We start from the raw sequence: 209,448 nt of genomic DNA, 5'->3' as shown, positions 1-209,448 counted from the left end.
AATTTATTTATATAGCGTCTATTACAACAGAAGTTGTCTCTAGGATCTTTCCAGAGACCCAAAACATGACCCCCAAGCAATTATTACATAAACATAACATCAACATAAAAAATGGCAAACAATGGCTTACAGCTTTTTTTTAGGACCACAAATTAATAACCTTTTCATGCTGATATAATTACAGTTTCTTCAAGACGTTACTATAAACACAAGGAATAACTACTGTAGTATACTATGGTTAAGTTCAAATCTTCAGCTATGAAAACTTTATAAAAACCCAAGTCACATAAGTAACAAAAAGTGATGATATATATATATATATATATATATATATATATATATATATATATATATATATATATATATATATATATATATATATATATATATATATATATGGCATCACTTTTTGTTACTTATGTGACTTGGGTTTCAATCCCAAATACTCACACATATGATCAAAATATATTATTATTATTATTATTATTATTATTATTATTATTATTATTATTATTATTATTATTATAATATCAAAAGAGCTTTTCTTATAAAAAAGAAAACTCATATTACAGATATCTCTAATCACATTTTTCCTGGGAAAAGTTTTTAATTTTAAACCTCAACTAGATGATAAACATGATCTACAAATAAAACTTTAAACAAAGCACAAAAATGAACTATAGGGAAGTAAAATAATGACCTTCAAATGACACTGTCATGTATGAATGTCTTGAGTAAACAAGGTAAACAGGAGGAGGTGCAGTGTGTTGCTTTACATGTTAATTTACATCTACTTTGTAGAGACAGCAGACACATTCAGTTCAATTCATTTCATGCAAATGATTTATGTTTTTCTTCTTTCTTTCTTCTTCTTCATCAATTAAAGCCAATATGGAGGAGGAAGATATTGAAGATGACTTGGAGTATCTCCGGCGATGGGCAAACAAATCCTAGTAAACTTTGGGTTGAGCACACAGGAGTTTAAAAGAGAGGAAGAAAGCAGAGCCTGTAATAAATAAACAGTTACATGGTACATGTCGTTCACGAGTGTTTTATGATTGTTCACTTGATCATCTTCTGTTTTAGTCACAGCAGATATGTAAAGTAATGTAGAGAATACCTCTTAGTTTTTATTGTGCAAAATTATTTAAACTCTGCAATACATTTTATCACTATAAAAATTGAAAATAGATTGTTACGTTTTATAAAACATTTGTCGTTTTTTTCTTTTTTCAATTTAGTATTCTTTCATTGCTGTGAAGATTCATTAAGGTTCCAGGTTCAGTTTTAAGACCGTCTCGTTAGCTGTTGGGTTTTCCTTCTCTTATTGTTGCAAATTGTAATAAAAGCCTTTACATTTGTACGATCTCACTTATGTTTTCACTCATGATTTAACATCTGAATATTTGAACTTTCAGCCTTTAATTGGTGAAATTTCCAAACAATTGAGCTGCTGTGTAAAATATAAAGAAAGCCACAAGTGATTAGCAAACCATTACAACCTCGTGTTTAACTGGGATTTGCGCAACAATAACATAGGCAATGTTTGAACTGATTAAAGTAAATTACATTTTTTGGGGGGGGGTTTCCCAGAAAAATACATGATTGAGTCTTGAGTCTAGCAGCGTTCTAGCTGGAAACTGTTGCATCCCAACATATTAGCACTAGAAACTGAGGCTTCAGTCTGCTGGTTTACCAGAGTGTTGTTGGCTTTGTATTGTTGAAATAAGCAAAGCATTCTCTGAGAACAGAAACACCATGGTGGCAGCAAGATGTTGCTCCAAAATGTTTATGCACCATTCATTCACAAGTCCGGGCTGTGATTTCTTCACAGAATTATGTTGGTTTTAAATTCAGTGCTGCTTGAAGGACTGGAGATTACAGCCTTTCTTTGCACATTCACTGTCTTGTTATCAACCTTGACTGATGATAATGATAAGTTCTTCTTAAATTGCTAAAGTATCTGCCAATGTAGACTCCAATGTAGACTTTTATATTTACTTCTGAAACAGCCTCTCCTTTTATTCCCAGTCATGTTCCCAGCCTTTTTCCAATTAACCTAATTAGATATGGCTTGTTCCACTTCCCCAGTCTCATTTTGCTTCTGCCCCAACATTTTTAAACCTGTTAACTGGCTTCAAACGCAAACATTCAATATTTAATCTCTTTTTACAATATCCTATTTAATATAGGATTTTAATTATTTAAGAGTCATTGATAAAAAAAAAAATCCTAAAGCATTATACCTTTCCTAAGAAAGTTTCCTAAGTTTCTACTTAAACAAGTCCTGCAAATCCAGGATCTCCTACCACTGCTGTAAGCCGCTGTGCAGGATTAGTGTCTCTCCCACACAGAGTGACAGAGATGGGAAGACGACTGGCATGTGTGCAGACTCCAAATGTGTCGTAGAATAAGACCCATCGACATGTGAGGATCATATATGTGGACATGTTTGAAATGTGCAACAGCTGACTGAAGCCCGATGGGTTCTGGAGCAAGCCAGAGGGAAGATTCAGGTAAGCACGGACTACGCTAAACCTGACATGAAGCATAATCAGCAACTATTTGAGTGTTTAAATATTCATAATAAAGTTAGAAAATGTGAGTAAAAGTCAGCAATAATTGTAATTCAGCACAAATACTGATATCAATCCTACATATCAAAGGGCAGTTTTCAGATCTTTCAGGTGTCAGACTGAGCTGCAGTTGACCTTTTTCTATTACCGCTGAACTACTGTAAAATTAAGCTTTTGAGATTATTTGTCAGTGAAGAGGTTGCTCAGAATTAAGGTAGAAGGTGGGTGATTAAAAAGAAAAAAAACTACAAGTAATTACTGTTGGAAAACAGCAGCTATTGGCTGTCCAATTGTGATTGGGGAATTAATATACTGAGAAAAACTTCACGACCCAAGTAGTCAGACAACAGCCCGGGTAAATTCAAGTTCATGCATAACACAAGTCATTCACGATGCTCGGCTTCTCCTGAGAACGCTATGATTATATTAAACTACATAAGTGGGGAGCAACTGTTTTAAGGCAAATAATTTGAGCTGATCATCATTAAGTTTACTCAATGCTCCTCCATGTAGTGTTGTATGATGTGGACGCAGCCCTAACGCCATTAAGAAACTAGACCAATCCTCTTTGACAGGGGCTGTTGTTGTTCGTGGAAACACAGTCTGTGACCACATGTCTTAGCACACACAAGCACACACACACTGCTGGGTCTTCCCTAGTCAGCAGGTACGGTATAGATCACCTTATGTATGCTTTAGGATCGGGAACAATCCAACATTTAGCTGCAGGAGGTAAAAAGGAAAATCCTTTGTTTCTTAAATTAATTCAAACAAATCTTTTAATTTAAGTAATTATAATATTTCCACAAATGACAAGTTTTCAATTACAAAAAGACCGAGTGAAATAAAAAATAAATAAGTAGATGCTGACATTAGAACAATAAACAAATAAGACTAACATGAATTTACTTGATTACTTGATAAAACTGTGACGATGCTCCCAAAGGGCGGCACCGAGACACAACTGGATGAGGAAAGTCTCTGAGATCTGTGTTGACGAGCATAACGCCCTGCAAAACAAGGAGTTCAGGTTAACGTGAAGCAATGTGCAGTGAGGCTGTTTTAAACCATGCCCTTCACATCAGACTGAACCATGAGGATTGACGTGACTGCTGGAACAGAGACACCTAATGAATACCAAGAGGAATGACTTATTTGAAAATCAGTGAACTGAGCCCTGCTTTTGCTCTCATTTCCATCCATCTATTTATTTTCCATACCTGATTTTAATCCTGTTCAGGGTCATGGGGGTCTGCTGGAGCATATTCCAGCTCATTACAGGCGAGAGGCAGGAGTCCACCCTGGACAGATCGCCAGTCCATCGCAGGGCTTTGCTCTTATTTGAATAAGCAAAAATATTGTTACGACAGCCAAATGTGGCAAAACATAAAATTGTTCATAATTTCTAAAACTGCCTTGTTTGAATATGAGACAACGGCATCAATAGGTAGTCGATGAGCCCCAGAAAGTCAGTTGTAGTTTTCCACAGCAAAAATGACTGAATATCAGTGTTTTGTCTTTCTATTTTCATTATCGTTTTGTTTTTCCCTTCAATTTTTCTGTAAACCTAAAACATTTTACTAAAATGTGTAGATTAAGGGAAATGTTGGTCATACTATTATGAAGATGCTTTTAAATATAGTATTCAGCTTGACCTTTAAAACCATTTGAAACATTTCCTGGAGAAGATGTTTATCGGCAATGACTATGATTGTTGTATTATACTATATATGGTCTGATGGAGTTAAAAAATATCGAAATACCCAAAGTATCTAGTACATAAGAAAGAACATATTTATTATGGTACTGCTTCTTGATTTTGTCCCTTTTCAGTTTCAGAGAACTTGCTCTCACCGCAGCCCAACCCTGAGATAGCCAACTCTTCTGACCGTCACCCGGTCATCATCATCACAGCTCCATCACGAGAAGACATCTATGCCACGCCATCCAACATCACCATAGCTGATGCGATGAAGGAGCGGCGGCCTGGTTCTACACCGTTTGTGGTGGGGAAGAAACAAGTAGCCAGACAGTAACTCAACATGCCACATTAAGGTGACGTAAAAGGAGATAAGAAGGATCCTTTTGGAGCAAAAAAAAGTACCATGTTGAAAAAATAACCACAATCATCACATTTTTAACATTTTCAAAATGATCATTTAGGAGTTCCTGACTTTGGAACAGTCCCGGCCTCACGTACGATTTCAGCTCTCGCTCTGTCGTCACAATTTGATCTGCTGACAGTGTCATCAATGCGTCAAATCTGAAAATTCCTCTACTTTTGACTGAAGCAATGTGGCATGACTGGCTCCTGTGTGGGTTACCATAGCAACCACATAGCTTAGGGAAAGTCACCAAGGACACACAGACACAGACTGAATCTGATCACTTGCAACGTCACCCACTTAAAATATCGCATGAGTCATATTTTCCTCAAGTTTCTGAAAAAGCAAAAACAACTGAACCAAATATTGGGTTTCATTTTTCTGTTTTTGGAAAAACTTGTGAAAAATATGACTTATAATATATAAATACAATATATAAAGGAAACAGACAGTCAGGAAAATCAGATACCGATCAGAAAATGCTAAAAGTGAGATAGATTTGGTAGTGCAGATGTAGCCAAACAGCTCTGGATGACCTTCATGTGAAGTCTGTACTGCAAATGGGTTTAGCAACTCATGTGTCTGTGTTGTAAACAGGTAAAAACAAGAAACAACATTTTAAGGTGTTTCGTAGATAAGGTGAGAAGCTGCGGTGTAACCATGTATCATTTTGGAATAACGTGCTCTGGAAAGAAAAATCTAAGTTGTTCCAATGAACATGTTTGCTGCATAGTAAGGGACATGTTTTTAAGAAAGGAACCTCTTAGGTTTAAAGCCTGGTGTTGGAAGTTGATAAGTCCATAATGTGGATAGCTTACTGTCACTGATTTTAGTATGAATTCTGCAAGTTTAAGCCATCTGTTTGAAATGGAACCAGAAAAGCGGCATCAGCAGACAATTAAATCATTTTATTTCAAGTTTCAATATATGTAAACATAAATACAATATTTATATTTCAATTCTAGAGTGATGCCTTGAGTGGCAACCTGTTGCAGTTGAACTGTTCAACTGTGTCTTTCTTTGTTTCATTTAGAGATTTGCTTCTGAACATTTTTGTTTTATTGTTTATTATTATGATGATTATTGAACTATTGGCTCTTTGGTACATCGCTGATACATCGCTGGTAGGCTACAAAGCGATGTTTGAAATAGACTATGAAATTAAGAGTGAGCTGACAGCAATCTTTTCAACTAACAGCAAAATTGTTAGTTTTAAATAGGAAACCTAGATATTACCTTTTACATCTAATAACCGTTATTAACTGCATACGTTAACTTGAGAATGAGGTACAGCAAAGCCTGTGACCTTCACTGGTTTTGCTTTTAGCCTCTTAGCCCTCAACAGTGACAATGCTCAGCAGAGTGATGCTGTTTGAAGTGTTGGATCAACATGGTCAACTCTATTGTTTTGGATATTCAATGAGTTAGTTTTTGACAAAAAAAAAAAAAAAACCTCACCAGGGACTGTCATTACGTGGTTAATGATATGCAGGATTTCTCAGTATTCTAAGCTGATAAATGTGTCGTGCCACCAGTGAGTCCTGTCCATGCTGTCAACTGAGAGAGCTCACCAGTGTTACCTACCGATGGTACATGAGATGCTATTGTTGAAATCCTGAAATTTTGGTAGTTTTGAGCAGAGCTGAAGTGGTTTAAAATGTATGCAGAAAAAAGTGGATATGTGACTATTTAATAGTAGTTCTTATTTTTTTTTCGTGCATATTTTTGGCTCAAAGGGGTGCAGTCAGTGTCAATATTGAATAATTACGACGGAGTATTAGGGCCAAACTAAGACAAAAAAAAAAAGAAGGAAATTACGAGAATAAAGTCGTAAAATTACGAGAATAAAGTCGTAATATTTTGAGAATAAAGTTGTAATATTACGAGAATAAAGTCATAATATTATATATATTATTTATAAATATAACTTCACAAAATGCTCAATATTCCTCATTTTTACACAGGGAGAAGAGTTCTCATAAATTATATTCTCATAATATTACGACTTTATTCTCATAATGTTACGACTTTATTCTCGCAATGTTACGACTTTATTCTCGTAATATTACGACTTTATTCTCGCAATGTTACGACTTTATTCTCGTAATATTACGACTTTATTCTCGTAATGTTACGACTTCTCGTAATATTAAGACTTCATTCTCGTAATATTACGACTTTAATCTCATAATATAACGACTTTATTCTCATAATACGACTTTATTCTATTACGACTTTATTCTCGTAATTTTACGACTTTATTCTCATTATATTATGACTTTATTCTCGTAATTTCCACTTAGTTTGGCCCTAATACTCCGTCGTATATAATAGACCCCTTTCCAGCCTACGTCATCACAGGATGCGCGCGCATTGTTGCGGCGGAAGTGCGGAAGAAGTTGCATGAGTTTGAATGGAGCGAGGGAAGATTTGTTTCTTAAGTTGCGTTTTTGGAGTTTCAGTAACGTTATAGAAGAACAACATGCCCACCAGCTGTTGTGTGTACGGGTGTACAAATCGAAATCCCGAGGAACATAATTTTTTTGCAATTCCCAGAGGAAACAGGCCATTTCAAAAGCACCGTAGGAGCTGTGGCTGCAAGCATCAGAAGAACCGACTGGACCGAGGATCATCAAGAATGCTCATTTCATATCTGGTGAGTTATCGTGGTTATCTGGTTTAGCTTTACTTGAATGCCTTTAATTGAGTAACTGTAGGTAGAGTAAGTGTATTGTAAGTGTTTGCTTCCATAGACTGTAAGTTTACTACTAACTAGTACTAACTCATACAGCTGAGAGCTTCAGTGTGGTGTACATAATAATAATTAATATTATTAATATTATAGATCCATGGGTGTACAGCAGCTCCAGTAACTTAACAGCTGTAACGCTCTAGCATCATTGTTGTTTAGGATGTGTGGTTGTCTTTTCTCTGATTTGAGCATCTCAGAACACTTAAGAAACTTGAAAAGTGGTTATCTGGTGTTATTTGGCTAATGTGTATCTTTATTTTTACAGTGAGATGTCACTGGACCACGAGAGTCTTGATTTTGTGCCCTCTATTTTTTCATACACTAAACAAAACCAAAACCCCGATGCAAAGATCAAAAGGTAAAATACAATAAATGAGACCTAGCTGTTTGTGTTTTCAGCTTAACCTAATGACATGATTAACTCATGAATATTAAGGGTTTACTTATTTTGGTATTAAGCAAACCATAACCGATAATTAAGATGGGAATGTATTGTATTACAGCTTGAGATCAGTATTTTTGTTTATTCTAGTTTTTTTATGTGAAGGTACCAAAGAAAAAAGAAATGGAGTGAAAGACTTCTGGTTGCTCCACCAAATCAACCTGCTCCTGCTCCTGGAACTCCAGAGGACGTCACCAGCATGGATCACAGTCCTAGTAAGTGTAGCCACTGTTGTGTCATTTCATGTCTCATTGCATTGTATAATGGTTCAACCATGTTGAGTATTCTCCCCCTATGCTGATCTCAACATCCATTCTTTTCTTTACAACCCATATTTATGCACAGTGTAGACCAGTGCTTCTCAATCCTGGTCCTCGAGTACCACTGTCCTGCATGTTTTAGATGTTTCCCTGCACCAACACACCTGATTCTAATTAAAGGTCCTAATTAGCTTGTCACCAAGGTCTGCACAGTTCTGTTGATGACACAGGTACTTTTATCACGGTGTGCTGAAGCAGGGTAGCATCTAAAACATGCAGGATAGTGGTACTCGAGGACCAGGATTGAGAAACACTGGTGTAGACTAACACAGTTGCAATTAATCTTAGGTCTATGTATGTGACAAATAAAATCTCCTTGTCCCTGTCCTTTTCTCCTCTGCTATTCACAACTGTCCTCTACTGATTCCAATGCCCCTCTTATGTTCTCTATACACCTCTCCATCCATCCATCCATCCATCTCGTCTTCAATTCTCAGCTGTTCTCTTTTCTGCTAAAGCTGAAGAGGACATCCCAGTCACGAGGACAGAATACAATGACCTGAACCTGAGGTACACCGAGCTGAAGAGTGACTACGTCAACCTGCAGGAAAAGTATCAACAGCTGCGAGATGAAAATGAGAGACTTAAAGAGGAGCTGAAGAAGTCTACATTTTCATACTCAAATATTAAGTGCAACATGGTACAACTGTTGTTTATCACTGGAATAACATCTGTGCTCTTTGACTTTGTGCACCAAAATTGCAGGAAGTGTAAAAATATTCAGCAAGAAGCTCTCTCTACAGGATCATCTTTTGATAGTGTTAATGAAATTAAGGTTGCAGCTCATGGTGCCACCCTTCGCATTCCAGCTTTCACCAAAGGCAAACGGCAACTTTCTGCACAGGAGGTCGACACATCAAGACAACTGTCACGTGTCAGGATACATGTTGAACGTGTTATAGGGAGATGGAAGAACTTCAGAATTTTGCAGACAAGAATTCCACTGTCACAGGCTGACCTTCTGGATGATATTGTTATTGTGTGTGCTAGTCTCACAAACCTTAGTAAAAGTGTTGTTCTGAAAAAATCTAAGAAATAAGGGTTCTGAATAATAACATCAAGTCTTGACATTTTTTTATTTTCTCATCAGTGATTTGGAGCTGTGACTATGAATTGAATATCAGCCATTAATGATTTACTTGACTATTAAAGTTTTGCTAATAAACTACCAGAGTTATTTGTTTTTTCTCACTGATTGTGTAAATGTATTGATTATTTTCTCTTTTTAAAGCTACAAACATCCAACTTCCACAGCTGTAAATATGCTGCACAAATATACATATATTCAGGTATATATTCAGATATACCTGAGTTTGTATATCAAACTCAGGTATATTATAGATATATTAATCCCCACAAACCCTCAAATAAAAATAATGAATTTACCTAAAAATAATTAACTAAGTTTTAAAAAACAGTATTTTGCATTATATGCCTTTTAATGTTTTTCTTTTTATCATATTAGTGGGAATAGGTTTCTGTAAATTAATGGTGATAATGTGAGATGCAGGATGGACAATAAAGCTCATGTAATTTTTATTTTTTTATTTTTTTTTAAAATAACTATCAACTTCATTCAGCCAGCACAGACAAAGGTACACATGACATGGCTTTCATTCAAAGGCAATGCTTAATGAAACTCATTAAGAAACAAAGGGGACACAGTAAATTAACAAAAATAAGATAAATTAAATAAATATGAAATAACTTAAAATGTCTAGTGTATAAAATACATTCAGTTGTCATAATTCTTTACAAACTTCAGCTGTGACAGCTGCTGACAGTGTCGCAGCTTCTCCTGAGTGTAAACACTAGGTTTCTCAACCAAATACAGATGAATATCCGGCCATTGGACATCGGGCCCCTTTGTGATATCTTCCTCCGGGAAGGAAGTTGCTTTCCATCCGCCAAAGTTAGTTTAGTAACGTAATTTCCACGATCTTTTTCCGTCAATCGGCAGTGTAAACTGTCATGAACTCCGTCTTTCTGCCGCAACAATGCGCGCGCAGCTTGCCTACGTCATACTTGTTTACAAACACGGAAAGGGGTCTATAGACCTGCAAGAGCAACTGGCATTAAAAAAAGGTCAAAAGGGGAAATAATTCATGCCATAAAGCACAGCCAAAATGTCACAATCACCAAAGAAAGAAAGAAAAAGGCAAAAACATTTTTTTTTAAAGTACAACAATTGTTCTTAAGAGTTAAAATATGATCAGTTCCTTGAAAAGTACATTTATTTTATTTCTTTTGCCAACAGATTGACTCAACACTGACAAACTCCGGGATAGTTTTTATGTGTCCACTTGGTGGCGGAAGCCAAACAAACTACTATGGCGGCCGCTGCGTGCTACTGTTTACATCCTCCTCCCTCTGAGCTGTAATCACAAACTCAACAATGGACGCCCCTGCAGAAGACGAATCTGACACTATAAGGCTTAAATCCATCAAGGACAATAAAACCTTCACGGTGCCTCAAAACGAGAGAGTAAGTAAATAAGCGGGGAGAGAACCAAACCAACCAAACTCCGTTGTTGATTCTGCTAATTTGATGATTTCGTTCACCTGTGACGATACTCTTGAGTGCAGGGAGAGAGTTAATGATATAATCCCAATCTACGTGGTTCAGTTAAAAATTCGGCAAAAGTTTAAAATTGTTTAAAATAATATATCTGCTGAACTGGTCATTTTAAATCGATCCAATTGTGGTTCATGCAACTATTTGGTTTTATATTCATAAGTCCCTTCGAGTAATATCTTATTGATTATCCTGACACGGCTGTGATTATAGTTTATTGATGATCTTTTCATTCAACATTTGAGTGTAACGTTGCTTCACCGAATTTTTAACGTATTTGAAAGAAAAACAAACATGTCACACCACTGATTTTGGTCAAACCACTTGTGATGTGTTCATGGTCATCTAGACTATATATCACAAAACAGTAATTATTAAAAAATCATTTATATGGGCATATATATGGGCTGGTTTAATGAAAACAATCGATGTTATGTATCACAAGTTTTATGGGTGTTGAATTCATTAAACCTCATTAAATCAGCCCATAATATGATTTTTATAATAATTACTCTCTTGTGATATATAGTCTAGATGACCATGAACACATCACAAGCAATATGACCAAAATCAGTGGTATGTATCACAAGTTTTATGGGTGTTGAATTCATTAAACCACATTAAATCAGCCCATATATATGATTTTTAAATCAGCCCATATATATGCCCATATATATGATTTTTTAATAATTACTGTTTTGTGATATATAGTCTAGATTACCATGAACACATCACAAGTGGTTTGACCAAAATCAGTGGTATGTATCACAAGTTTTATGGGTGTTGAATTCATAATATCCAATATCCAATATCAAACCAATTCAACCGCGGTAAATTCCTTAAACCAAACCACAGGAAATACCAGGTTTATTCCTTCAGCTGCAGAGTCACTGATGTGGTCCTACTGGTGGATGGATGGATGGAGGATGGATGGATGGATGGATCTATCTATAGCACTGCAACCTCAGCTCTTTACTTTAGACCAGAAAAAAAATAAAATGCAAGATAAATCTCTTCTTTCCTATTTCAGTTTGGAAGCTGCAGAAGCGTCAGAGAGTTTGAGAAACTGAACCGAATAGGAGAAGGAACATACGGCATCGTGTGTAAGTTCAGTTAACTGTATCACTAACACTAATTAACACATCAAGGCCGTTACCAAGCATGTACAAGAAATAAACAGTTTGTTTTCTTCCTTCAGACCGAGCCCGTGACACCAGGTCAGATGAGATTGTAGCACTGAAGAAAGTCAGAATGGACAAAGAGAAAGATGGTGAGATGCTTACTTTGACATGGTTCTTTCTAATTATTCTTTTTCTCTAATTTTCTCAAGTGTGATTGTTGTAAGATTGACCAGATTCATAAGAACAATATTTGTATGTCTTTTCCTGTGCAAAATCTGCTATGTATAAATAAAAAACGTGCTACAAGAGTCTAAATCTTTACACCCATGGTTTTGATTTATTTATTTTTTTTTCAAATGCATATTGGGTTCAAATATAGATTATTAGTTTTCTGTCTTTTTTTTATGGTCAGCATCGGCCTTGAACATTTAATATTGGTCAATCTTGCATCTAAAATCCACAGCATTTAACAACATGCTGTGATGCTTTTCTATTATTTCTGTTGCTCAGTGTCAAAGTAAACTGTAAGATCTTCTCTCTGTCTATCAGGGATCCCCATCAGCAGCCTCCGAGAGATCACACTACTGCTGAGGCTGCGGCACCCCAACATAGTGGAGCTTAAACAGGTGGTGGTAGGCAGCCACCTGGAGAGGTAACACACACACGACACTCTATGCAGTACAATAGTGACGGTTCAGTAGTTTGCAGGTACATATGCTACCAAGAATCTGTATTTTTTTATTTAACCCTTAAATAAAATCCCAGGCAAGCAATTTAAGAACAAATTCTTATTTACAAATGCAGCCTGAACAAACAGCATAAGAACTTTGAGGGGAGAGGGGAAGTGGAGTGCTAGAAATAAAAAACGTTATATTAAAAAGTAGTATGTAAAAGTAGTTTGCATAGAAAATGATGCAGGTCTCCATTTAAACAGTAGTTTTGGAAAAATATACACTCCACTACTGTATCAAGGTTCATAATATCCCATATTAAACTTGTAGTAGCTTGACCTACTGATCAAAGACGTGGTATTACCATCCTTACTAAAGACACTAGTCATTCCCTCTTGCATGTAAATTAATAATTAATTTGCTGATTTCATAAGAACTTATTTCTTAAGTGATTGAATCATTTGTGGTAATGTCCAATGAAAGTATGAATGAACCAACTGGATGTGCACATGTGCACCTGGGAAGGTTCAGTGCGTACCAGGGTCCCAGTTCATGGCAACAGCCCATGATTTACTGAAACAAGCTAAAGTAAATACCTCAGGAGTCTGAAGAATGGAGTATATCCTTTGCACTTTCTTCTGGTAACGATTGCCTTTAAAACATCTTAAATTGAATCTGTCAAACCTGCAGATATCCTGCTATGAGTGCATGTTGGTGGATGTGAGTTGGAGAGGGAAGACACCACGGGTCATGGAGTTCTGCTTCTCATGACGATGGAGAGCTCTCTGCCAGTTGTTTTTTCAGTTTTCATTTTAGGGGTTTTTTGGCGGGGGGGCACCAAGGAGATATTCACAGTCATAATGTTTACAGCAGGAGCCTGTCAGGTGTCTCATCTTCTGTTAACTACATGTGTTCATTCAATCCAATCCAATCCACTTTATTTATATAGCACATTTTAAAAAACATACACACATAAAAGCACAAAATAAAAACACACCAAACAGACAACAACCAGTGATTCAGAAACATAAAAGACAAGACGGAGACCACACAACTCTCATGCTGGATTAAAAGCCAAAGAATAAAAATACGTTTTAAGACGATATTTAAAAATTTCGAGGGTGGGGGCCATTTTTATGTGGGGAGGTAGCTCATTCCATAATTTAGGGGCTATTGCTGAAAAAGCACGGTTGCCCCTGGATTTTTGCCTGGTTTTGGGAACGACAAGACGTGACTGAGCAGAGGACCTCAAAGACCTCGAGGGAGTGTAAACGTGTAGGAGGTCTGAGATATATTTAATGACTTAAAAACAAACAATAATATTTTAAAATTAATTCTAAAAGAGACAGGGAGCCAGTGAAGGGAGGCCAGAACGGGGGTGATGTGGTCATGCTTGTGGGTTCCTGTTAAAAGACGAGCAGCCGCGTTTTTGGACTAACTGTAAGCGTGCAAGGGAGGTCTGGTTGAAGCCCGTACAGAGGGCATTACAGTAGTCCATTGGACATTATCATTCATTAATTGGAGATTGGAGATGTGCATTCATCATAAACTAATTCTATATATATGGGCCTCCAAGCTATTTAGAAACGCATGAAACTTCATTGTCCATAAAAGAACCGAGAACATTTATTTATTTGCACAGTGATAACACAATAATTTTTTTTTTTATCATACAAGGACAAATAATTTGTGCAGGAGAGGAAAAGAAGCCCGAAGGGCTTATAAAAAATCCTCCCCTCAATACAAAATCACCAAAACAAATCAGTCAATAGCAAAAGAATAGAAAGGAAAAAGAAAAGGTAAAGGAAACAAAGAAAAATACAATAAGTACACAAACAAAAATATCCATGAAATGGCAATTTCATTTCAGTAAGAATACTGAACATGTATACCTATTTACTGTTATTATTGATGATAATCTTGGTTTCCTGTTTTTCTGCTCAGTTTGTTTCTGGTGATGAGTTACTGTGAACAAGACCTGGCCAGTCTTCTGGATAACATGCAGACGCCGTTCTCTGAGGCTCAGGTAGGACGACTGAAGCTCCTACATCTGTCTGACATTTTCAAACAATTAGGTTCCTCTTGGTGTTTACTTAAAATTCAAGTCAATCTTATTCGCCAGTGCTTAGTGTTTCCTCTGTTTTTCCTCTCTTTAATTTAGCTATTTATGTAAATTATAGGGTATTTAAAGGAGCTTGAGGCAGGATTTATGAAAAAAATTTGTAAACGTTTTAAGTTTTCTAGTAATAAGGTCAGATGAAGCGTTCCAAACCAAAACGAATGAGCCCTCTAGTGTATCTCTCCGTTGCCTTGAACAGGCTGTGTGCTGCAAAATGTGCTGCAATTGTGGGGCTGAGTTTCCCGCGCTGTCCTGCGGATGTGACGTCACATGACGCTGCATGCGCGTTCTCCCCGTTCTCCCGTGCCGGCTTCGCTGTTGGCTGCAGTACCCCCGACGGCCGTCTTGGTGAAGGGTGGCGCTACAAAGTCTCATTTCTTAAAAGCTCCACGCATGTGTAACATATTTATCGTAAAGGGAAAAAAGAGTCAAGTCAGGGTTTATAAGCATGTAGAGGAGAAGTCACAGGTGATCCCAGACTTGGAGCACACAGGACAGTGTGACAGAGCAGGATGAGTTGTTGATCCGGTTAGAGAGGCAACTCCAACCTGGAGATTAAGACTCTGGTCTAGCTGATTGTGACCTACTTTTAGCACAGAAATTGTTGTGTTATGGGAAGTTTCATGGTTAATCTTTTCTTGTAGAAAATTTCAGCTGAGATTCTCAAACTGGCTGAAAGTCGCCACAACCCTTTACATTGGATTAGATAGTCCTTTATTCATCCCTCAGTGGGGAAATTCTCTTTGTGCAGCAGCAGTACACACAACACACACATGCAGCGAAGGGATAAAAAAAAGTAAAAAATGTATAATTACAAAATATAAACAGTATATACATTGGAATGAAAATAAAAGTAGTGCAGTACGGGAAGAAAAGAAACAGTGCAAAAAAAGCAGGTAGGATGTGTATGAGGTAGAAAGATATTGCACATCATGTTGTTATTGTCCTTTAATGAATCCCTCACACGTCTGCAGCGTCAACAGCATTGCTGTCCTTTTTCTTAGAGTAGCGGGGGGCATCGAACGTTGCTTCTGTCAGCAGATGAGGAAGGTTTAGGTTTTTCAAAGATTTTCTTTTAGGAAAATAGAGGCCTTTATTTTGACAGTCGATTATATGTCTTTATTGTTGCCGAACAAGTTGAGTAAAATTGACATTGCAGCAATTGTGTGCAAAGAAAAATAAAAGAACAACAGCAACAATACAATAAAATACCTTTTGAAAGTGGGAAGACGTGCAGCAAAGGATCCCTGGCCGGGACTCGAACGTGGGTCAGCTGCAACCGGGCCAAAGCCTCTCTACACGTGTCACCTGCTCAACCGGAGCTACACAGCAGGAAAGTTAAATGAGTGAAGTGAAATCATACATTGGCTGGGATGGGTTTCGAAGCACATGGCTTGATTGTGTACCAGGCAAGAGGAAATATAACAAAGGCGTGTTAGAAACACTCGCTGTCGAGTGTTGCCATGGCGCTGCTGTGTGAGTGGGGTGAAAGAGTGAGAGCTTAAGGCAGTACATGTGGCCGTGAGGTACACAGATGCCATCGATGGGCAACAAAACCTCCCAACTTTGGACTTTGATTTTGAATGCGGTCTCTTGTGTCTTTTCCCAGGTCAAGTGTATCGTCCTTCAGCTGCTCAGAGGCTTGGAATATCTCCACCACAACTTCATCATACACAGGTCAGTCCCACGCCGTCACAGACGACATCCAGCAGGCAGATGAATCATTACTACACCATTCTCAGTCTTGTCGGATCTTTGTACTGTGCACACTACACAACAGACTTTGTTTTGTGATCTGGAGTTGTTTTGAGTCTCATGAATCAAGTCTTTGAAGAGTTTCAACATAAAGATGGCATGAACGTTTGATTCGGACCTGCAGCATCTGTCAGCCGCTTCCCAAACATACCTGCAGCATGAATGCAAATGGGGCTTAAATGTTGTAGATTATGCAAATGCCTCAAAGTTTATGATGTTCAGAGAAGGGAATAAAAACAAAACTGTGAGGAAAGAATTGAGTTTAATGGTGCTACCTGATTTAATTTGTATAAATATGAATATAGTTGCCAAACTACTAACAATAAACATCTATGGACAGATTTTTTTTTTTTTTATGTCAACAAGAAGACAGACTTTGCATGCGCAGTTAAGTGCCTCTTTTTAAGTAGTGTATATACTATATTTTTTTAAGATATTTTAGAAAGTACCATGTACAAACCCAATTCCAAAAAAGTTGGGACACTGTACAAATTGTGAATAAAAATAGAATGCAATTACGTGGAAGTTTCAAATTTCAATATTTTATTCAGAATACAACATAGACGACATATCAAATGTTCAAACTGAAGAAATGTATAATTTTAAGGGAAAAATATGTTGTTTTTCAATTTCATGGCATCGACACATCTCAAAAAAGTTGGGACAAGCCCATGTTTACCGCTGTGTGGCATCCCCTCTTCTTTTTATAACAGTCTGCAAACGCCTGGGGACTTAGGAGACAAGTTGCTCAAGTTTAGAAACAGGAATGTTGTCCCATTCTTGTCTAATACAGGCTTCTAGTTGCTCAACTGTCTTATGCCACCTTTGTTGCATCTTCCTCTTTATGATGCGCCAAATGTTCTCTATGGGTGAAAGATCTGGACTGCAGGCTGGACATTTCAGTACCCGGATCCTTCTTCTACGCAGCCATGATGTTGTAATTGATGCAGTATGGGGTCCGGCATTGTCCTGTTGGAAAATGCAAGGTCTTCCCTGAAAGAGACAACGTCTGGATGGGAGCATAAGTTGTTGTAGAACTTGGATATACCTTTCAGCATTGATGGTGTCTTTCCAGATGTGTAAGCTGCCCATGCCACACGCACTCATGCAACCCCACACCATCAGAGATGCTTCTGAACTGAGCGCTGATAACAACTTGGGTTGTTCTTGTCCTCTTTAGTCTGGATGACATGGCGTCCCAGTTTTCCAAAAAGAACTCCAAATCTTGATTCGTCTGACCACAGAACAGTTTTCCACTTTGCCACAGTCCATTTTAAATCAGCCTTGGCCCAGAGAAAACGCCTGCGCTTCTGGATCTTGTTAGAAATGGCTTCATTTTTGACCTATAGAGCTTTAGTCGGCAACGGCGAATGGCACGGTGGATTGTGTTCACCGACAATGCTTTCTGGAAGTATTCCTGCGCCCATTTTGTGATTTCCACTACAGTAGCATACCTGTATGTGATGCAGTGCCGTCTAAGGGCCCGAAGATCACGGGCATCCAATATTGTTTTGCGGCCTTGACCCTTACGCACAGAGATTGTTCCAGATTCTCTGAATCTTTGGATGATATTATGCACTGTAGATGATGGTAACTTCAAACTCTTTGCGATTTTTCTTTGAGAAATTCCTTTCTGATATTGCTCCACTATTTTTTGCCGTAGCATTTGGGGAATTGGTGATCCTCTGCCTTCTTGACTTCTGAGAGACACTGCCACTCTGAGAGGCTTTTTTTATACCCAATCATGTTGCCAATTGACCTAATGAGTTGCAAATTGGTCCTCCAGCTGTTCCCTATATGTACATTTAACTTTCCCGGCCTCTTATTGCTACCTGGCCCAACTTTTTTGAGATGTGTTGATGCCATGAAATTGAAAAACAACGTATTTTAAACTTAAAATTATACATTTCCTCAGTTTGAACATTTGATATGTCATCTATGTTGTATTCTGAATACAATATTGAAATTTGAAACTTTCACATAATTGCATTCTATTTTTATTCACAATTTGTACAGTGTCCCAACTTTTTTGGAATTGGGTTTGTATGTAAAGGTAACTCACTGAGTAATAGAAGAATGAATAGTTTTGTTGAGTGGTTGTTGAGTGGTTTTCACTTAACAATTTCTACATTTGTTCTTCATGGACATTTGAGCTCATCACAAACCCTGAAAGTTCACGTCCCACTGAATCTAAAAATATGTAATACATGGAGCGATTGACATAATCCAGAGCTGAACAACTTCCTGTAGGTGAAGTGTCGGCTTTGACAGAAGAGGAAATAAACAACGTTTTCAGGATTTAGTTAACTTAGCTTTACGTTTTTGTGCGGCCAAATTTTAATTCTTATTTTTTTTCTAAAAAGAACTTTTTGTGCCTTTTCAATGTTTGTGATTGCCCAGTTATATGTTAGGAGCCTCGGCGTCAGTCGATTCAGGGATGAGTCTGTTCTGAGTTTACTGCGTTTAGAGTGGCTGAGCTCAGGGGAACGACGGGAAGCCGTTTACCAACACTGAGCTTTAACACACCTGCTGGGACTGAAGAAGTGCTGTAGATGCAGGCAGAGCGGGAGCTGCTGGCTCATTATCCTCCTCGATCTTGTTATCAGGGACCTGAAGGTGTCTAATCTGCTGATGACGGACAAAGGCTGCGTTAAGATCGGTGAGTCTTCTCCGTAAACTTAACCACCTCCACAGCTTTCCCTGTAATCACATTACACCTCCTGACCCCGCCACTGCCGATCTTTGACCTCTCTGCTGTGTTTATTCCTGCAGAGTTTCTGCTGAACCGATAAATACATTCACTCAGCTCTAAGTGTTTTATCACTTACTTTAGGTTTAGCAGCTCCTGTTCCAACTGTTTTTGGGATGTGTGGCTGCCATTGAATTCAAAGTGAGCCAATATTTTCCATGAAATGGCAAAATGTCTTTTTCAACTTCATCTGATGTTGTTTATGTTCTACTGGGAATTAAAAAATAGGTTAATGAGGTTAATAAGTTAATGAAGTTAATCACTATATGAGGTTAATTCTGTTACTTACACTTTACACAACATCTAAAGCTCATTAAGCAAAGCAATCTGCTGCCAAACCTGTATAAAATTAAAGGAAAACCAGTTTACTTATAGTCGTGATGGCAGTAATGTTGTTAAATTTCATTGGATTTGAATTGTTTTTTTCCTCCTTGGTGTCAAAACATAAGTTCATCAGTGAAGACATGAATGGCATTGTGGTTTTTACTTTGTTTATTTTGTCCTCTTTCCACTTTATTCCAGTCTTTGTCATTCATGTCCTTCTCAGACGTATGAATGACGACTAAATACAGAACCACGATAAAGGTTTGGGTGCAAATGACCTCAGTTCTTGTTTGGAGGTAACAAATAAAAAATAGAAATAAAAAATGACTGGACTGAATTTTTTCAAGTTCATGTGAATCTTTAAGTTGGTAAAACAAGTGGTCGTCGTCATTCATCAGTAAAAAAAAAAAGCTGTTTGTTGGAGACAACAGTTGTTTTTCTTTCTGAGTAGCAGGATATGTTTTGTTTAACTAACCAATATTTATGAAGGAACATGTCAGCTACTGTAAAAATGTGGCTTTACAAAGAGGAAATGTATCCTAAATAAACATCTTACCTCAACTTTAGTAGTAGCTGCTTGTATGGATCACCTGGTCTTCATCAGAGGGCAGATTTAGCTCAAATGAACAAAAATATAGTAAATTAAAGATGCTACTTTGAGGGTGAGAAAGTAGATCATCTCACATATCACGTTTCCTTTGATTCGGTTGACTGATGTGATTAAAATCAGGAGGAGCAGTTGAAATCTTTGCATCAGGATGGCATAAACAGCATTTTTTCTGCTACTACTATCACGGTCTAAAACGAGCACTGATACTCCAGTTTCTTCACTGTTTTCCCTGTTTTATGTCAACAAATGTTTATTATTTTCCTTATAATTACTGAGAAACTGTCCAGACTACTTCTGAAAATGGATCTGGTTTTTGTTGTCCTTCGTGCAGCTGATTTCGGTTTGGCCAGGATGTACGGGATCCCGCAGCCCCCCATGACGCCCCGAGTGGTCACCCTGTGGTGAGTCTCGTGGGCCTCTCAGCCATGTTTAATCCACAACTATTCTACCTCAAACTGCTGCACCTTAAATGTTTATACTGTTTATTCTGTATCATAGAAATTCCACATTTGTTTTTATTGTTTATTCTATTTTATCACCAAAGAGCGAAATTACCGGAGTCAAATTCCTTGTTGGACAATGTTCGAACCTGGCCAATAAAGATGATTCTGATTCTGATTCACACTACATGTTTGAGACCTTTCTCAACGACCTGTCAGTCATCCTTTGATTCTTTGGCTGCCGTTCTGTTCACGCTGATGTTAATTAGAGCGGATACACTCGTCAAAGGGGATGTCAGATAATAATCCAGGTCACACTCCAGCCTCAGCTTTAAGCGTTCTCTGTGGAGCCAGTTGTGTTTTGCAGATAACCCGTGTGCTGCTGTGCTGGTGCCACCTCAGTGGAAACTCTTCATCGTAATCCCTCACAGTAATCCTCCATCATCTCATTACCACGCCACTCTGTAATGAACGTTTGTCCCTCACACAGGTACAGAGCTCCAGAGCTCCTCCTGGGGACAAAGACGCAGACCACAGCTCTGGACATGTGGTGAGATAAACGTACCGGTACCAGGTGCTACCTGTGTGCTTTGAGTGCATTTTAAACTCACATCTGATCATTTAATTTAGCCACTTTACATTTTTATCATGGTATAGATTGATATGTGCTTTTTTTTTCTGGAAGCTGTAACACTTTGTGTTCACTCTCAGGTGCTGCTGTTGTTGAGCCTGTCCGCAATATAACCGTACATTTAGTGCAAATATGAGGACGTTTGAGGTGCTAAGACCTCGGCTACGGTGTAAACGGTGCACATGATGTCTGTGTCTCAGGGCAGTCGGCTGCATCCTCGCTGAGCTGCTGGCCCACAAACCTCTGCTCCCTGGGACCTCAGAGATCCAGCAGGTGGACCTGATCGTGCAGCTGCTGGGCACGCCCAATGAGAACATCTGGCCGGTGAGACTCCAACTCTGATGTCAGGCGTCGGGACACGACGCCCGTGAGAAAACTGGTCGATAAAGTGGCCTTTTAGTCCTAAAACAGGGCGCAGTGACCACCTGCCTAATGTGCTGTTGGTTGTTATAAAACTGGAAGACTCTGCAGCAGATCTGTGATGTTTGGTTCAACGCATGTCATTTTGTTGAATTTGAGGTAGTTATAAAGTCCAATTAGACTTTAATCTGCTGTTATTGCACTTAATAAACAAAGAAAGCTTCTCCTGAAGTGTACTTCTCTACACAACCAATTGTTTTGTGGAGACGTGGGCTTTCTGTCTCCACTGTGGCTGTAAAAACATTAGATCAGACTCATTAAATCTCTGTCTGGATGCTTTATCATCGACAATTGTCCTCATCAACTTTAATAATACTTTACTATTTCATAAATCTCAGTTCTTCTTTATGTACATCTTTATTAACACTTTAGTGTGTGTGTGCTGCAGGGTTTCTCTCAGCTCCCTCTCATCGGTCAGTACAGCCTGAGGAAGCAGCCGTACAACAACCTGAAGAATAAGTTCACCTGGCTGTCTGATGCCGGACACAGACTGCTCAACCTGCTCTTCATGTACAACCCGCAGCGCAGGTACAAGTCTCCCCCTGGAGTAATGTGGTGATTACAGATAACGGCAGTGAACTGACTAAAGAGATAAAAGCTATTCCACCAAAGCTTTGTTCACTTTTTGTACATTTTAAGAGCTTTCTCTGACTGTTTTATTTTCCCGCTCCAGAGCGACTGCCAAAGACTCTTTGGAGAGCTCCTACTTCAAAGAGAAACCTCTGCGTGAGTGTAAAGTTTAAGCACATGTATGATCTGCTTTATTTCTGGCTTCTCCTGTGTTGCATTCATGAACCCCTGCTGCTTCTCTGCTCCTCTTTCCAGCATGTGAACCAGACTTGATGCCAACTTTTCCTCACCACCGCAACAAGCGAGCTGCTCCTCCAGCAGAGAGCCACTCCAAGCGGAGTAAAGTATGAAGATGATGATGATGATGATGAGACATGGGACTCAAATTGGACGGAGAAGACTTCACTGTGGAATTTAGGGCAAATAAAGCCAGTGAAAACCATCGGTGCAGCTAAAGTCAACACCTCGGATCTACCTGTTGTTGGAGTCTTAACTGTAACGTACAATGTGATCAATGAATTACTCCAAAAAAAAAAAGACAAACTTTGTCATGTTTACTAAGATGCACGCAGCATCAATCAAGCAAAACAAAAAGTATTGGATTTCACCTTTGACTACAAATAAGAAATTGTTACTGCCTGCTCAAAGCTGATCAATAATCCCAAGGGAGGTATGATCCTATCAAGCTGTGATACAACTCTGAGCCCGTCAGCTATCAGAAGCCCAGTTAATTCATGTAAATTCGGCGTGGGAGTGGATGTCGACAATAATCCGTGTAACGTTCTCACTCGGGTGTAGATGACCCAAAGCTAAACGTTCAGCTAAACCTTTGTCCAGTTTCAATAAAAAATGATGACAGAGGCGTGGAGTGGCGTTTCATCAATTATATTGAAGGTTGAACATGTAAATGAGTGGTAAAAACTGCAACAGAAACATACAGAATTAAATTATAAGATGAACCAATGCTAATGGCTAGCTAAAAGATCGTTTTTTTATGCTAACAATGCTCAAATCAAATACACAAAGAAGCAACATTAGCAACAAAGATACAAAAATAATTATCTGATATATCGAACTTAACTTACAGCATTGCTTGTACACAACTGAAATGGTGAGAAGAAGATGGAGCAGGAAAATAACGGCTGGTCTGACCGGAACCAAACCGGAAGTAACATCGCGGTTCTTAAATCATCTCAAAACAACTAAATATTCAATTATACTGTACATATTTTGTTTCTTAACTTATTATTTACCCGTTTACCATATATATCCATACAAAATGTCATTTAACATATTAAAATAATTGAAAAGTTAATATAATACAAGAACACAGAGCAACACAATTACAGGGCAACACAATCCGTAATGGTCACAAACCTGTTTAGATTCACGTAAAAGAAAATCTAATTTTTGTTTAATCGCCAGGTTTTCTTTGATGTCAGTCATTTACTGATGGTAACAAAAATGATGTAATAGCTCATTTAAATGTGGTTTATGTCCCCAAATTCAAAGAAAAGTGTATTTTTAATGAATAGAATGTTATGGTTTCTTAGAAGCAGTGAAGTTGATATTTAAGCAAGTGACATAGAAAAACCATTGAACTGCGATATGAGTGCTGATAACACAATCTACTTTGCTAATTAATATCTCTCACTGCCTGAAAGTTTGGCGAAGGTAAATTATCTTTCCTCTGAAATCATGAGATTTACAAACAACGACCTCATTTTCTCCTTTGAATGCAGAGTCTGGATTTTACTCTATACATTTTTGCAGCTATTGTATCACTGGCAGACCCCCCAGTTAAAATGCATGAGATGGGGTTTGATGTCTTCTGAGATGTTTGTCGCACATCAGAAGATGCTCCGGTTCTCCATCTGGATCAATGTAAAGCATCTTTGGGTTCAATCCAAGTGCTGGGTACTAAATAAACTTCCAGGTTAGATCCTCAACTAACCATGAATACTGATGTATTTACCCTTGTGGCAAATTACTTTACCCCTGGATTCCTTTGCTTTTATTTTTAATTGACTAATGAAAATCAAGACATTGCTTTTGAATTTGTTCAAACAATGAATAAATAAAACTGGCCCAGATAAATGAGGTGGTATCCTAAGAAAATAGTTTTACAGTCAGTCTGCCTATTTAAAAAGTAGTCACTCTACTGTTTGGTACGATGATGTTCAGGGGATTCAGATGAGACAAAAACAGACCTTTGAGTCACATGAGCTCTATGTTCAGACGCAAAAATGAAGCATTCAAAGAAAGGAAGGCTCGGTTATGTTCCGACGCCGGGTGTTTTTGAATGTGTGCAGGTATAATAAACTCTAGAGACTATCAGAACAGTCATGAGATGAATGTGCTGCCCAATGTTAGAAAGCTTGGTCTCAATTACAGGTTATAGGTCGTCCAACAGGATAAATGACCCAAAACTGGGTTAAAGGTTAAAAAAAACATAATGACTTAAGAACAAAACATTGGACTATTCTGAAGTGTCCTGATCTAAATACTCCTGAACGTCTGTGAAAAGAGCTGAGACAAAGCCAAAGCTGAGACATCCGGAGCAGTTTGATCCGGAGGAGTGATGACTAAATATTACAGTTCCCATCATTTTTGTCCAGGCAGCCAATTTATTCTCATGATTCTGTTGAACCACGATTAAAAAGCAATGTCTGGTCTTCATAAGTCACTGTAGAGTAAATTATTAATTGCTTTCATTTTGCCAGTTTCAAGTTATTTCAGTGACTGTTGATGGTTTTTCTTTCTTTAATGGAAGTGTACCACGTGTACTCCATCACAACAGCAAAAAACTGCTCTTCACACAAACCACTGTCACTCTGGAGGAAATGCTCACAGACGATCCTCAAAAACAGTGTTGGGGTTACGCTGCGCTGACACCCTAAACATTTAAACAGTTTATTTTTCACCTAAACCATCAGAATGAAAAATACATAAAACCAGCATCGGTGCAGTGCTTTCATTTGAAATGTCAGTTTTTATTAATTTAGGGTTAAATTAGTAGTAATGGTTACACGGTCAGTGGTAAGTTAAGTTCCCACACGGGGGTCGTTAATAGCGGAGCTTCCACTGGACCAACAGTACCTTCACGAACGCACATTTGTACAAGAGTAAACTGAGTCTCAGTCAGCCAGACCAGCCTGTAGTCGTGAGCGGCGCCAGATTTGGTACCGAGGATACATCCGACAGCTCTCCACCAACCCTGTCAGCTGAAATCTGGACTACAGCGCTGAACATTGGTGTCAGTCTCAGAGGGGATGTTAGTGTACATTGACCTTCCAAAATCACAAACATCAGGCCTTTCACTGCAGCTCCATCCTCGAAAGAGAGGTAATATTTCCAGTGTTAACATGTATCTGTTACGTGTAAAGTGTGATTATTGAGTAATAATGTTCTGTTACATGTGCAGGAGGAACAAGAGATGTGCTTGAGTGATTCTCCGTTTCGGATTACTTCAATAAACCGACTCCAGATCCAGCGACAAAAGCTGGGACCATTAAAAACATTGCAGAAGATGATGCTATAACATGATGTAAAAGCTAAAATTTTAAACAATTTTCAATTTCTAAGAAAAAAGTAAAGAAACATTCCATTTCATCTGCTGAGAATTAACGTGAACTTCAACTTGCGCCAATTCCACTACACATTTTTGCAAAAGCTATTTTTCTTTACTTTCTCTGGAAATACTGATGAACTCCCACATTTTAGGATTTTAAATAAAAAGAATTTCTGATTGGGTTAACAGTCAAGCACATCTCTGGTACTGTAAATGCTGTAGTTCACACGGATGGAGATACAAGCCTGATCCAAACACACTTAAATCAACTCTTCGTTAAATAACAAAATAACAGGTTCTTAACATTTAGACATGAACATTAAAACACAAATTTAATTAAAAACACTTTGATGCATTCACACACTTGCATGCCTGGCAGGAACTTGTTTCTTGTTTTTCTTCTTCAAAAGTCCGTCTCCTTCATTGGGATCCAAAGCAAAAGTGCACAACGGCAAAATAAAAAAAAAATAAATTAACGTACAGTCTTTCAGTCAGAGACAGACAGGATCGGCTCAGCGAGGGGTAAACTTAAGCTTTTCCACATGTAAAACGCAGCGAGGAGTTCATGTAGTGAAGATTTTCTTGAGGAACATCGTCTGAAATGGGGGGGGGGGACTTGGGACCTGCTGTCCAGCTACCAAATCACACGGCTCTTCTAATGTGGCATTCGGCCGAAGTCCTTCAGGGATTCTAAAATACTGGCTTTGGTGAGTAGAAAGTCCAAAACAGATGTCAGACCAGTCATTTATCTTACATCGATGAGGCAGAAAAAACCAAGAGCTTAGCTGGGAAGCGCGGGGGGGGGGGGGTGTTGTTAACGGGAGCAGTTTGACCCTTCTGGTGGACGAGGCAAAACGCTGCCTCCCGTCCTTCAACCCTCCATCCCGAAGTCTTCTGTGAACTTCTTGACCTTAAGCAGGTCTTCAGTGTTGACAGTGGGACGGGTGGTGGACAGAGAGCGCAGCATGTCCGACTGCAAAGGAGGGAAAGATAGACAACACTAATTATTATCCACACTCCGTTTACTTCAGTCCTTCCCTTTACTGAGAAACTTGCAGTTGTGGGTGAATCCAGCCAGCTGTTGCACTTTTAACTAGATACCGGTAATTATTACTGGCTCATCTTCCATAAACTCCTTCTCTGGCCATTTTTAAAGGGGTTGTACCCAATAAATTAAAAAAATGATTATTCCTGGCGCGTAAGATCTGTTTTCGTTTGTCCCTAGATCTCCGTTAGGATGACCCAAAGAGCCCGTAAATAAATCCGCCAGGTTAAAAAACAATGATTCTTTTTCCAATTGTTGGCATGTTTACTACATATCCACGTTTACGTGTGTTCCCTTAATCCCGTAACGCTGGATGGATCATATAACAGTATTTGTACGTTGCAACTGAGAGTTGCTGCTGCTCTCTTTTGCAAATCTCATCTCTACCATCCAATTTTGTCCGAGTATGAAAGTGAAAACTAGACAGTGTGAATGTAGGAGAAACATCGATAAAGTTTGCATTATGAAGCGTGCGTCTCACCATGCAGACTATAGGCTCCAATAGCTTATCGCTAGGCACGTCAATCCAGGTCATCTCTACGGCTGCAGGGTCGCCGGGGGAACATGGGGTCAAGAGGTCATCTACCATCATCTGATTGTTGCTTCGAGATGGACCACAAACCTGCAAGGGAGATGTGCTCCTTCAGCATATTTGTCCCAAACTGTTTAAGATTTTTATTGTTTTCAATCTCACAAGCTGTAAAAGATTCACGCAGGACAATAACAGCTGCTGACATCATCATTGTGTCCGTCTACAACTGTACCGGCTCGTGTGTGTGTGTGTGTGTGTGTGTGTGTGTGTGTGTGTGTGTGTGTGTGTGTGTGTTCTTCCCTCTTACCTTTTTGAAGTGTGTGGCGGACTGGACCTTCCTGACGGGCTGCATGAGAGCGTCTCGAACGATGATGCTGATGTCGGCGCCCGAGTAGCCGTCTGTTTTGCGCGCGAGCTGCCGCAGGTCGGGCTCCGTCAGGCTGTGTGGCGTGTTGCCCAGATGCAGTCGAAACATCTGAGCTCGAGCAGGCTCTTCCGGCAGAGGGATGTAGATGCGCTTCTCAAACCTGACAGACGGAGAACGAGCCATGTTTAGCTGGGAAGTCGACAGATGCTAAACACACGCGACACAAACAGTCAGGCTGCATGTTCGGACACGTTTAGGGCATAAACGCTGAGAAAATTACACATTTTCTAAAATAATGATACAGTGACTAACTCAGTGTAGAAGTGAAACCAGAGAGGGAAGAAAAATAATACACATGACTAAGAATCTAGATATACATATTTTCTTGTTGCCTATGACACTTCATCTTCATAATTTACAACACAGTTAATATAACAAGTAATTAATTATTCTGATTATCACTGTGGTACTGATCCATCTTTAAACTGACTGACAGACCAAAGACGCAGCTGAATCAGGGTTTACAACATGATTCATAAAAGTCTCTTTAAAGAAGCAAACCATGGATTTATAAATAGTTCTGTATTCACACTTAGACTGCATCACAGATGTGCCTGGTTTTTTGATCCTGCAATACACTTAAACTATGACACAAACAAAAAATCACCTACAACAAACAGGACAAACATTTATGTCTGGAGTGGCCAGGTAACCCCTCACCTTCTGCGAATGGCAGCGTCGAGCACCCAGGGGATGTTGGTGGCACCGAGCACCAAAATACCATCATTGTTGTTACCCACACCTACAAGACCACAGAACCTCATTAACATGTAAACGCTGTTCATTTCAGATCAGACAAAAGGGGAAGCTGACATCACTTTGGACAAATACACTTACTCAAATTTGTTTTTACAAGATACAGTACAATGTTGCTGAGAAACCAGGCATTATTTGTTAACTACACCAAGCTTTCTTCGTTTTCCTACATTAGTTCTCCTGGTTTATTCACAAACACGAGCCATGCTAGAAGTTACTTTATTCGTTTCATACGCGTAAAAGTTGTTCTTTTTAGTATTAAACCATGATGGTCTACCCTACAGCCTCTGTGGTGAGTATCAGGCAGAGGCTGCAGCAGACCACTACTTAGCATCAGTCCTTCTACTCACCCTGCATCTGGACCAGAAACTCAGTCTTGATGCGGCGGGCGGCCTCACTCTCGTTCTCATTCCTGGAGCCACACAGCGAGTCCACCTCGTCGATGAAGATGATCGAGGGTTTGTGCTGGCGAGCGAGGTCAAACAGGTTTTTCACCAGCCTGGATGAGACAGGTAAGGACAAAGAGAATGAAACAATGAGAAAACAAAAACAAACAACAACAGGACATCACTCGGACCACAGACACCCCATGATGAAAATGTGGTAAGCAGCAGAACTGGCACATTATTTAAATGAGGCGACAGGTACAGTAGTACAAATGCCCTGCTTGAAACCAGCAGTGGGGTACATGCCCCTCTCGGCCACACAGCTGACAGAAACACAGCAAGGTTGTTCTAATCTGAAGCAATTATCTGGACTTGAAAGCAAGAATAAAGTCAGTGATTCTGATATACAGTATATATGTTGGACAATATAGTTACATTAACCAGCAAATGATTGCTGGTATTTTTTCCCTTTGACTGATACTGATCTTGCAAACAGCTAGTACCGTATTGGCCCGAATATAAGACGGTGTTTTTTGCATTGAAATAAGACTGAAAAAGTGTGGGTCGTCTTACATTCGGGGTCTAGACGTTATACCCATTCACAACGCTAGATGGCGCCAGATATCTTTAAAGCAAATGCCGAACTTAACTCCCCAGGCCAAAGCGAACCCCTGTCACGAAGAATAAAAAATAAAAATAGCAGTAGCATGAAGAAGAAAAATAAAAAATAGCGGTAAGAAAGAAAAGAGAAGAAAATAACAGAAGAGATAACAGAAAATGGAGAAACGTAGCGACAATCTGGAGAAAAGTGGGTGGAAGATCGGCAGGTGAACCGGCAGCTGAGGAGAAGTTATGATGCAAACTTCAAGATGATGATTTGAATGAGGCAAAATAACATGCTTTTTCTCTCGAATATATTGTTATAATCATTTGTTTCAGATGTACTGTAATTATTTTCTGTATAAAAATTTAATTTAAAAAGTATTTTTTCAAACTTGAGTCTTGAAAAAGAGGGGGTCGTCTTATAATCAGGGTCGTCTTATATTCGGGCCAATACGGTAATACCAAAAGCCTTCATCACCCAGAGAAATCCTGGCTGTTTGAAGGTGACATTCCTCCCATCTGCAAAGGGTTTTAGCAGAAATACTCCCCCCTTATCACACCACATTACCTCTACTTGGTTCATGTGCAGAGAGAAGAGGAGATCCATTGCTAAGACTGAGACTAACCACACATTTGTAACAGAGCATATTTAATTTAGGATTGTATTTATTTAGACTTGTGGGAATCTTATAGGTTCACTGTATTTGAACAATTTATAAAAAAAAACAAAAAAAAAAACAACACAACAATTTACCAACGCATGTTAGATAAAATTAACTACATTTTTGCACAATAATAAAAAAATTCAGTGTTGGACAGTAGCCATCCACGAATAGGAAACTTACTTCTCGCTCTCGCCCAGCCACTTGGACATGAGATCTGAGGAGGATACAGAGAAGAAGGTGGAGTTGTTGGCCTCGGTGGCCACAGCCTTGGCCAGGTACGACTTCCCCGTCCCTGGAGGACCAAACAGCAGGATACCTCTCCACGGAGTCCTCTTGCCTGAGAATAAAGAGGATGGAAGTGAATCAATCACACACTTTTTGTAACTGCCTGCAGGTACTGGAAGCAGATGTTACTCTCAAAAATCCTGCTACAAGTATATTAGTCTGTTAATTACCTGTAAAACCCCTTAAACATCACTGGATTCACATAAACACAGTTTTATTGATTGCACTGTATGATTTTTGTATGTAAACAGAATAGCAGGGAATACGCCACAGTACCTGTGAACAGGTGAGGGAACTTAATGGGCAGGATGACGGCTTCTTTCAAAGCTTCCTTAGCTCCTTCTAGTCCAGCAACATCATTCCACCTAACGTTGGGTTTTTCCATTACGATAGCACCTACAAACACAAGACATGGAGGTTTGTGACAGATGTGCCACTAATCATGCCTCACTCATTTAAAGGATCCAATTATGGGAGTTTAGTAGAAAAGTATTTATGATTAAATGCAAAAATTAAGTCCCAGATGCCAACAAATCATCACTCGTTCAAAGCCAAAAAGTAGTAAATAGAAATCATGGCGATCACAGCAGGAACAAACTAGTAATTACCTCGATTAATAAGCAAATATGTTCAATTAGAAAGGATTATTTTTAATTCAATCTAAATCACTAAATTAATTAAATCAAATTGACAAGTTACATTAAAATAAACACGAGGTAACAAACAGGAAAGTGTCTCAACAAGACTGTTGAAACTGAAATCTCCAGAGATGAGGGCTTTGGTGTGTTGTGCCAGTAGCCTGGCAACCACCAGCTCAATGACGGTGACAGAAACTCAGACCTACAATATTTCAGTATCTGTAGCACAGATTTGCCTCTTTACAGCAGCATGTCCAGGACCACACCTTCAACAAGTCCTCCTCCCCAACTTCTGCAAGTGTGTCAGATGGTTTTTATCTGGCTTTACTTTCAAAAAATCCATGCAAGGAAGCACTGGAGTCTGGGAATAACTTCTCCAACCACATCACAGCGGAAAAAAACAATACGAGATCCCAATCCTCATCACCACAAGGTCATCCATTTTACTTCCCGTTGACTTTCCATGATAATCAAAGGAAAAACCTTTCTCTTCTGTTTTTCTCTGCTTTAACGTTACTCTTCAGCTCACCTGCTTTTGTGGCTCTTAATCGGGGCATTAGCTGGTCAATCAGCCGCTCGTCAGTATAACAACAACTTTCCTGTTGTCATGGTTACTCATCCTAACAGATAATTCAAAAAAGTGCCAGGCTACCAGCAGAAACCATTTAAGCCCAACATCATCCAAACCAGCATTTGAAACAGAAATAAGCCTAGTGAAAATTCTTAAGAACATAGAAAAGTGCTAAACCTTTTTCGATTTCTTTTTAAAGACTTTGTTATGATACTTTACTAACAGAGCTTTCTCTCTGCAGCAACCATAGCTGAAGGCTCTTCCCTGAAAATTATTTACTTCTTTATAAAAACTGGGTCCATGCACGTGAGGGAATTACAGGTATAAATTAAGACTTCTCCTTAGGATATTTACAAATAGTACGTTTGCCTTATGTCAGTTACATATTCTGGTTCTGCTTACGGTTGTCCGAGTCACACGAACGATAAAATAACTAATCAGGAGTGACCTTTGGGGAAATTACTCATCTATAGAGCTGTTCTTATCAAAACCCTGAATAACAAAGAAAATACTGTTCAATATTAAATGTGACACTCGGGTGTTGCAAAAAAATTTTAACAAAATCAAACCCATCCATTTTCTATCCTATCCACACACTGTATCCAACTCTTCAGGTTTGTGGGGGTGGCGGAGCCTATGTCGGCTATCAAAGGTGAGAAGCAGAGAACATCCTAGACAGATTACCAGCATGTAACAAAGCCACACAGAGACAAACAACCACCCACATCACAGGTCCTGGCTGAGGATCAAACAGGTAACATTTTGCTGTGAATAAGTCACCACTATCTTCCCACGTCAATAGACCAAACACACTTCTGCTTATTACATCTGTTAGGTATTCAAAATATAATAACACTAGTTCCATGACATCGCACTGGAAATTGGGACAGTAGCAGGGTTATAATAGTTTCGAATTTTTCATTTTAGTTTTATTTCGTTTTGACTTTTTCTCCTTCAATTCAGTTAGTTTTAATTCGTTTTTAGTGATGGTTTGCTAGTTTTTATTTTTTATATTTTCAAAAATGCTTAGTTTTAGTTTAGTTTTTATTAGTTTTAGTTTTAGTTTTGACGTCACGGACCGTGAGGCGTTCAGGTGCCGTAGCTGCCAGTTGGAGATAAACGGCCAGAGCAGAATAAATTGATCATACCAAGAGGCTTATATTGATAGGGACGAAAACGGAGGAAATTATATCTATAATTTCAGTTTATTTTAGTTAGTTTTCTAAACACGCAATATAGTTTCAGTTAGTTATCGTTTTTGTCTTTTAATTTTAATTTAGTTCAGTTAACTAAATTGTTTTTTCAATTTTAGTTTTCGTTATTTCGTTCGTTTTCGTGAACGATAATAACTCTGGACAGTAGTCTTATCTTCTTTTTATTAAAAAAAAAAAAAAAACAACAACCCTATGGTAATTTCTGATATTTGCAGACAACTTGACATACTTGCAGCAAAGAGCTGAATTAGTGCTAACCCACTCACCCATAAGTTGCTCCTGCAGCTTCTTCTTCTCTGGGTTTTCACCCTCACTATCACTGTCACTCCTTCAATGCAGAGAAAACACCATGAAAATCGAAATACAATAAAGCCAAACTCTTATTAACACATGAACAGCTTGCAAAGAGTGTCGACTTACTTGTCATTGCTTTGTGCCTCCTTGACGGGCTTCTTGCCTTGTTTGTCTTTATTCTTCAGATAGTCTTTAAGTTTCTCAGCCCTGTCCAAGTACTGCATGCACTTTGCTCGTATGCTCTCCTTCGCTTTGTCGCTGTGGGCCTCATCTGGAAAGCAAGATGGAATTTCAATCACCAATGTGAAAGACGTAACAGATTCAGATACCCGGCAGGATGCAATACTTACATTTGATGGCATGTAGGAAATATTCCACGGCATGCTGGTACAGACGCAAAGCCTCTTCATAATTTTTTGCCTTGTCCTCCTCTGTGGCTTTGGTGACAAGATCAATCGCTTTCTGCAGCAGAAGCACACATATAATCAGAAAGATACAAAGAACAAATAATATTAAAAGAAAAAATGTGCAACATGCTGGTTTTAAAGTGCTGGAGTAATGAGTCTGTACAAAGGTGAACCAGGATGTCCAAGAACAAGAGTCAGATGGACTGGGGTGAAGACATAAATAAAGGCAGGCCTCATATCAGACTGCAAATGTCAACAATACGGCTTCTATCAAAACAAAAGGAGAACTGATTCAGATAAGTATTTAGCTCATCAACAAAAACTATTGCTATTTCTTAACAAAATGCCCCAACTAATTCGTATTATCATCATTATTGTGTGGTTTAGTATTGTAATTTAGACCTAGGTAATCCATAAATGAGTAAATAATTCCCACAACGATAGCTTGCAGCCGTACATGGACTTAACCCGTGAAACATTACAGTCCATGGGCCAGAGCCCAAAGTTTCACTTGTCAGCACCGACTCAAGGTGACCAAACTTACTTATGATTTTTGAAAAGATCCATGTCTATAGATGATATTTTGGTATGATAACCCGTCCTGAGTGGCAGCTGTTTCATAGTTATCAGCTCATGAAGTTACCCACCCCCTTCAGAAAATTACATTTTAGATGCTGGTGCATCTCCTGGTTTAGACTCATGTACAGGATATCTGTCAATGTGTCACAATATTGTCTTAGGTGTCATTTTAAAAGTAGACCTTTTAAGCATTCATTCAAGCTAAGATGTGAATCTTTCTGACCAACATAGAGGTCACTGCAGCTCTTTATACTATAAACAACACACATTTTTACACACTTTTCGCCTAAATGATATAATATCTTTTAGCCCTGTGTCAACTAGGAACAACAGAGACACAAAATACAAAAACTGGAATACTCACAGGACAATAAGGATTGAGGAAATGTATAATATACCCCTACTATATTGTTGTTACCGGTCATTGTGAGCCTAAAACTAGAAGAGCATCATTAGGCTCCTATGAAACTATAACAGGCTAAAGTCACAAACTGGTCTTTATCATGCAAATACACGACATAAAAGACACAACAATGAGATAAGGAACCAGCTTAGTTTTATAAACAACATTAGAACCCAAAATACAAAAAAAAAAAAAAAAGAAAAAAATACAAAAACGTGAATACTCACAGGACCATAAGAATTCAGGAAATGTACAATACACCCAATTTAGAATCATCAATTAACCTGAAGGGGGTGGTAACTTCATGAGCTGATAACTATGATACAGCTGCCACTCAGGAAGGGTTATTATACCAAAATATCATCTATAGACGTGGATCTTTTAAAAAATCATAAGTAAGTTGTGTCACCTTGAGTGGTATTGATATCTGGTCTGGCCCATGGACTAATGAACATTAAAGCAGTTTCTGAGGTAAACAGTGACCCCAGTCCCCCCCATGCTAACGAGGCTACAGCAGCAGCTGCTGATGTGTTTACGTCCAGAGATGACTGATATTCTCTCCACAAGTAGCAACTAGGGTTACTTGGTAAAAACAGGTTTCCCTATGTGTGATTTAGTACAAAAATCCCATGCACTATACGAGTTAAACATCCTTTTCTCAGGGGGCTGAAACATATTTCCACCCAGGTGCTAAAATAATCAGCCTTTGTGGATTATTCTTCAGGTGCAACAAAGCTGCTTGTTCTCTTGCTGTTTCTAACGACACAGGTGCATCCAGCTGCTTGCCAGTGATGAGCGACTATAGTGAGGTGATAAAGGGAGTGTGGAGTTAAAGCCAAGCCGGGTTAGAGTAAACCAGGCTCCCGTTAGCTCGCTAGTTAGCCATAGCTCACCTGTAATGTTGACGTTGTCATTTCATCTCACTCTTCTGCTCTCCGCCGGATTTAGATGCTCTGAATCTCCCCAAAGACGGACGACTGGAGGAAACAGGACCAGCTGGCGGTGCTATGCTGCAGCGGGGCGGGTTTGTGGGGACATGACACGGCTGGAGCTGAGCTGGTGCGGCGGCGCTGACAGCTCTGACTCCCGGCAGCTTTACTTTGAAAGTCAACCGGAAGGCGGCGCTAACGAGCTGCTGCAGCTCGTTAGCGCCGCCTTCCGGTTGACTTTCAAAGTAAGGCAAAACGTTTAGACGTTTACTGCAGAAATGTGCCTTCCTGCGGCGCCTCCAAAAATGTTTCCTAGGGGTTATATAATACATCCATGGGGTGGCCAGATGGGGCCACTTGGGGTGGACACCAAAACTAAAAGCCATTACAGGACTTTATTATACTGTTGTAGTATACAGGCTCAGAAATACTTTTTTTTTTTTACTTTCTAACTTGTCTGCATATATATTAATGGTTAATACTATGTTGGTAAAAACCTAAGATATATATATATATATATATATATATATATATATATATATATATATATATATATAATATTTATGTATTACATATATATATATATATATATATATATATATATATATATGAACAATAATACAATATATTATTGTATATCAGTATTCTTTTTTCCTATATTTTTTTAGCTGTTGTAAAAAGTTATACTTTGCAATTACGTTTAACTTGAAAATTAAAAATGGATAAAATCGTGTTACATGGACGTCAGTACCGTTTATTCAATCTAGTGCAGCTACCGCCATCTAGTGGCTGAGCCGAAGAAAGCGGCTTCTTCATTCCCAGAATATTAAGGCCAATTAAAACAAAAAACAAAAAATGGACAGCAGGGTTAAGGACAATGATAAATAAAAATCTTAGGAAATGTAATAATTTAGCATAAGAGAAAATTGACATAACATTTAAATCATAATGTAAAAATCAAGTGGTAATTTCTTATGACATTTTTTTTGGTATTTTGCAAGAGAAATTGTTTTATTTTCTCACAGCATGAACACATCACGGTCTGTACTAGTGGCTTTATGGATAAACTTTTATTTTTTATTTTAATTACTTTACTTTTAGTGAAAAAAGCAAAAAACCCATAAAAGCTCATGCACATTAGTTGAAAATGCTAAATTTAGTACATTAATGATTAAGATTTTCTGCTTCTACAAAAGTGACCATTATAAAAAAAGAATTGCTGAAAAAAATAATATAAAAAACTCAATAAACAAACTTCTAATAAAACCATTCATTCAACTGGCTTCCAATCTTGCAGTCCTTTATCCAATCATACCCTTTGATACACTCAGTAGCAGTAACATAGTGATAAAACTCAGTAAAAGTCGCCAAGGATTTGAGATACATGAGATTACAAAAATTGAGATCCCAAATCACAAGAAAACAAGACACCAGTATGTGTTATTAATTACAGGTTTATTGGTAGATATTTACATTTGAAATAACTACATTGCTATTATACATTGTATACTTTATGTTGGAAGAAGGCCTAAAATACTTTGCATATGACAAGCTGTTGCAGCAGCACTTCATTCTCCTGTGACTTTTCAGTTTCATGATTGTGTCGGACGCAAGCTGCCACAGATAATACCTTTGGTTCCATCAACCCCTTCTTTGAAGCATTACTTTGCATAGACAGGAGAGCCACAATTTCAGCAGAAAAAGAGGAGGAAAGTTTAAAAAGTTTTGACAGGTTAGTGCATTGAGTTCAACATACGGGACGGTCTGCAACTTGTTTAAGGTTGACCACCTTGACAAAATCAGATCAGGTGGCAGACACATGACTGATGTGAAATCTAAAGCTTTGTGAAAAATGTCACTATTGCTTCAACTGTGGCAGGAACTAACTCCAAAAGAAACTGAAGACAGATGGTATTTAAAGGGAAGCATTATCTACTTCTGCTTTGACACAGGCACCATTACTCATTTCCAAAAAAAGGGCTTAAACCACTAAAAAGGAACTACAATGCTGTATTTTCACTTTCATAGAAAAGCACAAAAACACTGTGTCCTAAACAGAAGAGAGATCGTTAAGGCGGGTAACTGTGTTCCTTCGTTGCATGGTCAGTGGAACAATGGGACTTTGACAAAAAGAGCCTGAGGAGCGACTTCAGCAACATGAGCCAGCTGCAAATGATAACAATGTGTTTTACACACAATCAACTCAGTCGAGATTTAAGACAAACTGATTTTTTTAGTGTCAGGGTAACTAAAAAAAAAAAAAAAAAAATTCTGAGGGGACTGTTCAGAGCTTTTAACTTCATCTTACTGACTTAAGTTACTGAAATATTTCTAAAAGTGAAACATTTTTCTGCAGATATTTTTGAATGGAATTTGCATATATATATACATGTATGTATACAGTACAGACCAAAAGTTTGGACACACCTTCTTATTCAAACAAATGGGGAAGTGTGTCCAAACCTTTGGTCTGTACTGTGTATGTATGTATGTATGTATGTATGTATGTATGTATGTATGTATGTATGTATGTATGTATGTATGTATGTATGTATGTATAAATATAGATAGATAGAGTATATAGATTAAAAACATAAAACTGCAGAATTACATGGAGAATCATATTATTGATAATGTTTTGAGTCTTAAACATTTTATCTCATCGTTATAACATTATAACGCTGAAGCTAGAGCATTGTAATGACAAAAATAATTAAGGCTCGCCATTAAGTGCAACTAATTTGGCCACTACTTTCAGTTAAAAGAAAACTTTCCTCTAACTTTTATTTTATTTTAGATGCTAGAAGCAAACTAGCCTGGGTTAGCAGATGAGCTGTTGCTTCAACGACCTTTTAGTTTATCCAAATTGCACTCTGAAGTCTGAAATTCTGAGTTCTGGTTACAAATGAAAAGTGGAAATTCAAAGTTACTGAAGTTTCTACTTGAATTATCCCTAAAGAAGAAGAGAAGAACCTCAGAGAGCCACTGACGTCAGAAAACAACATGATAAGTAAACCCTCGTCTAATGTTACTGTTTTTTTTTCTGTCTAATTTTATTTACGTTAAATTAGACATAAACACAGTACAGCTAGCATGTTAATCAGTAGGCTGTTGTTATTCAGTGTTTGTTCGTTCGCGTCCAGCGTTGGGATGAATGGGTATTTCTGACATTAGCCAGACCAATGATTGGAAAGGATTCAAATTGATGGAGCTGTCATTGTGAGTTCGTGAATGGAAGGACACCTTTTGACAAAATTAAATTCTTAATATTATTGCTTAGGATCCTTTAAATCAAATAAAATCAGTTAATTTTGATAATTATGAATCTGTTTATATATATATATATATATATATATATATATATATATATATATATATATATGTATTCTAATGCAGGACTTGCAACAGGGATAAAAAGTGAAAAATCACGCTCATGTGTTGGAACCTTTAAAATAAAAGCAACTTTTATCTCCATGATGACTTAAAGGAAGAAAGATGAAGTTAAAATCTTTAAAAGGGGACCTTTTTCCAACATTTCTTTGGTTTTCTGAGATTATAACTTTTAAACTGGGCTGGATAATTTAGTTATGACCATTTACATTCCTAAGCTTTTTGTTTGAAATTAGCAAACGTCCACGATAGCTTGTTTTTATTTGTGGGCTGAAAGTGACTCGTTAATTTGGTGCTACTGAGACTATTGCAAAATTCAAATCGAGATGCAACTTGTTTAAACTCATTTGTTGTGGTGATGGAAATAAAAAGGCTGAAATGGGTTTACAGACATTGCGTCTAAAGTCACTGCTGTGTTTCCAGGAGGTGGAACGTTACCGAGATACTTTGGTGTGCCATGTAAAGGCCCACATTTTGAACAATTTAAACCGTCCTCGGCCACAAAGAGGCCGTTGTTGGGGTAGAAAGGAGAGACGGGTTATCTCAAGCAATGCGGATAAATACACAGAGACGTTAAAGGTATGGAAGTGTCAGAGAGCCGGAGGTAACAGAATATCCTGACATTTATCATCGTCTGATACAGAGTTCAGTGTCAGGAAGTCATGCTATGGGGAGATACACACTTACAAAACACAGTAACATTGTTTACAGTATGAGAGTAATACTATTGCTTGTGCATATCCAAAGCTTAAATCCTCTCATTGTGTAAAATAAAAAAAAAAAAAAAGAAACATCACAAAGAGTGTCTGTCACTACGTGGAAAAAGGCACAGTTGGCGATCCTGATTACGACAGAGGTTTGGGATAATGTGCAGACACACTATCAAGCCAACGAAGCGTGTAGTCTGGAGACACACATCCATTCACACCCATCACGCCTCAATCACACCATCTGCTCAGGTAGAACTGCATTTAGACTCTAAAACAGCATCACTTTCACACACAGACACCCACACACACACACACACACACACACACACACCATAAAAAGAGCCCAAAGTACGTAGAAAGGCTGTTATGGAATGATAGGCAGAGTAAATCAGGGAGCATTTGCCAATTTGTCCTCCGCTGTGTTAACTACGTGAAAAAGCCTTCCTTTCTTTGACTCATCTCAATAATACTCTTTAACCACATTACTGCATTTCATTGCTTTTTGTCACATTACATGAAGTAAATTGGATTAAAAACATTACCACCAGGAATGTTATGAGAATTTCCACAGCTATTTTTTGCTTTTTGAAACAGTCTTTTTAACCCGCACAAAGCTAAATGCCCCTTCCTTTGACCTCACCTCACGGTGTAGATGATTGCAGGATGGCGAGGGGAAGCTGGAAGGCACATTTTTGAGACAATCAACAAAGTGACTGATGGGTTAAAATTCCTGGCAGTGCCACCTAAGGCCTAAATTCAGCTATGAATCGAGATGGCGAGCAGGGGGGGGGTAAAACTGACAAAAAAGAATAAGAAATCCTTTGTACATGCTGCCGTCTGCTCACGTCAGAAGCCCCATGCGAGTGAGCTTGGCCGACAGGAAGGAGTGGAGGACAAATACCACAGGCTTTGGACCGGAGTGGAGGTCGAAGACCTGGAGGTGAAGGACAGAAGAAAGTTAGAAAAAACTGCATCAAGTTGAAAGGAAAAACAATTACAAGCTAAAATACTGTCACACCACATGACAAACGTAAAAGGACAATCTCTAGACATACCAGTGCACTTAAACTAAACATCATTATCAGACAACTGGGTCACCCTATCGATCAAAACCTATCGATCAAAAGACCGGGAAACTGAGCAGCAGCACTGTTTACGAGGTCCAGTGCAGGAAAGTGTGAAGAAACTAAACAGCACAGGTCAACACTGGAGAACCAGCTGCTCAGGTAAAAAGATCAAGTGGTTCATCAACATCTCAAGAATAAGAGATGCTGTTTTGAGGAAAGTAATGTACACTTTCTGGACCGATAAGACAAATGGACAGAGAGAGGGAGAACATCTGTGCTGCGTCATGTTAAACATGAAACGGCAAAGTTAAACAGACGAAGTGGCCTCAGATTTCCTCTGCTCAGCAGCATCAGTGACGCTGATCGCCAAACACTTTCACAGGTTTTCACGCTTCCATTTATGCGACATCTCACAAATTTGATCACTCAGTACGAAAGATAAAATCGTTTAGTGTCAGCTACCACACCAACTCAGTTGCAGGGATTAAAAAAAAAAAAGTTGAGACGACACTGCACATCACATTATTATTTGCTCACCATCTCTCCCTCTGGACCACCAAAGTCAAGGTAAAGGTTGCGTATTCCATCGTCAGCAGACACTTTGAGCTTCTCGTAGGGGTATCTAAAGAGCACGGCGCCCCCAGTTGGATCGGCCGGTTCTCTCGTCACAGTGAAGCCCTTTTCGTAGTGCAGCGTCAGCCGTACATCCTGTCTGTTCAACGTGCAACCTGGCAGAGTGGGCGACAGGGAAGAGAGGATCAGAATAAATGGTGTACAAATGAATCGGGGGAGGGTAACAACAGGCATGGATGCAAGTAACTACCATTTTTAATGTGATTAAAATAAAGTTACAATTCAATTTGCTGATACTTTTTGTCGGACAACAATATTTAGGTTTTTTAAATACCTAACATATTCCGGCGATTACTTTCGCCTTCATCAGAGTCAAAATCATGGAGAAAAAAACCCCCAGATTTTTAATGTGTTATTTTTCCATTACTTTTTTTCTTTACATTTTTTACTTGTATTTTGGGTAAAGTTGCACATAAGTCAATTAGGCAACAGGTAAGTGCTAAAAAAAAAGAGACTATAATTCACAGATTAGTCATTCAAATGTTACACATCTGCCTTTAATCTTGACTAAACTGACATAAATATTGAGAGTTCAGTTGAATATTCATTTTTATACACATAAGCAACGCTAGGTTGCAGCTCAAATACAAGTGTATCGTTCACATCAAACCCAGCCAGCCTGGTGAAGCGTTTCTGGGAGGCCATTTGGTCCACGAGCATTGCCATGTGTTGTGTATCACGGTAACTTGAATGGCCTGAATGTTCCTGCACAACTGTGTGTTTGTGTATGCAGCTAAACAGGGAAGGACATGAAAAAAAAAAATGAAAAAAAAGGCAGAGGCTTTCCAGAACCGTTCCTGCAGCCAACCATTGTTCTGCACCGACTGGAAACATTTCCCTCTGTTGGCTCCTGCTTCTTCTTTTCCAACACAGTGCTGCTCTTTCTAAGCTGCAGCAGACTGCTGCCATGCAGCTGCTGTCAGGAGCTTCCTGTCACAGTCAGAGCACTCTGGCTTCTCAAACCCTTCAACTAAAATTATTTGATGTGTGCTCACAAAAATAAGCAGTATATCATTTGTATGCAGGTTTGGTTTATGACAAAAATTTTGTTTTTGCTTTCTAGAGAGACAAAATTCCACCTAACACTCATTTGTAAACATGATGATGTCAAGTGGAGAGATGAACCCACATCCTCTGAGTGACGGTCTGCTTACACCATACTGTTACCAACACACACGCACACAGCTGCTGTTTTCACCACACAGCGCTGTTTCCAGGTCTAAAACACTAAGAAGGACTTTAAATTGACTTCAACACTGATCAGAAACAATAACTGTTACATAAAATATTTTTCTATACACCACTAATTTATTTATTTTTGCGTTTTAATGAGGTTTACATCTGAAACAGTTTCCCAATGACTGAGCAATGATTAAGCACCTTTAGCATTTAAAAGGCACAATTATTTTGTCATGATCTTGATCAATGTGTTCACTCATAATGTTTGTCTAAGTGCCCGTCCCTGCAGGCAGGATTTGCATATTCTGTAAGAAAACAACATGCAGCAAAGGTTGGTTTATGTACAGTATTTCACCTTTCCACTGTTGTCCTGCTTCTATCCACCTGCATCCATTATGTTTATTTATCTGAATACAGCAGGAAACCACAGTTCACTACATGAAGAAATTGTAGTGTAGAGTTGTCCTCACCACAGGATGTAGTCACGCTCCCTCTTCTTAATCACAGTCCGAACTACTGTGCTCGTTTGTGTACGCCACTTTCAATTTAGACATTACATCCACTCTGAGTAAAGTACCTTCATTTTCAAGGACTCAGAAGTATTTGGAAGACTGATTTAAAACAAGTTTATTCTTCATTTCCTTTTTTATTTAAAGAAAACAAAGCAGATATAAGATCTGAAGTTAATGTCAGGCATTTATTTGGGAATATTTTACTTGAGCTACTGATATGAAGTCAAAATGACCTCTCGGTGCAAATGTGGGAGGGCGTCATTACACTGAAAGTACAAGTTTTTTTTTTTTGTTTTGTTTTTTTTAAAGCCCTGCTGAGTTCAACATCAAAAGGCCTGGATATCCGTGGAAGAAAGCTAAAGTGGATGATTGCAGAATCCTCGCCCTTATGAAGACAAAACCCTTCATAACATGAACAGAAGTCAAGAATATTCTGGACAAGTTGGGGACGTCGTCGTCAAAATTCAAAATAGAGACGAGTAAAGTGTGGGGAAGGAAGGGATCAGTTTGGGATTTGAAGAATACCACATCATGTGTCAATCATGGTGGTGGCAGTGTAATAGTATGGGCCGCCAATGAAACAGGCTTGACCAGAATTTCATTATTTGGAGAGCTGTGGCCTGGCCGCACCGTGCCCAATGACTCCAAAGATCCACCATCTTAACCATCACTCAACTTAGTGATGAAGTGAAACTGTGTAAATCTCTGTTGAATTTTAAAAAAATATTGAAAAGTAAAATAATTAAGGATTACAATGCTAAATGATTGGAGTATAATTTGGTTAAGCAGAACAATTTAAAAAGGGAAATTTCTCTTTTGTTTCTTTTCATATTGCAGATAATCTGGGTTTTCTGTTGGAAAGTACAGGGTAGGCAAATATAAGCTTTGGCTTCAGCCTATTCCTTTTTCGGTTACAGAGTTTATTATTATTTTTTGTGTGAAACTGATGAGTGTAAACTTGTATGAAAGTGTTTTGTCATTTACACACACACAGTTTGAATTGCAAATAATGTAATGTAACCGAAATAAACAATTCATTCATTCATTCATTCATTCATTCACCATATTGTCGCGTTTACGAGCAGCAGTTAATAGACTTATCATGGTCAAAACTGGAAGGCAAGTGCTCAGTCGTTGGCTGTACAGGCCGGCACAACAACCTGCATTTCCTGCCATGAACAGATGACCAAAGAGCCCTGTGGATTAACTTTTTTCATTGGTATGCTCGCAGCACATTGAACCTGGGGCAATACAAAGCTGGATTGGCAACTAAACTCATTAACAGAGGGATCAGAACCAACTGTTCGAGACAAATCCACTGATGATGAAAGTATTAGCATTTTTTGGGGAATATTTAACTTAATGCAGTATATTTCTTTGGTTCCTTAGCACAGGCTAACAGCAGATGTGGTGTCCTTGTAAAATTAACGGCGTAGTTTTGCTCGTGTCAGATTAACGGTGTTAGTTGAATATCTTATCAGCAGACCTTAATGAGCAGAGACTAAGGGACGTCACATCTGCTGTCCATCTGCATGTTTCCATCTGCATACGTTTTCATCTGGAGCAGGGAGGGATGTGTCGTTCCCACATCAGCTCTATCTCTTGTCGAGGACAAGCTCGTTGGCATTTAAAGCCACAGGGCCACAAATACTGCTGATATTTACACAAGGTGGAACAGAAGCTGTAAATAATAACCCTTGGGGTGTTTTGACCAACACAGACACCTTATTACTAATGCCACATTTAGGGAAAAAAGGTGAAATAGTTCACCTTTAAAAGTTACATTTATGTTTACGTAGGCCTGGGCTATAAACCCGAAAATGTACCGTTATGATGACCGACGTCAATTTTCCCCTGTCGGTAAATTCTGTGTTTTGATTAAAAACATTTTTTGTCTGTTTTGACCGTGTGCTGATAGGCTAGTTTCATTCCCCTTTAAGATCAGAAAATAGATTTCTTTTGTTGCCGGGTAAGGTCTGAGTTTCAGCTTCAAGCGTTCCATGAATGCTTAGCGGAGGTAACCTAAGTTACAACACACATCACTCTTAAACACACACAAACGGGGACACACAAACACCACTGTTCAGGGGGCCATTTTGGGGCTAAATGTGTCTTTCTTTATTTAATTTTTTTGTTTGTTTGTTTAAAGCAGAATGAGACCACTGCTGTCAATAATAATAATAATAATAATAATAATAATAAATACAGCACAAAGACAAATTATTTAATATATCATGAATATTGTGAATAGACAATGGCCACTACAGGGTTTTTTTTTGTTATAGAATAAATAAAATGGTCTATTGTTCCTTCTGAAGAAAAGTCGATGGGACACTGTAAGGGAGACATTCCCACACAGGGTTTAAATGCCACATGAAAGTAACAACAAAAGGTACATCATACCATCACGTCCATCGTGCATTCATCTATATCGAGGTAAAACTGCCCAATTTATTATGATATTGATTTGACGATTTGATCGCCCAGCCCTATGTTTACATCACTTTGTCCAAAAGCGTTGAGCCCCTGGAAATGGAAGTAGTTTTAATGAAATGGCTGGAATATTTAAATGGTAAATTTGGTATCTCTGAGAAATGTATTAAATTAAAGTTGAGGGTCTAGACTTTGATCACATCTTGAACCTTTTACTGTAAATCCATTTAAATGGTTTACCGTATATATGCAACAATCATAAAAACTGTACTCACCATACAAACACTTAAACTTAAGTTTAGAGCCTTCCAGAGAGAGAGTTGTGCTAATCAAAGATGATTTGACTCTGGTTTCCTTAAGACAGAGATCTATGAGCAGCTTAAAAGGCTTAGTTAAAAATTACCTTAGTAATGACATGTTTGGTCTAGTCTGAGATTCTGCCATTCTCAACATTATCACTTGGATTCTACATACTTGACTTTTCCAGGGAGTCGCAAACTTAAAAGAAAAATGCCTGATGTCGCCAGAGTTATCCCGTAGGACTACTAAAGGAAAAGTGGCTCCTGCACCATCACTCACCAATGGAGACTTCTTTGATGAGCTCGGCGGCAGCGTGTGCCCCCTGCACAAGTGCTCGCGTCCACGAAGACAGATCCCAGTGAGTCTCCACTCGGAAAACGTGCGATTCAATGCCCCGACCTGTTCCGGTCCGAGTTGCAAACACGAGATCGGAACCCTGGGAAGGAGAGCTGCGGGCGCTTCCTGAGTGAACGAGTCTGGAGAGAAACGCAGGAGAATACGGTCTCAGTTAAGATGATGGAGGATCGTGCAGAACCAGGGGAAGTTAAAGGAGTGTTAGTTCCTCATCGGGAAGGTTGTGGGCATTTTATTTGATGCTTTCGGTTTTAAACGGACCTGAAATTAGTCAGAGCCACTGTTTTATGTTTCAGTCTGTAGTTTTATGTAAGCAATGTGCAACTTCCAGGTACTTTTCACACATCACATGTTGCTGACAACAAATGAAAGTACTGAATTTATAAAGTTCTTTTGGTGACTTAGCTAATCTGCTGTTAAACACTAACGCTCGATGTTTAAAAATACCCATCCAAATACTCTTCAAACAAAGGTAGAAGTAGCTATACCATAAAAAAAAAAAATAATAATAATTTTTCTTTGCGTTGAGAAAAGTGGAATGGAAATGGAACATCACCTTATGAAAAACCTCTGACACCAATTTGTACATTGTGACCTAGTTTATTTCTTCCACTCTTATAGTTGTTAGCTGTAAATTATTATTCTTTTTTTTTTTTTTAACACTTCCTGCTGCCTTTTTATGGGAATTAAAATCATTCCTAATTGTTTAAACTCAGAGAACTGATCCTGGAGAAGTCAGGAAAGGTCTAAACCTGTGGTGGGCCCAGCTGTCTGTACCTGGTGGCGAGCAGCGGGTGTGTGAGCAGGGGCATGGACCAGGATTCTCTGCTCCATGGCACCGATTCAAACAACAGGATGTCCTTCTCCGTCAGCGCTATGACCACTGGCCTGTACTGCTGTCGCCCGCCTTCCAGCTGAACCTACAGAGGAAAGTCAGGAGAGGATGTCACTGCTCATCTGCACCTAGAAAGTGTAAAACCTCCAAAGAAAGCCCATCTCTAATTCTGTGCAAACTTGTGATGTCGTGTACATTTTCACAAACAGAGTAATCATTTATTGATGCAGTCTGACGGATGAAAGTAATACAGGATGTGGGATTAGTCAAAGTGATGTCAGGGCGCAGGGTTTGTGTTGGGTCTTTACACTGATAATTATGGCTTTCTTATATTTACCCTAAATCTTCTGCAAGGTGGATGAATAGGAAACATTTTCTCACCTGTAGTGTTTATCAGTCCAAAAACATATTTCACCATGTATCTCACTCACTTCAACTGGAAATAATATCCGTCTGAAGAAGCTCTAAGTCTGGTCTACTTTAGACTTTTACAGCATCTATACATGTTTAGAAGTTGCAGCATGTTGGATGGATGGATGGATGGATGGATGGATGGATGGATGGATGGATGGATGGATGCACTCGCAGAAAATGAGAGTCAATATTTGATAAAACTGTAAATAGGTTATTTTATTTTACTTTACTCAGAGCTGTCCTTTTTACTTTCCTCTCCCTACCTCAAACTGCTGCACCTTAGATGTCTATCTGTACATATGTTAAAAATACCACATTTGTTTATTGTTTATCTACTGCGAAAGAGCGAAATTACCGGAGTCAAATTCCTTGTTGGACAACGTTCGAACCTGGCCAATAAAACTGATTCTGATTCTGATTTGACCTGATGCTGAGTTTGTAAGACCTTTCCTCAAAACCTTGGTATTTTCAGAGCAGGAGTGAGACATCCAACAGAGACTAAATAAGATTCTTTCTGAGACTGGATTCATGAATTCTTACTATGAGCAACCTTGGTTACTTCCTCATCTGCAAATCTACCAAAATATTAAAATCTGCAGTTTCTAAGAAAAATGCTCTTTTGCAGCCGACCGGGCACCCGGGTGCTACACAACCATGCTATCACCACAGTCAGACACACAAACACATTCACTGCCTAAGCCTTAGGGCCTAAGCAATCTGGTGCAGTATTTGAGACCCCAGGATTGTGAGCTAACTCCACAGGCAGTACAGTCCCCGTCAGAAATCACCCAGTGAATGCATTTAAAGAAGATTTTTCATGTTAAAATATCAGATCATTGGTAGAATTATTTAATTACTTCAAGAAGTGTTATTTAGTTCTCACAGTCACTTGTTCCTACTGTTGGAAGAAAAAATGCAAAGGCATTGTGATAAAAGTATGTGGTGTTCTTCTGAGTCATTTGTGGAGTGTTACAGTGAAACTTAATGGAAATGAAGCAGAGTGTGTTTGTGATTGTGATGCAGTGAGTAGGTGGGCTCAGCAGGAAATAATGCAGCGCAACAGAAACTTCCATTTGTGTTTCCTGTTTGAGCCTGGCCAAGAGATACAGAGCCACTAGCAAACTTACAACATTACCCTGAATAAGCCCTTCCTCAAAGCGAAAGGTTATTACCCAGTCTCCATACTGCCAGTGAATTCAGACTAGCCCAAATGTAGGACTGGGGGTAACCCGAGTAAACATGCTCTTCCTGTGTGTGGCTGTGCATATCAAGCAGAGTAGAGAGACCGAGCTATAAGTCATTGCTTAGGGCGTGAGCAGTCAAGTGTGGGTGGTGAAAAAACGGTCTGTTTTCCCCCTGCAGGGAACAAGTGGTTTAACTAAACATTCATCATAACACAGCTGAAACTGAAAGTTGACCGTATTTCTATCCCTCTACGTAAGCCTGCACTCTGCTTTGTAGATTTCATTAACAGCAATTAGGTTTTCGGTTGTAACTTCTTATCTAAAAGCCTTTTCAGGATCTAAAGACGCCTGACTATGCAGGTTTGGGAATCAGATTGAACAATCAAAATCAAAAAGACTGGTTTAAGACCTTGATAGAAGTAGGTTTAGGGTTAGATGTTCAAAAACAAATAGATTATTGATATGATTAATGCAAAGGTCCTGCTGACTTCATCAGGACTGAGTACAACTGGCAATGTATTCACCAAGTATTTGTCAAAGGATGTTTAGGAACTGGGGTCTATTGGAGCTGGAGGTGTTTCGTGGCGTCATATCTGAAGCACAGCGGCTAGGCTAAGTTAATCTCTAATATGCTGAAGACGCACTGAACTTGATCGCATGCAAAATATAATCTGCTGTATAATCTTGTCTTGATCCTACTCTGTGATGGTGCAGAAAAACATACACTCGAATATAAGCAAAAGCTGCAAAAGGATTTCCTGCGTGTACGCTACAGCACGCAGCAAAAAATACCTGTTCAGCCAACCAGCCGATGTGCTTGAGGTGGGGGTGTGTAGAGCCTGCAGAGGAGGCCCCCAGGTAGGCGTTGATGTGTGCCAGGGCCTGCGGCAGGAGGGCGGCGATGTTGGTGTGGATGGCAGTGAACCAGGAGTTGGCGGTGGGCCCGTCTTTGCAGCGCAGCACCACCGTGTGCTGGCCGTCTGGGGAATGGAGCTCCAACAGCCTATTGGGAACAAAGGATATTATAAACCATAGAGGAAAACAGGGGCGCAATAAAGGCTAGCTTTTATTTATTTTGGCAGGTATCGTATAACACAGCAAGTTTCCTGTAAATTGTCCTCAAACCAATTTCTTTTGCATGTTCCCTCCAGGCCTGGACTCTATATCTGCAGTGAATCAGGAAAACTGATCTAATGATTCACAAAAAATATAACCTCAACACGGAGCTTACGCAAATGCACTACATTTGACAACAACCATACAAAACATATCAGCACAAATACATCAAATTCTGGGTTGTTAAATAAATAATGGCAAAGGTTCATTTACTGTGTTGTTGTTCTCCTGAGCTCGTATTGCATTTTAAGAGACTTTGTAGGGACCAGATTAATCTTTTTTATTAAGTTCAGGTATTCAAAATCCAAGAAGTGAAAGAGGATTTACTCCTTTCTTTGTCATATAACTGAGCCTCTGTATTTCCTGCAAATCTGCTTTCTCCTGCGAGTGCACTTCGTGAATTGAGAGATCCTTGAAGATGTTGCAGCAAGATTGATTTTCGAATCACAAAAGGTGGGAAATAGGACACAAGGCAGCCCAAAGTAGAAAGCCGAGAAGAGCCTCTTCAATCAAAACCGGGTTTTCACTTTTAAAAGGTGAAAGTTTAGATTCACAGATTTAAACAACATGATACTAACTTTGGTTTTAGACATTAAGCAACTTTTTCAAACGTAAACAAATGGCGTTCATGCAGCAGAGCACACTGTACGTAGGGGTTGATCTTAAGATCCAAACACAAAAGATGGTTTTTATTCAGCTCTTAATCTATGACAGAACAAACATTCCAATCTAATGAACAGAACTTAGATGTGGGAAATAATCACACACCCAACCACACCTAACCTCCCACATACTCAGGTATTTCCCTTCAGCACACATGCACACTCTTCAGACCTGTTCTCTAGATCTGGCATGGTTAGGTTCCTGCTGATGAAGCACATCTTTAGGCTGATGACCTTCCTGTCTTTGGAAGTGGAGGGGGAGCCGCTGTGTTTGGGTGACCCCGAGTCCTCGCTGCCACTGAAGCTGGGTGACTGTGGGCGCACGCCGTCCCACGGCAGGTCCGCCACCAGGGATGGCTTCTTGAAGAGTGGCGACACCTCGCGGATGTACTTTACTGTGGAGGAGGAGATAAGAATATTAGTGCTGTCAAGCGATTATAAAAATTGACGATTCATTAATTAAGATCAGTAATTAATTAATCTAATCAATCGCTTTTTTAATCTCACCTAAAAATTGCAGAGAAAAGCCCTCAACTTGAGGTGTTTTCCTCTAAATTCATTAGATTATTGTGGCAGATCAAAACAATGACATATAACAACAAATAAGTGTCTTTACAAAGTAGTTTATTTATTTTCTAATAGACTTGAACAGATGCAGTCCTAGCCATTTACATCCACTTGGCAAAAACATTCACCAGCCTCTCGGTCGCAGACGTGCGCATGCGCGGGCTGCTCTCCTCCAGTCTAGTTTGGGGCGTTGCTGTGGCAACATCGTTGCTGTGGCAACATCGTTGCTGCTAACGTTAGCTGTGGCTGCGCTCTCGACCGGGTGCTTTGCATTTATGTGGCTAAACTTAAGCTGCTTCGGTGGGAAGCAAAGTCCTTTCCTCAAAGACACATATCTACCTTTATCAATGGTGCCGTCGGGGCATTTTAGAAATGTAAATTCCCCATTCACCGGACCGACAACTTCCACATGCTCCTCCATTTTCACCTCTCTTCTCCGCTACTCCCCCCCACCTGTCCAGCTACAACGGGAGTCTACCAGCGTAGCTAACCACGCCCACACACAGGGACAGCCAATCAACGTCCACTTCAAGGTGGGACTCACCGTTGTTTTCCAGCCCACCACAAGCCCACCGCACAAACACAGATTTCAAAAAAAGTAAAATTAGAGATTAAAAAATAGATTAAGTGATTCAAAAACATAAAGCGCTAAATATGCCTGTAATTAATTAATCGCATTTAACGCGCTAATTTGACACCCCTAAAGAATATAGATTTGTAGTTAAGGGGATTAAAGTGACATCGGAGAGGGGGCATCTTTTTAATAATCTTCATCCTCTGATGCGTGATAATATCTGACTGATCAACAGGGCCCATCTGAGTCCTGTGATGTTAAACACGGGTAACTGTCCTTTGCCCCGCCTGCAGACCCAAATGTCTTTGCAGTAACTCTTGAGAAAAGGGAGAAAAACTTCCTCAGGGAACATAGATGATACGATCTTGCTGGATTGATCCCTCGCCCCGTCATGTGTCGAAGTGTCATTGAACAAGACACCAAACCCCAATATAATTATAGGGAATAAAAGAAGGACATTTTCTTTTATTTCTGTGTGGTGTTGTTATATTTTCAGGGCTGAATGAGATGCTCTACTGAAAAACCATGTATTTAAGCGTGCTTGCATCTTCAGGCATTTCTGCCTGAAGATTCAAGGAAGTTATCAGCATAAAAATGTAAAACACCAAGGTGCCACATCGTTAAATGAGGAAAATAACTTTGTGCTTTGTTCTTTTTTTAATTATTACATTTTGTTAGTTTTACTGGAGTCAAAATAAGAGGTGCGATTGCCATTTTACAGTACCTTTGATAAACTTGACTGATTAAATGACAAAACAATTAGTTATAGATCTAACTTCTTCATGTGTATCTGATGTTTCATATTCCAAGTATTTACCAATGAGATTTTGCACTGAACTGGCCAAATGTAGTTCATTTTTTACAACTACGAGAAATCGTCAGACCATCATGCTTGTTGTGATAGAATGAAAACTCGGGTCTGTGAAGTTATTGTTACTTATTTTGAGCCAAGGTAAAGCAACTGCAGAAAACCTTCAGATCAGACCAGCTGATAGTTTGAGCAGCTGTGGGAACCCAACCTCCAACAGCTATTGAGGATATTTGCACTTTGGGGGATAGTTATGGCTGAATTTGTTTTAACAAGCACGGAGAAAAACTGGTTTGAATCTCAGATGTTTGTACATCTTGAAGTTTAAGCAGACCTACCGGCCTACCAGCTCCTATACTGACCGAGTGTATAACGCCTAAATGGCTTTTGCTATCGTCCACGTTTGTCTTGAAAGCACAAAGTGGTCTCCTGTGTAAAATTATCTAAGAAAAATAAGAGCCGACTCCGTTGTGCAGATGGGAATCGGCTGCTTGTTTAAAAAAATAAAAAAGCCTTTTGCTGTGATGTGATGGATTCGCTTTCCAAATTTGGTCCTGCAGCCTCCGTTCCCCACTGAGGCCCCTCTGTGTTTTCTCCTCTTTATCCTCCCAAGCATGAACATTTTATCTCCTCATTGTTGCCTCCTGTGCATGCTCTCATATTCAACTTATAAGGGAAAACAAGCGGGTGAAAATAAAAAATAAAAAGGAGTTTCCAGCTCTGTGTGAGTTGGACAGTGGGGCCGTCTGCTCTGCATGAAACCTGAAACGACACTCTTGGGAGATGAGGTCATTCTTCGGTGTAGACCCAGATATTAGTTTTGTGAAGGTATGCATGCACAAGAGCCCTAGAGAAGTATGAAAGGCTCTACAGCTTTGATTTTTAACCATGGATTGGATTTGAAAAATAGCCAAAATAGGAATCATCTGGTGCCCAGATAGAGTTTTAATTGTTCCAAGTAAACATCAAGTGAACAGTGCTGCTCATTATTTAATAGACTGAGAAGATAAGTAGATCACATGCCATAAGAAACCCTGATACTGCACATGTCTGTCTTTTAAAGCGACTGCAGCAGATGTATGTTAAATTAAAGAATTTAACATACTCATCCATCCTTATACGCCTTTCTATTCCTATTTAGGGTCACAAGGATCTGCTCAGGCCCATTGCAACCTGGATAGGTCATATCAAAGGGATATTCTGGTGTTAAATAAACCCTTGGTCAATTATTTGGTCTATTTCTATCTGAAGGAAACTGTTGTTGATCTGGCTCTACCTCAACTTTCCTCCTCATTTGCATCTACTGGAGTTCATCTTTCTGACTTTCAGTAGAGGGCTGGTATGGATTTAAGCGGCCATGTCTGCAACCGCAAGTATAAATAATCCTTTCTTTGTACACCGACAAAGTTAAAATGACCTTGGTTCGTCTGTAGGGATGCTATTTACACTATTAGTTAGGTGGAATGACATTTTTACGTCTTGTCAAAGGCTTGAAATAACAGTTTACTCTGAAATTGGCTACCTGCCCTCTGGGCTAACTTTAATGGTCTTAAAGCTGCATACACATGTGCCATTTTAATGCAAAACTGCTTCGATTCATGTTGTTTTGCTCAATAACAAACGTTTCGGCTCATTACCATCTAGTAATAGACCCACCGTGGATTTAACTCTAACTTACGCCACTTGACTAAAACACCAGAGCTCACATTCAGACATGACAGTGACGTGATCAGTTGCTGTCAAAACGTCAACAGTACATGTCTGAAAGGAGGATCAAGTTGCAGATAAGCCATTGAAATGAGCCACTTCTTTCAGATTGCTGCGCACATTGTTTCTGATTGTTGCAGCCGTGCCACAGATGTGATTGAACTGTTAGTTGCAGGGAAAAGACACTGGACCCAACATGTTCCTCATTTATGAGTAGATTTGGATAAAAGCATCTACTACTACTACGTGCATGAACTTGAACAAATCCGAGCTAATTAAAAGGAACCTACAACTGACAACATGCAAATTGTGTATTAAATAACTTGTATCCAGTTTACAAAACTTAATTGAACGCATCTTTTTGTGTGAGTCAGTGTGAATTTTGGGTAAGCTGGCAGGGCTGTGAGGTACCGGAAACCAAAAACATTGAAAACCACAACAGAAATGTTTATGTCTATGACTTTGAAACCAACAGAAGATCTTTGATCGATCTGTAGATGCAGAGCTGGCTGCGCAGTGCATGAGCCCCGGCATGCTCCTGTGTACATTACTATATGCATGACTCAGACGAGAGCCGGGTGGAGAGTTATTCCCAGGAAACAAGCCAAGGCCATCCTTCGTAACCAGAGCGCCCGCACTAGCGAGGTCTGGGGCCATTTCTGCAAACGCAAGTGGTTCTGAGTTAAGTGAGGGAGCTGTGAGAGCATTTTTGAACGCTTGAGTTCATGTGTCAGGGTCACAGGGAAGAAGACGTCTCCCTAGATCTGGTGCAGAGATATTTAGCGGATCCAAAATATCATGAGAAAATAACCACATACATGTCAGCAGAGTCCAAATCTGTCTACTACCATGCGCGGTATTCACTCGAACTGAAAATGATTATATTTTTAACCAAAAGATCCCAGTTTCATGTCACTCAAGTTAAGATGAAGCAATCATCTTGTCAGTGGAAAGAGTCAAAAAAAAGATCTGATTTCTCTTTAACGCTAATTTATCAATGCACATTGGACTTTCCACAAGTCAAGGAACTATTTTCTAAATATTTAGAAAAGCCACCTCTCAAACCAGAGAAAAGTGTAAGACCGCACAGTAAGCCGGAGCTGCAGAAGTACCGGTATGCAGCGGAGGTCTGGGGGGCCTTACATGGGAGATAAAAGACAGCTGCCGATGCGCACGGGTCCGACATTTCAGGCAGTAACCAGCTACATATGTTAAATAAAATATCAAAGATAATGAGCAGCAATCTGGAAGAAGTTGCTCATTTCAGCGGTTTACGTTTCTTTATTCCTTTTTAGCCTCATTGGATTCATTAGTACGTGTCTGTTTGCTTCTGATTCAGTGCTTTGAAAGAAATATCCACGTAGTTGCAATGAAACTGAAACGGCTAAATAAAAGCAGTGGTTTATCTGTAGGTTATCATCATTACGAGTGTGCATGGACATGATTCATCTGGCTGCTCTGTAATCTGTTCACTGTGTTGGAAGAATTTGCTGGTTGGTTGATGATAATGAACTTGGATAATGTTGGCAAACTTTTTCCAACAGTCCAACAATGAAAAAGGGTTATTCGGATTCTGTACCAAGTGTTGATTTGAGTAAGCTGTAGCAGTTTAAGAAACACTGTAACTCTTAAATCTTACAAAAAAAAAAGAAAAGGAACTGGGTCACATTAATTAGTTGCTTGTCTGTAACTTGAGTTTTTCGTTTTTCGATGCGTTACATAAAATACAAAGCCCCTCCGATTGATCTCTGCTACTGCGTTTTCACGTTTTAAAGAAAGGCATCCACTGATTCTGTGCAAACTCTAAATATCTTAATTATGTGACCGCTCACTTGTTGTGTAATGTGTTTAGCCAGGTAAAGGAACACAAAAACCAGCTGCACCAAACATCTTGGGAGGATTGTGCACTGCACAAATCAACAGCAGTGTGGATTTTAACTTTCTGCTTACTAATGTTCCCAGAGTAGTCTTCATGCACCTCTCTTATTAAAAAAGATGTGGAGAGTGAAGACAATGAGAAGGCCGGATGGCAGTCGACGCGACTTGAAATCCTATTCGCCATCACCCTTGTGTATGCTGTAATTATGTTCTTGCATTGCTCCGGGGGAGTTTGTGAATGCTCTGTTGTGCAATGTGTTGGCAGTACGCTGACCATTTACATCTGCTTCTATTCAGTCTCCTTTCTTTTCTTTTGGTATAAATGAAAGGGCTTTCAGTAGTTGCAGTCTTTGATGAAGAAACAGAAATCAAGTTGCCTTGTTTCAGAAAGGGTGAGATGCTACAAACCCTACTGCCACCTTTAAGCATTGTGCCGTTTCCGCCCGCTGCACTGTTTTCCTCTTGTCAACAATGTTGCAAAAATACACACTGTACAACAAGCCCCTAACCAAAAAAAGCTAAGGCCCAATCCCTTCTCTAGAGATTGAGTTCAGGCTGTGTCTGTGTACCACTTACATGTGATCTCTGCTTTCATTTCTGCAGATAAAGTTGTACATGTTGGCTTTGGACGGCTCTACTAGGGGTCTGCTGCAAACTGATACCGAGAATTACGGCCTGGGGATTTTTTTATCCTGTGTTTTAAATTTCCCCTGTTTTTCCTGCCAGAACTAAAAACTCTTTTTACAGTCTGTCATTAAATGGTTCATGCCCTTTCCATCATTACAGGCAGATTTGCTGTTTTTTTGCACGAATCAGATATGTCTGTCTCTAGAAGAAGAACTCGTTAGTTCTCTCAGCACCGTTTTTGCTTCTAATTAGGCCTGTCCACAGAGGACTAGCTGCTCTCTGTGTCTGTGTGTTACTATATTAATGTGTATAGAGGTAAAATCCCTGAGGATGCCGAGCAACATCCTATAGCACCATCTCATCTGCTTCCCTTCATACCCTGCTGACTGAAGGGTTGGAGGATGGACAGAAGAAGGGGAAGACAGCATGTAAGGTATACTAGGGGATGGAGGAGAATCTGACTCGACACATATTTGGTTGTGGCAATAGTTGTGGTTCAAAGCTGCCCGTAAAACTACTCTTCTTCCCAATACACCGAAGTAACCATCTAATGTTATGGCTGAAATAATCGCTTACAGAGCAGCGAGTCCCCTCAGTCGGACCCCAGCCTCCGTGTTTTCCCCCCAAAACTGCCCAGAAATTCCACTGTGGTTTGGCCAGCCGCTCTCTCCCCATTCACTTTTCTCTCATTCCTTTCTCATTATCCTCTGCTCTTCTTGATCGTTTGTCTTTTCGGCTCCTCTCTTTCTCAGTCTTATACTTTGTCCTATTCGATTATTTTTCCGTCACAGCTCTTACAGAATTACACCTTTATCTTCCTCTTTCATGCTCTTTATCGCTGCCTTCTTCAAAGTTCTCTGCCAGAAACATAATGAGAACAATGTGTCAGAATGCTGCTTGAATAGCGAGTGCGTGTGTGTGTGTGTGTGTGTGTGTGTGTCTGCTCCAGAAAGTGCATATGCAGCTATATCACAATATTTCTGTAATGGGCCACTTTGTCCTGTCCATTTTTACAGAAAAGAGTCAAGACCGAGTTCCATGTTTAGATTTGCAAACCACAAAGTCCCATAACACCCCTTTCAGACGGAGAGCAGATCCCACATATTTGGTGCTACGGTGGACTATCTAAACGTGTTTAAAACACGAAAGCCTGCAGGCGTTACAACACGTTTTAGCTGAGCAGAACTCCTGAGGCACGACAGTTTAGTCAGTATTACAACACTGTTCAGTGTTTTTGTTCGTGTAGTATCTTCCTTGGTCATTTCCCAAGTTTCTCTGCTGTGAATAATTTCTCGAATGTCTCTAAGATGCATTCACACCAGCAAAGCTTGGTCTGCTTTAAGTGGACCAGAGTTTGTTTGCTTGGATCGTTTGAGGAGATGTGAACGTGCAATTGACGTCTGATGTAGGTCAAAGAAGCAAACTCTGGTTCGGCTAAAAACACACCATAGGCCTCGGTCCCTTTTAAGAAGACCAAATGCAGGAAGTGGGCAGGAATATGGACAAGCTTGGATAGATTTGGTTTGTTTCAAAAAGGGTGATGTCGAAGGAAACTCGTACCTGCTAAATGTCACTATCCCAACCAAGTATCTAATAGTATCGACAAAAGCAAATTGTAAATAATTAATCAAATAATGTCATCAAAAATTTGTGGCATCAATGATCATTATCGAAGAGCTGATGACATGCAAGACGGCCATCGTGGAAGTGGGTCTGTCTGTCACGCTGCTGGCTGACTCTTACCGGCAGATCCATGGATTGTCCTACTGAGGAACACACCAGGTGGATTCTGTCTCTCTGGATTCAGAGGGGCAGCGGATGGGAGAGCTGGACATGCTTTATAATACGCATATCAAGCCAGCTGCAAGACTTCCAGACGTGCAGCCAACAATCTGGAACACAAGTTTCAGTCCTGACCAGGAAGTATGTAGATTCAGGAATGAAGACAGGTGAGAAACCCAGGCAGCCAGATTCAGAGTGATGAGGAGCTTTGAGGTTGTGAAGACTTCCCTTTGCTACAACTGAATCTCAATATTGGATTGTGTTATTTGAATAGCCTGCGTTGCAAACTGTTGAATAAATGCTTTTTTGTTCTTATAAGAACACTTCAAGAATCCTAAGTGAAGAACAGAAAATCAAATCAAGAGAGTTTTAAGTCAAGACCACAAAACCCAGTCCAACTCCCACAGCAGGTCAGGACCAGTTAGTCCTGATTCATGTCCTCATTTCACACCACAAAGGGTCCAAGACAACAATGACCCAGTTTCAAGGAGAGTTCAACCCATTCAAAATCTAAAAACAAAAAAAAAAACCTTAGACCAAGAGCATCAATTTTTTTTTTTTTAATAGCAGAAAAAAAAAGAAAGTCATGCCCCAAATCAGGAGCAGCAAGTTCTAAATCAGGAGCAGCGAGTCCCCGGACAGGACCTTCACATCCTGATAGGGTTGTCACATTTATGAAATGTTACTTGACAATTAACCGTCTCACACTTAAGGCTATGATTTAACGATGTAATCAATTATCTGAGTTTATAATGTAACTAATCATTTAAGACTTTTTATTCTAAATAAAAACAGGATCACATATTTTCTTTAAAAATGTGTTTTTCTTGTAGACCTTCAGAACAAAAACAACAAATGATATCCTCACAGTGGAAGACAAAGTTAATGATGCTGGATTATGTGCTTGATTACTGGCCTGATGAGCTCATAAAATCTTAGAAAAAGTTTAAACACACTGCAAATGCTTTTACTTTAAGGCAATTAACAAACTTCTGTCACAAATTACCAGTTATACTAAAAAAGAGACAAAAAAATGGATATAAGAGTTAAAATAAAGTAAAAGTGATATAAAAATGACCAAACAAGCGGGTCCAGATATTTGTGAGCAGATCACAAATATGTTTCTAGCAGACACACAGAGATGCAGAATAACTGCAAAGACACATAAAAGAACCAGTGAAATGCAGTAGCAGGACCACAAAAAGATGCAACATAATGGGAAACACAATGATGATGAGAACAGAGATGGAACACCTGGAAAATAAGCATGAAATGCTACAAAGTGATGCAAAAGCACTCGTGAAATAGAATAGAAAAATAGCATACAATATGACAAAGTGAGTCTTTCAAAACTGATGATGCAAAATGATGGCAAAAAGACAGAATAAGAAGAAGGGCCACAAAAAGATGTCAAATTGAGACGAAAAAGTTCATGGAATCCAAAAAGTGTTGTAAAAAAATAAATAAAATAACTGAATGAATAAAAAAGCATGTGGATCCCCATGCTAGTGTAAGGTGTAATTCTGTTTTTATCGTGAGATCATTTAATTCTCCCGACAGAAGGACGTGTCTGTGGATGTATATCAAAGGCAGCAGAGCTCATACAGAGACACAGCTGATAAAATGATGTGCCCTATTTGGCTGCGTGCAGACTCATGGTTCACTGCAGCTCCTGCCCCATGAGGACGGTAACCAACACACTGAACAGACGGTCGGCTCAAAAGACAAGAACTGCTCCTCGTCAGGGCTGTCCCCATTTCATCAATGCCCTTTGTGTCGGGTATGTGCTTTTTTTTTTTTATTCCTCTAATTACTCTCACAAAACGGCTTAGACTGCTTCTTCCCATCAACCATTGAGCCAACATGATGCTGCAGCAGGCTTCAACTTATCTGATGGACATGAGGGATGATGCCTCAGTCACATAGTAGGAGGGGGGGGTTAATCAGCATGTCTGGGATACATACATCTTCTAGTCATTGGTAAAAAAAAAATCATTTAAGCAAGAACCCTCCACCTGTACCCAAGTGACACATTGCCGTATCCCATTTATACACTTAAAATGTATTAAAGAGTTGAACATAAGACATTTAAAACACTGATGTTTGTCGTCTACCATGCTTTTATTTATTTTTAAACCAAAATTAAAAACACAAACCAAACATGTATAGCCCGAACAGTGATCCAATTAATAAGAAATTTCAGCAGGAGCAACAAGTGCTGCACTTATTTAAAGGACAAAGTAAAGGACTAACAGATGCAGCAGTGCAAAGTATAGGTGGGATGTTAGAGGAAGAGCTGTTTGAAGAAAGGTTTGGGTTCCTCAAGAGATTTCAAGGTTGAGGAAGACTTCAAGAGTCAGCCCTGCTCCGATAGCATTCAGTAGTTCCTATACAATCCAAAGTTTCATTTTACTACCTGGTACAATATTTAGACTGGCTTTATGTCCATTTCTCTCAAAAAAAGTTAAAGTTGAAGAGATGAAAATAGATAACTGAAAAAAATGAAATGCACAGGCTTCAGAGTCTTTAAAAAAAGTTTAGATGTGTGTAGGAGGAAGTGTTTAATCCAGGTATTTGGTAAATGCTCATAATTTAGTCATTTTTAGCTGTTATAATTACAGATCTGCAGATGCCTTATTGTTTCTTTATTTCTTTATTTTAGTAAGTTCTGCTTCTTGCTTAAACGAGGTCCTACAATATATCAGTTGATGACAGAAGTATACAACTGAACAGTTATTTAATGTCTTATATTTACCAAAAATGTACGACGGAGGTCAAAAGAGGCGTCTTTAATCTTCGGACATTTATACTCAAGACTCAAGTTTCACTTGTGGCTTTAACTCCGTGCCCCTTTTGTATTCAAGCACTTAACAAGATCATTGACCTATGATTAAATCTGAGACTTAATTGTTCTAAATAGGATAACATGATCTTGTTGGATTGCAATCAAAGTAGACATGATGAAGGGGTTGTTTTTTAGTACAACAAGAACAAATAAACCCAGGGAACAGTTGCAGTTGATGTCAGATAAGGTGCAGTGAGGGAGGGGACAGGTTATTCCTGGGTTTTGTTTTCAATTACTATTATCATTTTTGTTTTATACTTCAGAGAAAGCTCTGCGGCTTATTTGAATAGCAGAATACTGAATTTGGGTGTCTTAACTGTTAGATAATCTTTACACAGAAATAAGTGAGGGATTTTTTGGTTTTTATGTTTTTTAAGCCAGTGCAGCGGTGAATACACACCAATCGCCTGTGCCATTTCAGTCACAGCATATTACCAATGATGAAAAGACCTTTCAACTTTCTGAACGTACGTGTGCTGCTGTCGGTTTCAGAGTCTCCGTGTGAGATGCTACGGTCAGTCATAGTTTGTTAATAAAATAAAGAGTAAGCTCAGCCCCCATTGCAGCAGGCTCAGTCTAAATGACCACGTAAACCCAGGTATCCTGTTGGATCTAAAGCTGAAATACAAGCTTTGCAGATTAATTTGACTGGGGAATGAATGTCAACTAAACCTTCTGTCCCAGTAAAGACTTTTTAACTGTATTTTAGATATTAAGTCATGGATGGCAGATAATTTCCTACAGCTCAACCAGGACAAAACAGAGGTTTTAGTTATTGGTCCTGAAGGCCGGAGAGAGAAACTTTTACCAAAACTACAAGATTTTAAACCTTCGCAACGTGTAAAGAACCTGGGTGTTATTTTTGACTCTGAGCTCACTTTTATTCCACACATAAAGAATATCACGAAAATAGGTTTTTACCATCTTAAGAACATAGCCAGAGTCCGCCCGTTTCTCTCTCAGGCCAGCACGGAGGTGCTGATGCATGCTTTTATCTCTAGTCGTTTAGATTATTGTAATGCCCTGCTCTCTGGTCTTCCTAAAAAGAGTATTAAGAACTTACAGCTATTACAGAACTCAGCCGCTCGCGTGCTGACGAGGACCAGAGGGCGGGAGCACATTACACCTGTTTTAAAATCGCTGCATTGGCTCCCCGTCCGTTTCAGGATTGATTTTAAGGTTCTTTTACTGGTTTTTAAGTGTCTTAACGGTCTTGGGCCATCTTATTTATCTGATCTGCTTTTACTGTATCAACCCTCACGGACCCTGAGGTCCTCTGGTACCGGCCTTTTAACCATTCCCCGAACCGCGACCAAAACCCACGGTGAGGCTGCATTCAGCCATTATGGCCCCTCTTTATGGAACAGCCTGCCAGAGAACCTCAGGGCCGCAGAGAATGTTGATATTTTTAAAAGGAGGCTCAAGACACACCTTTTTAGTTTGGCTTTTATGTGATCTCATTTACCTAGTGTTTTTAGCTATGTATTGTGTGTACTTCTTTAGCTCTTTTATCATCTCTAAAACTTTAATCCATTTTAGTGACTTTTTACTTTATGTTATTTATTATTCATCTTAAGTTTTATATATATATTTCTCTAAAATTTTACACTTTTAGGCATTTTTTACTTTCTTTTAATCTTTTAGTTTTTAGCTCCAGTGTTTCCTCAGGGGGGTCGTTCACACTGGGAGGTGTGCCTGCTCCGCCCATGGGGGTGTCGTCATGGGGATCCCTCAGGCCTGGGTAGCTGGGGGGGGGCTCCACCTTCTGTGTGGGGTCTGCCCCGGTCTGTCCGGGTTGGGGGGGTCTCTGTGGGGATGCTTCTGGTGGTCGTGGTCGGTGATGCCTCTCGGTGTGGACGGCCACCCATAGGTAGTGTTTTCCTCACCTGGATCGTTAGTGCTAAGCCATGTCACCAGTCCACTTATTGTGTGTGTGTGTGTGTGGGTGTGGGCGTGTGAGTGTGTGCACAGGTATATGAGTGTGAGTGAGTGTGTGTGTACGCGTGGGGGGTGGGGTCGTATGGAATGTTTTAAATTGTGTTTTTTATTGTTATTTTATTCTGCATGTAAAGCACCATGTGTTGCATTTTATATTGTATGATTTGGCGCTATACAAATAAATAAAGTTTAAGTTTAAGTTTAAAGGTCAGATGTTAGTGGTTGTTCATACATTTTTTTTTACCTGTGTAAATTACTTTGCTGGAATAATCAAAAACTCAATGAGCTATCGCTATCTTTCTCTCTCTCATTCATATATATATATATATATATATATATATATATATATATATATATATATATATATATATATATATATATATATATATATATATATACATACATACTGTATAAAAATTATTATATTTTCTGCCACCTCTTATATTTGGGTTTTTGTGCTGACAGGGACAGAAACGATTTGCCTCCCAACAGCTTCCTTCAGGGTTTATTAATTTTATTTAAGGAAACCTATTTTTCCAACTAAGGGAATGTGCTTCTTATAATGACAAAACTCTTTTGGCGGTCCGTTAAAAGTTCTCTTGCATCCATCATCTCAGGACTGCAACTACCAATCACATTTGATATGGATTCATCTGTTAATCTTTTCACTCAAGGGCAAAAGTGAGACATTGCTGGTATAACTTCCATCATTCAAAACTGCCCTGCTGTAAAACATCTTGTTCTGTCTGTAAGTAAAGGCTCAGGATCCTAAAACATTCCTTTCACAGTCATCTGGGACAAATAAAAACATCAGATATTCGCAGTTACAGAGCCAGAACAGAACAATACTTGCCATTTAATAATAATTAAATTATCAAAATAAGGGCTGGCTTTCTTTCTGCTAAGTGTGTGCATGTTGCAACTTTACAGCATCCCCTGCATCACAAACAATAAAAATGGCTGACAGTGTACTGCGACTGCAGAGCAACATGAATCATACAGGTCCGAGCCACCAGCGATGACCTTTGCCCTAAATGAGCACTTGTGAGTGGAGGTCAGGAATGTGGGGCTCCTCAGCTAATTGTGAGGATATCTGGGAGTTTATGTATTGTGTACTCGCACAGCGGTCTGGAACCTCAAGCTTCGTTCAGAGTGACCGCTCTTCCCTTCTCAGAGCCGTGGGAGAACCACAAACAACACAGTGACAGACAGATGACACATTCTTGCAAGCAGAGGTCTGAACTCTGGTAGCAAGCAGCTCATTCTCCTGACTGTACCTGCAGGGGGGTCACTGGAGATGCATTTTATGCGGACGCCAAATGCAACAGATTCAAACTGACACTTGCCTCAGTCAGAAACATTTTGTAGTTTTGCATCTGTAAGATATTCTGAATAATTTCTGATTGGGGCAAAAGTTAAACCATTTCACACAGATTCCATCGTCTTTATTTATTTATTTATTTTTAGCAAAGTGGAACGTTCAAAGTCGATCACATTCAAGTCCGTTTATTTTGGGGAAGAACAAAATAACCCTGATTTTCTGTGGAAATGCGTGGCACATTGATTAGTTCCTACAATTCATGCTCGTCAGCATTCGCCCAGCACTCATTCCAACCCATTAAACACTGCATTTAGCTGTTCCTGGCCCTAAAGTTTCCAAACCCCGAGGGCTTTGTGGCCTCTCTGCGTGTAATCAGCTCTTTTTCAACTTTTTGAGAGATTGAATAGAAACCACTACAAATTGGGATCTGAATGCAACTCCATGTGTGCCCTGCGCTGCTCCATTATCACCCCGAGAAATAGCATGACATCCACATTTTACAGTGTTTAGTTCTGAGATCTGGGGTTATTGTCTATGTATTTAGTCTGTGTGTGTACGTGTGTACATGACCTTTAGTCTTACTCCTCTTCTCTTTGGATATCTATGCAACAGAATACGAATAAACCTGGTAATATGCCATTTGAATCCTAAAAAAATTTTTCAATTGGATAACTGCTGAATAAATTATGTTTGCACATTTAACCTGCAGCAGAAATTAAATACATTTTGTGGAACTGCCTATCCAATAGCATTCTTGGAGACAAGCGTATCGGTGATCCACCTTCCTTAAATGACACCAATTAGTGGCTGTGTTTCACTGTAGCCCAGAAGAGAATATGGAACAAGCTGTCGAAAAAACTGCTAAAAATAGAGCGTAATTTAAGCATGTTGGAGCAAATAAGATAGACTAACTAGTGTCGTCAAAGGGAGGAGATGACGACTCAAGTCGGACATTAATAAGCCGAGTACAAAGTGTAGTGATCACCGACTGTGAATAAAACCTTGGGAGAATAAAATTAAATCATTTAACTTCAACAACCCAAAGAGAAAAATTAAGATGGTTGTTCATTTTTTACTTTTATTTTCTTCCCAATTTGATGATATAGGAATCACTCGTTCATGTAAGACAGTACTGATCCCTCCGCCTCTTTAAATGCAAAAAGATACATTAATAAATAACCCGAAGAGCCACATGGTTTCTTTCACAGATCTATATGATGAGACCTTTATTCTATCACAGCTATAACCTGCCCATAGCTACCACTACTGCACGCCGTCTGGCCTGAACTTTTGCATTTTGTCCACAAACGGATGGCTTGGAGCCTGGAAAGAGTCTCAACTCTGAATAAGATGTTCAACCTCACAAGAAAATGCTTTGTAATCAGCCGTGTTAAATAAATGCTTGCCGGAATTTACACAATTTCCAATGCATACAGCACCTATTGGCCTTTCCAAAATTGTCAAAAACTAGCTAAAAGAACTTTTTGGCAAAACTAAAAAAAGGTTGTCTCCTTTGCTATCAAATCCCAATCCTTCTTCACCAGTCGGTAAGAAACTTCCTTTGTCAGACAGCTTAGAGAGTCGTGATAGGCTTACACTTGTTTTTGATAGAGAACTTTCTCTGAGCCTTCGACAACTTTAAAATTTCTGTAAAATTCCCAATCCCCAAAAACAAATGCATTAACTTCTTACAAGTTCGTTTCATTTAATAAAAAAAAAATTCAGCTAATTCAGCTAAATTCAGCTCCAGTTTCTGACAAATTTCATTGCAAATCTAAAAAAGGAGACACTTTCTGTGTGAAGACAAAACCAGTGCATCTACAGGGACAAACCTTGTCTGCTCATGTTTACAGTGACCTCTTATCAATCATTCAAATGCAGACAATAACATTTAACTCTTTGTGACCACAAATGTGGTTATATTCCTGTTTACGCAAACCAAAGGCTTTGTGCTCAGTTGATTTAATTCAAGTCTCACTTCTCCTCCTAGTCATAGATCAACTCTGGACTGTGCCTATATGAGTATGTTTATTATAACTTGTTAAGCAAACAACTGCCTGTCTTCAAAATTGCAAACATAGTGAACATGTGTGGAGAAATCTGGAAATGTGACAGTCCTGAAATAGGCATTAAAAAAAATGTTAAATAGAAGTCTCAGTTGATATGTAAAAAGAAAATCTTAAATGTATAACTAGTAAGTCACTAGTTTTTAGACAATTTTTGTAAATTGCTTTCCCTTCAAGTAATAGCTCACGTCACTCCACAAGTACAGTTTAAAAGTGCAAGATCCTTCTCCCTCTAAATACATCACTGGTATCTTTGCACATGTATTATTTGAGCATTTTTGTCTTTATTCTTTATTATTTATATATTGCATTATTAGTTTGCCATCACTTTTGTGTAGTTTTACTTTCTGTTTTTTTGTATGTTAATCTTGACATGAAATTTGAATATCTTCGGTGGAGGCTTCAAATAAGCCCATTGGGTTTTTTGCCTCTTCCTGCACCTATAGTGTTTATCATTGATATGTCCTGTATATATTTTAAAAACTGTGCAAAACAATAAACTAAACTAAACTAATTATCGTTTTTCGGGTTTAGTATTTCTTTTGGACATTGCTCATTTTTTATATTGCTCTTTTTAATTACTTAGCTATTTTTTTTTTTTTTTTTAGGATATACTTTTTTATACCTTTTCATACTTTTGTGTATATTTTGTAAAAAATTGTTGAGCGTGTGTATGTTTGCTGCTGCACAAGTGAATTTCCCCTCTGGGGGATCATTAAAGTTTATTCTATTCTACACATTTAAGTTTCTTTTTTACTTGCTGAGTTTGCTTCCTACTTGCATGCTCCAACATGTGGTTTTACATATTTTTATATGGTTTTGCATGGACATTCGCCTGTAGGTGTTGCACTAGAAACTACATCTATAAGAAACAACTTGCAGAAGTGGGTGAGACTCCCAGCTCGGGAGTCTGACCTCGGCCTTTTCCAAATCCCCGGCCTCGCGTGGCCCCACTCACCCTCCAACGTCACCTCCTTCCCGGCCTTCTTGAGCGCCTGCACCGCCATGTCGTGGGTCGCCTCCCGGAGGTCGTTCCCGTTCACGGACAGGATGGCGTCCCCGACCCGCAGAGCGCGGCTCTGGTCGGCCGCCAGCCCCGGGAAGATCTTGGAGATGAGGATGGGCATGCGGTTCTCCCGCCCCCCCTTGATGCTGATGCCCAGCCCGCCGGACTCCTGCTTGACGACCCGCACCTTCCGCAGCGCCTCGGAGCCCCCGCCCGGGCTGCCGGGGGGGCCGGGGGGGTCGCAGCCCCCGGGACCCCCGAGCTCCGGCCCGGGGCTGCCGTAGCCGTAGCGGCTCCCCGGCCCGGGTCCCGGGTCCGTCCCGTTGGCCAGGCCGTTCCTCAGGCCGGCCGGGGCGGGCGGGGAGCAGGAGTCCCAGCGGCCGCCCCCGGTCCCCGGCCCCGGCCCCCCCGGCCCCGCAGCCTCCGCCTCGGCCGTCAGCGCCAGCGTCTCCCGGCTCAGCTCGGCCGCCACGCGGATCCAGCGGTCCCGCAGCAGCAGGTCCAGCTGGCCGTGTTTGTCCGCCCGGGTCCACACCGCCATCCCTGCTTCACTCTGAACTCATCACCAACTTTACTTTCCCCCGTCAGAGCAGCAGCAGCCCCGGCCGCGCTGGCCCGCATCGACACACCCACTCCCGCGGAGGGAGAGGGGAGAGGGGGCGGAGGGTGGAGGGTGGAGGTGGAGGGGTCCCAGAAAGGAGGGAGAGCTACACAACAAGTGGCTCTGGGTCAAACTCGGAGAGATTGTTGTGGAGTTGCAGCGTAAGCTGGGCAACTTCCACCGGGGAGTTCACTGTCACACAATGAGGGGAATCCGCCCCAGACTTTCACAATAAAAGGATAATGATCGTTATGGTCAGTACTCGAGTTGTAAAATAAAATCAGGGGGGATGGTGGAATTTATCATATGGGGACAGATAATTTGTGCTGAATACAAATAATATAATAATAGCACTGACCAAAATCCTGCAGAAATACTGCAGGAATGACAATAGCAACAGTTAAATGCAGCCTTCTGTAAGCTTTAAATATCCACAGGGCTTACATCAAATACATCAAAACCAGAGGTGGAAAAATTACTGAAAAATTGTAATTGAGTAAAAGTATCTTTACTTTGCTTAAATCCTACTCAAAGTAAAAGTAAAAGTACTCATCTAAAAATGTACTCGAGTAAAAGTACAAAGTACTTAATTTAAAATGTAATTTGAGTAAAAGTTACTTTCAGTTATTTAATGCAAAAAAAGGATGAGTCACGAATCAAATCCAGCACAAGTTGTTTTAATTAACTTTGAGGCATATTAAAGTACACATCCACACTTGTAAAAGCTCAGCTGAGGTCAGTAACATGATCCTTTTACTTCCGCAGAACAGGAAAAAAAAGGACAGTCACAACCTATCATATGGGGACAGATAATTTGTGCTGAATACAAATAATATAATAATAGCGCTGACCAAAATCCTGCAGAAATACTGCAGGAATTACATAGCAGCAGTTAAATGCAGCCTTCTGTAAGCTTTAAATATCCACTGGGCTTACATCAAATACATCAAAACACAACAATAAAAAACAGTTTTCTGAACTTATCAATATGACTCTGTCCTTCACAGGATAAGTAAAATGGATCACTGCAAAAACTCAAAATCTTAACAAGAATATTTGTCTTATTTCTAGTTAAAATGTCTCATTTTAGTAAAAAATAAACCTCATTACACTTAAAACAAGACTCATCACTGGAAAAAACAACAATTCTCAACTGTTTCAAGTAGATTTTCACTTGAAATAAGTAGAAAAATCTGCCAGTGGAACAAGATTTTTTTGTTTGTATAAGAAGGTAAATCTTGTCCCACTGGCAGAATTTCCTACATTTCAAGTGAAAATTTACTTGAAACAGGTGAAAATTGTCAAATAAGTAATTTTTCTGGTGTTATTTTTCTGGTGATGACTCTAAATGTTGAAATAGCAGTAAAACCACATTCATTGATGAAATGACATAGGGGATGGAAAGGGGGGATGGCAGTTTTACAGGGGGGATGATTTGGACTGTTTTTATTTCAGGGGGGATGCCATCCCCCCTCATCCCCCCTCATCCCCCCTCAACTCGAGTACTGGTTATGGTTCCCCGTTACATCGACGGCGTAGCCTACGGCATAGGGTGTGCGTCGCCGCGTAACCCTACGCCGTAGGCTTTGCGTTGGTGTAACGCGGAACCAAAAAATCAGCCTTAAACCGAGACCTTAAAGGAGCTTGAGGCAGGATTTATGAAAAAAATGCGTATACGTTTTAAGTTTTCTAGTAATAATGTCAGATGAAGCGTTCCAAACCAAAAAGATGAGCCCTCTAGTGTATCTCTCCGTTGCCTTGAACAGGCTGTGTGCTGCAAAATGTGCTGCAATTCTGGGCCCGAATTTCCCGCACTGTCCTGCGGATGTGACGTCAAATGACGCTGCATGCGCGTTCTCCCGTGCCGGCTTCGCTGTTGGCTGCAGTAACCCCCGACGGTCGTCGTGGCGCTAATGAGTCTCATTTCTTATTCTTGCCTCAAGCTCCTTTAAAGGGCTGCGTCCGAAATTGCATACTTCCACCCTAATGAGTATGCAAAATGAGTATGCAAGATTTTTTTAATGCGTCCGAAACATTAGAACGTACTTAATAGTATGCACTATCCATACTCATTCCGGAGAAATTTATTAGTGTGGATTGATGCGGTGCGTCCGAAATGCCATACTAAGTATACCGTACTTAAGTTCGGCACACTTTTGAGTAAACATCAGTAGTGTGCATTAATTTGGACGTACTATTAAGAGCGCACACGTCACTTTCTGCCGTTGTATATACTCTTAATAGGTTTATTTTCTATGCATGATTTTATAAACACTTTAATAATTAAAAGTTATGATATTAAAACTGCCTTTTAAAAAGTGTTAAGAAACTTGAGCAAGTTAGAATTGTGTGACTAGTTCGTCTTCACTGCCACCTTCTGACTTGTTTAAAATCATAAAAAATTTAAATAAAATGAATTTAAAAAAGCTAAGGTACAAACTGCAAACAATATTACAAAATAAAAACAAGTCTCACTCTCATGGCTTATGCAATTTTAATTTACAACACAAAAGTCAACATATTTAATTAGTTGGTAATCAAAGCATTCTGTTTGATATTTAAAAAAATCTGATTTATATCAAAGTGAAATAGCATTAACAGCAATGACAGTAAGAAAATTACAATACTTGTTTTTTCAATAACTGACTTTTTGGCTCATCATTTTTATTGGTCTTGAGTTTACCAGGGATGTTTATAAGTATTATTACAGTATCTTGACTCTGTTGAATGCCACTTAAAAAGCTTTGTGGACACGTATCATTTAATAAAAGAGATCAGATAAAGTTGAATTGTGATTGGTGTGACTTCAGCAGAGGAGAAATGTACTTTATTAAGAGAGTTCATTTAAAGTGTTAGGGTAATGATTATATTTATCAAGTTATAATTCTAAAATAGAAAGTTTATTAAAAATTGGGCCTTATGTTACACACCAAGACTTGACGGTAATTCACGTTACCTTAGTGTGCTTTTATTGTGAAAGTATAATCACAGTTTTTCCTGATATGGTTTACAGAAAGCAGCTTGAAGTCAGGCAGGTGTCTGTAGAGTGAACTCTGGATGACAGCAGGAGACAGCCAATAGACACCAGACCTATACGTGATTTATTCATGACCCGAAGGGACAGAGCTTCCATACAGGAATTATCGATCCGCCGATGGGGACAAAGCCGTCTTACTCCTCCTACCTACAGTACCTACTGTAAACTCCCACTTCCTCATCAGTAGTGTAGGGCCTTGCAGTCACACAGCAGACACAAACACAAAAGGAGCACATGGCATGGGGACATCTTTGTCAATTCAACTAACTTAATATTTCCCCACCACAGATTTTCATTTTCTCTTCAAGTGAAGGTGAGTCTGTAGTGTTCTCTGTAAGACTACACTATAAGCAAAATCATAACTTCCCATGCTTTTTGTCAGTTTTTGAGATTTTAAATATACATTCATAATATGTTCTCTTTCAGAATTGAACAATCTGTATGCACATGTGTATTGTTATGCATGTGCATGTATATAGGTATGTGTGTGTGCACATTGGGTATAGATTTATTTATTATAGATTTATTTATTTTGTGTACATTCAGATAAAATAGATCCGCCATATATATATATATATATATATATATATATATACATTTTCTAATGATCAAAATGTGTGTGTATGCACGTGTATATATGTGTATGTATATTTGTATATAGGTACATAGATTCTTGGAGTGTAACGATGCACTCATGTCACGATACAGTACGATACACGATATTGAGGTCACGATAATGATACGATACGATATTATAGCAGTATTTTTTTAACAACCTTGAATGAGGAACGTATGACTGAAAAAAATTTTCTTTTATTTGAAAGACACAAAATACAAAACAATGCTGTGCGTTTGCCCTATTGTTACAGTTTGTAATGCTTTATAACTGTTTACGTTTTAAAGAGCAGGCCAGGCCGACCATTTTCCACAAACTGAACTAAAAGTAAATGTCAGGTTTGCATTATGCATCTTTAGTTTCATACAAGTCAAAATATTTTGCCACAAACTGAATAGTTTCTGTCATGTATGACTTGACTTTTTTCTTCTCCAGAAATTTAGAAATGTCGAGAAAAAAGTAAAAATGTTGAGATTAATGTTGAAATACAACTTCGAGAAAAAAGTTGAAATGTCGAGAAAAAAGTTGAAATGTCGAGATTAATGTTGAAGTACAATATCGAGAAAAAAGTCGAAAAGTCGACAAAAAAACTCGAAATGTTGAGAAAAATGTTGAAATGTTGAGAAAAATGTTGAAATGTTGAGAAAAAAGTCAAAATGTCATGAATAAAGTTGAAATGTCGAGAAAAAAATCGAAATGTCGAGAAAAAAGTTTAAATGTTGAGAAAAAAGTTTAAATGTTGAGAAAAAAGTCAAAATTTCATGAATAAAGTTGAAATGTCGAGAAAAAAGTCGAAATGCTGAGAAAAAAATTGAAATGTCGAGAAAAAAGTCGAAATGTCGAGAAAAAGGCAAAATTTCGAATTTTCTCAAAATTGTATTTCAACATTAATCTCGACAACTAAAATTAAATAAATAAATAAATGTAAATATGGTACATAAGCTATAAAAAGTCCCAAACTCCAAATGCAACATGCCTGAGGCCATAAGGCGAACCCCGTTATCGTTTCAACCCGCTCCCACCTTTGGGGACGACACAATCTTTACTTCATAAAAAAGATTGATTCATGCTCACCTTATAAGTAAAAGTTCGGAGCTCAAAACCCTCCAAGAGTCCCGTGATCGGGGCCGCAAAACGGTACTAGTTTCTTCTGAGCGTAGTAAGATTTTGGTCCGCGGGTCGAGGCGCGGTCGTCATGTGATCCCGCTGCACCAATAGGATGTTACTAGTAAACACAATATATTCATATAAATAACCCAATATCGCACTACAGTTTGTCTCCTCCACGACACGTATCGTGACGTTTTTGTTCCGCAAAATTTTGTGGCACGATATATTGTTACACCCCTAATAGATTCATACTGGTGTTAACGTTGTTATGCTCTATACAAGGGTTTTGACATGTCTGGAATGAATCAATAAATGAAATGAAAATCTCTTGGCCAATTTACCAATCTAAACACAAAATTTCCAAGCATTGCAAGGGTTTCTGTCCTTGACAAGATTGAGAGCTTGTGAGGATATATTTTGGATGTGTCAAGTGACTACCAACTAAACTACTAAATCAGAGTTTGTAACGTTGCAGAATCAGCTCTGGGTAGAATTATTCATCTCGAAAAGCTGTTTCACACCCAAATTCAGCATACAGACTTAACAAAACAATATACAGCATGAACCAGATACTGGCCCAATGGTCTTTAGTATGTAGCATCCTGAAACACATAACCAGGAGCCAGTCCCATGACTGCCGTGATTGATTTAAATGTAGTGGTGCAGTGCATTATGGGATAAAGTGTGTGTGATACACTGCCAGAATATATATATATATATATATATATATATATATATATGTATATATATATATATATATATATATATATATATATATATATATATATATATATATACCGTATTTTCTGGACTATAAGCCGCTACTTTTTTCATAGGTTTTGAACCATGCGGCTTATACAAAGGTGCAGCTATTCTGTGGATTTTTCTTCCACCGCTCGGGCGCTCTAACCGGAATTAGAATAAAAACTAAGACAAAATAAATGCAAAGAAGAATACGCTACTTCTTCTTTAGCAGATAGAAGTAGGTAGAAGCAGATTTGAAACAGATAAATAGATAAATAAATACTGGTTATTTTCTCTCGGTTCTGTCCAGTTTTAATCAGCAAAGTTGCTGCCGTGTTAAAAGACACTGTTAGGAAAGGATCTATTTAGGTACATACATGTACATCATTTACAGTTCAAAATGGTTCTGTACATGTAGTAAATGTCTAATCTAACAACATAAATATTTGCGGCTTGCATATCTTTTTTTTTAAATAGAGCGGATGCGGCTTATATACAGGTGCAGCTTATAGTCCAGAAAATACGGTATATGAAAATTTTAGAACTTTTTCATGATGTAATGGACGAAAACTACATATATAAAATAACCCCTAGAAGTGTCCAAAAGTTAATTCTGCTGATAAGCACACTTCACAGTGCCCTACATAAACCTCCTTTACATAAGTGACCAAGGGGCAGTGTGTTTATATAGAGGGGCTGATGTTGGACACTGGCAGGAGACTTTCCAGATGTACCATACCATCCTGGGTATGTCTCCCATACAGATTGTGAAGTTGCTTTGATCCTGCCCACAGTGTAGACTTTGGCAAACACTAGTGTCACATTTAATTGCAAAAACAGAATTTGCCTCCACTTAGGATTTCTGTCCACAACCTCAAATACTGCTGCATTCATTGTATCTCTGGATGAATCACTGAAACACTTTTGCTCTCTCTCTCTTTCTTTTGCTTCGCTATTAAGTACCTATTCTTGTTCATAGTTGGTCCACTAAATTAAAGAAAGAAATTGGCTAATAGTGCTTTTTGAGGTGTGTTTTTTTTATTAATTGTTTATATCCCAGCTATGAAATCCAACTCTTAATTGGTGCTTTCCTTTATTCATTCATTCAGAAGTTGGAAATATATCTTTAGGACAGTTCTTAAAGGAGCCATTACAGAAACAAACTTGTTAACACTTGCCTGTAAAAAACTGAAGCACGGAGGAATGAACTGACATTGGTTTATCAAGCTTATATGTGACAGGAATATCGACACCATTTTGAACCACTTGCTTGCTCCACCTCAGCTTTACTATCTTCAGTTTATATGTCGACAAGCTGGGCCACTTGTAACAAGATCAGTTCCCACTGTGTGAAGTCAATACGCAGACTAAGAACATGTAAGCTTGTAGACTTAAATAGCCAGTCTAGTATTGTTTCTATCAGTCTAGTCTGTGATGGTGTGAGCTTGATTTGCAGTGTGTGCATGTGACCCCTTTCACAGGAGCTGTGTGATCCTTCATAAGGTGTAATAGGCTTTAGAGCTGATTTGTATCCACATTTACATTCGCATGGTGACAGAGCAGGGCACCTATATCAAAAGAAACAAAAAAAAAGTAAGGGGTGGTGGAGTCGAACAACTCACTAAACCCTGTGAAACTGACAGCTATGAACAGTAAAGATATGTTTACATATATAGGGAGCAGTATTTCATGATCCCTGTGATACTCTGAACCAAGCATGTCCCAATTTTTTTATTTAGTCTTCACTGTAAGTTGTCATCACATGAAAAAGATGTTGTTTGACGGATAAAGTCAAAAGGGGAAATATTTTTTTCTGAAGTTAATAGTTTATTTTAATCAGGTGTCACTCAGCAGTGAGATTCTCATACCTCCGTCCAACGGAGACACGTAAGTATTTGCTTGATGGGCCTTTGTTTGACCCCACCAGGAGTGTCATGTTGGGACTATTTTCCCAAGTGATCAATTCCCCTTAACTTTCTACAAATGAGCAGATGTGCAAATGTCAGTCACGCAGTTGAGTCCAACTCAAAGACTAATCTATAACGTTTAGTTTAACTGCTTCTTGCTTGTTTCTGTTATCAGCTACAAATGTTTGACACATGGATTTTCATTTTTAAATTTGACTGAAATACTCTTGTATGAAGCTTTGACATGCTTGTGCGTGATTACAGATGAGATTTATGTTTGAAAAAAGAGAAACAACGACTCAGTTACATAGAGCAGCTGAACACAGAGAAACATACAAACTCGCAGATGCAGCACCGCTTGTGTTCGTCAGAAGATTTTATTCCAGCTGAAGTTTGCGTCGTGTCTACAAAACCAGAGCAGATTGCAAGCGTCCACGGGGAGTGAGGGAGGCGGGAGTTTGGTCTGCTCGCTTCAACGCCGGCGTTGCCATGCTGCTCCGGTAGAAGGTGCGCCCTGCAGCTTCAACCTGTTACATTCACAGTGTCTTCACCGTCGTACTGGACCTGCTCCAGCTGGAGCTTTTACAAGCGTTGCAGAGGAGCTTTTATTATGTAGCAGCAGCCATTTGTTACAAATCCCTTCTTGGGTGATTAAAAATAAACGTTATCTAGCAGTGTACAAGCCTTTCATTTTACAATTCTCTAAGTTACATTCATGACAAAAAAAAACAAGGCTAAAATGCTAATGCTACGCCGCAGAACTTCACCAGCAACCGAACCCAAGTGCTGTTTTTGTACCCACCCCCCCTCAGCCTTCAGAGCTCTTCTCATCGCCCTTCTCCTCCGTTTGATGCCCCCCTCCCTGTATTAGGGAGTGAAAGCATGGTGCAGTAAATAAGGCAGATAGAGCGAGAGCTTCTTACTGAAACCTTATTAAGGGAATAGCTTTGTGCATCCGCGCGTGCGTGCATGTGTGTGTGTGTGTGTGTGTGTGAAGGGTGAGGTGGTGAGAAATGGAAGCTAATGCAGTTATGTGAAGCAGATGTGGATTAGAGTCGCTGGATTCTTGCTCTAAAGGGTTTTACACAGCTCCAGAAAACGCTGCTCAGATTTTAACATATAGCGAAACCATTCAGAGAAGCATTTACTGCTCCGGTCCCGCAATATTTGTAGAACTTTAAAGCCCCCCCCCCCTCCACTGGCTTATACATTTCATTTATATTCATTTGAACGATTCAGACAGTCCTGTGAGTTGTTGCAGCTGCGCATTAACCATTGAGAAGTCTTAAAGAAGCCTCCTCCTCCTGTGAGTGTGTGCACAGTGTGGTCGGAGCGGGACACGACGTGCATCAGTCAGCTCACTGGTTCACGTTGTCGATTGTCTTGTTGCGCTGGAGATGCAGCAGAGGGGAGGGCATGGACGTGGGAGGCTGCTGCAGTTTATGGTAGGATGGGGGAAGTGTCTGCGGGTGGCTCGGTGTTAGTGGGTGGGGTGCCGGGTAATACTGAGGGTGAGGGTTTGGTTGAGAAAAAGCCTCGAGGTGGGACTGGCGCTGCAGCTGCGGTCTCTGAGGGGCAGTGGCGGCTCTGGCCTCCTTCTTGGGGGTGTTGTTGAGGATGTCTAGACTCCGGCGGCTGGAGGAAATGACATCCGCCACGAACTTGGTGCATTCAGCGCAGATGTCCCGCAGAGTGCAGCCGTGAGCGTACAGGTGGGGGAACTCCTCCTCCACCGAGCAGCGGGATAAACTGCGCAGGGACCTGCAGGTGGACACAGAGGATGAGAAGGGCTTTAGATACATTTATGAAGCTGTCACTGTAAAGATCGCTTCATTTTTTTTGCACCAACTATGCAGATGACTCATGACTGTATCGCCATTGCAGTCTAATGAATTTCAGAGATGAAGATGCCTCAAAGAGAACAAAAGTTTCAAATGATGAAAAACAATGTTTTTAAAAGCTGTAGGAAGACCTCCCCCTCCAAAGTCTCTATGGCAGACATGAAGCATGTCAATTAGAACAACCCACTGAGACGCAACAGACTCACAAAGGGAACGTAAACCAGGTTGCTATCAGGCTGAATTAACTTTTAATATTTACAAAATAATGTATTTAGACTGTCACCAACCTACTAGCAATGTTTGCACTCTCCTTAACAATTAATCCCATTTCTCGTGGGTGACTTTCTAAAAATCCAGGAAAATGTGTTGAACTTTTTCATGATGTAATGGACGAAAACTATATATATAAAAAGTTGTCATTGTGGGCTCTGGGGACCTGGAATGGACATAACTGTCTTTAAGGAAGACAAAAACAACCTTCACTTTGTCACAAGTTGGTCTAAATCTGGTTTACTTTTATACTAAATAAAAAAAAGAATGATAAAAAAACAATATGATTCATTTTGGGGTGTTTGGTGTTCTCACTGCCACAAGCTCCCGTCCTGTAACAAGAGAGTCCTGTCAGCCTACCAGCGCTGAAAAATATCTTTAAAAAGTAGTTTATGGTATCTATTCTTGTGGATAACTGTCTTCTACAACAATATGTTGAGTGTTTAGATAAAATCATCCACATGTTAGCTATTACGGCTTTGTGGGCGCTTGATGCTTGATGAGAAAGCTGTTCCTACAATAATCTCATAGTAACAGCGGAGTGTAACTTGCTGGAGTGAGTCATGCACTGAGTCACATACAAGTGTCCTCAAATATAGTAAATTTACATCAACCTCATGGAGGCTTTTAAAGAGCTACTGATATCTGGGAATCTGATTAAAAAAGGCTAAACTGGGAGTTTGACACTGACCAAACACGTACGTATATTACATTGTTGCAGCACTGCTACACTACTTCTATTGCCATGCTATGTTGTACACAGATACAGATGTTAGTTGTTTTTTCAATTCATTCATATTCTTCCCTTTTTGCTGTGTTTAAATCAGCAGCCACTTGTCCAAAAGCAGCGTGTTACCAGGCCGAGAGAAGATAGCTGATAAGCTTTGCAGATGACCCAGTTGGCCAGAGATGGTGGTTCTGTAGTGCTGTGAAACGTTTTCCACCACGCACACATCAATCCCATCAGGCAGCATTTCAAATCAAGTCACGATGCAGTAGTTATTACAAAAACACATTTTGGAGAAAAAATCCTTTGCAGAAAAAAAAAAGTTGTGTAACAGTATTAAAATATCCTATTTTGATTTTATGTTGAAGAAGGGCCAAAAGCAGAGTTGCAGCCAGTGGAGACAGAAGTAATGACATTACAGTCTCCTTTTGAAGAAAAAAAAAAAGACCTTGTAAATAAAAAACCTCCAAACAAACAAAAGATGTAATGTGAAAAAAGAAAGACTCTGCCGGGCCAGGGAGTCGAACCGGGAACCTTCTCGCTGTGAGGCAACAGTGCTAACCAGTAACCCTATGGCAAAACATTTCATCTTCAAAATTAGCTGTCAGGAGTTGGACTATTCTGGTTCGGATCTGCAGATTTGTAGATAAAGGCCCAGTCCCAATACACCCACTACCCCTACTTTTCAGCCCTACCCCTAAATTTTGCGCGTTCCCGTGAGGGTAGTGGTGTTCCAATTCCTCTTTTCACCTAGGGGGAGTGTGCTTATTTAGGGGTAGTGGATATGAATCTGGCCCTACAGAGCGAGGGTTTTCAGATGCACCCTAGCTGACCTTGGGCCAGAAAAATTTCCCAGAATGCTTTTCGTCGTCATTTGCGGTCTGAATAATAAAAAACACATGGCGGACATTTCTTATTTTTAAGTGAATAAAATCAATATTTTGAGTTAGATTCTGCATAAAAATGCGTTTTGATTACATTTCTAGCGAGAAATATATATTTTACTTTCATAATATTCACTCAGTGAATGTATATAATCACTCGCTTCCCCGTTGTTGCGAAGTCTTTTTCAAACCTCGCCAGAATAAAGGCTGATTTATGGTTCTGCGTTACACCAACGCAGAGCCTGCGGCGTAGGTTACGCGGCGATGCGCGCCGTACCCTACGCCGTAGGCTCTGCGCGGAACCATAAATCAGCTCCCGAGCCGGCAGGCATCATCATCCCGAAATTTCTTAACAGGCGTAGCTACAACTGTTAGATTTCATCTATTAAACCAACATTTATTTTCCTAAATGATTTATTTCAGCCAGTGGTAATTCTCTACAGAGCTGCAGGTTTCTCCCCGGGACGACGGCAGGTTGATCCGGCCGTGAGCTGCTGCTCCGAGCCAGCGGCTCTTCTCCGAAAACATCGGATCAAATTTCTTAACAGGCGTTATTTGGATAAACTGAGCCCAGGTTGGGGATCTTAACCGTTACTTTTACGCCTGAAAAAATATTAAAACTTAATAAAGTGGCATATTAACAGCGCTACAGCTGAAATTAAAACAGCTTTTGGCTCTCGGCTTCCTGATATGGTGTGACGTATATGCAAACGTAACTACGCAGTCGCTTACGTATCCGAACGTAAACCACGCAGTGAAGTAGCAAGCAAAATTTAGGGGTGGTGCTGAAAAGTAGGGGTAGTATTGGGACAGGGCCCTGGGAAGATTTCAAGTGCCCTAAAATCTGTGGCTTCTTTTTTAGGGGTAGTGGTAGTGAGGGAAGGCTAGTGGTAGAAAGTAGGGGGTGTATTGGGATTGGCCCAAAGTCTCAGACGAGTTAAGTCAGTTCACGACGGGAGGCTCTGGAGTCCTGGGTTCAGGGTCTCGCCCAGGGACACTACTGTGGCAGGGATCAATCTTGCAATCTTCTGCACAGAGAGTAATCAACTCTAGCCTCTACTCCATGTTTCGCTGATGTTTTGTTTATAATTTAAATAGATGTGATATCTTTCAGAAATGGCTTACCCTGCCTTTAAGCCATGAGGGGAGTAGATGCAGTTTACTTGGAGACTCTGCAGGTTCTCATTAAAAAGATTGCAAGTCCCTGCTGTCTTGACATTGGAGGAATACACATGAGTTTTTGGGGAGGTTAATAACTGTAGGAGCTGGTCTGTAAAATAACCAAAAGAGGGTGCACAGAAGGATAGTCAAAGCAAAGTCCACAGGGTAATCCAAATAGTGGCAGTACAAAGTGGCTGAAGAGGACTGATGCAAAAGTAGAAGTGACACGAAGACAATCTTGCAGAAAGCAGAGAACTGAGGAGCATTCGTATGGGGGTTATCTACCGGTGAAACACAAGTGCAGACCTATTAGGCAACTCAATACCGGTGTAATGTGAAGGTGGGAGGTAAAAGTAAATGGAGTGCATGGGGAGACCGGTTCCAAAGAAGCAGAACATCTCAACATGAGTCCAGACAGATGAAACAAAAAACCCAAAAATGGGTTGGTTAATGGTTTCATGGTGCATAGCTTTAATCTATCATGGTGGGCACCAAACAGCAAGACTGAGACCCCTAAGAAAGGAGTGTCTTAGTCTCCTCCCAAATGAGCCAAACCAAAGAAATTAATCCGTCTAATCAAGTTGGAACCTTTTTCTACGTTTCCTCTGTTTTGTCTTTTAGTTCGTCGAATGTTGGTCGAATATTGAAAGTCCGACGTATCAACCAATCAAACCAGGGCCTTTAACTCGCATACCCAACTAAATGCATCCTTTTTTTGGTTTGGTTTGGTTTGGTTTGGTCTGAACCGAAAGTACAGGACCACAAGAGTGAACACACCTTTAAGGCCCGACCTGTTGTCATTAAGACGTTCATGTGAGATTGAAAGAAAATAAGTAGTTATGAGTTTTCCAACCCCAACTACACATTTTTGCACTTGCATCAAACTGAAAAAAGGGAAACGATTGAAAAGGCAACAATCTTCCTGATGTTCAATATTTTACGTGTTTTAATGATACTATTTCAGTTAAAAGTCAGGGTCTAAGTGGTATGCAAATTAAAGCATTCTGTTTATCCTACAATGTCCCAACTTCCTTTAAAAAAAAGGTTACAAATAACCAAAAAAAGTTGTTGCTTTTGTTTTTGTTTATTTAAGAAAGAGTCTCTTGTAAAAATGTCCTCAACAACAAAACTCACTTGTTCTGTTCAGAGAAGACCCGCTTATGCTGTGTATCCTGTAATAAAACAGCCAAACATCTGGAAACAGAGGCTACACTTTAGCTTTAGAAGCTTATTTGAAGACGCTGAAATGTAAACACGGCGTGATGCAGCAGCAGTGAGGCGGTCCGTCACAGTCGCTAATGAGAAGATTAAGGTCAGCTGTTCTGTCCAAATAACAACATTTGTCATTATAAAACCTACTACTTCCGTCATCCTCGCTTCTCTGTCAGGTTTTTATGACAGGTGTTAGCAGATTAACACACACACACGCACACGCGCACACGCACACGCACACGCACACACACACACACACACACACACACACACACACACAGTATTGACAGCTGGGTAATTATTACATAACGGCTGCTTAGAGAGACTTGGAAGACGCGCTACACTGATTACATAACAAAAGAGGAAGTGGGGGCAGGTGGGTAGATAGTGATGATTGGATTGAGGAGGCTATCTTCCCCAGCCCAGGCAGAAACAGCTCTTGTTTCTGCTTAGGCTGGAGAAGGTTAGCAATCACCGACTTAAGGGAGGGGCACACTTAAATAGGTTTAATTCAAATCCTTAACTCCTAGTTACACATTTGTCCTTGTGAACCGGTTGGTTCACCAGCTGGGAGCACTATAGAGAAACTGGGGTTGGTTAAAACTCTGCAACATCTGGATCACCACAAGTAAAAGAAAATTAATCTTTCTTATCCAGATGCTGAACCAAAAACAATCAGCATAGATAATTATTTTTATTATCTAGTTTCAGTTTTAGAAACAATCATTATTCCTCTTTATTAAGAACTCAGGCTCTGCCAGGAATTCAAACTCTTATTTTACTGAAAACAACTCCTGATAACTTGGAATCAGACTGAACGCAGAAAAACGATTAAAAAAAGAAACACAAAGATGCATGATGGATCGGGCATTAAAAGGTTAATTCTTTCTCATTTTAAAAATAAGATATTTTCAAAGCTTAAACACTTAAGGGCAGATGAAAATCTTCAGTGGACATAACTCATGAAGTTTTATAGAAAAAAAAAGAAAGCATGATACATTTTTCCCAGCACCTGTTTCCACTTTTTCACCCTCATGTAAAAAAAGTAAAAGGAAGCTGTCACACATGACTTTTGTACGGGTTTGGAGAATCCAGTGACTTCCTCTGATCAAAATGAAAATAAACAAAGCCAGGTCTGTGCTCCTCACACTTCCTACTCCGCCCGTTGGCCCTACTTTTGGTGGCCTTGCTGTGTAAGCACAATTCTGAGATTGTTAGAAAAAGAGTTATTACAATCATCTCCTTTTATTCACATTTTCTCACATTGTTTCTGAAAATAAAAAATAAAAAATCAGATAGTCAATGATTTATCAGGCAAAATTCCCAAACAAATAAATGGTGGATTTTCTGTGTGCCAGACTGTAACACCAGAGTACAGGAAGCTTTAAGTAAATATTTTCACTTGACAGGCCTCATTTTTTCCAACAGAGGAAAACTGTCCCCTCTTACACTCTCTGTACACTTGTTTGTTGTTGTTTTTTTTGCTAGAAGCCTCCAAACGAGAGAAGGGTTGCTCAGCTGTCCAACAGAATCTAAAACAAAATCAAATTTCAAGAGAAATACAAAATTTACTCTTTTTCTTAACCTACCTAATTGATTGGCTAAATATTTCCCCAATCTGTTAGCGTGCGCAAAATTTTCCAGGCAAAGCCTTTGTACTAGAAACTGCGTTTTTGCGTCAATTATTTTATTTAATTCTATTTTAGTTTTCCTTATTCTATTCAGGATATGTTTGTCTGCAGAGGTCCGGAAGGCCTCCTCTAGCATTTTAATTTTGTATTCTAATTTTTTTGTTTTTAAGTTATCTTTCCTTTTCTTATTTGAGGAAAAGGAAATGATTTTACCTCACATATGTTCTTTCAACTAAGAGGTTTGTTAAGAGACTGAAGAAGCTGCTAGCGTGGCACTAGACCTTAGTCTCCTTAGAGATTTATCAGCAGCCAAGCTAAAAATACAAGGTCGTATGAGGTCTGTCATGTTGGTGGTTCTCGAGGGAAGGTCACAGTGATCAGTCACCACTCTAACACATGCAATGACTAACCAGCGCTCTCCATTGTGAAGACATTTATGCCTTCTCAAGAGATACTCACATGCAGATTTCTCCCTTTCAAATTCAAAATATTCTTAACTGCAAAAGTAGAATAAATAAACAAATGAATGAATAAAAAAGAAAGACTTACTTATAGACTTGGCTTTTGTGTCCATGTCTTTTTGGAGCGCTGTGGAAGCCTACAGTGTACACAGGAATATGGGCCGGCTTCTTGGAGGGAATCTTCATCTGGAGGGGAAGAAGAGACACAGCAAGAGGAAATCAATCAGCCGGAGAAAATGGAAAAGAAAGAAATATTGACTTGGAGTGACGCAGGGAGATAATTCACAACAAGATATTTTCACAAAAATTCATACACTGTCTGCAGACAAGTAATGCAGTCGTGCAAAAGTTGGTACCCTCTCTTTCGATCACTGTTTTGTGTAAAAGCAGAACAAAGATCATCATGTGTCGGAGCATTAGGATAGTACAACCTCAAGCAAACCTTTTAGACTGTACTGTTTTTTATTTATCGCAAATTAAGCCTAAAAACAAGAAATAAGTGGGTAATACTCATGTATCCCTGTACTGCTCCCATACAACTCAAGAGTTGCAGCCAGATCATCATCAATCCTTGATAAATTAATTTGTCAGTTGGTGTGGACCATTCAGGTGTGAATTAACACAATTCTGAAAGGGGAAAGACATAACCAGTGGCCAAAGAGAAGCAATTGTTGCTGCATGTCAGTCTGGAAAGGTGTATAAAACTAGGGCTGGGTGAGATATTGCTTTTATTAATTAACCCCTAAAAACTCCCACTCAACACTAGCAGCATCATTTTCCTGCAGTATCTCGCATGATACATAAGTTGGTGTTTCACATTGCTAAAAATGTAGTGGCCATTTACAATCAAAAAACCTGGATTCATCTACACGCTGAATAAAATCAACCACGTGACTTCTTATTATTAGACTTAATTGTTTCTTTACATTTGTTTTGTTGCTTGTTATTTATTTTAGAATAAATCAATCCTTTAAGTTAGGATTGCAGTTTAGTTATTACAATATTTAAAACCATCTTCATTTTTGAGCTGCTATTTTATAGCTCAAATAAAAAAAATTAAAAAAAACCTGCCTTTGCCTAATGAGCTGGCATAGGCTCCAGCAGACCCCCTGACCCTGAACAAGATTAAGTGGGTATAGAAAATGGATGGATGGATGGATGGATGGATGGATGGATGGATGGATGGATGGATGGATGGATGGATGGATGGATGGATGGATGGATGGATGGATGGATGGATGGATGGATGGATGGATGGATGGATGGATGGTTGGAAAAAAACACACACATAAACTAAAATTTGGATGTGGTTATCAGAAAATTCTAGTAGTTTTTTTTTTTTTTTTTTTTTTTTAAACCACATTGGATGATGTGGTAAAAAAAAAAAAACAACCACTACAATTTTAAAAAGACATTTCCACACAATCTGGAATTTTAAATTTTTTTAGAAACAAATATTATTCACAAGTGGAAAGAGACAGTTGGAAATCTTCCAAGGAATAGAGGTCCCAGCAGATCTACCCCATAATCACAGCATGCACAACTCAAGATATGCAAAAAACCAAAGCAATAACAAAAAAGTCTTAGAAAAAGGCCAGACAAGTATGGTTTGTTTAGGAGAGTTGAAGTAAAAACGTCTCTTTTGTCTGAAAATAATAAGGAAGCACAACTGAGGATCACAAAAGTGCATCTGAAGAAACCACAAGAACTTTCAACAGATGATACCAACGTGGAACAGTTTGGCCATAAAGGAAACAACTATTTCAAGTTATTGCTGCTAATAACAGGGATGCTTAGTATTGAAGATTATTCAATTTTCTTATTAGTTTCAGTTTTGATACAGAAATAATGGCATGTAATGTTGAAAAAATAAATGAAGGGAAAAAAACTGTTAATTGCTAGTTTGTCTGGAGCTCTATTTGCCTAATACTTAGACCTATTACGATCAAATTATTTTTATCATGTTTTTGGCATATAAAACAAACAAACAAACAAACAAACAAACAAAACAGGATTAAATAAGAGGGTGCAAACTTTGATACATGACTGCAGAATCAAACATACAAACACAGAGAACGTCACACGACTCACACAAAGAAACACGAAAAAGATTTCACAAATTTTAACAAGTTTGAAAACACAAATTAGCCACTGCACTGCACTGCACACAAAGCAAGCGAAATCCAAACCTACAGAGCACAGAACCACACATCCAACACGGGCCAGGACTGAGGCAAAAAAACAAAACCAGCGAAAGGAAGAAAAAAAAAAGAAGTAATGTCAACAGAGAAACCAATAGGCCTGTAAAATGGTGTTGAATCGTTCTGTTGAAACATTCCTCGGTGGATTAAACCAAAAACATCTGTGCCATTATATTTTTAAGTGTAGACCATGTAATTAACAAATGTTTTGAAAATAACCAGTTTGCATGTAATGTAATATTTGGGTTGATTTACAGCATTCTCTTACCAGCTTTCTGAGGTTGTATTCAGTGAGTGCACCACATTACAGATGCACACATGGTCATTCAATTGAAGTCAAATTAAAAAAAAAGGTAAACCATTAAAAAACCATTAGTCTTTCAAACTGCTGTGAAAGGCCTCCTTTACAGACACGTCACACTTTAACTGTGGTGTTGAAGTAACCGTGGAAACAGGGCCTCGCTTTTATCTAGCAAGGTTGGGATTTGCAGGGGAACAAAGGTCAAGGTGACGCTGCAAACTGCCACACTTGCAAAGTCTGTGGAGGGGAGACACCAGCGACCCAGAGAAGAGAATATAGACCAGCTGGCTCAAACACTCTCCTCCATGAAAATGCAAGTCTGCTGGAGTGTGAAACTGGAGGAGTCAAACAGACCATGCAGTGCAGTGCTTGTATAGCTGTGTCACACTGCGTGGCAAATCTGAGGAACATCCACGTCCGCTGACCGATGAAAGACCCTGCACATGTGAGGTGCAGAGTTTCTTCAAATCACTGGAGTTGCAGCGTGACCAACCAACCAACGCACTAAAAACCTAAATTTCTATTCCGACTTCAAACGACTGACCATGCGTGCAGTTTGGTGGACTTCATAACAAGTTTATTTATTGTTAATTAGTTCACAACAGAGAACTCAATAATATTTCATACGCTCTAGAAACTTACAGATTCACATATTTGCAGAATACACCTTTAAAATATGCCTGATACTTTATATTCGTAAACTGCAAACAACAGTTTGAGAGCATTGAGAGCCTTATTTCATTTATTTATTAAATTAAGCAGATGTAAACTATAGTCAGGAAATTAGAAATGTATCTTGTTTGATTTTTTTTTATCTCTAATTTGGGTTGTACTTTTGTTTGCAGTTAGAACCAAACATCCCATTAAAAAAAAAAAACAAAAAAAAAACATTTACACTCCATTACCAAACATAAGATCATCATATTTAAGTTACCTTTGCACTGCAGGAGCCACAAACTGACCTGTAAGAGGAACATAAACAAATAAATACTTTTGCTGTTGTTTAATCTTAAATAGAAAATAATTACGATTTAAAAAAAAAACTGAAATACAAATAAATGAATAGATGTAAAAAAAAAAAACAAAAACAAAAAAAAAAAAATTTTTGCTTTGAAATTGTAGAGAGTTGTTGAGGACTAGTCTGAAAATAAAACTCAAGCAAAAGCTGGCTGGAGGATGAAACCGTCTTTAAATCCGTGAGAAGGGCAGGTTAAGGCTTTCTTTGATACCTTTTACACAGTAAGCATGTCGTTGGCCAGGAGAAGAGAGGAAACTTGACCCTGCAGCAGCAGCAAACCTGAAGAAACAGGAACCCGGTAACTGAGTGTGTTGGCAGGAAAAATCACAGAGAAAGAAAAGGGAGGGAATTCTGTGGTGGTACCTTTCCTCTCTTCAGGTTGTTGTAGAGCTCTTTGTTCTGAAGAAACTTCTCCATCTCTGCTTTGACCAGAACCCTCCGTACGTTGATGACCTCCTCCACCGTTAAGGCGAGACTCTCCACCGGGTGGCTGAACTCCTCCTGAAAGCAGCCGGCCCATCAGTCTGCCTGCCCAGACTTTGGGGGGGGGACTTACTCCGAATTATTACAGTATTAGTGGTCAATCTGATCTATAACTGAATAAATTAAACAAAACTATCCCAGACAAAAGTGGAGGGTTTAATGACGGAAAATCTTTTCAAAATTAAGATTAAAAGTTACCCAATTAAGACTGGTATAAAAAGAAAAAAAGAAAGTGTTCATTTTATGACAAAACTAAATGTGAAGGTTTGTGTTTGTCCAGGGGAGAATTGTGACATGAGGTAACAGGTGGATTCACAGCAGGAACATAACGGTTCTGGGCTCTTTCAAAATAAGATAACATATGGAGTTCAGTGTTAAAGGTACATTCTGCAGTTAAAACCATCTTTAGTATTATTTATTATCTTAATTGTTATTGTTATTATTATTATTATTAGTAGTAGTAGTAGTAAAACAATGACAATTAGAGCAGTTTTGAATGAGAACAGAATAATAATATTAATGACGCGTGTTTGCAGAAACATAATAATTGCTGTTGGGGCAGTCGACCTTTGTCACACTAAATTTCTATTTTAAGCCACTCAAAACCATAATTTTACGTGATAGTGTGGCCTCTGCTTCCATAGACCTGGGTCAGTACTTAGATATTAATGCCAAAGTTAAAAGAAGACGGCTTGAACTCTCCTCCTATTTGCATCAACTGACAATAGTTTTTGCAATATGCAATTTGCAATTGTTCAAACTTATAATAATGTGGCATTGACTGGAGGGAAAAGCCTGCAAAAACAGTTGTCTTTAAATATGTTCCGTACATTTACAAAGTTTAAATTACTTTGCATAGTTTGTAGGGTCCTTGTCCACACTACCACTTGTGGAATTACATTTGTCCAGAGGCCCAAAATAGTGATTTATTTTGACAACAGTTCATTGCTAAAGGTGCTAACTTCAATTGCCATTTCGCTGCAAACACATATTCTGTTTAACTCAACACTGGTCTCCATCAAAATATACACTCTAAATGTTGTCAACTGATAAAAGACCTTGGGGTATTTTAACTGTACATTTATAAAAATCTCACAAGTTTCATTCAGGATCCAGAGGTTTGAACATTAAATGATTTTATTCAACTGATAAAATAGGGCCCGTTGTTTTGGACTTGTAGATTCCATTTTATTAGTCTCATTAAGCTTCTTTTTAACTTTAATTTCAACCTCGTTATTTACTTGTTTCAATAAAAGTTTCTTTTGTTTCAAGAAAAGTTCATTTTTAATACATTAATTTGTTAATGTCAAGTGTAGAGACACTGATTCTGGTTGACATATTTGAAAAGGCTTTCTAACAAATAAAAGGTCAAATAGTCTTGTGACACTTATTTAGGAAAATTAGATTTCAAAGACATAATAACTGAAGTAAATGGGTTGACTGGATAAAAGGGTTTGAAGTATTGTGTGACCAAAGAACCGCCGCTGATTCTGCAGGGATTTTATCTCACCATCCACTGGTGCTTGTCTTCAGCCCTGGACCTGGACAGCGTCTCGGGTCCCTCTGTGGCCTCGTCAACCGAACTCAGAGACAGGCGGGCCGGAGAGGGCGGCGCCCAGCCGTGTACTGGGAACGAGGCTGAGGTATGGAGAAAGATTAAAAGTCAGAGAAACTACACAAGAAGGGACTGATTGAGAGAGGCCACAAATCCCAAGCTAACAAGTTCATGAATTACACATCAGGCTCTCTCATTCGGGTCCGTCTCGGATCTCAGCCCCTCAGAGCGTTTGTCGATCAACTCTAACGCCGTCATTTATTATTAATCTGATTTCTGTGGAGAGATTCAGGGCATGTAGCTTCATCTGTAACTTAGAACTCAGTGAGAGGTCTGCTCGGTGGTTGGTCTGAAATTGCAGACCGCACACTGCTGAAACTGGGTGCCTCTTCGATCCTGCAAATGGAGGGTGTCAATTTGGCTCTAATGGAAAGTAAACAGGCCAAGAGGAAGGCTGGAACAGGCCAGTAAACATCATCTGTAAATATAATTTGGATCAGCTGCCGCTGACAGCAGGAGCTTACAGGCTTACACCCTCTCACAAACAAGTTTAATGCATGAGAGCCCCCTGTTGGCCCGATTGTGTATTACACAATACACCTCTTTTTCTGCCATTGGTCAGCCTCATCTAAAGCTTGTGGTATGCACCGCCATGGACTGCAATACAGCCATCTAGAGGCTGAGAAGACTGATGTCATGATCATTTCACAGACAGTTACTTATGATAACAATCGTGACTTCAGAAGTTCATCACCACCAACAGATGCAGCCAGAAAATCAATAATTTGCAAAGATTTAAAACAGCACACAATTGAAACCCATTATTCCCTATCCTCTCTAACCCATCCAGACTTTATCAGCACATCTTTTAATATAATTAGAATTCATCACGTCTCCAAACAGCTTCACGACTGATGCCTGTCCCTGTACAACCCCGTGTCCATGAGTGCTGTACCTCAGAGGACTGACGCCGCTCTTATTTCAGTAAGAGAAGACTAATTTAATAACGTTTGTGCTTGAGGCTGAGATTGAAAGTCATGGTGACATAATGTCTCCACGACCACTAAATCACTATATTTTGGATGATACTTTTTGAATATCATCCAATGAATGAACATTAACTGAATGTTGTAAGGCCTTGTCCAGGTGTCAAACTGTGGTTAATGTAGACTGAGGGAAAACAAAAAGATATGCATCCGTCTTGGAGACAGAGGAGACTCCGAACTGCTTAAACAAGTTTGAAAATGATTTGATTCATTTTAAACATTCTGTCCTGACATATCCTGATACAATCGTTCACTGGATGGACAAGGCGCATAAAGTCCATAAACCATGTCCAGTACAACTCGCTTGAATCACCGCACTTCTTCCTGCATCGCAAAACAGTCTGCCATTATTTCTATGAGCAGCCTTGACCTTAAAATTACATTTAATTATTCTCACAGGGCTACATGCATCCTCAACACACTGCATACCCCCTAGGGCTGCACGATTCTGGACAAAATGAGAATCACGATTTTTTTGCTTAGAATTGAGATCCCGATTCTCTCACGATTTTTTTCCAATATAAAATTTATTGCACTTATTACTTTAACTTTGCAACAGCTGAACAAAAATATAATAACAATAAACATCTATTGTCTTCTTTACACAAACCTTTGAATAATTTAAACAATAATAACAATTTTGAACAATATTTGTTCCTCCCTGAGTTGAACACCCTTTCAGAAAGGGGACTTGTAACAGATCCTGTAGTTCTGAGGCAACAAATTATTCCTCTGGCTGCTTTTTGCTGTAACAGCTGACATTGAACATAAAAACAATAAACATCTCTCTTGTCTTTAAATAATTTTAACAATAACAATTTTAACAATATTTATGTGCAATATGTGTCAGGTGATGAGAAAGGTAGATGTTTCTCCAAATGTAATCCACAATCATTAACAAAATATAACAAACATGACACATGATAGTTGACCATGACAGGACTACAACAACCTAGAACATAGGCCTAGTCCTTTTTTCATGCAGCCATCTTTAAAAAGAAAAAGAAAAAAAAAAAAAAAAAATTTAAATCGTCGTCATTTGGAAATGAGATTGCGTTCAAGCATGAATCGAGATCGCGATTTTTTAACGATTAATCGTGCAGCCCTAATACCCCCCCTCTTCTATTTTTTTCTATCCTTTTCTGATTATAAATACCTGGATGTCTTATATCTCTTTTCTTTTCAGCACAACGCATTATACATTTATTCACACACACGCATCACACACTCCAATCTGTACTCATCACTGTCTTGTCTCCCCTTTCCTACTTTTTCACGTTGTACTTTTGGTGATCTTAGTCCTCTTTGGCAGAATTGTTTCTCTCTTTTTTTTCTCTCTTCTCTCTAATTTCTTTTCTTGAGGTACTAACAAAATATGGTAGACTGCCAAGAGGGCTGGTGAAGGAGACACACTCATGCACACAAAAAAAAAATCCCTTTGTTTGAAGATTAAAATGCTTATATATGCTTTAGGTTTTTCCAAAACTTGGTATTTACCATTAATATAGATGCAGACAAGGGAAATAAACAAAAAACACAATAAAAAGTACAAATGAGTCTAACCTCTGTGATGGAGAGGCGGCCCGGTGCCCGTCAGCGTCCTGGATCGAGGCCTCACGTCCCTCAACCGGACCATCCCGTCCAGCTGGGCCGACTCCGACAGTGAAGGGAGCATGTCCCCACGCAGAAAGGCCAGGTCGTGCTCGGAGAAGGACCTGTCCCTTTTCAGAGGGGTTGGGGAGCTTTCCGTTCTCCTCATCTCCCCGTTATCAGGGGACTCCTCCTCCTGACATGGTTTAAGCCAGGGTTGAGGTCAAAGAAGGGAAAGTGAAGGAAAGGAGGAATCAAACAGTACGGACAGTTCAGCTGATTTAGTTGTGCAGCTTATAAGATGCTGAGATATGGTGGCTGCAGGATTAGTGACTAGTCCACTAACTGAAGAAAATAAGCCAGGTTAACCCCTAACTTAACTTACATTTAGATCAATCAAAGTGTAACTTCGAGTGCTTTTGTAGTGATGTTATTACTACTTAATGTAGATCATTAAAAAGATCATCACTGGAGGAGACTACAAAACCTTTACATGAAAGGTTGGGTAGTAGTTCTTCTGAAGCATTTTTCTTACATTACCTGAATTTCTCTTTACACGTCGATGACAGACATTTAATTAAATACTTGCATGGCAAAATATTTATCCTCTGTGGAACTAGCATGCTGTAAAAGCCCCATCCAATCATCGTGTGTGACCCGAGCAGTCATGTGACCGCTTGCTTGTCTGTCAAACTCGGAGAGAGGTCTGAGATAAGGGGTTGTACTTTTGTATGTTTTTTTTTTTAAATCTTACTGATGATTTAGCCGTTTTTATACCTAACGTTAAATTTTGTAAATATGACTTTGAACTCCAGCTGCAAAAATAAATAATAGAATACCAGCTTCTTTTATTTGTGCAGATTTTGTATTTTGATGCCACAAACAGTGGTGTTAGTAAGCAGCACCTAGCAGCTCCTGGTGTTAAGTGTGTTGGGGAATGGATAGATGGCTGGTGCTGCGATATCCTTGATACAGATGAACACAGAAGTGTAACTTTTGTGATGAAGTCACCTCATGTGACAACTTTTGAATTGTCTTTACTCAATAACTTATAGGCAATTTATATTCTTTTTTTCGCATTTATCAATGTTTATTTCCTCTGTGATTAAATGTAATTTAAAATACCTTGTTTGGATCAATGACTTAGACTACCAAGGAACACAAAGAGTATTTAATGCCCGACATCTCTCTAGAATGTTATTCTCATCTGAGTTGATTTATTTTCCTCATCAGCTGACAAAGAATGACACAGATTTTCTCATTTACAACATCTGCCAAACTTAAACTTGAATCTGAAAACTTGAAACCTTTCACGGTTCAGGGTAGAATAATTACAAAATATCATGAGCTTTTCCATATTTGCAGATGCTTAAACTCTTGTAACGAATAAGACTTCCATAGAATATTTACAAAAGATAAAATGATATCAATATGGAAGAAAGGCAAAAAAAGAGGGAGAGAGAAAAGAGAGGTAAGGAAATGAAACAGTAAATGCATAATACCCCATGTGGATACAGTAAGAGTTAGTTTAACCTGCAACTCTTCCCTGAAGCTTGTGGGAGCTGTGATATTAATGTATCAGGACAAAAGTGAACTAAATAAACCATATTTCCAAAGTTGTGTACTTTTCATGTATAACAGAGAAGATTATTTCTCTTCTACACAGAGGAAACCTAACCAACCGGAGAGCAGCATGTGCTGTGGTGAAAAAGCACCAGTCAGTCCAAAGGAGAGACAACAGTCATCCCCACTTAGCTGTTAATTCTTTTATTTTTGCCCTCTCTTTAAAGATCTCTGCATCGGAGCTCACCTCAGATATGTTCATCTCTTCCATCTCAGCCAGCGTCGGTGCTTTGAGCAAGATCCGAGGGCGGACCAGCGGCCGAGACCCAGGGTCAGTCACAGACAGGTCGATGCACGAAGTAGATTTGACATTGCAAGGACACGTCTGAGCCAAACAAGGCAGAGAGCCAAATGCTGATGGAAGAGACACCAAAATAACACAGTCAGGGGAGGAACGAGTAAGGCAGCATCACTGAAATCAGAGGACACTGATACTCAAATGTTTCTTGTGTAGCATTTTAGCATCAGTAACACATTACCACACTGATTTTTAGATTTTAAAACAATTAGAGGAGACCATAAATGTTGTTCTTATGGTGTCTTACTGCATTTATTGATATTTTAGTAATTGGTCTATTTTGGGAGAACAATAAGCGGTATTTGTTTTGATGAGTGCTCCATCCCAAATACATGATGAAAGCACATTTCACATAAAACAGGAATCTCAATAAAGCCGATGGTAACTTTGCTCCAAAGACATGTTTTCAAACTGATATCTTGGATGGATGTGGCTATGTCAAGTGATCCTCACAAATGTTCATGAGTAATATCAAATCATTTGCAGGTTGTTGGACAAATTCTGACTGTTATACTGTACTAGTGTGTAATAACTAGAGGTAAACAAGTTCAACTGGCCAGAACAGAAAATAAAATACAGAAAGACAAAGGCTTTCTTTCAACAGGGTTCCCACTTTTTCCCTGAAATTATTTTCCCGGACCTATCCAAGACATTTTAAGCCAACATTTTAATTAAGGGTGCTCCTCTTCCCTGTGATATCAATCTGGCATGTGCTTCTGGTGACCATGTTGTGTTGGTTTTGCATGACCTAATTGCTCCCTTTCATACGGTGGATCACAAGATTTTAATATCGCGCCTAAATCCCTTAGTGGGTATTTGTGACACTGCACTTGATTGGTTTAATTTGAATGTGGCTGATTCTGTGTCAGGATTTCAGGCTCAGAATCATCCTGCGTCCCCATCATGTAGGGTCCCACAGGGCTCAGTTCTAGCACCACTGCTTCTTCCCCTGTACCTGTTGCCCCTGGGCTCTATCCAGTGTTGTGAATGAACGCGTTCATTGAACACGTTCATTTCTGTGAGAACGTTGAACTGAACGCAACATATTTACAAATAAAGAACATTTAAAACACTGGACGAGACAACGACTTCACACTACATTACCCACAATGCACCACACACACCAGCATAACAACGGGCACCAGCTCCATGGCAACGGGGGCCCGAGGACGGTGCAGTCTTTACATGACCAGTGAAAAGAGAGACGTTGCGGACGCAGCGTCAGCGAGCCATCAGATGATGCCTCCGCTTATGATTATTTGCGGGAATTTTACCCATCGTCTCCCAAAGTCCGATGGTAAAAATCTAACCTTTCTGTGCAAATTATGTCCACCTGCACTGAGAAAACAAGTCAGAGTGTCTGCCTCGTCAACTTCACATTTGAAGTTGGAGTTAAAGCATCCGTCCAGTGTGAGAAAATATCTGCAAGTCCTTGATAATCAAAAAAAGTCATCAGGAAAGACCAAGAAGACCCTTAACAGCCCCAAACGACCCCAGTCCCACTGCTGCAGCCTTCAGGGGTTCGATTTCCCAGCAACAGGTGGACAAACTGATAATGGACTACAAGTTGAAAAGCCACTAGGACAATACATGATTGTCTACAGCAGCGGTCTTCAACCCTGGTCCTCTGGCCCCCTGTCCTGCATGTTTTAGATGTTCCTTGCATCATCACACCTTCTTCTAATTGATGGTCGTCATCAGCTTGTCATCCATTTTTATCAGGGTGCTGAAGCAGGGAAACAATAAAACATGCAGGACAGGGGGTCCTGAGGACCAGGGTTGAAGACCACTGGTATACAGTGAACAGTTTTAGGATAGGGTGGCGTTTCATTCGTACTTCTCACCTAAAAATATTGAAATGAACTGAATTTGAACTAGTTCAAAATTAAAATGGTGAACTATGAACGTGAACTGTTCATTTTTAAACTATGTGAACTGAACTTTGAACTAGTTGATGAGAAGTGTGAACTTGCACAACACTGGCTCTATCCTTAGCAGGCATTATATTGCATTCCACTGCTGTGCTGATGATTGTCGGATTTACTTGCCCTTAAAGCAGAAGGATGGCTTCTTCTGCAGCTGGTTCAAAGTGCTGCTGCAGAACTTTTAACCAATACTCCTAAGACAGAGCACATCACCCCGGTCCTGGCTTCACTCCACTGGCTGCACGTGTTTTATAGAGTTAATCTTAAAATTCTTATATTTGTTTCAACTTTTTTAAATGATCTTGTATCCTTTTAACTCTCTGAGGTTCTTCACGCCTACTTACCTTGTCGGTAAGCTGACATGCTGCTGCTGCAGGTACCGAAGTCTAGGAGGAAGCTCAGAGGGGACTGGGCTTTCTCAATTGCTGGAATGACTTAACTGTGCCCTTCCACATTCGGGAGGCCCCTTCACTGTCCACTTCTAAAACCCATTTTTATTCTTTGGCTTTCAAATTCAGCGAGTTTAGTTTCTTTATTTTGTTCTTAGGCATTTTAATTTGTCTTATTGTGTTAAATTTGAATTGTTTTCAGGTAATGTTTCTTTTACATGCCTTGTTTTTTTATAGTCTCTTAAAGTTCCTAATATTCACCCATGTGCAGCACTTTGTTTCAGCTGTGGCTGTTTTAAGTGCTTTATAAATAAAGTAAAGTAAAGGGGATTGTGACCTAAGTTTCAGGCGGACAACTTTTGCCCAAAATACCCTATCTTATAAAGGGTGTGCACTTTGGAATAGCATCCCACCCTCGGTAAGGGAGTGCTCTAATTTCACCACATTTAAGAAACACTTGAAGATGTGGTTAAGAGGCAACCAAACCTGTGATCATGCATAATTCAGATTGGGCTTGTCTGGGGTATGTAGACATGGGTATGGATATGTGTGTGTAGGTGTATGTATATATATGTGTGTATATATATGTGTATATATACATATGTATATATTAAATACAATTAGTGGAGATACGGTAGAGCAATGTGCAATTTGATTATGCACTTTATATTAACGACGGGTTTTGTGCAATATGTATACTCCATTTTGGTTCCCGTGCAATATAATTTATCTCCTCGCACTAAGCACTTTAAAATATAAACACAACATATATCCACTATAACTGTACTCTACTGTTTAGACTCGTTTACACACTGGTCGTTGGTCTCCTGTTTTTATTCTTTGTACTAAGTTTCGTGTTGTGTTGTGGTATTATGTGTTTCTGTCTTTGTTTTTTCTTATTCCTTGTACTGATTTTCGTGTTGTGTTGTGGTATTATGTGTTTCTGTCTTTGTTTTTTCTGATTCGTTTATGTTCATGTTACCATCAACCTGCCAGGGGACTACAGATGGAAATTAGCCTTAGGCTATAATCTGGCATATTTACATGTGAATGTTCATTAATATGCACTGTCCCATTTTAAATAAATAAATCAAATCAAATCAAAGTAAATCTAAATTTTCACTTGTATTGAACTCGTCTGGCTGCCATTCATTTTCTATGAAAGCTCGCTGCTAGAGGCATCGGAGGCGTCGGGAGTGGCGCGATGGAGGCGTCCAGAGCGTCAATTTGAAGTTGAGAGAATCTCAACTTTATGCAAATGAGCAGCGGCAACGCCGAGGCAGCGTCCAATCACAGACCGGGATTCCCAAAGCAAGAAGTCTCAATGTACATTGTACTTTCATGTACACACAAACGTACACTTATTCACATGCACACATGAGCATAGCTGTCCACACAAACTTATTTTATCAGGAATTAATCTATTTCATCTGGCAAACTGACATTTATGCTTATTTGACTGCCGTTTTTACCTGAACTCTGCTCAGCTGAAACGCATAACTGATGGTTGAGGAGCTGGATGGTCTGAACAATTTTATTTTGCTACATCGATTCCACCCGGTGTGTCAGTGCTGCTCACTGCAGACAGGCTGCCAGCGTTCACCGAATTTTAGGTTTTTTCAAGTTTCTGGCAAGATCCTTTTTAGCAGAGCAAGGCGGTTCTAACAGAGCATTCCTGAACATACAATTTGTCATTATATGGGCCAAAACATTTATATTTGTGCACCAAAACATTATTATGTAAGAAAAAGCTAAAATGACCAGGGACATTATTATTAGCCCCCTTTAAGAAATTACCATTTATTAAGTCATCACACAAGCCACTTTTATGCAGTGATGTGCTTAACCTTCACAGGTGATGTGCATAAAGGTAATCAGGTCAAACAGGTGATTGCACTCAATTCAGTTAAGTTAATTAACTCAAGCCAAAACATGGTATAAAAGCCTCATTATGGAGCTGGCAGTTCCAGTTGAGGAAGCAACATGCCAAAAACAAAGGAGATCAGTGTGGACCTCAGAATAAGAATTATAGATGCCCACAAAGCAGGGGAGGGATATACGAAGATATCCAACCGTTTCCAGGTGTCAAGGACTGGAGTGAGAGGCATCATTCAACGCTCCAAAGACAGCAACACAGTGCAGAACAAGCCTGGCAGAGGTAGAAAGAGAAAGATTTCAGAGAGACTGGAGAGGAAACTGGTGAGAGACGTGTCTAGAGACCCCAGATTAACTTCCAAGGCGCTGGCAAATGACTTGGCCACATCAGGAATCATTGTCTCGAAGAAGACCATAACTAGAGCTCTGCACAGGAATGACCTACGAGGGTGCAGACCAAGAAAAACCCCACTTTTGAGGAAGAGGCACCTTCAAGCCAGACTTCAGTATGCTCGAGACAACCTGGAGAAAGATTATTCATACTGGAAGCGTGTCTTATGGTCTGACGAGACTAAACTAGAGCTCTTTGGCCACAGGGACACTGCTTACGTTTGGAGAAAAAAAGGACAGGCATTCAACCCAAAGAACACCATCCCCACAGTGAAGCATGGTGGTAGGAGTATTATGCTGTGGGGATGCTTCAGTGCATCTGGAACAGGAAATCTTGTCAAGGTGGATGGAATCATGAATAAAGAAAAATATTTGGCTATTTTGAAAGAGAACCTTAGGCAGTCAGCTGTGAAACTGGGTCTGAGACGTCACTTCATGTTCCAACATGATAAGGATCCTAAACACACCTCCCTCTTGGTGAAGAACTATCTCCAGACGACCAAGGTGAATGTCATTGAATGGCCTGCACAAAGCCCTGACTTAAATCCAATAGAAAATCTGTGGGGTGATCTAAAGAAACATGTTCCATGCCAGGCACCCATCAAATCTAGAGGAACTGGAGAGATTTGGCAAAGAAGAATGGGCCAGGATTCCTCAAATGAAGTGTGAGAGACTTGTTGTAAACTACAACAAACGTCTGCACGCAGTAATACAGCAAAAAGGATACACAATTGACTATTAGGGTGTGGGGGGCTAATAATTTTGACCCTGGTAGTTTTTGTGTTTTGTACAATATCTTCATTTCTGAGTGGAATATATAATAGTGTAAGCATCCAAAATAAAACTATGAAGTCTACAAAAAGCTGTGTTCAGTTTATTTTGCTCTGGTTAATATCACTTGGAAAACACTTAGAAAACAAGCACTATTTTGTAAGGGGGATAATAAAATCGTCCTCAACTGTACATATATATATATATATATATATATATATATATATATATATAGGCTACATACACTTTTCCCTCCAGTTCTGCAGCGCAGCTTGAAATCCCTGCCTACTGCAGGCGTCGGCAAGCAGCGCAATGCAGGCGTCCTAAGTGACCACGGGCGATTTTAGACGCTTTCGGTGTGAATGCACAGTAATAGTCAGAACAGAAATTCAAATTGTTGCCTTAATCCAACAGATATCAAAGTTTTAAAAGCCATGTTTACACCTTAGCCGGGCTGTAGTCGAACCTAACTGAAGCTCTTGAAATCGAGCTTTTAGTCCCAGATAATGCGTCCTAATCCCAGTTATTCCAGCATGCAACCCCGCTTAACCGAGCTACTGACTGCCCCGGGACCCCGCCTTCTGGAAGTGACGACGCCGCGAAAGCCAGAATATCAACACACTGGGAGAAGAAGAAGATGAACAACAAAGAACTAACCGGAAGAATGCCAACGCGAAAGTGCGTGTGGCGAACGCACCTCACTCAATAATGGCCTTTTTCCACTAGTACCTACTCAGCGCGCTTCTACCCGCCACGCCCCCGTCTTGCGCTTTTCCACTACGGGCCGAGGCGGCTGTAGCCGTGCCAAGCAGATACTTTTTCTGTACCGAGGTTGCCGAGGTTCTAAGCGTGCTGAGCCGATTGGTCGGGGGGCGGGGCCGTCAGACATTTGAATCAGCAAGCGGAAGTCAGCGCGAGAACGACTCACGGCTCGCAGCGATTTTATTATACAGCGCAAGCGTCTGTTTGGTGATCCAACTCTGAGGTGCAGATGTTCATAAACCTGGTGGCTGACGAGAGAATTAAAAAAGGGATGTAGACGGGCAATAAGAACCGATCAGATCCACAGGCGCTCTGTTTTACTCTCAGCCGCTCGCGGCTCCAGCTGATTTCTGATCAGCGCCGACACAAACAAAGGGGTTGCGCAAACGAGTACGTCATTGCAGCTTCACCCCAACCCGCCTACTTCTCACCTGGCTGTGGAAAAACAAACGAGGACAAAGCGGGTGGAGCCGGGACGATGCGTGACGAGCCGTACCGAGGCGAGTTGGGCTGAGTAGGTACTAGTGGAAAAGCGCCATAATTGATTGTCTTCTCACGCATGTATACTAGATTTCTCTGAACCTCCAGTTTAATCCTTACCTAGATTGTTGCCAATAGCTTGATTTAGTGTTTTGTTGACATTTTCTTCAATTACCAACAGAGTTGATGTCTTTCAGAAATTACTTACCCTACCTTTAACTGGGTAAAAGTCACAATTTTTAGCGTAATTTAACGCTTTACAAGGCAAGTTACCACATTTGTAACTTCAGTATTATACATACTATAACCATTACAAAAAAAGCTGCAATGTTAATAGACGTTCTTTAATATTCTACAATAACCCTCTAGAGTTGAAATGTTAAAATTGAAAGTATTTTATTGACTGCCCTATACAGGGTCAAGACACCAATCTGATTCCGCTGACTACAGGTACAGTCATCAACTGGTTCAGCTGCCCATTATAAAGATAATAATGATGACCAATTAATAATAAGTAATTAATAAAGAAATTAGTATCTACAAAGCTGATGTATTTGTTTTACCTCACAAAGTGGAGGGTTATGCAGACCAAAATGGATGGAAAAGATTTCAAACACTGGACTTTACCGTCTTGGTTCAGTGGTACATACTATACCTTCCAATGCTAGTAGAAAATATTCCGAAATTAAAAATACTGATAAATTATAATCCTTTTTTGGATGAAAAATAGATGAATTAGTGACGTTACTAAAAACGTACTAAAACCTAAGGGCTGACCACAAACCACTTTATCTACAGGTCAAAATAATTGATTCCCTGTTTTCATGTAGGACTCGGCGGCAATCAACTGGATCAGCACCAGTTTTTGACTTGTTTCTTTTCCAACTGCACACATGCTGAATTCGCTGACTCTTATCTGTAAATACCTGGTCAATATTTATGAAATGTGAAACCATCTCCACATGTTATTGTAAATGGAAAATTACTCTCGTGCCTCTGAAAGGACGTAGGGAAGAGTGCAGGGGTCGCGATACAGACGGACATTAATGGCCACCCTAATGTAATCATTTTCTCAGTTCAGCTATAATTCCAGTCAGTGCAGCTTCAGACACTCCCCTCAAATATAGACACCATTGATCTCAGTGTTTATGCTCTGAGCCATAGAAACAGTTAAATGTGCTATTCTTTAAAATCAAATGTAAATATTAAAACTTTTCAACCTTGCTTTGGTAACAGTGTTATAACCATTCACGATTTTATTTGTATTTCTGTATTATCAGATTATTTTAGAAAAATGCATAAAAAGATCAATATACCTCAACACCTAAAAAAGAAGCCAATAACAATGCAAAGAATTTTGTGGCTCCAATGGCCTTTATTTTGAAAGTCAGTGGACAGGAAGCTTGGGTAGAGTCGGGAGGGAAAGACCAGCGGTGTGTCCGAAATGCCATACTAAAAAGTATATACTAAAAAGTATACTTAAATTCGGCACACTTTTTAGTAAATATCAGTAGTGTGCATTAATTCGGACGTACTATTAAGAGCGCACACGGCACTTCCTGCCGTTGGGAGGGGGGGGGGTTGTTACCGTGGTAACCTGTCACAGCAGCGGTAGCAGCGCTCCGCTCCGCTCTTTTCCGTTTATTCTGGCCGAAACAAGATGACATTATATAATATTATTAAATACGAATATTATAATATTAATATTATATAATAATATTATTATACTTAATATTATACTTATGACATATACGTATCACTTAGCAACCAAACGCCGCTGCATTGCATTGTGGGAAGTTTCTGCTCGGCTAGTGTCCATCAATCCACACTAAAAAAAATTATCCGGAATGAGTATGGATAGAGCATTCTATTGAGTACGTTTTAATGTTTCGGACGCACTAAAAAATCTTGCATACTCATTTTGCATACTCATTAGGGTGGAAGTATGAAATTTCGGACGCAGCCCACGAATCGAGCCTGTGCCGCCTGCACAAGGGCCACAGCCTCTGTATATGATGCCCCCTCAAGCCACTGAGCTATCTGGGGCCCCATTTATGATGCAAAAGTGCATTGTGTCCAACAGCCAGTGGGGGGAAACTCCTGGATGCAAGAAACCTTGTTTACGTGTAGTCTGAAGGTGGAAATGACCACCTCTCACTTAATTTGTGATCCAAGTAAACACTTTCTTGATAACTTCAGTAAACATTCAGTAAATCGGGCTGCTCGGTGGCGCAGTGGGATAAGCAGCGGCTCATATACTGAGGCTACAGTCCTCCTGCAGCGGTCGCAGGTTCGAATCCCGGCCTGCGCACCTTTGCTGCATGTCGTCCCCATTCTCTCTCTCTACCCCCTTCCTATCTGCAACTTGAATAAAGGGCCACTAGAGCCCAAAAAAATCTTAAAAAAAAAAAAAAAACATTCAGTAAATCAATCACTCAATATCCATGTTGTGATTTATGGTTAGGGATGTCCCGATCAGGTTTTTTTGCCCCCGAGTCCGAGTCGAGTCCTTTGATTTTGAGGACTTGCCGATACCGAGTCCCGATCCGATACTTTTATAAAACAATAAAAAATGAAGAAGAGAAAAGAAAATTATGCAGGATGACCCTTTTATTATATTTTAACATGTGTACTGTAAACTGAGCACATAGGAGGTAGGCAGCTTGAACATTCTTAAGTCAGTATAAAAATATTTTCTTTTCTTTTTCTTTTTTTTTTTTTTTTAGCATAGGGCTGCTTCAGCTTCAAAACAAACAGGCGTGCTCTGCGCGCATGCGGTGTATGGCTGCCGCTCTGAGCCCACTACTCCACGTGTGCGTTGATTTATGGTCCCGCGTCACACCAACGCAGAGCCTTCCGCGACGCGGAACCATAATGTCGGCGCCGCAGCTCCGCTTCAGTCCTGGGGCCTCATCTATAAAGCTTGCTTGCGCAGAAAAAGCGCCTGAAAGTTGCGGAAGCCACCATCTACGCAAAGCCTCGGATCTAAAAAGAAAAAACTAACCGATGGCTGCCGCTCCAAGGGTCCAGGGCCAAGGGTCCAGGGTCTGGCGTAGGGTGCGCGTCGCTGCGAACCCTACGCTGTAGACTCTGCGTCGGTGCGACGCGGAACCATAAATCAACGCACACGTGGATGTCGGCGCCAGTGAGTATTTTCACCGGACATTTTGACCGGAGAGATTATAAAATACCGGACTTCGGCATATTTTACCGGACAAAGTCCGGCAATTACCGGACAACGGAAACCCTGATATATATATATCCGATTCCTGATCGGCTCATAACGTCCGAGTCCGGATCGAGTCTGCAATCACGTGATCGGCCCCGATTTCCGATCACGTGATCGGATCGGGACAACTCTATTTATGGTCATTAGGACGTGAATGCTTTAGGACGGGGCTAAAACGAGATTGATGGGCCACTATCAGACCGGAATGAGTAGCATCTGCAATGCCTAATTAGATCAATCGCTCACCTGTCACTTATGCTTATGCAAAAGACAAATACAACCAAAATCCTCCGGAAGGAATTCAAACCAAAGTCAAAGTGATGCCAACACAGCAAAGCACATCTATTCCGCACCATCTATGCCCAACACCAGGTTTTACTTACTTACTTACTTCACATGATCTTTGACAATTATTTGTTATCATTGTCTTATGTTGTTTTCAATGTTGATGCTAAAATTAGGGGATTTATGTATACCGTATTAAAGAAATTGTAATTTGACGGTTTGTGAAGCCCTATAGTAACTGTTTATACTTACATCTGGTGCTGTCTGCAATCACAGGTCTGAGCTTCCTCTCCTGCTTGATCCCTGCCAAGACCCGGTCATGGAGGCACTGCTCCTTTGGGGGAGGAGGGGGGAGGCTGCGCTCTGAAACCTAGAGAGGAGACGTAATGACACTAAACCTAGAGATATGTACATTTCAGAAATAAATAAAAGGCATCTCCTGGTTCTGCAAGGCCAAACTGTTATGGATGCATTCTTGTGCAAATAGAAAGGATTTGTAAAAATGTCACATCCAGCCACTTAAACATGTCCCATTTCTTTGTCACACTTTGAGTCAGGATGTAAACCGACAGCACAGGACAGCACAAGAAAACAAAAGAGTCAAAATATTTGACTGTTATTCAACTTTTTAAGTATTCAGTTGCTTTTGAATACTTGTAGTTTTTTTCATTACAGGTCTTACAACATTTCAAGTTTAACTCACAACTGTGCTCAAACATGAATGTGGTTGCAGGGTCACAACAAGCGTCACAATTAAACTGTCTAAAACCTGGAAGTGTGCTACAATGTCAAGATTTACCATGCAGAGTCAGTATAGCCTCCTTTAAATTAATAATATTGTCATACAACATTGATTTCCTATCCACCAAAAATAATATTTATTTACTTTATTTATCAAAGGACATCTTCATCTCTTGAATCCCGTTATTGTGTGAGTCTTTGAAACAGAGCTGATGTGGGTTTTTTTATCTTGAATGTGTCACACTCCCCCCTGTTGTGGTGAGAGAGTTCACTCACCTCCCTGCCACACCACCTCATCAGCTTCATGTCCCACACCTGTTTGGTCCCAGCTGCAGCTCCTCCGTGCTCATCAGCCAGCCAGCATTTAAGATGCACTGAGGCCTCAATCAGTCCCAGATTGTCTTTGCAGCATGCTCCACTTTCCAGCACTCATTCTCAGATTGACGTCTTAGTTTCGACTCGGGCTTGCCTCTGATCCCGTCTTCAGGTCTCTTCCCCTAACTCTGCCTGTCCACGACAAGCCTTTTGTCTGCTCTCTCTAGATGGCGTTCCCCCCGCTGCTTGCCTGCCAGGTTCTGATACTGCTTCTGCCACGATTCCAGCTAGCCCCTCCCCGGTGTTGTCGCTTTAATTAAACACTCAGGAATTGTGTGCCTGTTCCAGGGCGCTTACCAGCCTGCCAGTCAGCACTGTTTTCTCTTGGTTCCTGGAACCTTCCAAAGACTGTTACTGTTGAAATGCCTCCCTGTTGAGAATTCAGTCAATAAAGTACAGTACAATCTGGCGATAATGTTCCTAAGCAGACAACCCCTCACCCATTGACCAAAATAGCGGGCGTCCTGCAGCAGCATGAGGCTCTTATGTCTGCTACTGTCTCGAAGGTTAGGCAGACTGCCCAGGCTCTCTCTCCCTCTCTCTCTGCATTACCAATGTAAATGCAGCAAATAATGACCTTCATCACATTTTCTGCTGCCACCCAATCCTTGTTGGTTGTTCCAGCTGTTCCTCAGCCCAGCTACCCTCCTGAGCTCCATGTGGGAGTCCAGGAATGTTATGATGGAGACTGGTGGCCCGTTCATGACAAACTGTTTATTGCTGTTCTCACTTAAGCCCTGTACTTTTGCCTCAGAACAGGCAAAAGTTGCCTTTACCACCTCATGTGCAGGGCTCGTTTTTGGGGAGCTGCAGAATGGGATGGACAATCTGAATCCCGCTTCTCCTTCCATTTTTGTTTCTCAGGAGCTACGCAAAGTTTTGGGCCTGGGTTTCTCCAGCTCGGAAACTACTCAAGGATTAATGGGGCTCCAGCAGGGAGAACTTACTGTCACAGACTACTCGACTTTCTTACAAGAGCCAGCCGCTGCAGCTGGATCCTGCTGCCCTGGTGGAGGCTTTACTCCATGGACTAGCTTATTTCATCAAGGATGAGCTGGTTTCCCATGATATCCCTCCAACTCTGGATAAAGTGATTGGGCTGGCTGTCTGGATTGATCTTCGTTTTCAGGCTTGCCAACGAGAGAAATGCCAGGGATCATCTCGTCGCAAGCCAACCATCCAGCCCAGAGGGCATGTCAGTAACCCGTAGCATCTTCATGTTAGCTATTGGAGGAATTAGAACCCATGCAGCTGGGTTGTGCTTCCCTTACACCACAGGAACGACAACGTTGGCAATCACACCTATGCATGTACTCTGGCCAGGCCGGTTACTTCAAGTTCACCTGTCCAGTAGAAGCTAAGGGCTCACCAGTAGTCGAGGAGATACTGGTGAGCCCAACTGCTGTGCCCTCTGCTCAACCACAGAGGCCTCAGCTTCAAGCTCGGTTACTCCTGCCTTGTGGATCTCAGTCCCTGTCCACACTCAGACTCTGCTGTTGATGCCTGTATCATGGATGAGGGCTTGGTTCAGCGGTTGGGGCTCAAGCAGGTTCCTTTGCCTCATCCAATTCCTGCTCAGGCCCTCGACGGACATGTTCTTGTGACTGTCACTCATCAGACTGTCCATGTCCACGTGCTACTTTCTGGTAACCATCATGAGGAAATCCAGTTTCACATCCTGAAAAGCCCTCATCAGCTTCTCATTCTGGGTTAGCCATGGCTTCGTTAGCACAATCCCAACATCAACTGGGAGACTGGGGCTGTCCGTGAGTGGGGCCCTTCCTGTCATCCCTGGTGTTTGAAGCAAGCCACCTCTCCTCTCCACTCACGTCCCTCCATCTCTCCACCTGACATCTTCAGGGTGCCCTCTGAATACCATGACATCAGTTGAGTCCACAGTAAAGCCAAAGCCACATCTCTGCCTCCTCATCTGCCTTATGATTGCACCATTGACTTCCTGTCTGGCACAATTTCACCCGAAGGACCTGTTACCATCTTTCCACCTTCCTGTGTTATTGCCTCTCTGACCTGGGACATTGAAGAGAGGGTGAGACCTGCCACTGACAGGCAGCCAGGTCCCAGCGCATGTGCCCCAACTGCCTTTCTGTTCCTGAGGCACAGAGATCTGACATTTTGCAGTGGGCCCAATCCTCCAAGCTTACCCGTCACCCTGGTTCCCAATGTACTCTCTATGTTCTGCTCCAACACTTCAGGTGGACCACCTTGGCAGCTGACACCAGTCAACTCATAAGGGCGTGTCCCACATGTAATCAACAAAAGAGCTCCCACAGTGTGCCTTCAGTCTCTCCCGATACCACATCAACCCTGGTCCCACATCTCGCTGGACTTTATCACAGGTGTCCCTCTTTCTGATGGCAACACGGTCATCCTCACTGTTTTTGACTGCTTCAGTAATATGTCTCACTTCGTGCCCATCCCTAAGCCACCGTCTGCTAAGGAGACTGCCAAGCTAGTCCTGGAAAGAGTTCTGCTACCGCCAGTCTTTCTTTGGGGTTCTGCCCTCCCGAGCTCCATGGGTCATTATGCTGCCTCTGTCAACCAGCGCCGTTCTCCAGCACCTGACGACCAGGTGGGCCAGCAGGCGTGGCTCTATGCTAAGGACCTGCCTCTGTGGGTGGACTCCTTAAAAAAAAGAAAAAAGTATTGGTTCCTTCCCTATTCAACGGATCATCAGTCCCACAGCGGTGAGACTGCAGCTTCCAAGCACGATGCGAGTACAACCGACCTTCCAAGTCTCCCGGATCAAACTGGTCCATGAAAACTGGTCCCCATTTGCTGGTGGTTCAATCGCCTCCTTGCTTTATTGATGTGCCCTGCTTTTTCCATTCGGCGCCTTATCCCCTCCCGTCGTCAGGGGAGGGGTCTCCACAACCTGGTGGACTGGGAGAGCCAGAAGATAGGCCCTGGTTCTTTCTCACCATATCCTTGATGCAGACCCTATTGCATCCTTTGCAGCCTTCCACTTCGGGGCATCCAAGGGCTCCTCATCCCACGGCCAGTACATCCGTTCCACCGGCCTCTTCACTGCTCATCAGCCAGCCAGCATTTAAGCTGCACTGAGGCCTCGCTAAGTGCCAGACTGTCCAAACAAATGTTGTTCAAGGTTCAGTGGAAATTTGAAATAGCATTTCAAAAGTTTGAAGCATAGGAACCACATCTTGCGGAGAATTGCCAAATAAAAAAAAAATGAATCTAGGCTAGGGGACACGTCGATTGTTTTCAGCATTACCAGGTCAACTGAGAATTTAAATGAAGTTTAAGTTAATCTTCTTTAAGGTTTGTGCTGGATAAAGTGGAAATAGGAAGTAATGAATTAAGACTCCACCTATAGGACTACCTCTCCTCTCTACTCCCTCCCACATCTTTTGGGGAAAAAAAAAAATCATTAATTTTGTCTCATTTCAGTAAAGACATTTGTTTTTTTCTTTTTGATCTTGTAGGAGCCTTTTTTCCATAAGTTAATAACATAGTGATGAAAATACAGGTTTTTTTCTCCAAAGTTTGACGGAAACGCTAGGTGAGACTCTAAATGTTAAATTGATAAGACATTTTACACAAAATTTACATTACGTAAACATGAAGCTTTATGAAAAAAGCTTCATAAGAATATATACACACACATATATATATATATATATATATATATATATATATATATATATATATATATATATATATATATATATATATACACACACAACTTACAAAAACAAAGGAGATTGTGTACAAGGATTTTGGACAAATACTTAAAATACTTAAAATACTCTAAAGTTAACATCAAAACTTCTACTTATTTGTTTCCTCACTCACCCTGGCTTTGAGCTGCTGTGTTCGGGACTACAGTCCTTTATGTCAATTCACATAGTGCTTACTCACGGGTTTGAGTGGAGGTCTTGATCTGATGAAATCCAGGATCAGTTCATGGGCATTTCTCTTCACTCTGGTAGGAATGTCCCCGTCCACCTGAACATGGCAGAAACACACCACCAACTATAGCACAGCGCATAAAAATCAATCAGCGTTTTTTTTGGCCCACTTCTGTACAATGTAATAACTTATAAATGTAACACTGGCGTGTATTAGCATTTCAAATACTCACATGGCAGACTTATATGGCTGTTTAACAAACCCACAAACAGTATTAGTACTCCTTTACAGTCCTTTTTTCCCTTGTCACTGAAAACACCGCATTAAAGACGATACTATGTGTGTGTGTATGTCCTTATTTGATATAGAAACACCTAGTAAAAATAGCACTACCCAATCAGTGTATTCATTAATATTTGGGTTGTGAGGCTGAATAATGTATCTGGCTCTGGAGATTCCCTTTAGGGGGGTTTTGCAACTCGTATGCCTGCTACAGTCCACAATATTTTCTTCATACGGCAAAATCTTGCTGCACAGGAACCATATTTTGCGGTTAACTGTTAGGAAAAAAAAGGCTTCTGAATTTGAAGTGCATTAACAGGACAACTGACAATTTAAATGAAGTTTAAGTTAATCTTCTATAAACTGTCTGTTCTCTCTTATTCTGTCTCTATTCTAATTTTGTCACTTCCACTTCACACACTGTTCAAATTATGCCGTCCTCAATTTCCAGGTCACTGCTCCCAGCCACTGATCTTCTTGCCTGAAGTTTGGCTGAGTCATTTCACCCGTGGTCCTGGCTCAATAAATATCATTATGATTCTGACACTTTAACTCAAATGATGATGTTCTCATCAGCGCCCAAACTTCCTCAGTATATGTTTGTTTGGATGTCTCCTCAGGGAGCTGTTTTCAGAATCTACATTTCTGCATACTTTCGGCATCAAGATCCACTGACAGTTCACAACTGTTTTTATGGCTGAACTACTAACAGTAGCCCTTGAACTACTGCACTCTTTCATAACCCAAATCAACTCATGACATTTGATCATTCTACTTCAACATTTCCATTTCTTATAATTTGTTCCTCAAAAGAGAATTCAGCTGCGTTTAGCTCTCTGTCTTCAGTTATTCAAATGCTTTCATATTTTCTTCCTCATAAATCAAATCAAATCAAGCTTTATTCATATAGCACTTTTCATACAATTGTAACGCAAAGTGCTTTACATAATAAAATCAACATTTAACATAGAAAATTATATTATATATAATATACTTGCTGTTCAGAACGCGTACGCGTACACATCATGGCCGCCACGCGTATCCTGCGTTCATTTGACGCGTCAACATGCACGTTCTCCAAAAGACGCTGAACGCGTATGCGACCTGCAGTTCCCACTCTGGTCCCGCGCTGGTCCCGGTCAGAGCACCAGCTGACCAGAAGTGACTTGATGCGGAGGTCGGAAACTTGCGGACTGTTTTAAAGAGAGGCTGAGCAGCTGTTATCCTCACATGTATGATGTGACATCGCCACCACACAGTGACAAACATGCGGGTCAAAACAGCGGCGGCAGATCAACACAGTCCTGGTGCAGATAGAGTCGTGCTCGTTATGTCTGTGCTTGTGGGAAGATGCAGCGGTGATGATGCTGGTGGGCTGTTTTGTCCACCGATCAAACGTGTGAGCTGGATTCAGAGGTTCTTCAGTCATCGGTAAAAACATCGACTTTACTCCAGATATTTCGGTAAATTAATATCCTGACGACTTGCGCATGCACGCTCCAAGCTCGTCCCCGTCAGGTAGCGCAGGATGACAGCCAGCTCTCTGCTGCGGTCTCGGACTCGCCGTCTCTGGTTTTGAGCTGAATCAGCGGGACAATCCCATGTAACAAGTCGTCAAACGAAACGGAGGAAATGCAGAAATATCGCCGCTGTTTCTCATCATCAGTTGCGGCATCGGCGAGACGAACGAGCTCTCGTCTCCCGACGGCTCGGGTTGAACGGCCTGACAAACCATCTCCGATCGCACGTTTTCTTTACCGAGATCACAAGCAAAGCAATGCAGTGATCTCCCCTTTATCCCGTGTTGCTGTCTTGTTTATTTATCTTTATTCCAACAGCTGATTATTATACTACTACCAAATATTTTATTACTTTTCTAACTCTGACTCTGCATACTGCCCCCAACCGGTTACCGCCGGTAGGATGCGCTCTCCTCGCGTACTACACGAGCGAGGCTGCAGCTGGTTGTGAACGCGAACGGACGCGAACGCAGACTCAAACAGCAAGTATATCGGCTCCTTACTACCCACAAAGCACACATATACCACACATAGACATTAAAACATAATCATAATAAATACCTAAATAAATACCTGGCCTGACGCTGAGGTGAGGACCGATATCTTGGGGATCTATCCACACCAGGAGCCCCCCCACCAGTGACCAATGAGGGCATCACCACGGGGTAACCGCCCAGATCAGGGCCGGCCGGCCGGCGTCCACACCACAGCCAAGGCTGCAGTGCAGAACTCCCCCGTCACCCCGAACAGGGGGACCCCCACAGCAACGACCCCACAGGGCAAGTAGGCAGAGTCCCCGGTGTGGAAGATCCCCATGAGGAAAAAGCACCAATGCTTGCGGTATTAATTGATTACTTCACCTCATTTCACATGGCTGGTGTTGACATTCCACTTGCTTTCATATCTTTATTTAAGTCATTTCTGGACTCTCACCATGACTTTTCGGAGCTGGAATTTGCGAGCTCGGATGTCCTGCATCAGCATCTCGAACGGTGTGAGACTGAACTCGGTGGGCAGCGTGTTGAAAGGCTGCTCCTGCACCTTTTTCAGCTTCACTCCCTGCCTGAGCTCCTTCATCAGCTGCACCCACAGACGGGCCTTGGATGGAAACAACAGCAATACATCTGCATTTGTCCGTGTGGGGATTCTGCCTTACCCAAATACAGGATTACATTGTCCTCTCTGTCACAAAGTGACCTCTGTTGTGTTGTCTCACCCAGTCTCTGTGTTTCAGAGCATCCAGCTCGGCTGTTGATCTGTCCTCAAGAGTTTCCTCACTTGAAATCTTCTTCAGCATCTGTGCGACAAGAAAACAAGACACGTATTTCTACTAATTGCAAGTTGTATGTTTCACAGGGTTTTCGTGGGCTTGACGATTATTTCAAAGTGCCATCTTGACAAAAGTGAGAATTTATGGCTGCAGAATCTGCAGCTCAATTTACAATTCAAATGCTTTACAGACTCCAAACATATCTGCTGTTAGCTTTTCTAAGGACCTTCAGATGTGTTCAGCAACTACATGTTGAAAGACCATTTTACAGACTTTGAGTAGTATTGAAATATCGGCCTTATTTTTTATTTGATCATTATGAATTTTCCTGGAACATTACCAAACATTTTAGACCAACAATAAAAATTTGCTGGAATAAAACAAAACTGTTCCACTACAAAAGCTTTCATCGTGTTTTCCTGATTTTTCTTAGACAGAAATCCTCTTTATAAATAATGTTTTATGACCATATAGAATCTTTAGTGATATATTTCTCTACAGAGACAGAACCCTCTGTTGACATTTCCTTTGTTTCTTTTAGGGACAGAGCCTGAGGACAATGGACCATGACAGCGTGCAGATGCACAAACTAAAAGAAAAATACTGTAGCTAAATTAGGGCTTAAAATGTTATTTATATGCAGTGATTAGCATTAAATTCTTGCTGGAAAGGCCACAAGTGTGTCCACTGCTATAAAAGCCTGTCTAATTGTATCTACAACAAATTAAGCATTTCACGTCATTTTGTCAAATCAGGTGCAAAAATTTCCAATTTTGCTGAAGACTGTCTCCTTACATGACATATTCGAATGTTTGAGAGGTTCCTCTGCTAAAGTGTTTACCATCTAATGTGTACATGTACATAACAGTGCTGCACAAGTGCTGCTTCAACAAGTGTAAACCCTGAAGTGACAACAGAAGTGAGATATGAGGTTGAGCACTTGAAAGAAGTTAGACGTAATATCTACTCCTTTATTAGTATTTCCTTGGGAGTGAAACAGGAATATTCATAGAGTAGAGTTAAAAGCAGTCTAAATATGTAGACAGCACAACAAACAACAAGGGAAACCCCACTGGAAATAAGAGCGGAGACTGTTGTATGAGGTAAATATTAAAATTAAAAGCCAGTCTTGCATATTACAATGCCAAATCCGTAGAGGTTGTGATGTAGGAATGGATCTATGTTAACATAGTTTGATAAGCCAATCATAACACACTTTCAGGTTCATGCAGTCAGCAAAGGAAAAATGTTCGTAAACGAATCCCTGAGTTTTGTGTTTTATGTCCCCGTATTATTTCCTGGACTGTCTCTGGTGTCTTTCAGGTCTTTTCCATCATGTGTGAAGGTGAAACAACCTTTTTTTTTGTCACATATTATTTATGTATTTATCTTTGTTATGCAAAAGAGTTCAAAACAAGCCATTCTCTGTATATAAAACAATTTAATACCAAACTAATTTTAACACCTCAAGACTAAAAAAACAAAACAACTAATTACTTGTAACTGATTCAATCTTTAAAGTAGGTTAATTTTGGTGTTACAATTTTGTCAAAAGTGTACATTTGTCTTTGATATTTATTTTTCTGGGGTGAAAAGTTTGTTTCTCCTGTCACCTCCGCCATTAATTTTGCCTTCTCTATTTGACATCGCCTGTGCTTAACAAACCAAAATGGAAAATATATTTCAGACACGTTGCCATGGCAACTGAACATACCTGCTTTGCATCTTTTATCTTGATGAGGAAGGTCTGCAGCTCCAGAGTCTCTACAAACAGAGCCCGACAGACGGCCTGGTAGTGCTCTGGAGCCAGGCTTGGGTTGGCCAGGCGAGATGCACACAGTACCATTACCTGGCGGAACGTGAACACCGGTCTTATCACTACCTCCTGGCAGTCATCCTCCTCCTCCTCATCCTCCTCTTCCTGCCCACTGTACCCCTCATCTGTGGTACCATTCCTGGCGGGGCCGTTGCCCTCTCTGCTCTGCTCTCCACCGACCATTCGCTCGATGAGCCGCTCCAGCTGTGGACTGAGCTCCCTCTCCTCGCTGTCGTCCAGCCCCCAGTCCAGAGCTCGGTAGATGGCCACGCCGAGCGACTGAACCAGCTGCATGGAGGAATAAGAAAAAGAAAGTGGAAATAAATGTGAACTCGGTTCCCTTCAACAATACAACAATAATCGTCAAGGGAACACTTAATATTAGTACAATTCTCCAAATCTGCAGCATTTGAAAGCATTTTTGTGGTATGTTGAATAGTTTTCCCGGGTTTTTTAATTTTTTATATTAACATCATGTTATAAAGAGTCATGAAAACCTGATCTTAAAAGTCTAACGATGGCATCAGTCAGTTTTATGCCAAAATAACTCGTGCCTCACCTGATGCTCTGCAGTTGGTGGAAGAGGAGTGTCATCTGAAGAGATAAAACAAAAACACAACAGGATCTGAGACAATATTCTGGTGTCAGATTCTCCCTTCAAACTGAAGAGTAAAAACATCTAATGATTAATAAAATAAGAATACATTCCATAAACATTCCCTACTGAAAACTAAAAAAAAGTGTGTGACACTTGTTGAATATAAAGCCAGGCAGTAAACATATTTAATGTCAGTAACATTTAAAACATTGTAATCTTCAATTAACTGCACCAACAATGGAAGACAGAAATTATCACTGCTGTCATAACGTTATAAACTTTTGCATTCTGGTATAAATGTAAAGAAAAGCTTCAGTAATGCCTTGTCATGTCTCAATTACCACATTACCATATTCAGGAGACCCCCTAAAGATACTGCCAAAGTTGCAAGGGGCTCAAGTCATTACACTATCTGTACAGCTCATAGCAGCTTTGTCGTCGCTCATCACACCTCATATTACACTCATTATGACACTCATTTCACACACTTGTCTCGATCCGACTCAGAGTCACAGGGTGAAGGAGCTTGTCCCAGCTGTCACTGGACAAAAGGGAAGGTACACCCTGGACCGGCCCACAGTCCGTCGCAGGGCCACAAAGAGAAAAATGACACAACAATACAAACCTTATTGACAAGTGAACCCCTTGATTCTTCATTATATTTACAGTATCACCTCCCAACAGTTAACTCAGGAATATTTCATTATGAGTGTGAATCCTTTCTAAAGAACGAAGGATCTCAGCTGAAGCCATGGCAGGTGTGAGAGGAGCCCACTGGGGATGTACATCTAGGCTGAGGTTATTCAGGCTGTGACAGCCCTGTCTCACAGAGAAATTCATGGATGGATGGATGGATGGATGGATGGATGGATGGATGGATGGATGGATGGATGGATGGATGGATGGATGGATGGATGGATGGATGGAACGGATGAACAGAAAAAAATCTTCCTCATCAGTTGGAAAAAAAACTGTCAAATGTGTATAAAAGCAGCAGCATGGTGACTTGGTGGTTAACACTGTGGCTTCACAGCAAGAAGGTTCCTGGTTCGACTCCCAGCAAGTTTGCCAGGTTCATTGGTGATCCTAAATTGCCTGTGAGCGTGTGTTTGTCTATGTGTCCCTGGCTGGTGAGCTGTCCGATAGGTACCCCAGCCTCTCATCCAGACAGAGCTGGGATAGACTCCAGCATCCTCAAGACACTGAATAGGAATACATGGATGGGAATCATGTTTGGATGTCTGGTTGCAAGGCATCATTAGTCCAATATATGCAAGGTGCTGCTCTTCCTGCCACCATGGTGGTGTTTTGATTCAGCCTGGAAAATGATAACATCAGTCTTCTGATATATTATAGCATATCTTTGGGATGATACACGTTTTCCCTCAATCTTATTTGGCTACTTTGACAGATGTGGGAAATTGCTCATAAAACTAGTAAAGGACAGGGGCTCTGGGTGTCTTTCAACTATCATTTGTGATTGTTTTAGTGTGGGACATTCTGCCTAAAGTAAAGTGCTGGACCTCACATTGACCTTGTCAGCTGCTAAGAGGTTCCAAGCCCGGAAAAATTGTTCCAGAAAGGGTATCCAATGTAAAGAATGTGTATATACAGTATACAAATATATATCTATATATATATATATATATATATATATATATATATATATATATTAGTGACCACTAAAAGGGAAATTCTGTTTGCAACTTTGAAAATGTTATAAGTTATTAGAAGAACCTTTAATTAAAACCCAATTGCATTTAATTTTACATATCTTATTGTATAGGTTGCTAATGACTTTAATCAGAGCCTTTGTTTGAATCAGTTTTGTTAGGTTTCCGAAATAACAATCTGAACTTGACGGTATGTGTTGCAGGCTGGTTACTGTGCCTCCGTGAGACAATGAAGCAAGCCTTTTCTCCCGGCTCGGATGTCAGTAATGACGCCTGTGTGGCCTGAAACCCCTCATTCAGCAACTCTCACTGCGGAGAAACATGAGAGTGGCCGAACAAGAGAAGCAGAGTGCAAAGATAAAGACAAGCAGGGAGGAGATAGATGAGAGTACAGGAGCAAAAAATACATGGCAAAAAAATCAAACTGCCTAGAAGCTGTAATATCACATTTTCTCATCAAGGATCGTTTTGAGCTCAAAATTAGACTCACGTGGTAACCAGTTACCTTATAACAAGTCCAAAAAGCACAGACATTTAATGCTTGACATGATGATAAGATTAAATGTCTTATGGTGAAGAATAACTGCAATCTTTTTGATCTTTTCTCACTTTTTCATGTTAACTTCTTGTTTCAGGTTCACACTGTACGACTTAAATAGTTTAATAAATGGGTGGTGAATGGATGTGGTAGCGGGGGAGCAGCATCCTCCACTTTCAACTAGATGGCAAGAGGACATGAACCTTAAACCGACAGAGCCTCTCTACAGTATGTTCGCCTCCGTGAACACAGACGCTGTTATCATGAACAACAAAAGAAAGCCCATTACAATGCCCTCCACACAGGATGAAGAAAATGCGAAATCCCCGTAAATCTGTCACACAATTCTCTTTTAAACATAAAAGAGAATTGAGAGCACTGAACAGTCTACAAATACAGCTTTTGTAAACCATATAAACCATGATGCCACATGCATGTGGATATTAGGCTGCTGAGGTGTGACAGTAAGTCACCACTGAGCTGTCTTCATAAGAGAAATAACCCACTTTAATTCACCCACTTTCGATTTCATCAAAACCGGTGTCAAGAATGTGCACGACTCCTGTTGCTGTTAGAAAAACAGAGCTCTGTGCCAAGGTGCAATAAACAAAGTTTTGACAAATAAGTTACTTTTCAACAAGCCAAAAATCTCATCATCACGTTAGTCATCAACCAGAGGAACTGCAGCAACACAGATTACACACCAATGTCTCTGTTGAAAAGGTTTGTAAAAGCAATCCGGCCAAACCTGGAAAATGTTTGTTACACATTTCTTTCAAGAGATTATGGAAACAAACACAAAACAATTAGTGCAAGGTAGAAGCTGATCACTCCTTCTTTGGTGCACTGCCGAAAACTCTAGCTTTTGAAATGAAACATGGCTATCCATATATATCCATCAAGGTGTCTATTATACCAATATGGCTGGGTCAGTGATACCCAACTCATAGCTAAACACTGACCTCCTCATGAACACACACTGCCACTTTAGTCTGTGGTACCATCCGACCAGGGCTGACCTAGTGCGACCTATTAGGTCGCATATGCGACCTAATTTATTAAGATGCGAGTTAAAATTTAATGAGGTCGCTCCGGTGCTACTTGCAAGAGGACTAGTGGAAAAAAAAAACATTTTATTTTTTATTTTTTCACTCGGCTGTGTTAGTGCATTAATGGAGTGGTTGATAATACAATTTTACTTTCTGGCTCATTCCTGCGAGTCCTATTTCTCCTCTCTCTCTGTCTGACTGCACCTGGTACGGTCTGCGCGCGTTACGTGCACAGCAGTGCACGCGCGCGTACACGCAGCGCGCTCAAAAAGGTAAACAAAGCAGATGCAGTATGAAGCGGTCTGTAGTCCATTATTTTAAGAAGAAAAATGTGCCAGAGGCAACCATGGAGGCAACAAACGGTTGGTGGTGGTGGAGGAGGAGGAGAAGGGTTAGCAGAGGGAGCAACAAGAATCATGGATTCTTCTTCTTCTGATGAAGAGAGTGACAGGTTGGTGAAAGAGGCGGGGGAGAGTGGGGAGCAGGCTTGCCACCCGTCCCTTGAAATACGGAATTGTTTGGTAATTGGGAATTAAAAGTTGCGTTCCGTATTGAACCAATACGGAACCCCTTTGCGCTCTGTTGCCTAGTTAAGCCGACATTATGGTTCCGCGTTAAATCGACGCAGAGCCTACGCCGTAGGGTACGCGGCGACGCGCAACGTACGGCATAGGCTCTGCGTTGGTCTGACGCGGAACCATAAATCAGCCTTTACCTCTCACTGCTGTTAACTGCACCGACACACGTGACTTTAAACAAAAAAAAAGTCAAGTCAAGATGTCTCCAGAGGCTCCAGACACCCCATCTCGTCCTAAAAGAGGAAGCAGAGGTCTCCCGGAGGTATGTCAGACAGCATGCTGCAGGAACCTCCACAAACATAATATAACATCCCAGAGGAGCCAGGCATCTGTTGCACAGTTCCTCATACATGAAACAACCCCTGAGCTTGATATGGTATGATATGGGACATATATTATGCTCTTATTTATTGGTCATAATATACAGGTGAAGGTCGGAAAATTAGAATATATTGCTAAACTTATTTCGTGTCAGTATATTCAACTAAAGGTGAAACAAATATATTATTTCCCACTACAAGCAAAGTGAGATATTTCAAGCCTTTATTTGTTATAATGTTGATGATTATGGTCCACAGCTAATGAAAACCCCAAATAAAAAATCTCAAAAAATGTGAATATTTTATGAAATCAATAAAGAATTAAATAATCAAAATTATAACAAATAGTTCAGTGGAGCTCATGAAGGGATCTCCTCATCACTGAACTTTGAGCAGACCTGTTCGGAGTTCCATACCACAGTTATGAAAGACAAGGAGCTGCTTGTCTTTTGTCGTTTTGTCATTTAATTTAGGTGCGGTTCTGTTTAACTGCCCAATGCAGGCAGACTTTGTTTAATTTACGATGACCATGCTCAGGTTCAGACTGTCTGTACAGTCATGAAGGTTCAATGCTATTACAGCATTTAGTTTTTTCATATAAAATATATACATTTCTATGCATTTTAGAAGTTTTGGGGATGTCCCTTTTTTTTAGCGCTCGCAAAAATCGCTGAAATCGGGACGTTCCTTATTTCTATTTCTGAAAGGTGGCAACCCTAGTGGGGAGAAGAAACAAAAGTACAGCTTTCAACGACAATGGCTGGCACAGTTCCCGTGGTTAAGATACGAGGGACAGGCCATGGTGTGTGTCCACTGTAGGGCATGTGGCCCGTCAGTTGCAGGAAGGAATGTAACTAATGTTAATTGAGGGAACCTTATTGTAGTGTTTCTAAATATGTTATGTGCAATGAAAAATATGGTGCTACCTAATTTGTTTTGGTGCTACTAAATGAAAAGCTAGGTGGCACCAGTGCTACCTGTGAAAAAGTTAGTCTGGAGTCCTGCATCCGACCAGTTAAGGCAATCATCACCTCATGATGCAGTTAACTGAAGGCCCGAAATAAACTCTGGCATTGTAGCGACTCCGCAAACTTGATACACTGTGTTTATTTTGCACAGAAATACACCAAACCTTGAGATTACAATGATGTCTAATTTAAGAATGTATTGCTGCAAAACCTTAGATAAGTGGTAAAAGACTTGTATGTCCACTTTAAATGGTCCACTCAGAGGGTTAATGGTGCTACTTGACTTCCTGGACCTGCAGCCGAGTTAAAGGAACAGCAACTCCTCCAATTAGACAGCCTGGTTTGTGATTGGTTCGTCACTCTCTGATGAGGTTGAAGACAGCTGACAAAGCTTAAGATTTATGAATAATTATAGTTATTAACTCTGGACTCATGTGAAACCTGCAGAGCAGGAGTCTTACAGTTTTTCCACAATTGTTTAAATACATTTCCTGATAGACTACCTCACTTTCTCAAAACTCTAAACACAAATTACAAAACTCACACACAAAATGCAAAATCCTACACTTTTCTTGCAAAAGCACACTCTACCCTCAAAACAGTGTTAACTCTTCACTAAATGGTATTTCCTTCTCAAATGCCAAACACATACATCATTGGAGTAGACATTTCTAAGCACCCACTGAACACTGATGTGCAGAATGGAAGACACTATAGTATGAATGGAAAACACTATATGAATGTCTCAGTAGAATCCTGCATTTGTATGTTCAGTGTTACACCTTCAGCTGTTGGATGTAATATATCACCATATAGTATTCATATGTATAGGCTACTCAAATAGAAAACAACACACAATTCTTTACTGTAACAACAAATAATATTTTACAGTATTTGGACTCAAAATGTGCAGTCCACTGGACATCACAGCAAGCTGTGGATGAAAACTTGACAGAAAATAGAAACAGAACAAAAGTATTAGGCTGCATCCTGCCTTTCATCCCTGGCTGGCCACAGGACCTCATCCACGTCGCAGGCGATGTTCTCCCTGGCCAATCAGCGGGGGAAGAATCTCCTACAATGCCGCATGAAGCCTTAACAGGCCTCAGCAGTGACATCGCCACATGCGTCCTCCGTGGCCTGCAGTTGTGGGATCCGTGCCTGAGGATTTCTCTCGTATACCTTCCATCTCCAGGCAGAGAAAAACTCCTCAATTGGGTTGAGGAAGGGAGAGTATGGAGGGAGATATAGGACATCAACTTCTGGATGGACCCTGAACCACTCACGGACCAGAGCAGCCCGGTGGAAACTGACATTGTCCCAGATAACAACGAACCTGACCACCTCTGTGTCCTCCATCTGGTCTGGCTGGACAATGATATTGTAGAGCTGGTCCAGGAATGCTAGAAGAAGTGCAGTGTTGTAGGGGCCAAGGGTGGCATGGTGATGGAGGACGCCGTGGTGATTGAAGGCAGCACACATTGTTATGTTCCCTCCACGTTGGCCAGGGACCTCTGTGATGGCACGCTGGCCAATGATATTCCTCCCTCGGCGCCTTCTTTTTACAAGGTTGAACCCCGCTTCATCAATGAATATGAATTCAATGGCAAATTGCTGGTTGCATAATGCACAACAGCATTTGGAGTTTAGAAATGTGATTGACTGTGTGTTCTGTGTGAACAGCAAGAGAGGGAATTCAGGAAGAGTGTGCAGGGTATTGGGAATTGTGTGTAGTGTTGTGAGAAATGTGTGGTATGGAATGGGAATTTGATTCTAGAGCAGTAAATGTGCTTGGAGTTCAGCAGGATTGGTTCAGCCACCTGAAACATGAGTTTCAGGTTGTGCACATTGTGTCTGATGTTCCAATAAATGTGTTTAAACAATTGTGAAAAACTGTAATAATGACAAACAGTATACTGTAAAGCACACAAGCTGGCTGAAACTGCAGCCACGCTTGGATAACTTGAACAATTACTCCAAAAGATGAAACCATGCGTCATGGCCTCGTCATTGTTTGACAATTTCCTAATCCTCTCCAATAAGAGACGATGACAGCGAGAACATGCACACTGATGTGGCGCCTATACAAGTTATGTTGTGTCAATTAAAACAGACAGACATAAAACTAAAAACAAAAGAGCTGCAGTACATTTAAGGTCATAGACACAAAAACTTGGATATTTTGTATTTGAACATTGAAGTAAAACCTGTGAAAATATAATATAATATAATATGAATCTAAAGATGTGTTTTGTTCTTTGTTGCAGAGCACATCTTGGTACACACATAGTTTAAGATGGGAATATATTTATTTGTCCAAAAGCGTGACACCTCCCTTCATTCATACACCGACACAAAAACTCTTCCAAGATGGATTTTTCCATCGGTTGCCATGGAAATAAGGTTTGAGAAAGCACAATATGAAAGAAAACTGTCTCCAGAAAAAGAGTTGTTAACAAAAGAATAGAAGAAAAAGAGAAGCAAAAAACATTTACAGCTGTTTCTTGACATTTCCTTTCACACTAGATGATCAACCCTATGTATATAACCTTATCTGTTTTTTCACTGGCCCTTCCTTGAGTGTCTACGTAGTGTTAGTGTTAAAAGAGTAAAGAGAGGACATGCTCTTGGAAGAGACAATTCTTCAAAAGATTCCCAAAGGTTGGTGTACACCTACCAAAACAAAAGGTGTGGCACTCACTTCACCTTTGATTTTTTACTGAATTATGAATGCATTTATTGCAGGATTTCACAAACTACTACAGTAAAATCATTAAAAAAAAGTTCCATAAATAGATTTTTTTAAGTTTAAGGTTTTTGTGAACTGTCTCCATGGCAAACATTTTGTCTTGTTCTTCCTGTATACAGTTGGGCATCTTAATCTGGCAGCACTGGTATTTATCTGTACTTTGACTTTCTACTGTCCTTAAGTGTTCTCAGTGAGTCACTAGTCTCATCCTTTGGTCTTGTGCATTGCATGTAAGCAGGTACCACGAAAACTGCTGAAAGACACAGCGAACTGCAAATATAAGTTCTCCTAAGTTATATTATTTATAACCTCTGTTTAGAGTTTGCAGTTCAGGATGCAGCTCAGTCAAAAGCAAGACAAAGATTCAATATTAAACAGGACAGGAGTTTTACAGCCTTTTTACTTCCAGTATAGACAAAGACTGCAGTCAGCTACAGTGAGTACACTTGTAAAAACAGTTTTTACAATATCTGTCCATTAGATGCACTTAATCCTAAATGTATTATGAGAATAATTCTACTGTCCCATCCAATCATCTCTGACCTATGGACTATCGTACTCATATGAGGACGATTGTTCTATAATTTTATCCAGTTCCAACAGGTTATTTACAGATGTGATGCGGACATTCATTTTGCTCAAACACTTACAATGACCAATGACTTATATTAGGGGTGCCAAATTAGCACGTTACCACCGCGATTAATTAATTACACCATATTTAGCGCGTTGTGTTTTTTAATCGCTTAATCTATTTTTTAATCTCTAATTTTAGTTTTTCTGTTTGCGAGTTGCCTTTATTTTGAAATCTGTGTTTTTGCGGCGGGCTTGTTATGCCTGTGAGTCCCACCTTGAAGTGGACGTTGATTGACCGTCCCGGTGTGTGGACGTGGTTAGCTTAGTTAGGGGGGGGGAGAGGTGAAAATGTAGGAGCATGTGAAAATTGTCGGTCCAGTGAATGGGGAATTTACATTTCTAAAACGCCCCGACGGCAATGATAAAGGTAGAGTGATATGTGTCTTTGTGGAAAGGACTTTGCTTCCCACCGAAGCAGCTTAAGTTTAGTCACATAAATGCAAAGCACCCGGTCGCGAGCGCAGCCACAGCTAACATTAGCAGCAACGATGTTGCCACAGCAACGATGTTGCCACAGCAACGCCCCAAACTAGACTGGAGGAGAGCAGCCCGCGCATGCGCACGTTTGCGACCGAGAGGCTGGTGAATGTTTTTGCCATCCATCCATCGTCCGCCGCTTATCCGTTCCCGGGTCGCGGGGGCAGCAGCCTCAGCAGAGATGCCCAGACTTCCTTCACCCCAGACACTTCCTCCAGCTCTTCCGAGGGGAGTCCGAGGCGTTCCCAGGCCAGCCGAGAGACATAGTCTCTCCAGTGTGTCCTGGGTCTTCCCCGGGGTCTCCTCCCGGTGGGACATGCCTGGAACACCTCCCTAGGGAGGCGTCCAGGAGGCATCCGATACAGATGCCCAAGCCACCTCAGCTGACTCCTCTCAATGTGAAGGAGTAGCGGCTCGACTCCGAGCTCCTCCCGGGGGACCGAACTCCTCACCCTATCTCTAAGGGAGCGTCCAGCCACCCTGCGAAGGAAACTCATCTCGGCTGCTTGTATCCGCAATCTTGTCCTTTCGGTCACTACCCAAAGTTCATGACCATAGGTGAGGGTAGGTGCGTAGATTGACCGGTAAATCGAGAGCTTCGCCTTTCGACTCAGCTCCTTCTTCACCACGACGGTCCGGTTTTTGTTTTTGCCAAGTGGATGTAATAAGAGCAAATGGCTAGGACTGCATCTGTTCAAGCCTAGTAGAAAATAAATAAATTACTTTATAAAGCCACTTTTTTGTTGTTATATGTCAATGTTTTGATCTGCCACAATAATGTAATGAATTCCAAGGAAAACATCTCAAGTTGAGGGCTTTTGTCAGCAATTTTTAGGTGAGATTAAAAAAGTGATTCATTAGATTAAAGTTATTATATGCAACTTCCTAGAGCTAGCAAGATTTGAAAGTGGCGCTTCCTCTAAGCAACTTCACGGCGCTGCCGTGCCGTGCACCGGCGCTCTCCGCTCTCGCCGTGAGACGCCTACATCCCCACGGACCCCATACAGCTTCCGAGCCGGAGCTGCTGCGGCTTTTCACGGCTGCGGCTGTTCACGTGTCCCCGCGGGCTGCTGCTGCTGCTGGACAGAGAGCAGCAGCAGCAGCGGACTAACGGCTCCCGCTCCCCGGTCACACACAGCGGGGGCCGAGCTGCTCTGGAAATAACTACATAATATCTATATACTGGGGTCCGTGGCAGAGGGGAGGGAGGGGGGTTACACTGGGACACTGTGAGCCCAGGAGGACCCGTGGGAAGTGGACACGGGGGCGGCTGGAAGCGAGTGCGCGCATGGGACAGGGCGGGGGGGCGTGGTTTAAAATGAAGACATCTGATTGGTTCTTTCCCTTCCTGGACCTGGACCAATCCGTATCATTCGGACCGAATGGGGGGGGGGCTTAGAGGTGCCTCTTTCAAAATTATTGCTAGCTCAGGGAGAATCAGGGAGAATGCCTTTAATTAATTACAGATCTTAATTAATTGCTCAATTTTTTTAATCGCTTGACAGCACTAATGGTAAATGGCTTACACTTATATAGCGCTTTCCAGCTGTACTCCTACAGCCCCAAAGCGCTTTACACTGAAAACATTCACCCACACACGCACACATTCACACACCGGTTGTCAGCGGAGCTGCCATACACAACGGCGCTGGCCTGACAACCGGGAGCAACCGGGGGATTCAGTGTCTTGCCCAAGGACACGTTGGTGGAACACAGGAGGAACTAGGGTTTGAACCACTGACCTTCAGGTTCATGGGCAAACGCTCTACCAACTGAGCCACCTTCCCCTAATTAATATACTAGGAGACAACTTGGATCAGTGATTACACTTATATGAAAAACATGAAAATGTTGACAAATTGGGGAGGTTTAAAAGTAATTTAATTATTTCTTTTTTTTTTTTTAAATAAAATGATGAAGTGCAAATTATCATTCACAGCTGAGTTTTCATAGTTGCTCGAACATCCCTGTAGGATATGTGTGAGTACATCTAATATATAATCAAAAATGATTGGTCTTTATTTTGATTATGGAAATTTTTCTGCTCCCCTCACTATTGTGGAGCATTTAAGTCCATTTTTTGGTTAGTGCTTCAGTTTTAAAATCCTATAGCTTCTGTTTATAACAATAGCTGTAGATGTATCCACAATTACAAAAATATTAGTCGTGAAATGCACAAATAAAGATGGATAACAAATATATGAAAATAGAACAATTTGCATATAATCTAAATCTGACATTCAATAGAAAGTATGTGTACAAGGATTGGAGGAAATCTCTTGGAGGAAAGAAGAACATGGTCAAAAATCTATATAATACACCCATAAACTTAAGGCTCTGAGACAGCACTATATTACAAGATGACACAGAAATCACTGCATGGGTTATATTCACAAATGCAGATCAACACTGTATCATACAAAGGGGAAGCCATATCTGAACATGATCCAGAAATGCAGTCATTTTCTTTGGGCCATAGCTCATTTAAATTCAACTGTGACAAAGTGGAAAACTCTCTAATGGTCAGATTAATTCAAATTTGAAGGTATTTCTTCCTGCCTCTCTGATGGTATGGGGTTGCATTAGTGCCTATTGCATATCTGGGAAGGAGGCATCAAAGCTGAAACATAAATATAGGTTTTAAAGCAACCTACGCTCCCAATAAGATGGCCTCCTTTAAGACCTTAGAAGAGTCGGTACAAGATTCCAGACGCTGGACTGCTCTGCCAACAGCACTTTTGACCAAGTAAAACCTTTTAGAACATCATCATATGAAAGATAGGATAAAAAAAACCCAGAGACAGTCAAGGATTTTCATTCATAAGTCCAACAGGAATGGCACAACATTCCTATCCAAAAACTCTAGTCTCCTCAGTTCTCAGACATTTATGAACTGTTGCTGAAAAGAAGAGTGGATGCTACACAGTGGAAGCCTGATAGATCACACCCACATCTAGAAAGATGTAGGGTCTGAAAATGATGCAAAGGGCCTCCCGATCCATGGGGCGGCACCAACGGTTGCCTACCAAACTGCCTTTGCATGTGGTAAGGGCAACAACCAAGTGTGACATCCTCTGTTCAATTTTCGAAGAAAAAGTTGGAATCTAACTGTCGATGCCAAAACCAATTCAAATGGCCATTAATCCACAACTGCAGCCATCTACGCTGTTTACATCAAGATTAGGTTGCCCCTCTGTCATTTTTGTGTTAGGCCCGCCCAGATACTCTCTACAAGGATAGACTGATTTGATTGGCTCCCCAAAACTTTTGGGCATATTGTATGATCACAACGGATGGTCACTAGACATACCCGCAAAACACATTTAAATTTATTAGCAGTATATATAGATCTCTATATTCTAACAGTGTATATCCCCCAGCTTTTTTTTAGGTGTGTTAATGCAATACAATTCACCTTACATTTCCTCACTTTTGGCATTGACGTGTTTCCATGTTATGTTGTAGAGTATGGGTTTTAAGAGATTTACAATTCATTACATTCTGTTTTCATTTGGATTTTACTGTTTTGGTATGAGGTATATACTATTGCAGTTGCTAAACAGTTCAGGAGTTTTTTTTATTGCATTTTTAACATAATTTACTCTGAATGCTTTCCAAAGGTCATTAGTCTGGACTACAGGAAGGCCAGCTTATCATCTGGAGTCATTTGCTTCAGAGCCATGTTGTTCTAATATAGAACATAAACTGGCATTGTCTTGCTGAACTATACAAAACCACTGACAGCATAAGTAGTTCATCGATGGTGGCTTTATAGTTGTGCATGTGACTCAAGTCAGGTGCACTAAAGAATCCCTAAAGCATCCCTAAGAATAGCTTTTCAATGGACTGATGCTCATAAAAAGTTGGATAGTCCTTCTCCTCTTTATCCCTAACGACACAGCCTCTGTGATTTTCCCAGCCATATTCAAATTTTAATTAATCAGATGACAGAATAGCCCTCCCTTAATCCCATATTAAATAATATTGGGCTGAAGCATTGCATTCTATTTTTACTTGCATTTAAACGATTGTACATTTAAGCTATTGTTTTTGGACATCGGGTTATAAACCATCAGTTACGACTGTTTAGATGACGGACACTTTGCCTTCTTTTCTTTTCTATGATCAGCTTCATTATTTCAGCTATGTCCGTTGATCAACAAAGGCTTTACAAGCTGTTACAAAGATTTCTGCCAACACAAATGTATTGAGAAAAAGGATTTGCAACCAAAACAGCAGAATAACAGGTTTCCAGATGGCAGTGGGCTCACGTAGTGGCATCATAACGTTCAAGCATGACATGAGCTCATTAAAACACTGCAAGTCATTTTATGTTACAGCAGCTGTTTCAGATAAGATTTATGCTCTGCCTGAAGCAGCAGTCAGTGGAACAGCTGACGTCAGCGGCATCAGAAAACTGCACACAGGGTCTCGTGTTTACCATCAGGGCTCATCAGTCACATTTCACCCCCGAGCAGACTGAAGATGGGGAAAGGAAGGCAGGAAATTGTGAAGCTCTACTATGGAATGCATCACCTGCTAGTTAAATTTGTACTCTCTGTGATCATGTCAGAGCCCAGAAATGAATTTCTGAAAATAAAAGTGGGAACATTTTTCTCTGTTGTGTTCAGATGTGTGTTTATATGAAAATGCTGTGTATTGCCACTATGTTTATATTCACATTATCTTCCTTCTTCCTACTTTGCAGAGTTTTACGACCCTGTCAATAGAGCTTACATTTCCAGGAAATACAAAGGAATTTATGATTACCAGGACCGCTGGCTACAAATACGAATGTCTCAATTTGTCGTATATTCCAATAACACGTAAACCCACCAAAATTCTGTAGCATCAGAGACATTTAGAAATTCAGCTCTGGATCTCACATGTTCCTGTTCTGATTGACTCAACTCCGATAGAACTAGAATAATGTGGCTGACAGAGGGAGGCTGGACATGACGTAAAATTGTCAGGGTACAGTATATACTCAAAAAGTATACTTAAATTTGGCACACTTTTGAGTAAATATCAGTAGTATGCATTAATTTGGATGTACTACTCAGAGCGCACACAGCACTTCCTGCCGTTGGGAGGGGGAGTTGTTACCATGGTAACAACTCCTGTCACAGCAGCAGTAGCAGCGCACCGCTCCGCTCTTTATCCTGGCCGAAACAAGATGGCATTATATAATATTATTATATACGAATATTATAATATTATTATTATATAATAATATTATTATACCTAATATTATACTTATGACATATACGTATCTGCGCAGCACTTAGCAACCAAACACTGCTGCATTGCATTGTGGGAAGTTTCTGCTTAGCTAGTGTCCATCAATCCATACTAATAAATTTCTCCAGAATGAGTATGAATAGTGCATACTATTGTGTACGTACTAATTTTTCAGACGCACTAAAAAATCTCACATACTGTTTTTGCATACTCATTAGGGTGGAAGTATGCAATTTCGGACGCAGCTCATGTCTTTGTGTTTAAGTTCCGGTTTGACCTTCCTGTTTCCCATCTGCCCTGATCGTCTGCACCTGTGTCTCGTTAATCCTTGTGTATATCTAGTCTTGTCTTTCCCCTTCTCCCTGCTGGTCCGTACTGTTTCCTCCCTCCATGTTTTCCTTGTCAGGTTTTTGTAGTCACGTTCATGTTCTGATTTTGTATCCTGCTCAGCAGCGTTTTTTGGTTTAGTTTGAGTGAATAAATCACAGTTTTTTTTGGAACTCCTGCATCTGGGTCCTCACGACAACCTTCCTGACAAAAATATTTAAACATTAAACTTTTGTTGAATGTCTATTTATCACTATGCAAATAGGCCATGCGGAAATGGAAAACAAAGTATGGAAAAAAACAAACAAACAAAAACATCTCAAAAGGCAGTCTGCATAAATGCTTATCTTGGGCCAAGGATCTTGTCAGTGGTTGTGCTCAGGTGTGCAAAACTGGTCAAGTAATATGTTCTGGAACCAACTTAAACAAGCAAACCATAGAAAATAGTCCTGGAGCCAAGACAACGATGCAAAGAGACTATCATAGAAATGCCTCAAGCTAGAACTAGTTTGGGGTTTTGCATCACTGCTTCAATATGAACTTTACTTATGGATCAGCAGAGTGCAAAATAAAAAGGATAAATAATTCTGTTGATGAGAGGAAAACCTCTCCTCAGATTTCATCATGTGGTGTTTAAAGTAACACCACTGACTTGTTTTCAAAACGTCAGCTTCGGCATTAGGACTCTCCAAGATATCAACGGTTTGAATAACATACTTGATTTCCAAGTCCTTATAGATATGGTATCAATAGGAATTCCCTGTTCTTTTACTTTAGACTGAGAGCTGCTTGTAGAACATATAGAGTTCCCTGGGGTACAGAACTAAAAGATCATCCCATTCTTTGTTGGTTTCATAGAACTTCCAGAAGAATTGTATCATATTTGTATGACCAGCTAAATTCCCTATTCTAACTCGGTTGGAATGACAGTCTGGAATAGTGATACAAAAGAGCTGGGGCTGGAATTGGACTGGGAAGCTATTTGGGATAACGTGGCTGGTACATCGAAAAATCCCAATCATCAGTAGGCTATATCAAGTTTTGTCACAGAGCCTATGTAACACCCAGAATCAGACATCGAATGGGATTAGCACCTGACCCATATTGCACATTTTGTGCCCCGGGAACACTGGGCTCATTTATACATATGGTATGGGAATGCCCAGGAATCGCTGAGTTTTGGGGAAAGGTTATGTACTGTACCTCCTAAAGGAGGTACAGTTTCCGGTAGACCCATTTGTGCTCCTTTTGAATAATGATTCTAAACTACATCTTGCTGAAAAGACTCGGAAGGTCTGGCTTACCAAATTGACGGCAGCCAAAAAGATCATCGTACAACAATGGAATCCACCTCACGACATTTCAAAAACTCATTGGCTGAGAATCTTTTTGGATATCTCGTATCTGGAACTTTCTTCTGTAAGGATTAATCAAGCGCGACAAAGAACAATAGCACTGTGGACGAACTTGATAACGGAACTGAAAAATCTACTGAATGTGTAATTTGTTGGATCAAGGTGTGATTTACTTGTATGAACTGTAGTGTGCTTGCGTTTGTCTGTGTGTGTGTGTGTGTGTGTGTGTGTGTGTGTGTGTGTGTGTGTGTGTGTGTGTGTGTGTGTGTGTGTGTGTGTGTGTGTGTGTGTGTGTGTGTGAGGGGGGGCATTATTAAGTTTTATGTTTTATGTAAAGCGCTTTGTGTTGCATTTTTTATTTGTATGATAAGCGCTATACAAATAAAGATTGATTTGATTTATACCTGAACGATGGAGGAGTGGGTTGGGAGGGGGGATTGAAGATGTTGATTATTATTGTCATATAGTAATATATGACAATGTCACAGAGCTCCTGGTGGATCTTGTCGTTCCTTATCGCCCGTTTAGATCCCTTTTTAATTCTCTCCTTAGCCACCAGGTTTATGAACATCTGCACCTCAGAGTTAGATCACGAAACAGACTTTTGCGCTGCCATTGCCTGTCGAATAAAATGAACAAGAAGCCGCCGTCACAGTCGCTCTTTCCCTGATCTCCGCCTCCTGAATCAGACGTCTGACGGTGTGTAGTGTGATGACGTCAGATACAGCTCGACTCAGCCCGCTTAGAACCTCAGCAGAGTAGTTACAGAAAAAGTATCTACTCGACACGCGTCAACCCCTAGTGGAAAAGCAGAAAACCGAGGCGAGGTGAGTCGAGTCGGGCTGAGTAGGTACTAGTGTAAAAGCGCCATAACACAATCCCTCCATTTTTAACTGTTTAAACTCTCCATACAGGTGCAAAAATGTTGTTCAATCACTATCAGATAACTCTGAAGACAAGGAACATTATTAAGAATGTATTGCAATTTCATAAGCACAGACACAATCACAAGGAAAGACATGTGAGATGTGCATATGTCTTTGTTTATGGTGGCATGACTGACGCGAGCACTTTCTACACAGACACTTATGGCAGGACTTCTCATGACCCTCCCCACTGGCACCAGTGACAGTCTCTCATTGTTTTGTTGTGGAACCACCGTACACCCATAAAATACCATGAAAACAGTTCCAGGCATTCAAAAGCAATTCTAGACCATCTGGGACCATTTCTTTACCGCTCATGAATCAGGATATCTACCGAAGCACCAAAAGACACACATGCCTTTATGCCCTTTAAGCTGTTCCACGTACTACTCGTACTGTATATCTGATCCCAGAAGACACACTTTAACCTCCTAAAACCTTTTTCCCTGATACCATGGGCCTCCGTGAAGAAATTAACATATTATGACATAGACAACAAAACGAGTGATGGCCACATATGTCTACGCCAGGTCTTAGGAGGTAAGGCACGTTTGTGAAGCGACAAATAGACGATTGGATTTGTGTATCCGCCAAGGGGAGAAAAAAAATCTGATATCAGTCATATAAACAGGAAAGAAAAAAATCAGATATAAGCCAGGTAATGTGGATGTAACCAAATTGCTGTCAAAGAAAGTAGTGGTAACTTCTGGAACAATAACCATCTCAAGATAACACTGTAGAAAAGCGGATGAGAATTTACAAGAGACAACAAAATAAGCATATTAAGTTTGGCCTTCGGTTGTGCAGACTGGAGCAGCTTTCCTGAGCTGCAGTAAGGACATGAATACTTCACATCAAATACATTATGTAGGGCTTGGCTAAATTCAAAGGGCGTTAAACTAAAGGGCGGTGAACATCTTTTGATGTCCGATTCTCCCAAAGAGTCTTTGCATCAGGGAGTGATGTGTGACGTTGTGCTGTATGAATAATTAATAATTTACAGACACAATACAAGTCATCCTTGTCCGCATAGGGAAGGAAACAAATAAAGAATAGAGAAACGCTTGTTTTTTGTGTAAGGAGAACTTAGTGAACCTCAAATGGTGTAACCAAAAGTTTAAAAAAAATCAGGAATTCATGTTGATGAATCGTGGATACGCATCCGTGCCACACTCCGGCTTCATTTTTTTATGATTTAGCATAATATGGCTTTAAGTTACGCGTTTTCTTTGTGGGAAAAAAAAAAATAGTACTGACGATACAGTACGGAAGAATGATGAACGCCTTTAAATCCCGCAATATTATGGTCAGCCCAACAGCATGCAGTGGAGGACACTGGTCCTGCTTCAGCATTGGTTTGAGTGCTATGTGGCTACAAAGTGATGGGAGATTATGCCACCAGAGGGGATTGTAAAACAGCACATAGAAAAAGTGCCTTTAGGCAGTCAGCCTTTTCCTATCGAGCAGCTCATACCTGGAACACTATACCCATAGAACTAAGGAACATCACATCTCTTTATTCCTTCTCTAAAAACACAAAACAGTGGTTACTTGATAATCAAACATGCTGTCATAATCTGGTATAGGGGTCAGGTTATTGTTTTTACTACATGTTTTTGCTTACAGTATGTGCTTTTGTGTGAGCTAATTTGTTTGTGTGCTCTTGTTCTTCATTTATGTTGTTTGTCATTATTCGGAGTTATGTCATGGTTTTACTAATTGTTTGTAGTGTTTTAGTGTGTTCTCCTTTAATGTTTTTTATATATGCCATCAACCTGCCAGGGACTGCAGATGTAAATTAGCCTGTATGGCAAAAAATCTGGCACATTTACATGATGGACTCAAGTGCTCATGTTAATTAATGTTCGTTGTCCCTTTTTAAATAAATAAATGAAATTAAATTATAAAACTCTTTTAAGGCTTTAAAATAAATGACCCTTCAAAGGTCATTTCAGTAAATGCCCAAACACCAAACTGTTGGCATTCACTCCCCTGTGGTTGTTTTAGATCTACAAGACGGGGGTTGGGGTGGGGGTGTCCTACCGTCCTGCGGGTCTTCCCGCCGCAAGCACACCGTCCCGTCCCGGCGCAGCAGCACGGAGGACGGGTCGGTCACCCGGCCGAGCCCCGGCGGCGGGCGGGGCGCCCGGAGCCCGCTGCAGCACTGGTAGCACACGGCCCACGCCTGCTCCTCGTTGACGGGCTGCTCGTAGGACTTCAGCACCTCCTCCAGGGACAGCTCCCCGCGCTCCGTGGCGGCGCTCACACGCGTGTCCGGGTCCTCCGCGCTCCCGCTGCTGGGTCTGGCCATAGCCGCGAGGCCACGGAGCCCATGCTTTCACGCCGTCGCTCGCTCGGCGGCTCCTTTCACGTCCGACCGCCTTTCCACCTTCTCACGTTGTCAAGGCAGCCGACGGAAACGCGCCACTTCCGGTTTAACCCTTTCAACGTAAAACTCGCGGTGCGTCCGAAATTGCATACTTCCACCCTAATGAGTACCAAAAACAGCATGTGAGATATTTTTAGTGCGCCCGAAACATTAGTACGTACACAATAGTATGCGCTGTCCATACTCATTCCGGAGAAATGTATTAGTATCGGTGCGTCCGAAATGTCATACTAAACAGTATATACTAAAAAGTATACTTAAGTTTGGCACACTTTTGAGTAAATATCAGTAGTATGCATTAATTCGGACGTACTATAACAGCCTGTCCTAACTGCACGCGAGTGTCCGACTATCGCGTCACACTGCGTGGCATCAAGCGCTCTCTGTCCACACTGAAAGCGTTATGGGCCCCCACGTTATTTTGATAGACAGCTGAAACTCGCTTTTTAAAAGGCTGATTTATGGTTCCGCGTTACACCAACGCAGACCCTACGGCGTAGGCTACGCGGCGTACGCATCGAACGCTGCACGTTGCCGTGGACCCTATGCCGTAGACTACGCCGTCGATTTTGCGGGGAACCATAAATCAGCCTTTATTCACCGCACTACCCGCACGTGCGCTCCTGAAAGAAACTCCTAAAATAACTCCTAAAAGAATAAAGAGACAAGTAAAAGATCAGAATCAGAAAAAGCTTTATTGCCAGGTCAGACATAAATCAGGCGAGAGAACTTGACTCCGGTTTACACCGATGGCACCATTAATACGGACGCCATAGACGGGTGAGTACTTGTAATCTTCCTACATTTGTAATTTCTAAACAGAAAACAAGCTTAAAATTGTGATATTTAAATGTTCTTCTATTTTCTTCCTGCCGCTCACATTGAAAGCCGGTTGAAAGCGCTGTAGGGAACAGTCATTGATGAGGAACGGCTGATCCAGTTAGTTGAAATGAGAATTTATCTCTATGATACCTCCTCATTTCACTACAAAAACCTCAATAAAGTGGCAGAAAGAAATATTATCCTATTATTATATATTATCTTATTATCTTATCAGAATCTTCCAGCTCTCTGGCGATCTCCCTCCAGCCAGCTGCCACTTTAGTGAAGTTCTTGTATTGAAATGACTGTTTCTTACAGCGCTTTCAACTGGCTTTCAACGCGAGCGACAGGAAGAAAATAGAAGCAGGGCGTCCGACAAAAGTCCAGCTCAAAACGGCACGCCGCGTCACGCAGCCAGTTTGGACAGTCCAATAGAAAATAAAGCAATGGAATTGTTTTTGTCGCTGACGCTCGCTCGTGTGGCATGCAGTTAGGACACGGTGTTAAGAGCGCACACGTCACTTTCTGCCGTTGGGAGGAAGTGACGTGTCACAGCAGCAGTAGCAGCGAACCGCTCCGCTATTTCCCGTTTATCCTGGCCAAAACAAGATGACATTATATAATATTACTATATACGAATATTATAATAATAATATATAATAATAATATTATTATACTTAATATTATACTTATGACATATACGAATCACTTAGCAACCAAACACCGCTGCATTGCATTGTTGGAAGTTTCTGCTTAGCTAGTGTCCATCAATCCACACTAATACATTTCTCTGGAATGAGCATGGATAGAGCATACTACTGAGTACGTACTAATGTGTCGGACACACTAAAAAATCTTGCATACTCATTTTGCGTACTCATTAGGGTGGAAGTATGCAATTTCGGACGCAGCTTATGGATTGATAGACACTAGCTAAGCAGAAACTTCCCACAATGCAATGCAGCGGTGTTTGGTTGCTAAGTGCATGAGTATAATATTAAGTATAATAATATTATTATATAATATTAATATTATAATATTCGTATATAATAATATTATATAATGTCATCTTGTTTCGGCCAGGATAAATGGGAAAGAGCGGAGCGGTGCTGCTACTGCTGCTGCCGACCATTATTTAATAACGTTTGAATTTAATATTGTCGATGTTGAAGTGCAAAATAGGAGGGATTACTTTAGCAGATGTTTGTCTGATGAAGCTATTGCTAAATTTAAGGAAGCCATTGCTCATCTTACGACGGTGGAAAATAGTGAAGTAGTCGAGGCCAGTGACCTGGGTTCTACCTCTGCAGATGTTGATTCCCTTGTTAGTAACACTGCTGATTTGTTGCATTCAGCTTTAGATGAAGTTGCTCCTTTGAATAGGGGGGTTTCCAACCACAGGAGCTTAACTCCCTGGTATAATTCAGATATCCGCATGTTGAAACAAAACGTGCGTAAAATGGAAAGGAAGTGGTACTCTTGTAAGTCTGTAGACTCCTATCGTGAATGGAAAGATATTCTAATAGTTTATAAAAAAGCCATTCGCAAAGCCAGAACAGCTTATTATTCAACGTTGATAGAGGATAACAAAAGTAACCCACGTTTTCTGTTCAGCACTGTAGCCAGGTTGACAAAGAGTCACAATTCTGTTGAGCCGTGCATTCCTGCAGCTCTCAGTAGTGAAGACTTTATGAGCTTCTTTAACAGTAAAATCACAAGAATTAGAGAAGAAATCAACCAGCCGGTTGCAGGTGTTTCTTCAGCTTTAGCGACTTCCCTAGGCTCTGACTTGACTCTAGACTGTTTTGATCCTATAGACCTCCCTGAGCTGACCTCACTCGTCATTAGAGCTAAGTCAACCCCATGTATGTTAGAACCCATCCCGACTCGACTTTTCAAAAAAAAATGTTGAAAAAAATGGTGCGACAATACTGGACCAAATCAACCTATCCCTAAACTTAGGATATGTACCACAAGTTTTCAAAGTTGCAGTAATTAAACCTTTACTTAAAAAACCTTCTCTTGACCCAGACACCTTACCTAATTATAGACCAATTTCCAACCTTCCATTTGTATCTAAAATTCTGGAAAAGGCCGTTTCAAGCCAGTTATGTGACTATTTGTATAGAAATTATCTGTTTTAAGTCTTTCAGTCAGGGTTCAGAATGCATCATAGCACAGAGACAGCACTGGTTTGAGTCACGAATGACCTTCTTATGGCCTCAGATAAGGGATTAGTGTCCATACTGGTTCTACTGGACCTCAGTGCTGCTTTTGACACTGTAGATCATGGCATTTTACTGCACAGGTTAGAGCATGTTGTTGGGATTAAAGGGACAGCCCTACGTTGGTTTAAATCATATCTATCTGATAGGTTCCAGTTTGTTCATGTACATAAGGTTTCTTCAGAACAGTCAAGGGTCTGTTATGGTGTTCCGCAGGGTTCAGTGCTAGGGCCAATCTTGTTCAGTTTATACATGCAGCCATTGGGAAGTATAATCCAGAATCACGGCATACACTTTCATTGTTATGCTGATGATACGCAGCTCTATTTGTCTATGAAGCAGGATGAAACAGAACCGTTAGTTTAACTTCAGGCATCTCTTAGGGACATCAAGGACTGGATGTCCGGAAATTTCTTGCTTCTAAAATCAGATAAAACAGAGGTTATCATTCTTGGTCCAGAGCATTTTAGGAAGGGATTAGATGGTGTTGCGATGGCTTCCAGTGCAACTGTGAGAAACCTTGGTGTTGTTTTCGATCAGGATTTGTCATTTAAACCATATGTTAATCAGGTTTGTAAAATAGCATTTTTCCATCTCCGTAATATTGCAAAGATTAGGAAAATCCTCTCGCAGAGTGATGCAGAAAAACTAGTTCATGCGTTTGTATTTTCTAGACTAGATTACTGTAATGTGTTGTTAGCAGGATCTCCAAGTAATTTGCTGAATAGGCTCCAGCTGATCCAAAATGCAGCAGCACGAGTACTGACAGGAATCAACAGGAGAGACCACGTCTCTCCAGTGTTAGCATCGCTCCATTGGCTACCTGTAATTTAAATTGTATTACTTGCATATAAAGCCCAAAATGGCTTAGCTCCGCATTATTTGCAAGACCTGATAGTACCTTATGTTCCTGGCAGAGCTCTCCGTTCTCGGAGTGCAGGTTTACTCGTAGTTCCTAGAGTACCCAAATGTAGATTTGGAGGGCGGGCGTTCTGCTATCAGGCACCATTACTATGGAACCAACTTCCAATCTGGGTTAAGGAGACTGATACCACCTCCACCTTTAAAACTAAACTTAAAAACCTTTCTGTTTAGTAAAGCCTATAGTTAGTGTTTAGTAAACCTCTACCTGGTGTTGGTAAATCTCTAGGTAGTGTAAACTCTAGTGTGTTAGAGTCAGTAGTCATAGTTGCAGCTATAGAACAAGACTATAATATTTAGTCTCAAATATAGCTTTGTGGTAGATATGCTGCTATAGGCCTATGCTGCAGGGGGGCACCGACATGATCCACTGGGCGGTGCCTCTCACCCTTCTTCTCCTCTCCTCTTCCCTTCCTCTCTTCTTCATTTCGATTTTTATTTATTATAAGTATCTCATAGCTATCATTTTTGTCCATCGCTCCTGTAGTTTCCCGGTCATCGCATTGCTGCATCCACATGCCTGCTGTGTGCTGCTGATGTCACCGACCCCCCCAGTCTAGCCTTCGGCAGGAGGGTCCCCCCTTATGAGCCTGGTCCTGCTCAAGGTTTCTTCCCTCCTAAAGGGGAGTTTTTCCTTGCCACTGTTTGGCTTAAGGCTTTTCTCCCACTAGGGGAGTTTTTACCTGCCATTGTTTATGTAATAATTGCTCTGGGGTCATGTTCTGGGTCTCTGGAAAGCGTCTAGAGACAATATCGTAATATTGTATTAGACACTATACAAATAAAATTGAATTGAAAAATTGAATTGAATTGCTGTGACCCCTCCCAACGGCAGGAAGTGCCGTGTGGCTCTGAGTAGTACGGCCATGGCCAGACCCATAGACATATATACATAGACGCCGCATTGACTGCCTGAGAACGTCGGGAGTGGCCGCCATCTTGGATCGGTGGCGCTTTGACTCCAGTGCGTTCAATTCTATTGAGGAAGGAGGTGTATGCATAAGTAAAATAACTATAACTCACTTAATTTTCAACCGATTTTCACGCGGTTTGCTTTATTACAAACGGCAGACATGTAGCTATGATACAGGATGCTTGATGTACGTTAAGAATGCAGGCTTTCATGCTAAAATACGTTCTGCAGGTAGTCACACTACTGGTTATGCTATTCAGGTATACACATATATATATATACACATATATACACACACATATATATATATATATATATATATATATATATATATATATATATATATATATATATATATATATATATATATATATATATATATATATATATATATATATATATATATATATATATATATATATATATATATATATATACATACACACATATACATATATATATACATATACATATATATATATATATATATATATATATATATATATATATATATATATATATATATATATATATATATATATATAAATATATATATATACACACACACAATATACACAATACAAAATACAGTATAGCATATTAATGAATGTATTAATATATTTGAATAACAGACATAACAAACTTAAAAACAAAAAACATAACGGATGACATTATACAATTGTCATAATGAAGAAAAAAAAGAAACATTTGGAAAGAGTGTGTGTGTGAGGAATTGTATATTAGTGTTATAAATGAAATTATATAATAATGCAATCGCTATGATATATAATTTTATAATATAATACAGTCAAAAATATATGAAATGAAGCAACATACAATAAGATAATACAATATGCTATATTACTGGGTACGCTAATATGATATAATAACATGTAATATAATATGGTATAATAGATTAATATAATATCATACATTCTGAACCATGAGATACAGCTGTACTGTATGATCGTGATCTGATTTTAACTACTATCCTCTTATCTGTACCGTCATGATTGTCTCTGTATGTGTATGTGTGTGATGTGAACAAATAGAGTCATGTTTTTATGAGTTCCTCATTTAAAAAAACACTGAAAATACAGTGGCTCTGTGAGAGAAACAGACAGACAGAGAGACAAACAACTGTTGTGAAGTGTGAAGATCAGTTGGTAAAAATGTAAATAGTGTAAATGAAATAAACTCAACTCAACAATCTTTTTATTATTATTTTTATTATTATTGTCATTATTATCATAGTGTACCTTATTTTTGTTATCCCTTATTACATGCTATAGTATAACAGAATTTATGATATTATATTAATCTATTATACCATATCATATTACATGTTATTATATCATATTAGCGTACCCAGTAATATAGCATATTGTATTATCTTATTGTATGTTGCTTCATTTCATATAGTTTTGACTTTATTATATTATAAAATTATATATCATAGCGATTGCCTTATTATATAATTTTTATTTATAACACCAAATGTTCCTTTTTCTTCTCCATTATGACAGTTGTATGCTGTCATCCGTTATGTTTTTTGTTTTTAAGTTTGTCTGTTATTAAAATATATTAATACATTCATTAATATGCCATACTGTATTTTGTATTGTGTATATATATATATATATATATATATATATATATATATATATATATATATATACATGTGTGTGTGTATATAAATATATGTGTGTGTATATATATATATATATATATATATATATATATATATATATATATATATATATATATATATACATATACACAATACAAAATATGTATATATATATATATATATATATATATATATATATATATATATATATATATATATATACACAACACAATGTATATATATATATATATATATATATATACATATATATATGTGTATACCTGAATAGCATATAACCAGTAGTGTGACTACCTGCAGAACGTATTTTAGCATGAAAGCCTGCATTCTTAACGTACATCAAGCATCCTGTATCATAGCTACATGTCTGCCGTTTGTAATAAAGCAAACTGCGTGAAAATCGGTTGAAAATTAAGTGAGTTATAGTTATTCTACTTATGCATACACCTCCTTCCTCAATAGAAGTAAACCTACTGGAGTCAAAGCGCCACCGATCCAAGATGGCGGCCACTCCCGACGTCGGCCCCAATAGGAAGCGTCAGTCAATGCGGCGTCTATGTATATATGTCTATGGCCAGACCCAGCAGCGGGAGCGCGGAGGACCCGGACACGCGTGTGAGCGCCGCCACGGAGCGCGGGGAGGCGCGCGGCCTGGCCAAGCCGCGGGAGCTGTCCCTGGAGGAGGTGCTGAAGTCCTACAAGCAGCCCGTCCACCGTCAGTCTTTCTGCCACTCAGTGGGCGTACCCCGCTGTGAAGTCGCATCTGTGACGTCACGCACCCCCCCCCCCCCCCCCCCCCAAAGAACCAAAAGCATTCTTTGGAAGAGTATTAGGGCCATGCAGGAGAAAAAATGTGAGGTGAGGAAGAGCCAGCTCTATGCATTTAGGTCTTTATGCAAAAAAGACCTCTTAGACTCTTGCAATATTTCAACATAATTTTCTTTGGCAGTTAATGGAGGAAAACCTATTATTTTACATATTTGAGCAATTATCTGGCCTACTTTCCAGACTGCTTTAAAACAATCCGTTGCTAAACAAAATTAAATTGTATACCTTGTCTTAACAGAGCTTTGATGTATTATTATTATTATTATTATTATTATTATTATTATTATTATTATTATTATTGTTATTATTATTATTATTATTATTATTATTATTATTATTATTATTATTATTGTTATTATTATGTCTTAAGACTAATTATTTTTGTTTATGTTACAGACAGACTAGACTATTTAACAGAAACACCTGTTTGTGATTTATTTTGAAAGTAAAGGCACTCGGCTTCCGCCCGAAGACTCTTTCTCTGACTGACTTTGGTCTTTGCCAAACCAGCAAAGGAGAAACCGAGAGCTGATCTGCGGGCAGAAGTGAACCAAATAGCAAGGAGGCAGAAACGTCCTCGGCGCTGTCGCATTTCTTACCTGCAGAAGATACGTCTACTTTCTCACTTATCATCTACGTTGTGATAAGTTTTCACTGTGGCAATTTTGCTTTAAAATAATTGTGTCAATTTGTGTGTGTTTTGCAATAATATTGCAATGAGTGTTGTTTATTTGAATACATTTTAATATAGTACAAAACCAAATAATTAAAACAATTCCTTTCCAAATAAGTACTTGATCAATTATAGTCAGAATAGGCAGAAATTACAATACATCATATTTAATAGAGATTCAGCCAGTAGGTGGCGCCCAAATATCAGTTTAACTAAGAGAAAGCTTTCCCCTTCTCAGTTAAAGGCGTCAAAGTTTATGACTATCCTTCATCAATCATCCATCACCTTTACAGTACCTGCTTATTGGTAATCCACACTGAAAGACCCCTGCCAGGATTCAAACCAGGAGCCTCCTAGCTGTGAGGCAACAGTACCAACCTACAAGTCAAGGCACTGCTTGATTTATAACCAAACAAAGCAAAGCAAAAAAAAAAGAAGAAATAAACAACTTTGTCTCCAACAAAACAATATTGCTCACCAGCTTCAAGTTTCTAAAATTGAAAGCTTGAAAAATAAAATATTTAATCGTGCAATATACAATCGTAACATTTTAGTAACTGAATAATATATCTTAAAGCCACAGGCGTTTTTGGTCCCTACTTGGTCCCTCTCTTGTTTTCTCTTGTTGTTTTTTCTAGTCTCCTACATGTAGTTAGCTGAAGTCCACTCTAGATCTGTGAGCTAGTTTCATTGATGTTGTGTTACGTAGGGCAGTAAAGTGGCATGCAGTTGTTCCGAGCTAAATGAATGGTCTTTATTAAAGGAACGTTGAGCAATTTAATATGATTTCTAACCAGGAGCACCTGTTGTTACATTCAGTGAATATCTTCTCGCCCTTTGCTATCTCATGAGTAAGTGAACTCATGAGATGGGCAGGTAGATTTAAAAAAATAAATTCTTCTTGATTGAGTCTTTGGTCTCTAAAATGTGATACTGTCTTGGTGTGGATGGTTCATGATAAACACTTACAGTTGCTATCAGAATTTAAATAAATGATATTTACCAATGAAGCCAAGTTTTAAACCAACAACTGTCTTGCAGTAAAGTTGCAGGATACAGTACAAGTACAACAGCACTAAGGTTTTCTCTCGCAAGTTGGTTTAACTTTAAATTGTCTCCATGTGGGATGTGTGTGCTCACGTCCTGGATTAGCAGCGGATGTAACCCCCCCCCAGAGTAATCTACGATAAACTGAAGATAAATTGAAAAACTGAGAAGAGGGCTAATAAAGTTGAAAGATACACAGTCAAATGAAAACAAGCTCTGATGAGCTCTCATCATTGTATTGACCTGTAAACATTCTCATGTCTGTAGCTGGATTCCTTGTGCAACTTCAGATTGTGGCAAGTTCAAAGAAACTTTAAAATAAAGACTTATCAAACGTGCTCTAAAGACTACCTTACGACCATTGGTAGAATCTTGAGGGAGCAAAAATAAATGTAATCAAATCTTAATACATTTGCTGCTGAATTTTCCAGTCAGATCGTGACATTCAGTTTGTGCAGTGCTTTAAGTGGGAAAAAATAAGTGCCGGTACTCTCCCCCTCCAGTCTCCATATATATATATATATATATATATATAGCCTATCTATATATATATATACTGTATATATATATATATAGCCTATCTATATATATATATACTGTATATATATATATATATATATACTGTATATATATATATATATATATATATATATATATATATATATATATATATATATATATATATATATATATATATATATATATATATATATATATATATATATGAATTAAACTCTCCCACTCTGTTAAAAACCTCCTGTGTTTACCTTCATATTTCCGTTTGGCCGTGCATTTTGTCCCTCCAAGTTATTTCTGTGACAAATATGAGCGCGCTCGTATAGCTCAACGGGATAAGCAGGCGACTTGCGTACAGCGAACGCGGGTACGATTCCAGTCGTGGCATATTTTGCACCCACTTCCTACGAGTCTCTCTTTCACTGCACCTATCAAATAAAGTTGCAAGAGCCGCATGACACCCGCTCGCGAGCCGCGGGTTGGCCAAGCGCGCCTTTACGTCTGTACGGCAAGCTTTGAGCATTAAAACACCTTAATCAACAAATCCAACCTGTAGACTTTGGGGAGATCGTGGGGAGTTACTGACTGATGGGGAATCTGGGAAGGACAGTACCGGTACGCGCCGCACACAGTAAATAATTTCCGGTACGCTGATGGGTACAATTTAGAAGTGCCGGTACTGCGTACCGCTCCGTACCGGCCCACTTAAAGCACTGAGTTTGTGACAACCACAGGATCAGATACAGAATTCAGTCCTCTGTATCCAGTACTGATAAGTTGTTGTCTATCTTTTATCTTTTACTTTTATGCTCTTTTTTTGTTGATACCCAGCTGAACTGATATGGTCCTTGAGGAACCAGCAGATCAATGCCAAGTCTCTGCTCTTTTTCACTCTTAACTGTCTTGTAGCCCAGCAGTGACATGGCTCCTTCACACACTTCCTGAACACGTTTGACCTTGCTGTAAGGCAGCATGGTGCGCCAAGCCTGGGAGACGTTTGTAGCATTTCGAGAGGTTATTTGAAAAGCTGGGCCTTTACCCTTTCCATGTGTGAGTGTGTAGATCCAGTCCTCCAGTTGTGGGGTCATCCCTAAACCTACAAACTCATAAATGTCATTAACCTCCTTAAGTGGGCTGCGTGCCACATCCTCATAGCGAACTAGTTTGTAGCGTCCTTTCAGAAATGGAGGGGGCTTCAGTACAGCCCTCTCATTAATGCGTACATGGCTGCGGCAGATCTCCTGCATGACCTGATACTGCACCTCAGCAGCTGCCACCTTTCTCTGCCCCAAAACAATACTGCTATCTTTATAAAATGATGAGGCTGACTCCTCTCTGGACCTCAGCACGGCCCGGGGGTCTCGGACCAGATGGATGATGCGGAGATCCATGTTTGGGTCCTTCAAAAGAGGGTAAAGGGATTCCAGCTCAAAAAATCGCACTTCTTTTAACACCACATGACTGTACGTGCCACAGGCCTCTTCCACCTTCTGCAGGCCTCGAGCATCACATTTCTGGAAGCACTGGGGTTGACTGCTCGTCTGGTTGCGTGGTGTGAGGGGACAGGCAGGCGGGGAACACAGTGCTCGACTGTGACTCCACATGAACAAAGAGGACACATTGTGTTGTTCTGGCAGGTAGGAATCCATTACTGAGAAGTCACACTGGAATATACTCCGCATTACATCCCTCACAGCCATCCGAAGCAGTCGCACAGTCGGTGACTTTACTGTGAACCACACATGCCAAGCAGGCTCCATGAGATAGAAGACAGACGGGTGCTGACTGAATACCTGACCCATGAAGGATGAGCCCGATCGCCATGACGAGAGCACCAGAACATGAACTTTACCAGTGGAAGGAGGAGTGTCGGGTGGTTTGTGATGAACATACCGTCCATAGAAGAGCACCACCACCAACCCCTGAAGGAGCAGCAGAAAAATCAATCTTTTGAGATTCATTGTGCAGCAGGGATTCAGGGTTGTCGATGTCTTCAAATTCTTGGTGTTGAAGTACAGCTGCCTTTTTTTTTTAGATGTGTCTTTTATGTATCAGAGTGATGCCTCAGCTGCAAAAAGAGATATAAAAACAAAAAAGGAGCGAAAAATCAGTATATTTCAATCACCAAATACATTTCAGCACATAATTTTCTTTGCAAAGGATCTCTGAGAAAAGCTGAATAACTGCTGCTGAACAGCTGGTGCCATGCTGTCAGATGCAGCCGAGTTCTGTACCAGACACAGCCACATGTCAACATTACCACGACCCAACCTCACAACATTTATAGGAAAAAATAAATAAATCATTAACCAAAAATCTGAAAATATCTCTGACTCACAATTCAGTCTTCCCTATACACTGTTTATTCTATCAAGAATCAAATAGCATTAATCATTTTTAATATAATAATAATAATAATAATATATTATTACATTATTTAGAAAATTCAAACAAAGCAGTATAAGATGTCTTCTAACTAATTTGAAGCTGTATTATGTTTGATGATGTATTTGAAACAGATGTCTGATTTTTATTTCATTTATTTCAAACCTTTTTTCTTGGAAACACTGTTGTAGTATAAAAGAAATTGAAGTCTTTGGGTAGGTTTGGATCTTTGTTTTTCAGCTAATAAAGTTTTGTATCCCATAAATGGCAACGAAGACAAATCAAACTTTTTATTTTTTTCTACTGATCATAGAATGAACATTATAATCTTTATTTGGATAGTGGACAGAGTGCTTGGTCAGAGTCAGCAAGTTGTTGTGACACGCTCAACCACAGGGTTTAGGTTGAAATTTCACCAAATGAAAACACTCAACAACAATGAAATAAGAAAACGTGCAGGTCATTGGCTGACCAATGAAGGCTGGTTTCAAAAGCAAGTCATTGCCCCCATGTCAAAATGTTGAACTCTACAGCAGAAATAAACATATTTCCGGCCTGGTTCAAACATGGCTTAGGTTCAAACATGGCTTAGGTTCTATAGCTAGATTAGCTTGCCCCTCTCTGAATTATCTGGAGGATAATCTAACTAGGGGTTGATTTATAAAAAAAATATGTAAAGTAACAAATCTACATATAATTGGGGTAGAGGACTTTTGATTGGAGGCCAGCATAGCCACGGGTTATGTGTCATCACAGTTTCTTTTTGGCACTTAGCACTTTGCTGGCCTGTATTAACCTCTGAGCTTAGCGTGTGAGCTGTGAATACTATTCATTTTACTAACAGTGCTGTTAATTGTAGTAACAGTCCTGTGTAACTGGTTGTGGGTTGGCCTAAAAGGATCAGAGGACGAAGCTTAGCTAAGAGCAGGCACCTTGTGGTAAACAAGCATAGCCAAAATGAACAAGAAATGTCTGACTTTGCCAGTGAAACATTTGAGGCAAATTTCCACAGACAGCTCCACAGCTTCTCTAGCATGGTAAGGAGCTAAGAGGCACGGTGGATCCAAGTACAAGTCTGCTGGGCCCTGCAGTCAATAAGGCTGCTGTGCTGGCAGGGTTCCCTCACTACAGTGGCTCTAACGCCACAAGGAAAGGACAAGTTAATGTGACTCCCAGCCGAGCTCCGCAAGTTCTTTTTCAGCTTTGACAGCACTCCTTTCAGATATTGTGGGGGCAGCAACACGGAGCTTGAGGCAGGATTTATGAAAAAAATGAGTAGGCCTATACGTTTTAAGTTTTCTAGTAATAATGTCAGATGAAGCGTTCCAAACCAAAACGAATGAGCCCTCTAGTGTATCTCTCCATTGCCTTGAACAGGCTGTGTGCTGCAAAATGTGCTGCAATTCGGTCCCGAATTTCCTGCGCTGGGCGGCGGATGTGACGTCACATGACGCTGCATGCGCGTTCTCCCCGTTCTCCCCGTTCTCCCGTGCCGGCTTCACTGTTGGCTGCAGTACCCCCGACGGCCGTCGTGGTGAAGGGTGGCGCTAGAGAGTCTCATTTCTTAAAAGGAGCCTCATGCTCCTTTAAAAAAGGATGTTGAGACAGATCTAATAAGAATGATAAAGTAATATCATTTAGCATCATAGGTTAGCATAGGCTAAGTGAAACAAGTGAAAATAGCTAGCTGGGACTGAAATAGTAAGTTCCAGCTGGCTATTCCAGGCCTGCTTGTTCTGCCCATTTGAAACATGGCTTCCAGTAGCACGAGTGAAAAGAGGCTTTGAAAATACTTTGAGAGGATGGCAATGCCCAGGACTGTTACTTAGGTAGGAGCACTGGGTGAGAAAATGGGGGAAAAAACCGGGATAAAAATATTAAGAAAAAAAAAGAAAATACTTTAAGATATCACGGAGGGTTTGTCCAATTCATCGACATTCTGAGTCTAAAGGCTCCTTCACACGTAACGATCTTTGGTTGTGGTGGACGAAAGATGGCCTTTGTGAAAGAATTGTGGAAATATCTCTCATCATCAGCTGTCTCATGTTGTATAAATTGAGAGGTACGAAGGTCACCATCAGATTGGCTCTGCAACCATACACTGACTGATACAATTTTCTGACAGTGCCACTTATCTTATCCTCCATCTAGTGACTAACCGATTCAAATGCAACTTGAAATTATTTATTCATCCAACCCAGCTGTTTATTTTTAAAGCATTTTGGACACACATGAAAGCTACTAGAGAATAGCTAATTTTCAAATTTCCATTTCTGTGCTAAAACCTGCTCTAAAACCCGACTGAAATCTCTTGAAGAGGTCATTACCGTTCATAAAAGAAATAATTTGATCTACCACTACTTTTTCTAAAACTTTAGCGATAAATGGTAGTTTTGAGATTGGCCGGAAGTTATTGAGGATATCTGGGTCTAGTGAGGGTTTTTTAGGGAGAGGTTGTATGACTGCCATTTTGAAATAATCAGGAACAAGACCAGATGAGAGTGATGAGTTGAATAGTTCCATCAGAATTGGACAGGTTATGGCAAGGGTTTCTTTTAGGAAGTGGGTAGGAATGACATCGAGAGAGCAAGTTGAGTTTTTCATTTTGGACATTTTTTCAGTGATATTTTCTATTGTAAGCAGGTCAAAGGAATTTAAGGTACGATTGATGCTAGGAGGAGAGGGTTCAGAGACAGGCAGGACCATGCGCGGATTAATGCAAAGGCTTGCCTAGGCTGCAGCCTAGGGGCCCCACGTGTGGAGGGGGCCCTTGGATTGGTCAAGATATTTTTTATAAGTGTAAATACCATAGACATATATACATAGACGCCGCATTGACTGCCTGAGAACGTCGCCGTGCCCGCCATCTTGGATCGGTGGCGCTTTGACTCCAGTGCGTTCACTTCTATAGAGGAAGGAGGTGTATGCATAAGTAAAATAACTATAACTCACTTCATTTTCAACCGATTTTCACGCGGTTTGCTTTGTTACAAACGGCAGACATGTAGTTATGATACAGGATGCGTGATGTACGTTAAAAATGCAGGCTTTCATGCTAAAATACGTTCTGCAGGTAGTCACACTACTGGTTATGCTATTCAGGTATACACACACATATATATATATATATATATATATATATATATATATATATATATATATATATATATATATATATATATATATATATATATATATATATATATATATATATTGTTGGAGCCAATATGGGTGTTTTTGGTTTCTTTTGGTTGTAAGTTAATTTTGGGTGTTATTTATTTACCAAGCCACAAGGGGGCAGCAAAAACCCTTGGTAATGGGTCACGTCACGCAATTAGGTGATAAATAGACACAGGTGTGTGGGCGCAGCGTGTTTGGAACCACATGGAGAATAATGTTTCTTACCGCACGCACGCAGCACGCAGCACGTATGTTTAACACTTTATTAAATGTTATATAAACTGCAAAGAAAACAACATCCCACAACAATAAAAAAAGAGAGAGAGAGAAGATCGGCGAAGCAACAACAAACAAACAATAAGGTGCGTGTAAAGAAGAATTCATCTAAGGTTCCATTCACCACCGTGGCTAATTGGGTCACAACAAAAAGTAAGAAACAACTCCAAATAGGAAGGATTGAGGACATTGTTGGATTGTTTCATGAGGACATTGTTGGATTGTTTGAATGGGACAAGTGAGCTGAGCAGCGGCAATCATATGGAAGAAGACACACTGGTGGGTGTGATTCAATCTAACACTACCTAAAGTTTGGAACAGCATGGGCTGTAAAAGATTTGGATACGGGTCGCGAGAAGATTGATTATTTTCGAAACTTCTGTGTGTGTATGTTGTGCGGAGGTGTAAGCTCACTCCCTAATTAAAATGGATAAAGCCAATGATGACTTCTATAATACTGGGAATAATGAACCAGCTAAAAACACTAAGGAAAAAAGGACAACTAAATTGACTCCGAAAGGAATGGAAATGCTTGTTGAGAACATTCAAAAAAGAAGAAAATCGATGTTAACTGAGGCAAGCAAGTTGAAAAAAGAAATCGAGACTCTTATGCAAACAAAGGCTGAAGTGTTTAAGGTAAAAAAGAGTCTGAAACATTTCATGAGCATATGCGATGAGGTTGTTAATATGCACAGACAATTTATTGATATGCCGCTTCCCGAAGATGAGAGGAAAAGGCAAGAAGAATGGTTTAAAACGAAGATGGGTTCAAATAAAAGGTTCATGAGCAATGTGAAACAATGGCTGTCTGATAATGCTGCTGGTGGTGATGATGATGATGATGATGAGGCCGATGACATCTGTGCTAATGCTGCTGCTGATGATGCTGGTGATGATGACTGTGCTAATGCTGCTGCTGATGGTGATGATGATACGGCTGATGACATCTGTGCTAATGCCGCCGGTGGTGATGATGCTGATGACGTCGGTGTTAATGCTGGTGATGGCGCTGACGTTGAAATAAACCCAGAAGATAGTGTTTCAAATGTTTCAGTGAAACACATAAAAACTAAAGTGTTGAATAAATCTTCTGCTTCAAGTAAATCATCCACTTCAAGTAAATCATCTGCTTCAAGTACTTCATCAGCTTATCGTAAAGCTCAAGCGGAAAAGGCTGCATTGCTTCAGCGTGCTGTTGCATTGGGGGCTATCCATGCACTGCAAGTTGAGGAGGAAACCCTAAAAAGAAAAATGGAGAAGTTAAAGCTGGACACTGAATTAGCAGCTACCAATGCAATGATACAAGTGTTGGAGGGAAGCGTTGTGTCTAGTCGTTCCAAAAGTAGTCGTGATGGCATGAACTCATATCTTGCCACATCCAAAAGCCAGCAACTTTTGACGGAACTGAAAGATGAATTCAAAGAAACCCAACCTACCCCAACACTACAAGCTCTGAAAGATCCCCAGCGTAAGAAATCAACCTTTCAACCTACAAATACAGTGTCGTATACACAGGCCGTACGACCAAAGCAAAAAATACAAACAAGGAAGCAAAGTCAATATGAACCAATAAATATCAACATCAACAGGTCTCATGAACATCAAGCCATACCTGGATCAACTGGTGTTCACCATCCTTTCAATAGACCAACTACAGAATCAAGAACCACAACAGACCAACAACAAACTAAAGGCAACCTCCATGGCATATTAACAAAGCAGAATGAAATCACAGCATTAATAGTTCAACAACAGACTGCTGCTTTGCTACCACAAAGAGAGATTCCAGTATTCCATGGTAATCCTCTGGAATATCAAACATTTATCAAAGCATTTGAACTCACCATTGAAAGGAAAACTGATAACAGTCAGGACTGTCTCTATTTCCTAGAACAGTTCACTAAAGGACAACCTAAGGAACTTGTGAAAAGTTGCCAACACCTGAGTCCCAGTCAGGGTTACCAAAGGGCCACATCACTGTTAAAAACACACTTTGGCAATGAAAATAAAATAGCCGCAGCCTACATGGAAAAGGCTTACGCCTGGCCTACAATTAAGTCGGAAGATGTCAGTGCATTGCAATCTTATGCTTTCTTTTTAAGAGAATGTTGCACTGCTATGGAGGACATAACCAGTATGGAAGAAATGAACATCACATCCAACATGCGGCTAATAATGATGAAATTGCCGTACAAACTTAGAGAACGATGGAGAGCTGCAGCCTGTGAGCTACAGGAGCAAAGAGGCTACAGAGTGATGTTCCCAGACCTGGTTAATTTCATAGAAAAACGGGTGAAAATAATGTCAGATCCTCTGTTCGGAGATATTCAAGATGTGAGATTTGACACCAGCAAAAGGAATTTAAAAGTTCAAAATCAGAAGTATAAAGGAAGCAGTTTTGCTACTGTAGCAGCTGTTGTGGAACCAGAACCTCAAGTAAACACTGTCTCACGTGGCGATCGCAAGGAAGGCTGTTTGTGCTGTCAAGGAACACATCCATTGGGGGAGTGTAATAAATTGAAGAGGATGATGCATAAGGAAAAGATTTCCTTTCTAAAGGAGAAAGGTGTCTGCTTTGGTTGCTTAAAGGTAGGACACATGAGCAAAGACTGTAAAGGACGGCTCATTTGCAATGTGTGTAATTGCAACCACCCAAGCATTCTTCACATTCAATTTAAAGAAAAGGAGAACAAACCACATCAGCAACAGGAAATGCCAGTAAGCAGTGCGCTCATAACCATGGAACCATGCAGTCATACAGGGGCCGGAGAAGAGGATAACTGCGTCCTTTCCATTGTACCTGTACAGGTGAAATCGCAAAAGGGTGATAAACTGGTGCAGACATACGCATTCTTAGATCCAGGAAGTACGGCTACATTTTGTACTGACAATTTGTTGAAGCAGTTGAACCTGACAGGAACCAGAAGGGGAATACTACTTCGTACAATGGGACAAACCAAGGTTGTGACTTGTAACGCTGTGACAGAGCAGACTCTGTCAGAGTAGTTTCTTTTATGGTTTTCATGAGCAAGTATTAGGAGTTTGATTTCAGTCCCACAGAAGGTGCACATTCTGCTGTGACATGTGATTTACTTTACTTTACTTGTGTATTTCCATGCAGATGCAGTAATTTGGGAGCGGCCATGATTGCCTGAGCTCTGATTGCTTTATGGGGAGCACCTTGTGTCTAAGGTTGTGATTTGCTGACTGCTTTTCCAGGGGTGGAGACAGGAGCATATAAAGAGGAAATGGTTCAGTACAGAGGGGGCTGCCATGGGGAGAGGTTGATGCCAACACCTCTGCTTACCTATGATTTCTGTTTTTTGAGTTGCTTTGTTTTTGTTGAAAGATCTAAGTTGTCCAGGCCTGGAACCAAATTAAAACTTTATTTTTTTTGCAAGCCTGCCTTCCGTCTGTCATTAAAGGGTATATTCTTGCTGACAAGTAGCCGTTTTACAATCCACTTGGTAACAATTGGTGGCAGTGGTGGGATTGTAAAGCCTCCCAGGAGTAATTGTCAGTAGAAAACCCTAAATGGCTGGGCGAGGGCGTGGCAAACCGCTTCGACATACCCGGAAAAACCCAGGGCTGATGATGGAAGATGGTGATGAGCGTGAGGAGGAGCCAGAGGAGGAGTCGGTGGTGGAGTTGATGGGGGAAGGGGCCACGGCACCCCAATTAGCCGTGGAGCAGCAGCTGGTGCTACACCCAAATCCTCCAGTAAAGCCAAAGAAGCCACCTGAGAAACCCCCTTCACTGAAGTTAAGTACTTCACCTCATCTTTCACAAGAGAACCTTCCGTTTGGGCAACAATTTATGAATGAAATGAGAGAATTCATGTATCGCCAGCAAAGACATGAGAAATTGTTGTTTGATGGGCTTGAAGATCTGAAAATTGTTGTATATGAAAAAGCCAAACTGGAAAATGTGACTGATGATCCTGCTAGTCACCAGAGCCTATATAATCTGCCCCCTCCAGCTCAACAACTCCAGCAGCCCAGCCGATGGACTACAGCAACACATGCTCAGCCAGAGCAGCAGCCGCCCATCCGCCGTTATGACGGGGCCAAGATCCCAGAGTTCACTGAAGGGGAAGCTGTGGAAAGATTCTTCATCCGCTTCGAGCGCATCGCCAGAACCTGGGGGTGGAACCATGATGAGTGGGCTGCTCGTGTTGTCACCCTTCTCACAGGTAGAGCGTTGGAGGCCTATGCCAGCATGGATGAGCAGCGTTCCCACCTCTACGCCGACATCAAAGCTGCTGTCCTTGCCAAGTACAACGTGACTGAAGAGACCTACCGCCAACGTTTCAGATCTACTAGTATACCAGCAGGAGAGTCGACCAGGGAGACCTACAACAGGTTGAAGGGACTCTACAGGAGGTGGATGCGACCTGAGACCAAGACGAAGGAACAGATGGCAGAGACATTGATCCTAGAGCAGTACCTGCGTGTTCTCCGCCAAGATGTCAGAACGTGGGTGAAAGAGCATCAACCACAGACGGGGGAGGAGGCGGCGAGACTTGCTGAGAGGTATCTGGCTGCACATCGGGAACCACCTCGGGAGCCACATCGGGAGCCCTTTCGGCCCCACAAGGTGACTGTGGGTCAGGTTAAAGGTGATGAGGCTCTAACCAAGCATGATACAGGGGGTGGGACAAGGTTTAAAAATGGGGGCCTTATCTGCTTTTATTGTCATCAACCAGGGCACAAAGCAGCATTGTGTCCACTTAAAAAACCAAAAGAAGTGAATCTGTGCTATGTGCCTAGACCAGAAATCCAGCCCACTGTACAAATGTCTAGGCCCAAATCCCGGTATGCAACTTCAGTTCTTGTTAATGGGCAGGATGCTAATGCACTGTTGGATACAGGTAGTTCCCAGACACTGGTGAAGGCAGAGTTTGTAGCTAATGAGTCTTTAAACTTTGACAACCTAGTAGGGTTGGGGTGTGTTCATGGGGAAGAGCAAATGTATCCTACTGCTGTTGTAAATGTTGGGGTGGATGGTCAAGCATATCTGATGACGGTGGGGGTGGTGGATCAACTGGCATATGATGTTATTTTGGGGAATGATCTACCCATTCTAACTAAACTTGTGCAGGCTGTGTCAAATTCATGTGCTGTGGTTACAAGATCTCAGGCCAAGGGTTTGCAGCCCCTGCCTGATATCCATCAAAGTCTTTTTGAAGGTGGTACAAAGGTTAGGAGGGATAAAAAACAGCGCTGTCAAGCCAAGCATGTGGGGAAGGCCAGAGTGCAGGATCCAGTCCCGTTCACTCCAGATCCTGACCCCACTCTGCTGGAACCACAGTGGCAGGTCCCTGACAACTTTAAAGAGCTACAGCGAGCAGATCCTTTGCTTCAACCTCTGTTTGCTAAGGTATGTGAGGTTGATGGTGAACCTGTTAAAGCCGCTAATCTCATTGGTGATAGATACATCCTCAAGGATAACCTGTTGTACAATGGAGACGGTGATGTACCTAGATTGGTTGTTCCTAAAGTATTCCATCAGTTAATTCTAAACTTGGGACACCACATTCCATGGGCGGGACATCTAGGTCAACAGAAAAGCTATGACAGAATCAGTCGCAGGTTCTATTGGCCTAGACTTTATCAGGATGTCCAGGAGTACTGTAGGACATGTACAGAGTGTCAAAAAGTAGCTCCACTTCGCAAAGCGGATCGAGGACCGTTGCAGCCTTTACCAATCATTGGCACACCATTTGAGCGCATTGGTATGGACATAATTGGTCCACTGGTTAAAAGTAGTTCTGGGCATAGATTCGCCCTTGTAATCTGTGATTATGCTACTAGATACCCAGAAGTTTACCCCTTACGCTCTATTCAAGTCAAACATGTGGTCCGATGTCTCATTGATCTGATTTCCAGAGTTGGTGTTCCGGCAGAAATTTTAACTGATCAGGGTACAAATTTCATGTCAACTTTGATGAAAACTCTGTACAAGCAATTGGGCATCACAGGCATTAGAACTTCACCATATCACCCTGAAACTGATGGTTTGGTGGAACGTTTTAATGGTACACTTAAAAACATGCTGAAAAAGTTTGTGGATGAGTCGGGGAGGGATTGGGATAGATGGATTCCATTCCTGCTTTTCGCATACAGAGAGGTTCCACAAGCCTCAACTGGTTTTTCACCCTTTGAGTTGGTATATGGCAGGCAGGTTAGGGGTCCCCTGGATGCACTAAAAGAGGGTTGGGTGGCTGGAGAGCCTGCCCAGTGCAGTGTTGCGTCCTACATCCTCCAGATGCGAGACAAGCTGGACAAGATGAGATGCATGGCCCAAGAGCACCTGAGAGAGGCCCAAACCAAGCAAAAGGTGTGGTATGACAAACATGCCAGAGAGCGAGAACTGAAACCTGGGCAGAAGGTATTGCTACTGCTTCCTTCTGGTACATCAAAGTTACTGGCTAAATGGCAGGGCCCTTATGTGGTGTCTAGAAGGGTGGGTCCAGTAACTTATGAAATTCTGTGCCCTGAAAGGAAACGCCAGAAGCAGATTCTGCATGTCAACCTGCTGAGACAGTTCAAGGAGAGAGATGTGACCCCGGCTGTGAAACCAGTGATGATGGTGCATGTAGCAGAGGATGGAGATGATGAGACTGACATGGAGCCACTCCGACCTCAAGGTGGTGCCATTGAGTATCCTGAACACCTGAGTGAGGAGCAAAAACAACAGCTGGCCCAGGTACAGAAGACATTCACTCCTCTCTTCCAGGACACACCAGGTCTCACAGATGTTATCAGCCATGACATCGTTTTGAAGGTTCCCACACCAACCCGGCAGAGGCCCTACCGTGTTCCTGAGAGAATGGTAGATCCCTTGAGGAAAGAGGTGGCGACCATGTTGGAGATGGGAATAATAGAGCCTTCAAAAAGCGAGTGGTCAAGTCCTGTTCTTTTGGTTCCTAAGAAAGATGGAAGTGTTCGATTCTGCACAGACTTTCGTAGGTTGGACAGTGTCAGCTGTTTTGACTCTTATCCAATGCCCAGAATCGATGAACTGCTCGAAAGGTTAGGCAAAGCTAAATACATGACCACGTTAGATCTCTGTAAGGGTTACTGGCAAGTCCCTCTCACCGCTGCTTGTAGACCCTATACAGCCTTTCGAACACCTACTGGTTTGTATCAGTATACAGTGATGCCCTTCGGTCTTCATGGGGCCCCTGCTACCTTTCAACGACTCATGGACATTGTTTTAGCTGATTGTGGGCAATATGCAGCATCATATCTTGACGACTGTATTATTTTCAGTGAGACCTTCCATGAGCATCTCAATCACCTCGAGCAGGTCCTCCAGAGGCTTCAGAAGGCCGGGTTAACCATCAACCATAAGAAATGCTCGTGGGCACAGAAGGAGGTGAAATACCTGGGGTACCGCATCGGGCATGGCCAGATAAAGCCACTGGTGGAGAAGTTGGAGACCATTCGAGGGATACCCAGGCCGCAGACGAAGAGGCAAGTACGGTCATTCCTTGGTCTAATTGGCTGGTACCGAAGATTTGTGCCTCATTTTGCCACAATAGCTACACCATTAACTAATCTCACCAAGAAGACTACTTCGTCCCACCTTCCGTGGACTGATGAATGTGAGGAGGCCTTTAGAAAGTTAAAGGAGCTATTGTGTCAAGATCCTGTTCTGAAGAGCCCTGATTTCAATAACCCATTTCTAGTACAAGTGGATGCCTCTGATGTTGGCTTAGGTGCTGTTCTAGCCCAAGGAGAGCCTGGAGAAGAGAGGCCCATTCTGTTCCTGAGCAGGAAGCTGTTTGACCGGGAGAGAAAATACTCTACCATCGAGAAGGAAGGACTCGCCATAAAGTGGGCAGTGGACTCACTTAAGTATTATCTGCTCGGACGGGAGTTCATGCTTCAAACAGACCATCGAGCCCTGAAGTGGATGCACTCAATGCAGAGTCAAAACTCCAGAATACTGCGCTGGTGTCTGGCTCTTCAGCCATACCGCTTTACGATTGAGTACTGTCCAGGGGGCCGAAATATCATAGCTGACTATTTGTCACGTGTACCAGGTATGCACAACCCAGAAGGAGAGGGGGTAAGAAATGTGACAGAGCAGACTCTGTCAGAGTAGTTTCTTTTATGGTTTTCATGAGCAAGTATTAGGAGTTTGATTTCAGTCCCACAGAAGGTGCACATTCTGCTGTGACATGTGATTTACTTTACTTTACTTGTGTATTTCCATGCAGATGCAGTAATTTGGGAGCGGCCATGATTGCCTGAGCTCTGATTGCTTTATGGGGAGCACCTTGTGTCTAAGGTTGTGATTTGCTGACTGCTTTTCCAGGGGTGGAGACAGGAGCATATAAAGAGGAAATGGTTCAGTACAGAGGGGGCTGCCATGGGGAGAGGTTGATGCCAACACCTCTGCTTACCTATGATTTCTGTTTTTTGAGTTGCTTTGTTTTTGTTGAAAGATCTAAGTTGTCCAGGCCTGGAACCAAATTAAAACTTTATTTTTTTTGCAAGCCTGCCTTCCGTCTGTCATTAAAGGGTATATTCTTGCTGACAAGTAGCCGTTTTACAATCCACTTGGTAACAAACGCATTCAAAGGTTTGGAAGTATGCAGATTTGATGGTGACCAATTCTTTCACCTCCCAGAAGTCATCACGCAAAAATCGATGCCTGTGTCAAGGAACAATGCTCCTAAACAGGAAGAGGTACAGAAATGGCCATACCTGGACAAAATCCAAATCAAAGAAATTGACACAGATGTGGGTCTGTTGATAGGCACCAATGCTCCACATCTCATGGAACCTCTCGAGGTCATCAACAGCCATAACAGTGGACCATATGCTGTGCGAACCCAATTAGGTTGGGTCGTTAACGGACCTCTGAGAAGTGGCAATGACAACAGTGCTACTGTTACAGCAAACAGAATTTCTGTTGCCAAAATAGAGGAGCTTTTAGTGTCACAGTATAACCAAGACTTCAATGAAAGGGAAGGGGCTACAAATTTGCAAGAGGAATTGAATAAAAATATGGCTGCTTTGAGGGACATCCAGCAGCAGCTGGAGTGCAGCGAGAAGGAAACGGTTGCTCTGAAGGTGAATCTGGAGGGAAAGACTCAGCAAGCAGAGCTGGAGAGAAAAACTCAAAGTATTGCAGCAGACCTACAAAAGGCCCAACAAGAGAAAGAGGCTCAGAGGAAGGAGCTTGTTGCTACTCAGGAGAGCTCAGCCAAGGCTCATAAAGCACTGAAAGAGAACCAGAGTCTACTGGACACTGAAAGGAAGAATTATAAATCATCCGTGGAGGAGAAGGAAAAGTCCAATGAAAAGGCAAAACGTGAGCTTATCAAAAATAACGAGGCTATCGCCAAGGCATTGCAAGAATCTAAGGATCTGCTGGAGCGGATGAAAGAGGCAGACAAAAAGTTGAGATTACAGCTGACTTCATTAGAGCAGCAGCACTCAAACACTCAGGTGGTCTTGAGGGAAAGGAAAGCCGAGCTGGAGGAGGAGGTCAGGAAACTGAAGGGCCAAGTGACAGAGCTTCAGGAGCTCAGTGTCAAGAAGGCAGAAGAGGAGAGTAATCTGAGGGAGTCGGAGGTCTCCGCACTGCGTCAAGATCTTAAGGCAGCAGAGGAGAAACTGAGCGTGGCCCAGGGGGAGCTGGCTGCCAATCAAACCCATCAGACAGGTCTAGAGGCTCAGAACCAGGAACTGAAGGCAGGCTGGTCCTCTTTGGAGCAGGAGCTCGCCAAACGTGAGCAGAAGCTGCAACATCAGGAACAAACCCTCAAGAAGTTACAGAAGCAGGAGGAGCAAGTTAAGGAGGAACTGCAGAAGGAGAAGAGCAAGAAGGAGCTGGGTGAACTTCAGGAAGTCAAACAGCTGTTGATCCAGCAGAAGCTGGAGTTGCAGGGTCAAGTGGAGGCGGCGCAGGGAGCCCTCAACCAGGAGCAGAAGTCGCTGCTTTGCTCAGCCCAGGACCAAGCTCACAGCCTGGAGAGCTCAGTCTCAGAGCTCACCGCCCAACTCTCAGACAGCAAGGAGAAAGCATCTCAGATGGACGCTCAGCTGAAAGCAAAAACAGAGGTGTTTCTCTCTGCAGAGGCAGCCAAGGCTGCGCTGAAGACCAGCGTAGAAAACAACCCGGAGGCTGCTCAACATGCGCTGCAGGACAAACGGCAGGAACTGAATAAAGCTCAGACAAAGTTGGAGGAGCAGGCCCAGATGCTGAAAAAGAGACAGGAGCAGGGTGCTCAGCTGGAAACCAGTCTGAAGGAATGTAAAGACAAACTACTGGCTGCAGAACAGAACATCGGAGACTTGGTCATCATCATGGATCCCACTGCACCAAGAGGATCATTGCTAATGGGAAAGATCATTGATACTTACCCTGATAAGAGAGGTTTGGTGCGATCAGTGAGGTTGAAGACCTAGACTGGACAGTTGGACAGACCAATCTCCAAGATCTGTCTACTGCAAGAAGCTGCAGAGGATCCAGATGACACCTCTGCTTCACGAAGAAGATAAAGACTAAATCACTTTAGTATTGGCTCCTTAGAATTTTGTTTTAGTAATTGTTTATCACAATTAAGGGGCCGGTGTGTTGGAGCCAATATGGGTGTTTTTGGTTTCTTTTGGTTGTAAGTTAATTTTGGGTGTTATTTATTTACCAAGCCACAAGGGGGCAGCAAAAACCCTTGGTAATGGGTCACGTCACGCAATTAGGTGATAAATAGACACAGGTGTGTGGGCGCAGCGTGTTTGGAACCACATGGAGAATAATGTTTCTTACCGCACGCACGCAGCACGTATGTTTAACACTTTATTAAATGTTATATAAACTGCAAAGAAAACAACATCCCACAACAATAAAAAGAGAGAGAGAGAGAAGATCGGCGAAGCAACAACAAACAAACAATAAGGTGCGTGTAAAGAAGAATTCATCTAAGGTTCCATTCACCACCGTGGCTAATTGGGTCACAACATATATATATATATATATATATATATATATATATATAATATATATATATATATATATATATATATATATATACATACATATATATATACACACACACATGAAATTATATAATATAATACAGTCAAAAATATATTAAATGAAGCAACATACAATAAGATAATACAATATGCTATATTACTGGGTACGCTAATATGATATAATAACATGTAATAAAATATGGTATAATAGATTAATATAATATCATAAATTCTGTTATACTATAACATGTAATGAGGGATAACAAAAATAAGGTAGACTATGATAATAATGATAATAATAATAAAAAGATTGTTAAGTTGAGTTTATTTCATTTACAGTATTTACCTTTTTACCAACTGTTCTTCACACTTCACAACAGTTCTGTTTCTCTCTCTCTCTCTCTCTCTGTCTGTCTGTCTGTCTGTCTGTCTGTCTGTCTGTCTGTCTGTCTGTCTGTCCGTTTCTCTCACAGAGCCACTGTATTTTCAGTGTTTTTTTAAATGAGGAACTCATAAAAACATGACTCTACTTGCTCACATCACACACACATACAGAGACAATCATGGCGGTACAGATGAAAGGATAGTAGTTAAACTCAGATCAAGATCATACAGTACAGCTGTATCTCATGGTTCAGAATTCATGATATTATATTAATCTATTATACCATATTATATTACATGTTATTATATCATATTAGCGTACCCAGTAATATAGCATATTGTATTATCTTATTGTATGTTGCTTCATTTCATATATTTTTGACTGTATTATATTATATAATTTCATTTATAACACTAATATACAATTCCTCACACAAACACTCCTCCCAAATGTTTTTTTTCTCTCCATTATGACAATTGTATGCTGTCATCCGTTATGTTTTTTGTCTTTAAGTTTGTTATGTCTGTTATTAAAATATATTAATACATTCATTAATATACTATACTGTATTTTGTATTGTGTGTGTGTATATATATATATATATATATATATATATATATATATATATATATATATATATACTTATATATTTATATATGTGTGTGTGTATACACACATATATAAACACATTTTAACATGAAACTTAGTCACAGATGTCAGGATAATTTGTTATCACTTGTGTGGGTGATTTTAAAATTAGTCTTTTAACTGCCTTGTCATGAAAGATGTGATTCACTGTTACATCTGATTATATCCTGGAAGATTGTATTTGCAGACATCGTATTTATTGTGGCACAAAATAAAAAAAAGCTTTGAGTACTTGAACTACCTGAATGGCATAACCAGTAGTGTGACTACCTGCAGAACGTATTTTAGCATGAAAGCCTGCATTTTTAACGTACATCAAGCATCCTGTATCATAACTACATGTCTGCCGTTTGTAACATAGCAAACTGCGTGAAAATCGGTTGAAAATTAAGTGAGTTATAGTTATTTTACTTATGCATACACCTCCTTCCTCAGTAGAAGTGAACGCACTGGAGTCAAAGCGCCACCGATCCAAGATGGCGGCCACGCCCGACGTCGGCCCCAATAGGAAGCGTCTATGGTAAATACACTACAATGGTATAAAAAAAGTTGAACTCTATTGGTCCGTGGGGTGATAAACAAGCACAAAAAGCACTGATTGGGCAAACATGGGTCACTTCTATCCAATCAGCTCATTGATTTGTCATTCTTCCGTCATAATGCTGTCGCCTGTCAATTAAGGCTGATTTATGGTTCTGCGTTACACCAACGCAGAGCCTACGGCGTAGGGTACGCGGCGACGAAAATCGTACGGTGCGTGTCGGCGCGTACCTTACGGCGTAGGCTCTGCGTCGATTTAACGCGGAACCATACCAGGTGCGGGTATACTTCTGCGTCACACACACGCAGAGCACACGGCGCACCCGTGGTGCCGTCACGAATCGTTCAGAGTTCTCCGTCTCTCCGTTTGGTCGCGGTGCAGTACCCCCCGCGGCCACTAGTTAGCGATCTTTTTCTGAATGGTTTATCCGACTTTTTCCGGTCACAGTAAATCAAAGAAATAAGGACAACTATTGTGCAAAAAACAAAAACAAAAAAATCACATATAAACGAAGAAAAAAGCCCTGGAAGTTCACTACTGATTCAAACCGGAAACTGGAAATGCTTCGCTTTCAAACGAACCAATCACAGCCCTCTCGGTCTGCGTGTGGACGGCGTCTCCTCGACGCGTAGTTACAATTTTCGGGAGGTGCACGTCACTGACGGCGCATGTGACGGCGTGTCCTCTGCGTGTCCAAAAACCACACGCCGTAGACACGGCGTCGTTTTGACGCAGAAGTATAATTCAGCCTTTAATCGGGCTTTACAGCGGCAAAATGTCCGACAAGAAACTCGGTGGCGCTCAGAAACAAGCGCAGGGGGAGAAAGAAAAAAGGGAAAAATCAATTATTAATGAAGATTCCAAAGCTAACATGCTATTCTCATGATCTATTATAGTCTAGCCTGCGGGGGATTTCCTGGTTGCGTCACCAGCTGTTCCCGCCCTTGTCCTACGTCACTAAACAAAGTAGAAAGAAAGAAAGATAGACAGAAAGAAATAAAGAAAACACGATAGAAAAGAAAGAAAGAACCCCCCAAAAAAAGAAATGGAGCCAGAAGTTTTTTTTGTTTTTTTGGGGTTTTTTTTTTCATGTTGTTGGAGGAGGAAGAGAGGCGTGTCCGCCGGCGCCGGCGGGTGCTGTACATAGATACATGGTGCTGTATGTACGGCTGATGGAGGACCAAAGACAGGTAAAGCTGTGTTCAATTTTAACCAAGGTAACAGTTACGGGTAATTAGCATATCTATACATTACGTTAATCACTGTGTGAATTGACATAAACGCTAGACATTATTATATGTGTATGTTGTATGTATGAGTGTGTGTGTGTGTGTGTGTGTGTATGCGTGTGTGTGTGTGTGTGTGCGTTATTGTCAATTATATAGATTATTATACAGACATATAAATATAGCTTAGTTTATATGGTTAATGTCATTTAATTTTGATAATTCATTCATATTTAAAATAACCCTCACCTTAAATTAAAATAAATCTTCTCCTTACCCTATCCAGCCCAGACCCCTGTACTGCAGGATAAACCTGGCAGTTCCTGTGCTGGACAGGTTTTTTGGCCAGGAGGACACAAGGCCAGATTTTAGGCTGAGCAGAGAGTCCCTGGCCGTGCTGCTGGACCTCCTCCACCAGGAGCGGAGACACGGATGGGGTGTCACAATTGAGGCCTTGGTGTTCCTCTTCTGGCTGGCAAGTGGGGCATCATACAGGGTGGTCTCCACTTCATCCTTGCAGACGGCGGGTCTCCAACATCCACTCCCCCTCCAACATCCACTCCCCCTCATCACTCCCTACAAACGACCGGTAGAAGGTGTGGGAGCCCAGCGCTTCAACAGCCGTCATTCCAGGGCACGCTCCATTATAGAGCGTGCCCTGGAATGTAGACAGATTTGTTTGTTGAAATAATTTGTGATGGGATTTCTTTTATGTAAATAAGGTTGTGAAGTAGTATTTTGTATGCACTGTCTTTTATTCTCGCCTCTTTCTGAAAAAAATCTCAGTGACATGGCAGCCGTCGATTGCGTCAGCCCTGCAAACCCAGTTGATGGACGATGCGGTGGACAGTGGAGACACTCTGGAGACCACCCCAGATGATGTCCCACTGCCAGCAGAAGAAGACACCACGTCATCAAGCCCAGCAGCTTGTCAGGGACTCCTGCTCAGCAACATCATTCACATTTCTATATTAATTTTCTTTCTATATTATTTTTTTGTATTTGTATTTATTCATTATATTTGTTTTTTTTTTAGCTGTAAATAGTTGTTTTAATAGTACTTTTGTAAATAGTTGTGAATGTTCAGACAAATCTAATCAAACAAAGTAAATCTATTGTTAATTGTAAATAGTTGGTCTCTACTGTTGTGCTTTATCTGTAAATACTAACAAATAAAGTGTACAATTATATTTTTAACAACAATATTTTTATTCAATAAACACAGTAAACTTCTCTTAAATCTCTTAAAAGGTAATAACTTAAATTGGAAAAATAAAATTCCATGTATAAAATTAACATGTAAAAAGTGAACAGTATGATTAACAAATTAACAACCTAACAATTATCAACAAATTAACATTTACAACAAAAAACAACTATTTATTTACAAATCTCTGGAGCAGGGAAAAGAGTCTGTCCATCCTGTCCCTGCTCTCCTGCGCTCTCCTCTCTTCTGCCTCCCTCTGTAATCTCATGTCCTCTTTGATGAGATTTAACAATTCCTCATCCCTATCCCTCTTCCTCCCTGCTGCTGCTGCTGCTGGCCCTGGCCGGCTATCCTCCTCATCCTCTTCCTCTTCCTGGTCCCCCACCGCTCCACTTGGCCCCGGTGTGTCCTCAGGGACGGAGGCCATTAGGACAGGGGGGGCCACAGGGCCACAGGGGGGGCACAGGGAGGGGCTACAGAAGCCTCTGTCCCAATACCTCATCCATGAGGTCAAACAAGGGCCAAGTTGCAGCGGTGGGTTTCCCACCCACACCCTCGCCTGTCCCTGGACACTTGCAATCCTAATACGGAGAACAACATCATCATGTGAACAACAGCAAAACTTTTCAGCAAAGTGTTTATTAACTTCCATGGGTAAAACAAATAATTCAATTTCCAGATCACATGTACATACTTTATATTTTTTTTTAAGGTTGTCCCACTTCTTCTTAGCCTGCAGGGGAGTCACCTTCCCCTGCAGGCCCATTTTCTCCAGAATTGTCCTCAACACAGAGAGAAACGAGGAAAAAAAGGGAAACACAAATCAATCATGTTAACACAAGGACACAAATATTGGAAAAGGTGACAGCAAGACAGACACAAAATCCCCCAAATAATCATTGGATGTGTTTTTTTTCTCTACTGGATTGTCTTTTTATTTTAGCCTTTGTATAGGATTCGGGCTAATTAAAATATCTTTTAAATACAAGATGTAAATATTTGTTTATTGTCTTACCTCCATGCCACATTGGCACTATTCCTGGCCCCCGTGAACATGTTTTCATGCAACGCTCTGAGCTTGATGAACTTCTCCGTATGCTCCTTGCTCCCTAACACAAAATTGGAATGTTCAGGTTTTGTTGTTGTTTCATGTCAACAGACAAGATGGTTCTTCAACAGGAAAATAATACTAATAATGTAATCAATACAAACATTTTACTGGACTTAGAGATACTCAACAGTCAACCAGGGTTCACAACCTAAATGTATTCATCTTGGTCCATTTATGTACATAATATTAAGGATAAAAAATAATAAAAGTCCACAGTAATGATAAAATATATGTCAATCTCTTAAATGCTGTGACAAATGTGGAGGCAGCAGAGCCTCTCAACTAGTTAGCTCCGTTTTGTTATGTTAGAGTTCAGTACATGTTATTGATTGGAACGCTGCAGCTGAACGGACTGTAACAACATCACTGCAGTTTCATGACGGAGTGAAGACAGATTACAGATTAAACTCATGTTTCACTGCAGTAATGTTGTGACAGTCCGTTCAGCTGCAGCGTCCAAAAAAAAACTGCGTGAACTCTAACATACCCCCCGCCCCCGCCCGAAATGAATAGGAAATAGAGAAGAGAGAAAAGAGTTTTCCACCCACTGTTTTAATTCCCAATTTCGATTTTCAAACACATCAATGAAATCGGAAAACGGATAATGGATAATGGATAACGATCCGTTTTTTATTATCAAAACAAAAGATGGGAAACTGATTATTTTGGATTATTTCTCTATTTTTATTTTGTCATTTCAAAACAACAAACGGATGGCCGCGAAGTACACAGACCTAGATGGTTATCAGCAAAACTAATGCCACTTATTTGAACTGATTTTTTATGTTTTAAAGTCCCTTAAACTTTAACATATCTACCGTTACCTATTAGAGCGATGTGAAACCCAATACTTACATTTAAAAGTGTATTTGTCTCCACTCTCTCTTCTTGCTTCGTCTGCCATTGTTAAATATCTGTGTGTGCAATGCATCTTGGGATATAGGGGGCCGCGGAGGATACACCGATGCATCTTCAAACAGCGGGAAAAGAAGGCTGCATCTGTGGGCTGCATCTGAAGGAGCCTTCGAAATGGGACAGCCTTCGGCGCGCCGCCGTGACGTAATCGGCCTTCAAATCCAGCCTTCGAAGGACGCAGCCCCTCAATTGGGACACAGCCACTGGGAACCGGTTCTCAACAAGACCCGGTTCTCGATTCCCATCCCTAGTCAGGACAGGTTAGAGGCTATGAAGTTGATAAAGTTTCAAATTCAAAATTACTGATAAAACCATAGCCTGTTGCTGTGCAGAAATAATCTAACCACTGATGGAGGCCAAAGAGATGGCTGCAGTATAGTACCGCAGTACTAGAGTTTTGAAAACGGTACTATACCAGCATTTAAAAAAAAAACGGTACTTTTATGTATTTTTTGTATGCAAACGAATTGGTAAATTGGAGCCTCTCTCTTTAAGCACAGCGAGGTCAGCTAATGTGACGTAGTTGCAGAAGCAGAACTGTAGTGAAAATGAAAGTGTTGTGCATGAACAAGTTCAAATGAACGCGTTCATTGAACACGTTTATTTCTGTGAGAACTTTGAACTGAACGCAACATATTTGCAAATAAAGAACTTGAACGTGAACTTGTTCATTCTGCAGATCACGAACTGGAATTTGAACTGTTCAGGTTATGTGAGTTTCAGCTTCACAGTTTCGGTCCAATTACTAAAGAATAATCCTCCTTCTCATTTCACCAGCGCGGGCAGCGTGCACATTTAGAATACTTGAAGACACGCCGACATCACACCACATTATTCACAATGCAGTGCTCACACCAGCATAGCAACGGGCACCAGCTCCATGGCAAACGGTGGCCCGAGCCAGGTGCAATCTTTACATGACCAGTGAAGAGAGACGTTGCAGACGCAGTGTCAGCGAACAGTCAGATGATGATCCGTTTATCATTATCTGCGGGAATTTTACACACTGTCTCCCAAAGAGTTTGACGATAACAAATTTAACCTTTCTGTGCAAATTATGTCCACCTGCGCTGAGAAAACAAGTCTGAACGTCTGCCTCATCAACTTCACATTTGAAACGTCATGTGGAGTTAAAGCATCTGTCCAGTGTGAAGCCCCATCCAGGAAGCAGGAACACACGGAGGCACACGTCAAGCACTGAAAATCTGCAACAAAAACCACAAACAAAACACAAAACCAACAAAACCAATACGGAGCCGACCAAAACACAAGCAGGAATCAACCCAAATCACAGTCTAAGCTAAGCTACCGCTAACTAACCCCAAAAACTACAGAGCGAGCATGCAGGTGAACAAGCCGGTATGTATGTCTATGTGTGTGTGTGTGCGTGTATGTATATGGTCATGCGTGTGTGTGTGTGTGTGTGTGTGTGTGTGTGTGTGTGTGTGTGTGTGTGTGAGTATGTGTGCGTGTGTGTGTGTGTGTATGTGTATGTATACGTGTGTGACTGAGTGGCTATATATGTGTGAATGTGTGTGTGTGTGTGTGGTGTGTGTATGAGTGTGTATATGTATGTGTGGCTAAATGTAACTGTGTGCAGAGCTGCCTGGGAGATTTGCGAGGCCCTGTGCGAAATGGCTGGGGGGGGCCCCCGTGCGTGAGCGTAGGGAGCGCGCACGAAATTTTTGGGTTTTTCGGGTCGGATCGGGTGTCTATATGCGCAATTTTAACTCCAATTAGCAAAATACTGGATACCTTCCCCTGCCTCATCATCATCTCTTGCCTCGACGCGGGGCCACACCGCTGCTTGAGACCCGGTCGGATCGGTGATTTTTGTAACAAATTTATCAAACAAGCCTTTCAGATAGGCATTAAACTCTTCCATTTTCTTTAGTTTTTTTCTTTTTTCATCCCCTGATGGAAATTTCCTGAATCTGTCTCATTCTCTCGACATTGTGTGACAGTTTGTTCAAACTCCACCGTCTGGATCAGAGCAGCTTGTGTCAATGCGCTTGGTCAGACGCAGTTGAGAAGAACAGACACGCGCATCATTGCACATATATTTATTGATATGCACAGACTAATACACATTTAGGTCTGTAATGGAACGTGACTGTTGATATTTATAAGGGAAAAAACGGCCCATAGCGCGAGGCCCCTTGGGGCGCGAGGCCCCGTGCGGTCGCACGGTTCGCACACCCCTTGCGGCGGCTCTGACTGTGTGTGTGTGTATGCATATGTGTGGCTATGTGTGTGTGTGTGTGTGTGTGTGTGTGTGTGTGTATGTGTGCATGCATGAATGTATGAATATGTATACGTGTATGTGAGTGTGTATATGTCTATGAGGCTATGTGTATGTATGTGGGTATGTGTGTGTGTGTGTGTGTGTGTATGTGTGTGTGTATATATGTGTGTGTGTGCGTGTGTGTGTGTGTGTGTGTGTGTGTGTGTGTGTGTGTGTGTATGTGTGTGTAATAAACCAAACAAAGCTCGACCTGAAGTGTATCTATAGTCGCGAGACCAGGGGCCGACCAGGAAGAACCCGGAACACAGGCCACCAGCAACCTCACAGACGGGAGAGGTAGGAAGGAGGCAACCCACCGCCAGCGAGGCCCCCCCCCAACGGCGGCGGCCGAGGGGGCCCGCGGGCGGGGCCCCCACGACAAGGGAAGAAGCAGCCAGGGATCCCGCGGCGGCGGACCGCGACCCAGACAATCCCGGCCACCCGGTCAGGGCCGGACACGCGGCCAGGAGGCCCTCACCCTCCAGGCCAACGACCCCCACCCGGCGAGGGGCCAGCCTGCCCGGAGAGACAGAGCCGCCCCGGCCGCCGACGCGGGCAGGAGCACCCACCCCCACGAAAGTGGCCATCCAAGACCAGAGGGGCGCCCCGCCGCGGAGGCAGCGGGGGGGGACCAGAGACGGGCCCGGAGAGAGCGAACCCCCCAACAGGGCGACACCTGCGCGGGCCCGACAACGGAGGGCCCCAGACCCAGGCATCCCATTCATTCATCCATTTATCTATCCGATATCTATACTAATAATAATATAATATACTATCACAATAATAATAATAATAATAGTAGTAATATAATAATAATAATAATATTAATAACCATCTTTGTATGACATAATATTAATAAATTATTAAATTTTGTTGTCCTGCCAATGGAGGCCCAAATCCTCCATGGCAGGACCCTTCCATACCGCATTCTCACCGACACAGACGCACATTCACGCACCGTTTCCCCCTCCCCGGGGGGGTCCAGCACCGCCAGAAGGCACCCCAGGCTGCACGGCGAGCCACGCCAGGCCCGGGCGTCGCGACCCACCTGTCCCAGGTCGGCGAGGGAGCGCGGGTGATGTGGGACCCCCTCCCGCCCCTGGTGTTGAGTGCATTTGATTAATGCTATAAAAAACAGGGAGGGGGAGGACAAGGTATCAATTTGACACCGACCCCCCCCCTCCCCAACTAAATGTCCTTGTCAAATGTATTTAATAAGTGTTGAATGTGCAGTGCTATTTAAACCATGAGGCGGGGAGTGCCGGGCCACGCGGGACAATGCCCCCCCCGACCCGGACCCCCCGCCCCTTCTCCTAGGGGGGGAAGGAGGGGGAGCAGAGGCCGAAGCCAGGAGGCAGGACCAGCAGAGCCGGCCCTGAAAAGACGCCCACGCTCCCCCACCGGCCATCCAGTGGACGGGGGCCGGCCCTCCGAGCCGGGCCAGGGCCCCACCGTACCTCCACGGGCACCCCCGGCGCCGCCGGAGCCCCCAGACGGAGGGGGAACCGGTCCAACATCCCCCCATTCATACTGACAACATAAGACATAGACACCTGGGAATGGTGCCACCCCGCCGCCGCGCCCGCCTGCGCACCCCCCGGCCAGGGGAGGCCCGATCCCCGGACCCGGCCCCACCCCCCCCCCCCCCCCCCCCGGGGCAACCCCGGCGGACACCACAAAGGTCACGGAGTCCCCACAGACGCAGGGGCACACGGCCCCCGCCCAACGACGGAGCACCAAGGCAGCAATGCCCCCCCAGCGCAGACAGCCACCCCCCACCCAGGCAGGGCCGGGCCCCATGAGGTAACCCCCCCCATAGGCCCCCAGGGCCCCCACCGGCTAGGGACAGGGCCCCACGGCCGTAACAGCGTATTTATGCGGGTTCGTGTAAACGAGGGTATTTTTCAAAACGTAGAGGGGGAAATATCAGTTTTTGTAAAAACCCGGCTATGTGAAAACGTGGCCTGAGAAAATATCAGCAAGTTCTTGATAATCAAAAAAAGTCATCAGGAAAGACCAAGAAGACCCCCAACAGCCCCCTTCAGGGGTTACTTCTCACCTAAAAATATTGAAAATGAACTGAATTAGAACTAGTTCAAAGTGAAAATGGTGAACTATGAACGTGAACTATTAATTTCTAAACCATGTGAACTGAACTTTGAACTAGTTCATGAGAAGTATCAACTTGCCCAACACTGCGTTCGGTGTCACGCACATATCAAAACTTTCCAAAGCAGTAGGCATACATCAAGAGGTAATTATCTTCAGAACTTATGAAAGCCGTTGTTCCACAAAAGGAATTCCATAACCCTTAAGGCTAAAAGGCCATAAATAACGTCAATTAAAGACATCCTACGGGTTACAAAAAAATGCTGTGATTTCAGTTTCTTTGAGTTTCTTTCAGTTTCTCTTATGAAATTATCTTTGAAAGAGATAATGAAAACTATAATTGCAAAGTAGATGATCAAAAGTTCTCTTTGTGGCACGAAAACCAGAAAGTCAAGCTCACACTCAAAGGTGATACACTCTGACAGGCTATTTTGACAGCATGTTATCATTGGAAAGATTCAGCTGTACCAAAGCTTTAAAAGCCTTTGGTGCATGTGGCAGGGTGGAGGAGCAGCCACTCAGGTTGATTGGGGACAGGTGTGTCCCATCATCCTCTCCACCCTGCCTGCCTTCATAAGGCGTGGCTGCACAGCAGCAAGGGGGCTGTTGGAGAGGCTGCTGAAGCCGAAGCACGTGTGTCCTGTGTGTTGGGTGGAATAAAAAGTGGTTGTGCACTGAAACTCCGTGTCCTCTCTGTCCTGTCGGTCGGGCCCCCGTAGCACTCGCCCTGCTACAGTGTACATGAAGGTTGATGCGTGAAGAGCTCCATGGCCAAATATGCACTACTCTGGACCTGGACAGAATGGAATGGAATGCCAACATTTGTGTGTGTGTGTGTGTGTGTGTGTGTGTGTGTGTGTGTGTGTGTGGATACAATGTTCAATGATCTGTAATGGGACATTTTGGTATAACGCTGTCTGTTGCCTGTTTTCAAGTGAACATTCCTATGCCGAGGTCATGTCATTTGACACAGAGCCTGGCATGGTTGCCAGGGTGATATTTCGTCTAGTTGTTCCCAGCCTGGCCACTATAACATAGCGTGTGCTTAAACATTGCTAGGGCATTACTGGCTGACTGAGCGTCTGTTCAGATCGGCACTGTGTGATCCTCCATTCATGAATCTAAATTTTCCTTCTTTTCATTAAAGCATCAGAAAGACAGCTGGGGTGTCCTGACATTCATTTTTAAACAACAATTTTTGCCACCACAGATCCTGCTGAATAAATGAACTATAATTCAGAGGTAGTACTCTTGCACTCCTGCATGTGTTTTAATGAGGGTACATTTTAACAAAATTTGTGTGGAGAGTGAGAAATGTGTGTCTTTGTGTGAGAGATGTTCAAAACAGAAGTGAGTCAGCCAAAGCCTGCAGTGAAAGACTAGCTGGCTGGAGGATTTCTAGGAGGATTTCAGATTTTTGGATTTTACAAGTGGTGATGAATCATTGTATTTTACATCCATTTTCACAATAATGACTAATGTGATTATAGTTTAATATAAAACAAAAACCTGGAAGAACAGGAAAAAGCAGGATCCTTCCTGTTTATTGACCAATAGTAGAGGAGCTGGACCAAGAAGGGCCGCCCTCCTCATTTGCATAATGAGGCAGAAATCCATATGGTAAAGTAAAAAGAGCAGACAAGGGAATGTAAAAACAAGGAATGCATGTATAAGTAAAAGGAAAAAGAAAAAATATATACATTTCTTGATGAAAATGCATGTATACAGAAAAGAAAAAATTAATTATACATATTTCTGCTTTTATTTTTAATCATGTTAGTTTTGGTCCTCCTTAGCTCCTATCTATTAAAGAAACAAATGGTCAGATGTAGTGTTTACTTCGATTTGAGAGCGAATGCATGAATTGAAGCACTTCTGAGTGAATATGGAAATTAGTTTGAAGCAAAATGTTGGTAGCTGGGACAATAGTGCTACAACAAAATAAACTGATTTCTCTTCTGTCATTTCAAGAAATTATATGAGGAAGCAAAAGTACTCAGTGGAAATCTACAAAATGAAGAAGATGCAAACTCTGTATAGAAAGCCCCTACGTGGGAGTCTTAACCAGGAACCCTCTTGGTGTGAGACAACAGTGCGAACCGCCAAGCCACAGTGCTGTCAATCAAATGAAATCAAAACTGATATCTTAAAGCCCAGGACACACCAACCCGACTTCCCCCGCTCTCGGCTGACTGCTGTGTCGCCTCGCGTCGCCTGTGTCGGGCTGGGTCGGGCTCAAAAACAAGCACTAGACACACCGCAAATACGTCACCCGACGGCGAACTAGCACGTACGTTCCGCGCATGCGTGAGAGGTAATTCCCCTCCATACCAGCAGGCAGCGGTAGTCTGTATTCAGGGGCTCAAGGAGGAGGACAGGAGGACCAGGACCAGGACAGGACCAACTTAAATCCGTCCAGCTCCACCACCGTGTCCAGGGTCGCCGCAGTGAGCCATGTTTCAGAGTACACCATTACGCTGCACTCCCGGTACTCCCGCTGATGCCGGGTCAGCGCCGCCAGCTCATCCATCTTGTTAGGGAGAGATCTTACATTCCCCATTAAGACAGACGGGAGAACAGGTCTGTATTTCCTCCTCCTGATGCGGCGTTGAGCTCCGGCACGGCATCCCCGTCTCCTCCTCTTAATCTCGGGGGGAACGTTGGGTCTCTCCTGGGGCGGCAGCAGCGCGGTGTTGCGGAGCGCCAACAGCTGATCCCTGGTGTAAACAATAGGACTGCTTGCGGGACCCCCGGACACGGACGTAAACAGCGAAAAAAGTAATAAAAAAGTTGAGATCAAAACAGCTGTTTTGGTCTCCATGGTGCAGAGTAGTAGCTAATATTTAAACACTTACAAAAAAATAAGATTACAGATTAAAGTAGAAAAAAAAAAGAAAAAGCTCAAAGGTGAGCAGGAGCTGCTGTAACGAGCTGCCACTCATGCTGCGCCATCTTCATCGTTTATGGTTCTGCGTTAAATTGACGCAGAGCCTACGGCGTAGGGTACGGCGTACGCCACGCCGTAGGCTCTGCGTTGGTGTAACGCAGAACCATAAATCAGCCTTTATTCTGGCGAGGTTTGAAAAAGACTCGCAACAACGGGAAAGCGAGTGATTATGTACATTCACTGAGTGAATATTATGAAAGTGAAATATATATTTCTAGCTAGAAAATGTAATCAAAACGCATTTTTATGCAGAAACTAACTCAAAATATTGATTTTATTCACTAAAAAATAAGAAATTGATTCAGTCTGCAAATGACGACGAAAAGCATTCTGGGAAATTCTGGGAACAGCCAATCACAGAGTGAGCTGTTGACCGACGTCCCGAAGCCGATTCGACATGTCGAATCGGTTGAAAAGCTCCCGACGGGAGGCCGACCTGTGGCGACGTGCGGGACACACCGGGGAAACTAGGCCGACAGACGCGCACCGACGCTCATCGACGGCCCGACGGCCGAAAAACGGCTTGGTGTGTCAGGGCCTTAACAGAAAAATAACTAATTTGTGCTATTTTAACAATGCTACGCACGCTGATATACTGTACAGTACATTACATGCATTTTTCAAACTTAATTTGGTTGATCACTTATTATCTCATGTATGTTGTATGTTTTTAAAAAAAACAGCAACTTAGCTGAGGTGAAAACCCAGGTGCATAAGCCTACATCAGAGAGAGTTATGGAAAAATGGTCACACTGGAAACATTTTTGTGTATTTTGTTATTCTACTTGTCTAGCTTTCAAGTCTATATTTGTATTACTTATTTCTAAGTTTTATTGTTCAGTTAAAGCTAAGTTTTGGAAACAACACAGTAAATCCAGCTGGAATTACATTATTGCAGAACTATGTAATCAGGTCACATGATGGGTGACAGAAATCCGAGTTATACCTGTGTTAGCTTTGCACACAAACTCATTAGATTAACAGGATTTCATTAGTCTACTCTGGAGGTCAAACATTGTACATAATAAACCAGAAGTTTGGTTTAAGCGTGTTTCTTTTTTCCTCTTCTCATTATTATTATTAATTGATATATCCTGACCTGTTGTGATGATTTATATACATTTATCTAGCTAGAGTTCAGATAGAATTAAGAAACAATAAGTTACCCTTAATCTTTTATCGGCCGTGCTGCCTTCCAACGGAGCTGAACAATGTTCCTCTCTTCTCTTTGCTTCCAGTTTCGAGCTGTTTAAATGTTGCTATTTCTTTGATATGTAGGCAGCAGGCGGGACCTGAGTTTCTGCAGTCTCCCAAAATAAAAACTAAACTGACGGGTTTTAATTTACGATGAACTTCCTGAAGAAGTTCAACCTGCCAGACAAAATGATGGTGCAGTTCTACACGGCCATCATCAGAATCAGAATCAGCTTTATTGGCCAGGTTCGAACATTGTCCAACAAGGAATTTGATTCGGTTATTTCGCTCTTTGGTAGTAAAAAAATAAACAGTAAACAAATAAACAATAAACAAATGTGGTATTACTATCTACAGTATAAACATTTTAACATTTTAAGGTGCAGCAATTTGAGGTAGTGATAAAAGAAGGATAGTTCTGAATAAAAATAAGAATAAGTATAAGTCGGGTCCAGACCCGTCGCCAGACCTCAGTCTTAAGGGGGGCATATCAACTGCATGGGGGGGCACCATTACTTCAGCCATATATTCGCGCAGCACTGATACACGTAACATCACGTTAAACATAACCAACAGTAAATATGACCAGCTATATACCCTATATAGCATAATTCCTCGCAATTCTAAGCATAACATCAAAGCAGTATCCACAAAACATTGAAGCAATATCCACAAAACACTTGACTATGCAACATAGATGTAACACCAGAATTGTCTCTCAAACTGAAAAAGCACCACGGCCGGCACATTTTAAAACAGTCAACAGAGGGATATGCATTTCCATTACGCACACGCGTGCGCACACATATACACACAGGCACACGCACTTTGATCCTACTTTTAGTGGAGGCAGCGCTGTCCTCTTATTAGTCCATCCTGTGTCAGTACAGCGGGAGGCAGCGTTTCTCCGAACTGAACCCCCTCATCAATGAATCCTTCCCCTGTGACTTGAACCTGTGAGTGAGGTCCTTTTCAAAAGCGAGTTGAATCAGCTGGGCCTTGCGTCTGTGCAGCATACTGTGTATATATATATATATATATATATATATATATATATATATATATATATATATATATATATATATATATATATATATATATATATATACTGTGTATATCTCGGCCTCTGGATCCAGAGCAGCCAGTGCGACTATGAGCTTGCTGCTGCGCTCTCCAAAAAGCGCATCCATCTCTACTTGCACAATAGCGATGACAATGTAAAATAACCTCTTGAACTCGGTCTTTTCGTCTATGTCACTCTGTGCTTGCCCAATGGTTTCTTCAACTGCAAATTCACGGAGGTTCTTGTTAACTGTGCGTCTTCTCTTGCTTGGACCGGGGCCGGTCACTGGCACAGCCTCGCTGGCCGTGACTGGAGGAGCGCAGAGATCCCATAGTGCAGCAAATTCATTTTCTGTGCGCAGTGTCTTCACACAGTCAGAAGCGCAATTCACAGGTGTCACTGCAGTGAACAAGTCCATATCTTCGCCAGCGAAAACTAGACCGCAGATTCATTCATTCATTCGAATTGCGCGGTAACGGTTATTGACGTAGGCTACGTCAAGTACGTAATCTGACGTTTTGGCCGTTGCAGTGTAAATTTCCCAATCAAAACTAAACACACCATTCTCCATTATATTTGTAATATTTTAGTGATAAAGAAAGCAACATTAGTATTTTTAACAAAAAAATAATAAAATAAAGATGAAAAAAATGTTTGCCCCCAGTGGGGGGGTGGGGGGTGGGCGGGACACCCGTGGCTATGGGCGGGCCCGGCGCCCTATGGTCCGCCCATAGCGACGGGTGTGATTGAGTCCCTCCTCACCTCCTCCATCACCATCTGGTACGCTGCTGCCATTGTAAAGGACAGGATCAGCTGCAGCGTATCATCCGCTCTACAGAGAAGGTGATTGGCTGCAATCTTCCATCTCTCCAGGACCTGCTCGCCTCCAGGACCCTGAAGCGTGCAGGAAAGATTGCACCAGACCCCTCCCACCCCAGACGCAAACTGTTTCAGACTCTTCCCTCTGGCAGGAGGCTGCGGTCCATCAGGACCAAAACCTCACGCCATAAAAACAGTTTCTTCCCGACTGCAGCTGGCCTTGTCAACGAGGCCCCGGACCCCCGTCTACCACGGACTGTCCCCCCCCCCACACTCTACGTCACATTAACGTAAAGACCCCACTGACCTTATGCGGAGAACGGGGAGAACGCGCATGCAGCGTCAATTGACGTCACATCCGCAGGACAGCGCGGGACATTCCGGCCCGGAATTGCAGCACATTTTGCAGCACAGCCTGTTCAAGGCAACGGAGAGATACACTAGAGGGCTCATTCTTTTTGGTTTGGGAACGCTTCATCTGACATTATTACTAGAAAACTTAAAACGTATACAAATTCTTTTCATAAATCCTGCCTCAATCCTGCCTCATGCTCCTTTAATATTGAATATTATATTGAAACAGTTTTGTGAATGAGTTCTGAGTTCTGAGCATTCTATAGGCTACAGTCAAGTTTTAATTCATTTTTAGTAGATTTACTGTGGATGAGTTTTACTTATAGAATAAGACAGAACATGTCACTGGTACTCAAGGTTCAGAAATAAATTCAGATCGGTATACTGGGTAATTATACTACCGTGGTTTAAGGTTTTCATACTAGCTAGAGGCTAGCTTTTCTCTCAGGCAAGTGAAAATTTCTGTATGTCAACTTGTTTGCATTGCTAACCGGTACTACAGAAGTCAACGATCTTGTAGCACAAGAAAAAGAAGTGTTGACCACTTTGAACATATACTGTCCCTGCTACTATGCAGGTGCATATATGTATGTACATCCACATTTAGTATTTCTTCCCAGTCCAATCTGATTTTTCCTCAGACAGAATATGTGGTAGGGGTGTAACGGTACACCCGTTAGTGCCGAACCGTTTCGGTACCAGGGCTGTCGGTACGGTGCAGATGTGTACCGATCCGAACACAGTGCAACATTTAACAGTAGCTAATTAGCTGGCATGTTTTGCACGCAGAGCATACTTCAAATCCGAATTCCCACATGGACATTTTAAGTGGTGGACTGGAAGTTTGTAGTCAACACCGGACTCCCACATGAGTTTTTTTTTGTCTAGCCGCAAGCAGCAGTCATGGTTGATGCAAACAAGAAGCCGGAGCTTGAAGACCCTCCCTTATCTTTAAGGTCTCCTGTTTGGGAGCACTTCGGTTTCCCGGTGAAAAACAACAACGGACAAAAACAAATAGATACTGTAAGACGAGAGCAGTGGACTGGTATGGAGCAATGTACCGAGCAATCGGGCATGTTTCTGCCAACATGTCAAACCTCATAATGCATTTGAAACGGCACCACGCGAATGTGAATATCGCTGCTGCGAGGAAAGAAACTAGCACCGCGTCAACCCAGCTACCTTTTACATATAAACAGACTTTTGCCAGTAATTTAAATTGGGCTAACGCTATAACTAAAACATTTGGTGTTTTTATAGCCGCCGACCTGCGACTCAGTTGTTGAGAACACAGGTCTTAAACTAGTTTTATTTATTTTTTTATTGGATGACTTGGTAATAGATTTAAGCAGTATTCTATTTTGTATTCCTTTATTTATTTTTATATATATATATATATATATATATATATATATACACGCGCGTGCACACGTCTGCGACAGAGAGGCTGACGAATGTTCTTGCCAAGTGGATGTAAACGGCTAGGACTCCATCTGTTCAAGTCTGTTAAAAAATAAATAAATTACTTTATAAAGCCACTTTTTGTTGTTGTTTATCACTCTTTTGATCTGCCACAGTAATGTAATGAATTAAAAGGAAAACACCTCAAGTTGAGGGCTTTTCTCAGTGCGATTAAAAGAGATTAATTAATTACAGAGCTTAATTAATTAATCACAAACATTTTTTATTGCTTGACAGCATTAAATATATATATATATATATATATATATATATATATATATATATATATATATATATATATATATATATATATATATTAGATGTTTTTGATATTGATAGGGAACAAATTGTTTAAAATTTACCGTCAACTCTTTACCAGTGGTTGCTGCTGTCCAGCTATCAGCTGCTCCGGTGCTTGATACTCCTCTCCTCTCCTGGTTTCCAACTGTTAAAGTGCTGCTGTGATGCAGCTGCTTGTCAGCTGTGTAGAGATTAGGGCTGATGATTGAAGAGCAGGCGTTACCTGACATCGCTGACAGTGTCTCATTAGCTGCTGCTGCAAAAAAGAAAAACAGGTCTTAGATGAGGAACAAAGTGGGACTCATGAACCCCCTATGATGAGTAATATATCATTGTTCCACGTTTCCCATTGCCCAATTGTACGTGCATATGAAATCCAGAGTAGCAAGAGTTCACATTGAGGTAACCCTTGATTTTGATAGATATCAAAATGGGTAGTTGCACTTTGAAAAGTTTGCATAGCTTAATAAAGCAAACACTTACAAAATCAGATACATATTCACTAATTTTAAAAATCTAGACAAACACCATACTTCATGATTATTATTCACCACCACCTACATCTTGATATATCTAAGAAGCTGCACCACCTGCATTTTAAAGTACATCTTCAACATTGCGAGTTAGTGATGAATCATGTGCAGCATTCAGCCCCCTGCCGAACACAGAACTGGACTGTTCACCAATTTGTCCAGGCACTTGCCGTTTTTGTGCCAGTACCCCGGAATATAACAGCATAGTATTGTTTAAACACTTTGGTCTCCACCTTCTAAGGCTGAATACAATCTGTCAGCTTTCTCACGTCAAGCACTTGCTTCTCTTCATATTTGTGATTAAAGCTCTAACTGCCTTTTGTTGTGAGTGTTTTGCCTGAACGCATGATCCTGTCATGGTTGTCTCAGAATGACGTGGATCTGCAGGAGGATTTGCATTCCTCTTCGTAGGAGATCACCTGGTTTAGCAGGTCTCTAATGTGTCTGTGGGCCTTTGCTGGGCATGTTTCCCCTCTTTCTTCTCCCATTTCTTGCCTGATTCCTCCTAAGAAAGGACAAATGCGTAACAAAATTAAATAAATAAATAAACACACCCAACCTTCAAAATATAAACCTACTACCCTACCAGGCAGTGCTTTTGAAAGATTCCAATTCTCAAACGTTTTGTTTAAAGCTATTTTAAATTCTTGCACTAGGCACTATGAAACCCTTTGAACATGCAAAACTACAGGAAAAAATGTTAACACACCACACTGTTCTTCCTGCTCACAGCTGTTTCCACATGTAAATAAATCCCAAGAGTTCATCGTGCTTTTGGCTTTTGACAGTTACAAAAATAAATTTACAAACCAACCAGTGATAATTCAGCTACTGCACTTCATTTATTGGTAATATTTCTATTTAATTACACATATTACACATTTTCATTTTCAAGCAACAAAAGTCAGACAATTAATTTCGTCACGAGAGGGCCATTGATTCAAGATCAAATACCTTTGTTCATGTAAACAACTTAAAGAATTAAACATTTTCCAATAAGTTTGTGGGTGGGTGGGGCCGGGTCCGGGGCGGGGGATGCGCGGGCTGGTGCGGTGGCGGGGGGAGTCATTCCCAGGTGTCTATGTTATCTGTCGTCAGTGTGAATGGAAGGATGTTGTGCCATTTCCCCCTCCGCCTGGGGGTTCCGGCAGCGCCGGGGGCGCTCCTGGGGGTGCAGTGGTGCCCTGGCCTGGATGGCCGACGGGGGAGCGTGGGCGCCTACCGGGGCCGGTACTACTGGCCCTGCCTATTGGCTTCGGCCACCGCTCCCCCTCCTGCCCCCCCTACACAACTCACGCACACACATATGCCCCCTTAAACGTGCCCCAAAAGTCACCAAATTTTGCACGCAAGCCAGGCCTGGCTATAAATTTGATATTTCATGGTTTGCATTAATGGGCGTGGCCTAATGGCTCAACAGCGCCCCCTCGAAAACTTTGTGCCTCAAGCCCCACAATACGGTTTGACGTACATGCACGAAAATCGGTACACACCTGTATCATGTCGCAACTTAAAGAAAAGTCTCCTGGTGCCATGGCCGAAACCGAACAGGAAGTCGGCCATTTTGAACAAATCGTGTAATTCTGCATAACGTGCACCCAGGTGCATGTTACGCAGAGGCGTTCTGTGATAGCTTTACTGATCGTTGCCCCAATAACTGACTGTCAGACTAACCCTTGGTGAGGCTCTGGTGCGCTGCAGCTGCTCGCTGGCCTGCGTTTGCACGTATATGTGTGTTTTCGAGTTTGTGTTATCAACGTTTGAAATTGCCCATTTTTTTGCTACTTTTTTAAACTATACTTTTCAGATTGTCGCTGTTTTTAACTGTTTCTTTTAACTGAGCGAAGGATTTTGGACATCAGATCCCTGATTTTAAAGTTATTATTAAATCAACGTCAGAGGCCTGTGAGACTGTAGCCTACATCATGGCTGTATGTGAGGACTGTCAAACATGCAAAATAAGCTACTCACAACTGAAAGATGACATCCACCGCCTAAGAGTTGAAATCCGGGAAAAAGACAAGCTGATTGAAAGCCTCATGTCGGTCGCCTTTTCTCAATCAAAGCAGATCTCATATACGCAGGCGTCGGCTGTCGCTGCCCCGGTGGCCCTGTCATCCTCCTTCCGGATGACACAGGCCCTGATGTCGGACTCTGCTGCCACTCTCCCGTGGCTGGTTTCACTAAATCCTGGTGCCGGTCCGGAAGCAAGGGCTTGTCCATCGGATGTGGTGAGTGACCAGTCTCCGGAACGTGGCCCGGAGATGATGGCGAGGGGTGACGTAGCTTCTGCACCAGAGACAGCGGCCTTGGAAGCGTCATCACCGCCGCCGGCTGCCCCGGCCCTGCCGGGGGACGCATGGATCAGAACCGGAGCCAGACCGAAGGTCCCAGTCCTCTGCTCCACGCCATACCAGTCTGTACACCTGCCGCTCTGGACTGATGTGGTTCGTGGCGGAAAGAGTGTCTCGGGTGTGGCTGGACCACAATGTCGCCTGGAGCTCTCAAACCGCTATGGGACCCTGCTCGCGGAGGCTACGCGTGGTGTCACCACTTCACCACCTGCTGCTGCTGCTGTCTCCCCTCCACCTGTCGCTGGTGCAGATCGGACGGCTGCCCGATCCACCGCGGGACATCAGAACAAGCAACTGGGGAAATCCTCTGCTCACCGCCGCAGGTTGCTGAAGGAAGCTGTGAACAGGCGCTCCAGTGGTCTTCCCCTTCACCGCGTCCTGTCGTCACGGCCCTCGCCTAGCACCCCTCCACCCGGTGCTGGTGATGAGTGGACGGCTGTCCAGAACAACCAGCCGGGATCGCCCTCCGCTGATTCGGTTGCTAGCACCTCTAGTGCTAGCTCTCCCCTCCACTTTCCACCTCCACAATACATCCTCGTCGGGGACTCCATGGTAAGGTCTGTCGCTTTTCCAAATGGCATTACATATTCCTTCAGTGGTGCAAAAATTCTGGATATACATCACCACATCCCTGTCATTGTTGACCGTCACCCGTCTGCCCACACGGTCATCGTCCACTGTGGGGTGAACAACCTCAGGTACAAGCTGCGTGTTCTCTGGTCTTATTCCTTCTCTCAGACGGGGCTCAGAACTTTTTTGCCGTTTGTTCAGTGCCAATCAGTGGTTGTCCGACTTCTGCTCTGGATGTGGGTTTGGTTTCATCAATAACTTTGACATTTTCTGGAAAAAAACAGACCTATTTGGGATGGACAACTTTCACCTCAACCGCAAAGGACTCACTGCCCTGGCCTTTCACCTGTCCACACATCTCCCCTGCCACACAGACACAGCCATAAGTCCACTCCCATCTTCACCTCAACCTCACAACCATCTCACATCCCCGTCATCATAAGCAACAGACCTGTACATACCCACTGTCCCAGTACACCAACCCGCTCTTCCCGTCCTAACCTGATTCATGTCAACATCATAAACAAGTACTCTCAGTCCACCAGCCCACATGCAACCCTGAACATGGCACTTTTTAACATTCGCTCTCTGTCCAACAAGTCTTTTATCATTAACGACCTGATTGTAGATAGCAATTTAGACTGTTTGTTTTTAACTGAAACATGGCTCAGCACTGATGCACCAGCTGTTCTCACTGAGGCTTCTCCACCAAATTATAGTTTTTTATTTTTTTTGTAATTTACTGTTTATTCAGTTTTTTTCAATACATAAAACAAAGACAAACACTGAACAACCACAAGTGAACAGGGAGGACTACAGGCAGATACTGACTAACAAAGCTATACACTGTACAGTATATAAAAGTGAGTATAACTATACGCATGTTGTACACCACTGAATGTTAAACTATAAAGAAAACAGAAAAGCAGAAACAGAAAAAAAAAAGTATGCACACTGGCATACTGTAGGATGTCCAAATATCCCCCCCAAATTTTCACATAGATATCCTCCTTGTTTATCATTCTATAGCACAAGAGGCAATCTTGGACATCTCATTAAACCATTCCACCATGGATACAGGTACTTGTGTTTTCCGATGGCGCAGTGCGCGTATTATCCTGCATCCAGTCATTAGAGCTGTTCGACACCATGAAGATTGGTGGGCATTTAGCCCGCTTCCCTGTGGTACCACACCCAAGAGACAGAGTAGAGGTTGGCGTACCAGAGCAGTGGTCAGCAGGTGGTTGATAAAAGACACTATCTCAGACCATAAGGAGTCTATCATGGGGCATGAGTATAACATATGTAAAAGAGTGCCACACTCAGTGTCGCATCTCCAACACACATCTGAGTTTCTAAGCCCCAAATTTTGCCATTTGTGTTAAACACATAAGAATTTGTCACGGTGGTAACAGTGTGCGCCTTCGGCCCAGTCTGAGGTCCTGAGCACTCTGGAAGAGGTTTTCTGCCAGGATATCTCTGCACTTGGTGGCATTCGTCTTTCCTTCAATTGCAACCAGTCGTCCTGTCCCTGTTCTGATAATAAGGCCAGCAGATGTAAAAAATTTGAAAGGAATGTTGTGGTTTGGAAGGTTTTGCATTCACTTGGTAAAAAAAGAAATTCTGTTTATCTGAATTTAGTACACAATTTTTCTTTGTTAAAAATATTTCATTTCTTGAAGAATATTACCTGCATTTTTTTTTATTAATTCACGTCATCATTATTTAGTAATACAGATTTTTCTTCTTCTTAAACTGAAGAAAATATTTCTCGCTCATTAAGTAAAATCAATTTTTTTACTTCATTAAGAGCTGCCTTAGAGAAAAATTCAGAAAAAGATTTAATATTATTTAAAAAGAAGTGATAATATAATTTCAGAAAAACAGAACTCCAAATTTAAACGGGAAGGATCCTGCTTCTTCCTGTTTATTGACCAATAGTAGAGGAGTTGGACCAAGAAGGGCAGCCCTCCTCATTTTCATAATGATGCAGAAATGCATAAGGTAAAGTAAAAAGAGGAGACCAAGGAATGTAAAATGTCCGACTGTGCGTCTGACCCCCGAATGCCAGGCTTTTGTGACTGTTCTTGTGAAAGAAACACAGAAACTAAGAAAAAAGGAATAACATTTCACAAGTAAGAAGTTGTTCTATCTTATTTAACTGTTATGACCTGTTGAATGTGATGTATCTAGTGATGGCAAAAATTAGGTTTTTCGAATCATTAAATCATTTTGAACCATTGTGTCATAGAGTGGTTCCCTACCTGAAGCTTCATTCAATTCTCTTGGGTGACATCTACTGGCAGGAGCGATTTTTGTTTAGTGAAGGAGACCTATTATGGCATTTAATGTATATTTTAAACAGGCCTTGAATGTCTTAAAAACAATCTAAAGCTTGTTTTTTCTACATAAATCATAAATCCAGCCTGTGGGCCCTGTCACTAGTTTTACCGCTTGTAACCCCTTTTTCTGTGCTCCATTCTAAGGGAAGGGGGGGGGTATGATAATGAGGCTCTGTGCTGATTGGCTCCCTGAATGACGTGTAGCAGGGGAGGAGCATAAACCTCGCTCCGCCAGAGCAGCCCGAGCCTGTAAATACATTTTCACAAATGGAAACTTTATTGTTAAAAAAATAAAATATGAGTTGTATATAAATAACATTTATGCACTATTTCAGCCGGATCTGCCCGGCGGATGCTGAACGCTGGCCCCGGAGCCACGCCGGGCGCCCAGCGTGGCTCCGGGGCGCATCGCCCGTTACCGGGGATCAAACCGACAGATTTCGCTGAAAATCTCGCAGGGTGAAGCTGGTCCAGCCTGGGACAGACCACCAAGGACCCAGCTCCCAAACCACCCGGGAACCTGGATGATTTAACCCGGATCCGACTGGCTCAAGGAAGCACCGCTCCAGGCTCCAGCCTGCGGAGAGAGCTGGTTGTGGGCGTGGTTTCAGCAGCGGAGGCTGAACCTATGGAAATGAGCGCCTATGGTGACGTCACCATAGGCGCAGATTCAGAATGGCTCAAAAAAAGGTCACGTGACACTGGAAGACTCTGTCCGGCGGGGGTCAGAGAGCTTGCAGAAATTCATGGTATTTTGTCTCCCCTGTGCTGGCAGCAGGGCTGGACTGGGACAAAAAATCGGCCCGGGCATTTTGAGCCTAGACCGGCCCACCAGGTATTGTTGGAAAGAAAATGAAGCCTATGAATGAAAACAAACGTTCTTGTGACACCGCTTGTAAACTGTCTTGTTGGTGTGTATGTTCTTGTCTAATAAACCTAAACCTACACCATCCTCCCAGTCCCGTTATAGATGTACTTAGTACTGTTTGTGAGTAGACCAGCAAACTTGTATGGCAAGCCGTTTTAACATTTAATAGCTAGACTGGATATGTGTTGCAGATATCTGTAATTCAATTCGTCCTAGTCAAAAAGAACATTTCAGATATCTACAATGATATATTAACCCATTTTAAACAGGGGGAACGCATTCTGACAGCGTGAAATACTGCTGTCAGAATGCGTTCCCCCTCTGTTTATCATGAAGGGATGCTCACACATCTTTCAAATTCATACTGCTGACTTCTTTCACCACCACAGATAAGTCCTGTGATTTTCAGGCTGATATCATCATATTTGACCATTTTAAACAGGGGGAATGCAGCCCTGCCTCTGTTTTTACTAACTAATGACCATGAATTGCCTAAACAGTGGGTTCTTCCAATATATGTATATATACACAAAGTCTTTGCTGCGATGGCATCACTGTAGGTAAACATTTCTCCAAAAAGATTGATGTATTATTTCACCCACCCACTAATAATCACAGCATTATTAAAATTTAGTGACAATCACGAATCCAAACACCACTGTCCCTGTCAAAAAAGCAACTTAAATTTGGAGTTGCTAATTTAGTTTTATAGAATATATAAGATATTGAATATGAACTCATCATTCTTCAAATAGTAGCCTATCAATAATAAGTCACGCGCTCTAATGTTGTGACTACTCCAGCCAGAGCTGCCTGGGAGATTTGCGAGGCCCTGTGTGGAATGGCCGGGGGGCCCCTTGCGAAATTTTTTGGGTTTTTCGGGTCGGATCGGGTGTCTATATGTGCAATTTTAACTCTCCAATTAGCAAAATACTGGATCCCTTCCCCTCATCATCATCTGGGCTTGCCTCGACGCGGGGCCCCGCGGCTGCTTGAGACCCGGTCTGTCTCGTTCTCTCGACATTGTGTGACAGTTTGTTCCAACTCCACCGTCTGGATCGGCCAGTGGTGCCAGTTGTTGTCAGGTAAAAAACAAAATCAAATGGGCCGATAGTATAGGCCTGCCCGGGCCAAAAAAAAAAAAAATTTTTTTTATTTTTTTGGCCCAGCCCGGCCCAACATCCCCATCGGCCCACCGGGCAAATGCCCGGTATGCCCGATGGCCAGTCCACCCCTGGCTGGCAGGGTGAGGGGAGACCACTTTATATATGTTAAAACAAGAAAAAACGTGTTTTTCATAATAGGTCTCCTTTAGTGAAGCCCTAAGAATGTCATGCATCTCATGTACGGTATATAGTAACCCTATAATAAACACTGATGTACGTATGTTTTACGTATGTGTTTTTAGTACCTCACTAAAGATTCTAATTTACCCATGAAACAATAAAAATAAATAAACAATGTTTGGAGTGGCGTGTGCATGGTGTACTGAGTGTTTTTGGACATTGTACTTGGTGTAATAAAGAGGGTGCTTGTTACGTCAGGTGTTTTTATTCAAGAAAATACATTCTTGCACAGTAAAAGCGCTCAAACGGTTTCTTTCTTTTTTTTAGACAATTTCTCCAGTTTTGGAAAATACTCTTTCACAAGGAAAAGAGGAAGCTGGTGTGGGAAGGAACAAGGGCAAGGTGGTATAAATTTGGATACAGAGTTTTGTGCTGTGCCCAATATTTCAGTGGATCCTCTGCTCCGTCCAGAAGAGGAGCAGAGAAGTATTGCTGCATCTTCACTATAGCATCTGCTGTTGTGTTTGTCCATTTTCTTGCAGCCTCAGCAAGCATCATGTCCAGAAGCATCAGACAGAAAAATAACTTGCTGATAGGTTGCCATCTATTAATCATTTAATAAAAATGTTATTTAGCAGAAAATTTCACATAAAATTATCAAATTACCAGCAGCACAGTTAATTAGTCTTTGACACGCATAAAGTCTAATACTGTTATTCTCTCGGTGTGGATCGTTCTAAATAAGCATTTACACTTGTAAACAGATACTTAATAGTAATTTTCAAATACAAAAAAATGTATTCAATTCAATAAACTTTCATTTATCCCGCAAGGGCAATTAATTCCAGTACAGCCCGTCCAAGAGAACAAATAAACAAACAGACAACATAAGACATGGGTAGACAGGTTCCTGAGGCCGGATCTAAAAAGATCAGCGCAGTCCTTTCCTTAGATTCCCTTAGATTCCAAGATGAACCACCTTGGGCCCCTGAGCAAAGCCCTATCCCTAATTGCTCCATGGCGTGTGTGTCAGATCAGATCAGATCAGATCAGAAGTCGCTTTGGATAAAAGCGTCTGCTAAATGACGGCAGTAGTAGTAGTAGTAGTAGTAGTAGATAAGAAAAGGAAAAACTGATGGTGTGTTCTTTGACGTAAAGCCACTGTATACAGCAATACAACTTCTGACCACATGAGGGAAGCATATCACACAAGACTCATGACCGTTTTCCAATCTGCATACTTGTTTGCATTTCTGTTGGTGTATTCATGATCAGTGTTCACCAATCAGTCGCAGTCCAAGTACTCTTCCAATTCAAAGTCTGCGTCTACACCACTCTATATGATAATTATTTATTTGTTTACTTATTTTTTCTCGAATTAATATTCTTAATTTATGTATCTACTTTCATCATCTTACTTACACACACACACACACACACACACACACACACACACACACACACACACACACACACACACACACACACACACACACACACACACACACACACACACCTAGATACATGTCATTGTAACTGATGTCGTCTTTTGTCGCTGTTTGCACTGTATGTTAATAAATAAATAAATACATTAAAAAAAAAATCAAAGTCTGCATCTTGTCAAGTACGGTTGAAATTCCCAGAATCCTATTATATTGACAACAATGGGAGATTTGTGTAGACTTGAGATAGGGGCATATCCCAGAATGCATCAACAAGTAGACGTTATGTCAAACAGTAAAGAGCAGATTTAATAGTTTTTTATTTGTATAATCGAGTGTTTGGGGATTTTTTTTCTCATGCAAGAGTTCTTTTACTGTCAAATTTGTGGTTCAATAATCAAGATATAGCCTTTTTGAAAATTTTATTTGGAGTCTTCTGAGTTTTTTCTATTCACCCCCACCAAACTTTATTTACACCAAATGAAAAACAAAAAAGGCATACAAACCGTTAAAAAAAACACATCACACAAAGTAAGGGGTTACTGACACTTTTGCCAGAGGAAACCGTGGTCCATTCTGAGTGTATTAATGTTCAACATTTTTATTTTATATTCAATTGTAGATGTTTTAAATATGTTAGCCTGCTACCTGAGCAGTGATACCATCAAGTAAAGAAGCAAACTACAGTTCCAGTTACATAAAGATTGAAAAGCACCATCTCCTGAATCCTACATACCAAGTACAAACTACCAAGTAATTCAATCTGAACTTGGTGTACTTCAAACTGGGAAACAGCTTATATGTCAGATGGCTGGCTTATTACACAATTAAGTGAACCTCTAGTGGGACAAGACCTGCCGTTACAGCAAGACTGTCCCCACAGCAGATCAATGTCAAGACGCTATTTTACAAACCTGATTAATATACGGTATAAACGACAAATCCTGATCGATGTAGGGTTGTTGTAGTACTACTGATCTCTAACTTTTGAATACAGTAATCCCTCGTTTTTCACGGGGGTTACGTTCCAAATAGAACCCGTGATAGGTGAAATCCCCGAAGTAGTAACCTTTTTTTTTTTTTTTACAAATATTATACAATGAAATACTTAATACATTGAAACCAAAGAACAAAACCTTTTTACGGGCCCAAGCAATTTGTTTAACAAATAAAAGTACTGTATACTGTACCTGTAAAGGTTTTTTTTTTTTTTTTTTTTACAAATAACTACTGTACTGTACTGTAAAAAAAAAAAAATTCTAATCAGGCTTCAAATTGCGGAGATCAGAACCGCCCCACCACGACCCGAGTAATAGGATTTGAACGGAAGAAAATGAAAAATGATTATGAAAAAAAAATACAATAAGTACAGAAGGACAAATTGTGACTTGCGCGTATTTCACTGCTCTTCTGACTGTGCCGCTGCATCCTGACTCCGCTATGTTCGCTCTGCAGAACACAATGCAAAATGCAAATCCATGAAGCAGTGAGACAGTGAAAGGTGAAGGGATTACTGTATTGTAACCTCACTAATTGTTTCATCTGATACAGAATTCAGTCCTCTGTATCCAGTACTGATAAGTTGTTGTCTATCTTTTATCTTTTACTTTTATGCTCTTTTTTTGTTGATACCCAGCTCAACTGATATGGTTCTTGAGGAACCAGCAGATCAATGTCAAGTCTCTTCTGCTCTTCTTCACTCTTAACTGTCTTGTAGCCCAGCAGTGACATGGCTCCTTCACACACTTCCTGAACACGTTTGACCTTGCTGTAAGGCAGCATGGTGCGCCAAGCCTGGGAGACGTTTGTAGCATTTCGAGAGGTAACTTGAAAAGCTGGGCCTTTACCCTCTCCATGTGTGAGTGTGTAGATCCAGTCCTCCAGTTGTGGGGTCATCCCTAAACCTACAAACTCATAAATGTCATTAACCTCCTTAAGTGGGTTGCGTGCCACATCCTCATAGCGAACTAGTTTGTAGCGTCCTTTCAGAAATGGAGGGGGCTTCAGTACAGCCCTCTCATTAATGCGTACATGGCTGCGGCAGATCTCCTGAATGACTTGGTACTGCACCTCAGCAGCTGGCACCTTTCTCTGCTCCAAAACAATACTGTCATCTCTAGAAAGTAATGGGGCTGACTCCTCTCTGGACCTCAGCACGGCCCGGGGGTCTCGGACCAGATGGATGATGCGGAGATCCATTTTTGGGTCCTGAAAAAGAGGGTAAAGGGATTCTAGCTCAAAAAATCGCACTTCTTTTAACACCACGTGACTGTACGTGCCACAGGCCTCTTCCACCTTCTGCAGGCCTTGAAAATCACATTTCTGGAAGCACTGGGGTTCACTGCTCATCTGGTTACGTGGTGTGAGGGGACAGGCAGGCGGGGAACACAGTGCTCGACTGTGACTCCACATGAACAAATTGTATTGTTCTGGCAGGTAGGAATCCATTACTGAGAAGTCACACTGGAATATACTCCGCATTAGATCCCTCACAGCCATCCGAAGCAGTCGTGCAGTCGGTGACTTTACTGTGGACCACACATGCCAAGCAGGCTCCATGAGATAGAAGACAGACGGGTGCTGACTGAATACCTGACCCATGAAGGATGAGCCCGATCGCCATGACGACAGCACCAGAACATGAACTTTACCAGTGGAAGGAGGAGTGTCGGGTGGTCTGCGATGAACATAACATCCATAGAAGAGCACCACTACCAACCCCTGAAGGATCAGCAGAAAAATCATTCTGTTGAATTTCACTTTGCCTAATGACATCATTGCTGTGGATATCTGTCAGCTCCTGGTTTACAGCTCCTTATTTTTGTCTTTCGTGCAGGAGAGTCACACCGCCTCTGCAGATAAAACAAACAGAAACAAGAAAGTGAAGGAGAACATGTGAATTTGACAGTCTGTCTGAATCCTGTCTCAGATACTCTCCCCAGCATCGGGGTTATGCATATGTTTGCACTCTCTTTGTAAACCTTTTTGCACAGTTTCTTTAGGGCATCATTTTCTGCTGAAGTGTTTTTTTTAATTTGCATCAAAGTGACAATTATACCAGACAGTCAAAATATGGGAATATTACATTACTTTGTAAATAATTAAAACAAAACAAACAAAGAAATTTTATCCTTTAGCGCAATTTTATCCTTTAGTCTTAATAGACTTAATAAACCAATGAAAAGTAATTTTATGAGGCATAACATTGGTTAACTACAGTTGCAATCAAAATTAAAGCTGCAAGCAGCGATGAATGGGCCCTGGCACCCTTGTGCAACGTTCAGGCTGCAGTGGAAGCGCTTGTATGACTTGCATGTAGATGTCTTCAGGCCTGGACATTTAGCGGATGACACCAGCCACGACTCTCTATATCAAACCGTTCAAAAGTTATGGCAGAAAATAGGATCTATCAAATATTGACCAATCAGAAGAAGGGGCGGGGCTAATATGCACCAATTAAGGTGAAGGAGTCAAAACCGAGTCCGATGACACCACCCACGACTGTCTATGTCAAACCATTCAAAAGTTATAGCAGAAAATAGGGACTATCAAATATTGACCAATCAGAAGAAGGGGCGGAGCTTATCCAGGCCAATGTAGGTCGAGTACTCAATACCGAGTCCGATGACACCACCCACATGTCTTTATCACAACCCGTTCAAAAGTTATGGCAGAGAATAGGGACTATCAAATATCGACCAATCAGAAGAAGGGGCAAGGCTAATTTTCACTAAATTATGTCACTAAGTTATGTCAAAACCGAGTCAGATGACACCACCTACAAATCTTTATGTAAAACCATTCAAAAGTTATTGCAGAAAGTAGGGACTATCAAATATGGATCAATCACTTTTTGTCGTCTATCGTCGCCACAGTAACGCTTTTGACTGAGAAAAGTAATGCGCATCGTCGCGGGATCCAGACGCACATTTTGATGTATAACACACCTGGGTGCACGTTACAGTTCGGGCGTAGAAGCAGCCGAAGAAATGGCATAAAGTGTGCCAAAATTACACGATTCATTGAAAATGGCCGACTTCCTGTTCGGTTTTGGCCATGTCGCCAAGAGACTTTTCTTTAAGTTGTGACAGGATTTTCGTGCATGTACGTCAAACCGTATTGTGGGGCTTGAGGCACAAAGTTTTCTAGGGGGCGCTGTTGAGCCATTAGGCCACTCCCATTAATGCAAACCATTAAATATCAAATTTTCCGCCAGGCCTGGCTTGCGTGTAATATTTGGTGACTTTTGGGGCACGTTTAAAGGGGGAAAAAGGCCCTCATTTCGTCGGAAGAAGGAAAAAAACGAGGGAAAAAAATTCCTACAGATACAATAGGGCCTTCGCACTGTAAGTGCTCGGGCCCTAATAAGAACCAATTAAATAGCTCAACACAACTAATATTACAAGTGGTTTCTCTGAATTCAACACAAAATGCCACTCGTAATGCTACTGCAGTCTCAAAATTATTCAACTCCTTCATGACCAGGAGCCTCATTTATAAAGCTTGCTTGCGCACAAAACAGGGCTTGAAAGATGCGCAAGCTACCTTCTACGCAAAGGTTGGGATTTAAAAAGAAAAAACGAACCGAAAAATGTGCGTATCCCTACGCCAACCCTGACCCTCCCGTAGGAACATACTTAAGATATGGGGAACTGGCGACGCAGGCGGTGAGGTGGTAAAATGAAGCCAGATTCATGTCATACTCTTAATAATGTTATCACATATCAGACTTATAATATAATAGCGCTGATCGTGTCCCTCTGTGTTTGAAGCACAGCATCAGTCAGGATTCTGCTGCTGCCGCTGCAGCCGCGGTGAACACGCCGTGCCGGGCACCTCATAGTTTAGGGGCTCTACGGAGCCCCCTAATGGGACACAGATTTTTTTTTATATATATAATGAGTTTTACGAGCGCGTGAAACCTTTACGCGCGGGCGTAAGCCTAAATTATGGTTCCGCGTTAAAACGATGCAGAGCCTACGCCGTAGGGTACGTGACGACGCGCACCTACGCCGTAGTCTCTGCGTTGGTGTGACGCGGAACCATAAATCAGCCTTGAGCAGCACTGAGGGAAGAGGGGAGGGGAGGAGGGGGAGCGGGGTTGCCGTCCCGTCTTCGCATCGCCTTCGCACAGGGTGTCTTGATGATTTGCAATTACAGGCTGAGCATACCGTTAGTTTTTAAACTGTAAAAAGTGGGGGGCACAAAAACATGATTTTGAAAAGTGGGGGGGACATGTCCCCCCCTGTCCCCAGTGGAAATTGCGCCGTGGCACTCACAGCGTTTAGCGCAGCAACGGCGTGCTGCCACTCACTCGCTTTATTTTATACTATTTATATACTTTTTCTACTTTTACTGTGACCACCAAATAATGTCGTTTTCCTGTCCTCCACCTCATCCACAACATCTCGATCTCAGTCTCCGTGAAATTTAGTGGCACGGTGGCTCGACACGTCTCATTCATCCTGACGCCCAAACAGGCTGCAGGAAGCCACTGCACATGCTCAGCAGGCTCATTCATATGCAAATACTACTTTGCATTGCCCATTTATTGTATGAAGTGGGCGTGTAGAGGGCGGGATATGAGGCGAATTCAACTGCGCAACCTTCCAGCTGGACTGTGATTTATAAAGCGAACATTGCGTGCAAGTGTGCGTGAACATGGTTTTATAAATCCAGATTTTTTTTTGCACTCGCCATTTTCGGCTTTTGGGTTTACGTGCACTTTTAGTATGAATCCTACGCACTCTTTTATAAATGAGGCCCCAGCATCTTTAGTACTTAGTGCTGTCATGACCTGCTGCAAACGCGATGCATAGCCAGACATCACTTTCTGGCAGCGCTCCTGGGGAATCTTAGCTCATTTCTCATGGGCAAAAGTTCACTAATGTTTTTGGGTTTGCGTGCTGCAACCACTTTTTTTTTATCCCAACAGACATTTTCAATGGGGTTTAAGTCAGGTCACTGTGATGGCCACTCTAATATCTTCCAGGACTTTTTCTGAAACCAGGCCTTGGTGGACTTTGTAATATATAATATCCATCCATCCATCCATCCATCTTTTTCCGCTTATCCGTTCCCTGGTTGCGGGGGCAGCAGTCTCAACAGAGATGCCCAGACTTCCTTCACCCCAGACACTTCCTCCAGCTCTTCCGAGGGGAGTCCGAAGCGTTCCCAGGCCAGCCGAGAGACATAGTCTCTCCAGCGTGTCCTGGGTCTTCCCCGGGGTTTCCTCCCGGAGGGACATGCCTGGAACACCTCCCTAGGGAGGCGTCCAGGAGGCATCCGGTACAGATGCCCAAGCCACCTCAGCTGACTCCTCTCAATGTGAAGGAGCAGTGGCTCGACTCCGAGCTCCTCCCGGGTGACCGAACTCCTCACCCTATCTCTAAGGGAGCGTCCAGCCACCCTGCGGAGGAAACTCATCTCGGCCGTTTGTATCCGCGATCTTGTCCTTTCGGTCACTACCCAAAGTTCATGACCATATGTGAGGGTAGGTGCGTAGATTGACCGGTAAATAGAGAGCTTCGCCTTTAGACTCAGCTCCTTCTTCACCACGACGGTCCAGTACATCGACCGCATAACTGCGGACGCTGCACCCATCCGTCTGTTAATCTCACGCTCCATCGTTCCCTCACTCGTGAACAAGACCCCGAGATACTTGAACTCCTCCACCTGAGGCAGGAATTCTCCACCCACCCGGAGAAGGCACGCCACCCTTTCCCGGTGGAGAACGATGGCCTCGGTTTTGGAGGTGCTGATTCTCATCCCTGCCGCGTCGCACTCGGCCTCAAACCGCCCCAGCACATGCCGAAAGTCCCGGTCCAATGAAGCCAACAGGACAACGTCATCCGCAAAAAGCAGAGACGAAATCCTGTGGTTCCCAAACCGGATCCCTTCCGGCCCCTGGCTGCGCCTAGAAATCCTGTCCATAAAAATTATGAACAGGACCGGTGACAAAGGGCAGCCCTGCCAGAGTCCAACATGCACTGGGAACAAGTCTGATCTACTGCTGGCAATGCGACCAGACCGTGACCGAGACCGTAATAGAGGGCCCCGGACTCCATACTCACTGAGCGCCCCCCACAGAATGGCACGAGGGACACGGTCAAACGCCTTCTCCAGATCCACAAAACACATGTAGACTTGTTTGGCAAATTCCCATGAACCCTCGAGCACCCTGCGGAGGGTGTAGAGCTGGTCCAGTGTTCCGCGACCGGGACGAAAACCGCATTGTTCCTCCTGAATCCGAGGTTCAACTATCGGCCGTATTCTCCTCTCCAGTACCTTGGCGTAGACTTTACCGGGGAGGCTGAGAAAAGTGATCCCCCTATAGTTGGAACACATTCTCCAGTCCCCCTTTTTAAGAAGCCACTCCAGTGGTACTGTCCCCTTCCTCCATGCAATGTCGCAGAGGCATGTCAACCAAGACAGCCCTACAACATCCAGAGACTGCCCTGCCACTATGGAGCTTACGAACTACCTCAGTGACCTCGGCTTGGGTGATGGATGAGCACGTCCCCGAGTCCTCACCCTGTGCTTCCTCAGTGGAAGGCAAGGTCGGGTTGAGGAGATCCTCAAAGTATTCCTTCCACCGTCAACAGCTCCCCACCAGCACCGTAAACGATGCCGGCAGAGTACTGCTTCCCCCTTCTGAGGCGCGGAACAGTCCTCCAGAATTTCCTCGAGGCCGACCGAAACTCTTCCTCCATGGCCTCACCGAACTCCTCCCAGACCCGAGTGTTTGCCTCCAGGACTGCCAGAGCCGCGGCCTGCTTGGCCTGCCGGTACCCATCTACTGCGTCAGGAGTCCCACAGGCCAACATACCCGGTAGGACTCCTTCTTCAGTCTGACGGCATCCTTTACTTCCGGTGTCCACCACCGGGTTCTAGGATTGCCGCCACGACAGGCACCGGAGACCTTGCGTCCACAACTCCGAGCCGCCACGTCGACAATGGAGGCAGAGAACATGGTCCACTCTGACTCAATGTCCCCCACCTCCCCCGGGATCTGAGAGAAGTTCTCTCAGAGGTGAGAGCTGAAGATGTCCCTGACAGAGGGCTCAGCCAGACGTTAAAAAAAAAGCGCATTATATAAGTTCTGGCCGTCCACGGCACCCGTTGCCTGAGGAAAAGTATGGTGGACTGAAAAATGGAGAATGAAAAGAGACTTTTGAACGGCTAGTTCACCTTCAAAAAGATGCCCAGATGGTTCGCTGGACAAGACTAAAGTTATTTGCATGTACTGTCGATTTGAAATGAATTACCATCGAAGTACGTCGAGCCTCACTTGCATCCAAACACGACCGATGCAGAGAGCGCAGTGCAGCGTTACACCAACCGCACCAACGCAGAATGGTGCGCGTCGGTCCATGGCAGACCCCCAGTAGCGGACAACCTGCGCCGCAGAATCGCACTTTGGCTTTCTTTTTTTAGCCTTTTTAGCAGGGCGAGCTGTTACAAGTAATGCTGGAGGTGGTATTTTTGGCTGCTTTTTCTGCGCAATTCTTCAGCAAACGTGACTGGAGTGTGTGAAGTTTTCCGGCAAGATTTTCAACGTGACGAGTGCGCGCATGGGACAGAGGGGGGCATGGGCGGGACTTAAAATGAAGGCATCTGATTGGTTCTTTCCCCCCTGCCAATCCTCTGGTCCTCTGACCAATCCATGCCATTCGGTGCGCAAAAAACAGATTGGTCAGAGTTTTTACAGGATTAAAGCTGTCAGAGAGGTCGGATTTTTTTCTTTCATTTTTCTTAACACATTATTCACTGGCTACTCTCAGGATGGAAGGACCATTTCACCCAGTATAACAATAAATGTTTTTGAATACGATTACAGACTATATCTTTAAGGGGACGTTTTTCAGTCTGGTTTCAGAATGCATCATAGCACAGAGACAGAACTGGTTTGAGTCACGAATTACCTTCTTGTGGCCTCAGATAAGGGGTTATTGTCCATACTGGTTCTACTGGACCTCAGTGCTGCTTTTGACACTGTAGATCATAAGCGTTATGCTTCCTCCTGTTCCCTCTCGAACACATTGTTTTGCTGTTGTGTTTTATTTTTGGATGAGACTGTTAAATTGTTTTGCTTTTTTTTTAATATGATGCTTTTAATTTGATGGGTTTTGTTGTGTTTGAGACAAAGCCAACAATAAATAAATAAATCTTACAGGTTAGAGCATGTTGTTGGGATTAAAGGGACAGCTCTATGTTGGCTTAAATCATATATATCTGACAGATTCCAGTTTGTTTATGTACATGAGGTTTCTTCAGAACAGTCAAGGGTCTGTTATGGTGTTCCGCAGGGTTCAGTGCTAGGGCCAATCTTGTTCAGTTTATACATGCAGCCATTGGGAAGTATAATCCAGAATCATGCCAGACACTTTCATTGCTATGCTGTTGATATGCAGTTCTATTTTTCTATGAAGCCAGATGAAACATAACCGTTAGTTAAACTTCAGGCATGTGTTAGGGACATCAAAGACTGGATGTCCAGAAAGTTTTGCTTCTAAATTCAGATAAAACAGAGGTTATCATTTTTGGTCCAAAGCATTTTAGGAAGGGATTAGATGGTGTTGCAATGGCTTACAGTGCAACTGTGAGAAGCCTTGGTGTTTTCTTGCCCTGGTGTTGCATATATTAATCAGGTTTGTAAAATAGCATTTTTCCATCTCCGTAATATTACAAAGATTAGGAACATCCTCTCGCAGAGTGATGCAGAAAAACTAGTTCATGCGTTTGTATCTTCTAGACTAGATTACTGTAATGTGTTATTAGCAGGATGTCCAAGTAATTTGTTGAATAGGCTCCAGCTGATCCAAAATGCAGCAGTGCGAGTGCTGACAGGAATCAGCAGGAGAGACCAGTGTTAGCGTCACTCCATTGGCTACCAGTAAAATTCAGGATCCAATTCAAAATTGTATTACTTTCATATAAAGCTCAAAACGGCTTATCTCTGCAATATTTGCAAGACCTGATAGTACCTTATGTTCCTAACAGATCTTCACTGCCGCTGGATAGCAGAGTTGTCCTCGTTGACAGAAGCGGACTTAACAAAATAGCCAGAAACATTAACGAAATTTCCCATTTCCGTTATACACTTTCAATTTTCTGTGTTTCTGATGTCCTTTTTCTTTTTTAATTCCCGTTTAGCGCTCACACTTAGCTTCTCCATGTCCGTATTTTTTGTACACTGAGCAGGTTGCCTAGCAACGTTTGAAGCCATGCAGCAACATGTTCAGTGTACATTGATTGGCGTCATCTTTGACCAGGACTCGGACAGTCTATCATAAAACGGGAGATAACCAGATATTTTGCTCGTGCCCTCACTGCCTTGGGCCCTTTAAAGGTTGTGGGGCCCTGGTCAATTGCCCAGTTGCCCATATGGTTAATCCTGCCTTGCTAAACACCTGTTAAGTCTGAAATAAGAGAAAGACAACATGACATCAGCATTGCACAGGAGATGCTTCAGTGTCAAAAGACCTCCAACATTGTTCCATCCAGACAAATTTCCTTGCGTCCTTCAGCAAATTGATAAGAGGCGCCACAACAGTGAAGAAATTTCTACAAAAACTATAGTATCCGCCCAAACCCAGAAAGCACACAAGCGCTCTTATAGTGGTCGGTACAGAATATTGCACTACTGCTTGGACCTTAATACTGATAGGACACAGTTGGCCTTGACCAACCACTTGCCCCAGATAAGTCAGTCACTCTAGCAAATTCACGTCGCCAAATTGACTGAGCCTTGCCAAAGGAGTAAACAACTCTTTCACATGATCCAAATTAGACTCCATGTGTCACAATAGATGACCAAGTCATCTAAATACACCAGACAGCCCTCCATGTCACCAATAGATGTTTATTGTCCCCGTGGGGACATTTGTTTGCAGCAAAAGACAAACATGGCAATTTGACAAACATAGCATAAAAACAGGGACACAGAACAGTAACACAGACACGGTGCATCCACTTATACATAATATTGCCCAGCCAGCTGGGGTACTATTTCCTAGAAATATTTAAAAGTTTAATGGCTTGGGGTATAAAGGACTTGTTTGACCTGTTTTTAGTGAACAAGGGGGAACAATAACGCAGAGCTGATGGCAACAGTTTAAAACTGGAAGTGTAAGTGACAATAACCCGGTTCATAAGGCGTTTAAGAGTGGCCGGCGCATTTCACAACCCAAAAGGCACCACGGCATAGGAGTATAAGCCTCACAGCATAACAAAGACAGCCAATTTTCATGCCTGTTTGGACACGTCATGGAGTGGTTGATTAGGACCCAAATGCAGGAGTTAAAAAAACAAACTGGATTTAAAAAATTTAAAATCCTGACTGGACACAATGAAGGTGGAAACAGTACGGACCAGCAGGGAGCAAGGGAAAGACAAGATATACACAGAAGGGTAGACACAGGGACACAGGAGCAGACGATCAGGGCGGATGGGAACAAGGGAAGTCAAGACAGAACTGAAACACAAGGACACTGGGTTTCAAAATAAAACAGTAACTAAATACCAAAAACTCTGACAACTGACAGCCATTTACCAAAACGCTTTGTTACGAATGAGTGTACCGTTACACCCCTACTATTGACACAAAGTATTCCCTGTTCTTTAAATAACACTCAGACCAGTGCCAGAAAGTCTGACCCAATTCTCCAATTGTTCTAGCAATACACCATGGTCAACGCCTTATGCTTATGCATGGTTCCTGGGCATACAAGTTGTTCATTTCTGTTCAGGTGAACCAGTCCCTGAATACTTATGGCACTTTTCCACTAGTACCTACTCGGCTCTACTCATCTCATGTCGGCTCGGCTCCACTTGTCCTAGTTTCTTTTCCATAACAATTCAGCACCTGGAGCAGAAGTAGGCGGGGTTGGAGCGAAACTGCTGTGACGTATTTGATTTTTTTTTAATAAAAACTATTTGTTAACCCATCACTAGATAGACTAGGAGTGGTGGACTGCCTTTATTCTTGCACTCAGGGAGCAATTAGGGGGCCACTGGTCAACAATAAACTCAGACAAGAAAATCACTCAAATGTGGCAGCTTTCCTTGTCTCGATCTGTAATATTATTTGACAGTGGAAAATAGCCGTGCAAGAATTTTCAATAATAAAAATAGTCATCAACGAATTGAACTGTCCACTATCGTCTGCAAAAAAACTAAATGAAATAAATAAATCAACAGTGAGCCAGAGTTGCACATGCCTAATCGAGTACAGCGTCAGGTAAACAATACAGCGGCGACACCAGGGCGACTGGCAGCAAAGTTCATTAAAAGATATGTTTTGGAATTGTGTGAGCTAAACGAAGAAGAAAACAACACTAAAAATGTAAAACATGGAGGAGATGATATATGTGCTGCTGGGTCTGTGGCTTGTGTTCGATGTCAAGTTAAAAAATTAGACTGAGAGAAGCTTCAAGCGGCGATGCTTTTTAATTTTTTTTAGTTTGTCTCAGCGCTGCTGAAAAGTCCCTTGGTAGCTGCAAGCAGCTATGAAGTGACAGAGCTCCTGGTACATCGTTCCTTATCGCCCATCTAGATCCCTTTTTAACTCTCTCCTCAGCCACCAGGTTTATGAACATCTGCACCTCAGAGTTGGATCATGAAACAGACTTTTGCGCTGCCATTGCCTGTAGAATAAAATGAACAAGAAGCCGCCATCAGAGTTGCTCTTTCGCTGATGTCCACATCCTAACTCAGATGTTGACGGCCCCGCCCCCTGACCAATCGTTGGCCTGTAGTGTGATGACGTCAGATACAGCCGACTCAGCCGCTTATGGCGCTTTTGCACTAGTACCACTTCAGCTCGCTTCTACCCGCCAAGGCCCCGTCTTGCGCTTTTGCACTAGGGGCTGAGGCGGGTAGAGCCGCTCCAAGCAGATACTTTTTCTGTAACCATTCTGGCGAGGTTCTAACCGGGCTGAGCCGGGACTATTTCCGACGTCATCACATTACAGGCAGCTGATTGGTCGGGGGGCGGGGCCGGCAGACGTTTGAATCAGGAAGCGGGAGTCAACGCGAGAGCGACTGGCGGCTCACGGCGATTTTATTATAAAGCGCAAACGTCTGTTTGGTGATACAACTCTGAGGTGCAGATGTTCATAAACCTGGTGGCTGAGGAGATAATTAAAAAAGGGATGTAGACGGGCTGTTTTACTCTCAGCCGCTCGCGGCTCCAGCTGATTTCTCATCAGCGCCGACACAAACAAAGGTGTTGCGCAATTGAGTACGTCACAGCAGCTTCACTCCAACCTGCCCGCTTCTCACCTGGCTGTGGAAAAACAAACGGGGACAAAACGGGTGGAGCCGCGCCGAGCCATGTCGGGCTGTTTAGGTACTAGTGCAAAAACGCCATTAGAACCTCAGCAGAGTAGTTACAGAAAAAGTATGTACTCGGAACGGCTAGACCCCTAGTGGGAAAGCGCCAAAATGAGGCGAGCCGAGTCTGAGTAGGGTACTAGTGGAAAAGTGCCAGTATATAAATATGCCAACATACCTTTTTATTCTCCTTTTACAACCCACACACATCACATGTGTTTGAACCTGACATACTTAAATTATAGTAAACATTGGTAGTGTTTGTTTTTCTCCCATTTTACAAACAAATGAGTGAAAAAGTAAACACAGGTGACAGTTGGCAAATGTCAAATACTGTTCTAGATATAGTGCCAAATTTCTTGTCTTTTATTGTTAATTAGCACATCATTCAAACAATCTTGTGAAAAATTTAAAAACTTAGAGTTAAATAAGAGCCATTTAATAATTATGAGATTCACTAATCGCTTCAATAGTCGGAATAGAAGTTAGTTCCAGCCCTAGTGGAAAACGTCATGTTTGACAACCTGCTGAAAAAACATACAATCACAGTCTAAATTCCCACTGCAAAACTTTACAGAAACACCTTCACCTACACTCTGCAGCCAAACTGAAGACCGGGTCAATAAACTAGTCAGGATTCAGTTACATGTGATATATATGTGATTTGTGGACTCATTCTAGCTCATTCTAGATTTACTAAGATCCTAAATAAAGAGTACTAAATTGCGTGTGCACTGAAAAAGTTTGCACGTGCGGTGCAAACTTTGCGCCATGGAGAGTCTGGATGGAAAGCAGGATAGTCGCAAGCGCAAAATGAAATTTGATGAGTTGGAGTTAGAGATATTAGTGGAAGAGGCAAATAAACACATTCATGAACTACAGCAAAGAAATTTAAACATTACCAAAAGAAACGCAATATGGGAGAAAATCTGCGATAGAATAAATGCAGTTGGTAAGACAAAAAGAACGGCAGATGAGGTTAAAAGAAGGTGGCAAGATATAAGGCGAAGAACTAAAGAAAAAGTGGCCTTTAATAAAACTTCGGCAAACAAGACAGGTGGAGGGCCTGCAGAAGAGATGCCTCTAACCAGCATTGAGCAGCAGCTGCAGCTCACCTTCTGCGAGGAGCAGATAACTGGGATACCGGGGTATGACACGCTAGAGCCAACTGCAGAACAAGGTATAGGCGCACAATAAGAAACACTTTTTTCTCCATGAAAACACATGGTTTATTTATTATCACAAATAAAAAAATGAATGTGCCTCCTGTGGCAACCTTTTGCTGAATAATACTCGATTTAACATTCAAATATCCGTGTTTGACATCATTCAGTGCGTCCCGAGTGGATGGGAACCGTATGTACCTGCCCATCCTGCGTAACAGAGCGTTGAGGACAGTGGACAGCACACCTGAAAAACTGCTTTGGGAGAGCCCAGCAGAAATGGCTACAGTGCGCTGGAATGACCCTGATGCGAGGAAATGAAGAGTTGAGAGCAGTTTCGGCAAGGCAGATATGGCGTTACTCCTGCTTGTGACCGGCTCCAAATCAGCCCTTAACTCATTCAACAGCTCCAAGATGGAAGCGCTAGATAGTCGATATGTTTCAACTATCTGGTTTTCATTCATTCCAAACAAATTTACACGAGTCCGAAAGACTCTCTCTCTGCGTATTCTTTGATTTTGCCATGTCGCCTCCTTGCCACAATAACAGCAGCCATCAGTGCGTAATGCTGGCAGATTAGCACCTATCTTTCGAACGTATTAAATACAGACGCAATCACAATCCCCGCAATTACTTTCGGGCTTGGTAAATCTCATTGCGTTTGGTAAATGAACATATTTGCATTTTCCCCTCCCAGTATTTAGCGCGTTCTGCCGGGTTCCCCTCCGCCTTGATTATTCATCAGGGCAAAAGTACTAAATGAACTGCGTGTGCTATTTTGCGCATTTGAGAGGCGCAGTCCTCTTTGCACGCTGTTAGTAGATCAGCTTGCACATTGGTTTGCGCGTGATGTCAAGTTTGCACACGTTTTTACGCACGCAAACCTTTAGTAAATCAGGCCCTTAATGCTTAACTGAAAGTGCAATGAAGATGCTGGGTATGGAAACTCAGACTAGCATTGAACAGATAAGAAGTTATCTTTTTGCATTTAACTGTTTAAAGTATTTTTCTTCATCTTTTAACCTCTATTTTTTTACATTTCAAATAAATATTTTGGTGTATTTAAAGGATTGGTATCTTAAGTTATTGGATAAAACAAATATAAATGGACCAGTAAGAATGAGCTTACTCTGGGAGGACCACAAGGATCAGAGGACTTTCATGAAAATGATTTGATTTGCTGTTACTAGACTATAAGCGTAACAGGAAGACTAGAGGTGAAGCAAAAATGGTTTGATGTGATGCTGGATGCAAAAAAAGCCTTTAATCTACATCAACAAAACCTCACTACAACCAGAGAGGAACGTCCCAAAGTTCTCTGCTGTCAATGATAAGGGTAGCTTTGTCGTTAATGTGTAATACCGTGCTGTAAAGCAATACAAACGTTTCCCAAGAAACAATCAGATGTGGAAAGATGTAGAAAAATAAATATTTGGAGTGGCATTGCAAAACCACCGCAGCTGGTTGTCCTGTGTTTGTTGTAGGGAGGGAGGGAATACTTTTATGTCTTGGATAAGTGACAAAGCTATCAATAAACCACACTGACAAGAGACTTACAGTAAGGGTTAATCTATGCAGGCTGACCTCTTTTACATTAAGCTCAAGACAAAAACTATAAATGATGCGTCCCATTGCATCTATTACTCATAATCAATGTGTCTGAAAGTGTTTTATTATTGTGTGTGTTTATGATTTCATCTCAGGTATAAACAAGGGAAATACATTTTAATTGGTACAACAGCACTCATTTAGTGTATTGTAAATTGTTTTGTCTGAAGAGCATTAAACGCTCTATAATGTAATATTTTAATTTGATCATTCATTAATAATTAATTTTCTCCACCATTAAACTTAAATGTGGGGTAAAAGGAAAAACGTGGACAGCTGAAATTCATAACAAGGTCACAGAATCTGAGGGGTCACAGAATTCGGTGTAACACCGGTTTTGGCTCCACATTAACTCACTAGAATGCCATTAACTGAGTTTTATGAAGCCCATTGTGAGTACTCTGGAGGTCACACATTGTCCATAATTGACTGATAGTTTGGTTTGTTTTTCAGGATTTATGTATATTAATCTAATTAGAGTTTTTATCACTGAAATTATTTCGGTTGCAAATCAGAAAACTTTAATGAAAACAGATTAAGCCATGACAAATCATCGTTTTAATTTTGTATTGATATAAACAAACAAAAAAAACATTTTAAAGCATTACCGTTAACTTTTCATCAGTGGTGCTCGGTGCTGCTCTGCTCCAGTTTGAGAGCCAAAGGTGCTGCTGCTGTGATGGCAGTTGGCTGGAGGGATACTGCTGATTGGCTGATGAAGACCAGGAAGGGCGGTGCCAGAGACTCTTCAGACATCCATCAGCTGCAGTAGCACTACTAAAACACTACGAAAACTAATAAATGTGTACTTACAGCATATATGCCCTTATATATACCATATATTTCCATCAGAACATTCAAGTATTATGTGTGTACAAGGTGTAACTAACTATATAGATTTAATCATACATATTGTGGAGAGTGATCTTGTCTGAGAAGAGCAGTGTGTGGGGGAACTTTTGAGAGAGGAGAGCCGTGAAAAGAAAAGAGCAACTATGTGCTCTTTCCCTGCTCTCCAGCACATGGCTGAGGCCCTAATGTTATATTTGTGCCACATCAGGACATGTGGTTTGTCTGTTTTGTATATTGTTAATGTATTAAGAATGAAGCTCTGGCTTGTAGGTGCAGGTGTAGTGGATGACAGTTACAGATGGAATGCTCTCAGGTTATGTCATGTGTCCCTACATCACGGATGGCCTTCTTGCAAAGCGGAATTGTGGTACATTATTATGAGCTGTGCTCATAAGTGTGGGTTTTAGTGTCATCATTATGCCAAATGGGCGTGTACGCATTTTGTTGAGATGATAACCCTTGAGTCTCCTTGATTCTCATAAAATGTGTATTTGGTCAATTATTTGGCAATGAATCTGTTGAAAAAGTTTATATCCCTTTAAATTGTGCCACATTTGTGAGAAAAAGCATTTGTGGGTTGAGCAGCAGAGTTGAGCATGTAGGTTAAGCACCTCAATGACTTGCCAAGTCTTTCTCCACCCATGTCAAACAACTTAAATATTACATTTCCGTTGTTCTCATGGAAATGTGTATAATGACAATACATTTCTATTCTATTCTATTCTTGTATTGACTCTCATTTGGTTTTGTTAATTGGTTCACCTGCAACAAATGCTAAATGAAGAATGGGAGTTCATCCCACACCAGTGAGGTGGAGCCAGGCTGTTGTAGCTGGTAAGGTCTCTGTTTGTTCAAAAAATAAATAGTTAAACTGCCAATATGTCTTGCTCTTTCAGACGTCAATCACCCAATCCAATAAACCGGAACCCAGAACCTGTTGGAGCCACTCTCTTAGTTCAGAGGTCACAGCCCCAAGTACTCCAACAACCACTACCACTGCTGTTGCCTTCAATCTTCACATATTTTCCTCCTCTTTCCACCCTTGGTACTGATGCTTTCTTCTGGAGTTTCTCTCACACAAAGAGACTCTGAAAATGAAATCTAAAATGCCATAATAATTACTACTATAGCAAAAAAAAAAAAGATATACATTTTACACTTATGTTAATGTTATATACTATCATGAAATCATTATTTATTATTTTCCCTCTAGGAATTACTCACTCACTCACTCATCTTCTCCCGCTTATCCGTTACCGGGTCGCGGGGGCAGCAGCCTCAGCAGGGATGCCCAGACTTCCCTCACCCCAGACACCTCCTCCAGCTCTTCCGGGGGGAGTCCGAGGCGTTCCCAGGCCAGCCGAGAGACATAGTCTCTCCAGCGTGTCCTGGGTCTTCCTCGGGGTCTCCTCCCGGTGGGACATGCCTGGAACACCTCCCTAGGGAGGCGTCCAGGAGGCATCCGGTACAGATGCCCAAGCCACCTCAGCTGACTCCTCTCAATGTGGAGGAGTAGCGGCTCGACTCCGAGCTCCTCCCGGGTGACCGAACTCCTCACCCTATCTCTAAGGGAGCGTCCAGCCACCCTGCGGAGGAAACTCATCTCGGCCGCTTGTATCCGCGATCTTGTCCTTTCGGTCACTACCCAAAGTTCATGACCATAGGTGAGGGTAGGGGCGTAGATTGACCGGTAAATCGAGAGCTTCGCCTTTCGACTCAGCTCCCTCTTTACCACGACGGTCCAGTACATCGACCGCATTACTGCGGACGCTGCACCGATCCGCCTGTCAATCTCACGCTCCATTGTTCCCTCACTCGTGAACAAGATCCCGAGATACTTGAACTCCTCCACCTGAGGCAGGACTTCTCCACCCACCCGGAGAAGGCATGCCACCCTTTTCCGGTCGAGAACCATGGCCTCGGTCTTGGAGGTGCTGATTCTCATCCCTGCCGCGTCGCACTCGGCCGCAAACCGCCCCAGCACATGCTGAAGGTCCCGGTCTGATGAAGCCAACAGGACAACATCATCTGCAAAAAGCAGAGATGAAATCCTGAGGTTCCCAAACCGGATCCCCTCCGGCCCCTGGCTGCGCCTAGAAATCCTGTCCATAAAAATTATGAACAGGACCGGTGACAAAGGGCAGCCCTGCCGGAGTCCAACATGCACCGGGAACAAGTCTGACTTACTGCCGGCAATGCGAACCAGACTCCTGCTTCGATCATACAGAGACCGGACAGCCCTTAGTAGAGGGCCCCGGACTCCATACTCACTCAGCACCCCCCACAGAATGGCACGAGGGACACGGTCAAATGCCTTCTCCAGATCCACAAAGCACATGTAGACTGGTTGGGCAAATTCCCATGAACCCTCGAGCACCCTGCGGAGGGTATAGAGCTGGTCCAGTGTTCCACGACCGGGACGAAAACCGCATTGTTCCTCCTGAATCCGAGGTTCGACTATCGGCCGTAATCTCCTCTCCAGTACCCTGGCGTAGACTTTCCCCGGGAGGCTGAGAAGTGTGATCCCCCTGTAGTTGGAACACACTCTCCGGTCCCCCTTTTTAAACAGAGGAACCACCACCCCGGTTTGCCACCCCAGCGGTACTGTCCCCTTCCTCCATGCAATGTCGCACAGGCGTGTCAGCCAAGACAGCCCTACGACATCCAGAGACTTGAGGTACTCAGGGCGAATCTCATCCACCCCCGGTGCCCGGCCACCGAGGAGCTTACGAACCACCTCGGTGACCTCGGCTTGGGTGATGGATGAGCACGCCTCCGAGCCCCAACCCTCTGCTTCCTCAGTGGAAGGCATGTCAGTCGGGTTAAGGAGATCCTCAAAGTATTCCTTCCACCGTACGACAATGTCCCCAGTCGAGGTCAACAGCTCCCCACCAGCACCATAAATGGTGCCGGCAGAGTACTGCTTCCCCCTTCTGAGGCGCCGAACGGTCCTCCAGAATTTCCTCGAGGCCGACCGAAAGTCCTCCTCCATGGCCTCCCCGAACTCCTCCCAGACCCGAGTTTTTGCCTCCAAGACTGCCCGAGCCGCGGCCCGCTTGGCCTGCCGGTACCCATCTACTGCGTCAGGAGTCCCACCGGCCAACATAGCCCGGTAGGACTCCTTCTTCAGTCTGACGGCATCCTGTACTTCCGGTGTCCACCACCGGGTTCTAGGATTGCCGCCACGACAGGCACCGGAGACCTTGCGTCCGCAGCTTCGAGCCGCCGCGTTGACAATGGAGGCAGAGAACATGGTCCACTCGGACTCGATGTCCCCCGCCTCCCCCGGGATCCGAGAGAAGCTCTCCCGGAGGTGGGAGTTGAAGATGTCCCTGACAGAGGGCTCAGCCAGACGTTCCCAACAGACCCTCACAATCCGTTTGGGTCTGCCCGGTCTGTCCAACCTCCTCCTCCGCCAGCGCATCCAACTCACCACCAGGTGGTGATCAGTTGACAGCTCAGCCCCTCTCTTCACCCGAGTGTCCAAGACATGCGGCCGAAGGTCAGATGAAACGACAACAAAGTCGATCATTGACCTCCGGCCTAGGGTGTCCTGGTGCCACGTGCACTGATGGACACCCTTATGCCTGAACATGGTGTTCGTGATGGACAAACTGTGACTAGCACAGAAGTCCAACAACAAAACACCACTCGGGTTCAGATCGGGGAGGCCGTTCCTCCCAATCACGCCTCTCCAGGTATCACTGTCATTGCCCACGTGAGCGTTGAAGTCCCCCAGTAGAACAATGGAGTCCCCAGTTGGAGCACCATCAAGTACTCCTCCCAGGGACTCCAAGAAGGCCGGGTACTCCCCACTGCTGTTCGGCCCGTAGGCACAAACAACAGTGAGAGACCTATCCCCGACCCGAAGGCGCAGGGAAGCGACCCTCTCGTTCACCGGGGTGAACTCCAACACATGGCGGCTGAGCTGGGGGGCTATAACCAAGCCCACACCAGCCCGCCGCCTCTCACCCTGGGCAACTCCAGAGTAGTGGAGGGTCCAGCCCCCTTCAAGGAGCTGGGTTCCAGAGCCCAAGCTATGTGTGGAGGTGAGCCCGACTATCTCTAGCCGGTATCTCTCAACCTCACGCACAAGCTCCGGCTCCTTCCCCCCCAGCGAGGTGACATTCCATGTCCCCACTGTGAGGGTTGATGTCCAGGGATTGGGTCGTCGAGGCACCCCGCCACGACTGCTACCCAGCCCACAATGCACCGGCCTGCCATGATCCTTCCTGCGGGTGGTGGGCCTACTGGAAGACGGACCCGCGTCGCCGTTTCGGGCTGAGCCCGGCCGGGTCCCACGGGCAAAGACCCGGCCACCAGGCGCTCGCCTACGAGCCCCGACCCCAGGCCTGGCTCCAGGGCGGGGCCCCGGTGACGCCGATCCGGGCGACGTAACGGTCCTTGATCTTTTCTTCTTCATGGTAGGCTTGTGAACCGCTCTTAGTCTGGCCCGTCACCCAGGACCTGTTTGCCATGGGAGTCCCTACCAGGGGCGAAAGTGCCCCCGACAACATAGCTCCTAGGATCACTCGGGCACACAAGTGATCCTCTAGGAATTAATAAATTTT

At 41.5% G+C, this 209,448-nt stretch overlaps 7 protein-coding genes across 12 annotated transcripts; 2 read left to right on the top strand and 5 right to left on the bottom strand.

Moving 5' to 3' along the window:
* Nucleotides 1-2,359: 2,359 nt before the first annotated feature.
* cdk10 (cyclin dependent kinase 10) lies at nucleotides 2,360-23,027 on the top strand. Its single transcript, XM_061721276.1, has 15 exons — nucleotides 2,360-2,516; nucleotides 4,410-4,631; nucleotides 10,453-10,680; nucleotides 11,801-11,873; nucleotides 11,969-12,040; nucleotides 12,441-12,543; nucleotides 14,507-14,588; nucleotides 16,291-16,358; nucleotides 19,043-19,095; nucleotides 20,451-20,520; nucleotides 21,050-21,109; nucleotides 21,391-21,514; nucleotides 21,999-22,138; nucleotides 22,284-22,336; nucleotides 22,436-23,027. Exons 3-15 carry the CDS (start codon nucleotides 10,591-10,593, stop codon nucleotides 22,528-22,530), a joined length of 1,083 nt encoding a protein of 360 aa, XP_061577260.1. The 5' UTR covers nucleotides 2,360-2,516; nucleotides 4,410-4,631; nucleotides 10,453-10,590; the 3' UTR covers nucleotides 22,531-23,027.
* Nucleotides 7,027-9,361, top strand: LOC133444661 (uncharacterized). 2 transcript variants are annotated; one of them, XM_061722532.1, is made up of 4 exons: nucleotides 7,027-7,337; nucleotides 7,699-7,791; nucleotides 7,981-8,090; nucleotides 8,654-9,361. In XM_061722532.1, the coding sequence occupies exons 2-4, from the start codon at nucleotides 7,703-7,705 to the stop codon at nucleotides 9,232-9,234; spliced, it is 780 nt and encodes a 259-aa protein (XP_061578516.1). In that variant the 5' UTR covers nucleotides 7,027-7,337; nucleotides 7,699-7,702; the 3' UTR covers nucleotides 9,235-9,361. The 2 variants fall into 2 exon arrangements, with proteins under 2 accessions (XP_061578516.1, XP_061578514.1); XM_061722530.1 differs by having other exon boundaries at nucleotides 8,633-9,361.
* A 64-nt stretch (nucleotides 23,028-23,091) lies between the features above and the next one.
* On the bottom strand, nucleotides 23,092-35,639 carry vps4a (vacuolar protein sorting 4 homolog A). The gene is made up of 11 exons (XM_061721274.1): nucleotides 35,450-35,639; nucleotides 33,518-33,629; nucleotides 33,294-33,438; nucleotides 33,140-33,201; nucleotides 30,727-30,846; nucleotides 30,346-30,502; nucleotides 28,862-29,010; nucleotides 28,416-28,497; nucleotides 27,636-27,855; nucleotides 27,278-27,418; nucleotides 23,092-26,724 (listed from the first exon to the last, which is right to left on the bottom strand). Exons 1-11 carry the CDS (start codon nucleotides 35,468-35,470, stop codon nucleotides 26,623-26,625), a joined length of 1,311 nt encoding a protein of 436 aa, XP_061577258.1. The 5' UTR covers nucleotides 35,471-35,639; the 3' UTR covers nucleotides 23,092-26,622.
* Nucleotides 35,640-36,923: 1,284 nt separating this feature from the next.
* On the bottom strand, nucleotides 36,924-68,152 carry sntb2 (syntrophin, beta 2). The gene is made up of 7 exons (XM_061721273.1): nucleotides 67,346-68,152; nucleotides 50,447-50,669; nucleotides 49,289-49,499; nucleotides 46,841-46,983; nucleotides 45,989-46,185; nucleotides 41,190-41,380; nucleotides 36,924-40,519 (listed from the first exon to the last, which is right to left on the bottom strand). Exons 1-7 carry the CDS (start codon nucleotides 67,932-67,934, stop codon nucleotides 40,427-40,429), a joined length of 1,647 nt encoding a protein of 548 aa, XP_061577257.1. The 5' UTR covers nucleotides 67,935-68,152; the 3' UTR covers nucleotides 36,924-40,426.
* Nucleotides 68,153-75,775: 7,623 nt separating this feature from the next.
* Nucleotides 75,776-133,605, bottom strand: spire2 (spire-type actin nucleation factor 2). Of its 2 annotated transcripts, none has more exons than XM_061721271.1 (15): nucleotides 133,187-133,601; nucleotides 114,268-114,302; nucleotides 113,607-113,996; nucleotides 111,839-111,919; nucleotides 111,556-111,720; nucleotides 108,830-108,916; nucleotides 104,069-104,186; nucleotides 93,600-93,766; nucleotides 91,763-91,985; nucleotides 89,109-89,236; nucleotides 87,479-87,616; nucleotides 87,327-87,394; nucleotides 87,032-87,059; nucleotides 83,684-83,781; nucleotides 75,776-77,169 (listed from the first exon to the last, which is right to left on the bottom strand). In XM_061721271.1, exons 1-15 carry the CDS (start codon nucleotides 133,452-133,454, stop codon nucleotides 76,767-76,769), a joined length of 2,397 nt encoding a protein of 798 aa, XP_061577255.1. In that variant the 5' UTR covers nucleotides 133,455-133,601; the 3' UTR covers nucleotides 75,776-76,766. The 2 variants fall into 2 exon arrangements, with proteins under 2 accessions (XP_061577255.1, XP_061577256.1); XM_061721272.1 differs by lacking the exon at nucleotides 75,776-77,169 and adding an exon at nucleotides 85,789-85,823 and having other exon boundaries at nucleotides 133,187-133,605.
* Nucleotides 133,606-143,691: 10,086 nt separating this feature from the next.
* LOC133443918 (carbohydrate sulfotransferase 6-like) lies at nucleotides 143,692-178,665 on the bottom strand. 2 transcript variants are annotated; one of them, XM_061721269.1, is made up of 2 exons: nucleotides 178,601-178,665; nucleotides 143,692-145,193 (listed from the first exon to the last, which is right to left on the bottom strand). In XM_061721269.1, exon 2 carries the CDS (start codon nucleotides 145,084-145,086, stop codon nucleotides 143,917-143,919), a length of 1,170 nt encoding a protein of 389 aa, XP_061577253.1. In that variant the 5' UTR covers nucleotides 145,087-145,193; nucleotides 178,601-178,665; the 3' UTR covers nucleotides 143,692-143,916. The 2 variants fall into 2 exon arrangements, with proteins under 2 accessions (XP_061577253.1, XP_061577254.1); XM_061721270.1 differs by having other exon boundaries at nucleotides 178,587-178,632.
* A 9,667-nt stretch (nucleotides 178,666-188,332) lies between these two features.
* Nucleotides 188,333-204,711, bottom strand: LOC133443917 (carbohydrate sulfotransferase 6-like). Of its 3 annotated transcripts, XM_061721268.1 has the most exons (3): nucleotides 204,634-204,711; nucleotides 190,215-190,771; nucleotides 188,333-190,127 (listed from the first exon to the last, which is right to left on the bottom strand). In XM_061721268.1, the coding sequence occupies exons 2-3, from the start codon at nucleotides 190,695-190,697 to the stop codon at nucleotides 189,516-189,518; spliced, it is 1,095 nt and encodes a 364-aa protein (XP_061577252.1). In that variant the 5' UTR covers nucleotides 190,698-190,771; nucleotides 204,634-204,711; the 3' UTR covers nucleotides 188,333-189,515. The 3 variants fall into 3 exon arrangements, with proteins under 3 accessions (XP_061577252.1, XP_061577250.1, XP_061577251.1); XM_061721266.1 differs by having other exon boundaries at nucleotides 188,333-190,771; XM_061721267.1 differs by lacking the exon at nucleotides 204,634-204,711 and adding an exon at nucleotides 202,370-202,423 and having other exon boundaries at nucleotides 188,333-190,771.
* Nucleotides 204,712-209,448: the final 4,737 nt, after the last annotated feature.

The sequence above is a fragment of the Cololabis saira genome, chromosome 5 (genome assembly GCF_033807715.1).
Source record: "Cololabis saira isolate AMF1-May2022 chromosome 5, fColSai1.1, whole genome shotgun sequence".
Lineage (NCBI taxonomy): Eukaryota > Metazoa > Chordata > Actinopteri > Beloniformes > Belonidae > Cololabis > Cololabis saira.
Note: the sequence above shows the minus strand (reverse complement) of the source record. Positions and strands in the feature narration are given on the sequence as shown.

Bases quoted from the DNA above. Each gene is read 5' to 3' on its own strand.
- LOC133444661 (XM_061722530.1), top strand. From the start codon at position 7,703: ATGTCACTGGACCACGAGAGTCTTGATTTTGTGCCCTCTATTTTTTCA. The intron at 7,792-7,980 runs GTAAAATACAAT...TTTTATGTGAAG, and splicing joins CCCGATGCAAAGATCAAAAG to GTACCAAAGAAAAAAGAAAT. The intron at 8,091-8,632 runs GTAAGTGTAGCC...TTCAATTCTCAG, and splicing joins CAGCATGGATCACAGTCCTA to CTGTTCTCTTTTCTGCTAAA.
- cdk10 (XM_061721276.1), top strand. From the start codon at position 10,591: ATGGACGCCCCTGCAGAAGACGAATCTGACACTATAAGGCTTAAATCC. The intron at 12,041-12,440 runs GTGAGATGCTTA...TCTGTCTATCAG, and splicing joins AATGGACAAAGAGAAAGATG to GGATCCCCATCAGCAGCCTC. The intron at 21,110-21,390 runs GTGAGATAAACG...TCTGTGTCTCAG, and splicing joins ACCACAGCTCTGGACATGTG to GGCAGTCGGCTGCATCCTCG.
- vps4a (XM_061721274.1), bottom strand. From the start codon at position 35,470: ATGACAACGTCAACATTACAG. The intron at 27,856-28,415 runs GTGAGGGGTTAC...TCCGTCTGTCAG, and splicing joins GACGCTGCCATTCGCAGAAG to GTTTGAGAAGCGCATCTACA. The intron at 27,419-27,635 runs GTAAGAGGGAAG...TCTCCCTTGCAG, and splicing joins CCGCCACACACTTCAAAAAG to GTTTGTGGTCCATCTCGAAG.
- sntb2 (XM_061721273.1), bottom strand. From the start codon at position 67,934: ATGGCGGTGTGGACCCGGGCGGACAAACACGGCCAGCTGGACCTGCTG. The intron at 46,186-46,840 runs GTACAGACAGCT...GTTTCTCTCCAG, and splicing joins CACCCGCTGCTCGCCACCAG to ACTCGTTCACTCAGGAAGCG. The intron at 41,381-45,988 runs GTGAGTGATGGT...CCACTCTGCCAG, and splicing joins CATCAAAGAAGTCTCCATTG to GTTGCACGTTGAACAGACAG.
- spire2 (XM_061721271.1), bottom strand. From the start codon at position 133,454: ATGGCCAGACCCAGCAGCGGGAGCGCGGAGGACCCGGACACGCGTGTG. The intron at 93,767-104,068 runs GTAAGTATAAAC...CTCTTCCATCAG, and splicing joins GATTGCAGACAGCACCAGAT to CATTTGGCTCTCTGCCTTGT. The intron at 87,395-87,478 runs GTACCACCACAG...CTGTTTCTTCAG, and splicing joins ACAACCTGAAGAGAGGAAAG to GTTTGCTGCTGCTGCAGGGT.
- LOC133443918 (XM_061721269.1), bottom strand. From the start codon at position 145,086: ATGAATCTCAAAAGATTGATTTTTCTGCTGCTCCTTCAGGGGTTGGTG.
- LOC133443917 (XM_061721266.1), bottom strand. From the start codon at position 190,697: ATGATGTCATTAGGCAAAGTGAAATTCAACAGAATGATTTTTCTGCTG.